The 269,881-nt window shown below is 40.1% G+C and overlaps 2 protein-coding genes and 1 long non-coding RNA gene across 11 annotated transcripts; 1 reads left to right on the forward strand and 2 right to left on the reverse strand.

The window, feature by feature from the left end:
- Positions 1-5,471: 5,471 nt before the first annotated feature.
- On the reverse strand, positions 5,472-166,782 carry GRIN2A (glutamate ionotropic receptor NMDA type subunit 2A). 7 transcript variants are annotated; one of them, XM_064390750.1, is made up of 15 exons: positions 166,004-166,782; positions 165,000-165,225; positions 163,154-163,576; positions 77,147-77,739; positions 67,235-67,349; positions 58,501-58,706; positions 56,730-56,898; positions 56,461-56,614; positions 52,246-52,371; positions 49,540-49,769; positions 43,744-43,904; positions 30,386-30,573; positions 19,299-19,537; positions 16,106-17,706; positions 5,472-12,520 (listed from the first exon to the last, which is right to left on the reverse strand). In XM_064390750.1, the coding sequence occupies exons 3-15, from the start codon at positions 163,556-163,558 to the stop codon at positions 12,505-12,507; spliced, it is 4,203 nt and encodes a 1,400-aa protein (XP_064246820.1). In that variant the 5' UTR covers positions 163,559-163,576; positions 165,000-165,225; positions 166,004-166,782; the 3' UTR covers positions 5,472-12,504. The 7 variants fall into 7 exon arrangements, with proteins under 7 accessions (XP_064246820.1, XP_064246819.1, XP_064246818.1 ...); XM_064390749.1 differs by having other exon boundaries at positions 16,046-17,706; XM_064390748.1 differs by having other exon boundaries at positions 5,472-17,706.
- Positions 166,783-203,487: 36,705 nt separating this feature from the next.
- EMP2 (epithelial membrane protein 2) lies at positions 203,488-225,526 on the reverse strand. 2 transcript variants are annotated; one of them, XM_064390056.1, is made up of 5 exons: positions 225,148-225,526; positions 211,342-211,453; positions 209,230-209,323; positions 207,723-207,869; positions 203,488-207,165 (listed from the first exon to the last, which is right to left on the reverse strand). In XM_064390056.1, the coding sequence occupies exons 2-5, from the start codon at positions 211,417-211,419 to the stop codon at positions 206,981-206,983; spliced, it is 504 nt and encodes a 167-aa protein (XP_064246126.1). In that variant the 5' UTR covers positions 211,420-211,453; positions 225,148-225,526; the 3' UTR covers positions 203,488-206,980. The 2 variants fall into 2 exon arrangements, with proteins under 2 accessions (XP_064246126.1, XP_064246125.1); XM_064390055.1 differs by having other exon boundaries at positions 225,142-225,516.
- A 758-nt stretch (positions 225,527-226,284) lies between these two features.
- Positions 226,285-237,694, forward strand: LOC135281598 (uncharacterized). Of its 2 annotated transcripts, none has more exons than XR_010348194.1 (3): positions 226,285-227,711; positions 228,201-228,294; positions 230,694-237,694. It is a non-coding gene; the product is annotated as an uncharacterized LOC135281598 (long non-coding RNA). The 2 variants fall into 2 exon arrangements; XR_010348193.1 differs by having other exon boundaries at positions 226,285-226,598; positions 227,503-227,711; positions 228,201-237,694.
- Positions 237,695-269,881: the final 32,187 nt, after the last annotated feature.

Raw genomic sequence — 269,881 nt, forward strand, 5'->3', positions numbered from 1 at the left:
ATGTGGTGAGATTATGCCAATAGACTGGGGGTTAGGAGAAAAATTAGTAATTTAGTATTAGTAACTATTTTCTTGCTGCAAAGCCAGTGATAAAGTGCCAAGACTTTAGTACCTGCTCCATATGAGATACTGGCAAGAGACACTAACTCCAGCAAAGGCCTTTCTTACAAACTGAAGAGGCTCACAAGATCCCATGGCATGGTAATGCCAGACCAGCATTAGAAACCACCCTGAGATTCCCAGTCCAGCAATCTGCTGTGATCCCTACCGAGAATGAAGCAGGACTTTCACAGAATCCTATTCCACGCAGGCCCAAGATTTTCCACCTTCCCCAGGACATGGCAATCACACAGCACAGGCTGCCCTCGGTGCTACCAGGGGCTCTTTGGCACACACTGGAAGGGTGTCTCTTGCCTTAATGACCACTGAGTCATCCATTGCCCTAAAAATCAATCATACTATTGCTGCTAGAATCAGCAAATAAGGGTCTGTGACCAGAGCATTGCAGTCATGCTAGGGAGGATTTGAGGGGCTGTTTGTTTAAACCATGCACACTCATGCACAGGTGTGTGCACTCAAACAACAGAAACAACAGCAGCCCTGCCTTGGTAACAGCCCCGTGCCCCCTCTGCTCAAGCCCTGCAGTGCCTGCTGAAGACTAAGAATCCAGAACCAATTTTCCCTGGGCTACACCAGCACAATGAAGCCAGTGGGAACAGTTTGCAATTAGAAGGATGGTAATTGGCTTTGTGCACATCAGCACAGCTGCTCGTGCACGGGCTGCCGAGCCACAGCCACTGCTGGCATGGGCTGAGAGGCTGCAGTTCACTGCAGTTCATTTGTACTTAATTCCTCTTGGGCTGCCTATGTGTAAATAACTACCTCTCAACTTTCCATCTAAAATCACAGGCTTTTGTTGTTCCAGCACTGAGGCTTTACAGTTATAGAAATATAAAATTATTATGGTTGGAAAAATCCTCCAAGATCATTGAGTCCAGCTGTTAAACCAATGTGAAGCTGTAGCCCACAGACAGCAAGAGGGTACAAATATCATGCTGCAGATAACCTCACATCCTACTTTCCCCCCAGCCTCAGGAAGAAGAAAGATTTCCAGAGAAAGACACAGAACCAGCTGGGGAATACACAGATGTGAGCAACGAGCTGGCAGCTCTGGTTCTTATACACTCAAATGTACCCACCCACTGCTCTGAGAAATATGTAAAATACCATGATTAAACAGGGCTATTTTCACCATTGCCTCAAGTTCTCTCTATAAAACTGGTTCTGCTACCTGCATGCAGCTCTCCAAATAAATAAATTTGTGATTTATTTAGATTGCAGTGTGAAAGAATTGAAGACACATGCCATTTTCTCAAGGTATCAATATTTAATAACTTTCTTGATCACCTAAACTGTGGGTTTCTCATCTCTGACTTCAAAGCATTTCATGGTCTAACCCAGTACATCACCTTACATAATCGACCTTTTTTAATGTTAAACATTATTTCAGAAAGTCCTCAGCACACAGGATGCAATTCCACAACATGCAGGCATCCAGGCCACTGACGTAGGTAAATCTGTCCAGCATCCCTTACAACACACAACTCCTACCCTAGCCCTGGTCTGTAAATGTCCTGGCATTTCTTTGCTATTCCAAGCTCAACAAATTTGAAGGATGTCTGAAATGGCCTGTAAGACTCAAATATTTAGGGAAAAATAGTATGTTAGTGTTTAGAAATGTCATAAAAATAAACACATGCAAGAAGAAATAACCTATCCAAAAGTTTTAAGTGCAAAACCAACATGTGAAAAAGAAGGTTATAGATGCCATTATGCTCTGAATACTGAAATCATCTCATTGCAGAGTGTGAGCTGAGAAATAAACAAAATGTTAGTTTTTATAAAGACAGGAATAGAAAAGGACATGGAGATTACAATGCTTGTAACACACAGAAATGTGCTGACCATGCAGGGCTGGCTCAAGGTGCAGCTCACACTTCCACAATCTAACAGGGACAGAAATAAAGAAAACTGCTAGAAGTAGACGGAAGGAAAGGGAAATAAGAAGGAAGGTGATAAGACCACAGCTGTTTAGTTCAGAGAAGCACAAATATAATTAAGGTCACATTGGCTGCTCCCATTTGCTTAGACAATAGTGCATTCATGGAAAAAACAGCAGTGGGTTTAAAGGCGAGGAAAAGAGGACCTGAATATCATTTCAGCATTTCAACTTAAAGTAAAAATCTAAAGGGACTAACAATCTGAGATTTGATGTTTCATTAAAAATAAATTATTTTCTTGGTTGGTTAAGAGCTACTGCTAGAAGTTCTTACTGGCAAGAAGCATTTGCACGATTTTTTTGCAGGATACTTAGAGCTGTCTAGTCCTATTTGAAAGTTTCCCCCATAGCAAAAAACTTCAGCATCATCCCCACCCCTATCTTTTAACATAAGCTATTCACACACATTTACGTACAAAATAAAAAGGGTAACAGGAATTAACATGCTCTGCAGCTTTCCAAGCCCATATTGGGAAACACTCACTGTGGCCAAATCAATGCAACAGCAGTTTTGTTCTTAGAGGAAAATCAGCTATTCTTGTCATCCTCACTCCTACTGCTTTTATCTTCTCCAAGGTATACAAATGGTTCTTCTTTTATAACTGCAGAAAAGGGACTTAAAGGCATTTCAGCTACCTGGAGAATTATGCAATTTGCCACATTTCTCTTGCTGGGAAAGAGGAGGGTAAAATCAGCCTTGTGCTATTGTGATAACACTGAGGAAGCTTTTTCTTAAGTTGGCAAAACTCTTAACTGATAAAATTACACTATCTCAGGAACTGGGAGTAAAACCCAGCCAAGGTCTCTGCTTTCCCTTGAGCACAGAGAAATGCCTGTTATGGTTCCTACTCAATTTGCTTTTCCCCTTGCAGGATGGAAGGAGGCAGCTACTCACATCCAAGCCTCTGAAATGCCAAACAGCTTCAGTCCCCAAAGTAATTAGTGACACTGCACAATTCCATAACGAGAGGGCCTGAGACTTTCAAACCTGGTTAATATTGTATTTTGTGTCTCTGGAGTTCTGTGTTCAGATTTTTTGCTTTTTGTGTCTTTCATAGCTCTTTACAGACAGTGTAAATGTTATGCAGTTTTGGGCTATGAAAGGGTTCAATGATCTCATGAGGTGGGTCACATCTGACTAGCAGGCTGAGGTTTACTCTAAAAACACCATGTGCTTTTGCAGTGCCAGTAGTTTTTCAAGGATTATTGTTATTAAATTACACCTCAGTGTATTAAATCATTACTGCCATAGTTTAGGAACAATCATTGTTTACGTTATAAACACACATTATTTTTAAAAATATTTAAGCATGTTGATTTGAACAGAATGCAGTCAATATCTGCAGTGAGCATCCTGTGTAGGCTAATTAGTGGAAAACAAATAAATAGTCAGTAAATTACACATACACACAACCCCATCCTCCTGCCCACCTGGAAATTTCTTTGGGAACATCTAGAGATAAAACACAGAAATCAGTGCAGGGACCCTTGTTCAGCTGGTGGAACTTCCCTTCTCCAGTGGAAAATGGGACCAGAGTGCTGCACATGGGGAAGTCCCTGCTGAAGTGGGAGAAGCACAGCGTGACAGGGAGCCATAGGATAGATCAATAATGCAATTTGTGGAAACTATGGCTTGATTTTTGTACTACAACAAATCTGCAAGGGGAAGCTGATGCTGTTTGTAAACTGCTGGAAGAAGCAGAGAAACAAGCAGCTAGAACGATCAGTGGGAAAACTCACCACAACAAGGAGGTTGAATTATGTTTCTGTATATAGACATGAGCAGACTTCAGCAGTTGGCCTTATAACAGCTGGTTTTGAGTCCAAATTACAGGGAAAAACTTGTGCTGGTACGGGGTGCATTGCTCAGTTTGCCGGGAATGCTGCTGGCAGTGCCATGCACAATATGTCATACTTAAAAAGCTTCCATTTCTCAGTCACCACTTAAACTTCATTTTTTTTTTAGCAAGCAAAGTCTTAGAAGACTGGTAGTTGCCATAGACACATCAGCAAAGACTCAGAAGAACGATCTGGGGAATGTGACTCTCTTTGAACCAGATCCCAAAGGGAATCAAAGCTGAGGCTGAGCTGACTCAGAGACACACAGAGAGAATCAGCTCTGCTGGCAGGTGGGGCTGGGAGGAGCAGCCCTGATGCCAGCACCAGCCTGGATATAAACACCACTATCACACAAAAACAAAGATTCAAGCTCAGATAGTGATTCAGTAACTGGGGCACATCTCCTGTTGTTTAATGAAATGGAGATGTTTAGATACAAATGGGGCAGGGTCCCTTTGAAAGAATCTTCTAGCAGAAGACCATAAGCCCAGCAGGTTTTTCCTTATTAAGAATCTCATTAAGGACAGAAGTCCAAGTTTACATCTCTCATATTATCTATGCAGTTGTGTTCATCTTGGGAACAAATAGATTGTTCTGTTGTGAGATACCCATGAGCCACCTTTCACCCCCAGCACTATATTTACATTCATTACAAAAGTCCCTTTATCAAAAGGATACTTTGGGGTTTTGTAACTACTTTCCTCCCATTGCCTCAAAGAACATTATTCTAATTGCCAAAGGTTTGTTTCTGCCCATTCTGTGGATTCAAAGATTTTAATTAGCTGATGAGACATTATGGAAAATGGGGTCCTATGGAACCACTTCAGAGCACAGTGTGAACCTCATTTCTTTAGCTCCCATTGCCAGGCAAACAGTCAAACCTTAGAAACAATTTTAAATGCTCCACTAAAACCTCTATTTTGATTTATAATTTGATTAACCAGAACATTAGACAAGTTTGTGGGTACCAAGAGTCATAGCAGATGTGAGACATCCCTGCTGTTTTCTCACCCCCTGCTTTGCTCTCGTCCATCCTCACCTGGCTGAGCTCCACAGCTCCAGCTCTCCTCAGGGGTGCATCATTCCTGGCAGGACACCTCCTCCTCAGGCTGGGTGCTGCCTCCACAAGGGCCCAAAGAGCTCCTGCCTTTCTGGAGCCAAGATCACCTCCTCTTGCAGGCCCACATACATACAGCACCTCTCAGAATTTGGGAGGATGGTGCCCCAGGTGAGGGACTGCCCTTCACTGAGCTCCTCCTGCCCCCTCTGCTGAGGGAGCACCTCTCAAAGCATCGTTCTCACAACAAAGGAATTTTCCATAAGTTAATTGTCTCGATCCTCTTTGTGAATTAAATTAAATTGGGATCACCAAGCACATACTGTCAGCTTTAGCTTCAGGCATCTCCACCTTTAGATAATTTCTAACAGCAAAGGACGTCTCAAAACATGTGGCTGTTAACACCCTTCAAATCACATCAATGGCCAAGGAAAACACAAATGTAAATCTTCATAGGTGATGCTTCATCTTGCCTCCTTTAACAAGGAAGACAGACAAGAAAGATAACATTGTTCCTTTTCATATTAATTGGCAGAAATTATCTTTATTAGAAAAATGAATTTTTCATATATTTACAATTTTTACATCATGTTATACTTGGCACATGTGTTCTTCCAAATAGTTATATACATTTCAGTACACACAGACATTCAAGTCCCCCATTCCCTTAATGTTTTTCTACATATTTAACAAAAAAAAAAAAAGAACACAATACAATTTGTCAGACAACCATAATAATTATATATTTCTCTATCATAAAAAGTTTGAAGCAAACTTTTTTCTTTTTTTCAAAGATATGTTGCAAAATATTTATACAGTATTAGCACTCAGTCATGCACTGGGTTAGAAGATGGTCAGGGTGAAGTGCAGTGAGACAGGATGTGAACACAGGAGAGGGGAGTGTGACTCCCAGCTCCCCCACGCTGCTCTGGGGCAGCTCCAGCCTCCCCCAGATCTCCGAGGAAGGGGCAGAGGCTGCAGGGGGAGCTGGGTGTTCACGTGTCTGCACCACACAGCAGCTGAAACTGTGTGTGTCCAAATTCATTTCACTTTGCTAAACCTAGCTAAAAAAACAGGCAGTAATTGGAATGTCAAAACTAGATTTTAAATCTTCTCCTTTCCCCCAAACACTTTCTTTTGAAGAATCCATTAGACTGTAAATTTTATAATGAAATTCTGGATTCTCTAAAAAAATAATTATTTTATGGTTGCTTCCACTTCACTAATATTCTTTTATTTCTACCCTAACATCCTGATTTGTTCCCCAGGTGTTAAGAGCTCTTCAGATCTCTACTATTCTTTGCCAGTAATTGAAATTTGTGACTTACACTTTGGTTTGAAGTATGACACTTTTGAGAGTGTTACAGTAAATTGTACTAGTAAATAACAGAAGTGACAGGATTTTTAGTTTACTGTGTATGGAATTGAATGGTTCCAAGATTTCTGGTAGAATTTTTTTTTTGGCATGCAAATTTCTCCCACTGCAATGTAGGTTAGTGCTTCTTATAGCTGATACAAACTATTACACCTGCAGTTCTTTTCCCCCATCAAAAAAAGAATATTCTTCCAACTGCACTAGTAACTAATTTTCTTTCTTAAAAAAATCCTAAGTTAATATTGTGAATTCTCTTTTTCTCAGTTGCATTTCATTTTTCATAGTTCAACTGTAAAAAACTTCCAATCAAACTCAAACAATACATTACTTGAAACTGTTAATAAATTATTGTAGAATCTTTGTCACAACTCTGGATTTCTGTCTTGCCCCTCATTCTCCCCAAAAAACTTTATACATATACACATTTATATATAGCATATATATATACACATGTATATGTACAAAAACTGATCAAGACAACACATTAAATTGACATTATTCAAGTAAACAGGCAAAAAATGTTTTTCAAAGTGTAATTTGAGAATTTTAAATATTTCTAGTGGGTGTTGTTTAGCAGCACAGAAATATTAGTGTTTCATTTAAGCCCACAAATATCCTTAAACAGGATGAAAGGAAGCACAAAATGCCCTTAAGGTTTAGTGTGAATTTGAATATGATGAATTAAAATCAACATTATTAACTCACAGGTGAAGTGCTTGTGAGACCCTGACATGTATGGATGCAAATTTTGTATAATATGAAGTAATGGGTTAAGAATCAGGTAGGAGTTTGCCTAACACATTAATGAATTCTGTTTGTGCCTCCTGGTTTTAGCAGGGAAGGCACGAGATCCACTGTGCATGTGGGAGTGAGTGAAGACAGAGAGCAGGCTCTTCTTCATTGGTGCAAAATGGACGTTCTGAAATGAGCAAGACTACTCCCAAATATTATACCTGATATCAAGTATAAAGTGCTAACAGCTCTTACTGGAATTGCACTGCTTTCCTTCCTAGCTGCACATAATTATGTGCACATAATTGCACATGATGCAATTTCCAAACGTTTGCAACATGAGGTTTTAAAACATGGGGATTTTAAAAATCTGAGCACGAACTGCACTCAGGATCTGCCCTCCCATCACTCCCTCAAACACCCCTGTTTAAGTCAAAAGTTGTTTTGTCCACATTTGGAATCCAAACCTAGACAAAGTAATAATAAGCTAAGCAAAAATTTTCTTGAAATTAAGTTCTGCTCCAAAATTCCCCCTGCAGTAGACAAAATCTGACCCTACAGAATTTATTGTTTCTTGGTTAAGGTGGAAAATTGATAATTATACAACTTTGTCTTTCAAAAACAGCTCAATAATTACTTCCAACAAATGATTCCAAGGTATTTTTTTAAGCTTTAGTTAGAGCAGTATAAATTTAGAAAAGAAGCCAAATATCACACTCATTCCTCAGCGGAAATCTCCACATCACCAGTACTAGCAAGCACAAAAGCCTGTGCATGGAGAGAAATGATTGTGCCTTACCCACCACTGCCAAATCCTGCCTGGCATGGAAAACCTGTTTGGAGCCTGCCCAGGCTGCATGGGAGAACACACTGGTGCACACACCAGCTCCTCTTCCCTGGGGATTTTGTTCCAGAGGATCCTTCCTCAGCAGCCTTAAGTAACAGATGACCAGATGTGGATCACATGAGCTGACACAGAGTTTAAGGTCAGTCTGAGTTTAAGGTCAGTCACCAGGCCAATAGAGCTTCTCTGGCCAAGACTTTTCAACCAGCATGAAAAGCCATCCTTCTCCTATGGCTTGGTTATTACAGCAAGCATCATTTCCAGCTCTTTTGGACAGCAACTCGGAAGGTTTCCATGTGTCCTAGCACAGAGCAATCCTGACCCAAACCAGTCCTTCAGCCCCTTCTGTACCTGGTATCAAACACTACAATAAAAGCTGCTAGAGGATTTCTAGATGTGGGAGTTTTGGAAAGGAGAAAACCACTTAAAATAAAGCACTGCTGAAATGTGTCCCACAGCTTTGGGAGATTACTCACTCATGACTGGGTTGGAAGATGTATGCACGCACGCCTGTGTATACTGTATATATATTTAGGTTAACAAGTTTCAACTATTAATAAAAAGCATCTTATGGTATTTGGTAATTAAAATATCAGGCTTGTGTCATTCAAAATAGTGCAACCTACATAGCAATATACAGGAAAATTACACACATTGTTCCTATTACCATTAATATGCTCGTGCACATCAAGATAACAGGATACCCTTTTCCATAGGATTAACCATTTGCATATTTAATTGTATTCTTTGGCCCATTTTCCTGTGAAACCTCATATGAAAACGTAAAGACTTTGGCTTTAAAAGAAAAAGGAAACTCCCGCTTTTTCAGTTACTTTCAGAAACTTAAGTAGAATTCAAATTACTTTAGTTAAAAATTATCATCTCCTCCAGAAACTGCAGACCTCTGCCACAGAACACCCCCCTCCAACTAGTGTGGCTAACTGTGAACCTCCAACTTCTTTTTATTTTCACTTTTGAAGATCATTTACACTTGAATTGTTGCACAGCACATCCTCCAAAAGTGTTCTGGACTCCTCTAATCTTGTCCCAGCTGGGAACAAGGAAAGTCTCCGTCCCCAGGAGCGCAGAAAGGCAGAGCAGCCTCCTCAGAGCCTTCAACTGCATCACTAAGAGTCCAAGTTCAGGGTTTGCAGTGTGAGACAGAAGCCAAAATACATTCCCAAAAAGGTTTTTGCCATTAAATACCATTATTCAACAGGCTCAGGAAAAAAAATTATCAGACAAAAGAATGCTGTAGTAATGAAGTAACACAAATCTCTTCAAAGCGGTTATTCTTGTGTACTGCAATGCACAAAACAAATTTAAAAATGTAATCTCATAATGCATTTGCTGAGAAAAACATATCATTTCTTCTAATAGTACCAGAAGTGCAAAACAAGACATTCTCCATTAAAATTTCATGTCACTGTAAATATTACCATTTTCCCACATTAAAGCTTAGTACCATTTCTGAGAAGTGAGGAAACTTTCATCAATTCCCAAGAGCAAAGTATCATCTCACTTGGAACTTTACAGTGCACTGAATAAGTATCACAATATTTATTGGTATGTATTTTCACAGTTTTCTAACGTGCACAGAAATATAGTTTTTGAAATATATTAGTGAAAACAAATACTAATACAAAAGGGAAAGGACAAAACATCTAGTAGTATAACTGCTTATCACCACTACTTTTTAAGAGTTGGAGAGTCGAACCCATCTCTCTTTTAAATATGTAATACTATATTTAGTGTGGTTATCTATTAATAAAGGTATTGCATGACAATGTTACAGCATGGCTATATTCTCTACTAATTTAGCCTTGTTTCCAATACAGGTAAAGAATTAAGCAAAAGGATTAAAAATTGTCATTTATGCGCAAAACAACAAAAACTTGGTAAATAGTGAGGTAACATTTTCACTTATATTATTTCTGGTTCTTAAATTATAGATATGACAAAATCATCACAAAATCAGCAGTGGATTCTTACAGCTGTTAGAATGGCAGAAATTTTTTTTAAAAAAGAACAGTTTCAACTATGGCAGATACATTCTGCAGTATGGAACAAAAAAGCTGATGATCCCACGAGGAAAACCAAGTGCATTTCACTGCATTGCAGGGTGATGCACACCTGTATTCCTGGCTTCCAAAGCCACAGGACTTTGGAAGAGCACATATTTTTAGAGAGCATACTCTGTACACAGGTTGAGAGAAGCAGGGGGGAAAAAAAGTTAAAGCTTGAGTGAGGGAAATAAATGAAGAGCTTATTTACAGAGAGTGCAGGAACCCTCCCCAGCAGAGCAGGGAGAAGCAGGGCAGGATTGCAGCTCCCCTTGAGAGCACAAGCAGCCACCTCCCCTCTGACAGACACCGCTGTGACACGGGAATGGGGCGAGCATGGGAGCAGCTCCACAAGGACACTCCACAAGGAACTCGACAGGAGCTTCACACCAAGTACACCATGGGCACATCAGACAGACTCTGCATGACCAGAAACATGGAAAAGACAGCACGGTCATGAGGCCACTCCCATTTAACCACAGCTTCACAGGTGACTCCAGCCAGAGCACATCGAGCCTTTCTTCCATCACACCACGTTCCTGTCTGTGCTTACACCCACATCACAAAGAAATACACAGCTGTGATTAAACTGAGCTCCCTCAAATGCTGACATGTTGCCAATACATTTAAATAAGACAGTACAGGTGGGTTTGGGCAGGGAAATGGCTCATATTGTCAGTCACACTTTGGAAGGCCTTTATGTTCTTTCAGAAGTTCCTTCAGTACTGCTAAGTTTGGAAGGCTCAGCTCTCAATAGAAAGGAAGTTTAGATTAACAAAACCAAAAAATCATTGCTGAGAAAATAATTTAAGTCTATCCCTGGAAAACTGTTTTTATGTTGCAAACCAGACTGTCCTACACAGGAAAGGTATCTGCTTTAAAAGCACTTTTGAGCTACGGTAGGACCAGAGCTGGGAAAGTTAGCAAGGGAATGTATGACACTCATCTTGAAAGAAGCACACGATGTGATGATTAACACTTGATACAATCTAGCCAAGCCACAGGATAGTTACTCTTTTATAATAAGTAGGAGAGGATTTTTTCATAAAAGTTCTGTTTTCACTAGTTTTTATATATCAAATATCTCAAATGCAGTGTAAAACAGAAAAAAAAAAAAAAAAAGCACCTCTTGAATTCTTCCTAAATCCAGGCAGATTCTCAGACCCTTAGATTTGTGACACAATTTCTGTTCAATGTTGATAAACCCAGCAAGGGAGGGAACAGTACCAAAATCTTCCCCATCTCTAAAGTGCGTATGCTACACTGCAGAAATATGAAAGTAGCAACTTATTACACAAGGATTAGATTCTGACACTTTTCTCCCCTGCTGAGTTGTCACATGGTACAAAGCAAATGATTACCCCAACTATGCAGGGGGTGTTGCAAACCCCGCAGAAAACCCTATTTGCATGAACCTATAACACCTCCAAGGCTGAACCTGGTGCTCACTGGCAGATTTTTGAGGCTGGGGAGAAAGAGACCATTGCTTCTCTAAGCCCACCTAACTGAGCTATCTGAGTTAGGAGCCTATACTTTCTAAAAAGTCAACAGAGAGAGGTAATATATTCCTGGACACATCCCTCACATCACTGCTCCAGAGCCTTCAGTCCTCTGAACCTCCATCCACAGGGAGCTCACTTTCTCTTGCTTTCTCTCTCTCTCTCTCCCCACTGGTAACAGGAAGAGCTTAGCCTTCCAGCAAAGAAACCCAAAGCTACTCACACAGCTCTAGCCTCTGCTTCCTTTAAAACTGTATAAAAAGATTTGCTTTCATCAGGAAAAAAAACAAAATAACACACCTGATTTCTCTTGTGAGCCTTATTTCACCTCTTAAGTGTTCCTGAAAGACCATAAAGAGACATGTATTTATGAGATGCTGCCAAAACACGGTGAGCTGGCGGTGATTTCATTTCTGTTTGTCCACAGCACACTTTCTCCTAACCAAGCTTCTTAGATAGCAGAGTAATGAGTTCTGAGCAAAAGCTGCAAAAACATTAAATTAAATTTTCCAGAAATGCAAAATCTCTTAATTTTCCTTAATTTTATCTTATATATTAAAATATCTTATTTCCATGCTTTTAAATTAGTGGGTGGCTACACTGTTCTAAGAAACACAAGCAGAACACAAAATCTATTTGAGAGAAAAAAGGAAAATTTACTGTGTTGAAAAGGGAAAGACAAAAACATGAAGAAATTCTACAATATCTTTAAAAGAGGAAAAAAAGCAAGAGGCAGGTATGTCTACATAGCTGTTTTTACCTCCATGTACCTACTGCATTCCTCAGCAATTCAATATCCTGCCTCCACAAAAGGTGTCGTCCAGGAGCAGTGTAACACTACAGGACATGCTACCAAGAATGGCCCATATCATTTACAGCCTGATTCAGTTCCAGCTGGAGTCACAGGAAATCGTGGTGATAGGAATGACCAACAAACTGCTAGAGCTGTAATCAGGAAAATGTAACAAGTCACCAGCACCATCCAGAAAGGTACAGAAAGGATGGCCACTTATGCAGGAAGATTCTTTTCTCCTCTTCAAGTATAGCAGCAGCTAGAGTGAGAGAGAGGGAAATACAGAAAGTCTTGATCTCGGTTTAATTGAAAGTCAGTGCAAATATATCAACAAAGCTCAGGCAAAATTCAGAATTCCACGCGCTCTAGGCTGAGCCTCACAAGCTGTGGCTTGTGGCTCTGTTGAAGATTTTTTTCTTCAACTTCTCAGCTGCTTCTTCTTTACACGAGCACATCTGCAAGCACACCTGCTACTGCCCACAGCCCTGCCTCAGCTCTCCTTCCCCCTTTATTGACTCGGATTTATGCCAAGATCAAAACAACAAAAGCATGCAGACTCTTACTTCCCCTACTTTCAGTATCTGGTGGGGTTTTTTCCCTCTTTAAGGCAGCATCTTATATTTCCATGTGAACAACTGCTGTGCAACATTATCAAGTCTTCCCTCAGTCTCATTATTTTGGTTTAGGGCAGGTGGTTGTATTGCATATTGCAGATAATAATAATAAATCTCTACAGTCACCAGAAATCTGCTCAAATCAGAAAAAGCAAACACTGCAATACATTTTGTTGTAGCTAATTTGCTTGTACATTTCACAGAAAGATAAATCCACCTGGGTTGAGGATGTTTACAACTGAATCTCAAGAGAGAAAATGTAAATGGGAATTTTTCTTTCCCACAGCTTCCCATACAGTACTCATATAAATACTGAATAATGTGTGCCTGGTTAGATAGAGATGATGATACAAAAGACTTGGAGGGATCAACAAATACTTGAGAGCTTAATGATGATGTGAAAGACAAGAGCCACCACCGAGTTTTATGATTTACTGGGTAAAATGCTCAGAAACTTCCATGGCAGGATTTGGCATGACATCAGCAAATATCATATCTGCTGAAACACACAGATAATTCAAAACACTTTGGATTTTAATTAATATACTATGATTTGGACTGGATATTAAAATTTGGCTGAAATATTTTTATTATAGTCATTACAACATTATGCCTTCAGTGCATTTGCCTTCCTGCAGACATAAGAGCAAAGCATACCTGTATCTTTGGGAAAAGGTTTGGGTTCATGACAAGTAGTGTTTGTCCCACTGACATCCTAACCCTGCTTAGCTCACACAACTCTTCCTAAGAAATCACTTTAAGGGCAGGTAAGGAATTTCTGTTTATAAAAACTCCCTCCAGTGAGGAATCAGAAAGCATCCCATGTGAATCAGGGCAAATAATTATGACCAAATGTTGAATAAAGAGTACCCAAAACATATTTTTACCTGAACAGCTTAGAGATACCCATAGATATGCTTTCTGATCATACTTATAACAAAGTATACTGAGATTTTTGGAAGCTGGAAAGAGACTTCGAAGCCCAAATCTTGTTACATTTCATTCCTTAAAAAATATCATCCTTCACCATCATGGTGAAGGTACAAATACATTTGCAAATACCAATAACTCATTCTAGACTTTGATAGCCAAAGTCAGTTTAAATCTGTTTAATTTAAAAAAAAATTGTAAACAAAATTCAAGAAGCTTTATTTTGACTATCCCTACACATCATTTATATTATCTCCCATTTGCAACACTGCTCTGCAGTATGCTGTTCTAAATTAAACACCTTGCATACTGCACCTCTGGCATGCAGATGCTTCAATTACAGCTGACAGGCACGATTCTGCTGAAAAGAGTTTCAGTTTAGAGAAAAGTTAGGATAATATTCACATTTTCCAATTCACAGTGGTAATGGTTTCCCTGCTCACTGTTCTTCAGTGACATGGAGGGAATAACGCTTGAATAATCTAATTTTTCTCTACACAAAAATCCTAAAGCAATTCTCAGAGTAGCAGGAAAATGGGAGAGCACCACCTCTGGAACACTTTCAGTAGTTAAATGTATTAGTAATTATATATACTTCTTTAGTTGAAATTAAATTTGCAGCTGTACACTCTTCTCCTGAAAGGCTTCCTCTCTTCCCTTTCATGCTCCCTTATGGTTAAAATCTAGTGGTTTTTTTTTTTTTTATTCCAGTGAGGGTTTGGAGGGGTGTGTAGCAGACATTTTATTTGTGAAATAATCTGATTGACATCTATAGAATGTAAAGTCATATAACAATGCATCCCTGTTATGTGAAAACCTTTGTGTATCAGTAAGTGATAATAAAGATACTGTTTCTTAGTTATATGTGCATATATTCACTTTATACAACAGACTTGATTGGAGAGGTTAGAAAAATGGTCTGATGTTCAACAAATATGCACAATATTGTGGAAGGAAGAAGTCCTTCCAAAGGTGTTAATCCTTCTCTATGTGTGGAAATAAATGTTACCACGCTCCTCACTGACCACACTGAACTTATGGCTGTCGGTGTTTGATACTGTATTAACAGCTTTAGTACTATTAATATACAATTAATTAGTTGTCATTAATACACTATGAACAAAGAACTACAGTGGGTTGGGATTTGGTTTGGGAAGTGAAAGAATAAAAGAAATACTATACAGCCCTGAGTAATCACCAGTAAGGGGCAAATGCAAACTTACGTACACATTAGGCCTCAAGGTTACTAATAAAGTCCACAGCTCCATAGTAAGTGCCATATAGTGATATCTAAAAATATATACTCTGGATTAGGCAGCTGTGAAATTTCTGAGAAGATTACTGCAAACTTTTCAATGAACTTACTTCGTAATGGTAAGTGCATGTGCAATATAAGAAAAGCATTTGTACATGAACATTAACCAATATCCATGGGGCTTCCTTTTGGTACACAGCAGTTCACATGTTTGGGGTTACTGCCTTCCCATCTACTGTCTGTCAGTCTAGAAGGAACATCCTAATTTTGTGCTAACACACTGTACTTTATTTATTAAGGTCCTGGGGTTTGGGGTGTTTTTAAAATATTATTTGGCTTTGAAAATGATTATGAAGCTAAAATATATTTTTGGAAGTCTTAGCTTTCTGTTCTCTTTTACTTTTGAATCTGTGCAAATGCATCCCTATTTCTTGTTGTCTGTGTCATACTACATGCATACCATATTGCTTATCCAGTACTAGAAAATCATTAAACATTTCTAAGGACAAAAGTACATTGAATGATACTTAGCAACATAAATTAGAATAACCAAAATAGTAAAATAATTAGGTACAAAACAGCATAGTTGCCAACATATATTGGGGCTATTTCAGTACAACTTGCCATTTATATATAAAGCACACATAAATGGCTATTTTTTATCCTTTTTAACAAGACATATTTTAAAAGGATAGATCAGAGCATACCAGTTTACCTATTCATGTACAAAAGTACATTGGGAAAGGGAGAGGTTTACGTATCATTTACCAGAGCAGGATACTGTTAAAGGAAAAATTCTCCCTCTAAGATGGTGGCAACTATTCTTTCCCTATAGATAAAGTGTTCATGGAAAATTTAAACATCTGATTCAATGCTAGGCCTTTTCTTATACACACGTGTATTGCTACAGGAATTTAAAACCCTTGGAGTTGAGTACAAGCTATTCCTATTTGCAACATAAGGCAAAACATGCTCTGAAATGTACATGTCATTATGGATCCGACCATCCCTGGAAGAGTATGATGCTGTAGACTGTATGGATGACCTTAAATAATTATCATTTCTTCCTCTTGTTGGCAATGAGTGTTTATAAAGATCAGCTGGACTTCGCCTAAGAGATAAATGCTGGTCATCACGATAGGAGTGCAGGAAGGGGTTATCATCCGAGTGAACAGCGTACAGGGACTTGCTCCGCTTACTGTCCTCCAGAGCGTGAGTTAAAAGTGAGGCCTTGTTGCTCAACAGTTTGCTTGAGGGAACACTAAACATGCTTGCATATGGACTACTTTGAAGAAATTTCTCTCTTTCTTTCAAGCTTATACTACGAGAAGGTCTTCCAATATCAATTTCCCTGGACTTATCAGCGATATTATCAAAAGAGTGTTGCCTGCTAATCCTCAGTTTATTCTTTTTATGATATTGCAGGGCACTACTTTGTGACCAAGTACGCTCATATATTTCTTCAGGAAGTGATAAGTTCGTTGTATCCTGCAGCATCTGATCTTCCTCAATATCATAGAGGTTCCCCATCCGCAAGCATGCATCGCATTTATAGGGAGATCTGGTCGAGTAGTGCCCCGCGTAGGTGGGCATGTTGGAGAGACAGCTCCTGCAGTGGGTGGAATTCTGCCTGTACCTATCGTTCATGTCACCTAAGGAAGTATTCTTTTCTTTGAGAGTGTAGTGCTTTCCATAAAGTTTATACTGGTCATTATTTGGAAGACTGTCTTCATTATGTGATGGAGTCCTGTTAGCGTGTTCGGCCTTCCTGTAGTTGTCGTTGTGATCTTGGTAAACATCGGGAAGCTCTACAGGTTCTGGAAGGACAATGTTTTCGATGTACTGAGGTGTGTCCAAGCGGAATCCTGGCTCCTTGTCAGCATCAATCGTGTAGATTTTATCCCGTGGAGAGCCCTGTTTGGTTTTCAGATATGTCAGTTCCACATCACTACAGTCTTTTGGGTATTTTGATGCTACTGTCCTTTTTTTAAAATTGTCCTTGGTTTTGTGGTGCTTGTTGTTGTTTTCAGCTTCCATGTGGCAAGTAGCTCTGCTTGATGTCTCTGAGACATCTGAATGGACAATCTCTTCAGGAAGGTATCTTGGGCTTTTCAATGAAAGCTGCCTGTTTTCCTCTGACCCGTTTTCTCTCTGGGAACCTTGGCCCTGACGTACAGAATCTTGGCGTAAAGATTCAACAGATTTCTTCCAAAGCTGCCTGGGTCTGGAGTTCACTTTTGCTTCTGTTGTTACTGCAACCTCTACTGTATTTGGATTGGATTCATTCAGTGTGAGAGGATGCTGCCCTTGGAAAACATAATTGTTCAGATTGTCCTTGTGTCGATTGCCAGGAAGTGTCTGCAGTTCACTTATGTTGTCACCAAAAAAGTTATCCTTTGTCTGAAAGGATCTGTTATCAGAAAATATCAAGTTTCCCTTATCCATGACCATGTCCATAATCAAAGAACCCCTCTGAATAAAATCAGCTGTTCTTTTGGGGGAGTCAATTCTTGAAGGATTGATATTGGTCATGTTTTTCGCTGTTCGCAGCAGTTTTAACATGTTGGTTTGTGAATTGGTCAAAGAAAAGTCAGGAGACTTCTTCTTCTCTTCAATGTGCACTCCATGAATGCAACTGTAAATACCCTGTAATACGAGTAATATAAAACAAATTAAATCACTAGGTATAACTTTTTATGACTTCCATTTTAGTTTTAATTAGCAATAAAGAAAAATTAAACATTTCTTATCTCATTACTGGAAAGATTAAAAGTACATCTCTAACTTTTTATCATTCCCTTGCATTGAAATGGAGGAATATTTTCTGCTGTAACAGTTTGAACTACAAAGGAAATAAACCGCCAGTATTTCACAAACCAGTGGTCCTTCTTGGCCTCCCAAGCTTATTCCAGAATGCAAGCTTAGAAGATACCCCAAAGGGCTCCCTAAGGGTTCACAAAATGAAACTAACCTTCAGTAATAGATACTCTCTTATTTTAAACCAGTGATTAAGTTTCCCCTCCAAACAAGCCTGTAGTGGGACTATTTTATTGGAGATTAAGGTACTCTTCACTTGTACTGAAATAAGAAGGCTTCTAGTCATCATATTTTAGCTTTTCTGATCCCTATCCCAGAACCTTTGAAGAAAACCCAGCTCTTTCTAAAGCTTCATCTGAGTTAATTTTAAGCAAAAGGCTGAAGCCCATTTTCTCACTTCAACCTCTTCGGTCACTCCTGTGAGCCCAATTGACATTTCCAACCCTGCGAACTAGCAATTCCCAGACATTTTTGCTTTGACATAAATACTCCTTTCCCCCTGCATTTCTTAGGAGAATTTAATATGAAAAAGGCCAGAAACATAAAGTTCAAATATGAATGTGGATGTTAAGGTGCATGTGGTTTCTAGACAATCCCCAACAAGATAGTGCAGGCTATTTTTAATGCAGTTCCAAAATGCTCCAATCTACTCAACAGGGTAATTGCAGCACACTTTAGAGCAATTAGCCATTTTAGCATCATTTTCAGTTCTCCTCAGCTATATAAAAAATCCTGAAAAATCAATTACCTAATGAAAGTTATATCTGTTTTAAATATATATAAAGAAAAAACCCAACCACTTTGTCAAAAATAATAGAATAAGCCCACATTTCCTTTTTTTTTTTTTTACAAGAATCAGTTGCTTGCATATGTAAATCCCCTTTGGGTCTGGTAAAGCTATCATTAAATCTTGCCTTAGTGTCTAAGCAGACATAAATGATACCTGTTTGACCTTTTCTCATACAGTTTATTCAAATTTTTTATCAAAAAAAAGCTCACAAAAATATTACACTGCATTTTTATAACTTAAAATTCTCTTGCTTAAGAAATTCACAAAGCCAACAGTTAATGTCTCTTATCAAATTAGTATTTATTTTGTTTGGATTTTTAATGTGTAAATTAATACATTTCCTGCATCTACCATTTCTTCATTAAAATTTCCCCTTACTGTGTTTGTTTTCAGCATTCAGTTACTGATTATCCTGGCATATTATAATTCATACCCTAAAATGTCCAATGGATTAAGACTTCCCAAGGAATGCAAGTACATCCTAACCCATTGACTGTTCCAGAGCACCACACTGCTGCTATGACCTGGAGATCTTAAATGTTCAGGTGGGAATAAAAGGAAGGATAATATTTTAGGGAGGCAGTGTTATTCCTTCTGCTGCCAGAAAGAGAAAAATGAAAGTAGCACTGACCCTGCTGATTGAGAACAGCAATCCCGGCCTATCTGAGCAGACTCCAGTGAAGCAGAATCTGAGTTTCCAGTAAAATAAGTGCTCCCAGACAAAGGTTATTAAGCTGAGTGCCATGGCTGCTGCGAGCATGTAAAACACTCCTGCCATGTTGTCGATGTCCAGCTGGCTGCTCATGACTTCGTTCTTCTCGTTGTGACAAATACCAGTCAGCCACAGGGTTTCTAACTCTTCCATTTCCCCTAGGGAGAGCAAGGAGTCAAACCAGTTAAAATGCAAAAATCACTGCTCACAGAATTCGAAAATCTTCACAAGTTTAAAAATACAGCACCATTTAATGCTTCATTCGTGGAGCACTGCAGGCTTATCTAGCCAGGAGTTGCAAATATAGCAGATTTCAACTCACAGCACCCTAGTTTCAGATGTCCTCAGATTTCATAAATTACGTGGGAAGTTGGATTCTCTAGAAAGCAGGATCTGTGGTTTAGATAGAACTTTCTTCTGCCTGCTATAACTATTAGGACTTGTTATAGAGAGTGGAATGAGTTAGTGAAGAGCTGGGACAGGCTGTAGTTATCAAAGGACGAACTCAACAGAGAAGCATCCTGACACTCAACCAGACCCTTTTATGCCCCCTTCTCTCCCCTCCTATGCACTTGTACCTCCCTGATTCACTCTAGCCCCTCCCTTTGGCCCTTCCCTTTAGCATCACAAGATAAATTTCACAAATTCTTGTGCTTCTTTTAGAATATACCACGAGAGGTTTGTTCTTTCCCCTCTGATCCATTATAACTTTACTTCTTCTTTGCAAGTAAGCCGCAATGTTGTGGCTGAAGATCTCCTGACACATCTGGTCTCTGCATTCATCTCTGGTATCTATTCCCTTGTGCTGCTGACATTCCAGCTTCCTGAGCAGCAACAGAAACACCAACAGCCTCATTGTGTGCCTGAAACTGAGCTTTTCTGGTCTGGCTGTGCCACATCCCTACTGCCGTTAAAACACTTCACTTACTTACAGCTAAGGAAGCAAATCCACTCCCTCCCTCTCTTGGGTACTCTTAACTTTGAATCCATATTTCACTGATGAGATCTGGCCTCGGATGAAGGACACTGTCACCTAGCAGTTCTTGCTACTGTCAGCATGGACAGAGGTGGGCAAGAAACTGCAATTGTTCCTGCCAACATTTTTTTTTTTTTAATTTTGCATGATTGACTAATTTTCAAACATTTAGTGTTGTTCTTAGTGAAACACTGCATGGGCATTCAGACCTTTTTACTCTCTTGGGATATAGTCAGCTGAGTAATTATGTTATAATTTTTAATGTTATAAACTTAATTGTTTATAGAAAAAACAGCAGGCAATGTAGAGGGACAAAAAGGCCACTATTAAAAGGACAGTATTAGCTTTCTTGGTGTGTTTTCCAATTTAAGATATGGCTTCAATATGGGGGAAGAATTCCATGGTACAAATCCCTAATCCTTAGCCAGTGATTAGGGAATACATTTTCAATATTATTATAATTCATACATCACTGGAAAAAAAGAACAGGAAAAAAATGGCTAGAAGCTATATTGACATTTCAGCTACCTTCAAGTTAGACTAGAAGATCAATGACCTGCTGTGAAAAAGCATTTTGCAGGATAGAGAGCCAGGGCACCAGGAAAGCTGCAGCCCACAGATAATTTGGATGTGAGTTCCAATTGGAAATGGAACACAAAACTGTGATGGAGAAATTGCTTCTCAGAGAATGTGAATGAAAACCTGAAGTAGAAAGGACAAGTTCTGATGCACTTTAGCAAAGGCATTTCACAAATTTGTAAGAGGGATTATTCCGTCTCTAGCTAATTCCGAATTTAATTTTGTACTTGAAGCACGAATTGAACCTCTACATCTGCAAAAGGCAATGTGTCTTCTCCCAAATTACAGTGCTCAATCTTCAAAATACCTAAGAGCATCCCAAAGAAGAAAGTCAATCCTAATGAATCTTTAAAAAATCTTCTAATCCAGGACACTGGGACAATAAATTATTAATTGTAACAGTATAGATATTGCACACATAGATAATTGGGGTTCATTATTGCATTTCCATATCTTAGAACATTTGGATTTCTTTTGTTCTGCTAAACCTCAGTGGACTGTTTCCCTCGTCTCTCTTTCAAGTCCTCCCCAAGGTCTATGAATAAAACTCACAGAGGCTATAGAAGAGAAAAGAACTCAAGTCCAAAGAGAGAGCAATATTTCTGGTCTGTGCATTAGCTGAAGCTCTGCCAATCAGATCTCATTACTTCCCACAGGAAAACTCACATCTCCCATGATTGTCAGGCATCAATTTGATTTGACTGCTGTGCCCTTTCACTGTTCATAACAAAATTCACGAAGGAATTTAAACCTCTATTTTATTACTGTTTCCTCTGTGTTCCTTTCCCTTTGGCATGTACATCTAAAGTAACTATTGATAATCCAGCAACCTTTCCAAAAACGTCCCAACAGAAATGAACTAAGCTTGCTTTGAGTCAAGATAAATGACAGTGCCCTGCAAGTAAAGAAGAACAAAGCATCCCAGAGCCTTGCAGATCCTGCTATTGCAATATCCCTTCCATAATATCTGACAATGACAGCAGTCACTGTTAATTAATGCCCAAAAGGAATCCACATTTTTATAGATAGCAAAGCACTGTTAATCATTGGGTTGTCACATCTATGGAATGAGGCTATGTGGGAATGGACATATTAGGCTGATAATTCTGGTCTCTCCATATAAAGCAGTTGCCATTTCCAGTATCTATTTTTATACATGTGCATAAATATTTATATATATTCGTGTGTGTGTGTGTGTATGTGCACACAGAAACACTGACAAAATTGGTAATAATTTAACTGTAATAACACTTCAGCATAGCTGACCCTATAAAACTGGTCAAAATGCCCAGTCTTCTTATTGCCTTTCCTGCCCATTACACTTTAAACCAGATATTCACAGAAACCATAACATTTTTATTACAAAATCCTCAGGCATGAAAAACTTTTTTATCTGTGGTGTCAGTTCATTCCTTATTGAAATCTATCACTTCAAAATTTGGCCTGGAGTTTGAATTCAAAACATTGAACTATGAGGCTAGTTATAATTTGGTTCAGAAAATAAATTAATTTAAAAGAACAAAGTCCATTTGGAGGAATGTCATCTTTCAAATCCTTTTGGATGGTCTGACTTGTGAGCTGAATGTGTAGGGTGATGACACCTATAGCAATATATTACACTTGGCAATTGAAAGGCCAGCAATTTGTGATTACCAGGCACTGGAGAATTCAGTCATCCCTGTGTGTGCATAATACTCATTAGCAATTGGGAGCTCCAATTATTCTATAAAACAGACCTTGGAAATCTAAGTCAGCAACCTCAATATCCATAAATGCCAGGCCTCACTGAACTGAGTGTTAATGGAGTTCAAGCCTGCATCTAATGGGGGGGTCTCAGGTTACTCATAAATATTAATCAGACTCATTTTAAGGGTTTTTGTTTTCACTTCAGGCACTTACTAAAGGAAAGTAATGCCACAATCATTTCCTACCTTCATTCATGTGTGGACTAGATTAACGTGTAAATGAACAGCTGCAGATCTCAGCAGCAAAGTACATCATGACAGCAAAGACCAGAAAATGCAGTGTTGCTGTGTATTTGACAGAAGAAATACAGTGTTTATTTTCTGTTTAACATATTCACAATCTATTCAACCTGAAAAACTCACAAATGACTACATGATTCCTACACTAAGAGATATTTTAAAAATTCTATAGCACTATATAGTAAAAGATGTGCTTCATTTATAATGCAAGAATGAGCACAAGCAAGTGCTTTAAAAATCCATGGTTCAAGCAATGTTGAGTGTCTGCAGTATTCATTCAGAACACACTCCAATAAATTGCAACATTCCAGCTCTCTCACTGGTAATCCAGCACTATTTACAAGGGGTTCGGGTTGCAGTGCAAACTGTGCTCCCATCCCTTTGTCTCCTCCCGGGTTTGTCCTGTGGCTATGGAGCTCTCTGCTGGGGTTGTTTGCACAGAAACGTGCAGTTGGCAATTGGCCTGCATATCCCACAAGGGCCTTCCTCTCTACATAAACTCCTCTGGCCTATTTCACACGTTATCATCCTGGGAAGCACTGATAAACTGTCTACTGTGTCCTCTAAACAATTTTGTCACAATAAAAATTTCATTATCCAGACACAGAAACCATACAGTCTAAAGGGTAGAATTACATGCTTTTCCTCATCAGGGCCCTTAGCAGGCTGTGCTACCTCTGCCTGGTGCCCAGCTGACACACCCACACTGTGCTTTTGCAGCCTGTGTCACTGCGTCTTGAGATGTGCCAGTTCCCTGGGACTCTTTTAGGGGGGTCTCCCCAAGTTCCTTTTGTTTCCGTGGCACACAGGCACCTGGAACCACCTGAGCACTGGAACCCTCAGTGCTGGTACACCTGCACCAAACTGCCAGGCCCTTCAGCAGCTGTATCAGCAACTGCAGCTGCACGGGCAGTCACCCACCCCTGACTCCAAAAAACATTGCTTTGCATCAATGAGAGCTGTCTGGAAAAATTAATTCTCCCGTACATTGTGTTGTGTCACACATGGCAGCCATCCCTGCTCTGTGCAGCCTGCACATCCTGCAGGAGGAAAGGATGCCCTGTCCCAGTGGGGAAAGCAGAGCTGCAGCCCAGCACCCTTGCTGCCTTGCTGGTTAAGCACAGCAGACCTCTGGTGTCAGCACTTCCCTGGGACTTGCATAAGGCAGGGGCCAGGAGCAGGTCGCCGCAGGAGAGCTCGGCGCATGTGTCACAGCAGAAGGTGCCAAAGGAGCTGGCTGCTGGTGACAGTGTCAGGGCTGGGGGCTCTCGTGCAATGCCCTACCCTGAGGTTCAGCCTGAGCAGTCAGCACAGCAAACTGGCATGCACCCAGTAGAGATGATGAACACGAGGGTTAAATATATACACTCACACTGGTCAGATGTAGGGCACCATCTTCAAGGACCCTGGCGGCACTAACAGAATCATCTGCTTATTCAGGCTGAACAAAAGGTAGTTTTCAAATTTAGGGACAGAGTGCTCCATGTTTACTGTGGTAGAACTCCCCCTAAGTGACACAGGAGGAGGATAGCAGCCCACCACTTGGGGACTCTAAAATAAAAGGGTATTTCCCCCTGAATAGCGGGGTCAGCAATCAAATGAGTTGATGTGCATTTGGTTCAATAAGCTCATCAATTCCAATTTGACCCAGTTATATGATCCATGCAGAATGTTTCAGAGAAGAGATTATATAAAAGCACAGCAACTTTTCAAATTCAGCCTGGATCCCCCAAAACAATCTCTCTCAGTCTTATTTTCTGAGTTATTTCCCCCTGTAAAAATAGCAAGAGGAACACAGATGACTGACAGCAATAAACTTACTGTGAGCTAATGACTTCACTCTGCATGTCCCCATTAGTTAAGGATGAATTAACAGAACTGCTAAGCACGACTTTCAATATTACAATCCCTCTAACTCTTGTTCAGCTACACAAACGCCCTCCACTTATACACTCACACTCTTCAGTCACATTTGTTCCACCCACTGCTTAAGGAGGACACTAAATATATAAACAGAAAATCACTGTGATTGTGGGTGTATTCTGCCTGAGCAGCACACACTGAAAATATGTCCTTATAATCACATACGTATTTCCTTCTTGGGCTTTATCAGCCCATGTGAGTCACACTGCTACACTTCCTTATAATCTAGACACTGATTTGGAAGGCTTATGCTAAAATATGAACAAAATAGCAGAGAGCTTTCCCCTTCCAGATGTAAGGGGGCAAATCTCATTTCCACAGTTACCTATTACCCGTAAGGACTGGGAAGCAATTATCCATCCAGGAAAACAATTCTTAGTGTACTAAGATGCCCTAAAAGCACATGAAGATTAACTAGAACTGAAAGTTATTAGAAAGGGATAACAGGCTCTGTGGAAACTCAGACCAGAACCAGTTTTCTTCTTTATTTCTCTGAGTCTCTAGTTGCTTTAAAGTTTTCAGTTTCAAGGGTTAAGGGCTTAATACAGCTGTACCATCTGCCCTCTTCCTGGAGATCTCTTCCCACACTGTCTTTTGAACTGAGCTCTCAATCTGCAGGTAGTGCAATACATTACAAATACCTCAGATAAGTAGATGCATAACCTGGCCAGCTGGCTGGAATTCAACATTCCTCCCCAAAACTGCTCTCTTGGCCCAGCTTTTTCCGTTCCTGGTATCCAACCAGTTCTGCTGCTATCAGTGTTTTATCCCTCTGTTCTGCTGCATCCCTCATAGCTAAAGGCTCCTTGCTGTCTTTCTCTTCATCCCATTCACACTCAGAACCCCTCTCACTATCTTAATTCTGAAGCAGCTTTGTCATTTGTAGTCCAACAATCTCATCTCCTCAAAGAGAGATGGGAGAAAAACTGAAAGAAAGAAAGAGAAGGCTAAATTCTCCTCACTTTCTATGCACCAGTGGTTTTACACCAAATCCCAAAGACTGAGTGCTATGGGTTTCAGAAACAATGCCTCCCAAATAACTTAGTGGGATATTTTTAGAAAAAGTACCACTATTTAAATGGCACGTGCAGCCCAAGGCAGAGGAGTATCAGCAACACCAGGGCCAGCAGACAGCTGCCTACAGTCCCTGCTGTTCCTGGAGGAGCACGGGTGCGTTCCCAAAAGCTGCGTCCGGAGCTGCAGCACGCCGGGCAGTGCCCGAGCCCTGTCCCACTGCTGGCACCTCACCCCCTCTGTGCCCACAGCAGTGACAGCTGCCAGGTACCATGCTGCTGTGGGGACGTCAGCCTGCCCAGCTGCTCCTACAGAGGTTCAGAACAGAAATCAAAGCAGGGATCATGCGTTTCCTCAGCACGCGGCGTTTCTGTTCTGACATTCCTGGGGCCGTGGGTGGAGGATCCAAACAAAATGATGGTGCTGTTTCTTAGCAGCCGTATCATTTTTGTTGCTTCTGAACTCCTGGGTGCCTCTATGTCTCAACAGAAGATTGAGATTCTGTGTCTCAGTAGACATATTTTTACTTCTTTGTTAAAAAACAATGGAAGTTTCATCTTGTGACTGCAGCAAAACAAAAAAAGCAGCACAACTGCCACTGGGCTTTAGAGAATCATCCCAATGATCAACTATCTTAAACAAAGCTGCAGATGTTAATCATCAACTCAAAGCTTTTGCAGATAATGAGATGTGCTGTGCAGATAGCAAGATGAACAAAGCCAGAAATTCACTAGCAATGCACTTCACTCATATCACTTATATGAGAAAAAGCAACTCCTAACTCATTCTGTTAGAAAGATTCGGAGTTCCAAAGCAATTAATCTTGCACTAACAACTAAACAATTCATCTCAACTTTCCACAAGCAGGGCTACATATGTGAACTTGCACAGACCAAGGGATGAAACCTTTTGAGCACAACTATACTTTTGAGACAATTAAGTAGCTATTCTTTAAACTCCTCAGCAAGTCATTCCCATTCTTCTTTCCTCTGTCTCTTCTCCTCCTTGTTAGTGTAACAAATTTGGCATCTTGTAGCCTGCTTTCTTACACTGAGACTTCAGAGCTGCTCTCACAGTATGATTGATAATTGTCGGTGTAATTGGTCCACCCAATAGAACTATCCTCAGGATGGGAACAGTATTCATAGAGAAACATATAGATAAACCACCAGTGAGAGCTTGAAGTTATCCCTAACACGAGCCTGTATTCCTCTATATTTAGTTAACTCTTTTTCCAGTGCCAACAAGATTAAAAAGAGGTTCAAAGTCATTGACTTTAATGCAGAAACAGCATCATGCTTTGAGGAGTATGAAAAGATGCCCCTGCATGAACAAGCAATTAATTCTTCAGTTGGATGTTTTACATCAGCAAGGAAAAGGGAAGAGGTTCCTATCCACTGCACAAAAAATTCATTTCAATGTGTAAGTGAACTGGCTTAGATGGGAAAATGATAGAGAAGCAGCAAGGAAAAAATCAAATGAGAAAAATCACAGGAGAAAGACACGTGCAGAGGAAATTGGAAGCTCTAAAATACATTTCAAAAGGCCATTTCAGTACTGGGTAAATGTAAAAAAAGAAATGAGATCATGGCTTTTTGTATGTGCAATCAGATATACTTTTACACAAATTACTTGGTCTTATCCAAGTATGTAGTATAATCCAAAAAGGTTTTTCCTCTTATTAACATATTATTCATATAAAGAAACTGTGTTTGTTGAACTCATTAGAATGTTTTCTTCTTATAGTTATGGAACTCATTAGGTTTACAATCATTCACTGAAATTATTCCATACCCTGATGAATGCCCTATTACACATACTGAAGAATAATTCAATCCTACTTGGGGCTCTGCTCTTTTACAGGCTTAGTCTTTGAGAATAATATATTCTACAGAAGCAATACATATGAAATAAGATTTCTGCCTTCGTTTGTGTTTGCCTATTTATTTAAACAACCTCATTCAGGCTCCACTGAGGCTTTCCCAGGAGTACTCTCTTAGGATGAAACTTTCCCCCCAACCATACTTGCTTTTAGTCTAGAGAACTTCAAAGAGATTTTTAGTGATACAGCAAAGTGATGTTAGTCTGAACTCTGGGCTCATCCCTTCTAGTTCACCAAAACAGAGTTATGTAAGTTCACAGCTAAAAAGATTATCCATCGAACTACTGAAGTTAGACATGGATTACAAAATCAGGTCGAGCTAGTTCCAGGCAATTACTCTTTACATTTAATTTCTTGGTGTTTAGTTCCAGTTCACCTGCAATGTACTTTGTAACTCAGTAGAAGAAATTTCATTATTAGGGCTTTTTTGTTGGTTTTTTTTTTTTCTTCTTTTTTTCTCCTCCGTTTGGTGGCAAGTCAGTGGTAGTTGGGGTTTGCTTTCCCTGAAAATGGTCATCTATGGCTGTGAGACAAAGTGCGACAAGATAACAAACAGTTCTGGGACTAAAAGATACATACCTACAAGAATTTCTACACATCCTATATGTCCAACTGCTATTCTCTGTACTAGAGCCCACAGCATTTTCTGAAACAAATCCTTCATATGAGAAAAGTAATGTTTTAGCATTCCTGTGTTGTTCAGAGTAACTTCTAATGGTAATGAAAAAATTCCATAAGTGTAGTCACAATCCCCACGGTCTGGGCATTCACCATGTTTGCTTATCTTCTGGGCAAGATGAGCCAGGGTGCAGCCATTTCATAATTGAGGTTTCATTCACCTGGGTATTCCCTTTATCTACTGCTATTCTGGAAGTTTTAATATTGAGTTTTGTGGACAGTTCATTTGTATTATTTTAAGCAACTAAAAATGGGTGAATGATATAAGCATTTGTACGCTATGGAAGTCCACAGATCAAAGTGTAAACACAGGGTAAGACCTTTCACACTTTGCTCCCACCCACTTTGTTTTGCACGTGATATTCAGAGTTAAGGTGAAGCACAAAAATGCAGCACCTTCAGTATTTTGATGAGATTTTTCTTAAATAGCTTCAAGTGCTTTCCCTTCTATTTCATTTATTTTCTTTCTCTGTGATTTAGTTTTTTGTGTTGGATGAGAAGTAACAAAAATGCTGAAGTAGTAAGCATGAAGGAAATGTAAAGTGAAAGGAATAAAAACCCAAGTGTTGCTCTGGCTACATCTAGAGGGGTTAGCCCACACTGAGAAAGACAACTCAGATCCTCCCTCAGGCTACAGAAGATTTTTCTTCTTTAGTATGGGCCAATAATTCAACTTCTCAGATTCAAATTCCTCATTTAAAAATGGCTCCAAATTATAGCACCTAATAATTCTTAACAGTATTACACAAAGAGAAAATAATACTCAAGAATATGTGAATGTTTGAAAGGCAGCCATTGCAGATCATTCCTTCACCCAAGTCAGAGAAGTTTCTTCCACGGCCTCTCTAAACCCAACAGATGGATATGATGGCACTATGACACTATTATTTCCATATATACACCAGACAAAATGCATTAGTCGGGATGATGACACCTCTTCCAGCTCTTTAGTGTTATTATTGGAGTAAAATCCAGGTGCTGGAAGACTTACACACTCATTGTCTGCCTCATGAAAATTAATGTTGTGTGGTTTATGGAACAGGAGGCCACTATGCTAAGTCCTGCTCTCTGCCATTGCTACTACACTGAAATTCACCATTCTTACCCTCAACTGCTTGTTACTGGTGACATTAAACCCATATTTATCTTTTGATAAAATGCTCTCACTGATAGAGAAATGCAAAGTCAACATACATATCCATGTAAAGAAACAAAATAGAGATTATGTAATACACACCACATTCCAATCTGATAGAGGATTTCATCAGTCACACCAGAGAAAATTTTTAATTACTATATTTCTATTTGCTTTCACAGGTGAAACATGAAGCTTTCTACAATCAAAAAGGAGTTCATACCCTCTGTGGAGACTGAGTCATCATTGCTGTTTTCAAATATATCAAAGATGTGCAGCAAGTTTTCTACCGCAGGGCAGAAGTGCCAAGAGGACCTACAGTTCTTCTATTCCATGTTAGAATAAAAAATATTTGTTTGAAGTACTATGAAACGATTTGCCCTAATTCAATTTCATAGGCATTCTTTCACCAGAAGTTTGAATGAAACCATCCTAGATTAGGGATCCCTCACATAGGTTCAGAACTGAGCTAAACACTTTTTAAGAGCAGAACAATCATGCTGAAAGATAACTCATCTACTAAGGAACTGCTCAGAGACAAAAACAAAGGAAATAAATAAATGGATAAATGCTCTCTAATACTTAGGCCAGCTTTACATTGTGATATACATGAAAATACTTCCTGAAAATAGAGGCCAATGCCCTTGGAGGTGAGCTGAGTTAGGTGAGTGGAAGAGAACTCCTGTCTCAGCACCAAGAAATAATTTTACTTTGTTTTACCTTTTTATTTTAAAGACTTCAAGAGAACGGTACTAGCAGGCTCAGAGCTACTAAAACTGAATTAAATGTGCATACACAGAGGAATAAAAGAAAGGAAAAAAGCTTGGTCCCTACCATCTCCCACAAACTGAAGGAGGGCGAGATCAATTTGTCTCTTCCAAGGTGATCCTTTCTGGAGAGCAATCCCATAGCCAGTAGTGGCAAAGATGTACCCACTGCCTATGGTGACAAGTTTGCAGCCTTCATCTCTTCCAGCCTTGTAATTCAGCACTGCTGCATCATAGATGAAAGCATCCAACTTCCTGAAATAAAAGAAAACATTTTACAAACCAAATCATTAGGGACAGCTGTTGTCAGACTTCTTTTGTCCTTGATGTTAGGACCCTGTTGAATATCATATGGATTCTTTGATATCATTAATTACATATCCTGCTCTGCTGTATCTAAAATTAACAAAAGGCATCTATTTTAGTGAGGGGAAAGTAGGACACATAGTTTTGCATTTCTATTTTAAGGGATGCCGTTAAAAAATACCGAGCAGGAGAAACCAATCTACAAAATGTCCTGCCCTGATATCCTTATATCTTTGCTCTTGGTATGGATAATAAATATCTTGAGATTAAAAATGGTCTCCAAAACCAACAGAAATTACAACAGAGAACTTAGAATTGAAACAAAATAGAAAATTAGTATATTTCAAATACTGAAGGAGATTGAAAATGTTCACCAGTTTTACATACACACCCTTGTTTTACTTCTCTTTCTAAAAATAAACAGTGAAGGTGCAGGTTAAGTCCTCGATAAGACAATGTCCTTGGTATGCTCCAGTATGTTGATATACTGGAGCATATCTCATAGAGCTACCTAAATCCCACTGAAATATGATAGGAAATATTTCTTTATGATTCACAGTACCAAACATACTATTTGTGTATCTGGAGCACAGCAGGAAGATAGGAACTTGTGAAAAAGTTTAAGCCTTTTACCCCATCTACCTAAAAATGGAAGAATGGGATAATCCCATTCTCTAAAGAATACAGGGAACAGGAGTAGAAAACAAATCTGGTAAAGAAAGGAAAAGAAGCAATGTCCTCCAGGGATACCTTCTCAGAAACAAGTTACTGTAAAGCAAGTCAGAAGGCAGGTGCATGGATGTTTCACAAATGAAGGCAGTGGAATACACATAAAGAAGAGGAGGCCATTTGGAAGGACAATCACCTGACAGCAGCCAATCCCAGTGAAAGAAAAGGCATTCTTACACTGCTAGAAATCCATATGCAAATTTCAAAAATAAATAGATAAAGCTTCATTTTGCATTACTGCCCTCATCTGCAGCCAAAACCTTTTAAGATGTTTACTACTTGCAGAAGAGCAGCAGCCTACGACAGCAAGAGGAAAAAGCTGTTGGGGCTTCAGCTCCAGCCTCACCTGAGTGACACACAAAAGCAAAGCCACCCCATTCCCAGGAACACACCCTGCCTTCCCAGAGGAATTCAGAGGAGCTGGAAGGACAGGGCTGCACGCTTGGCTTTGCTGGGTGGTGTGGGGACTCTCCCCCTGCCTCCCCCGGGGGCTGTGCAGCCCCAGGCACGGCCAGCTCTGCCTGCTGAGCCTCTGCAGAGGCACAGAGCATCACCTGCAGCACTGCTGGAACGGTCTGATGGGCTGCAGCTGACACAGCTTGGCACAACACTGCCCACCAACAGTTGGGGCCTGTCTCCATGGAAAGGCAGCTATAAAAATAAATGTACTGTGGCACAAACAGGTACAACAGCATCAGCTTCAATTACATTATATCAGGATGCACCAGTTGTGAATTCTGTTGCTATGAAGTTTTGGAGTCACGCTTGCTACTAAGCTTAAATCAGTTTATGTTGATAAAGCTTTCATTTATACCCACAGAATGGAGAAGGACCTAGACATATCACATTCTGACTACTAATAGAAAAAAAACCTCAACAACCTTTCATGCATATCATAATTCAAAGTTTATTCATAAATAATCAATCAACAGAATCCTAACTTTTTCAGAACTCTAAATCAGATTCGAAAAATGTGGCACTGAAGAAACCTGTGTCTATCTCACATTAAACCAAGAGGAACACCAGGAGAGAATTAAGTTGTTGGATTTCGTCTGCTGTCATGAAAAAGGGAAATTCCTGTCACTAATTGCTGTTCTTTATCGCTTTCCTTCAAGGATATTTATCCTAACAGCCACCATTCAAGTCATCTAATTGAAATTTAGTGAAGTGGTTAACTCAGAGTAGAGGTGATTCAAGCAACCATTAAAAAAATAGTTGGCCCACCAGTTCTCTTGCTTTTCCCCTCTTCTCTAAAATTCAGTTGGTGCAACCCTGCACTTAAAAGTCTGATGCTCAAAATCTGGTTTCCCCTTTCCTTTAAATGGATAATTTAATATGCAGAAAATCACTAAACATCTGGTAGGCAATGTCACAAATTCAATCCATAAATAAAACATGGATGGCTACCTGGCACTAGGGGTAATTAAATTGGAAAGAGCCAAGAGGGTGCTGGGCCACTGCCCAAGCCTGCAGCCCTCAACATAAGATCAGTTTTCTAAACGATGGGCTTTGATGCAGCACTTCAGAGACAATCTTTCACTGTATGGAGAGCAACAACAAAAATCTATGTCCTTTGGGTAGGCTCACAGTGGGAAAAAACCTCACAAACCTGCTTGCTGTGCCCTCAGGACGTTGTAGCTTTTCTGATCTACAGCAGACAATTACCAAAATCAATACAGCCCAGCCTCAGTGGCTGACATCTGCAGTTATCTGTGGGGAAGGGAGGAAGGGAGGACTCTTCCCCTTGCAGAGGATGCTCATGGCTCAGGGACTGGGAGGTGTTGCTCTCTCCGTGGGTACAGACACTGCTGCAACCAAACAACTAAAAACACACTCTGGAATTTGTCATCTGTTTATTCTGGGATTTATAGTTTTGCAATGTAAGCACATAAAACACATGCTGTTAAACACAGAGAAAATATAAAGAGTCAGCTATCCTTCTGTCAAAACAGCCTCAGTGAGAAATACAAAGGAAGAGGATCTCTTTGCTAAAGACTCCAGGGCAAAAGCCTTGTGCTGCCTCTGAAATTACACTCTTCACATGCAGTTTGCCTCCTTAGTTACTGAGCACTGCAGTAAAACCTTGGGACAGAAAGACAAAGCACAGCCAGAGTTTCACTCACTCGCTGTGGAAATGCCTCCCCAGTTTCCCAGGAGTCTGGGATCAGTGCAGTGCTCACACATGGAACAGGTTCTGAGGAAGCAAAGGCTTTACTTTTGAGGACTTTTTCTATACTGCTTCTGTAAGGTCACAACAAATCCCATTACACAAATCAATTTAAAAACATGAGGTACTTTCCTGACAGATGCTGAGGGCTGAAGGTTCTGCTGTCAGTCGCTGCCCAATGTCTTAACTGTAAATCAAAAATTGATTGCCCTGAAAAACTCTTGGTGTCCACAAATACAAACTTATATTCACCATATATTTTCTGCATTTCCAGCATAACTCTTATAACCTCTCGAGGCTTAATCATCTCTTCATCGTGTGCTGATTACAGAAGTGCTGTTCCTGCAAAGCTCCAGAACACACTGTACCCCTGCAGCGTGGGCAGGGAGGAACAAGCCCCAAATGAAGCTCTCAGATTTTAGGGCACCCAACTCTTCCATCACTAGGAGGTGAATTTCTGGCATTCCAAATTTTTAAGAACTTTCAGATAGTTATAAACATTTCTCAATTAGTGTTTCCAAAAATGGAGACAGCAAAATCTGGGCAAATCCAAAAATGTGACCCTTTCTGAGCAGTTTGCAAAGCTGGCAGCTAGATCAGCCCTGGAGGAAGACAAGGCAGGGATGTGTGCAGGCCAGAAGGCTGCTGGGAACACAGAGGACTTTCCTTCCTGCCATGTCTGTGTGGGGAAAGCCACAGCTGCTGCTTTGCTGGGCTCTGATGGAACAGCCAGGCTGGGTCACAACGGGGACTGCTGGACACAGGAGCCCTTCCTTGTCCTGTCATTCTCCAGGCAGGACTGGGGAGTCTGGAGCTCCAGCTCTCCCTAGAGAGACTGGCAAGCCCCAGGGTTGATTCTTGTGGCAGCAAAGCTGCAGTGTGCAAGCTGAGCACGCTGCCACTGAGGTTACACAGACCAGGCACCCAGCGAGCTCAGAGCCCCCTGCAAGCCTCAGTCACGTACAAATGAACAACTCATTGTGTGCTCAGTGCAGCCACACCAGGGAGTGAACAGCTCTGTCACGTTGTGGAGGTTTAAATAAACTGGTAAGAAATACTAGAGAGCTGAGAGAGAAATGTCAAAGCTGGAATGACAAAGGTTCCTAACTGCCATGAACTGGTCAGACAGGACAGGCACCTCCACCCAGTGCAGGGGAGGAGGAGCACGGAGCTGTGGCTCATCTCAGCAACAGCCAGGTCTGCAAACTCCCTCACAACTACTGCAATAATCCTGGCTAGCAGGAAAAATAAACAGTTTGGAATATTTATGTAACAGCGACTACAAAGGCAAATGTCCTTCATCGAGCAAGTACCAAGAGGAAAGGCAATGGGGAGAATTTTATCTCACAGCATCAGAGAACATCAGGTGGTATGAAATCATGAATTGGAATAGTTCTACAAAAACCCAAAAGGACATTACTGAATGTAATAATTTGGAGTGGGAAATATGTGAAAAGTAAGTGTGGACAGTCCCATAACAAAACATTTATGATTCATCAAGAAGGATAAAAGTTGAAAACTCAAAATAGCTATTGCAAAAATTCATTCTAAAGCATTGCTGCACACATGCAAAATTGCCTGCGTAGAGAAAATTTAAGTTAGAGAAAAAGGTACAGAAAAGCAATTTCAGGAAAGTTGAAAATGCTTCCATGTAATTTTCCCCATCTTTATTATTGACACAACTTTTCATTAAATCCTATGATGAAAACTGAAAAGGAAGGTGAGGTAAGTGCTCCTTTATTCGTCACTTCTCCCTTACAACAGAAGTATAACACAACTAAAAAATGTTCCCTTGCTTCCTTAACCAACTACATGATCCTTCAATGAATTTGTTCTCTTGATGGAATGATAAGTAAAAATCTAAAAAAACCAATCTCCCCAGTAGTTCTGGAGCCACAATGACACTAGGGAAAAAAAAAAATAAAAAAGTGTCCACTTAAGGCTGGATTAAATTTAAGCATATGTTTTTGGAGATCATCAATAGCAGTGTTGGGAAGGCAGCAAGTACAAACATACTGTAAGATCTGATGGGTTTACATCAAACCTTCATTTCATCCCTTCTTTCTCCACAGAAGAGATAAAAGAAAGTGTGTCAAGAGTGAACAATGAGGGAGAGCATCATCTGTGTCTCTGTGTCCTGGGGATCCAGTGCTGAAAGGTCACTGTGGAATGACACAGCAATCAAAGGGAAAGAATGCTGCTCTGAAGATGAGGCTCCCATGAAAGTCTCTAAAGTGACACTTTGATACTGCTGGAGCAAAAGCAGATATTTAACCTTTCACATGAAGGACTGTTGATTCCTCTGACACAGTTTTGACTAAAATGCATTTCACCTTATCTGATGCACTTCATCACCAGCAGGGACTTTATCTTTCAGTACATATTCAAATGGCTCCTCACAGAACTGAACTTCACACACACTGAGTGGATTTCCTGACATCTTGATATTGCCAATTCATTAGAGGAAAATTGAACAGCCACCCCCTGCAACAACACAGGTCAGCAAAGTATAACCCAGTTAAATGATGAACTCATGAGCACAGAACCAGCTCTCAGCTCTTCTCCCAGCTTAAACTGTCCTCACTTCAATCTTCACACAGGAAACAGACAAAATTTGAAAGAGCAGGTTCTGACAGACATTAACACCACCATGAGATGTTGTGGAGGCTTCACCCCCCTGTCAGGGCAATCCCAGCTGCCAGAAAATCCATGGAGAACCATTGGCTGTGGTTATTTGAATTGCACATTCACCCTCCTCACTCACAGGAGCTCCCATCCACCACCCTCTGCCCAAACACCTTCCCAGTCCCTGCAACATTTCCCTTAGCGACAAAATAATGGAAAATTTAGTGTGCCTTTATGATTAATTTATACAATGGAAGATTGTCCCACTTCACATCTCAGAAGCCAAGCCAAGAAGTTTTTGCAATGCATCAGTTTATCAAAACACAAAACTTGAAGAGCTGAGTGGGGGGAATATATTTTTAGATTAAAGATTTTGTCCCAGTTACAATAGCATAATGAAGGATAAATTCAGCACAGCTCACCAAGTACCTGATCTCAACCCCAAGTGAAATGAAGACTAAAACTCAGAATAGCTTCTGAAAAGAATAGGGGTTAGATGGCACACAGCTACTTCCACCTGTTCATTTTATTTCCAGCCTACTTGTAATATTTAGAGATATTAGATAACAGCATTACCAAAAAAAGTTATAATGCAGACAAAGGAAGTAATCTTAAAAAAAAAAAAAAAACAAACAAAAACCACAATCAAAAAAACCCTCCAGAACACTCAGGTACTAAGTAAAAGATTATTTTTTCCTAGAGGCAAGTTTCTATGCCCCAGGTGAACAGGAGAAACAGGGCTGTTTGTTTCTCTTTCTTAAAAAAAAAGTTGCAAAATAAGTGACCTTCTGGTCTTCTGGCCAGGAAGAAATTACAAGAATAAGAATAACTGCATTTCCTGAAAGAACAAGAAATTATGGGGAAACAGGAATCAGCCATCAGAAAAACTGATGCCAGAAAATCTGCCATGAGTGGAAATGCCATAGGAGTCTTTAAGCCTAAGCTGGCAACTTTCAGTGCTGAACTCTGCTCACTTCAGCAGTGAAATGAAAGCTGTGCTCATTCAGATACACATTTCTTTTGAGATGATAGTTTTCAGAATTGATACTGAAGAGATCCCTCTGAAAAATATTCCTAGATGGAAAAGCAAATTTAGATGTTTTCACATCTCTGCTGCCCTCTGGCACAGATAGCAGTTGCCCAGTTGCAAACCAACTTTGCAATTCTTAGCTCGTGTGGCTACAGCTGGAACATCCATTGGAAATCATTCCCTGCAGAGCACAATGCCAAAATGAACATTAGAGTGAACACTGAAACATATATTAGATTAAACCACCACAGAAAGCATCATAATGTAAATTGAAATTAAGTTACCCCAGCCATCTGATGCCAAATTGAATGAAGTTATTGATTGCAGAAGTTGTCTGAACTTGGTCAGCCAGGACAGAAAATCCTGAATGGACCAAACTGTTTAGCAGAGATGTTTTTTCACAGAAGGTCAGGAAGAAAAGAGTTATTCACATTTTAGCTCCTTCAGACAGTTTTAAGGAAAGTGTATTTGTATTTGTACAATAATTTAGTGCTAACTGTCAAAATTGATAGTGGTAAGTAGACACCCTGGAGCACAGCAAACATCTGCCTGTCCCAGGTAGTTCAGGATCTTTGTTCAGTGCTCTTTGACTTGGATGTTTCCCCTGTGTTGATATGATGAGAGCACTCATACATAGTACTCTCTCTTCATGTATCATAGCAGCTATCCTGGAGGCTTGCAAGCAATAAATTACTATGTCTACAGATATCTTATGCTGCCTTCAGGCCTTTTCCTTTCTCCCTTAAACACTCTTCAGAATTAACCATCCCTGTTAACCCTTAAAAATTTGGTTAAAGATTTTGACATTTCTGTGACTTCTGGTTGTAAGCTGCTATTGTATCCCCATGAGGACAATGAAGAATTTGTGCTTTTACTGAAAAATTAAAATATAACCTTTTTCTTTCAAACAGACAGCTTCTCTCACAGCTTGCCCTCCTCTTTTGAGGTGAAAAGGTAGGAACCACAGAAAGAACAAAAATTAGGAAGTCTTTCCTTCGGTGAAAATTTTGATTATATTTTTTCTGTAAAAATAAACCAGAAATATTGAAATTGGTTTTGCATTGAAGTGGAGAGATATCAGGTGGCTGCCTAAAAGACAGGTTGGATTTGTCTTTAACTTTAGGCACATCACTACTTAATTGGCAGTCCTAATTAGCAGCAGAACCTGCTGGGCACAATCCCAACTGTGCTGCAGCTGATGGAAACAGGGATGTTTGCCTCCTGGTTATGCCTGTGCCACGCTGCAGAGGCTGCCAGCTCAGCCTCTGACCTGCTTGTATTTGTTCAACAAATAACAGAGTGTGTGAGGCTGTGAATTGGATAATTTATAATCACTGTGAGAGCAACAAAAATCCAATTCAGGCCAATAAACTCACAGATGGGGTTAAAAGGCCATTGGGGCCTTCTGGGGTCTTCTCGTGCACTCTCTCTGCTTAGTGCCATAAGATTCTATAAAACATGATAATAACCATGTTCTTTTCACATGGGAGAGTGGGCTTGCAGGGAGGAAATAACTCCTCATGCCATTTGCACTGCTCAGTTCGATGCTTCCAGGTGTTTCTGCTGGCATTACACCTTGTCACTAAAGGATGCTGAGGATAAAACCACCACGTGTCCCTGTCAAAGTGACAGCTCAGGACAGCCTGCAGGCTGAGAGCAGCTCCTCAGGGGCAGCTCATAAATCATGGGGATGTAACCCTTCACATCTGATAACACAGCACAGCTGAGGCCACTGCTGCTGTGGCTGTGGCAGTGCAGACACGCTGCCACCACAGCAGCCTTTCCAAGCAGCTCTGTAATTCCACCAGCATGTCAGAGAGGACGTGGGAATAAGGTGTTCAACTGATGTGTATCAAAACAAGCACTGCTGTCTTTAACAGGAAGGCAGATGAAGTCCCAAGTAAACTTTAGCATCAAATCCCTGAACACACAGTCACAGCTGTGGCTGGCAATAAAAGCTGCGAAGCACTCATGACAGCCAGGGGATCTGCAGCTGCACATGGGGCTGCTTGCCTGGGGAACACCAGGGACTCATTCCTGCAGCTCCCTTGAAAGGAAGTGACGGGCAACAGGCAAGCAAACATTTCCCATTTTATCCCTACAGTAAAAAGAGCCTCTCCCAATTAAATTTTCTCATTTCAGCCATTAGCAGTTAAATCCCAGACTATATGCCACTGTAGATGTGCTGGGGCAAAGGTGAGAACGTGAAATGCATTTCCAGCTTATTGCCATTGCAATTCCTCCTCTTGACAGTTTTACAGCCACAAATAGAAACACTGCGTGCAAACTCAAGAGCTATGAGCTCATACAACCCACACCAGAGAACTGCAACTGGAAGGTTGCTTTGCCTGCAAAAAGATGGAATTCTTTAACTATAATCTCTTCAGGAAAAATATAGCCAGGCCAACAGAAGGAAGCTCACCCAAAGAGCCACTGCAAACATAACACAATAATTAATAACTTCCTATTTGGGAATTTATTGTCTCTTCAAAAAGCACAATCGATAGGACCTGTCTCCCTGGTACAGAGGGGTCTAGAAATGTAAATCAATTAAATGCAGCATGGACAGAACTGCTTGCAATGCATTTTTAAGGCTGTATTTGATCAATAAACATCTCAAGAGCTCATAGGAGCCTCCACGTCTCTGGCAGAGCCAGGCACTCCCACCAAGAGCACATTAGCTAATGCCTTACAGACCCTGCTCTTCTGAGCAATGCTCAGGGCAACAACTGCCATTTCTCTTCTCATTAGGGAACAAAAGGCTACAGAAACCCTGAGCTGCCCCTGCCTAAGGAACAATCCCCAGCTCTGCACGTAGCACAGCACATGTGGACCACCTGATCCCTTAAATGCACGAAATTTTGTGAAAAACACAAGTACATGTTTTGACAAGCTTAGAAGATCGAGGTTGCTTTCAGCAGCGAACTGTGTTGAAGGAGGGACAATATTTTGCCATTTTGAAAATTATTAAGTAGTACTTCAGTAAGAAGATCTTCCTTTTTAACAGGCCTGGTTGCAAACTGACACATTGAATTAATATATTTCTGCTGTTCAAATGGTGCTACAGCAGCTTCCTGAGAAATACAATTGTGAATCTCAGAAATAAGACCCTAATGACAAGAGATGGATATTACTGAGTCTTTACAGAATTTTTTTAAGATCTTTTCAGAAACAAAGGTTGATTTTGTATCAAAGAGGAAAAACCAATAAAGCTGATAACTTTGCCTTCACCCCTGATGGCAACAAGCCTTCATGAATAAGCTGCAGTGAACCCCCATGGGGATTCACCTGAGGGAGCAGGTATAATGTCAATGTCAGACTAACACAAAAATCTCATTGCCACTTTGATTTGCAGCATTTCCCAGGTGATGATCTCAAACATTTTTGATGCTAATTGAACAAGATAGGTCCAAGCCTATTGCCCATGCAATGAAGTTGCTTGTTCTAATTAAAAAAAACAAAGGCAGATGCTTTTCTTGTACATTAATTTCTGAAACAGTACCAGCTTCACCTCTCAAAATGAATCCAGAAAGGGGCTGTGTCTGCTTTCAAGTCTTCCCAGACACAGATGTGAGCACATTCACCTCTGCATGTACAGCAATGCTCCAACACAAGTCTTATCTAACCCTTACACCTGACCAGGAAATAAAGGCAGGAATACCATTTATTTTATACATATTTCTATCCATATTTCTCCCCCCAAGGCTTTTTCTGGCCACATTAGCAAATGGACTGAAGCAGCTGATTTTCCACTTCTTGAAAGAAAGCAAGATTTAAAAAATCCCAAACCAAACAAAAAATCACAGCAGTTTGGTTTTTAATTTGTTTTCAGAAATCTGTGCATCTGAAATTTTACATTTGTCCTCTTCCTGCTTTCTCCTTCTAGTTCAACTCAATAACATTATGTATTAAACACAATGATCTCAAAGATCAAGATATTTCCAATACATCTCAATATGTTAATGCTAATTAAAGTTGATGAAAAGACTTTGTTTGAGACACAGGAAAATCAGACTGAACAGTGACAAGATGCTACTTCATAATTTCATTTTATTTGGATCACAAGGGCCACGTGTATGGCATTATTCAGTCATTAAGCATTGCTTCACTGCTGGTATTTTATTCCATCTTGAAATTAGAATCAAACACTATACAAAAGTAATTAAAAGGGACTAAACTTCATGTCTCCGATTAAGCAAAAGTAGTTTCTAAAGTGAGATTGGAAATACAGGTTATACAAACACTCTTCAGGGATAACAGAGTTCATATTTATTTTAACTCACAGCAGCAATTATCAACCAGATTCTTTGCAAGTGTTTCTCAGTCTATAGACTATGACTACAATTATCAGACAGTTCATTTTCAAAAAGCTGTGCAGAAGCAGCAAGTCTTACCATGGATGAGGGAAGTTGCTTGTTGTATCCCCAAGGATGAGAATGGAAAAAAAAAAAAGATAAAAGTACAGGAATAGTTTTTGAAAGAGATAAAGATGAAAAGAGACAAATTAGCTGTAATAAGGTGAACAGAACACACACATTGAAGAGGAAAATAGAAATTATATATTTGCTTTGAAGCAGAAACAGTTTGAGGAAGAAGAGATGAGTCACCCTCAAAAGAACCATAGAAACATGGACTCCATGGGACCAGATGTACTAAATATCATGGAATCCAGTGAATCAGGGAGGGAAGGAAGTTAAAGATGTCTCAACTAGACTTCATCAAGATGAAAGGGCAAATTTTACATGGAAGAAATAAAGGATTTGGTCAACGAAATCATGAGAGGGAGAGAAAGAATATACAATTCTGTATGCTGAAGAAGAGAAAATTTGGCAGAAAAAATGAAAAATTGTTTTTGAAGAATATGAGTCTGAAAGCAGCTGACATCCTGCTGTTCAATCCTTCTGCGGGTGCCGCCAGACAAAATCCCAAGGAGCACAGCTGGAGGAAGCAGTTACTTGTATTGACCCAGAAGTTTATTTGTACCATCTGCTACTGAAATATCAGTCAAGGGGAGCAAGGCAGACACCTGGGGGTATCCACACAGAGAAATCACTCAGAAGAGAAAAGAAACTCCAACAGGGGAAAAGGAATCTGTCAAAAATGAATAGCTGATGCTGTCAAAAGGAGCAAAGCTCTTGAGAAGGACCATCAGCTGGCCCAGGAGCAGCCAGCCTGAGTTTCAGTGTACATCCTGAACAGCCCTGCAGTCAGGTTGGCCCCCCTGTTTTCACACTGAAGTGTCTGAGGAGTGGCCTGATTTTCAAGCTAACAGCAGTTTTTCAGAGCTTTCAGTAGCACAAATGGTTGGTGAAAAGTACAAGCAGTATACAACCCTTAAATAAACTGTCCATCCAACAGAACAAGTCCTACCAATGGCTGAAATCAGGACATCTGAAGGCTTCAGAAATTCCCAGCAGGAATGGAAGGATCTAGCTGCCTATCTCTAATGCATAATTCAGCTGTCACCCAGCAAAGGGGACTGGCACAGGCTGGGTCAGAGCAGGAGCTGCAGTCTGGAAGCCCCTGGGCAAGGCTGGTCTCACGCAATGTCACACATCTGGCCTGGCATGGGACAAACCAGCCTGGGAAGTGCCAGCTGAGAATGCCTGGAGAAATGAGGGCAGACAGAGCCCAGACAGCAGCAAGGAGACAGAAGAGAAGGAAACAGCTGGAAGGATAACTTTTTGAGGGAGTCTTCATTCTAAGGAAAGATTTCAGGATTTCAAGGTCTTTTGCTTAAGTAATACTTTACACTCCTATACAGGTTTGGCAGAAGGGGAGTAAAAATTAAAAGGATAAGCAGTTCCCCAAAAAGGATCAAAAGAGGGTATTTTAGTATAGGAAGAAACGTTCTGTGTTCACCATAAATAAGGAGAGCTTTTCCTTGAAACAGCCCCTAGAGTACATATACATAAACCCACTAAAGCAACTTCTCACCTCAAAACAAAACCTAAAAAGCCTGAGAAATGATTGCTGTATTATTAACAAATATAATCATGTTGCTATCAAGCCTAAATATTTAGAGCTAGCAGACTCCTGTCACCCAGATGAATAATGATATGAGCAATGAGTCATTCTCAGGCCTTTGGAGGATTAAGAATGGAAATTTGTCTCTTTGTCCAATCAGGCAGGTTGGGTTACTTCAGACAGAAAAGGATGGATGGCCCTCAAGACTAAATCTCAGATCTTAAAAAAGAAGGACAATAATATTTACCAGAATATTTACCAAGATTGTCAGAAGCAGGATTAGGCAGCTCTGCAAAGATAACAAGAGACTGTACTGTCTTCAAATTCAAGAAACATTAATTCTGCCCTTTGAAACTACTTCTCATAAGACATTGAAGCTACCATGTAATTTTAAACAACCATAGAAATCACAGTCAATCATTTTCCTTTTTGATAACTGTACAGTACAGTTGGGAACAAAAAAAAAAAAAGAAAGCACCATGTAGAACACAGCAGCCTGACATCAGTCTCTTCAGTACCACAGAAAGCACAGATCAATAGTCCTCTGCTTCTGAAAAGTTTACTGAAAAGCATTCTTTAAAAACCATGGGAAAAAACTCACCCAGTTTTCAAGCTGACCAAGGCATCTTCGACTCCTTTCTGGTTAAACTTGGTCATGTAGAGGTGCATATCAGGGTAGTTGTTTCGGATATTCCTCTCAGTGCTTCCATTTGGGACCGTTCCAAACCGAAAAGGAGGTGAATAATCATGTGGCCTTTGAAACTAGAGATAAAGGGACAAGCAAAGTGTTTCAGGCATCCAAAATGTGAAGAAGGGCAATTTCAGGTTGAAAAAGACAGAAGTTGTGTAAATTGCCTCAAATTTCTTCTAGGCAAATGCTGTGGGTCAGTTCAGGTCTATTATACCAGAAACTGTATTCACACTAACTGAACATAATCTACATCCAAGGTAAAACCAGCTTCATTTTGGCACTCAAATGTGACTCTCTCCCCTGCTTTGCACTTGGCAGGACAGCAGAAACTGGAGCAGATCCTCATCTGCCAATATCTCCCTAGGAAACCCAAAACCCAACCCAACCCAAACACACTGGCAAACTGCAACCAAAGGAAAAGAGGATTTTGTTGATAGTCATTTCACACTTCCATCTCAGCTGGGACATTGTGATTCCCCATCTTCCTGATGGGAAAAGGATCATCCACAGTACTCAACACGGAGCCCAGTCCTGGAGGGTGCCAGGGATTGCAGGAAGCTGTGCCAGGGAGAGGCAGAGTGAGGGAGTTTCCTTCCACCCATGACTGGAGGGGAATAAAAGCTCTTGCAGCTTCCACTGGGGCTCGGCAACTCACAGGCTGATATGAGAAGGGCTTCTGGAGCTCCCACACCTGGAATCCTAGTCCCTGTTCAACCCTACCATTTACAACTATGAACCATTTGCTTGAGGACATACAGGTTTGTTCCACAATTTTACTCTCTCTATCATTATTGCATCAGCACAGATGAACCAGCCAGGGGGGATCTGCAAAGGAATGGCAATGGCTCAGGGCATATTCAGGTTTCACACTTGGCAATCCTTCAAATAATCTCACATCAATTTTTTACTAACAGATCTGAAAATATTATATGCTCCTTTTCAACATCTTCCGTTAAAACCCAAGTGACAATTTAGGATTAAAACGTCTCTTTAAGAAACAAATGAAAAAGGTCAATCAGATTAGAGGAACTATTGGCTAATGAGGAAATTGAATTGAGCATTGATAAAAGCAGTCACCCATGAATTCCACTCTAAATGCACTCTGTTTTTATTGTTGAAGTTAGAAGAGCAATCTATATATCCTGTGCTGCAAGAGATACCTAATATTTATACAGCTGCTGATTCCTTTGGGGCTCCATATGAAATATTTCTCTTTTTAACATTTGGTCTCAGGGCATCAAGAATTCCCAAGATCCAGTGCCAATTTGCAAAGAGAATACAAATGGGTTTATAAAAAAAATGGGAGTATTTTCAATTCCATCAACCTTGACTGTGAAATTATTGCTGCAACACCATTTTCTCATTACAGAACTACAATTAAATGCTTCATTTTAATTAAGTATATTTTGACAAAGCATAAAGGAATGAACTCTATTTTTCTCTATTTGTTTAGCTAACAGATGTCTTACTTTCCTCATTCTCCCTTTTCAGAGCTTTACTGTTTAAATTATAACTTTGCTACTACTTTTACACATAGTAATTGACCCATGCACCAGAATTACACTGTACACTACTCATGATTCTTAGTCTATATTTGCCGTCTCCCTTTCTGAGTTTATTATGCAGCACTGAAACAAACCCTGCTTTTAAATATATGTCCAGAGATTCTACTGATATAAATGTAGCTTGCTATGAACTTTATTTAAATCTAGAGCTAATGTATCTCTGATGTATTGAGATGGCTTCATGTGTCTCCTAAATTTGCCAGTCAATAGAACTGAAAAAAATAGAATTGCCAATTTCGGGACCTGTAAGACTTGCCGCTCCTTATATTGCTGGGATTTTTTGGAAATTCAGCTGTGGTGAGCATCCTGCAAGCTCAGTTCCCAGTATGGCAGGGGAACTGGGGGGATGGCAGGGAACTGGGGGAACAGGGACATTATGGTGGAGTATTCTGGTGATTTCAAAATGGAGTTTGTTTTTAAATAGTCTCACTTTTCAAGAACATTCATATGAATCTAGGATGTTGGCAGGCATTTCCTCTCATAGGAATAGTTGAAAGAATTAACACATCTGTTCAAATTGAACAATCATGGAAGACAAAAATATTTCTGCAGAAGACAAGGATGAATAAAAAGCCCAAGTTCATTCAAAAGTCACAGAGTTAAAAAGCAGATTAATAGTTCCAAACCCCATCTACAGACTGGAATGTCTTGGCACCAACAAATTTTATCACTCACAAGGAGATTATTTTTGAAACCATCATCTGCTACTACTGCCTGCTCACAGACTACTTATAAAGAAGAAAGAGGTTTAAATCTTTTTACTAACACTGCACTCATATCAGAGATAACTAAAGTTTTCATCAATAATATTAAACTTATATTCTGTGAACTGCCACGTCCCGGAGAAGCACACAGGACTGTCACTGTCTGTGACTGCAGCAAAGATCTATGTGGCAGGCAAGAGACAAGAAAAGAAAAAAAACAATCAAGGCTCTACATGCATTCATTTTCCCTAAAGCCCCATGATGAGAAACAAAATATGTCATATTTGCTAGGAAATCATTTTCTTCCTAGACATTTCATGAAATGCTGATCTTTTAAATCATGGACAGAATTCTTGAACTGAATGCACAAGGCCCTTGTTTGAGTCATAGTGGAGAGATCTCCTGTTACTCTGAAGAGTGACCAATTAATTCATTCCTGTCTCCCCCTGCTCTGCCACCCAACAGAGCTGCAGCACATGGCAACACAACTCCAGTCTTTTGCTTTTTTTTTTTCCTATATGCCTTAATAAAACTGGCAATTTCATTAAGTCAGCAAAGTGATCTTCCAGAAACAATACATATTGACTTAAAGATTTACTTGCTTGCCTGAAAAGGCTGGTGTTGAGAGCAGCTGCTTGTTATTGTTCTGGAGTTTTTTAAGGAACTGTGGGAAACACTGCTAAAATACTAGAAAATAGTAAATAATCTCCTGCTGGGAGCAGGAGTGACAACTCATTTGGAGTGACAGAAGAACACCCATACTTGAACCTTGTCCTTTCCTCTTTTACCAGATGGGAACGTGGCATTCTTGTGATCCTACAGAGATGCAGCCATCAGTCACTCCAAAATGTCCTTATGCTCACCAGGTGCTGCAGTGCGGGGACAGCTGTGCCTGCCCAGCCTCAGGAAGCACAGAAAGGCTTTGATACTGGGCAGTGCTGAGAGGGGCTGGCCTCAGAGGCTCTCCCTCCCTGCCTTTGGCTCCTGCTGCTCTGCTGTCACAGACACAGCTCGACCTGTGCCATCCTAGGGCACGGGAACAGAAAGCCAAGGCTGCACTCTGAGCCTTGCAAAAATAAGGAGCCTGTCAGTGGCGTCATTCAGGTTTCCTGTTAAAGCTGAAGAGAAGCTCCTGGACCATGTGCACATGAGGCAATTCCTAAGTGTGGCGGAACCCCAGCAGAACAGCACTCTGTGAGACAGCTCTGTGCACAGCTACCTGCCCTCCTTCAGCAAATTTTCCTGTTTCATTGCATGAAATAGGCACAAAAGGTCTCAAAAGTACAAAAGCCACGAATTTCAGTCTTTGCTGGATACTTTAGACTCATTTTCTGTACCTTTTAATGAAGACAAAGCTTTTGAACATCTATTACATACACAAGAATGTCAAAATATCATTTTCCTCTCATTTGCTGAATCCTTTGAGTTTATGAACACCCACCCCTCCTCACTCCAGAACATGCTGTGCCATGCACTTCTGGGTGACACTCTGATGGCATGGCATTCACAAATTCATTAGCAACATTCCAAGGGATGAGGAAACTATAAAGAGGTCTTAGAGCATCAAGGAGTAAATAACACATTATCATCACGGCAGCAAATCTGGTGAAGCAGCTGATAGAGTGCAACATACTTCTGAATGGGACAGCACTGAGTGCTGAGGGTCAGGGGGGCTGCTCAGGGACAGAGGGGTTTTCCTGATTTTTCCTGTTTTTTCCATCACACCCCAGTACCTCTGACTGGAAATGCTTTGTTGCACTGGCAGTACAGCATTGACAGAAGAGCCTGACTCTTCAGGTATGGCAGTGGGAAAACTGGGAGAGAAGAACAATAAACTGATTTACCAGCCCAGAAGTGGGGCTTGAGTTTTTTAGTTTTTGTAGAAAAATTTAGTGAACTTTTAGGTATTAATTATTCAAAATTGATTAGACCCACATTTCTGGCCCTTGCCTGTGATTGCTTTGCTTCCTGCAAGGGTCAGAGTTCTGTACTGAACTATATAAGCATGGCAAAGATGGGAGAAAAATAATTTAATATCAATCAGATTACATTTCCCTAAATTATCCCAAATTATTTGGTTTTTTAAAATCCAAGAAACTTCAGGATTGTGGAGGAGGTAAAACCTCTGTATGACAAGAAGAATGTACTGAAATAGTTCATTTGCTCTTCTGGAGTTGTAACTTTTTTAATTTAATCAGAAAAGGCATGGCTTCCCTGACTTAGATCTATGTGCTTCAGGCAAAGTTTGAAGAACCAAAAAATAGAAACAAAGGTGGCAGATCAAATAAATGATCAGCAGACCACACAAGAACAGATGGTATTTTCTGATTCAAGTATTTTTCTATTTTTATTTTGCTTTTTGTGGAAACGAAATCCTACTTAGCAGTCAGAATAGAAAAAAATGACAAAACCAAGGAAGTTTTTAGCCAAAAGCTACAGAACAAGAGCTGACATTTCCAGCCCTGTGGCAAAGAGGCAGCAAGGAGGGGAAGGTGAGGGTCAGTCAGACCTGAGCCCACTGCTGTGCCAGGTGCAAGGCAGAGCCTGCCAAAACCAGGGCCCAGGAAAATGCTCTGCTCTTTCTCACCAACAGCAGAAAGACATTTCTCAAATCTTCTTTTTTTAATCCCCAAGAGAAAATGCCATTTATCTGTCTCTTCTAAGAATATTACCTTAAATTAGAGGGATATTTAACAATCTTCATGCTCTTTCAAAGGTTGTGTGACAACATAATTAAATGAAAACAAAACTATTATCTTTTTTTGTTTCTTTTTATCTTTCCTCTAGCCATGCTTGCTTTGATATACCAGGCAATCAATCAAAGGCTGGTAACAAAAAGAAGTTAAAACAAAGAAAAAACCAGACAAGGCTGAGATGTTGCCTTCTTTTTGGTTTGTTTTTAGTAACAATTTCCTTTATTTTCTGTCCTTTGAGAAAAAAACCCTCTGTGAAGTTGTCCCCTGGGCTATACTGTATTTAAATATTTCTTCTTAATGTCAATATTTAGTTTCATTTTTAAACAACTGGGCACAGACTTACAAAAGCATAGCCTTCAGGTATCTTGTGCATATCCATCACAATAATTTTGCAAATGGACTTTTTTCTATTAATATACTACTAATATCCCACAAAAAATTTCAAGCTTTTTATTTTGGTGAGGCATTTCTTTTAACCAAACACTAACTGATTTTTATCACAAAATAAAGGTAATTTTCAGTTAATGCAGCTACTTTTGAATAGGCATGCAGAGATTTTGAAAACAGACTGATATTTTCATGCTTTGGGTCTTAGGTTTGTTAGTAAAGTTTGCACTTGCACTCAGAAAGAAATCATCCAGTTTTAGTTCATTATCTTGCTCAGAGTTTTTATCACGAAGTACAAATTTGCAGAAGGATTATGGAGAATGCACACTGACATCTTTTGAGCTGAATACCCACCTTTTTATCACTCAGCCCAGTCACTTGGTCAACAAATTCCTCTTGAATCATAAAGGCAGCTAAGTTGGCAGTGTAACTGGCCAGGAAAATGACAGCAAAGAAAGCCCAGACTGACACCATGATCTTACTCGTTGTCCCCTTGGGGTTCTGCACAGGCACAGAGTTGTTGAAGACCAAGCCCCACAGTAACCACACTGCCTTTCCAATGGTGAAGGATGGACCATGGGGATCTGCAATTGCAAAGAGCACTTAGTTCAGCTGCAGTTAAATTAAACCTTGCCAATATAAGATGCAGGGATGACCCTTAGTCCCAGAGACCTGGTTAGAAAATATTTAGGTATATAAATTCACTGTACTGCAAATATACTCACAGGATTTACCATAGGTACCCTCCTTGCAACGATGAGTTCCACATTTTTAAAACAATTCAACATTTTTCTAGGTGGCATATGTTCAAAATTTTTAACATGAGAATGGAAAGCATAGGTTTGGAGGAGAAGCAGGCTGGTATGTCTCCAGCAGGAAGAAATGTGCCACAGTGTTGCCCTGTCAGTTTTCTGTGCAAGCAAACATGTGAAATGGAAAACTGGAGGTTTAAGTCTTAATGATTCAATTCTAGTACTTTTCTTACCCAAATTATTTTTATCATTTCTAGTCATCCAACATTATGCTTTTTGAACATTATGTAAGCATTTTTAAGATCAAAGTGTGTGAATGTGTCACCTACTTTTAAGCACCTTTGTACTCAGAGCATGAATCAGAAAGACAGAACAAAGGAGCTACCTCTGTAGACAGGGAATTTAGAACAAGCCAGGCTCTGCCTGCCACACATGTTCTGTGGCTCCAAATGTGTTGACATTACAGGTAAAATTCTGTCCCAGCTAAGGCATTCTGTAAATTTTGTTATTTCTACATTTGAATTCACCCCAAAGGCCAGCAGAGGAGCAGAAGTGAATTAACAATGTCATTATCCAGTCCAAAGCCCCATTTGTAGAGCCCTGAGGGAAACAAGGGCAGTTATTCTCACCCAGCTCTAGGTAAGCACAATGCAATCACACATTGCTCATCATCCAGACTCCCTGCACCCTCAGTGCAGAGAAACAGGCCTCCCCTGACTGTGACTCATTTGGCCTACTTATAATTATCCTTTTTTCAGTTCAATTGCAATTTAGCCAATAAGCTCTGATACAGAAATCTGATGCAGAAATCTCCTTCCCTGCCCTGTCCCTTTATCCAGGGGATGCACATTACAAATAGAGATTTAGCTATTCATTTAAACTATAATTTATTTTAATAATTATTCAATGATTCTTAAAGTAATAAAACCCTAAGTGGGTATACTCAGTGCATGCTCTCATTTCAGCAGAAATGCTCTCTAGTGCAGTGCAAATATTTCACAATGCAGTCAAGCTCTACATCCTAGATTATGCTCCTATTCTGCAGCAGCATTAGGAAAATAGAGTGCAGTAAAATAAACACAATGGAGCTGACTTTTGGTTTATGCAACTACCTTGTAGACATAGTAAGGACTGAGCTGATACAGGAATAATGTGCATTTTTCTGAGCAACAGTGTTACAAAAATTATATGCCAAGGGAGCAATCTAAAGTTCTGTTTATGCCACTGGAGATTGTATTATCACTGAGATTCATCCTGCAAAAAATGCCTAGGGAAATGAGAGATGATTTATTTTATTTTTTTTTTAAATATTCCAGGTTTAAAATTAATGGCAGCTTGATTAGTGGCAAGCCTTCAGAATTAGGTTGGAATGGTCTAATGCCATAACATGTCTTTGTAGCTATAAGTGCACTAAATAATCAATTCAGGCACAGAATAGAACAGCCAAGCCCCTAGGTGCCCATGTCTATATGCACCTTTGATTTCCCCTCTTTAACACAGTGTTTATTTCAGACATTTACCATCTTATTAAAATGATAACATCATCTGAACATTACAATAATCCACTTTTTCAGGGAACAAGCCAGCCATTGTCTAGAAGAAATCATTTGCTTTTAATAGTGCCCAGAACTGTGTTCAACAAGCCAGAAGATCTCTTGTTACAAAACAAAGCAAGAATGATTTAGAAATTTTAACAAAGGCTGCACTCTCAAATGTCACTTAAGAAATGGGAGGATGAGGACATTATGAGAGATGGAATCCTCACTCTAGAGTCAGAGTGCAGCTTTCACTGAGAAAGAGTTAATACAGAGCTTGTCTGTTTTGAAAATGAAGTTTCTATAACCAAGGGTGCTACACAGAAATAAGAGATGCCCTTCTGCCAAGGGGCCTCATTTCAAGGCTAAGAGCTCTTCTGAATTTTACAGGGACTATACAAAACTATGGACAATGTAACTGCTATTTTTCAAACTGCCCAGCAGACCACAGGATTTTAGCTAACTTCCTCTGAGCTGGTCATGAATTTGTAATAGCCAGGAGTAGAATATATTTCACTGCTGACACTTTACAACTGATACTGTGTACAAACCAAACACTGAATAAAACTCTGATACCACTTACCCTGCTCCCTGTCTTTATTCCATTGAATTGGAATTATAAACATGAGCATGTAAGCCTTCAAGAAATCATACTTTAAATGAAGAACATGAACAGTTTAATAGCTAATTTCATTGTTTTATTCCTATGTTATGTCTATTTGAAAAGATGGAGACCCATGGATGCATGGAGTTGAGTAAAATGCAAATCTTACCTCTCCCTTGTGCTAAGTTCCTGTTGTATCCCACAGGACTAAAGTACTCAAATATAAAGACAGCCATGGCAGACACGATGAGAAGCATCACAAACATCATCACCCAGACAGAAGCACTAAAAGGCTCTGCAGAAAAACAGGAGAAACAGAAACACAGTTCATTAAACCAGTCACAGCACAAGAATTCTAATATCCTCACCAGGCAAGCCCAGCAGCTTCCTCTACATTAGCTTTTAACACCAAAAATGCTAGCAAATAACTAAGCAATATATAATGAACTGCTGTTAGTATACATAGACAAAATCCATAAAGTCAAAAGCTGAAATGTAAGTTGTAATTAAAAACAAAAGGCTGCACACTTTTCTTTGACACTGAGTGGCATATAATTGGTTTGACTCGCTGTTTTCAGTCCACAATCAGGCTGCTGTGTCTATTCATCCTGTGTTATAGAAATTTATCAACAGAATGGTCCAACTTCTATGACTGTTTCTGCAAAGCAAAAGCAATTAAGTGTATGTTTAATACATTTGGTAATTCAGGGAATTCTCTCTCATTTTCTATCCAACAAAGTGTTACAGGAGGAAAGATAAATACTTGCATTCAAACTAAACACTTTTGTTTAAGGATTCTTTTCTCTCTGTGCTTACATTCATCTAACTGCAATGAAGATGATATTTTTATCAATCGCAACCACATCCTTTTGAATGTCTCATTGTCATCTGGGAGCAAATTACTGAAATCAAAAGGGCTTATGGAAAAGTGGATGTCAGTTTGAAAGACAGAAGAACCATGATTAAGTAAAAGAAGTAGGTTGGAGCATAAAACTAAAAGCAGTTTCAAATACCAGACTAAGCACCAACTTTTTGAAAGGACTCAATATCAATATCAAATATCATCTTTCCCAACCACAGATTCTGTCATTTCAGGAGTCCCTGTGGTAGCTGCTTTGGTACAAGGATATCTCTAAGAAAGATCAACATGGCAAATTAATATCTCTTTATCAGGACAACTTATTTGGGTCACTTCACATCATAACTTGTGCAAATAAAGCAAATGTGAACGTGCTCTGAAGTGTGAGAAAACAAATCTTAGTATAATATTTTTAATTAGGACATAATCAAGAAAAAAATTGAAATTACAGAAAAGTAGTGTGTTAAAATGTTTTGCCTGTTTTTGAAAGCCAAAAAAGTTCCTCTCTGGTAGTTTTTTCATTCTTTGAATTTAAGATTAGAATCACTGAAGCTTCTTCCCTCATTGCAGGAAAGGACAATGACTGAGAGCTGAGGTGTTCTAAGCCCAACAGCTCAATCTGAGCCTTGCCCAAATTCAGATGATTCACCCAAAATAGAATGAAATGTAATAATTTGTGCCCAAGCATAGAAAACCCATGAGATCTTTTTGTCTTTGCTATGATTTCTTCAGAAACCTGTGACTTAGACAAGATCAAATCACAAATAGGGCCACTGGTGCTTTTGGATGGTAACTAAGGCAAAGCAGGGGTATTTTAAACCAAACTGTTTTCCTCTTGCAAAGGAGCAGTATTTTTGCAATTAATTATTTTCTTTTTAAGACAGGGTATGAGCTTTGTTCAAGCACTGTTAATTATTTGTTTGGGAGAGAATGGTAAGTTAGGAAAATAACAGAATTTGTATAAGGCAGAGAAATATCTATGTAGATGCAGCCAGGGAAGGGACATTATGTAGCATACAGTCTAAAAAATATTTTCTGAATTCAGTTAGTAACTGGATTAAATTGGAATTCATGTAGAAGTACTATAAAATTTTGACAGCATCCTCACAGAAGAAAGCAAGGCTGATAAAACCCTTATCAAAAGCAACAGTGTAGAAACAGCAATGGTAATTTGTCAAAATCTAAAGAAGGCAAAGGGCAAAACAAGCCAATGTACAAAAGTGAGCTATAAACAAGAGTTTAAGCAGAATTCTCTTTAATAATTTAAGGAGTCTGGTAATGAGGTGGTGAATTAATAGAAGCAATAGGAAAACAAAAAGCTATTTGGGATAGCAAGCAGTAAGATTGAGCAAGTACAAAATCAAGTGAATAACAAAGTCAATCTCCCTGTCATATCAGAGATCCAATTACACATTCAGCACTGTGCTTTGATTCTCAAAGGACAGGAAGGGAACTTCCCTCAGGCGAGCAGCAGGTTTTAAAGGAATTTTCAGTAAAGCTATAATATGGCAGAAAAAAACTAATATATGACTTGTTAGTGTGTATTTCAAATGACTGAAAACAGAGAATATCGAGCAAGGAAAAGATGTCTTTGAGTCCTACCTCCCACCACCAAAACCAATACTTAAGCAACACATTAAATAAAGTGGGGCAGAGATTTTCTATTCTGTCAATGCTCCAGAAAAGAAAACTGACCTCACCTATGAACTCTCCCTCTGAAAAATATAGAAATGGAGATTTAAGGTTTCCCTTTATTTATTTGGTTGATTAAATGAAGTTGAACCAAAACTCCACAGAATTATTTAAAAAGTATTTGTAGATCTAGCATCTATTATCTCTAGTGCAATGTGAAAATGTTTTAACATGGAAAAAAATTTTCATTTGAAGGAGACAATCAGAATCAGAACACAGCAGATAATGAGGACGAGGCTGTCACAGCCCATCAGTTACTCAGATCTATTGGACACAACAACTGACTGGAAAAATCTAGTCACACAAAATCCTGTACTTGTCCACATTCATAGAAATAATTCACAAACCCAGATATTTCAGAAAGTGTAATCAAGTGCTATTCTTTAAAAATAGTACTATATTTGTCTGATTTTTTTTTAAATCTTTCAAAAGTCTTACGTAAGGTGACTCTATTCTCAGACATCCACTTAATTGAACCAAAATCAGCCTGTGAATAAATTCAGTTATCTGCCTGATAGTATTTTGCAAGGCAAAACATTTTACTACTACGCACACCTCATCAAAATACACAGTCAATTCCAGCAAACTGGCAGCTTCATCTATGCCTGAAAAAAACAGAGCACACTTCTGAGAGCACAGACTTGATTTATTGGTGCAGTAAAATCAAATTTCTTCAAAAGTGGAGCTATTTTAGAGAGCTTTATGAGAAGGGGTTCTTTTTTTTTTGTTTCTTTTGAATTATATACACAACCAACTAAACCAATAACATTAAGTGCATTTTAGAAATCTAATAACGCTGTTGCTTGTGAAAAATGCAAAAGCAGCTTCTCTTTTGATGGTGGCTGTAAACAGGTTTTTAAGAGAGAAGTAAAAAATCAACTGCACTTGCACTTTAGAAAACACCCCAATTCTTATTTCCAGTGGTCATTTCAAACATGCTGCAACTGCAATTTAAAAAATGAACTTTACAACTCAATGATTCAAATAAATAAAAAGATACTTTCTTGAGTATTTTCATTACAAGTACAGTTTCTTGCAATTTCACTTAAAGTCTTTCATTCATATCAAATATCAACAAAATCTACTTAGGTATCACCACGTTTGGGAAATTATTTGATTACTCATTGTGTCATATTTACTTACATCATCTGTGTAATATGAGAAATAAGCTCCGTGGTTAAATGATGATTCTTGTGTAAGAAAATCAATTTTTTGCCTGCTTATATCTGATACTACACCACTAATCTATTCTTCAATGTCTGTGAGCAACTTCAGGGGGAGTGAAGAATTTCCACTTAGCAATTTAGGACTGGCATCACTGCTGACCCAATGGACTTGAACATTCTAAACTGTGCCCTAAGATATCTGGAATATACTGATTTTTTTATTTTTCCACATAATGGTTTTAGTGTTACCAAACTGGCTTTAAATTAAAGACAAGGAAGTTGCTCTTCAACTCCACAATGGGTTTTTCAATTATTTTGTGAATATTAAAAAGATATTAAGCAAATTATGATGGTCTAAACAGCATAAATTAGTTTGTAAGGAAACAGGGTTGAGGATGTAATTTTCCTAACTGAAGATTTTAGGGGATTCTTTTTTATACTGAAATCACAGTCTTTGGTTTTCACTTTCAGCATCCAAAACCAACAGCACTGTGTCCATCTGTTAATGATCATATTAATCAGCACATCAACACAGAAAAAACTTCTTAATGTAAAATTCAAAACTCAACAGAGCTGTGCTAATGTACTACATATCTTAACACACCATTAAATCTACCAAACCCTACAGAAATGCCATGAGGTTATCTGGACAGGCTGGAGACCATACCTAGGAAAGCAGATGGTGAAACCGTGCCGTTGCTCCGTGACACCATGACACTGATCCCAGTCTCCACGAACGGCACCGAAAAGTCGACGACCTCCGAGCGCTCCTCGTTGATGGTGAGAGAGCCCACAGCCATCACTGCCCGGTGGTACACCACCTGAGCACAGGGACAACACGCACCAGAGTCAGCACAGAACTCCCCCTTCCTCCAGAAGAGCTCAACCAGACATCACTGAGCTCTTAGGAGCTCTTTTACCTAAAAGAGAACTTACTTCACCAATCATTCCATTCCACACGTTATTGACTTTTTTGCCGTGCTTCCCATTCGTCACCAAGTACAGGTCATATGTGAACTTGACAGTTTTAGACAACTTCTTCAAGATATCGATGCAGAATCCTTTGCAGCACTTCTTTACGTTAGTTCCCTCATTAGTTTTGTTGCTGTCAACAGACAAGACACACATAAATATTCCTGCTGGGAAAAACAGAGGCAGCACAACAGCAAGATACAGCACACTGTGAAACAACATTTTGCCACTCTTGTGAATGACCATGTTTTTCTGAATCAAGGCACAAATAACCCACAGGATGCTTTTATAGCTATATGGTGTTTGCAGCTCTTGCTAATCATGACAGAGTTGCTTGGTGAGACACAGAGACAACATTACCTCACATGACATCCTTCTACTCCAGGATCCAGCCTCACACACTGCACTGCTCCATCAAGACATGCCTGCTCTTACTAATCTCTCTCTTAGGATTAGATTAAACTTTTACTACTTTTACTCTCAAGACATCAGACTACATGTCATTTCGTAATTAAAGAACATGTAAGCTATAAAAAGGCACAGCAGTTCACCGTGCTGGAAATGGATGCATCTTCTCAAAGTGTACCTTCCCCTGCACTAGGAGAAGGTGAACTTTAGGCCATCTTTAAGTGCAAGGATGCAAGTTTTCTCTTCACCTTTTTTTTTCTGAAATGTTCATTTTGGGACTTCTAGAACCTTTTAGTATATGCATCTTCAGAAGGCAAGGCAGTATCTTGCAGCCTTTGGAAAAATTCAAAATTAAAATAAAACTAGTTTAGAACTTAACTAAAAAAATAAATTTCCCTGGACTTCAGGAAGCATGTGCACAACCATGCAGCCTCTGGAAATCTTCAGAAACATGCATCATGTTCCCTCGCACCTGCTCAGTAAAAATCCTGTTATATTCAGTTCATAAATACACGGATCAAAGCATAGCAGGTGAAACACGACTGACAAATGTACAGTGGAAACTCTTCTACTGATTTCTAATGACTGCTCTGAAGTTATGGAGCACTGACAGAAGGGGACTTTTCTCTTGATAGGAAGTCACAGTGGTATTTTATGCTGCAGCAGTTTATTCTATACCAAATTTCAGCATAAACTTACATTTTCATTAAGAGACATTTTCAAATTGTTACAGACTAATGAAAGCAGGCGTATCTCAACATAACTGGAAACAATTCAAAGAGGACTCATTAAAACAGTCCCATTTTGGAGCGCAATCTTTTTCCATGTGACTGAAAAGGGCTGATTCTCATTGACTTTGAATTTACTATGAACTTCCTGTGTTGTTAACAACTCAATGTGACTTATATGTGTATAACCAGAAACTCTCAACTATTTAAAAGGAGGATGTGAAAAGAGCATGTGGGAGAGGGGAGGGGAGGGGAGGGGAGGGGAGGGGAGGGGAAGGGAAGGGAAGGGAAGGGAAGGGAAGGGAAGGGAAGGGAAGGGAAGGGAAGGGAAGGGAAGGGAAGGGAAGGGAAGGGAAGGGAAGGGAAGGGAAGGGAAGGGAAGGGAAGGGAAGGGAAGGGAAGGGAAGGGAAGGGAAGGGAAGGGAAGGGAAGGGAAGGGAAGGGAAGGGAAGGGAAGGGAAGGGAAGGGAAGGGAAGGGAAGGGAAGGGAAGGGAAGGGAAGGGAAGGGAAGGGAAGGGAAGGGACATATTCAGTGAGAAAATAAAGGACTATATTTTGCAGTCAGAAAAAGAAAAGGGAGCGCTGTGTATTTACTCACTTAAGTTTGACAAATTTCCGGCACGGCACAGTGTTTTTCTGGCAGCTTTCCATGAGAGGATCCACATCCTCCACGATGACAAAGGGAGCCTCCTCCAGGGTGACAATGCTCAGGTGGTTGTCGTCGGGGTCGCTGTCGGCGAAGGAGCTGTACCTCGGCCACACCGAGTACTTGAGGCTCAGGGAGTTGTTCTCCCACTTCCCCACCTGAAAGGCCAAGATCCACAGGCTGCTGAGAGCTGCTTGGTGGTGTTGGACAAAGGGGAACCAATATTAAATGGGTGGGACATGGGTACAGGTAATTACATGGCCAGGACAGTTGCTTTGGGGTTTTGTTGTTAAAATTACTTTAAAATTTATTAGTAATTGCATGAAATGAGAAAATGCACAGTGATAAAGACAAATAAGGTAACATTATTTTAATAGGTAACTGTTTTATACAGACTGGATGTCATCTGTTAACATGATCAATCACCTGGTATTACGTGCACTGAAATTTGACATTCAGCATTTCTGTTTGAGCCAGAACAACAACCAGATACTCTATTTGAAACCAGGACCCATTTTAAGTAATAAAGAATTATTTAAAAAAAAATCAACCAAACAAACAAACCCCAAACAAAAACCCTAATGCACACTCACACCTACACATCTGTCTGATAACCAAAATATCACAATGTTATTTCGTTATCTTCCCAAAGAGAAGACTCTTCTGTTCTTACACATTGAAAAGCCAATGTAAAAGCCTTTACCCAGGCTTCCACTGGAGCCAGACCAAACCACATTTTTAATAAGAATTTCCATTAGAAATAAATATTTTCCATTAGAAGTAACTATTTTATCCTGCCAACTGTTGGGTAAGAACTGTTGGTTTAAGAAAGCAAACCCCACTGCACATGAAATTTGCCAGCTTATTTACTATCATAAAATATCCCTTCTAAATTAACCCACATTTCTTTCCATTTCCAGATCACCAGAAGGAATATTTTCAAGTCTAGTGTTTTCCTCCTCAGATTGTTTAACTACTTTCTATCCAGAAATCTAATTACATGTTTTAACTGATGACAGATAATATAAATGAGCTAGCAATCCACATAATTTATAACCTAATGCATTTTAATAATTCTTGAGTTGCTTTAGCTAAACAAATGACAACATAATCATAAGAATGTTCAAATATTTCTTTTGCAAGGAAACTGATGGGAATTAACAGTACAATAAGAGACTCGAGCCCTTAAAAAAATTAAAATTGTTACCTACGTTCTGTCTTCTAAAAACTTGAAAGTTAATCACAAAAATTCCCACAGAACACGATTTATATCCATTCCTATTTCAGGAAACCTATAAGCACATGACCTTTGCAGTTTTATTTCCATCCTGTTTGTAAGTCAAGATGTTTTACTGAACTTTCATGTAGGAGGCAGAAATGTCAAATCTCTACTCACTTGAATTAGGAAATTCAAAATATCTCAAGGGAAGTAGGAATTCTCACTTAAATCAATGGGAATTGTATCTGTGTATATATATTGTGATTACTGATGATTACTGTGTATATATATTTCTAGCACAAAATTTAACCAAAACACAGTGGACAAAGCCTTTAGGCCAAAAGCTAGTTGAGCCCCAGGGGAACAACCTATTTTTTCTGTAAATAAGCCAGTTTAACTGTCGAGGTGTGGTGCACAGTGGCAGCAGGGTGTGCTGGCTTGCGTGAGCTCACACGGTGTCGTCACAGCCCTGAGTACAGCATGGAAGTGGCCATCTGGAACAGGGAGCATTCCAGCCAGCCCAGGACCTCAGACAAACAGCAAATGTGCCAAGGGACATGAGGGATTTCAGAAGTGGAAAATGTGCCCGACTGTCTGCCTGTTCCACGCATCAGGAAGGAAATGTGATGGCATTTGTGTGGTCAGGAGTGCAGCAGATCCCAAACTACTGGGGGCAGGATGCTGGGAGGAGGCAGATCCTGATCCTGAGGCACATCCCTCTGCCAGCCACCCCTGGCATCTGTGTCCCTGCCACAGGGAGCCCCTGGAACCACCCCAGTGAGGTCACCTGGTCCTATCAAGAAGACAATGGTTGCTCTGGTGTTATTAACAGAAGAACGACAAAGTTGATGATATTTGATATCATCCTTTCTGATATTCTTTCTACTTCAATGGGAGCAATGCCATTTTACTGTTCTGAGGTGGTTATAACCAGACACATTTAAATACCTGGATCTGGGAAAATGCTAATTTCTTTTGAGAGATGCAACTATGAAACTGCTGCGTTGAGGTAACAAACACAGTAATATGTATTTGTAAACCAAATCATTTTGGAAAGAAAATTCAAGCTGTGGGTAACACTAAATATGCAGACATGCTCTGTTAACAGAACTGTCAAAAAGTTCATGCATATACATTTACTGTATTATATACATGACACAAAATACCCAGAGACTTATGAAAAATTTCTTTCATTCCCAGTTATATTGATAATAAATATGAGTTTGATCCCAGAGAAATACAGAAGGTGACCTTCACTTGAAAAAAGAAATAGAAACATTTCTGGGACAAATTGTGTTCCAAACCATTGAAACCCTCATTTATAGCCAAAATAATAGAAATTACATTAAAAATACGGTTTTAACAACACATCCAACTGTTGATTCACTATGGTAGGTGCAAAACTCATCTTCAAGTAAAGACATGCAATGGTACATACAACCATTGTATTTCTTTTGAACTTGCACATTCTGTCCTATTTTCTCTGACTTCACACGCAGTCTGGAATATCCCCTTTGGTTTAATCTCTACAGGATGCAGGAGGGGAAGGGGAAAACAGCTGCGAGCATGGAAGAGCTTGTTTGAAGTCAGACTGAGTTAGCAGCCACAGGGTGCTCATCTCATCTCATCCACTGTTGCCTAAAGCTCCCCACATCTGACTCTGGTACATGTGCTTTGACCACCTCATCCAAGCCTCGTTATCTTTGGAAGACTGCAGCCAATGAGAGTGATAATGAAGAATTTGGTGTGATGATGAAGAATTTAGTGTGATGATGAAGAATTTGGTGTGTTTCTGTGTGGCAGCCAAAGGCAGACACAGACCTGCATTGCTGTACCTCAGAGTCCCCCTCCTGCTGCACCCAAAGAAGTCTCTGAACAATGTAAGGATGATTGACACAACCCTGCTCACACACCCTCACAGAGGCCATTGAACCAGGGAAAAAGAACAAGGCCAGATCCTGAGCAGAGCTTGCCTATGTGCCAGTGCTGGCACAGAAAGAGAGTCTGTCACACCAGCATGTCTCACCAAAAACAAACTAATACCTCAGTCCTCACCCTGCTCCCAGCAGATGGGAGCTGTACACTGCACACACCCATCATCCCTTTGTAAGAAAAAATGTTACATGACAACAATGATACTAAATGCACTCCCAGGACTACCCAGCTAAACCTTTCAAAAAATATTTTCAGGGATGCTCCTTTTACATTTAACACACATATATCACAAAACATACTTTTTGAGCTGTCCCAGTTAAGAAAATAGTGCTGAGCAAATACAAAATCTTTCTTTATTGAAAAACTATTTACTACTATTTTTTCATTACACTTTTCCACTTAAGAGGAAGAGCTACCAAGGCAAGCTTCAAATCAATAACTAAAAAGCTAAAATAGACTTTGTCAGGTTAGCAATAACAGCTGCAGAACAAAGCACAAGAGCAAAACCCTTCCTCCAGACACAGCATCTGCTGTACACCACCTGCTGCAAACCTTTGTGTCACTTTTATGTTTCTGAAGGTCCATATTTCACAATGGCACTCTAAATTTAAATTACAAAATATGATGTGAACAGTTCCATGTCTTATTAATAAGAAGTGTTTTAGAGTCCTGAATGGTTTGAAGACATCCATTTAAAGGCTTTGAAGTTTTCAAAATTTGCTGCAAAATCTCATATGGGGAATGCAAATGTCCCGCTCTTCCCTCGTGGCTGCTCCATCAGGAAGGCACCAGTCCTGTGACCAGCAGGGCTCCAAGGAAAACACAGAACCCAGAGAGATTATAAACAAACAAGAAGAGAAAGAAAAGCTACCACGTCCTGCAGCCTCATTTTTCAATACAGAATTATTAATTAGCACTCACCAAATCCTCAGTGGCTGGTACAGTTTTGGTTCTGGGCAATGTCCCAGATAACTCCGTGCAGCACCAGAGTTCAGGCTCGTACCAGAGAAGCCATTTTAAGAGTTGATTATGTCATTAGAAAGGAAGAGAGCTAAACAAATTGACAGCTCATTCTTTCACCTCCCAGTGGAGGAAGATTTTTTGTCACCTCTGCTCTCAGTGAAGACCTTACAGCTCTCCAGAAATGCCCAGGCATACCCTTATCTTCAGAGAGGGAGAGCTGCCCTCAAAGTCTTCCTGTTCTCTAATATATAGGTGTAAAGAACAGGGCAAAGCACACCACCTTTGCTGTCCATGGGAGTTATGATTCCTTTACAGCAGCAAAGAGGTGAGATCCTCCTTGGGAATACATGATTTAAGAAATGCTGCATAACAGTTGGTGCAATTCAAACAATTCAGCAGAGTAAAGGTCAAAGGAAAGGCCTTTAGGCTAGGCAAAAGCTCACTGATACAGAAACAACATGCAATTTTCAGCTGACAGTAAGTGTCAGGATAGGCATATTTACAGGAAGACTAAATACACAAAACAACAAGGATGGAATACAGGGAATGACAACCCAACAGATGTTAAAGAGCACACTGCTGCTTCTGCTCTGGGCAAAAAGAATATATCACATTACAGCACAGAGCTACTGACAAAAGATACCCCAGCAAACAGATTATTAGCTCAGGCAATTTCATCTGTTCTAGTTACCATATCTGCATTTCTCACAAGTGTTAGAGATCATCTATCATGAGACACGAGGATTCCTCAGCTGTTGAGACCCTTGCTCAAATCAATTAAGATTTCAGAAGAAATTACCATGGAGCACCTCACTGATTTTTTTATCCCCACAGTACTCTGACAAAAAGCTCTGTCAGAAATCTGCCTGAGATTGGGCTGGGTTTCTCCTCTCCTGCCCAGTGAAGTCAGCTCCACAGTCAGCTGCAGGAGCTGTCTGTTCTGGGCTACGTGGTGGTGGATGTTGGTAGCCAGATGGAGCTCGCTGTGAAGACCTTGGTTCATTTATTCCAGGCAGGAACCACGCACCCTCTGCCCACTCCTTCCTACTTAGATACAAATGTGTACAACCCCACACAGAGCTTGTAAACCTGGCATATGCTACTTAATCAGAGAAAAATCGAGTTCTGCATTAAATCCTGCATTAGTGGAAAGTTAAAGACGACAGGCTCTGTTTAGAATAAAACTGGATGTAAAGTAACAGTTCTTGCAGTGATGTTTCATTAGCAATCGTGCCATGTAGTACACAAATTCACCCAGGATACAGACCACCATGGTAACTTTATCTGTACCTACCTGGAATGTCAGTAGAAATTGTTTTTACTCTGGAACTCATCTTTACACAGAACACACTCATCTTTAAATACAGTCTTCCCCACCTCACTTAAGATATGTGGTACATGCTGCTAATTAAACTGCCTGCTTTTGCCACTGCTAATCATATTCTAGTATATGATTTTAATATTGGATTGATTTGGTTTATTTCCACATTAAAAACATGCTAAAACAAAAAGAAAAAAGCCAGGCTAGCAGGCTGTGAAGTTGGCAGCTCAGTGAAGTTGATGGGCCAGGTGAGACATGCAGGTTCCACTTTTCTGAGGTAACATGAAGAGGGGAGCTGCAGCTGGGGCTGCTGAACTCAGGGGGTTGTTGAGCACCAGCACAGTGATCCTGCAGTGCTGTGGTGATATTTGGGCAACACTGCTAACTCTAGTAAATTTATCAAGTTTCACTTTAATAAGCACATTAAGCTTGTCTTCTTAAAAATTTCTTGCCTGAGAACAGCATCCCCTTTGCCTGTCAAGATCAGCAGCAAGAATATGAATGTTGATGTGAGAAGTTTGAGAGCTGCTTTAGGATCTGTCAAAATATCTTGCTGGATGCCTGTGGAACATGCCCAAAAAGTGATTTTCAGTCTTCAAACTATTATCGTTCAAACAGCTTTCTTCAGCTTCTGGGATGGGACAAACCCCTCAGTCAATCCCACTTACATGTGAAGTTACCACCTCAAAGTTTCAATACTGAGTAAAGAAAATATAACTTATTTTCTGAGGAGAGAGATAAATGTTCTCCAGCTATGGTTGAACAGCTTCTCTATAACCTCAAGCTTTAAGTAAAGTATATCAATTCTGAAACCAAAGACAAATTGTATTTGTATAAAAGCAGTTTAAAAACAAATAAAATTTGTTTTTAATAATAAATCTTGAATTTTCAGGAGAATGCCAGGTAAAAAATTCTTCACATAAACCACAATTACCCTTTCTACCTAAATAATAAATTACATACTTGCAGTATGTATATTAGTTATATTATGAGAATTTACAGGCTGTTGCATTGTCATTTTTTCACATGAGTAAATTATTTAATTAGATACTAAGACTTGATTTTTCCAAACAGGATTAAGGATATTTAATAAGACTTCAATAAAACCATTCTGTGATACTCCCTGATACACTGTAAGAGAAAGGAGAAGCACATGCCTGTGTGGAAATCAGAGCAGCAAATGTGAAATCTCAGATGGGTAACTTTGACAGTTTTGAAATTGAGCAAAACAGCTCAAGGAGAAAGGAAAAGAGGAAAGAAATTTCCTAAGAGATATGGGGTAAACCTGCAACTTGGAGAGAACATTGAGACAACACTAGAGAGCTTTTCAAATAAACCATGTGGAAGAGAAGGGCTTCTCAATCTCTCAGTCACTGCAGCTGGAGTGCACGGGACACTCTGCTGGGAAGATGTGGGGGTGCCCAGACAGCCCAGAGCTACGTCCAGCATGCCAGGATAACTGATTGTCAGTGTATTTGTCCTCATCCACAGAGGCAGGATCAGCCTGTGGTCAGGAGAATAAGGCTGGTGGTGACAGAGCGTTCTTGGCCACCTTTCACATCTCCCCTCTGACAAAATTCCTAATTAAAGCTGACCCCCCTCCACAGCCCTTGGCAGCAGCAGCCACCAGAGCTGCCCTGCCCTCTCTCCTCGCCTCGCTGGCCACCAGCAGGGCTCCAAAACAAGGTCCCACACCACCACAAACATGCACTTCTGTTTTTCCTCCCAGGAGCCCCTCAACCCTGACAAAGAGCAGGAAGGGATTTACCAGCTGGAAAGCTGTGCAAGGACAAGGCAAGGATCAGCCTGCAGGGAGCCCAGCACTGCTGCCCCACAACCACGGCAGGCACAGCACAACCTGTCCCAAACCTCATCCTCTCACAGGGGACTCACTGGAAGGTTAAAACAGGCTCGAGTTATTAATTTGAAATAATGTTGGTCCATATATCCAGTATTTCTTTGCTGCTGTTAGATTATTTTTCAAAAAAAAAATCAAACCCATCTCTCCTTGTCCTTTGAATGGTCTCTTTAGAAAAGTTTCAAGGTACAAAATGTATGAAATTATTTTAACATAAGCATTGTTGGCTGCCTCTTTGAGCATTTTCTTCCTTTGGCACCTCATGCTAATAATATTCCCCAAGCAGTATAATATTTTTCCAGAACATTATATATGATATGCAGACTGTTGGAGAATTTTAAAATAGGGTAAGAAATTTTCATAACAGTTAGTGAGCAAATGATTCCTCCAAAGATTCAGATTGACACATTTGGAGAGGATTAAATTTATCCAGAGAATTAAATTTGCATCAAATGAACATAAAGAAATACACAGCATAATCTAGGACTACTCTCTGTGTTTCTGCATGACTAGCATATTTATTGAGATGTCCTTCAGTAATTCTGATTTTGTCATTATTATTCATCATCATGTAGAGTCTTGTAGTCTTATAAACTGGAGTTTTAAGTTGATTTAATGGGTTTTTAAAACTGTACCAAAAAGAATTCATAAATTTCAGCAGCAATTTAGATAATGCAGAATCACGTTTCACGAATTTAAAATAAAACTGGTGGATGATTTAGATGTATGTTTTCCTACAGTCTTATATTAAAAACAGTTTCTTAAAACAAGTTTTTAAATATAGGGACACGGCCTGCAAAACTCAGAGCCAAAACAATCACAGGCTGAGACTGGAGTTTAAAAGAAATTATACTTGTGATACACTTTTTCATTTACTACTTGCATATATGATTAACATCAATGCTACAACATTTTTCCTTCTAGTCCATATAGAACTCTATAGGGAGATCACTTGTCTACCTGGACTAGCCAAGATTCTGAATTTTTTAGGCAAACATTGATAGGATTATTCTCCAACAGGAGCTTCACAGTTGTTCTTTTTTTTTTTTAAGTGTGCTTTTACTATAAAATCTGTCAAAAACCCACAAAATCAAGCAAATAAAAGGAATGGAATTGTCAAGATATAAAAATGCCTCCAAATTCAAGTAGCTGAGGACCAAGCTTTTGGACATTTTTCAGTTATCCATTTTACATTACTCAATTTTAAGAACTGGAAACGCAAAGTGCATTTCATAGAAACCTGAACTCCACATGGCTTTTCTTCACTGATCTGCTAAAACTCATCAGATACGCTCAGGATGGTGTAAAGTGGTCTCTTCAGAGAGCTGTGACACAGCTGCTGGAGCAGGAGCCCTGAGATGTGACAGAATCCCCCCGGAGCAGCGCTCACCTTCTCCCACTGCCGCTCGTTGTTCAGCACTATCACCACCAGCCTGGGGTGGGCCTGGTAGCCATCTGCTGTGAAGGACAAATCTCTGCCTTCCCACGTCACATTCATCATGAACCTGGAAGGCAAGGAAGAAAAGTTCATTGAAAAATTAATGGGCTGTCCAGCAGTTAATGAGCAGGCGGTGCAGTCACCAGCAGCACGGATGGGATGAGGGCACCAAGCCCTGCCAGTGCTGGGGGAAGCCTGTGCTTGCAGTGTGGGGACTCGGGGCATTTCAAGGCAGTTCACAGCTCAAAACAAAGCAAAATATTGTTCATGTATGAATTATAATGCAGACATCATTTTAAACAGCTTCCACGTTACATATGATTAATCTCTCCCCATCCTGAATAATCCTTCTGGCACTTTGCACAACCTCACCAGCTTTTCAGGAGCATTTTAAACAAACCCACATCACCTCTGTGGGTAACACTGCACTATTGTGTCACTGAGTAGTACTCAGAGCAAAGTGCATCTGATCTACCTTCCCCTGTTCAGACCTCCAGGAGTCCTGTCAGATCTTCCCAAAACTGTAGCCATGCACAATATTGTTGTGCCATGAGGATAAATTCCACTAATGCCAAAACACACATGAAAGCTAAAAAGGTGTTGGTAAATATTCAGTTCAGTAATTTCAAAAGAAAAAGAATTTATGTTTTTATTATTTTGTATTTACCTTAATTTTCAATGGTTTTAAAAGACATATGAATTAATTTGTATTTTGAATAGGGAAAAAAATAGAAGGACACAAAACAAAATATGAAAGAATGAAAAATTGTAAAATATTGGAAAAAAAATCAAAACTCCACACTGTTAGTGTAAAGCTGACAGGGCTATCCCACAGTAAGAAGTAAAACTTCAATTCAAAATCTCGGGAAGAAAATACATCCCCAGCCCATCTCTGTGGTCTGAAGTTGTTCACACTGAATTGCTCTGAATTCTCATTGTATTTAATTGAAAGAAATTCAGCCCAAGACTGATGCAGGCAGAAGTGCAGATGTCCATCCTATAGAGAGATGTGTTCTGAAGGGCAGAAATTCACTGTTCCTCCTACATTACCTGTAGTGATTTACCAACAAGACACCTACACTGCTTTACATGTTTGTATGGGTTTGGAGGGGATTTTTGGGTTAGTTGGTTGGTTATTATGGCTGGCTTTTTTAGCAGTAATGGCAGCATAATCTCCTGGAGAATGTGACACAGACAAAATTCCTCAGCTCTAGATTCAAAGGAAAAGGCTTTGTATTGACATAGCTGCCTGAAAATCCCAGTAGCAGAAGCACACTAAATAAACATATATAGACCCAGAAGAAATAATGGCATTGTACCATAACACTTAATAAATAAATGTGCAGTACCCTGAACAGCCACATTAACATCATTCAACACCAGTTTGACAGCAATTTGTAAATTCACCCATTGTAATAACTCACATTTTATTACAGGTTTCCAGTATCAAAATTTTCCCCCTGACAGAACTTTGCTGTCCAGTAGAACTAATTTCCTGTACATTCCATTTTTCATCCAACAGTGAAAGACCTTGCTTGGGAACAAAAATCTTATCTGCCACTTTGAGAGGCAGCAAACACCAAACAGGATTTACTCGTGCTCCCATGTAAGGAACCAGCACAACATTCACTGCAACCCAGGGAGTGAAATGCCCGGGAAGGGAGCACAAGGGGAAATCAAGGATGTGCTGTGGAATCAGGCAATACTTGCATTTTCACTTCTGCACCCTGTCCCAGTTCACACCCATGAGGTAACACCTCTCACAATGAAAGCATCACCTGGCAAGGCCAGGCAGGAGCCAGCCCATTCCACTGGAGCTGAAAGCCAAGCAGTGTGTCCCTGCCAAGGGCTGGACCCCAAACACACGCCCTGCACTCCTCAGCTTTTGTGCTCACCTGGGTTTTTAACTGCCAGAAAATGGTGATGGGACTGGAGGTTAAACCCTTCCTCAGCAGGATCACCACCCCCGATTTCAAACACTACCCATCATATTTTGGGATTAATATTCAAATGTCCTAGTCTGGAAGCCAGGCAAGGGCTGTCACAAGATGTAGTGCTGAAGCTCAAGTGTTCCAAAAAAGACTAATATGAACCACAACTCTAAAGTGAAAAATTGAGCTCAGTGTATATTTTAAATCAGGTAAATTTACCAGCCATTAAGTAAAGAAACACATTTTGCAAGGTTTTCGCTTTTTTTTTTCTAATTCCCTAATCTGAAAAGTCTCTTAAAATTGCATTCTCTGATCCTGATACAAAGGTGCGAGTGACGCACTCTGAGCTACCCCAGATTCTCACACTGCAGCAATAAAAAAGAACTTCAAAGAGATTCTTGTTTCCCCAAGCACATTCTTCTGTACAAAATTCATCAGCTGCCGTGTTCTCCAAAAATCAATGCCTACAACCTACACTGGCTTTTGAATTGTCATTTTCCCTCCGCAAAGGACAGAAGTCCTGCTCTGCTTTTACTGGCCACGATCCCAAACTGCTTGTCCTACAAAAAATAACCAAGTGCTTGTCTGCTCCTGGTTAGGAATAATGCTGTGAAGAATTTATATTATATTACTCTTCTAGAGTTTTAAGTTTACCCAAGGTTAATTCTGTGCAAGAGGTCTTTGGCTTCTGAATTGGATAAAATATTTTTCTGAAGTAGCTTTGGAAATGCAAATTCCTGTTCTTAACTAAATGAGGTGTTTAGTTATTTGAACTCCTTACTTTGATGGGGCAATTAGCAACACACCTTGGATTTGTAGTTAATCTGTTTTCACTCCTCATTAAAGCTACAGCCTTTGCAAAGGCACGCTAGCACAAGGCCCTGTGATGGTATTATGACACTGAAGTCTTAATTAACTTTCACAAACTGAAATTTGCAAGATTCCCCAGGTGATACAAAATGGCACCTTTTTTCTGACAGAAGTTAAGCTAGTCTCACATCGAATTCAAAACAGGGTTTTTTATCATTCAAAGAACCTAACCTTAACTATGTATTTAAAAACACTTTTAAACATTTATACAATTCTTTTGCTTGTCACCTTACTCAAAAAACTGAGAATTGTTGGAACACCACAGCAGAACACCTTTGCTGTCGTGTTCACAGCAAGCCTTTGAAGCACCCAGGTTACAAACTTCTCTAAAAGTTTCCAACTTTATTTTTATAAACCTCAGAAAGACCAAGTAGTTCACACAGAACATCAGATTAATGCCAAAACTGAATATTTGTCCCTGTCAAAATTCTAACTTTAGCCAGAAAGCCAGAACATAGTGAAAAAGCTGGGGTTTCTTACCCTGTAACTACAGTATCACAACTTCATCGACTCTAATTCAATTAACAAATGGGTGAAGATTTTGCCAAAGGGGTCACAGCTCAGTTTCCAGAGCACCATTTGCTTGGATACAATATTGCTGACACAGAGGCACCTTTCTGGCCAGACTCCTCACAGGAGACATGGACTTCCTCATCCATGAGTGTTTGTTAAGGATTTCCCATACTGAATGAGAACAGTTGAAATCCTGGAGCAGAATCTTTGAGGTTTTCTACTTCTATGGTAGAAAAAGCAAACATGTTTACAGGCTATGGCATTTCTTTTGAGGTTTACCATATATATACTATATATATGTCTATGGAAGAAACACAAGTGTTTTCCTAACACATCCAAGGATTTGAGAGCAAAACCAAGAAGGCTTCATGGATTCTGTGTTGGGCATTATTTTAATGGAAAGAACCATAACTTTATGTAAATTATTAAGGTCACTTTGTTCCAAACAAAGATCAACCCTAGCCCTGGTTTCAAAAACTTGTCAGGGTGACCTGAGAAAGCCAACAAGGACAGAGTGGAAGCACAGCAGAGCAATCCCATGACACAGAAGCAGGTGTGAGGCCACCTGAGGAGCCTCAGCACCCCCCAGGTGCTCTCTCTGGGATGCCAGGGAGGAGCATCCTCAGCATGGACACTCTCCTGCCCACCCACCTGAGTCCCCTCCAGGACTGCTCAGGCTCAGGAACACAATCAGCTCTGCAGGCTTGTTTATAATTAATGTGAATTTCCCCTGAAATGCAGCTCCCAAACACACCAGCAGCTGGGAAAAATAGAATGGGGAAGGCAGAGGCAATAATGAAAATGTGTCACTTCTAAGCTACCTTCTAAGGAGAGAACTGAGTCCCTAGACCTGTAAAACAAAGCACAGGGCCTGAGAGCTGCAGGGAGCAGAAAGACCAGGGGACTCCTCTCTGCCTTGAGTTCAGAGCTACATTTCCTGCCCTCAGATGAGATAATCACTCTTGATAAACTCCCCAGGTGCCATCATCAGGGACTATCATTTTTTATTTAGTGTCTTCTTCACCGTGGGGCAGAGTTTCAAATCTCTGAGAGCTGCAGGCAATGAAGAGAAGCAGGAGAGGCTTGGGGAAATACATCTTGCATGAGAGAAACTCTCCCTCTTCTCTCTCAAAGAAGGAATTTCCAAACTGAGATTTAAAGCAGATGAAATGCCTCAAAACCAACGTTATCTGGCAATATTTTCTTTTCCTGCAAACCCAACCATTTTAATAACCTAGACAGCCAGCCTATCTGGGCTTGGCATTCACTCAGCCTCATACCTAAAAAAGCAGGAGTGAATCCAAATTTTGTGTTTTCTTCACTATCTTGTTGAGGCTCTGAACTGCTGAACTTCCTTACTGTGATTCAACCATGACATTTGAATGACACTTATCAGTAGAAACCCCCAAGACACATTATTTATCATTAAGAAACAGATTTCCTCTGTAAAATTAAATAAAAAAATGCTTAATGTAGAATATATAAAGTGTGAAGTACATACAGAAATACATCTGCAATAGAACCCCATTAAACAAGGTACTGATGCATTTTTTAAAGTCAATTCTATATCTTATGCTATGTAGGATTTTTTTAATATAAATTCAAATCCTTTAGAGTGATGCAGAGTCACTTGTTCCCCTTTGTGTATCCTCCTCCTCCTCCCCCTCCCAGCACAAGGGTCCCTTGCTTTGGAGCTGTGTCTCCCTAGGCTTGGAGCCAGCAGGATGAGTAAAACTTTGGGAGGGATCTGCTCAGTGACTGTGCAAAAGGAACAGCATGCCAGCTTCTGGGACCTCCTGCCAGCTGCTCCTTAAAGCGTTCACTGGCTCTGGAAAAGTCATCCTGCCCCAGCTGTGCAGACAAAAACAAAACTCTTGGGGAACCCTTCTGAGAGGGAGGCAGAGGGAGGGAGCAAAGTTAAAGGGCCCAGCTGCCTGGGATGTGCCACAGATGAGTGTAAATGAACACCAGGATGTTTAGCAAGTTAATTACTGTTAACATCAACATTTCAAAACCAGCCCTAATTTGATCCCATACTGCTGCACCACCTCAGAAGCATCCCAAACTCTTCCCCATGATATGTGCCTGGCTTCCTGCAAGGGGGATGGTGCCTGCAGCAGCTCCATCTCCAAGAGCATTCACTGACATGTTGATGTTGAGCCCTGCTTTCAGCCCTGAAGGCAGGCTCCACTCCACTGCCAGAGCCATGCTTGTTCTCTTGTTTTAAATTATTTTAATTAGCACAATAACAAGGTAATGCTCTAATCCAGTAACTGTTGGGTACTTTCTGCTTCCTAAGCTGACCAAACCTGGGAGAAAATTCTAATACAGATTTTCAATAGTTTCTTGAATAATTTTGTAATTAAACCAGCACCATGCTGGGGTCTCTGGGCAGTGTTCCCCTACAGAACCCCTCCTTTGTTGCCTGTGAAGTTTAGTTTTACTTTGGACTAATATATAATTAGTTAAATATCTATACACTTTCAATCATCCAGTGAAGAAGACGATACCTATTGTTCCCAAGTCTTCTGAACAAATCCTCTATCAATTGGCTGTTGATCTGTAAGTGGGAAAATATTAAACAGATTTGCTGGATTAGTCATCAAACTATTGTGTCCCTTTAATCCCAGATTTCTCTCAAAGGAGGCAAATTTATCTGTCATGATGGAAGCTGGAATCAAAATATTGAATTTGGTGACTGACTATCAGGAGAAGGGGACAGCAAACCCTCCCCTCTGAAGAGGGTGCTGTGCTGAAGGGTAACAGCAGCACAGCAGCAAGGACAACTGAGCTTTTGTCCCTGGCCCTGTGGACTGCCCATTGCTCCTGCTCCTGGTTCAGTGATGACAAATAAAGGAAATTGTGCCTGGCAAGGGGAGGATACCTTCTGGACCTACACCCTCACTGTTGAAGAATGGCTCTCCAAATCCTGCCTGTAGCTGGGCTGTATTTCAGAACAGACTCTCACCAAATGTCAGCAAACACCTGACTACCTATGGACAGACACATCTTGTTGCTTTTCAGGATAATGGCAACAGCTTCACCAACCTCACCCATCCCTGTAAGGATCAGCGTGGTTGGAAAAGCTGCAGTGAAAGGTCTCTGCCAGGGTCAGCAGTTCCATACACACCACGAGTACTCTGGTACACAAAGCAGCACCATTTCAATGCACAAAGCAGCAGCATTTTCCATGACTGGCAGGGTTATTGTGTTTTGCTGTTTGTTTGCTTCTGTGTTTTCCATTTTTTAGAGGGAACAAGAGTTTGTTCAACTGACTTGGCATTAATGAGGTGCTAATTCTATTTATCCTGCTGTGCCAGTATTTCACACAGTAGTGGTTTTCTGCCTTGGGAGATCTGGGTCTTACACAGATAGAAAAAGATTATCTGAATCAATACAGATACAAATATACATATATATCTGTGGTTTTAATGCATTGAAAATGAGACCTGTATTTTATTATAAATCCTTTATTCATAGGGAAAAACTGGCTTTCCCATGTGTACCAGAAATGAGCATTGATCAGATCATTCCAAAATCTAAAGCAAACCTGATTTTCTTCTGGGTCTAGGAAGCCAATAAAAGCATCTTAGAATTGCAGTGATGGGGGAAAGACAAATTGTGTGCTTCAAAACAAATATATCTTCAAACCAATTTAATACTCAAAGGATTTGAGAAAGAGGGAGGAGGAGCTTTTACTTCACTGCTTTCTTTACACAGAATTTCTTCACAAACAGAGATAAAATTGCAATCTAGATGTGGGAAGTCATACATAAAGCATTATTAACTTCCATTTACAAGCAAATTAGCTATTATAGCATAGCCTCAGAATACTGTCCTGGGTTTAAAGCTGAATTAGACTGTCATTACAATAGATGGAGCCTAAAAATCCTGGGGTTTTTCCCTATTTTGAGCTTTGTTTTGCTCAGGCATCCCCTTACACAGCCTCTTCCCTGACTTCCACCGAGTTCCCTGCTTCTGAGCTTGCAGCAGGGTCCTCTTGTTCAACCCTACTTCTCCAGCACTGATTCCCAGATGGACAGGGAGGCAGAGCACAGCAGATCCCAGGTCTATAAGCTGCTTGCAGTTACTTTAGCCCTTTCCACTGGGAACATGCTCCAAAATCCTTTCTTCAGGCGAGTTTCTTAATACAGCATGTATACATTAATCTTGTAGTTTACAGTATGAAACTGCACTGTCTGGGACCTGAAACTGTGAAGATTCCACCTCACAATAAAACCCTGATTAGGGCATTGATTTTTCATGTAAAGTAGAAAAGTAAATTTAGTGATGAGGATGAGAAAGTCCAATGAATTAATGTAATTCACCTTGGCATGGAGAGACTGGTCAGCTCCCCAAGATTACTTAGTACTGATAAAAGCTTGTATATACTTGCCTTGCTAGCAGATTATATGTGACAGGAATAGTCTTGGGGAGTTATTACATAAGAAGGACTATTTAAAGTTTATTTATTTTAGTATAATTCTGGGATTTCTAAATTAAAAACAGCCTCCTTCTTGTTCTTGTGGTGTTGGAAAAGCTTAAAGAATCTCCAGTGCAGAAAAGGTATTTTTACTTCACAGCTCAGTGTTTCATATCAGGAAGTGACTTTTTTAACCACAGTGCACTACAGCTTCTCCTATTAATAATTCCTGGGTGCATCATGCACTGCATGCTGCAGAATCTCCTGGTGAAGTCTAATCTCACTACCCTAGCACTCACAAACCCTGTTCTTGTACTCATGCAGGTTTAATGAGAAAATAAAGATTATTTAGAGAAATACAGTTTATCCTGAGTACTGAATACTTAATTCAAATCTACATTAGTGTGTTAGCCAAACAATAGGGTAGAAGCCTTTTTCAAAACAGGTTCAAGATTTTGTGCCCTTTCCAAGAGTATTTTAAACCCCAGCACTTGTGACAGAACACAATTTAACTTTCACAGAAACTGGAGTTCAATTATTAATAGTGGACTGCTCCGTTTGTAGGTCAGGTGCTGCAGTTAAGGCACAGTGTGGTTAACAGGATGCTTCCACTGCCCCCTGGCACTGCCAGCACACACATTAACATCCAGCACGGGGGTGCCATGGCTGGGACAGGCCCCCCAGCAGTGCCTCCCCCTGCTCTGCCCTGACACCAGGGACACACCACAGCTCTCCCAGAGCCCTGCTGGGCCACACAGCCCCTCACTGGGGAAAATGGTGCCCCGTTTGTTACTTACAAAGAGATTCAAGAAAGTACTGAAAGTCTGTATTAGAATTTTCTCCCAGGTTTGGTCAGCTTAGGAAGCAGAAAGTATCAAACAGTTACTGGATTAAAGCATTACATTGTTATTTTGGTAATTAAAATAATGAGGAAAAGTAGGAAAAGAATCATGGGGTTTCTACAATGTCTCCAGGGAATTGTAGTTTTAGAGGTAGAGGTTCAAAAATAGGAAAGGAAGCACAAAAAAACCTGCAAGTGTCATACTAAAGGCAAGTTCTCACTAAGGAAACGTTAAAATCCATTTACTCAGTTGCATTTGGCTTTTAATTTTCTGAAGAATGCTGCGTGCAAAGATGCTGTTTTCATGGGAAATAACTGTTCCAGGATATCGTGTGGTAATCAGTTCCTAATCTAAATATGCACATGCATCTCAAGATTAAAACTGTTCCAAAATCTCCTTTTTGAAATCAGCACCAACTTTCCTTCCTCTGCCTGCTTTTTTTGTAGAGAGCACTTCATCTGCACTATTTGGTTAGAACAAAGGTCATAAATACTTCTTAGTAGCTTCCATATTGTCAAGAGCTATTAAAAAATATGCAAGATACCCTACTTCCTCTCACAGACTAGATAAAGAAATATTTTACCATTTTGGATAGACGTAATCTGAAGTATCATGTCTAAAAGGGATAATTAAAAGGAAAATATTAACAACAAAAAATAATTCTGATTTAAACCTGGGCACTTCCCATCTGACAAACTGTTTAGAGAAAACATCTATATCAGCTCAGATTAATGCTGGTTAAGTTTCACAGTTATTCTATTGCAGGTGACAAAAATATACCCTTACAAGTAAAGGGGACAGATTTCAGTTCTTATGTGATAAAAGCTGCCTAACTAATCTAATACTCTACAATTTCCAGGGATAGCACTTTAATGCTGCACATTGCTTGTCTTCTAAAATATTACCAGGTTCCTGCTGATGCAAGTGATACAGGCACAGCCTCCAGAGCATTTTGGCAATTTTACCTCATAGTTAAAGTACACAACAGTCCAATTTTGTTCACTCAGCTTCATACCCTCTAAGACCAATTTCTGTCATCTTCTAACACTAGATCCAGAGCAGTGTTTATTCTCCACAGCACACATCATCTCCAGGAGCACAGCTATCAGTGCAGCAAGTCCTGTTGCACATTCTCCTGGAATATCTGAAAACCTGCTGCTTAAAAAGGCCTCAATTAAGGGATTAGCAAAATACAATATTCTCCTTCAAGAAACATAGAGCAGCAATAAAAGAGAAAAGTGTCAAGGCAGCAGAGGTTAAAATAACCCAAAGCAATCATCCTTACTTGTGCAAGGTTTGAGAGGGCCGGTCGTTTTTCTCCAGCTGTCCATAGCAGCTCGTTCTTGCTTCAGGAATGAAGGAGTACTTTTCCAGCATGGCTGATGCAGCAGTGGCAATGACCCCAAGGCCATCCCGTACCCGAGCTTCTAAACTGTAGTCCCACTCATCATAAGCTGCTGAAATGAGTCCTGAAGGAAACTCCTTGGGAGTGATTTCTGTGTTACCACTGACCAGGCTGGGAACTATCCAAAAGAAATCATAGCCAGTGAGGCCCAGGGACCGAGCCTCATCCAGGATGTAGACAGCTTCATCCTTGGAGCAATACAGCAGGATGACAGATGAATGGATCTTCTTCAGCTGGATTTGGGTTTTGGCATCTCCAAAGGCAGTATCGAGTATGATGACGTTCTGCATGTCCCAGCCCACAAAACTGTTTTCCACAGTGGTCTTAATGACATTGATGAAATCTCGGTATCCAGGGAAAGTGGTGGTCACCAGAGAGAACACGTGCCAGTCATAATCCTGCATGATCTTCAGCATGATAATGGCTTCTTGCTGGATGGAAGCCCCAAACTGGAAGAACGTGGACATGACATCCTAGAACACCAAACACAGCAAAAGATTAGCAACTTGGTACAGCTCCAAAGGGAACAGAATCTCTAATTCTTCTGCTTTCTGTTCTACCAGAGCTGCCAAACTTCCATTGCATTCCAGTAACTTTCTGTGGCTTATCATTTTCAGACCATCAGTAAGCAACACTGATCATAGGTACTTACAGTTAATCAAAATATTTGCCAAAAAGGAACAAACCAGTATTTACACTGGAAATTTCCAAGTGCTGGATCACTTGAAGACAGCAACCCAAATCAGTAGCTACTGAGGAAGCTCCCTGGGGACAGCCACCCACAGTTAAACAACTCTCCAGCAGGAAGTTTTACATTCCTGTAAACACATGAATGCAACCCAACAAACTCACATCAATTTGTAGTTACAACAGAAATAAACTGCAATGCATGCTGTATACATGCTGGAGGAGCTCTGTACTTCCAGACATAATGTCTGAGGGGGACTTCATCTCCAAGCTTCACTAGGCTTGGTGGAAGCTTTCAGACTCTGCAGAAGGAGATTTTCTGTCCCCAGGGACTGAGTTCACTGCTGGGCCTGCTCTGCTCAGAGCACATGGCCCATTGATGCCTGATAGAGAATTAACAGGATGGGACTCCAAGGACAGCCAGCAATCTGTCAGTGTCCTCATTTAAAGGACTTAAATGGGGATAGCTTCAAACAATGGCCTCAGAGCCTGCAATTGCTCTGCAATATTGCCCAACACAGATTTGTTTCTATTTGTCTTATGATTTACAGAATTCGTAACATTTTATACAGCATAAGGGCAGGTGCTGTTTATTTTGACATCATCAGAAATAGGCAGCACAATTCATTTTGTAGGCACTAAATTTCCAAACACTTTCAGTGATGTATTTTTACTAAGTTGCCGTAAGATCTAAATTTATTTGTTTAATTTTACATTCTGCATTTACATACAATAATTAGAGTGCCTAAACTATACATGGGAAGCTGTATAATTCTTTATTTTTATTTTACTTCAGTGTTTATTCTTGACCAGTAGAGGCAACTTATTTGCATCATTTTCAGACACAGAAAGCATGAACTCCTGGTGAAACAAAAGCTTATGATTTAAAAATAAGATATGAATCATTCAAGATTTCTTATGCAGGCTTCTGAAGGAAGACACATACGATGCTTTTAATTTAAAGAGTTTTATGATCATGGTCACAAACTGCTATCCTATTTTACACTTGGAGGGAACAGAAACAGATTAATTGATTTGGGTTTCATGGCAGGGTGGTGTTAAACATACAAATATTAGTGAGAAGGATAGCTGAGCTCTGCAAGCTCTGCAAATCTATTCCAAGAAAACAGTCTGTACTTTTTTAAATAGAAGATGAGGAGTGTTATTACTTTCCAAGTGTTAAGAAGCTGGCACCAGGATTTTATATAGCTTGACAGCAATAAAAGTCTTACAACTTGTGTCAGACCCTGAAGACTGATATTGAAGGTATAAAATACACACTGCTGGTGGTAATGAAATCATCTGCCATGGCTTCTTTGGTACCTCATGACATTCTGAACGCCAGAGACAGATTTAAAATGTTTTGGGTTAATTACAAATGTTATAAAATATGTTTTGGAGAAGAACTGAATAAGGAATATTTGATTGCTGAATTCTTCTAGGAGCTATTTCCTGGTGACCTGGACTAGACATGTGAAACCAGAAAATAAGATTTTCATATGGGGACTCTCACAGCTAAAGGAACCCAGCATACAGAAAAGCTGCTCAGTTAGCATTTAACCATTTAATTACTGATTTACTGCTACAAAGTAAAGTTGATATCTACAGACAGTGCCATGAATCTGACTTTGCTGCAGCTTCTAACTGATCATAAAAAAATATTGCAATTTAAAGCCAAACACTTCAGTTTTCTTCTCCAACTCTTATCTTGGTTTCCATTTATGATTATGCTAAATTAGAGTAAAAAGTAAAACCCCTTATAGTAGAATAATTAGATTACATCCATCATATCCTTTCACTCTTCCCCATTTCTTTATGTGTTTTATAGCAATGGAATAATTCTTTCAAACAATACATACACCTTGGTCCTTTGTGCATCACAAGGAACTTCTCCAAAAAAAATGGACATTTTCAAGTGTGACCTTTCTAACTAGCAAATACAGATTTTTAACCTAGAGCAGTCTTTGGCATCTTCTCTGGCAATTAAGAAGTTTTGAGCACAATGCTCTGTGTCACCATTGCATCAGGCTGACAACAAAAGAGAAGTCATAAAAGTAAATCCTTTCCTTTTGTAAATATTATGTTAGAAAAGCAGTTTATGAAACAAGTTTCAGACATTTTTGTAAAGGTCACACCCATATCACAAAAACCTGTTTCCTGTAATTGTGAATGCAAAGTCTAGTCAAAATCAGGCAACCATGATCAATTTGTGATTAAAATGCTGAAAAAAACTGTAATTATACAGTGAAAAGAAGTTTGGGGTTAGGAAAAATGGAGACACGAACACCACAAGTGAGATGCTCATCTGAAGAAATTCCATGTAACTGCACTGACTTCACTGGATGCTTTTATGGAGCTGAAGACCTGACTGTATTTACAATGCATTTGAAACAGATGGAAGATTACAAGGAAATTGCAGCCTTAGGAACTTCAGCAGATACTTAAATGACTACAAGGAGAATATTCAAGGACATATCCATTAAATGGGGGGGAAGGGTGAAGTTTAGTGAAGAAATAGCAAATAAATAAAACCGTATCAGATTCAATTATTGTATTCTTAAACATCTACAGAGCCTTTCATTTTGGGGGGTTTTAAGCTTCACATTCTTTTCAAAAAGCATTATTATTCCTCTGCTTTATACAGACTTAAATTCCATATGTGTAATAAAATACTAAGTTCCAATTTTCTACATTCAAATGCAAACTAGAGTGATGTTTGTAAAAAACAAAATTATTCTGTTATTTTCATTTAACTGTCATCTTGTCATGTATTGAGACATCCCTCTAAATCATTGCTGAAGTAGGAATACAGATGTAATATCAGAAGTACTTTGAATGCACACTAGAAATATTTTTCTTTCATTCCTCAATGTCTCCAACTATTGAGATTACTGGTGGAGGTTGCAAGGAAGGAATTTATCCAGGGCAAGAAAATGTTTACAGAGGAATTTCTCAGATAAATCTCAAAGCATGACAATCCCAAGATGCTACATTTAGTATGAGCAAAGATTTAGTTGGAAGAAGTATCCTCTTCCAACTTCTTAGCTAAATTTCACTACATCCATGTGAAAAAGAAACAGCAATGAAAAGAGACAGTAAAGAGCAAATGAAAACTTTTTGTTTCTTTCTGTCTTGCACATGAGTGCACAGTTTACAGCAGAACATCTCCCCATATGTTTCACAGCAGAAGGAAGTAATCCTTCAATTTGTATCTTGCTTAATGTTATTTCTGAATTTTGTATGTGACAAGGTTCTGTTGTTGCAGGAGAAGGGCACTTCAACGTTCCCACGCTCGGGCACAAAGCAGCCCAGCGCTCCTGCTGCTGTCATTTACAGATTAATATCTTAGAGTAAGTTGTTTTTAATTAGTGTACCCAGTCTATAAATCTGTCACTGTTGTCAGAATTGCACATTTCACTTCCCTATTCCAGCAAATTACAGGAATATTCCTCTGGAAACCTCATCCTCAGCTATTGTCATGACATCTCAGTTTCCCAGCTCTGGCTTCTCCCCGAGCTCAGCAGGGGCCACTCCCAGCTGCTGGAACAGCTGAGGGAAGCCCTGGTGGTGCTCTGTGCCTGCCAGGGAAAAGGCTGCAGGAGTTGGTCACTTGAGGAAAGAAATATTTGTTATCTAAACTAGTGTAGCTTTTGCTAAATGAAAATTAAACTCTAAACCAGAACAAAACTGGGGTCAACAAATTGAGGACCAAATAATTTTCCACTCTGCAGACATAGCAAGGGACAGTCACTTCACTGGTAAGACAATATTATGACAGGAAGGGAAAAACCAATATCAAAGAGAGTTTAAAAATCAATCCAGAGGATGATTTTATTCAAATAGCAACAAGATTATCATGACAGGACTACAAGTAGGACTTTAACGTTATCTTAATTGCTTCATTCTTACTCTCTTTCACAGAGATCAGCAAAAATACTTTTTCTCTGATTTTGCACCACTGTAAATCAGACATTCCATTTTCAGAAAGATTTACAGCATGTGGTGCCAGGTCTCCACATGCAGTGCAAGCTGTTCCCTGTTTAATGAAATATCGTAGTTATTTTTCATTTTTATAAAGACTGGAAAAAATGAAAGCCGGAGGTTAGTCATGAATTCAACTCAATAATTTAGCATCACATCAAAAATATACTGGATAAAATTATTTGTGCTGATCTCAGGTGTAGGTAAAAACATGCATCTTGCAGGGTGTTAACTTGGTACCATTTGTCTTGGATTACTTGAAGTGGTGCCTTGATTCCCTGGTAAACATGAAGTGAATGGCATTTCTCTGCCATGAATTTCCAGGCCCCAGCCACAGGGTTTTCCTTTGTGGAAGGGCACAGACCCATGCCAAACTTTCAAGTAAATGCAAGCACTGAAGTGGAAGAGCTGAAAGGAAAACCTTTCCTCCAAGACACGCTGCATATTTTTGAATCCTTAAGTTATTAAATTCCGCCTCTATTCATTAAGAGATACAGCAGGCAATTCCCAACACAAACAGCTCACTGAGGTGCCCAGGGAGAAAACTCCTCCATTATCACCATGGGAGCAATTTGAGGGAGGTTGTACAAAAATTTGTACTTCCATACAAAGCATAACAACATGTGAGGGTGGAAGTGATTCACTTATTCTTACAAAAAGCAGAAAATACTTGATTCCCAAGGACCTGTCACCTCTCTGGCTTCACACATGGTGAAACCAGAGCCAGAAGGGTGGAAATGTTCCTACTCTGTAATTTAAGTGGTGCAAATGCACAGCAACTAAAAGTATAAAGGTCAACTAAATGGACAAACCAAAGCCTTATCTTTTATTTTAAAAGTTTGCTCTAGGAGAAGAACACTGAAGTTAGAGGAGGACAGTAGAACACAAGGGAATACAATATGGCTTTCCAATATCTGACATGTCCCCTTTTATTATTTCATGGAATAAATATGAGACACATGATTTTAAAAGGTTAGCACTGGCCTAATCAAGCATGTTCTTTCCCATTTCCAGAGGGAGTCTGCAGAAATCCATTTTGCAAAGACTTCTGTATTTTTAGGTCATGGCTTCATCCTAAGAATTTTGCTAGATAACAGGTTCTGTGGGTTTTTTTTCCTTTTAAATATATCCATTTAATGATACACTACCTATTTGGCTTATCTAGACCTGTTACAAGAGCTGAAGTTAGTCACTTTTTTTTTTTCTTTTTTGGTAACAGAATAGCAAATAAACAAAGAGAAATTAATGACAGCAGGGTTTATAGCGATTATTGCAGAGTCACCTGGGTTTGATCCTTTACATTTTCAAAAAATAGAGTGTCACATCTAATGAAAGTAGCTCAATATGTGATACAGTAAAATAACCTAATTATGGAAGATGACTAGTTTTGCACAGAGCTCATGAGCCATTCCTGGGCTGGAGCTCACTCACCATCTGGGTTTTCGTTCACAGATTGTTCAAACACTGGCAATTGAGGTGGCTCAGTGTGAGCTCCTGATCAACCAGGACAGACAGGTGAAAAATGCTTTCAAAGGCTGAAACGAGCCAACAAGACTGTGACCAGGCAATAAAATCCTGAGAAGATTCACATGAATCAGCAGGGATTTTGGGGTTTGATGCAAAGTTTATTTACAAGATGCCTCCTTTCTAGACAGACTTTCATTTCCACAGTTACAGAAATGCTTTGCCTTACCATGTTTACCATGAATATTTCAATGAGAACGGGCAAAACTGTGGGTCTACAAAATGGCAATACGGCAATATGGACCTGCTTTGCTGCTTTGGGTAAGTGACAGCTATTCTGCAGCTTTTGGGATCAAAAAGAATTCAAACATAAGAAGCAGAGTACTGATTCCTCAAAGAATAAAGGGAGAACAAAAAGTGTTTTTAAAAAAATCAATTTGTTTTGTACATTCAAATATTTCTTGAATATAAATCATTGATTCTTTAACCCATGCTGGATCATGTGGTTCTGTACATCAGTGTAATCAGCATTATCCTAAAATACTTTACCTTTATGGGATTTGTATGCAAGTTTCGTTTCCTGTCAGTATTTCACCCAGAAAATAAATATTGAAAAATGTGTTTGACTGAACATATTGTGGAGCGAAGAGGACAGATTATAGCTGAGTATCATTTCCCTTATGACCCTTGCCATGACTGCAGATAAATGCTTTGCCATTTTTTAAATTTAGATTTTTTTTCATGGTTTTTATAAGCAGTGTCCTTCTGCTTTATTCATATAATTAGTCATCACTAAACTGATGTAAGTAAATAGTTTCTTGAAGAGCCAAAGAAGACCTCATTTTCCATAGGAAAATAACTTTAAATGAGCCATGGAGCACATCTTTCACCTCAAGGAACACCTGAGTTCACATGCAGAGATCTTGAGTCTGTCCTTTCAGTGAAACCTCTTCAAGCAGTTGTCATGAATGATGAATCAGGAAAATTAAGAACTTTCCAAAGACAGGAAAAGCAATTGCTGTGAAGTTACTCCAGTTAATACTGGTGAAAGTAACTGGCTTTCTGCTGTGAGGGAATATTCATCTGCCAACAATTTACATCTGAAACACCAAAACAAAGCTTTGGTGACAGCATTAGGAAAAAAAATGGGGTCCTGCTCCAGCTGTCCCCACGGCAACCTGAGAAAGTTTAGAACACAGTGAGGGTGACTTGTTCTGTACAGGTCACCCACTTGGCTGGGAAAAAGAAAAAATTGAATAACGCAACCCAATCCCAAACCATGATTTTACTGCAAAACTGTCAAAATGCACTTGTTAGAAGGTAGAAAGCCTAGTTGCATTTTTGGAAACAAAAACCATTTTTCAGCCTTACAGAAGGCTATTCACCAGGTATCAGAAACAAAAAGCATTAAGAGAGCATCAGTGAGCTTGTGAATCAGCCCAGTGAAAGGCCAAGACTCAGGAAATCCAGCAGGGATACACAGAGGTATTTTAAGAAAGGAGCAGTCTAGGTAACCTTCCTCTACCAGTACTGGTAGTTCCTTATAACTCACATAATTCATCTCTTGAAATTAAATACCATAAAGATATAGGATGTATGAAGGATACCATCTAAATAAGGAGAACAGATGTCTGAAAATAAAATAAAAATCTTTGTATATAGGCTGTCCATCTCCACTATGTCTCATATTCCACTGGGGCTTTATTTACCAATGTTCTCTTTGTTTCAAATCACTCTGCTTTTTAGTACCAAAACAACATACTGAGCTATGGGGAATACCTCACCTTCCCCCAGTTGCACTCTGTGACTGTGGAGAGTTATCTATCAAATCAATTAGTTCATTCACTTTGAACCACATCTGCTCTCATAAGGCCATCACAGGTGAGCCTCGCTTGATTTATGGGCATTTTGGGGAACTTAAATGGATACAAAAGCAAAGCATTTAGGTTACAGTGAGTTATATTATTTCTTGGGGCAGACAGCTATGTCTAATTATTAATCTTGAAAGCAATCCTGTTGATAATGGCTGTGCTTCCTGAAATAAGCCCATACATGGGGTTTAACCAGTCTCAAAATGAATCCTAGGTAGCCAGGTTTTGGAAGTCAGATGGATCTCTGACACAAAGGAAGATTCTAAAATGTCCAAGCAGCTCCAAAAATAAAGAAATTTAAAAACAGTGCTTTATCTTCCTTCTTAAATAAGAATTGAAGCTTGCCGATTCATATTTTTTAGATTTTCGGTAAATAAAATTTTATTCTAATAGTCAAAACTTACATACTCTACTGCCCAAAGGATAATATCATAAGTTTTTAAAAAGAATAGTGGTCACATTTTGTCTGATTATTACAGCACCAGCCTAATGCATTTTCTTTTCAGGTTCAGCTACCCATATTGACTTTACCCCAGCCATAAGTTTAAACCTGCTCACAAGTTACTGTCAGCCATCCACAGAATTTGCTAGAATCCAATTTACTTGACATCTTCTTGGGTATCTGCTAAATTAAAATATGTAGTGGTAATATTTTAGCTAAGTAAAATTTGATGTGTTTATATTACTATTGCTGTGCAATCAAAAAGTGTAAGTTGTCTGAACAGCTTATGGAAACTTTCAAGAATCAATGCTATGCAATAATTCCTCCCTGGAACAAATTTTCATTCCAGGTACTTAGTATGCAATACCCTAAGCATTTTGCATAATTATATGACTTTAAAATGTCTTTTTCATACATATTGTATACCCCAATCTATAGGAAAAGTTGCTTAGAACAAGTATTTAGGGTGGTTGAGGATAAGTTTAATTCTCTGCTCAAATCTCTTCTCTAGTACAGGTATTTCACAAGAAAATCCTGCAATATCAAACCACTTACAGCTCATACATCAACAAAGTTACAAAAATTTACAGCTTTTGCCATTAGGAGCTTTTAAAATAACACTATCCAATCTTACTAATTCTGTAAACAGAATCAAAACTTCACATACCCACAATAACATTTAAATATACTATGGCCAAGAATTCAGCATTAAATCAAAAATCAGGAGCAATTTATGATTTAATAGCAGCTGAATTAAGCCAAACAGTCTGTTCACTTATAGTATGTATTGCACGTGAGCATAAATGTCATGCACTATATAGAAAGATAAGCATAGTTGAATATAAATAAAAATGCCTTAAGATATCATCTCCTTATCTGAAAACATTTGGCCTCAACTGAATGCTAAAACACTTCTCACTTGTGTTGAGGATGAGAAGCCAGAAAGCCATTAACTAAGTCATTTCCATACATCTCCACTTAGCAAGTAAAAATGAAGGTAACAAACAACCTCCTCCTCCACCCCCTTTCACCAAATGTTGACTATAGAACATTAGGAGAATAAAAGAAATATAAAGCCAATTTAATTTTCTACCATGTGCTTGTAACTGCTTTTCTTTGACAAGCCAGAACTCTTGGACCAGCACCTCTGTGAACCTGCTTCAGCAGCACTGGACCAAAGAGAGAAACCCAACAGCCAGAGACAAGCTGGGAGGGCAAACAGACAGATGGGAAGGGAATTTTTTAAGAGGAAATCTGAGCAGAGTTCGAGGGAGCCATTCCAAGCAGCTTTCCATGGCAACAGAGATTTGTAGGATAAATTTAAGTATCAGAGGAAGATAAGAGATTGAAGACTTGATCTCATCAAGAAGACAGGCATTTTGATTCCCCAGGTAGTCTGGATGCTAAACAAGAAGAGGTGCAAACCTGACTCACCTGCCTTGGGAAAGCAAAGTGACAAAACCCTCGTAACTCACCCAAAGCACATATACTGCTTTTAAATCCTTCTTGGAGGAAGTGTTTGACAATGCTCAGTATGCTTCTCTGCTCTGAGGTACAATCAGCGCATCTGAAAATTGGACTGTACTCAAGGGAAGTTCCATTTATGCTTATCCTTTATAGTCTCCTCTTCAGGCACCATCTTCAGCCTCTGGGCAAAACTGCAGCTGCTCTTGTGTTATGCTAATAGATATTGCAGGCTTTCTCAGAGTGAGGGATCAGCCTATCAATCTAGAAATTAATTTCCTTTTCCACTGTAAATTTAAGAGCAGTGGGTCAGAAGCAAGTTCAGTTTCAAAATTTCTGATATGTGATCTAAATCCCTACTTAGGTATCACCCTGGCTCAAGAGGACAGGGTGACTAACTGCTTATCCTAGAATTAATCCTACTGATAAGAAGGCGGCACAAAATACACCAACAATGAACAGCATTTCACTGGTACTCACTGCAGAGCCTTTGAGCAATCACAAAACAAACCACATTTGTGCTAAAGCAGCTGCAAGGGCTCCAGTGCTCAGAGCTACTGCATCCACACCAGAAGGAACTCAGGAAGGCTGTGGAGTTCAGCTGCAGGCAGATCCAACAGTTTCCCCCATCCCTGTGCAATCCAGATCAGGACAGAAGGATTCACTGCATTCTGTGATGGAGGGTGAGGTAATGTAACAGAAATGTGCAGACAAAAAACTCTAATGCACCTACTTTTCTGACTACCCACACTGTTCCACACATTTGACTTAAACCTACATTCTCTTTTTGGCATTCTGTTTAAGGATGCACCAACTTATTCAGTTGCAAGAATATCACACATCAAGAGATTTCCCAAGCATTATTCCCATAAGCAAATAATACTCCAGGCAGAAAAGCTTTACCAACATATATTCAAATTACTGAGACTTTACATGGGCAGTAAAACCACTTCTGTGAAATAGCTTAGCTTGTTATTTTTCCTTAGTTATGCAGAGGCAAAATATCTTTAAGCATGGCTCTGATTTACAGTTAATATCAGAGGGAAAACATATCAAGAAAGGAAATGTTCAAAATACGATTTATCTCTTTACAAGGCACAGTAATTCTTTCTGGAAATTATTACAGATTTAACAGTCATACCACACACTGTAAATGCTGCAGTGCTACAGCAAACTCAGTGTCTCATTTCCAGCTATAAAAAAAAACATGTTTATACAATGTGAAGAGGTCTGGAGACATCTTCCCGAACCTGCACAATATCTTTGAAAAAAGAAACATCATAATCCTTGTACTGAACACAAATAAGTAACAAAACTTATTATATGCGTTGATGGTTTTAAGCCCAGAAATTTTTATTAGTTGCATTTAACAACACAAAGCATGCAGCATTTTCCTGGATAGGTACAACAACAACAAAAAAAAAAAATTACTTCCATGGATTCTGTGAAAATATGAAATTATACTTTTGAGTTTTTCTAACCTAGGCATGAAACAAAAAATTCCTTATAGCTAATCTTGGTATATGCGACAACAGTTGGATTTTTTCAAGTATCCATTGTGCAATTAAATTGCAAATGCCATCACATCTAAGTTCAACAGAAGTTCAGCATGCTCAAAAGTTTTCAGGGGTGGGTTTGCTTAAGCAGAAAGGAGCATCTGCACAAATGTGAGGGTTCATCCACGCCGATTTTATTTTTGCTACTCTGTGTGTCCTCAAAAAAAATTTCATGCTCAGTTAACTGAAATAGTTTCTCTACAAACGCAAAGTAGGAGTTCTTGATCATTTTTATTAACAGAACAAAGGGATTTAGATGCCAATCCTTTGTGTTCCTTTGAAAAAATCCCTTTTGTGTGGGATGACTAACAAACAAAACACCTGTTCTTACAAGTTGTTAAAAGCTTTCAGTTCCACACATAAAAGATGAGTACTTGTTACATTTCGGGGACCTTATGTAACAAAGCTTGTTAAGGAAGTTGCAGTTCAGATTTCAGTGCAAGGGCACAAGGGAATGTGCTTCCCCTAAAACTCTTCATCTCCATTTGTCTCTGTGTCCCCCATTGCCACACTCCGGAACAGCAAACTTAAGTTTACAAAGTACAAAGACTGCTTTTCCTTTGCAGGTCCTTTAGAAATAACCTATGGAGCCCAAAATCCAGTCAGAAAATTACTGACTTGAAAGCAGCATCCCAGCCATTTCCATCCAATACCTGATCTTCACAGCAGGTGTATTATTTCACTATTATTAAACATGTCATTAAGTAATTTAGGATTGATCTTCACAATGACTTAGTGTGATGGAATACCAGAAAGGAAAAGATAAAAGCTATTATCTGATTCCTTGCAATATATTGCAATAGATATATAGACATATATATATATTTGTATGTATTAATATATATATATATTCCACAAGAACTCCTGAAATACAGGTGAAATGTGGAAGAACAGAGGAAGATGTCAATGCACAGCTCTCACTTGACTCATAATTCTCTGTATATAAGCAACATGATTTCAAGTTTGTCAAATAATACTTCATATGTTCCATTAACAAATACTTCATGTTACATTAACAGATAATTTTTAAAACCCAAATCATTAAGCTGTACTAAATCTCCACCTTTTCTGCAAGGAAGAGAATCTTCTGGAGCAAGCAGGGATTGTTCTGTGTTCAGATACAGCTCATATTAGGGAGAAAAGTGCTGATTCTTCAAACCCCTACTAAATAAGACAGTCTTTCTGCACAGTATGTATTAAAAATTGGGAAAGAAAAGAAAACGGAAATGTACAATCCTTACTAGAGTGCTTGACATTCCACAGAATGTTGAATTGCTCACCCAGGTGAAGCTCTTGAGGAGCTGGACACCTGGATGATCCCATGAGATCTGCCATTCCTCCTGATGGACAGACAGCTGTTCCTGCATGTCCAGAGTCTGTCAGTCCATCAGAAACCCCAGAGAGAGGAGCAGAAACTTGCTCATGTAGAGGAAAGCTCCCTGCTGACCCTGGCTCACCATGGGAGGAAGTTGGGTTGGTAAAGATCAGGTCAGGAGCAGGGTACTCGGGACAAAAGTGTCTCCAAAAACCACACACAGAACAAATGACCATGTTTGTGTTCCCAAACACGTGCTGCAGGGAGTGGGCCAACATCCCACAGCAGGGATCTTCTCTGCTCAGCTTGCCTGGCACTGACTGCAAAATCACTGGCAAGGAATTCAGAATTCCTGAGCCACTCAAAGGATCTTGGAAAACCAGAGTGGAGGAGAGGAGCAAAATTCCACCCACTGGAAAGGGAACAGTTCCCCTGTATAGGCCTGGACAAGAAGGGCAGATCTGGAAAGCACCACAAGACAGCAGGAGTCAGGTGAGCTCTGACCCCCTACCAGGTGTCCCACAAGTCAGAATTTCATCTGGAACACTGCCTCTAAAAGCCATTTCTGGTGACAGCTCAGCTATTTCCAACACCTCTTGTACAAGTTCTGCTGTCCAGAGCTGACACAGAGCCAGAGAAAAACATTCAGCATGTTGGAAATAGATGAACAGTGCAGAACAAATTAACTCCCTCATGGGTATCAGCAAATATTTCCTTTCACTGTTTGTGGACTATTATCAGTAAAAATATGGATAACCACTGGTTCTCAATAAAAGTATTAAACATGAAATTTTTTATCCAATTCTAAATGAAGCACTTTCATTCGAAAACACAAACAAGAAGTCTTGTCATTTGAATTCATGCTCTTTTTCAGAAAATGCAGAAAAGCTCAGAGCAGAAGTAATGCAATGTGACAGGTGACCGGACACAAATCACAAACAGTTAAGGAATGCCATTTACAAAAGCCCATTTCTTCAAGTTAATCACCCTTATTAATAAACAAATACTAAGAATAACATGATTTAAAATAAAATTAGTGAGAGGCAATAAAAGTTTAACTCACTCAATTACAGCAATAATTGTCCATTAGTCTCCATAATGTAGCTTAGCCAGCACTAATGTCTGTCATTTCAGTCATTTCATTGTAAAATGACTGGATCATAAAACGGGATTTTCACAAAAGCTACATTTCAACTGCTCTCAGTTTCCAACATATAACAGGTTTCCTTTGTAATAAGGAGCAAGCCTTGGAGTGAGACAGCATAATGTATATCCTTGTAAATCTTTCCTCCTGGAAGATTTACTTATCCCCAACAATAGATGGAATAGTTTAGCACAAATCATGTCACAATGCCCCACCTCATGAAATGTCAAACACATCCATACAGAAATAGTTTCTAATCTCTTTCGAGTGATAAGTCTGGTCTAAAAGTGGGTTTTTTACTAAAAGAGGTTTTTTCAGTAGCTATGGATGATGATGTGTTGCAATTGATGCCCATAATGCAGGATATAACTTAAAATACAAGATATAACTTGACTTAAATTATCTTATTGCCTCAATTGATAACACAATCTGATTGTGGAATAAAAATTAAAGATGAAAAAACTGTGAATTCCATTAACATCTGATAAAAAATTCAAGCTTGTAAAATAAACTATGTTGTACACATTAAATTTTACACTATATGTGTAGTATTATTTACACCAGAAGACTTTTGCAGTTTCATCCCCCTCCAGAAGATTAAGAAGCACATTTTCCTTGTAATTTTTTGCCCAACCAATCTCATTAAGGAGTTAAATTTATTATTATACAGTCACTCCATAGAAACAAGACATACTAACATGTTCCTGCTTTCTGTGTAAAATCAAACAGCTTGTGGTGATCAGTTACAACATCCCATTTATGTTTTCTATGAAAAATTGTTATTTTCTACAACCTCACCTAAACCCCTGAGAAAGAACAGATTTTATAAACTATTCATGAGCAAAATTCAACACAAAGCACAGAATTAGGTATAAATAAACATAACATAATTAAAGTAATATACAGATGCTTGGGGCTATAGCAGAAATTAGCATATATGGAAAAGTATGGCCTCTCCACAAAGAAGGACTCAAAGTACTACTTGAAAATGAGACTACCAAATCAAACTGAGCACTCAGCTGAGCAATGATATTTGTGCATAGCTTGGTGCCTGTGGAAATTAAATGGATGCATAAGGGATATTCTCATCAACTCATTCGTATCAATTGCAATGCAACAAGGAGAGGAATTTGAGAAGACAATGGTATAAAATATTCTCATTTTTTCAACACACAAGCACAAGAGATGCAAATTGGGCCTGACTGCTAACATCACTATCTGGGAATTTGAGAGAGATTTGCCATCTCTTCAGTTTCTTTCAGAAAATTGCTAAATGCACACAGATACATGATGAAGCCCCTGCCTTCATATGAATGAATATGAGGTAATTTCCCAAAGTATTTAAATATTTCCACATTTTCTTAACACATTACACTCAGACCTCTTCCCACCCTCACCAAGTAGCAGCTTCAACACTTAGGATGAATTCCTGCCCAAATCAGAAAAAAATAATAAGTTCGTTATTTCATCTTTGGTTTTCCTGCCCAGCATAAAGACACAGTTTGAACAGGCAGTCCATGTGATGCTGCTACACTGGAAAACAACACAGCTCTCTGACCATCCCTTGGTACTTCTCACTTGGTTGTGCAGGCCAGCATCAAAAGTACCTTGTTGTTTTGGTTCTTTCTTTTGGTTTTGGCTGTTTTGTTGGGGGTTTTCTTATGTGTCTTTGCAGAAAAATATGAAAACCTGGACGTTTAAAACCAAATACTAATGATGCAACCAATTAATCAGTGCAATCAACAGAACGTGCAGAGTAAAACATCAAGGGAATAAGCCAAGAGAATAACATGTAATTTCCATGGAAACATGATAAAATGCATACAGTTTCCAAACATAAGGTCACAACAGTTCATTATGCGTGACTAGCATGCTTCCCCCTTGCACAACAGCCTGCTCACCAGAGCTCAGTCAGTTTGGTATGGGTATGTGACTCCAACTGACTGCAGTTACAGGATTAAAATAACGACTGCAACTACAAGACCCTCTGGAACAATCTGTTTCTCAATCAAGATCTGCATTCTAGAAGGTCATAAAGCTGCTCAGTGCCCTGCAGATACTCTGTCTTTTCCCAGGTACATCATTATACATCCGTAGCTTCCATCCAACATTTGGAGGCCATGTAATAAAAATCTGGTTTAGAAGAAATTTGTGGGCTCTGCTTGTTACATAATACACCTAGTGCATGTAAAAAATATGAACGATAACATGTATAATTCATCATACTTACATGATCAATGTAAGAATCCCATTGATACCCAAAATACCTAGATGTTTATATACACACAGCAACAACATATTCCTCCTGTTACAGTCCAGACATAGTGATGATTTAAGAGTTTATGAATAATTTGAAGAAACTTTGGAACCACTACAGAAACAAAGACATTTACTACTTTAGTCATTAAAAGATGAAGTATCAGACTTGATTATAACCAAGTTTTATACTGCCAGAACTATTTCAGTAATTTTCCAGAAGGGAGTAAGAACAGTGATTTCTAGTTCATTACAACCAGAAGAACATTGTCTATAATTTACCCATCACCCAAATTAAACACTGGAACAGCGACACTAATCTGGATGAAAGTTTTGAAGACTTGTATTGAAGGTAAGCAAGGATAAAGCATTTTGTTGCTTGTTTTGTTCAGAATCCAGGTCACGTTCTGAGCTCTATGTGTATTCCCTCTCCAACCCGGTTCACAATTCCTCTTCACATCCCAGTTCCCTTTCTGCAGTCCTCCTGCCTTCCAAGTTTCTCTTTGGATTACACCTCAGACTTGCCAAGGCCATTTAAAGTTAATGAAAGTGGACTGGCTGAAATTTTCTTCAGGCTACAATTCTTCCACAGCGCTTTCATGCTTGTCTTTCATGTCAGTAATACTCTGTGTACCCACAGAAATTTAACTCAGCTTTACTACACTTGCACACAGGCAGACTGATGAAATACTACAGAAAGGAGTAGCAAATTTCATAACACATCATACAGATCATGCATACAGAGATTGCAGGGATGTTCTTCCCTTTAGACTTATTACAGAATAATATTTCAAGCAGTTTTTCAGAAGCAAAATCTCAAAACAGCAAAGGCCTGATTCAAAATCTCAATGATCCTACAGCTGGTCAGCATCCATGGCTGTAAAACCAGCACTCATAATGAAAGGAAAGCAAATACCCAACTTACTATCTGTGACAAATTAGAGAAGCTTTTCCCATAACATTTTAACCTAAACAACTTTTTTTTTCTAGATCTACAAAGGATGCCAGTAGAGTCATTAGCATGTTAGGAGTATGTTTCTCCAAAACACACAGGGTTTTTTTCTTATGATCAGTGTACCACATTCATCACCATTAACAGTCTCAGAGGTGTTCAACTATGCAAACCAGGCTCAGGAAAAAAAATTGACAGAAAAACCCAGGTACTGTCTTCAGGAGATGGTGAGGGAGGGGATGGGGACTGCTGGAGTTTAATGACATGATTGTACCTGAACTGGTATATGGTCATAACTTATAAATGTAATCCAACCACATTCTATGGTTTCTTGAATAGAAAATAACATATTATGGTTCATTTATGAAATGAAATTACATATTTCTTCTTTTTTTTCAATTTTTTTATCAACCTTGCAAAGTAATAAACAAAAAGCCAAAACCCACAAAACTTGACACTTTCTCTTCATCTATGCAGATCTGGCATGCCCTCTTTTCCATACATGACAAATCTCAGATTAGAAAATTCTGACATTCTGAATTTATATTTAAAGCCTTGCAGTACCTGTGTGCTTAGCTGTTTGATACCCAGGAATAGAAAACATTCATTTTTTACTGAAAGAAAGCAAGCATCCGTTTCCTTGGAACAAAAAGGGTGCAAACCTCTTTATTTTCACTTTAACAAAGGTGAATCCCTAATTTACAGATCTGTGAAAGACTCCTTTAAAAAAAATTGCTGGCATAATGCTTTCCTGGATGAAGAGCCTTGGTGGTTGGTGGAAGGCATTTTCTTCTGTCATTAAAAGGCTGTGACAGAAATCACTTTTGGGCTTTTTACAAATAATTAAGAGAAAATTAAATTCCTCCTGTTTTAAATGAGTTGTTTTAATTAGAAGTGGAAGAAAGACATAGCTCCCAAGCGACCCACAGTGCATTTCAGACAAACAAAAATGTCATTTTCAGCAAGAAAAGCTGTTTGTGGGTGTTGAACCCCATGTGTGCTGAGCCACACTGATTATTTCTGTAGTGCTCATAGCTAATTTACAGGCTTTCCATAATCATAGCATTACAGTGTTTCAATGATTCCTAAACATAGAGGAGTTTATCCCAACACGTCTGTCTGTAATTATCCTGTTGAAGGAAAGCAAAGCAAACAGAGTAATCACATCTTAGAAAAGTGATTCCTGGGAAATTACCATATAAACCTTTTCTGTCCTCGCTTTGAAATGTTTCCAATTTTTGCTGTTTAACACATTTTTTAAAACCTCTGCTCATCAGAATAGAGTTTAAAGCTATTTGAGTTTTTGGGGGAAGCTCATTGCATAGGAGAAGGTTTAGCTGAGGAGCAGCTCGAATGAGACCCCACACCCCACAATAAATTTTGTGATTGCTTTTGCTTGACCAAGAACTGCCACATGCTGTTATCTGTTCCTTGTAGGTTAAGATAAAATGCCTGACTGGAATTGCTAAATTTTCAGCAAACAGGAAACCTTCATTTTTAGATTAGAAGAGCAGCACTGATTAGATGGCAGTGATTACAGAGTGGCTCAGGCAGAGATGCAGTGCTTGTCACACATCCATGGAGGACTCTCCTCTCAGAATTTATTGTGCCAGCCTGTCTGGATGAGCCCACTCCTGGGTGAGCCAGGCTGTCTAACGGATCAAGGAAAAGACAAAACAGGTTCACAATTAACGCTGAGCAAGTCCTGTATCCCTGAGTACTCCTCATTAAGCAGGTGTTTGAATTCAGAATGCACATGGCCAAGCTGCACGAGGCAGTGCTTCGACTGCAAAGCAGGTTCCAGAGGGAGCACAGAGCACACCAGCACTGCAGCTCCTGCAGAGCCACCCCTTCCTGCTCCTCACCACAGGGCTCTGGGCAGCAGCAGCCTCAACTCCAGTGACAATTCCGACAACTGTACCCCAGCCTTTTATTTAATTCTTCAACAGTATTGCTTATTATTTTTAATTTTAAAATAAGCATGTTGGCAGAGCCAAATCACAGACTGAATAACCTGACTTACAGTTTTACCGGATGTAAATAGGATTTAACGAGGTTGGAGAGGTTTTGACATAGGGAAAAATTGTTCCATAAAACCCTCAGTTTGTCTCTTAGGCTCTCAGGGTACTCAGCCATAGAGTTTTCTAATTGTCCACCAGCAAAAACTGCCTACTCACGGATTCTGTATTTGCATACACTGAATCCTTCCTTGCATACACTGCACTCTTTGTGAAAAATACCTAATGACAGTTGATGTAGTAAGTGTCCTTTTACAGCTTTAGGCCCTTCATTGATAGTCCTAATGAAAAGTGCCTCTGCAAACATTTTTTATGACTGCACTAATTAATTTGGCAAAGTCTGTAAAACAGTCTAAAAATTGATCTCTCTGATTTTCTGAAGACACCTACATACTTATTTATGCTTTTGCAAAATACTACATTAATGCAAACAGTGCAAGAATTAATGTGATATTAGTTTAACCTAGCATTGCTTCAATCAATAAATAAAATTAGAATAATTTACTCTCCCATGACTAAATGCTGAATTTAGCAGTTTTTCCAGATACACAGGCAGATGAGACCAGAGAATTAATTTCATTAAGAGGTCTTTATGCTGTGCTCTTCTAAAACTGAATCTAACCTTTCCCATTGGGGCCACTTGGTTATGATAGCCCTTGAATGAAATTTATCTTTATCACAATACTTTAAATTGCCATCAGCATGAAGCATCACCAGGATCAGCTTCATTTGAATGAGGGCAAAGGAAAGAATTTCTGTGCCACCATTTTCAGCATGGAAAGCTTTCCTCTAAAATAAGATGTTGGCTGTCACTTGGCACAGCAGGGAGACAAAACTGTCAAAGAAACCATCTATCCTTATCTATCTCCTTTGATACTTCTAACTCTTCTAATGCTTAGCATTGCTAAAGGCTTTAAATTATTTCTCCTTCAGGGAAAAAAAAGTCTCTTACAAGAATAAAACATTATTTGGCTTAATTCATTCTACAGGAGAAAAGATCTGAAAACTGAACCATGTTCCCAAGGCCACATGCACTGCAGGACTAAAATGTCCTATGGGCTTAAGGCTCACATTCTTGAAGATATCCAGGTGCATGCAATTCCTTTGGGATCCAGGCATTGGTATATTCCTAACACATCCCATACCTCCAAGCAGGGCTCTGTGTTTAATAGCTGTTGGTATTGCTCTGAGAGGACTATCACAATTATCAAACATCAGCTACATGTGCACTTTCAGCAGAGCCAACAAAAACAGGAGCTGCCAGAGCTCGTGCAGCCTATGGACTGCCCTGCAGCAGCCAGGGAAGCAGGGGTACAAAGGCCACAGATCACAGGAAAATCCCACAGCTGGCTGCTTTTGAGTGGAGACAGTGCTTCTGAAAGTTGCCAAATGACAGCTGCAGAGCCTTGATGTCTTTAGAAACTTCAGAAGTGGGGTGGGTATAAACAAATCCACAATCTGTAGACTGCTTTGGAAATCCCCCCTTATTCTTTACTGTCACCCTCTGCTAAGTGCAGCTTCACAGCCCATGACAACCCCAGGAGTGCCAAGCAAAGCCGCATGTTGTCATTTACCTACTGAACACACACTAGATGCTTGACATTATTAATTATAGGTGTTTTCACACTGCCCCAGAGAGTTTTCACACCAGTTTGAAATATGACAGTCGGCTACAAGTTATGGAAGCACAAGCTGAGAATTACAGAAACCATGAAATGACACAATTAATCAGTATATAGAGAGGGCAAACAACATTGCTGTGTTGTGCAGGTATGACCAAAGAGGGGAACATCCCAGTTCACCATTGCCAACCTGGGTGAAAGGCAGACCAATTGCAGGGAGGGAGGGACATAAATAAGGACAGACCACTGAAATACCAACACCTCCCACATCCACCAAGGAAACTGAAATTATGCTCTTTTGATGTCAAGACTGAATTCATATTAAACCATTCACTATTAAAACAAGCAGGAAAGCATTTCTTGCTCTTAAGGGAACACAGCACAAGAGCCATTCACAGGGAGAAATGGTTCAGCAGAAGGTTGGAATTGAGCCAGATGCAGGGCAGTCTCTTCCCAGCAGTCACAAAGCTCTTACTGAACAAAAGCTGGAGCCATGGCTGTATGGGCCAAATCCCAATCCTTTCCTTGTGCCACAGGGCTGAAGAGTGAGAGAGCAGAAATCCAGCAGTCCATGTATTGGAGCATGGAGTCTCATTGACGCCTTTGATGCAATTGTAATCATTTTAACACTGAAAATGCATCTTTGTCTTTGCAAGAACTACCTTGTGCTAATGTGAATCCTCACAGAAGAACATTTCTAACCAGAAGTCTCCTGGTATGAAAGGCAGGGTTATTTCTGGACACAACTCTCTTCTAAGATTGTAACAAACACTTTAAAGGGCAGAATTCTTGTGTGCAAGCTCCTCCTAAATGAGAATTAGTAGTTGCCAAGCAACTTTCATAAGATTACCATAAAAAGTCTATAGAAAAAATAATCACTAACATATACAAAAAGCACAGGAGTTTGTGGGGGAGTAGAAGACTTAAAAAAAAAAAAAAAGGAAGAGAGAGAAGAGACACCAGAAACATTAAGTTTTCAAACTTACTTTAAGCATTTGCTGTCACTAAATGCAGTTCTATACATGAAACACAGCTCCACATCCATCTTAACATTTGGACATTTTACCAACAAAGAAATCCCATGCTTCTGAACCTTAATAGCAGTTCATGCTTTTGGAAAATAGTTGCTTAGTGTCCTCAGCCACCACTGCCACATATCTGTATCTAAACATGTGCTGAGGTACCTCTCTCACAGTCCATCCCTTTAATCAGTCCTTAACATCTGTATTTTTAGCCTCATCCCTCTTCCCCTGCCCTCTGTGCTGACCAACCCTAGGCAAGTCCTGGAATAAACCTCAAAATTTCAGAAATGGCTAATTCAATAATTACAACTTTTTTGGGGTTTCTACATCCTCCTTGGAGGATGAGAAAATATACATTATAGACTAAATAGCCAGGACCACAAGGCAGACTTTAAATCATAACCTTTCTAGCCAGGCAAAACAATTCCTCTGAAAGCAATTGAACTTGAAGCTTTTATTATCTCATCGCAGTTCCCTGAAGCCTTAAAGAGACAAGAGATACCAAAGAGTGTATCATTCATGTGTCCTGCTTCTTGGATTTTTTGATTCTTTTTGCTGTCCCAAACCAGGGACATAACACACAAAACTAAAGCATTTTCTAACACAGCAACAAAAGGTGTATTTCCTCACCCACACTTGACACCATTAAAACAACATATGGTTGAGGGAAAAAATACTTTGAACCTGCCATTTAAGGGCTCCTGCCCTAAGCAGAGGGTAATAGATGTCTGAACAGCCAGATGCAGGATTGCCCAGCAGGTGCATGGCAGAAATCACCTGAACAAACTTCAGTCACCTCATCTCTGCTTAACTTCTGTTACAGATGAAATGCAAGAGTTTCTGAGGCTATAAGGCTATGTTAATACAGATAATTGCTATTTTCACAAGCAGGCACACCAGGAGGTTAATATCTGATACTTAGAGGAGGACCAAATGTTGAAGCCTCACACTTCCAAGTCCTCGAGGCCAGAGCCTCTCCCAGGCTGCAGCATGGACAACAAGGAGGGGATTCTGCTCCCTCAGCAGAAACCAGAGAACTTAAATCAGCACAGATCAGATACAGTTCCAAATCTACATCCTTTCCCTGGCAAGAACTGAAGAAACCAGGCTGAGTATTCCTAGCTACCTAGGCCTAAAAGGCTGTGCTAGCTGCCAACACTTCTTGAGCTGTTTCTTCATAACTTGCCAGGAAAGAAGGAAACAGTGTGATGCAACTGATTTACTGTCATGCAGAAATGTTTGCTGACTGTACAAGCTATAAAATTCACCTTTATTCATATATATTTCAAGATATTAAATTCAATTTTCTTCATTGAAATAAATTGTGCATAGAGCAATAGACCATCTTGCAGTGGAATAAATACTTGATATCACAAGTTTCACAAAATCAATCTGCTCAATATCTGTCTTTCCAGCAGTTGAATGCTTAGAGCAGAGGTGTTTATCCTGCTCATTATCCTAAACCTTCAGTGAACAATTTAGCCTCAATGTTCTGGTTTATACAAAAAGGAAAAATGTCTCAACACTGAGATCACTGCAGTCAGAGCTATGGATAGACTGCAGGGACTCACACATTTACAGGGAAGTGCAGCATTGGTACCTATCTAGATGGAGAAAACAGAAGAAAACTTGGTAAAACACTAAAGCCATGTAAGGCTGCAAAGCACACAGTCTCCAGAGTCAGCATTGCTTGGAGCAGATGATCAGACACCAGACATCCAGAGGCCATTGGGAAGCCGAGTTCCACTTTGATTGTTCAATCTACATATTCACAGACTATATCCAATGACTAAGGAACCCTTTGTGACTAACAACACTTGGTTAAATTTTAATGCTTATACCCAAATGTCTTGAGCCATCACAGTACTCTGCTTCAAAATATTACAATCCTATTCTGACACCTGCAGCAGTTTTACATTTACATCATTGAAGAAGGTTCAGTTGTGCTGACACAGACGAGTTCAGGGGATGGCACAAAAAAATCAGTTCATGATAAACTTTAAAAATGCATCCCAAGCAGTCATTCTGTTACTTCAGCATTTCTAATTATTTTTACAAAGGGAGCATATATCAACAAGAAGCGGTGCATCATCCATAACTCCTAATCGTTGGACTAGTTTGTCAACTTGGATTTGTGGAAGCCTTTACAGCACATGGGAATTTTAATTAAAATGATAGTTGGGTGCAAGCTCTCTGCAAAAACTTCCAGTCCCTGAGGTGCCACACGAGGCTCCCCAGCTCAGGAGGTTGGTGCTCAGTTCCCAGTGGCACAGCAGTCATCTGCAGTGCCAAGACACAAGGAAGCCCCAAATATGCTAAGTCTCTATAGCCTAAAGCTATCTTTTTTGGCTGAAAAATGCTGGATTTCTTCATGCAGTTTTTTCAGCCATGTGCCTCCACAGCTTCCAAAGCTCTTCACTCTTCCAACCTTGGTCACAATTAGTTTTGAGGCATGCTCTGGAGAATTACTTAAGAAGTCTAACAATCATAATAAAAGTGACTGCCTTCCCCAGGAAAGCAATGAAATGCATAAATGCTTCCTAACCATTGTGTGATATTGAGTCCACAGTACCCTACTTATTAACATATTATATAAATGGCTTAACATCCATCCAAAAATCACTGGAAGGAAAAATACAACTGTACCTGAGACAGGTGTCTTAAGACAAAAAAATGCCAAAAAATGCAAAATGGTTCAAAATACCTGTCTTGGACCTGCAAAGATAATCCTTAACTGTTGCATATGTTGTATCAATATAAAAAAATCATGCTTTTATTAACATACTCATACAGAGAGGCAGAGAAACACAAAATCAAAGTGGTGGAAAATCTAAGACATTTAAGATCCTGTCTGAGAGGATTTTACCCACATGAGCTGTACATGAGTGAACAATGTTTCAGTGACACGTCCTTAAACTCAGCCTCACCCCATCCAGCTCAGAAGATTAAACCACTCAGTCCAGTGAACCTGGGCAGCCAAAAGGGTGGCCAAAGGCTGTTCCTTGGACTGATGTCAACCTGAAATCCTTGCTTGGAAACAGAAGTCTCCAGCTGCTGCTTTTACACTCTTTCCAGTGAGGAGCAGAGCAGTTATGGACACCAGAAACAAGCACTGCCTGGTTAATTTTAACTCTAAGCAGGTGGTTTTGGACTACAGGAGACTGTCTCTGGAAAGGAGCTACAAGTAAGCAAAACTTTAACCATGCTGAGGAGAGTCAGTGGTAGAAAAATAAGTGGTAGGAAAATGGTATTTTTTAAATTAATAAAATGTGGACTGGGTCAAATGCACAGTCAATTTGATTTGTGATGGCATCTATCAACCTACTATGAAAAACTGAACACAGCAACCAAATATCAGCTCCCTCAGGATTGCTGGATCTTACTAGGCATGGTAAAGAGAAATTTTTCATTAGTAATGTAGCATTATTTTTAATTGACCCAAAAAGCCAGCTGTCAAAGTGTTTTCAGTCTGCCAAATGCAGTTTTAGGTGTGTGGGAGGACACCTAAGGACTTTAATATGTTTCTTACAAAGAAAATATTCACACTGGAAAATGAGTGAAAACCTAATCAAATAGATGAGGAATTGAGGGAGTGCCTCCAGCATATTCTGATAAATTAAGAACTGCATTCTTAAGAGTATTATACTATGTCTATGATCAATTCCCATAATAGCTATATATTAAAAAACAAACAAAACAAAACCAATCCAAAAAAAAAAAAGCCTTTGCCATACTCCATACAAAGGGGTTCAAACCACAAACAGTTTATTGGTTCTGTAATATCTTAGCTGCGAAACTTTCATGGATTGGGGAACTAAGGGGAGGATCAAAATCCACCAACACACTCAAAGATCTAAAATTAAACTATTTTATGCACACACAATTTTGGAACTGGCAGTACCCTGTGATATCAGTGGGTTTTGGCATTGCAGTGTTTTATAAGCATTTATTTTTTTGAGTATAACATTTTCCAAGAAATTTTCTCAAAATGATGGGGTGACATTCCTCACTGTTCTCATCCCAAAATCATCTGGACTCCTCTTGTAAAGTGAATGGATTCCTTGACAGCTGTATCCTCATCCAACACTCACCACATCTCCCAGGCATGTGAAGGCAGAGATCTGAAACGCTCTGGAAGGGAAGATCCTGTGCTTTCAGTCTGATCATGAAACAAGTTCACATCCTGCACAGGAAATACCTATATGGGCACATTTCCTCACAGTTGTTGTCTTCTGAAATTCATTCACATTTTGGAAAGAGGCCATATATCATATAGACTTGGCAATCCTGACTGGAAGCCAGATCAGTTCCTTGCTCTGGTTCACGGCAGCGCCGTACAAACGTGCTGGCACAACAGATGGCTGGGGGAAGGTGAGGAAGCAGGCATGCTGCATGTTGTATTGCTATCAAGAACAACTTACCACGAAGCCATAGCCTCTCTATAAAACAACATACAAATAAACCCAAGATGAAGTCATTTGAAAAATTCCCAACAACTTACAGGCAAAAAGAAGCAAAAGTTGTGGATTTTTCCAGCATCAAAACACGTGGCTGACTTAGTCCAGTGCCTCAAAAATATTTACATATAATGGTAAATGGGCTGTTAATCAAATATGGTTTAAATCTGCTTATTACTGATACAGACCACTGACTAGAAGAGAGAAAAGACATTCTGAAGAAGAACAAAGAAACACACCCACTTCCCCAGCCTACCTACAATGATGTGCTAAATGAAAGAAAATATCTACACATCCATCAGCTCAAACAAAAGGTTTAATACAATTTGCTTGTTTTCAACCCAAAATTTAGAGTGTTGTACTTTTTTTTCATTTTTTGAATGTTTAAATGCCCAAAAGCAGACATGAAATGGAGGTGGACCTCTTGGAAGCAAAGTCCACCATGTGATCTCCTTTATCCATAAGAAACTGATGGAAGCCAATATATGCACTGGTCATAAGAAAAACTAAGAAGGAATTTCACTTACATATGTAATTTACATACACTAACAAAATCCTCATGACTAGGGTTCTACCTCCTACATAAACTATTTCACTACTTCAAAATATTCCTGTTTTCATAGGAATATGGCACAGGATTTTTGGACTGTCAGGAAGAATGGCAGGAAGCTTTCACTGCCCCGCTCTGCTTCAGGTGCTAGTTAAATATAATTGGACCTTTGATAGATTCAGACAGTGAAAGCTTTTTTCCAGTTATCAAACTTTATGCTCTTATTTAATTATTCTGCACCCTCAAGCATAAAATGCATTATTTGCATAAAACACAGTTTATTCTCTCTTGATAATTTCCTCCTTGTGTTGACTGACTACAGCTTTGAAAACTTCAGGGTTTAACTTCTTATCTATTTTATGCAAAAATAGATGTAAATAACATGAAGCCACTAAGAGAATAAGCATCTCTTGAAAACCATGTGCATGATTCCTGATGATAGAAGACCTAAAATATGCTGTACCTTCTTAACTGCAATTACTATAGCAGCTGTAAGAGTAAATCAAAATCAGCTACGGTAGCAGGAGGAATAGAGTCCCTTCATGGAAGAACTTATTAAGGAGTGAAAGGATAACACCTTCAGCTACTGCCATTCACAGTTCCCCAAAGAAAAAACGGTACTTTTTCTCCCTAATATTGAAAATAGACCAAACACCCTAATCCTAACGAGTCATTTTGGTGCACAGTTCTTGTACCACGCCTGTAAGCCAAGTTCAGCTAATTATGCATTTAATTGTCTCCAGAAAGATAGGAATTAATTCACAAAAAGAAAAAAAAAAAGCCTTGGCTACATGCTGTAATAAAAGGTATCTGAATGTCTTACTGTAATTAAAAAGTCTTGGAGACACTGAAATGAATCTATTTTGGCAAACCTCCAGTACAACAATCAGACACTGACTTTGAAACTCCTTAATATATAAAGGAAGAATAATGGAACTGAAAAAGAAATTACATCCAAACTCACTCACGCATTAAATGGGAAAAAGCAAAACAACAAACAAAACACAAAAACAAACAAAAAACCCCCATGCCTTTTACCCAACTTGTATACCATTCACAAGTTCTCACAAAAATTCCCCAACGCACTGAAGAGACACATGCTGTGGCTGCAGACAGATGAAAACCAGACAATATTTCCTATGCAAATTATCAGAAGGAGCCTTTTATGTTCCAATCCCATTTCCCTGTCCGTGCCCTCTCAGCCTTGCCTGTCCCCATGAGTGCAGCCATGGAGAGCTGAGCCCTTCCCAGCCTCCCCGAGCCAGGGGCAGACAGGACCCAGCAGCTGCTGCTCTCCAGGCTGCACGGAGGTGTTTGACACTCAGCAGCAGCAAACATGCAGAGCCATGCCTGAGTGAAAAGGGGACATTAAAACACATTCCCTCCTTTGCCACTCAGTATCCTCAGTTAGCAAATACTGCTCACCTCATTTGTATTTGATAGGAATATCTCTGGGCATTCAGTGTCTTTATTTATTGCTTGTCTCTCCATACCAGTAAATGGCAACTTACTTAATACTGAGAACCTGATAAAATCTCTGCAACACCTGTCATGCTGGAGCCTTCCCCAGCTTTGTCTGACAAGGAGAGTCTGATGTGACTTGATATTATACAAATCTCACTTTCTGCTCTGTTACTAAAACCTGCTATGCCAGTTAGAGGACTGCCCAACCAACAAAGACCACTTGACAAGGTGGTTCCCTGAGGAGCCACATTTTCTCACTGTTCTGTGCACCAGGCTGGACAGCTCTTTACAGCAGCCACCACCATCAGACCTGCCATGAGAAGTCAGCATTCCCTGGTGCACAGGCTGCCCCTTTAACAGAGCTCCAAGGCTGAGAGCCTGTCTTCAACACAGCCATGCAGCACATGTAGCTGTTACCAACCACTACATTTCAGAGTAGTGTTCAGTATTTTATCTGAACACGCCCAAATTTTCAAGAATAATGCTCTTTAAACTGCTTTTCTGGCTGCCTGATCCTTTTCTGATGAGGTCTCTACCTGGAAATGCACCAGTTTTCAGTACCACAAACAGCCAGCAGTCAAGGCAACTCCAGGCCAGCAGTACCCAGGCAGGAGCTCAGAGAGAAGTTTTGACTGTGCCCTCATCACCTGGAGTGTTTCATTTTCTCAAAACCAAGGAGACCATCAAACTTTATAAAATTTAGCTCTTACTAAACAAACATCCTATCTGGACATTCTCAGAAGTGAGGGGAACGGGTTCAAATGAACAGGCAATCATTACAGCTGCAATTCAAAAATTTTAATCATCAGCATCAATGATTGTGTAAACTGTACTCTTCAACTGATGAAGAGCTGCTGTAAGATTTTAGAGTGGGTTTTTTTTATTAGTAACATTTCTTTATTGAAAGTAGGAAATGCCAAAATAATTGTTTTATTGTAATCACAGTTTTCAGTCATGAAAAATGTCAGTTCCCATTTTCACCAGGCAATTCTGTGACAGGCCTAAACTAAGGGACATGCCAAGCCAAACAAAAACATCTACTCAGCATAAACAGACCAAATTATTTCATCCGTGCTAACAAACCATTCCTGAGCATTTAATAAAGCTTTTTAAGAAAAAAAGGCACCTTAGGATCAATGCCTTTCATTCAAATTCATGAGCTCTATTAATTTATCAAGTTTATATTTTTATTAGTTCTTGCACAGCTCACTCAAGGGACAGACATTTTAAAGCTAATTAAATAGAAACCACCACACTCACTGTTCTCTGTACTCAGCTGAGGATGCTGCTTCCACCACGTTTAGCTACTGAGGCATTTCCATTAACACATTACCAAACTTTTTCAAATCACATGCAAATATACAAACTGACATGAATTCACAAATCACCTAGGACTTCTTGATTTCATTAATCCATCTATTAAAAATACAATAGTACTGATTTGGCTGATGACCAGAAAGAGCTTTCCAATATTTAAACCACATTTCTTCTGACATGACAGCTTTGTAAAATACATACAAAAGTGTCATTCCAGAGCTGACACATCACACGAGCCTTCTGCTCTATGTGAAAGTCAATCTGAACTTCCAAGCAAAATCCCAGCACCATTTCAGAAGGTTGAGCACACAGCACTGCCAAATAGTTCCCTAGAAAAGATGAATCAAATGGGAAATACTGAAGCTGCCTTGTTAATAGTACCTGCATAAAAGCATAAAAACCACCTCTCGCATACTAAAGATATGGAATAGCTGTTGGACACTACATAAAGAGAACATAAAAATATATCTTTATTAAATTATAAATGAGGATAAGGGAACTTTAGTTTTTAATAGACACAGCTGGAATTCAAGTTTTTCACTGAAGCAATGTATCAACCCAGGTTCAGACAGCAGGTTCACGTGGTATGAGATTATTTTCCTAGCTTCATTTTAGGTGACCACATGTGAATGAGCTGGGGCACTCTGTTTGGAGTGATCTTATGATTTTGTTTAGGCCACACAGTAGCACTTTAAAATTGACAGAACAGCCATAAAGTGTTCTTGTTCAACTACCAAGTTGAACAAGAACACTTGATAGTGTTTGGTAGTTTATTTGCCTTAAAACCCTGCTCCATATAAAGATTTAATATTTAAGCACTTGACATTTCTTCAGTGGGTAACAACATCATCAACTCCAAGATACCCACCATCTCTGTAAGGAGGAATATATGCAAAACACACATAGCAATTAAAGCTGTATTGAACTCACATAGCTGAAAGCACAGGAAATGTGGAATGAAAACATCATTAATTCAGCTGCTTTGCACACAGAGTTCCACATTCATTTTTTTTCTTGATTAAACACATAGGTAAATACATCAGTGTTTTGTGAACAATTTCACTGAGAATTTCCACTTAAATTATAAACAAAGGATTGTTTTGCTATGGATCACAGGGCTTCACAAGCAAAATTCCCAAGGAGGAGAAATCTTACCTCTCTGAAATCAGTCCTCACATAAATACACTAAGACCCTCAAGGCAGTCTCCTACTTCCAAAAATTCACTGGCTCACTCAAAGGAAAGCCACAGTTCCCTTAGCACATATTATAGGTGAGACAAAAGTGCTAAACAGCTTACCAAGCAGCATCAGGCTAATTAACATCATATCAGCTCTAATTGGAAGCGATTCAGCAGTGTCAGCTCTGTAGTAGGAGCCTTTTCAGGACTCACTGATGTGAAAGGAGAATAGTGACACCAAGAAGTGTTTCGTTCTCCTGCCCTGTAGAGCAATTGTTCACTGGAGAGTGGTCTGGGGTCACCAGAAAAGCAATCCAGCCTCTGCACCACCATTTCCTTCCCACTGGTGTGTTCAAACATGTTTTAGCAAACACACCAAACTACACAGGCTGGCTAAATCACCTCTGTGGTGCTGGGAGGGGCCAGAACAAGAACAAGATCAGAACCTCAGCTCCTTCAGTCCTCAGAGGTCCTCTGTTCTTTCCAAGTTACTCCATGCAATCTGCAAGCTAAGACATATATCAACTCAGCTGTCCATTTCCTACCGGGTAATACCCACCAGAAGTTTAACTCTTTTAATAAAGATATAATTAAAACATTTGTCAGGTCATGCAAACCCTGACCTACTTCTTTGGTGAAGTTCTCATTACTCATAGCAGTACAATCTGACAAACTAATTAAAGTGTCTTAGTGTTGAGTGTGGCTATCAAGCATGTAGCCAAAGCAAGAGAAATAAAATGAGACTTTTTAAACCAAATGAACTTCAGCAGCCTCTGTGACAACCCGCAAGGAGCATTACTGCTGTCCAACTAAACAGAAAAACAACTAACAACTAAAAATATTTACCATGATCAATGTATTAAATCACATTAAAGTACTCCTTCCTTATGAGATGTAAATTTTAGAGCATTTGTTCTAAAGGACACATGAAAGACTGAGACCTTCACAGAAACCCATACAAAATCCTTCAATGTACTGTGCTGTGGAATAAGCAGGGCAATGCCTGCCCTCCTAAATAAGCAGTTCAGATGGAAAAGTGCTTATTTCAGGGGTTTTTTTCCCCACAGATAAGTAGTGCTCAGGATATAAAACAGCTTAAACTCAATCCAGCATCTAAACTCAAGTCAGTGACATGTACTTAAAAGTGAAGCTATCTCACATCTCATCTCTGTCATCCCACGAAAGTCATGCCTAATGTGTGACAAAAATTGTTCCAGAAGAGAAGGTTCAGAAGCACTAATGGAAGTCTGAGCTATTTTACAAAAGGATTTCTTGCAAAAAAAAGAGTACAACACTATAAAAATGAGCTCCAATGACACATTTCACATTGAAGTAGAGTCTATTATCAGGATATAACATTTTCATGCATCATTTTGTATTAAGGGAAGCTGTGTCGTCTGAGAAATGGCCGTGTCTAGCTCCTTCTGTCATAAAAATCCTCCTTTGTGCTGTGGCAAAGAGTGGCACAGACAAAAATTTAGCTTCTCTCATACCAATTTCTCTATCAAGTGTAAAAATCTATAATTTTCCAATTTTTTTTCAGATACAGCAAGAAACAGATGGACAAAGCCTTTCTTCTGTCGTGGTGTTCACATCCTAGTCTACCACTGGGGCTTCAGCAGCCCTTCTGTGCCACACTCAGCTAAGGAAAATGTGTCACACTGAGTGACACGCCTTCGAAGAGCCCCAATTTCCTTTCTTCTCCATGTCAAAGGATCTTTAAATATCTACATTCACTGTCTTGTTCCTCATTCGATAGCTATTTTAAACCATATTTCAAGATCAAGTAGTGACTCAAAAGACTGAGTATTGAGCTAAAAATCTAGATCCAAATTCTAATGGTCTGTCACTTAGAGTAATGCCTCCTGGACTTGGTGCCCACTGCAGTTCATTGAGCCACTGGGATGGTAAAATATTTCAACAAGCTTGATGTAAAACGTGGTCAGAGGAGAAAGATTAGAAAGGAAATATGAAAAAAAAGAGATAATAAAAGTCCATCTCACGAGAGACAAACCATGGCAGCCAGGCTGCCCCATGGAACATGGGTGACCCACAGCCTCTGCACCTTCCCTACACCACAGAGCACAAGCATCACCACAGGGAGAAGCTCTTCATTTTTATGCAAAACACTAATCCAGCACTGAGGAAACAATGGCAGAAAGCTGTCAGTGCCTAAAGAAAGTAGTACTAATCATGCTCGCGTAATTTTCTATTTTAGGAAAACCCATGCTAATTGATTAAAGTAATTAGCTGTGCTAATATTAGCAGGTTCTTCTTTTGCCTAAAAATCATGCAAGGTATGTACAAGGAGCAACACTTGCTTTAAGAGCGCCTAAAATCTTACTTAAAATACTTCAGCCACACTATAAAAACTGTCTTAGAAAAAGGCAATCACAAGTTCATTGGACAAAACATAAAACATTTTTGTGGGTGACAATTAAACCAGAACCTTGCACTGGAAAATTCTGAAGATCTCAATGTGCCTCCAAGTGCCTCATCCCTTGGGCTGAGCAGTTCCCACGAGGCGACTCAAGGTGCAAAACAACAGTCCCAGAGGTTCTATTATCTCAGAAGTTTTAGCAAAGAGCCTTGCAGGTCAGACTTCAGGAAAATGCACAAAGTTGGATGAGAAAGCATGGCCTGTGGATGTCTCCTCTGTACCTGGTCAGTACATCAGGATGCAGAGCAAGTGATGCTACTCCATTTTTAGGTTGAAAAATCCAGGTCTCAACTTATGTTCCAAAATTTACTTGAACTAAAATGGAATGTTAAAGGGCAGGAATGTGAATTTCTGCATCAGCATATATGGAATCACCTAAAAGGACCTTTGCTGTCTAAGCCAGGAAAATGAACACCACAGACCAGCAAAAACAGAGCCTATTACAATAAATAAAACATTTCAGACTTTCGCATGTAAAGATTAAAAGTTAACATGACAATAAGGCAACTGAAGTTCATTTATTTTTAGATTGTGCATTTATGTCACTTCAACTGTGCATAAAAAGTTCTTCCCTAATTCATATGGCTTTTTAGTAGTTTGCATAATGCAGAAACTAACAGCAGAAACTAAGCAGAGTCTATAATATGACTTCATTGCAGTTGATAGAAATGGAACAGCAAATGAAGTATCCATCCAATATCTGCTCTGAACTGGAAGATATTATGACTTACCAAATCATGTTAAATCTAATTTGCCAAAAAATAAAAAGTCACTCTAAGTTAAATCTTTCCTCAAAATTACTGTCAGAAAGCCCACGTAGGCATCAAAGCAGCACTAGGATGAACCTTAAATCCTGTTTTATTATTTAGTACAAGTTCATTAACACCTTTTGTAGTAGTGATTTCTACATATCTGAAGAGGCTTTTCATTTTTAATCTGTACATCCCCACTGCTCAGTCCATTCTGTGGTGCTGGGGCACAGCTGCTGCTACCCCATTGATTTTACCTTCATATCATTATTTTGTCTCATTGATTGAAAAGCCATCAAAACAAGTTTGTGCCTAATTGAATCAAATATCTGGGCTGTCCTACTTGTAAATGGAGTTATAAGCAGACTGTTCAGCATGTTGACATCCTAGCAAGCCAAGAACATTTTTACTTCATACTCAGGCACTCACAGGCTCTAAGCATATTCATCAGTGATTAAAGAATTAAAGCTTATATGTCAATAACAATTAATACTTCTCAACTTTCTGACAATCTCTTGACTCTTCTCTCTAGAGTTTCAAAGCAATTTACAGATACACACAAATTAATTCTCAGTACCCTGCAAGGTCAGAAGTATCTTTGTTTTCCAGGAGGTAAAAGCAATGTATTCAGCAAAATGCAGTCATGTTCAAAGTGACCCAAAGTCCAGACTGCAGAACCCAAGAACTGACAGTAATTAACTTCCAGCTACGGTTTAGGATTTGCATACTGTCCACAATGCTGGGTATCAGGACCTACACATCTTATTTCATGCAGCAAAATTCAGAAATGACCAAGGAAAACAATCTAACTAATTACAAATGCCCACACAGCCAAGTGACAATTTTTTAATCATAAAACTCTGAGCACTTTCCAACCTCCAACTCCATTAAGTGTTATTTCATTAGCATTCTCACTCTGGAGCTTCAGAGCAAGCATAACTGCCAATGCACAATAATGAAGATCCTCCCTTGAAAACAGAATTGTGTGACTAGAAGCAGATGTGAAACTGGAAGCTTGAAACTAGAAAAAAATTAGTTTCATCTTTTTATAATTCGTATTTTTTCCAACATAAAGGGTGTAGCTTTTTTGGAGTGATAAACATCCAAAAGAACAGAAGCAGCTGTAGTTTTTCATGACACCCACTGAGTTTAGAAATAATACTAAGAAAACAGTGACTCAAAAACATCAAACCATGGTTCCCTACCCTATGGACAGAAACAGGAGGTACCATGGAGGAATGTAACTGTTTCTTACAAAGGACATGAAAATGGACTGACTTCAGTCTGCAGTGCACTATTCATCCCTGCCTGCGCTAAATGCTGGATGCCCTGCTGACATTACAGCCAAGCTGAGTCCTGAGTATGGATTTGAAGAGAAATTAAAAGGTTAATAATATTTATATAAGGAAGATTTCTCACAGTGTCATGCAACTTACAGTGTCGTGGACCTCTTAAGCAAATATCTATTTAATCAGTTAACATATTTTAAGCTATAAGTTCCTTTAAAACCCGACCTTCCTAATGCCCTTAACAAAATCCTGTGGCTGCTTCCTGAAGGACCAGCACAGAGAGAAACCAAGGTTCAGCGCAGACAAACAAGGAGTGAGAGGAACTAAAATTCCTGCCAGGACCTATATCTTAAAATACATCATTTGAGGCTTCTGAGCTAATATTCTACATAACTAAGTAAGAATTCTCTTTTCCTAGTAAAGCTTATTTGATTCCTAGCAAGAAAAAATATCCTAATCAAGGCAGGAGAACAGCATCTTGAAGGTCCAGGCACTTAGAATGAGTTTCACTGTTGGTTACCAAAAAAAAATAGGATGTGTCCATGCCAGAAGACACCAGGTATAAAGTAACTCAGCAGCACACAGAGCAATAGTGATGCCTGTGTTCATGTAGTATCTGGGCATTTAGGGAATATGGCTTAAATACAAGGAATTTAAGCCACAAAATATTATGCATCTGACCAAATAAGAGAACTGATAACTGATCTAGTTATCACCTGGTTTCAGTCTCACAAATAAAACTTAATGAGCAGAGGTTGGGAAAAAAGTGTGTTCCACTAAAAGGGAAAGTGTAAATTATCAAAAAATATCTATGCACACTCATAGAGCCTGGAACTCAGCCCTAAGCCACTGGACTTTGAAGCAACCTCAATTTATTATGTAAGTAAAATACCAAGAGCTACTTCTATATTTGTGTAGAGCAGCAGAGAACACGCCTGCAGTTACCCACTCCTTGCTCGGCACTGAGCAGAGGGAAGTCAGGCCTGTCAATGCTGCCATCTACAGAGCACTGCTCCGGAGCTGAAGGATTGCACTTTGTCACATAAAGACCTTGAGATTTTCCATAACAAACTGCTTGGAAAACAAACCTTCTCCACCTCAGGTCCTCTTTGCAGCAGTTCCAAACAGAGTTATGTCCATGGGAGGGGGCAGGGGGAATAGCCAGGGGATAACAATGACTTCCAAACAATTTCAGAGACACATCTGCTCACACTGCTGTGGCTAATGTCACCTGCAGTAGTAATGCACCATTCCCTTCAACACTTTACAGGGAATATAAAAATCAAGAAAGAACAGTGAAAGATTTGCACATAAACAGCTGAAATAAAACTAAAAAAGCCTTCAGTATATTCAGAATTATTTTCACCTTTCTTTTGTTTCTCCACAAAAGTAAACAAAGATATTATTAAAACAAATAATTCATTATGATAAGTGCATTCCATCTTAAAATATAACATTTTTTATTTCATCTGCCATGGCAACTGCTTGATATCATAATTATCAACTTTAGAAGGTATAAGGAAATCTCTACATAGAAAAATCTTAGTGAAGAGGATGATAAAAAAATATATAAATGCAAATGAAAGCAGAGAAAGTGATCTCTACAGCAATATTTTGTCTTGCTCTACAATGGAGACAATAACCTTTATAATTTGAAAGCATGTTTTGAATTACGTTTGCTACAAAATCAGGCAACTTCCTTTGATATGGATAAATCTCACTCTTGAAACTACAGTTATGGGGAAAACTTGGCTTTTTCTTGTCTTCAGTCAGCTGAAGTCTACTGTAAACAGCAGGTTTCACAGTGTAAGACCATTTTTCAGCCCCAAATACACTAAATCCCAACCAGTGTGTTCTCTTCTGTAATCACAAAATGCACTCCATTTAGGAAATGAAGTCTTAATTGTTCAAGCATTTCCAGTGCTAAACCCTTAACTAAATACACAGTACCAGGGTAGCTCCACAGCCCCAGAAATGTTGTTTGTTCTGGCACAGAGAGCTGGCCCTGCTCCAACACCTTGCCAGTCTGTTACAGAAATGGTAACTGAATGCAGAAAGGGCTCATTTTCTTCTGTCTGAAATTCCTGATAATGTGTATTTGGCTATTCAAGCTGTGCACATTGCCAGAGCAGGTCGCAAACCAGGAAAGAAAATGAAGCCTCTGCAATACAACAATTTGGAATGCTGCTGGGAGAGCACAGCCACAGGAGCTTGGTGCTGCCTGGGCTCTTTCCACAGCTCCTGCACCCCTAGCAGCACTCCTGGCTCTGTCCTCTCCCCCAAAAGCTACACCAGCCCAGGGGATCTGCCCAAAAAAAGGGCCCTGCCTTTTCTTCCTGCCCCTCCTCACAGAGCTTCCCAGAGCAGCCACTCTGCACTGCCACCACGAGAGACTCTCGTATTCAAGATGTAACATGGTCATCACGGTGCTTGGTCACGGGATCATGCAGGATCTGCCAAAAATTTCATCTGAGTTCTGGGCACCATGCCTACTCCTCACCCCATACTGGATTTTTTAATAGCAGCAAGTTCATATTCCCCTGCTGTCTGGCATCTTAAGCAGACAATGAGCTCTCAGCTAATAGTGAGCATCACGTGCAAACGTACCTCTAGGTTTAACTGCCTACACAGCAATGCCCCTGATCTTCCACATCAATTCCAAGTGGCAAGTCAGCAGGGTGCTGCAGGGAGCACATGGAGCTCAGAAGCTGAAAGAGTTCATGGAAATGTTGGCAGAGCCCCTAGAATGCACAATATAAGTGGAGCCAGCAGGCAGGCAGTGGTTTTACAGGCACACATTTGCCCTCTCTGTGGCCAGCATTTCCAGAAAATGACAGTCAAAGTAGAACCTGACAACAAAAAGAGTGACATTAACAGCCATATAGTTTCAAAGCTCAGTAATTCACAAATTTCAACCGCTGGGAAGCAATATTCCAGTCACTTTTGTACAACAAGGAGACCTTGGCACAGGTCGGGGACCTGAGGTACACTCACACACCAGAATGTAATGCTGCTGTCACACACGCTGAGCCACTTGACATTGATATCTGCCCACTGTTTCTAGCAAAAATAAAACTTACATTGTATATCAGATGACTTTTTGTACCATTTGGCTGCAGCACCACATAGCCAGGCCTGTGTGAAAGGTGCTACTGCAGAGCATGGTGCAGGTAAACAAACACTAACCGAGATGGCACACAGGGCTCTATCTCTGCTTTACCACAACACTGACCAGGTGCTGAACAGATTTCAACAACCGGCCCATCTTTTACAGAAAACTTGAATCAAGAAATACAAGTCCCTTTCAACATCCATTTCTAGCTCACGCCCCTGCATTCCTGCTGTACCATGAGATAGAAGGATGTGAGGGCACAAGCCACAGTGGAGCACAGAAAATGTTCTCCTTTGAGCACGCACCAGGCACCATGTGGGAAACATGTCAGCAAGCTCAAACGAGCAAACACGCATTTGCTTTAATTTTATCTATGAAGTTTTGTACAAATCATAGTTTGGGGAGAAGCTGTTTCTATTCTAGCTTCATATGAATTTCAAATACTTAAGTTTTATTTTTAAGACGACAGTTATCTACGAGCCAAAGATTTAGGCAGCCTATCTTGAGCCTGAAAATACAAAATCTGTTGAAAGCAGAATTGGCTTAGGACAGCTCTGAAATTACCAGCACAGAGAATACACTTTAATTAGAAGGTTTTCACCAGCAAGTTCTTGTAGACAGCAAGTACCTGTCTAAAAAATTATGTAAGAAGAAAAGCTGCCAAAACTTTTCAACTGCCATACTGACATGACATGGATCAGAGGGGCAGATGTTTGTTTGAAAAAGGTATGGCTGCTAATTCTTTAACCAAACATTACACATACAACAGACTTTGCTAGAGGAAATCTCTCAGTAAAAATTGACCCCACCTTTGCTGCTGGCCTTCACTCAACTTTTTCTTGTGCTTTTACTTACTTGCTTCTCTGCACAAGTGTTAAAAATGAGACTGTCTAATGAAAGCCGTTAGGGAGCTATTTTATGTAATCAGCTCAAGGGGAAGCAACATTTCCATTTTCTTACCTTCTCCAACTACAATGGAACTACAAAATGATAGCCCTAACTATACAAACCACTCTAAGAGTGAGCCAGCCATTCTTGTACTCACTGGTTGAATTTTACAGCACAGGATGCCCTTTGGCAGTTCATCCTCAGAGCAAACATGGACTCCTCCACACAAGTACATGTGCAATCTTTCCTAACCTTTAAAAGGCTCAGAGCACAGGAATTTAAATAGTTACCCACAGCATTGCAACACAAAGTGAAATCATTTTGCTCCATCTGTATATCAGTCTATAATTGTGAGGGAAGCTGCAAAAGCAGATCTCTTTGCTGGAACTGTTTGGAGCAAAGCCACCAAACAGTTATGGATATCTATGCCTGACTGAATGCTACTTCTAATCCACTTCCCAGGCATTAGGTGTATTTCCAGTTAATTTTTGGGTGCAGTAGTCAATGCAGGATACAGGAATAGAAGACATTACAAAACACAATTAAAATCATTAAACCTTTCCAAAATCCCAAACCTATATGGAATGTAAATAACATCAAACAGCCCATGACATCTCAAGCAGGTAGGGAAAACCTGCACCTAGTATTTTTTGAAAATAAATTTAAATGCTCACTTTTTCAGGAGACTAAGAATCAGAACCAATTAATGAATGAATTCTCTGACATTGCTGAGCTACCATCTGCCTGCAGAGATAAAGTCTGCACAGAAATGGCGAATGCCCCAGTGCACAATGAGGTGAGCAGCCAGCAGCACGAGGCGCTCCGCTCCCTCGCACACAGGGGTGCCAGGTGCAGAGCAGCCCCTGGAGCTCCCTGGGCAACCTCGAGCCTGTTTCACTGGGAAGCTGGCTACTTACTGCCACTTGAGGCTGACTGCTGCATTCAGTGTGACATCCAGAGTAAAACTCCTGTAATCGCTCAGTCATAGCCAATGGCTGCAGGAGGATGGACTTGCACTGCTGAAGCCTCTCTGGAGATGGATGTGTCTCAGTTCTGCTCCGGACTGTGGGATCACTGCCCACCCCCCTTCAGTGAGGCCAAATCCTTCCCACTCTTTTGCAGCTCCCCCAAAGGTCCCACAACACTGGCACACAAGCAGGGACTCTCTGTAGGATCACTGCCCACACGGAAAACACAGTGAGCAAACAGCCTCTGCATCCCCAGGATCTATCAAACACTTGCCTCACACTGATCCCACCAGCACTCACTGAACCACCACTCCTCCAAGTCACTGTCACAGTCACATTGCCCACTTCCCCAAAGAATATAAAAATACACCTGCTAGAATCCAGCCAAGTTTCAACAAATCATTTTCCTGGTAGATGATATCAATGCCTTCTGTTTAAATAGATGCAGTATAAATAGGCTTCCTAATGAGAAAATAGTTTGAGGGGGTTTGTGTGACACACTAAAAAAAATATTACTTGATCTAGTCTGCAACTCCTTATATGATAGTTAAAATTAATTTCAAGAAATAAAGGAAACATCAAATCAAATCAGACATGTTCTGTTAGAAACTGTTTAATTTTTTTACCTTATACTGTGATCCCTGTAAGGTGTTAAGGGCTTGCAAGCTCAGACTAGTGACCAGTCCTTCCCTGCTTTCATTTGCCAGAGCAATGAAACTCAATAATCTTAATTGTACATACTTTCATCTTTGTGCTATAATAAAAATGCATTTGATTTGAAGCAGAATATATATGCTTTGGCAAGTTCAGCAACAAATCACAGTTTGCTCTAGAGTAATTTTAAAGTATTTTAGCATGAAGCTGCACCTTCGGAAGACTTGGAGACTGTGGACTTTGGGCCATGCCTTGCCTGTGCCTCTCGGGTGCCTTTACTTCCACAAGGTTGCATTTCATTGCATGGTTGACTGAGCAAAGGCTTGTGAAGTTGTCCCTTGGGTGTTCCCTCATCTCCAATCATGCTTGTCTAATAATTTCTTTTTTTTCTGAGATAACCATGTTCTCTATCTTTCTGTCATAAGGAGAAAGAAAAGCCTCCCCTATCAAAAATTAAAAAAAAAAAATCAACAAGGAAAAGAAAACCAAAGAAAAACATTACACAGAACTTTCAAGGTTACTAGAACTGCTATATAATTAATAGCTATGGGTATGCTTCCCAACAATGGCTTACTGAACAAAAAGCCACCTCACTTTACATGTTGACTTTTAAGAAACTTTGAACATTTCACCCTTGTGTGAACTCCTTTAAAATAAAATATTAAATCCCTTTCTTTACATAACGTTTACACACCATACATTTGTGTAGCATATGTAGTTTCTATAATCATTTTTATCTGTGCTGTTGTTTGAACAGATCTTTAATGTGTTTCAGACAATGTGAGAATTAACTACAAACAGGCAGAAAAACAAGCTTTGAAATGAAACTGTCATCTCTTAGTTCAGCAAAAAGAGATAATACCCAGTGGCCTTTCTACAATAGCTTTCCAATGCGGAGAGCAAAGGATATTCTAGAATTTCCCAGACAAACTTGTACACGTGTTATACAGGCTACCCACCAGGACAGGAAATCTAACACATCAAAACATGATTATTTTAGTGTACAGGAAGAAGTAATCTGCACATTTCAGTGGATATACCAAGCATTTCCAGGTGGCCTGGGCAAACATCCCAGAGGCTTCAATTCCAGCAAGGTCTATGTATTAAAAAAACACACTGTGTACAGCAGGCCTAATTGTGGATATTCATTTTGTCCTGCACACACAAATTGATGCATCAATGGCAAGGTTTCTTATCTCTGTCAGGTGACAAAATTGAGCAAAACCTTTGTGTTATCCTTGATCTTAGAGATCTGGAGTCTTAAAACACAGTCAATTATATTTATAATAGCAACAGGATTTTTTTTGAAGTAAGAAAACATACAGTTTTGACTGTTCACTACATTTGCAGCTTATCAAACACAGCATGATTAGTTTTGATCTTCTCGCGGAGATCACACCAGCAAATTTGCATTAAAAAACCCAACAGCATCATTCCACTAGTGGTTTGTCAAATCATTATCCTGAACAGGAAAACCTTGCTGCAGCCCTACATGGAAACCCTCATTTCAGAACAGAAACTCTTTCCAAGAGGACAGCGAGAATAGAAGTGACCAGCTACACAAAGAATTATTTATTGAATTGAATATTTTAGTTTTATTTTGCTACAGATAGATTCTGACCAGACTAGAATTGGCCCTGACGTAAGTCTATTTTTTAAAAAAAACAATTTTTCAATGGCTGATATACACATAACAAAGCCAGAGGACTTGGCAAAGTTGGTGATGACAACAGTAAGAATTAACTCCTATTGTTATTAAGTTCCTTTTTGAAAAACAAAAAATTCCACCTGCCCAGCACAATATAAACAGCTTAACTCCTCATAGTGAAAAGTAAAATAATAATTATGGTGGCTTTGGACCAAGAATCTCTTGATAATTACTTCTATTAGATTCCATGCACACTTTGCACAGCTCTCTGCGCATTTCTCATCTATCTGGATAAAAAAAGTAAACTGCAGCTGCTGAATAGTTTGATCCTACTATTATTTTGGTACAGAGGACCTTAAAACAGACCAAAACAGCCACTGTGAACAGAATTCAAAACGACAGAGACCTGCTGAGGTCACTAAGGTCTGCACTGAAGAAGCATCTGCCCGTGGTCAAGCTGGCTGCTGAAAAGGTTGTGTGCACCCCCTCACAGCTATTGATGGTGACAGCACAGGCACAATTCTCATCCAAGGTCAAGGAACAATCCACAGGCAAACAAAGCTCCACTGACAGCCAGGGTGAGTGGCCATGCCTGGGCAGAGGAGGACAGAGCTCTCAGCAGAGCAGTCAGACATTCCCATGTGGTTCCACAGAACGTGGACAACCAAAAGCTCCCAGGAAAAAGGGTCTGGGGGTGCTGGGGCAGCAGATTCCCCAGGAGGCAGCAGTGTGTCCTGGCAGCCAGGAGGGCAAACCACACCTGGGCTCAAACACAGGAGAGGCAGCTGGGAAAAGGCAATCCTGCTGCTGCCTTCAGCACAGGAGGGGCCTCCCCTGCGGCTCTGGGGGCAGCTACCTCGGAGACCAACATCAAAGCAGAAAGGAAAATGGCTTGGGAAGATGTTGGTCATACCTTGTGTGGCAAGGAAACTGTGTGTGCCTTGTATGTGTGATGTAACCAGTTCAGCAAGACAAGCTTTGCTGCAAAAGCAGATGGAAACTGAGTTATCTGTTTTATAAATGTAAGGAATTTCTTTGTTTTAATGACTTATTTACAACATTTAGATTCTATCTTGTTGTAGTGAGGCTTAGCACAAGAGATAAGGGATGGTTATAAAATATTTTGGCCAGTTATGCATCCAAGTAAGTATTCTCAATTGCCTATGGCTCAGAGATGTAATTAGACAATATATTTCTTCTAAGTCATAAGGCTGTTTAGAGATGTGGTTGAATAAACACATCAAAACACAGAGTTGCTCAGAAGCTGAGCTGCAAGGTCAGGAGAAAACTCTTGAAATATGAGACTTGTTTCTCTTTGGAGAAAAGAGAAACCATGGAGCAAAGGCAAAGAGAAGTAGATTAAGAAAGTTGTTGAATAGGTTCATTTGTCAAAAAAAAAAAAACTGAAAAAGAATGTTTCCAAACTACATTATAAATTCAATCATTAGCATTAATTTATCCCTTACCTGTGAGGTTTCTGTATGCACCATCCTATCCTGGACTTTAGGACAGATAAAGATTCCATGTACATCAAAGCATGCAAAGGATATAAGGAATAAAACAGTACTTATGGATGCACAAGACACTCAGAGGACTGGTAATCCAGCACACAAAAACCCCTCTTAACTAAAATAAAAAAAATAAATAAAAAAAAAACAGGTTCAGGCCTGCACTTCAGAATAGTAGCAAATATGGAGCAAGTGCAGATCTGCAGAAAAGCTTGCTCCACATTCACAGAATCTTAACTTCACTATTCTGCAAACTACAAACTTTGGTTTATTAAATTCCTTGCTTACAATTTTATTTTTTTTCTATAGACAAAGCATAGCAAGCTTTTTCCTACCTGCTAAACAAACTATTTTTTGTTTTTAACCTGGGTAGCTCCTTCTATTTTATGCTTGATAGCCTGTTCTGGGTCTCTAAACTACACAAAGAACCCCCTGCAGGAAAACCACATGCTCACATTCCATACCATATTTCAGGTGGCAAGTGCACTACAGTGACCATCCCTCCCTACCACTGAGGGAGGTGAACTTCTGCACCTTCAGAGACCAGCACATTTCTGTTACAAGCTTGAGTTCAAAAGGTGAGATTTGTAAAAAACACCAAGTGCAGAGGATGGCACACTGCTTGGCAGATCACATTACAGATTGCACTTCTTGACATACTGGTTATATTAAAAGAACTGTGCTGCGCAATGATCATCTTGAGAAAACTTGTAAGCAGAGGTGATATGATAAATTAGATCTGGAGAGAGAAAAACAGTGAGAATCATTAACAATTCCACTTAAACCTCAGAGAGGACTCGTGAAAGAGGTCTGTTGTTTAGGTAGGTAAATATATATTATGGACTGTTTTGTATTCTGTTAAGATGCTCAAGTGCCTCAAGACATTTCTCTTTGCCAGTCACTTCTATTTCAGATCACCAGTCTATAAAAAGAAGGAACCAATACATGCGAGCGTTCATGCCGCAAGAGCTCGCATCTATATAAATATCCTGCTGAGGAAAATTGCCCACTCCCTAGCATCTCCTGCAAAGACACAAGGAAAGCCAAGAGTTTGCAAGAAATCTGCTGCAGTACTAAACTCTGCTTGAAATCTCTTTGAAGTTATATATATATATACAGGCAGGATAAAAATATGGGAAGCAGTCACCAATTCTCCATCCAGTAACCTCTTGCAACACTCCCAAATCTCCGATTTACTCTAGGAGAATGCCATGGAACACCCTCTTTACCAGCCATCCACGGAACTCACAGCTAAGAGATTTGGTCCAAAAGAGTTTAAAGCAATAAAACAGTTAAACCAAGCCACGATGGAGGTGATGTCGAAAATAACACAGGTCTTGAACTGAAGCAATTTATACGGTTGCATTTTTTTGGTGTTCTCAGTTTTCTCCATAGTGCTGGACAGATTTTTCCTGGGGCACAGAATGGTCTTTTCCTCAAAAATGCTAAATCAAGCCAGCTCTCAATAGTGCTGAACTCTGACACAGGCATGTGGACTGTCAGCTAAGCCAACAAGGAAGAAGGAACCCACTGCAGTATGGAATCAGCCTTAAACATAAATTTTGTTTCCCTACAGGATTCAAACCCCAATGGTTTGTGTATTTAACAATTTCAAGTGTTCTGCTTTTGCAGATAAATGAAATTAAATTAAATCTAAAATATATATATTTTAATGAACAAAACCAAGCAAACAAAAAAAAACACACCACAAAAACTAGCCAATAAAAGAAAAGCCAAACAAAAAAAGTTTCTATTTCAAAGCATGAAGTAGACAAGTAACCATATGCCTGGAATGATGCTATCTTCAAAGATATTTTCAGTAACATCTCAAATGCTCTCCAGTGATGTTTATTATCTCCCCCAGTAGTGAAATGGATGAGAACACTGCAAAAAGTTCGCAAGAAAAACTGTAAAAGAAAGGGTTCCATTTTTTCCAGTTCCAAATCCCAAACAACAACATCATTACACATCTTTTGCCAAGCTGATATATTGTTTTATTACACTCAGCAAACCCTATCCTGGTCACATCAAGACATTTCTTAAATGACTTGTCTGTGTAGCTACTGACCTAGGGCATTTTACTCAACTTGCAAGAGGAGGGTGTCTTCTGGAGAATGCTGAAAGACAGAGGGAGCTTTACTAATTGCTATAATTACATGCTCGGGGTAATCTAGTTGAAAATGAGCCGCACAGTGTTTTCATGTGGCTCCAATATTGCTATGTCTCACAGTTCAGGGAGAAGCAGGAAGTCACAAGGAACCTACAAATTAGACAAATTGGATCAAAGCTGAGAAAACCATCTGCAGATTTACCTGTAACAACCTGTTTGCCCAACAGACAGGCAGTGATGAAGCAAACAAGCAAAGCACTGGCATATGCTGCTCAGGAGACAACAGTAAGATAGCACAGTAGAAAGCAAATTTTATTGCTATGTCCTGTTCCCAAGCACCATCAAAATGTTTTCATATTTCATCAGTGAGAGCGTGCAGTGAGTATTAACACAGTGGTAGAGCTCCACAGGTTAGAACTGGGCATGAGGCTTAACCACCCACCTCTACTGCCAGGCAGGAAACAGGTTCAGAATAATGAGATATGTCTGTCCCTACTCTTCAGCCTTAAAATACAGAGATTGCATCACTGAATTGCTGAACCAGGCTTAAGACCTGCAAAACCCTTCTGTCTTAAACATCTCCTTTTTTGTCTGCTAATCAAACGCTAAGCCTTTGATTTGTGATTACTTAGAACTCAAACTGCACTGGGCACTCAAAGGCATAATGGACCAGGGGTGCAAAGAGCAGTGTAACTGAAAAAGAAAAGCAAAACCAGAAAGCAGCCAAAGTCTTCCAAAAAGGCTTGTCTGCTTACAATGGTGGCTGCCTGCTGTCTGAGAGACTTGAAGAGAAAGAAACCTGGTCCTTCCTTCTCACTTCACAGAGGAATGAGCAGACTCTGCTACAAGATCCTGTGACCCCCAGGCCTCTTGAAGCCCCCCAACCTCAGGCCTGTCCAGCACACGAGTCACAAGGCTGCCACATGGCAGAAGCAGAGAGAACCCTTTCACTCTGGTGTTTCATCTCAATCAGAAGTCAAGCGTTGTGCAAATGCCCTTCTACACACAGAGTTTTTGTGTGGATGACCAACACAGCATATAGAGCATAAAGCCCATCACCCAGAGTTTATAAGCAAGGTTACTGTGAGCCACCAAGGTGTCTGAAAAGATGCATTCTGCAGTAGAAAGCACATTCACATCCACCCAGAAAGGACCACTGAAAATATCACATCTCCCATGCCTCTCACCATGGACCACATTTATCTGTTGGGATCCTGCTGCCTGTGTGCTGTAAACAGACCCCAGATCACAACCCATGGATCTTCCAACTGAAATACAACTTGGAATTGATTCCATTCATATTTTATATATCATATTTCATTTGAAGTGTTACTAGATTTCCTTAGAGCTGCAAACATCTTGAACCAGACTCCTCCCTTGACAGGAGACACTGCAGCAACGTCTCTCTGGAAGGGTCAGAGATTTCTCTAAAAGCTGTGCTGTATGAATGTATGATAAATGGATGATTCAACCTCTCACTAGTGAACCTAGAATTCTTCAATCTGTGGCAGGTGTTTTAGGCACTTAGCAGTTGTATTCCTTTGTCATGTAAATTGGAATGGCTTGCCCAGGTACCATGAAGAAGAATAACACTTTTAAAAGTAAGTATCAATGGATACATCTGGAAGAGGAAAATACTTCCCACCAGAATTCTCTCAGATAAGACCAAAGGTCTCAGAGAAAGTTTTGAAAAAGAAAGAAGTTTTCAGAAGAAAACTACAGTAGAAAATCTGCATCTCCTTCAGAATAACTCATACCTTTTTACTTATCTTTAAAGATAAACATAATGATTAACACTGGTGAACATTTAGGTAAAGCTCTGAGATTGCTCCACATGGAAGCAGATTTAGAGGTTAAATGTTTTAATTCCAAGAGATGGCCTAAAGATTCAGCAAAATTGCATTTTCAAGTGCATTGGAAATGGAGCCTCACAGCTGGCTGCACGTGCCCCAGTGCATGTGCTTGTGTGTGGGTGATGGTTGTCCTTTCTGTAACAAAAACAATTACATCTCTATGCTTGGAATTTTCTCCCAGTTCTTGATACAAATATTGACAGATGTTGCTACCTTTGGTGCAGAGAGATTAATCTTCAGCAGATTGCACACTTGTAAGTTAAATGAGAACACTGCAGAATCATGGGAATACCAACACTGGGAAACAGACTTACATAAATTCTCTAAAATGAAGAGCAAACTTTTTGAGTTACTAGAACTGGGAGGGTTTTTGACAGCTGGTTATTGAGTTCCCATGTTGGACAATGTCCTGGAAGACCATCCAGAGATCTGACTTCTGTCAGATGTGGATTTATATCAGCCAATATTTCTGCAGCCTGTGACAAAAGCAAATCCCACACTATACCCAAATGTGCATTCACGTACGTTTTTTTCAGTGTTAGGACAAGCTCTTTACACTAGCCTTAACAAAAATTGAATATTTTTATAATGAGTTTAGTCAGGTGTCTCATTTGCTGGCCTATTTTAAGGACTCTAAGTGAATTTTTTAGAATGGAGATATTTTTTAACCTTTATCTCTGACCAAAGACCTTTTGATGCATTCCCAGTCACAAAAGCTTCAATATAGCTCATGGGCTAGAAGGTGGCCTTGTTCAAGTAAAGGGCTGTTCAGATTTATGCCACTAAAACATTTTCATAGACTTCATCATATTGTTTGGCCAAAAAGACAGAGATAAGCCTACTGAATGGTCAGTGATAAATGTTAAAACATTCCACAGAGAGAACAGATGTGCTTTTTGTTTGCAGTATAGGACTCCAGTGTTCACATTTATTATCATGCCAACAGCTGTGCAATGAAACTCTTATTTTCTCAACATTATGTAAAGATTAAACTCTGGCTTTTGGAAAACTGGACTATTTTAGTAGCTGTTTAACAGTAGACCCAAAGCCAACAGTATCATCCCAAGCATTACCTTTGCACAAATAAGGACTCCTGGCCGTAGATCTGAAAGGCAGGAACAGAACAGCAGAGGCTGGACAACAGCTCCAGGGCAGCCCAGCAGTGAGATTAAAACATAAAACTTGATGCAATTCAATGGGCAACAGGATTGTCATAGTAAGCAAGTGCAAGCCATTTTAAACAGTGGCCCATCAGAAAAGTATCACTGAAAGGATAAAAAAATGAATTATCTGAATATTAATGACAGTCAGAGAAAAATTCTTACTCAAGCAGCTTTCTATTTTTCAACTGGCTATAAAAGAATGTAGCAAAGGTAGGAGAAAGCCATTATCATTTTGTGCCACTTTTATAGACTTGGCACAAATCAAGACAATCTCTGTGAGGCACCACTACAATTTCACCTATAAAACTGTCTGCTATTTCAAAACACTGGTAGAAGTGTCAGACAAAAGAAAGGACACTTAAAGAACAGAAAATCACCTAAATGGCTAAAAAAATTAAATTATGATGACTATATAGAAGAAGCACATTTATACTTCTGTAGATAATAAAAAGGCCAAGGGGGAACTAAAATTTGATTAACTGCTTTTTGTATCTCAGTGTGTTTCATTTACTATACTGCAGAACCAAATGGAGCTTCTCTGAGTGTTTTCAGATCATTATCAAGGCTGCAAAAGACAACCTTCTATCAGAAAAAAACAGTATACTGGTGACTCAGAGAAAAAAATATTTCAAGCAAGATATTCAGTAATGAGAAGACAAAAAGCATTTCTAAACATAAACAGTGAAAAGAAGATAAGGTTAATCTTCCACTATTAATTTCACTGCAATCACATTCAAACTAGCAGCTAATAAAACTTTGCAACACTGAATTAGATTCTAGTAGATTATTGGATTTTCTTTGTGCTTCAGTAATCAAGTACACTAACAAACTGCAGCTGCTGAGTTCCTATTATACTCTGCCCTTGTTTCAAAAAATTTAGAATTCAGCTTGGGGTTGTGATTATTTATACATTTACCTCTTCACACCTTCCAAATTATTAAAATTTTATTTGATATATCCAGAGCCCATGCTTTTTTACACTTTAGGAAATTTCCACATCAGCTTGCACATGAGGAGAGAGGAAAAGGAAGTTCAGAAGCTAAATTGGAGCTTTTTTGTGCCATACTAGAAAGGGGTTTCAAGGTCTTCATGGAGTAAAACAAAGGAAGCAGAGTTTTCTTTACTGTTTCTGTTAACAAATACTCACATATATGCAAACTATATTTACTTGACATATACTGCAGAGCCTACTGGAATAGTGACATAGTGGAATTTGATCATCCAAGCTACTTTTAAAAAGCTGATCATTTGTTGGGGCTTTTTCCCCCCCCCTCAGAGATTATTTCATCTTCATCCAAAACTTTTCCAGTCCTTGTAAGATTATCATTTAAAATATACTTAGATTAAGTTATTGCTAAAATATCAGATTATCAGATAGTCTTGCACATATTTTTCCTGCCTTGTTAATTTCATGTTCTAGAGTCTAAATATTTAAAATATGAACTCTTCTTCTGTGGTACTGCAATTCTGTACTTTTTGGCACAAGACAAGCAAATAAGTCCCAGTTAACATCACTGTACAAATGTCACATCAAACTTTGTCTTGCACTCTGAACTTAAGGGAAGTTTTAGGTTCCCCAAAATTCAAAAGGAGAAAGTGTATTTTAAAAACCTTCAAAATTAAATACATAAATAAGGAAATATCCCCAGGACTCAAAAATCTTGCTCAAAGTCACCTGCAGACAACTGCACTTGCAATCCTGGTTTACATAAAACCATTTTCAAAGAAAACTTCTGTTTTAAAGGCAAAGGGAGAAAAATCTTTTCTCAGGCAAGAGCAGGAAGTGAATACAAATACCTTATTCCAGGCAGTTGCATGATTTTTCTTTTATGCAGATTTGCAGCACTCACCATATTTCAATCCTCATTTTGTTGTGCTCTCATGGAAAGCCCATCAACCTTAAAAATGCTCAGACAAGAAAACCAGCACAACTGTAGCACTTGATCATTCCCATATCATAATCTCCACAACAGCAAAAATGTAAAAATACACTCAGCTCTTACATTAAAATCTAAGGAAGGTGTTGCCATCTGTACCAACTACAAAGACAATGCCAGATAAACACCTCAAGGCAGGCAATGTTTTTTCACCTGAAATGCTGAACATTTTCCCACACCAATTCCGAATTAGCTGCAAGTGGTATGACAGCTTCTTCTGCCTTCCACTTCACTCCTTACTGTCTGTCACTCTTGGCTGTTCCTGAAGGGAGGATGCAGAGAAATGTGGATGGATGGAATGTAGGAGAATAGAGATAGTGATGAAGGTAATCTCACCCTCAGGAGTTACAGCTGCGCTAATTATCAAGAATTAGGAACAGGCCTGCTTTTAATAGGCCACAGCTAGGTCCAGTTAGGATGGGTATTGTAAAGGAGTAGGTTAGCTCATTGAGAAGTTAGATGGAGTTTGTTGGCTGTGCTGTGAAGGAGGAGTCAGTGCTGTGAGGAGCTGCCCATGAGAAATCACCAAGAAGGTATGGAGCTTTTGTAATAAGATGGCAGCAGAGAAGATAGTGCCAGGCTCCTTTCAGTGGTGCCCAGTATCAGCAGAGACGGACACACACTGAAACATGGGAAGCTCCCTCTGCACACCAGGGATCATTTTTTCACTGGAAGAGTGCCCAAGCAGTGGCACAGGTCACCCAGGAGGCTGAGGACTCTCCATCCTCAGGGATGTTCAGGAGCTGTTTGGACACAGCCCTGGGCAGCGTGGTCCAGCTGACCCTGCCTGAGCAGGGGCTTGGGCCAGGTGACCTCTTGAGGTTCCTTCCAACACATTCTGAGATTTTGTTTCACTGATCCAAGAAATTCTCCCAATGCCCATGTGCACGTCCTGGTTAATGGTGCAGCAGTATTGCAATAATGAAACTGCAACTGATGAAAGCCATATTAAGAGACCAGAACGAGGAATCAGACCCCTGTACAGCAGCCTCAGCCCATGGGCACCTTATTGTTAGAGCAGATTGGGCTGAGCTGAACTGCAGGAAACACTGATTTATACAGGGCTGTTAGCCTGTCAATAATAGGGTAAAATACATTTGTTCTGAGATGTATGTGTCAAAGGCTATTTCCTCAAAGTATCTAATGAATAAAAGGGTAGGACAGTGCTGTCATTTCAGCTTGGATCAAAACTCACTTTTTATGTACCTTACAGGATTCTTTAGAAATGTAAGCATCAACAATATTTTGTTATCTAATAAATTAGGCATCTTCATTAATTTAAGGGAACAGTGCAGAAATCTGAAAAGAGACAGTACACTCATAGATAGTATAATCTCTTCCAAAAATATATTTTATGCACTGATGGTCACACTGCTACAATGCATGTACAAACTATGTAAATGACCAAACTATAACCTAAATTTCTTATCTGACATCTAAATCAGATGTAAATTGATCAGAACTATGATATTAATTTTATAAGAGTGACCACAGATTAAATACCACTGCTGAAAAAGTGATTCTGTAAGTAAGCTGCAGCCACAAGAAAAGGCTGATATAATGCACCTGGAGTGCTTCTCATTTACACACCTGAATTATAAGGAAATGTTCTGCATTTCCCCTTGGGGAGGAGGTGAAATATGCTCCACTGAGCTGGAAACTCACTGCTCTTGATTTTTCTGCCTCAGGTTGGCTTAGATATTCCCCCTGTAAATCCGGCAGACTCATAGTGGGAAATTCCAAATATATAATACTCACATTTGTCCATGTCATGTCAAAGTCATGCACGGTTTTATCATGAGTGTATATGTACACACAGAGATTTTTACACACTCACACACTCTCCAGTAACATTTCATTCTGCCTTCTTCACTGTTTCCCTACAAAGAGGCTCAGCAAGGGCCAGGGACTGCAGCATGCCCAGGTTTCAGGAACCACTCCAGAGCCCCAGACACGGAGTTCAGCCTGAGCAGAGGGAGGGGAGCAGCTCCTCACTGCACCTGCCTGCCCCTGCTGAGCCCAGCAGGACCTGTCCTACCACCCCACCCTGCCCCTTCCACCACAGCTGTCCCAGCTGCTTCTCCACCAATGTAACTTTGCCTTCAGCCTTGGAAAGAGACCAGCTTCTCACTTTTTTGTTCTTGCCTCTCTCTCACACTTTGGTAATGCTGATTGAGGTGCAGACGTGCACAGCAGATTTTGCTCAGGCCAAGCACCAAAATAGTCCAGGCCTTGTTCCAGGCTGCACCAAAGTCCTAAAATGGTTTGGCCTTGTTCAGCACTTCATCACTTGGCTTTGACGCATATGCCAGACTTCAAAAAGTCACCACTAGTCAGCATCACATGTCCAGACAAACAGATGTAACCTATATTGTCACCAGGACCGTCTGGAAGAAGGACCAAATGGTGCCAAGCCCTCCTTCTACTACTTCAGGACATCCTTTGACTTGTGAACAAAGCTCATCAAAACAGTGCATAACTTCCCTACACTGGTAAAGCATTTCTCAAGGCAACTGTCACATTCTTAGGACATGATTGTCCTTGTGACTACAGCTTTTATTGCTCCTAGATTGGACTACAGTATTTCTGTACCCAGTAACAAGGAAACTTTGTAACGCTCCAAAGGATAAAACCCAGTGAAGGTTCTGTTATACACAATAACCCCCTGCAGAGAGCACAAGATTTTACAGTACTTTTTAAATTAAAAGTACCTCAGAAGAAAATTCATTAAAAGAGTTATCCTTCTCAGTATCTGTTTTACAGATAGGAAATTCTGGCATAAATTATCACAAATATCTAGGGCCATATACAAATCTAGCATGGTATTGTTACTACTAGGACTAATGCATGTAACCTACTCTTTTTGTGCAGCTGTAAAATATTTTCTCTAAACCCATTGCCTCTTACTCTAATAACAAAATTACTCTTTTATCCACCTACTGAAAAGGAAAACAAAAAAAAGAACATATAAATCTTGCATCTGAAAGCTTAAAAGTTACAGCCTGGCCTTCCCCCATCCAAGGTCCTGCTTTTCTCTTTAAATCACTTTGAATTCTAGACAGTCTGGCTACATTGCCAACATATCCATTCTGCTTTGCATGGCTTGATTGCCAGATTTATTTAAGTCCATATAATTAAGTACAAACCTTTTAGTCTGAAACCTACATGTCGGGAGTGCAGGAGCAAGCATGTCTGAAACTCTTAGAAGTTCACCATTAGTAAAACAAATATATTATTTTAGAACTATAAAACAGTTATACAGAGTAGGCTACATTTAACCTTATGGAGCACAATGGGCCATGAAGTACAAAGCAAAGATCAGTCTTCCATGAAGTTATAAATGAGGCTAAAATGCAGACAGACATACTGACTCCTGGAAGATCCAAATTTAGTCAATTATGAGTCTTGGGTAGACTAGAATAGTAACTCATTTTTCTGCTAGAAGTAGCTAATTACAGATTTAGAACAAAGTTCAGCAAGTTGTGCAATTTCCAAAATACAGACAAATTGAATGACAGGTATCATTTCAATTGTTATACACTTATCAGAGTACCAGGAAGATCATGGAAAGCTGGTGTTGGCACGTGTAGGACTGTTGTAAGTTAATCCTAGGTATACAGTTATTAATAGCATTTTAGCCATCAATGACAGAGTTTGACCAAAAGAGATAATGCTTAAATTAAGGGTTCATTTGGGTTAATCAGTGTTTAATTTGACAGATTTTGTCTGGACCAGAATGTGAACACTAGTTTATCAAACCAGCTGTATAATTTTTTTAATTATTTCTTTCTTCCAACCTTCTAGAAATTTTGGTTTTGTGTTTTTCTTTTTGCATTTCAAGATTTCTCTAGAGAATCTTGCAAAATAAATTATTGTATTAAAAATCCATAAAATTAGTTGCAGCAAGGTGGTGGCTGCTGTCACCACTGTGCTTTTAATGTAATTCATATTTTGCCCCTTTCAGTAGTATTTTTGTGTCAACATTTTAGAACCAAAGAGGTCACCTTGATTCCCTTTTAACAAATTAAAACTGATAAATTCATTTTCAATGGCTTTAAAAATAGTTTGTTGTTTCTCCAATGAACAAGGCAGTCACCTCTCTGTTAAACTGCACAACGTGGGGACTCCCAGCCCTCTGATTTGTCAGGATCTCTCTGCAGAGCCTCTCTGTCCTCAGGGGAATCAATGGCTCTTCCCAATTTAGTACCCTGAGTATCCCATGCAAGTCATGTATGAGGACCTTGAAGAGCACAGGACTGAGGATGGAGCCCTGTGGAACCCCATTAGTGGCAGGTCACCAGCCTGCTGTCACCCCTGTCACTGTAACCCTCTCCCCAGACCATGAGCCAGCTGCTCACCCATCATGGGATGTGTCCAGAAGGATCCTGTGAGAGACAGTATCAGAAGCTTTACCAAAACCCAAAAAGAATACATCAACTGGTTTCCCTTGATCAACGAGATGAGTTACCTTGTTAGAAAAGGAAATGAAATTCGTCAAGCGGGAATTCCCCCTCATGAACCTGCTGTGACAAATGACTGTGCTGTCTTTCAGATGTTTTTCAATAACTCACGGAATGATCATCTCTGTAATTATACCAGGCATCCCAGTGAGATCATCAGGCCTGTAGGCAGGACCATCCCTCTTGCTCTTTTTGAAAATTTGGACATTAGCCAGCTTCTAGTAAACTGGTACCTCTCCAGATTCCTGAGACCTTTCAAAAACCATTGAGGCCTCAGCCAGCTCCTTGAGTACTCTTGGATGAATCCCATCAGATCCCACAGACTTATAGGGATCCAAGTGTTCTTATCAAAACCAAAAGTGAATTAAATGGGGGGCAGAAACAAGTGATAAAATAAGATCTTATTCCATTCTACTCCACTAGAAAACAGCAGATAGAGTTTCACAGAAAACCAAAACAAAGCTTTTGATTTTACCATGAGTATTTTAGGTTTGCTTCCTTCCTCCTCCAACACAAACTGCCCTTAAGCTGAAATCGTGCACAGATTATATTTGTAAATGGACTGTTAGTCATCTACAGAATTCTGTCCAAGGTCACGAGTGGCAGAAGCCTGATAATTCATCCCTAAATGTATGTTTTACAGGTGGTCTTCATTTTAAGCAGTGAGGACATCTGCTTGTACAAAGTGACTCACCCAGCACACTTTTGCAAGCATTTTCTCCCAGACAGCTTTACTGGTTTTATTTGCATTTAACACAATGTTAAGAAACATAAGAATTTTTCTGCATTTGTTGAGCACATTTGAAGGACTATATGTTTCATTAAGATAGCATCCTGAGCCAACACTGACAAACATCACTCAGCTTCCACAGTAATTTCTGAATCACTGGGAAACACACACACTGCAAGTAGCTAAATGCTATACTCTAACAACTACTCGTGTGCAAGACCACAGCTTGGACACTCAGTAAATGTCCTAACAGAAATCTGAGAGAAGCAGCAAGGAAAATAAGTCTTCCAAGCTGTCTTATAATAATGAACCAAAATCATTCCTAGTACCAATGCATTGACTCATGTGAATTGTATATCTAAAGGCAAAAAGGTTTATTTTACTGATATGCCAGAATCAATAGTTAAACTTGTTATTTTAAAATCTCAAAAACTGTTTGCCCTCCAACTGGTAACAGATAGGGATGTTATATCTTCTTTTAACTCAGGTGTCTGCTCTAGATCAGTGCTGTGACAAAACTGGCAATGAACTAACATCACACATTGCAAGAAAAATCCTTCAACATTTACAAAAGAAATTTTAAAATTAAGCAAATTCATTCAGCCTCTTCTAAAGCAATTATGCAACACACTATAAATTTGAACAGTACCATCTGGTAGGAAGATGTACACTGCACATGTATCCATTATTCGCACATTTTCACACTGTACCAAGCCTCTGGGGGAATATATTTTACCATGATATTTGAATTGGAAAAACATCATTTAAGGACTTGAATTTGAAAAGAAATGGTTTGCATTTAAATGCAGTTACAGAATTAAAAGTTTAACTCACAATACAAAGTAGAAATAATATGTATATTATCTAATTAAATGGGTCAGGAAGAAAGATATTGACACCACCATTTTGAACATCTAGTTTAAGTGTTACATTTGCTACACAGACACTGCACCAGGTCTGACTTAGGTTCACTGAATGCCTTCAGCTCTTCAATATCTGTTCAGGGAACATGAATTCTTAATTAAAACACAAGAAAAATAACTAAAGGAACTGTAAATATTAGTTAGACCTTAAATTCATAGTACTGAAGCTTACTTTATTTCAAGATCTCTTTCCTTCACAGTGCAGATATGTGAATTGGCAAGTATGAAGCCAGCCTAAGGGATGAAGACTAGAAGAGATTAGAAGCATGCGTGGCAAGGAAAAGAAAGACTTCCAAGAAGCATGCAAAGATCCTTTCTTCATACAGGGTTTATCAGAAAAATGGCCGGTATTGCCAAGATCAAAACACTGGGGAATTCTGTTTCTTTGGATACAGCCAGGTTCTGGAGAATATCACTGGACAAGTGAGACTTAATGACCACCATGCCCAAATGCATTTGTGCCCAAACACACAGGATCCAGCAAATCTCAGACTGGCTGCAGTATTTACTGAGCTGATTAAGCCATGTTCTATGGCTGCAGTTAAGCATCACTGGTGAGGCTTATAGACAGGAATTAGAACTTTATGTGCACCAGCTGAAGTGATCCAATGCAATAAACTACCTTTAGCAGCAGACCTAAGATAAATCCTTTTCCTTAGATCACTCAAATTATCCCCTCATTCTTTTATTATCATAACTCAGAAATAGAAGTGTATTAATGCTTGACTCATGTCTTATTCGAAAGTAGAGAGCAAAGGGCAGAAACAAACAAAATTTCACTTGAAAAATATAGTTTCTATTTGCAGGAAAGATCTAAACTAATTTCTGACGCAGACTTTCATAAGCTCCTTTGCTATAAAGATGAGTCTTTCTTTGTCAGCAACTCTTTTTCCTCAGTCATTGCACAAGTATAGTACCCCAACACTCTCTTCAAAGGATCATGCTGAAATCTTGCACTGAAAATTCAAACATAAGGAATTGGGTTCAGATGAAAATTACTTGGCTTACTTTCCTGTCTATTTTGACACAGAAGTTGAGAGAAAAAGAAAAGTATTTCAAGGATCTCAATAAAAAATTATATCTGACATATCTAGAGCTATTTCCTATCCAGATAGTTGTCCCCAAAAGAATGGAATTAAAATTAGCTTTAAATGTTTCTTGAGATATTGGACAGGCTTTTCATCCCTGACCATTTTGCCATCATCTAACGTCCAATTAGTACTGCAGAATCCTACAAAGAGTTTAAGGAGCAAATCATCAGAACCACCCTGGGTTCCATACGTGTAGAAGCCTCAAGATTAGCAGTCTTCAGAGCTTTTTTCCTATGTACAATGACAAACTGGACAGGACCAGGTGGCAATTTTGATGGATGTTAAACCAACACTGATATATTTATAAAGTTGCTTGTGTATTTGGTCTACCAGCAACCATTACTTTAATTAAAATTACAATGCATAGCTTGTATTTATGAAAATAGGCCTTGGGCATTCTTGTTGTAGAGTCACAAAATTGAGAAGACTGAGAATGAGTCAGAGAACCTCTACTGACTCTAGCCAATTTCTCTACAGAAGGCTGCTTCACACTTTTTTATAGAGTAAAGAAAGCACTAGGAGAGAGCTCGATCTCATCTGTTCAAGAAAGTGTAAAATACATTCTAGAAGTGTGAGAAGAACCAGTGAGAGAACTGCTGGGGTTTTCTCACTGGATGCCTTTATTTGAATGTCAGCAACTTTAATCTAGATCACTCATTATATAAGAGGACCCCACAAATTCAGTGATATATTGGAAAAAGACCTTTTCAACCTGGTTTGTGTGGGTCCTCTATTAGTTCTTAAAGCTTGCAAAGCCCACTCAGGACTAACTTGTACAAAAACATGAGTATCAATAAATACCCTTTTAAAATATCACTTAAGGTCACAGCTAAGACATGAAATGTTACTTACAATACACATTTTGTTTGTCTAAGCATATTTGGCAGGTAATCTCACAGTACAGTGAGCTTCCTCTATCAGCTCAGGTTTAATTGCTTCCCAGCACACACTCTTTTCCTATTAATGATTTTTGACAAATTCACTGCACATTAACGTTCGTTACTTGCTCTCTCATGCAAAATGGGCCACTATCTCTCAATCCCAGTAAGTTCTCAAAATGAACTAGTTTCTAGCTCAGACAGGTGCAGGTGTGGGCACTGCCACGTTTGGGATGCTGCCAGTACAGTTAGAGGCTCGCCTAGCCCAGCCCCAGTCAGAGCAGTGAGCAAGCAGGGTCTCTTCTTTACTGGGGCACCACTTGAGAAAATACTACCTGCTGTTGTTAAATAACAGAAAAACTGGGGTTTTTATAGACTAGATTGGTTTTGAGCCATGCAAATGGAACAGAAGAGGCTTTGAGGACTGTTACTGCAAAACCCTTCAGTGCTAGGTTTCAATCAGTAAGCTTCCTCTAAGTGTTCCACTGTGCTATTTCTGCAGTCAGACAGCTTTTCCTTTCTCTTGCTGATTCTTCAGCTCAGATGAAATTCCTAGAATTAGACATGCTTTCTCTGTCCTACCAGGATTCAGTTCCTGCTTGATCCTAGACAAGGCTTTCAATTTACCACTCAAGACTTTCTCTCCAGGAAGGCTCCAACTTCCCAGTCAAGAGGACCATACAAAGCAGATTGGCACTGAGAGTGTTCTACAAGTCTACCATTTCTGCCCCCAGCGTGGAGTTGATGACCATTTCTGAAATACAAACAGAATTAGTTCCCAATTCACTTTCCTGCACTCCAGTTGAATATTACAGGCCTCTGGCTATTGGTCAAGTCTCTGATATTTAACACAAGAACACTGTGAGAATCTTTTAAGAAACTGCAGGAAAGCTTTGTGAGAGAAGGCTAACTGAAGGGAGGTGATTTCTCCTGCATGACATTGATACTGGCTTGGAGTCTGTAAAACTTGATCTCATGAGAAATTGCACAGTCAGTCCTTTAAAGCTATGCACCCTCTTCACCTGCAATGTAAATTACACATGAAAAGCATAATTATAATAATGGAATATGTATTTGTGGGGTAGATCATTTAAAAGCTAGAGTCCCAGACAAGGAAGATAAGTTTCCACTACTTCCAAATTTTCAGCAAAAGCAAAAGTTACCAAGATGTTCTTAAAAATACTTTTCTTGATTTAAACTGTAAAATAAAATCTCAACCTAAGTTGATCCTTCTGGTATCATTAATACTAACTCTTGGACAGTCTTCATTTCACCACATTACTGCAGAAGGCAACTCCTGAGATACCTACAGAGCCTATAGATAATTTTTTATGTTCTCTCAACTGCAAAATAAGCTTATTTATACATATAAAAACATGTTCTAAGGTAACAGATGGGTGATTCTGTGAGAAATATGCACATAAATTTTAGGTTTCATGTGAGCTGTAGATGAAAACAAGCATACTGCCTCCAATTGAAATCTCCCAGCTGTATTGATTTTTCAGAATGGAACATGAGTAGAAGTTATTCACAGATGCTCTCCTCCTGCAGCAGCAAGCTGCTCTCCCTCCTCTCATGGGGAAAGGTGCACTGAGGAGAACTACAGATGAGCAGGGGAAAAAAACAACTACTCTAGGCATGAACTGCAGTGGATCTTGCTGAAGAAAAACATTTGCTCAGAAGTCCAGGAATTCTTTTTCTTTAAAAAGCCAAACATTTTTTATCTCTCTTCTCCTTTCTCATCTCATTCCCTTCATCATATATGCACATATAACTCCACTGTGTGGCCTGCCTCAGACACCAGTCCTGTCACAGAGAGCAATGTCTCTACTGGTCTCTACTCCACCCCAAAAAAGTCTCAGTCCCAACCACTGGCAGACATTCCTTCATTTCTTCATTGCCCAGTCTCCCAAAAACTTTGCAATGGGGCTTTCTCCTCCCTCTCCCAGTGCTGGTGTCCAGGGAGTGACTGCAGCTCACACAGAGCATTGCCTGGGCTGGCTTCTACCTCAGCAGAGAGCTGAGGCTGCCCCAGGCAGGCTGTCACACACTCCTAAACAGCTTGCAGAATAAACCCAATCCAAAACCCCCACGGCTCTTTGAGTTGTCTCCCACCTTCACAAAGTAAAATGTCATGGCCCCTGCAAGGTTGCCAGGAAGTTTTTAAGCAGGGATTCTGCAACCAAGCATGTGCAGAATGGATACTGGAGAACCAGGTATGTCCCATGTTGGTAGGATCATGGATAGGAAATCCAGCTTGGATTCATGGTACTTGTGATTTACATTGGCATGGACACATTTGACCTCTTGAGTTTGTTTTTTAATTGTTTGGATCCATGATTTCATCTGGCAAGCATCCCAGTAACAGAGCATTTAGGGATGCTGACTCAGTGAGTTAACCCCTTCTGAACAAAACCCCTGCACTCAGGCATCATTCAGGAGCAATCTGACTGTCAGTGGGATGTCCACACGTAGCCGGCACCCCACAGCAAGCTGTAATATTCTGCAGGAACAGCCTTCATGATCTTAGGACAAAAGAACATTCATCAGCAACAAATTCTGAGCAGAAGCACCTGATACAGTCACGACACGCTGCCAAGGAAGATTTACTTCTTTAGTGAGGCACAAGATTGCAACTGCTGAAATTCTGTCTCCTGGGCACTTGAAGTCTATAGCACCTCCACGAACTCGAAGTTTACTCAACTAGAAAAACTAAAAATAAACCCAAATATAAATGATGTGGCAGACTGACATTCATAGATTCTGAAATCCAATGCACATCAATGCTGACCTACAACAACCAAAGCTGCATTGTCATTTCACAATTCATAGCTTGCCCTATATAAGAGATGCACTTCACTGGTGCTAAATTCTGAAGATAACCAGCAGTCATAATTGTCATCACCATTACAAGTCCTTTTTTTTTCTTATTGCATTCCTTTAAACAGACCAAAATGAAAAACCTTGGCAATTCCTCCCAAGGTTATTCTGCACACTCCCACACAAGAGAATTCCTGGGGGTATGGATCTGATGAAGTAATGAATCACAGAGTTTTAGAAACAACCAGGAGACCTCAAGAGCTGGTATAAACAGATCAACGAGCGTTTCCCTTGCAACTGCACCGTGACAGAGACTGAGCTCCTGCCCCAACACACACCCCAGGGCTGCTACCTTTGGGATTCCAACATAAAAAACTGGTGCTGTGCCCAGTACAGGAGTACAGGTCCCACACCTGGAGGCTTTCATTCTGGTTTTATTTAAGCTTATAGATGAGACCCACATACTGGATCAACTGCACAGAACTAACATCCCATGGCTCTGAAGCATCCTGAGCAGCTATAGCTGTAGTAGGAACAACTTCACAGAGACAGACTGATTCAGATGTTCCTGCTGGAGAATACTTTTGTTTTTCCATGAGACAAGCAGTTCTGACAGTCCCTGAAGTCTGCAGCTGGAAGCCTCACAGAGGCAGCAAATGATGCTGCAGCAGAGAAATGATGGCTACTAAGTCATCATCTTTAGAAGCAGGAGCCACAGGCACAGCACTCCTCTGACACGTTCACACACCAGGAGCAGTCTGCAGAAGAATTAGCTCCAAATTGGGTCCTCAGAGTAACAAATCTGGGGATTCTAATTGTTCACCTTCAGCACAGAAAAGGAGGCAAACATCCCCTTGGAAAGGGAACTCTTTTGTACCATTCATCTCCTTCAAAATATTGAGGCCCAGCCCAAGTCCCAGATCTCAATTTTTGTAAAAGTTTTATGGTTAGCATGACACCTACCAACAGAAATATTTCAAGAAGGTGTAAAATGATATTACATATCTTCCTGAATATTCAGAAGATCAGATAATCAAAATTTCTCATCTCAGAGGGATCATTAGGAAGTGCAGGTCTCACTCTAAATTGTAACTTCCAACCACTATGGATCATTCTAGCAAATACACCCAACTATTATGTTTATCCCACAGCTTAAGTCATCTCCCAAGTGACTACTGGAGCCCTCAGTTTCACTTGTTATCTCTTCAGTGGTATAGTTATGCATGACCATTAGAGCATAAAGGAAACCAAAATTATTAAAAACATCAAATAAATGGGATTTATTCTTACAAAAACAGTTTATATGAGGTAAGGCATTAAGTTTTGACATTAAATGTAAAGCAACATCCATTTTCAAATTTAAAACCCCTCTTTTAAAATAAACCTATAACTGATCCACAATGTTTAGTTATTCTTGATATTCTTCTTCCACATCCTCAATTTCTATTTCCATTTTTTAAGTATAGAGAATGTGCATTAAACATGACAACGGAAAGATGCTTTTAAAATCAACAGTGCCTCGTCTGAACTAAAAGCATCAGTTATTTTTTGCAGAAATCCACTCCCTCCACTTGAAAGCAAGCATTAGCACATCTTGATACACTATCCAATACCTTGAAGGTCTGAAAAGGAACTCACATATTTTATAAAAACCAGCCTTGACTGCACATAGCCTCTTTGCTTTATACCAGCATTTAACCAAATTTGCAAACAGATAACAGTGGAGAAAGCAGGATAGCACACAACACAGCTAGGAAAATTTATAGCGTGGACTACCGGAAAAACTAAAGAAAAACTAAAAATAAAAATTTAAAAAAAAAAAAACTAAAGAAAAACTAAAACTACTTTTACTTAATTCTCAATTCACTTTAAAAATTAAGCCCTACACCTGCCACAGAACAGTCTCACTAAGTCTGGCTAATCTTCAGGGTAACTGCATATGGCAAAAGGAAGATTCATTTACATATCTTAACACACACAAAAAAATAAACAGCCCGGAGAAATTGTGGCATATACCACAGACACATTGTTCCAGAATAGCCTCCTGAAATAAAAAAAAGAAAATTCTAAATTCTTAAGAAGCAGGATTCAGGAAAAGCTACAACCAAAGTTTTACTTTCTGAGGCTTGCGTGCCTTCCCTCTACTCCCGTTATGTAAAACGCTTGAGCACAACGTGCTTAAAGCAATCTCGCCCTGTAATCTCCAGCAGAGAGCTAAAGGATGCAGGAGCTTTTTCACAAAATCTGTCTTCAAGCCATCAGCTAAATATTCCACAATCCACGGGTAACTGCCTGGAATGAAACAGCATGTTCTATTCTGGATTTGGGACCTTGCAGCTTTAACCAGTTATTTACATCGCCATGAAGATCAGCTTGAATTTTGGAGATGTTGCTGCAGGAGATCTCCACCAGCAAGAGCTGTCACTGGAGTCCTGGGAGGAGGGAGCAGGAGGGTAAAATGATGGGTAAAATGGGAGTTAATTGGAGGAGACCCCTTGCCCAAATTACCTCTCCAGGTGCAGCCTTATGGTGTAACTGGGAGGTAGAGCACTACCAGAACCTACAGCAAAACTTAGCACTGGAGTCCAAGATGAAGATGGACTCTAACCATGAGGGAATAAAACTGGAATTTTCCCCACTTTGATGTGCCTTGGCAGAGGAATCCGGTGCAGTACAGAGCCCTGAGGCTCTCCATTTTGCAGGGAAAATGAAAACATTTCTAATGCTGCAACAAGAAATGCAGAAGTATTTTAAGGAAAGTCACTATAACATAAAAAGAAAATAATAATCCACCACTTTCATACCCTGTTCTATACATCTTATCTAAAAAGCCATCTCCTATATACAAAATAAGGACAGACTCTCACATTATGTTTCACAAATTCAATTAGAAATATAATAATCCTCACCTTTTTTTGTTACATATTTTAAATAATTAAGCAAGGAAAGTTCCAGATACCCATCCGCAGTATAAAGCAGCAGCTTGTGCCCTCAAGGCAAGCTCCATGTAGACCAGCCCTGCCTGTGTTCTCTGATAAAATAAGGCAATCACTCTGAAGGAACTGTCACCATTAATGTCACTGTAACGAGTGCTTTTGACATCTCACCAACTTGAATTGCCAGAAATAAAAGTTAGAGAAAGCAAATTTCACTCTGCTTGCAGAAGAACACTTTATTATGAAACCTTTGAAACAAAATTTCCACTGGCCAGGTGCTGTAATGTTCCTGGTCACTTCTTTTCAAGGAAGCATCAAGTACCTGTTTCTGTGTCATTGATTCCATTCCCTACAGTGAGCTGTGGAGGTGCAAGTGACAATTGTCCACTTATACAACGCAAATGAATCATCCTGTCACTGTGCTCCTGTGCAACAGAGCCAAACAGAGTTTCAAATCTCCTTCTAAAACTTATTTTTAATAAATAGTTCAATTCTAGAATTCTTCCCAAAATTTATCCACATCTCATCTGCCTTCCCTAGCCACACACCTTGTTACAAACATCAAACACTGAAATATCTGAAGTTCTGCCTCATCTCACAGACTGTAACACATCTCATTGTCAAGCCCCTTGCCTGTCAGTGTGCAAGCTGTAAATCCAAAAACCTTGGGACAAGCATTACCTGTCACCTGTGCTGGCTGGCTTGGAACTGGCTGTCCAGGAGGTCCCAAGGCTGGGTAGTAAGATTCTCACCCTCTATTTATACTTTGACTGACAGTCATGCCTAGAGGGAATCCTTTCCACTAAGCCTAATTGTTTTACTGAAATGCTGCCAGACACCTCCATCACACCCCTGATGTGCCAGGAGGAATTATAGCTTTTATTTGCACTTTTCTGAAAATAGCTCAGCAGTGCATGCCAAGATGGGGATCCTGACATTATTCACAATTTGGAAGAGGCAAGCTATCAGTTATCTTTAAACAAGGCACTGTTCTGCTTTCTTTTATGAAAGAAATTATTCTATATTCCAAGAGAGGGACAGTTAAATGTAGCTACCACTTCAAAGGCATCCCAGACAAGAACAATCTTTTGTAAAGACCTAAATTTCCTGCCACAAGTACACAAACAGGAATGATATCAGTTGAGATCCCTGTTTAAAAACTTCTTTGGTAAGTAGTTGTTGATTATTCTTTTATGTAGACATTGTCTGTTTTCACCTTTTAGCATGAACCAGAAGAAAATATCCTTAAAATGGGAAGTGCTGCTTAGGTTGCAGTGCATTTGCATATACCATTCAGCTACATTAAATAATGATTTTTATAGCATGAACTATAACAAAGATATTTCTCTTAGCAATTATAACACCATTCATGTGATAACCAGAAAATGCATTTATGCATATAATAAGTGTCAGTGCTTTTGTCCCCTCTATAACAATACCTCACATATCTATTTTTCCCCCATAACCAAATATTTTCCCATAGTCTCATCAATGCTGCCATTTTAACTCTGATGTTATTAATGTTATTTATCATTAATATTTATCATTGTTTAAGGGGAAAAAATAATACATACAATAAAAAAAGGCAACAAGATACATATTTCTGGGCTAAAACCAACTCATTCAATAGCACACTACTTGCAGGACTTTGCACACTGGCACACAGCAAAAATTCTCAGTTGTGTCTTTCTTCTACAGACACACTCTGTTAATATTCCCAGATGGAACACAAATTTTGTTTCCTTGAACAGCATGGCCAGCACACAAACAGCTCTGTTTGCTTTTCAATTTCACAAACATCCAGTGCTGCCTCAGCCAGCTTGAGCTTGTTAAGCCTCCTTCCCAGGCTGTTTGCTTTGTTTCAGATTTCAAAGCACAGTGACTTTTCTTCACACTGGGTTTTGCCCAGTGGTTGTCCTGTGCTCTGCTCACCCTTCTCAAACTAAAGAACAGAACAAGATCCAGTGATGTGAGTGTTGTACACTGGACTGTGAACCAGCATGCAAAATTTTCTGATTGATGTTACTTTGTGTGACACATGATGTTGTAACTTCCCCTAAATAATTTGGTAAATTGGTATTAGGCAAGGAAAATAACCAGAGATCTGGAATGGAATTTATTTCTAGTCTTTCATAGGCCAGTGACACAGAGAGGAATACTTTTACAAATATAAAAGGAATCAATTCTTTAAAAAGAAAAGCATCATTCAAGATTCCAGGTACTTTCTGCTTTACTAAATGGCATGCACACTTACAATTTAACTTGCAGTGGATTAATGCAACATCCAGGGCTCTTTCACAGAGGAGCATGCAAGCATTTCCTAAACAGCTTACACCCTTCTGTGTCACTTCAGTATGCTTCAGCATATACCTCAGCTCAACTAGCTACCCTAGCAAAGTGTATCCCTGCAGAGAAAATACATTTTTAGGTTTCTTGTCAATGCACAAGCATTGTGCATGATGAATTAGGCTAGGGAGAAATAAACACTATCTGGTTTATTGTTTTGCCTTTCCCAGCAATCAAAGGGATATCCTCAATGAAAAGCCAATAAAAGTTAAAGGAGAGTATTTCATTACCCACACATTATTTCATAGGTACTTGTTGCCACACTGATAATTCAGACTTGAAAATCAGGTTACTTGAACAGCCAGTAGATTACAAGTCTACTGGGAATAGTTGGTAACAAAATTAATATTCAACCTATTAGGACATTTGTTCTCATTTGGGATTTCCAACTTATTTACCTGATAGACTTTTTGCAGTGGAAGACAGTTCACAGTTCATAACTTCAAACTTCTTCAAGGCAGCTCCCAAAGAGAATGAGATCAGTGGGATTTTAATCAACATGGCAACATGCCAGAGGAAAATACAGATTTTCATACCTAGTAGGGTAAATAACAGACTATTCACTGGACTGGGAGAAAATGGGAAAAGTTAGTAAGCACCAGAGTGGGAATATGTTGGGTCATTTATTCTTTTCCCCTCATTCTCTAAAAAGACTAAAATCATGTAATTTACAGAAACTATTTTTCTGCCAGCCTGAGTAATGGCATCCTCTGCTCCATTTTGTCATAACCCTTTAGCTAGTCTCTCCTTCCAAATCTGGGTGTCTGCTAATGTCTGCTGTTTCAAGCCTAAAATATTACCAGGATACACAAAAGCTGTGTCTGAGCAGAGAGTACCTGGAATAAGGTAACACTGCAGCACAGTCCAGCCACCCATGTCTGAAATAATGATAAAGCAAAATCTGCTGTAATTCCCAAACCACAGATGAAGTCTGGGAAAGCAGATTGACCATCCTCTGGCCAAAGTCCCAGCCTGAACTTCAGACCTCCTAGTACCTGGAGGAGTGAAGGAACCTGCCCCATATCACCCTTCTCTAGGAGTCACACCTGCAACCTTCCAAATTCCTCCCTGTCACAGAAATGCCTCAATATCATCAGCACCACTTTTTGTATAAATTTATCACTCACAAGCTCATTAATCACTTCTTAAAAAGCAGAAAATAAATACTTCAATAGAAGATGACACCAAAAGAAAGCAACTGACATATCAATTGTTCATATGTGAGCAAGAGCTCTTTACACACATTTATCTGCCTTGTATGGTACTTCAGTCCTTTAAGGACTACAAATTTTCCTGCATATCCATTCAGACAGTTACTGATAAACTTAAAGACTTACATGAGAACAGCCAGCTTTGAAAATCAGGGTCTGATTTTGAGATCATGTTTAACTTGGACTAAAACTACAGCAATTATAAATGCATGGAGGTTTTTTCCAAAAGCACCATTGAAAAGACTGCTCATTTGCTGATTTTCTAGATGTTTCTCAATGTTTTGCTCTCTTTGCAGCATGTTGATCTTCTCTTTGGAAAAAACACGGGGCCAATTCCACAAGTTTTCTGTCCAAAATAGCAGACAAAGCACAGCTGCCATTCCAAGGCATTTCCAATGAAACTGAGGCAGGAGCCAACTCTCACTTTTAAAGCAGAGGCAAGCCAAAGGCAACTCACCTGGCCCTGAGGGCTTCTGTGTGCCAGTCAGACTAGATCAGATGCAGCAAAAGAGCAAAAAAGATGGAAGAGACAACTTAAACTCCAAATACTTTTCCAAAGCTCTCCCAGCAAAGTAGGTCTAGAGCAGAGACAGTGGCAGCACTGGGGAGGGATCAGGGGGATCGAGACAAAACTGACTTGATGAACATGAAGCTGAAAGTAGATGGTAGTCCTCTCAAAATCAAAAATTGAAACCTCAGTCAATAAAAAAACAAGAGGAGAACAAATGCAAACGTGGCTTTGTTGGTGGACATGGAAGAAGCACCAGGAGTTTCAGCAACACAATTTTATTTCATGACTCTGTGCATGGTCTCATCAGTAAACCAGTGAAAACAGAAGCACTGAATGATGCCTTTGCTAACTCAGAGGTTAGGGCATGTTCTTCAAAAAGAAACTGGTGCCTGGCAAGGAACTCACAAGGCTACACTAACTTTTTCCAGCACCTCATACCTCCTTGTTTAATGAGGTAAGTAGAAGGAAACAGATGTATCCCTTGTACATCAGTCCCACTTTAAAAAAAAAGGGGGAAAAAAAAAGCTTCATCCCAAAAACACTCAAAACACTAAAACAAAGTATGCCATTCCAATTTTATTTCTTCTTCTCTCCCAAAAGCACAGCTAGGAAGGCCTTAAACTTTCTGAAGCACTTAAAAAAAAATCTGTATTGGCCTTTTCTTTCTACATGGCAGCATATATTCATTAATAAGCATATTTTAACAAAATAATTGGCCTCTGAAGGTCCCTGAAAATGAAACAGCTGTAAGAGCTAAAGAGATTAGAATTCCAGTGTTGATGAAGTCTGGAAAAAGTGTGAATTGCTTCAGGGAAGAAGCAGGCTTGGTCACTTTGAAACAGAATTTTTATCCAATTTGCTGTTCAACCTTTTTTGGAGGAAAGAATACAAACAGTTCTAAACCTGTGTTGTAGACCATATGTAGGATTCATTAACACATCATTTTAACCTTCCTCTCCAGCCATAGCAAATCATCAGAAAAAATATTTTGCCCACTTCATTAAAGTGTTTTAGGAAGACTATTCTGTTCTTGCAAGAGCATTATTTCAATTCTTTAAACATAGCCACAGAAAATGGCAAGAAAATAATGCAGCATAACTAAGGTTTCACAGTCTTCCTTTCCTAATGTTCTGCTGTATATCATGCCCTGAGAGCTTCACTCAGGTACTGAGAATCCATCCTCCCACAGCTTGAATCTGCAGAAAAGTTATAGATTCTGGAAAGCATTGCTTCTGTAGCCTTTTTTAATAGCTATTCAATAATAAAACCAAATTCTCAGTGATAGTGACACTCATTTCCAATTGCTCAATGAGGCCAGATAAAGTGTGATGTCTCTGAAGAACCCTTCATAGCTGAAGACTCTTCAAGCTCTGTGAACAGACACCTGAAATCATCCTTTCCTCAGGATAGCGGTGAAAAGAAAATATCATTGTACATATAATATAGCAGTTTCTACTCCCTTGACTAGATTACTTACAATGATCACATTATCATCACCTCTTTATACTCACTACATATGTATTAGCCCATGGCTCATTCCCCTGTGTGTCATGGCAATCACTACAAACCCTTTCTCCAGGGCAAAAGCAAAAACAAATAAAACATTTTAGTCCATGAAACAAAGTTTTAAATGAGAGGCAGAATATTCACCAAGATATTTTTCAGTGTCAAAACCAGCTGGTTGGTCCAGAACTGGATTATTTACAGACAGAAATACCACCATGCAATGGCAACAAACATCCAGCACATGCATGAAAAACCTGTAATGTTTGTGTTTCCAGCTGCAACTGCAACCCAGACTGCCCACAAATTTAGGTTCTATAAAGCACTGCACATCATGTCTGACATGCAGACATCATCACTGCCAGCTTAGGCTGAGACTAAACCATGGAACACACTGGGGATCTGTTATGGATACTGCAACCTTCCAACCACGCAGCTCCAGGGCTGGTAACAGGTTTTCCTTTTCCCTAACACACCAAGATGACAAGCAGCAAACAGCATCATTCTTCCAAGTGGAAAGTACATCTTCATCACATCTCTCTTGAGAATTCTGTTGCTGCCTGAGGCACAAAAGAACAAAATACAAAAAGGCAGAAATACCCGAAGAAAAGTCAAGTTCTCCTGCTTCACATAAAAAGGTAAAGATACTTCTAACTTCTGGGGAAATGTTATGTTCTTTTCTAGGAGATGCGGCTTTAAAAATTTTTAGAACATAGTTCACCATATTCCAACAAGAATCCCAAGGCCAGTCTCTCCAAGGCTGATGAGCAGAGTCCTTGGCTGTCTGATAAGGAGTACATCAGGATCCTACTCCTCCCACTTCACCTTACCTAATCTAACATTTATATAAGCCTGACTGGATTTGGAGGCAGTGTCATTATACTGTTGCATAATTTTTTCAGTCTCAAGCTTTCTGTAAATGCAAAGAAGAATGTAGAATTAGAAAGAACATGCTCATCCTTCTTCATTGATCAGTTTCCATCATAACACCAGCCAGCTTCTTGCCATTCCTGAGCTTCTTCATTTTCCATCTAAACACCATTCACCACTTTCAATTTCCCACCTAAGTTTCAGTTGTCTGACTCATTTTATGTTGTTTAATCAGTTGTTCTTCTTCCTACATCCAGCCACCATATCCTCCTCCCACGCTCATTTTTACTGGATTAAACAAAACCAACTCACCTCATCTCCTGGAGGTAAGACTTTCATTCCCTGGCCACTGAAGTAACAAATTTCTAAGCTCATTACAGGATCAGGTTTTTTTAGAAGATGGGAGACTAATTGCAGACAGTATTCCAGAAATTTCTCTATTTCTAATAGCTGCACTGATAGAAATTAGTTAAAGGAACATCCTTCCACCTTCTGGCCCAAAAACTTTTTCTGCGTTCAGCCAGTCACCTGGGTCCTGTTAATACCATTCCTGTTTTACTTAATTATTTTTTCCTAAAATATGTATTTATACAGCAAAAATATGATAAATGTATATATGTTAATACTTCAAACTACAAAATTTATCTAGAATATACTAAACTATAAATTGTGGGGCTGTAAACAGGCAAAGCATGCCTGAGCTGTATTTTTTATCAAAATAGAATGCAATCCAGTGAATTCACCATACTTCTTTTAGCTGTAGTCTTAACCTCAGAAAATTCCCACCCTGGTCAGCAGACATAACTAATCAAAAACCAGACTAAAAAGCCACAGTGAGCAGCACAGATTTTAATCCTATCCACCCAGTCATGGAGAGAACTGCTAAAATCTGGGTTAATCCTTCCAATCCTTAGTCAGAAATGAAAGTATGTGCAATTGAAATAGTATGCCAGAATTAGATTTGCTTGTGCTAAGGATTTGATTAAGCCAAAAATTAAGATCTGAAATAGCTTCAGTTAAAACCAAAGTAGTGCATTTCCACTGACAGATATTATAATCCAAAAGAGTCGTTGTACTGAGACCAAACTCATAACTCTTCTCTCCACAGGAAATTAATTTGGGACAAATCCCAGACACACTGATTTTCAGATAGTTTTGTCAAAAAGAAAGGAAAAAATATGAAAAAAATCAGCTTTTCTCTGAAGTGATGATGACAACCACTGGACTAGAATGTCATGAATAAGGAATGGTCACTAGTGAGGAAGACCACAGAAATAAAGACAATAATTTATATTGACCTTAATATGAAGCAGATTCTCACAAACACTGGCAGTTTTAACTACTTTGTTTGTTACTGCCCTCAAAAACATGACATATACATTAAATATAAAATATGCAACCCATATCTATCTACCTGTATTGGGCAGGGATTGACTTTATTTTCAGAAAACTGAGAGATTACACAAGTCAACATAGGAAATTTTAAAAATTAAGAAGGGAGGCTACCACTCTCCCAGGAACCATTTCACTTGAAGCCTCTTCATCATTTGATTAAAGCCTGCACAAATCTAAAATATTACAAATAGTCTTCATTTGCTGCTGCTGCAAGTCTTCAGCCTTGTCTATAGACAATTTACATCAAGGCTGAATTTTATGGTTGTTTTCTTGTTGGAGTTACATGAGAGATCACTTCAAGACCCAGAACACCAGCAATCCCCCTGAGCCTCCAAATGCCACGTCTGTGCACTTGTGTAACACATCACACTGTGCAGTCACCACGGGAGGCAGAAGCAAAGTGGCAGCAAAACTCTCAGTTACAAATATTTAAGGTCTATAGTAAGAGAATAATAGAGGGAAATATTCAGTTGCATTCTCCATGTCAAGATAGCCAGAGGTTTCAAGCAGTTGCATAAGCATATTTCTGTAATCTTTGTTGCTCCCAAGCTGGAAGCTTTTACTCAGGCAACGCTCTTTGAAGTTACTTTGGGAACTGGCTCTCTGCAGATGGAAAAAACAAATGATTAAACCAGCTCAATAGGGAGCCAAGATTACTGTACATACTTGATTTAAAAAGAAACTAAGGGAAGGAGAATTTTTTTTATACAAACTAGAATGCTTGTTAAGAAGGAAAATATTCCACCATCTGAGCTGAATTAGAAAAGCTACCAGAGTTTTTAACTCGGTGGAATATGCAAATGAAACCTCAAAATGACCCAGTAAGGCAGAAACCTAGCTATCAAAATGAAGTTTAAATAAGTTAGTTAATAATAATCAGGCTTAACTCAAATTAAACCAAGCAGCTTGTCAACAGGGCATTTCACTGGCAACCCAGTGTATCATGAGAGAGAAAACCAGCTCTTAACAAACCAAATCATTCCTTTAGCTAGAGACTGCTCTTCTAAGCAGAAAATGCTTTAAGTCTATTGCATGCTTGGCCTTTCTATCTCATATTACAAAATATTACAAGACTATGTCTGCATCTTTGTGGCTGTAACATAAAGAACATATTAAGCCCTTCATTAGAAAGGGAAAAAACGCTTCATTATCTCTTTACATGGCAGCATTGAAATCTTCAGGAAAAGCAATTAAATAAGCATTAAAGGACTAATTATTTAAAGCATTTGCTTACTTTGCACTTGCTCTTCATCCTTTACTTCCCAATGAAATCGATCACACCAAAGTCAGGATCCCACAGCAGGATTTTTGCTTTCCATGTGGACTTGTATTTCTTTTCCTCATGGCAGTTGGTTCCTCAGCTTTCAGAAATGCCTTTGCTGACCCAGAGAGCTTTCTTCTGCATAACTTATTTAAAACTAAGATTTTGCATGCCTATAACCTACTTTGTACAGTTAAAAAAATGCAGTAGAGTGTTGAAAATGTGCAAGTTCATTCTTATTTTAGCTGAAGTTTTCCACTGCTTTCAGGCAGTGCCCACTGAGGGCCCCACTGCAGATTAACAAATCAATAGGGCCGACACTGGAATAAGGATTGCTGAGGTGGGCTGTTACACTTTATTATTGCCTGAAATCTCTCCCTATTTTAAGATCTCTGCCTCATACTGTAAAAAAAGTTAAATCAAAAACCTGCTTCTCTTAAGCCAGGAGTCATCCCATACCAGGAAGGAGCCAGAAAAAATAACAATTCAAACAAGCACCCTAAAGATTGGTAAGGCTTTCAATAACTAGTAAAGACACACATACTGCAGGTGACAGCTGGGACCACAAACTTCCAACACATTCAGTTAAATTTTTATTCAGAGATCATGTGATGTGTTTTTATGAGAAATTGGGAATCTCATTAAAACATCTGTATATAGTGAGTGTATATAGTGAAAATATCTGAATATAGTGAGAAGATAATGAGCAAGAGTTCAGGATATTATAACATGATTTTTTTATTATTATTTGCACCTGTCCTAAGTCATCTATTTACTGCAATTTTTTTTCACTGATCATTGGAAATATTTCAGCTACTTTTATACTATCAAATAGTGATGGATAGTAAAGAGCAACAGCAGGAAGCCTGAGAAAGGTTAGAAAAGGTGTGACATTATTTTTGCAGTTGTTAAGACTAGTAAAAATGACAGGATATCTGGAAATGGCTATGAAGATAATTTCTGTCTTTATCTAACCCAAAGTGTGGAGGGGATCATGTCATTTGTATTTTCCCCTCCACAAGTGAGCTCACCCCCCAAAGAGCCAAGGCTGTCCTTGCCTGGCTCTTCCCTGAGCTCTGTTCTCTGCAGACACTGCTCATTTTCAGCCTCATGATCCAACCAGATGTTAGACAACATCAGGATTTGTGTCATTCAGGATCCAGAATTTGTTCAGTACATGTAATAACAGTTTAGGTACTAAGTGCCAGTGAACCTGAGCCTCAGAATGGTATTTCTAAAGTAACAACAACACATTCACACAGAGGGCAGACTGCAAAATTAGCAATCACCTGAGACAGTGGGAAAAAATTTGCTTTCATATTTTTTCCAGTCAGTCTGTCCTCCCCAAAAGTATTCTAAAGGCCCTAATGGGAGATGCAAAATTCAGAATTAAATTATAAAAGGGAATTGTGAATATATTTTGAGACTCCAGTTCCTCAAAAATGCAAGGTACTAGGCACTCCCACAAAGCACCTGAACAGAGTCAAATAGATCCATAGAAAAAAGTACTTATATTACAAATCAGAAAATTACTGAACACTCTTTCCATTTTTATAGAAATGAAACTTTCACAGAACAGCATCAGTAGCCAGCCAAGCTCACAGCAAAACAAGGGGAGGATTTTATTTCAGGAAAGCCTGTAACAGACTCCCTGCTTCAGAGGTTATACTAAAGGAAAAAAACAAGAGCAGTAGGGAAATTTTAAATTGCATGAGAATGGATACAAGTAGACACAATACATAATTTCCAGATGGTTAACTCCAGCCCAGAGCCCCCACACTGCAACAGGAAAAGAAAGAACCTCCCTGTACAAGTATGTAAAGTAGACAATGAATGCAGAAGGAATGACTTAGGACTGAAAAGGATTGCCCAAAAACCCAAGGTCAGGAACCCTGAAAAGACAGAGATGGAAACTGTTCAGAATTGTGAGCAATTCTGGTTTTCTCATACTGTTTTTTCACAAAAGATCACTTCCATAAGTAATTTTTATTTCTGTTTTATCACCACCTCGGTTCCCCACCAACACTGTCCTAGCTCACCTGCCTCAGTTTATTCTCCTTTCCTCTATTTCCTGCTTGTAAATAGGAAGATGTTTGGCTTAAATTCATAGTTTTTACTTCGTTCTTGGGACCCCTGAGAATTTTCATTTGCTCCAATTAAGATGATTTTAGCAACTGGCCTCTGTGCTCTGTGTACACTGAGAGTCCCAGTATTCCTAAAATTCAGGGATAAAATTCAGAATTTTAAGCAGAGAGATGTATTCCCTCCTACCCACCTTTGCTTCTGCTAGAAGTAAATTAAGGCAATAAATGAAAAAAAAAAAAAAAAGCCATCCTAAATAGCATGACAGTCAAGTATGAAGTGGAATGGCAAATGGATGGGGTGAAGCTGAAGGCTCCAGCAGAGGAGGGGGTTTGGAAGCAGCTCTTGGGAGAAGGAGGTTGGCAGACAATGGATTGGGTTAAGGAAAATCCAGTCTAAGAGCAAGTGAAGAAAGCAATTATTTCTTTTTACAGCTTCTGTACCAGTTTGCTGTTACAAAGTTATGGGACAGAGCTTAAAGTTTCACATGCTAAGCAGCTGAGCCATGCACATCTTTCTCTGGAACCCAGATTCCACAAAAGGAAACGTCAGCCTTTTTGCAGATAACAGTGGTTAAATGCAGATAAAGGAGAGAGGAGGGGATGGCAAACAGATCAAAACAAAATAAAGGACAGGGTTAGCTTGTTTCCTACAAAAATAATATGACTGCTGAAAATAAACCAGGCCATCCTAGTTGGTACTTGACTAGAATACAGACACATTATTCATAAATCTGGCATTTGTTTTCTTATGATGGATTCACAAGCCTTATCTCATCCCAATTAGGTACTTCATATAGCTCTGATGCCTATATCAACACAATTTACTCAGAACTCCTAATTAGCCTCACACACAAAAAATAACATGCAATTTGTCTGGTAATTATATGTTTCTGTAACTCCTAAAAGCAACTTCTAACTTAGAAGAGATTACCTTAATTCTATTTTCTGTCATACCTAATTGTGTTGCAAATTTTGTCGAGCTGAAAGGTGGCTATAAAATCCCTGCTCTTTCTTCTTTCATAGTAGTTCTACATACACAGTGTGTTTCCACTAGACACAAAATCAATGCAGTGAAAACAAAGCAGTTCTATTGCTAATTTAGTCACGTGGAAAGGCAAACTGCTCAGCACAAACAGGCAAAACTTTCCATCAATAAAGTTACAGAAATCTTGAACCAAAAGTTAGAACACTAAAAACAAACCATCACTGTCAAGACAAGGAAGAAAGGAAAAAAAAAAGAAAAAAAAAAGGAGAAGATAAGCAGCTTTCCACTCAGCAATCCTTTGAATGAAACATGTTTATAGAAATATCTTGCTGCAATGTGCACAAAAGGCAGGTTATAAATAGCCACAAACACTGAGCAGAGGCCATGGAGCAAGACCAGCAGTGGTGCTCTCAGTCATGCTGCAGCAAGGAACTTGTGACAAGGAAATGGTTCAGCCCATCTTCATTAAAAGCCTAAAAGGAAATTACTTTCCCAAATCTATGATGGAGACAGGAAGCCCAAAATACTGACTGAGGAGTCGTGGTAATGAAGCACCTCTCCAAGAAAGCTTACTCAAAACCAAAATCAAGGGATGCACAAAGTTGAGAGATATATGGTCTTGATCTGAAAAAAAAATCTCCTTTATCCAAGATACCCTAAAATGGCTGGATGTGATCCTACTGGGAATCCCACTACCATTAGCCAATGCAGCACACCAAAGCACCACCACCTGCAGGCTCCATCTCAAGGAGTAGGTAAATCATTGAAAAATATTAAAAGCATGAAGATTACCACCTGTTTTTCTCTCACCCTTCCTTCACCTTCAGCAAGGGAATCTAGGAGAAAGCAGGGAGAAGAGCCTGCATGTACACCAAAAACACAGGCCTGGATTTCTCAGGTCTGATCACACCCAAATATGAAACAAAATATGTCCAAAAAGATGTCTTTCTTTCAAAAGAAATGGAGATTGATTTGGAGCTGTATGCAGAATATTACAATGTTTTACTCAAATCTCATCCAGAACCCTTTAATGTGTTTCACAGTGTGTTACAGCCAGAAGGAAGTGTAGCTCTGTTTTGAATGTGTCCAAAACATGTAAATATGCTAAGCAAGACTGACCAATGTACAAGCAAAGGGAGTTACTGCCACGCTCTAGAAGTTAATGGCCAGTCTGACCTCAGATATGTTGCTGGATCTCCTAAATTTAGTTCAGTCTCTGTAGCTGTCGAAGAGAACAGAAAAGAAATGGATTATACAAGCCATCTACATATGTACATTCATGAATTATTTCTTTAATCCACAAGTGAAGCTGAAAGAATCAGTATGCAAATAAAATCTTAGTCACAAATTTGGACTAGACATGGTTCCTCTTTCAAGAGGTTTAAATCATTCACAAAGGTTGATCAGGGAACCCCATTTACCCCTCAGCCCAGAAGCCCAGAAAGGACAAACCTTTCTCCAGAGGAATTTTGCTCTTCCCCAAATAAGAGACAACTCGTACACCTGGAACCTCCTCCTCCCTTCAAATACTGAGGATTTTTGATCACTTAAGCTTCATGTATGTGGAAAAAACTGCTGTAGGGAAAGGAGATAATGTTAACTGCTATTAAACTTACAGCAGCTGGGCACCAACCCCATCACCAACTTGGAATATCACATTTACATATCAGCAAAACTCATTTTCCTGCTGGTTGTTCAGTTCTTATACCACAGTTTTGCAACTTCAATTTCTTTCCAAGACATTCCCCCTTCTAACTAAGCACTCTTATTTCCAGTTCTGGTTTCACAGAGCTGTGAGTTTCACCTTTTCTCTGACCCAGACTATCAAGTCTCAGGACAGAGGAAGATACATCCTGCATTTCCCAAAGGGCACAAAATGTTTTCCTTGAAAGAGTGGGGAGACAGAGCATAATCCTGAGCAGCACTGTTCCTGCAGGGCCATGAGAGCCTGGCTGGGTGTCCCCCTGGAGAAGCCAGAGGGGTCTGGGCTGAGACACTGAACACGCTGCAGAACTGCAGCTCTGCACTCAGGGCATTGAACCACGTGCAGTTTTACAAACTCTGCCTCCAGCTCAGGCACCTCAATTGCAAGCACGGGGGTTTTCTCCTAAGGACATTAAGTCTAAATCTAATATAAATAGCCAATGATGCTGCTGCAGCTTTATGTATTTATTCCAGTGAAGTACAGAAGAAAATATCTCAAGGATTTAAACAAACAATATGGTGACAGATGGTGTGGAGACAATCCAGGCTGGGCTCTCTCAGTAAAATCCACACAACTTCATAGCTCTGGGGAAGAGTAGAGGCAAAGGAGGAAGGAGGAGGGAAGAGGGGAAGGGAAAGAGTACACACAAACCAAATGACCAGAGATTTGTAAAAATTAAACGCTACTGTCTGCAAATTCTTTCTGTGCATCTATACAAAGCCCTTTGTACCATCACCATGTAGGCAGATCTATCCCAGCGTCTTCCAAGCAAAATAAAAAAAAATTATAGAGAAATTCTTCAAATTAAATTGTTAGTTCAAATAAGTGACAAAACACACTAATGAACTGTCTATTCAAGTAATCTAATCATCCTCAAAAATAATTAATAGATGAAACACCAAAAAATGTGTTTGACATTATATCAAAGCCCTTCTGTTCTGTACACTGCACAATTTTAGACTTTCAGGTATATTCTCTGGATAATTTTAATTGCTAGAATCTTGCTATGTATTTTGTAATGGCCTATAATTATTTTATAGCTTAAAAGGAATAATTTTTAATTTTTTATTTGAGAATATTCTTGGGAAAAAAATTCCAAAGATGCCACCGGGAGTTTCTGCAAGGTGAAAATCATGCTGAAGGTCTTGTGTCCTACTTTCACAGCCCAGGAGTCTGCTGTGTTGTAATTACCCACAGGCAGGCAATAGTTTGGAGAGATTGCATGGGTGATCTACAACAGGGACTTGGTAGCAGTTTTAAGATGTTGCTGCTCAAAACAAAGACACTTAAAGATTTCTATTTTCAAGGTAAAACTGTGAGAACAGTCTGAAGAGAAAGAAAACAGTACCTCTGAGATGAAAATATATAGCTTACTGCAAAGGACTAAAGTGAAGCCAAACACTCCTCTCCTCAATGAGTGGTGTGTGGAAACAACCCTGCACCCTCAGCTCAGCTGCAGCTATAAATTTGAGCAAACTAAAATATCAGGAATTTACCCACACCTAAACTGCCTTCCTCCTACTCTGGAAAATTAAACTAAATATCCCTCCCTTGAGCTCCATGAGAGTCTACTCTTGCAGTATTCCAGAAATTCGTCCATGTTTTCCTTCACTGAATTAAGAGGGATAAACTTATATGGACAAGAGAATGAGGAATAATACAATCACTTCTAAGAAAATATATTGCTAGGAAAACCCTTTAGAAAAAGGAGTGGGAGAAAGTGGGAGAGCAAGAAAGCAAAGCTCACATCATTAATATAATGCTCCTCTGAGTTCCAAGACCCAGATGACAGCAGCAAACACTCCCAGCCATGCCAGCACAGGAACAGCAATGTCTAAACCAGCAGGCTGTATCCCAACCACCTCACCCTGGCACAGCACTGCCTCCTGAGGAGGAAAAACACAGGATATTATATGCACTCACTTCATTCTCCTCAGCAGGGCAAATCTCAGGCACGTTTTTGAACATTTAGCACCACTGATTACAGAATGTGTGTGTAAAAGGTACCACCACAGATTACATTCTAGGTCTAAAATCTTGTGGATGTGCAAGACTTTCTTAAAAGTACATATGGCTTTATGGATAAGTAAACACAGATTTGCAAGGAGGTCAGTGCTACATTTCTACTACAGCTCAAAATAAAAATTAGAATACCTGAAGGTTATTCTTCCCATAGGAACCTTCATACAGCTAGAAAGGAAGAAAATCAAATTCAATTGCTTCTTAAGATGAGTCAGAAGCTGGAAATATTGTGTGCAACAGACTATGTAGTAGTGCAAGCTACTATGTCTAGACCTGAAACAGCAGTTATATGAATACTGCTATTTTTGCACTAAAGTATTTATTAACCTGTTGTTTAATCTTCCAAACAGTAACAAAACCAACGTGAGTATCATGCTCAGACATATAGTGCCATACACATCAGCCATCAGTAAGGGGGGGGGAATGAAAAGTTGCTATTATAGCAAATGTTAAATTTACAGTTTTCTACAATGAAATACAGAACTGCTTTTACAAGCCAACTAAACAGGCTGGACAGAAATCTACATATGCATAGGGCAGACATATGAATTAATGAGCACATTCCATGTAGTATGACCTCCAGAAAAGATTCTAAAATAAAAAAACAATTCAACACCCCCCTGCCACCCATCAAACAATGCTGAAAGCATTAGGAGTTGAAGCACACTTGCACATAGTACAAAAGTTAGATGTGGCGTTTGAACCTTTTTGATCCTTTAGAGAATCCCTGCACCATGGAGACATTGGGCAAAGAAGCTGGAGGATGTGTGGAGGAACTTTAACATCTAAGTCACATACAGATAAGGGAGCATGAATGCTCCTGAACCAGGAGTCTGGGTGGGCTCTGATCACAGCTGCTTAGAGCTCTGGTTTGCAAAGTGCAGCACAGTTTTTGCCTCTCAAACAAGCTAAAACAAGCAATTCCAGCTATACCTATAGAGAGCTAAAAATGACAAGTAATGCAAACATCTGCAACTATTTCACTAAAGTACCTAAAAAATCACCACCAAAAGAATGAAAGATTTCAAAGCAGAGCTTCCCTCAGTGCCTATGAGCAATTAGATGCCCTATTGCTGAAGTGTCCCGGCAGTGCCAGGGCACGGGCCATGGGCTGGGCTGGGCTGAGCCAGCAGTGCTCCCTCTCGGCCGCGCACCGAGCCGGGCTGCGCCAGCGGCAGCTGCTCCGGGCAGGGACCGCTCCCCTCGCAGCACCCACCAGGCCCCATCTGCAGTCCCTGTCCTATTTGGGGTCTCCCCATACAACACAGCAATGCATGCAAGGAAGTCCAAAGGACTGCAAGTGTAAGGGCTGAAGGAACCTTTTCCCCAGGAAAGCGACAGGTAAGGAGCGCTGCAATTGCAGCCTCCAACGGCACTGAGACAGAGTTGGATTCACAGCAAAAGAACAAAAGCCTGGGGTATCAAGGGAAACTCTAATGAGATAAAAGGAAAATATTTGCATGGTGAGAGAGGTTAATTACTGAAACAGATTGCCCAGAGAGGCTGTGGTATCTAGTTCAGGGAGATATTCAAGACTTGACTGGATGATCTGATTTTGATATTAGCTCATCAGGAGCAAGCGCTGGGTTAGACAACCTCCAGCAGCCCTGTCTGACCTCCAGGGCTCTCATAGAATCATTGTGCAATAATATCTAGCACTTAGCTTTTGGAAAAGCAGTTAGTTATTTTGCATATCATTTCCAGATCTGTTTCAAGAAGAGTCACTTTGTGATAGCCCTTCTGGAAAATTACCCTCACCCTTAGCACTTCTTGACTATGTTGTAACTGTGAGTGCTTCCACAACAATAAAATGCCTCAAATTATGTCTTTCAGAAAGACTTGTAGAAAGATTTAGGTTTGCAATAGGCAAAAGCAGTATGGTTCAAAGACACTAAATATTTCTGGATGTATTTACAATACGTAGGGATAATTTTCCCACATGTGAAGAACTAAGTCTTTTAGCATTGACACAGAACTAACCATGATGTTCTGTTTTTTTTAAAAAAAGTACCACAAATAGTACCATTATAATCATAGCATGTGGTGAAACAAAGGTAACTATGTTTGAAACCAAATGCTCAAGTCAGAAAACAGTTCCTAAGCAATGTTTGTGTTGAGATGTCTCAAATGTCAAGAGATACAAGATGAATAAACAGCCAGCCTGTTTTCAGCATCCTCCAAGGGCTGCTGATGCACAGGAGGCTGGCACAGATGCCCCAGACAATTCTCATCCTGTTTCAGCAGACTATCCCACATCTGAATATGTTTGAAGTGCGTGGCAGAACTGGGGACCAAAGCCAAGGAGCAATTCATTGTCAGGAGAGCTTCTGCCAAGAGCAGGTGATAAAATCAGCTGGAGCAGAGCACGTGGCACTGCCCAAAGGGTATCTCTGCAGCACAGTCAGGATCAGGTAAGTGCCATAAACCCCCAGGGGTCCCATTGGTTTGTTGGTAGTGTATGGACAGCTGATGTCAGGTGAAAATAGATCAGCAAGGTTCAGAAAACATTCCGGTTTGGTTGGCTTCACATGCCTATTTTCCATGTCTGAATCATGCAAAATCTCTCCTCAGATGGTGCAGGCAAACTCTGAGCAAACCAAAGATTAGCTGGGCTGGCAAAGGAGGCAGTCTAGACAACACACCACTCACCCCAGATGTTCAGACAGGGACACAGTGCTTCAAAAGCTGTATGTCCTGCATTAATCACTGCAAACTCCAAATGTGGCCATACCTCATTCTTAGAAATATAAAATAACTCTTTTTTTTTACATCTGGGTCCTCAGTCAAGATTCACATTGACATAATATTTATTAGCCATAGAGAATTTGGTAGCTTATCCCCTCTGAGTCATTCTGTGAAGTCCTCAGCACTATAAGCATTATAAATGAGCTCCCATTCCCTCAGTTGAGTTGAGTGCAGCATCACATAACCACCTGGCACAGCACTTATACAATAAGGACATAAATGGCTTTATTAGAATGCCAGAGCACAACATCCACAAGCAGGAGTGGGACCAGGCACCTTCTCCATAGCCAGGCATCTCAATGCATGAGACAAAGCAGGAGACTTAAAATAATCTTCACAAGTCAGCCAACACCTATGTGTGCCAGCTAAAATCCTGACAGTGACTTGAAAGATTTCATGTTTCCAATCCTTCTCCCTCAGATTTCATCTCCCCGCCTTTATGACAGCACTGTGAATTTCAACTTCATCTCCATGGAATTCATTCCTAAATGAATGGTTAATTGAGTGACACCTGCAAGTCTCATTACTGAGATGTTCCAAACCCCACTGCAAGACACTGCACATTGCAAAGGTCAGGCTGAAAATTAAGGCAATATTAGTTACATGAACAAACAGTTCCTTCAGCCAATTCAAGCTACTGAAGGCTGCTCTGTTAGATTGTTTTAACACACAAAAGACAATTTTGATTTCCCAAATGGAAATTATAGAAGCTAAATTTCAGCAGGAAAGTTTGCTAATAAAACTTTGATAACTGCTAAAAGAAAAGACAGTGATACAATAATGATAATATTAGCATACAGTGAAAACAGTAGTAATTTACTGAGACAAAAAATAAAATAGACTGTTTCATTTTCTAGAGGCTCTTACATAAAAGTAAAAATAGATCTGTATCAGTAACATCCAGCATCTGCTACCAAGAGTGAAGATGATTCTGTAAGAATTTCTTCCAGTGTTTCATCACTTAGCCCTGGCTCAGATCAAGTGTTCTTACACTGGCAGACACAGTTAAGTGAAATATGTATCAAATAGAAGCATTAAATACATATAAACCCAGCTTTAAAAGACAAGTAAATCTGCACTGTAATTTAAAAGCACATGAAATAACTGCCTCTGTAGTTTGGTCACTGCAATTGCATTTAAGATAGCAGCATTGACTGTAATGATCTTTCTGTATCAATCAAGATATCAATGTCATCTCTGCTATAATTCGGTATTTATTGTCCTCCCCTTGTATGACAAGTTCTAAAGGAAGATTTTTCAAAATACCAAGAGAAACAGACCTCCTATCCCGGTGGGGAAAAAGTCTATTCCAGAGGTAAAAAGTTTCCAAAGTTCAAAGCTGATTCCTCAATCATAATTAACCCTGCTTCTTTCTCCCACTTACTTCACAAAATAATATATCTGGACCACTTCCTTTTCAGATGAATTCAGGGAGCCCTTTACTATTCAAAAGTCACTCATAAGAAAAAACAATAATAAATGAATAAGGAACCCTAAAGTACAGAAATAGCAGGAAATAATTTACAATTCACATTAAAGATCCTCAAGTGCTGGCAAACCAGTGACTCCCACTCCTGCACTCTCTGAGCTCTCCTCTCTCACACCTCAGAGGGAGCTCCTGTGACTTGCAGGCGAGGCAGAGTCCCCAGCAGAGCTGAGCCCTGCACTAAGTGCCTGTCTCACAACAGATTACATAAAAATATGTTTCCCAACAAGACCATTTATCATTATCTCCAGATTTCAGACATTACTGGATTTTCACGAACTACAGTAGCAAAGTAGAACTATCCAGTTAGCAAAAATCTCATTCAATAAATTCTTGGAATGCAATGGTTCAAGTGTGTATGACTACTTAATTCAGACACTGTAGTGGATCACTAGAGTCTGCATTATTATTGTCCTATTATTACTGTTGCACCCAGATACATTCAGGTCTTGCTATTTCTCATAAGCACCACACAACATCTGCTTATATTTTTACATCTTACCCTCAAAATCATTTTATGAACCTACTATTAGAGGCTGTTTTTACATGTATGGATCATATTAGCTATTAAAGTTTTTTAACTGACCATCATTCCATGTACTGGAGAGTAATATCTCATTAGGGCTGCTTTTATAGTGTTAGAAAGTTGAGTTTCAGGCACGAATCCCAGACTATTTCTGAATATTTCATGAGCCATCAACAAAGACACCATCATGCATACTTTTTTCTTTAAGTACAGAGACAATTAAGAGCATCTTTTTCCACTGCATGTAGAAATTATTCATGATAGAGACCAATACAATGAAGTACATCAGAACAGCAAGATCTCTTAATAAATTTGCCTACCTTATCTGCCATTATCATGGAGGCCCCGCCATGAATTCCAAGAATTGGAATAGAAGTCTGAGATGAAATAAAATCCAAAATCTGAGCTACTGCCTCCTGATCTGTGTCATCTCCAAAAACCACTCCATGGATCTTGGTGCCTGACATCAAGTCACAAACATGTGTTATGATGCTCTTAGGATCAGTCTGGTTCACAAGAAGAGTCACTACATTGATATCAACAGTCAGGTCTGCTGACATTTCCCTGGTCCAGAGAGCTCTGATATCTCTCTCTGTTATGTATTTGGTCCTTCCCAGAATCACTGCAATGTTCAGGATGGGATAATTTTTCTCTGCTCCACGAACAAGATCCAAAGGTGCCAGAAGAGCTTGGAGTACCAGGAGAGCACAGCCAATTTTCCTCATCTTTGCCAGCTTTATCCCCTGTAAAAGCGATCACAATGTATAAGAAGAACATAGAGAAAAATATATATACTGCATATCTTCAAAGAAGGTTTTAAACAGAAAGCTTCTGGGCATAATGCAAACTTTAGCAGCTTTTTATAATGCATCCTTCAACTTAGTTCCAAGTCAAGCCTCTTATATCTTATCAAAAACTCAGCTTGATGACAGTATTACATCTGGCCTTCCATGAGCAAGGCAAAAACTGCAGCAGAAGTTCAGAGAAAAGACCCATTAACATTCTTCCTGGATAGCCAACAAAATTAAAATGACTGATATCATTTAAAAAAAGACATTATCATCCTTCTCTTTAACCTTGCAGTGCTAAAATAGGTAAAAGAAATCTTTTTCCATCCTGAATATTTTCCTTCATCCTGGACATCTATTTAAACTTTAGTCACGGTCTATCAGAGAGAGGTATTTTAGCCCCAAATGAGAGAAGTGAGTCAGAGGTCTGCTGGAAAGCCCAGTCCACACACTCCATAAATCTCACAGCATCCCAAACCCATGCTGGTTTATTCCTGAAGATCCCTCCTAGGCAGCCGCTGCTTAAGGAATCCTACAGCATTTCTGGAACAGATTCAAAATATTCTATCTTAATTCTTTCTGTCCTCTCAAGCAGCATTCAGAACTTGAGCATCCCAGAACTGCTGATCTCGGACACAAAGTTGTCCCTAGTGTTGAAGGGGAGGGTGCTCCATAAATGAGCATCGCTGCATTGGTTACCTCATGTCTTCACTGAATCTCTGTAGGGGGCTGAATACAGACGGAGTAGGAGGGGGAGAGAGATGAGCACAGAAGGGATCTGAACTATCTGAAGGAGGGAGAAGGAGAGCAGGTCTGACTCTGCAAGATCTCCCCGTGTTTCTGTGCCCCGGGGGATTTCCACCCCCATAACTGGCTCTCTGCTAGCTGCAAGAAGGGAGTCCCTGTGCCACATAAAGCCAAGCTTGTTGCAGAGCGTCACGCAGAACACACAAGCGGGGCTGGCCAATCACGGCGGCATTTTTCAGATCTCCCCTCTCATCCTGCCATCCCTATCTCCATCCTCAGTCACTGCCGCTGAAACACACAGCCAGACACGGCCTTGCAGCAGCATCACCCCCTCCCTTCGGGGCGCACACGGAGACGAGCGCTCGACAGAGCGCTGAACTGCACATCAGTGCCGCCTGCTCCACTGCGGGCCGGCCGAGCGCCGCCACACCAGCGCGGTGCAACAGCACAACCGAACTGCCCCGGCTTCCCCCCGAGCCCGAGGAAGGCTCAGGACCCCCGAGCCCCCCTCTCCGATCCCCCCTCTCCGATCCCCCCTCTCCGATCCCCCCTCTCCGAGCCCGCTCCGCGCCCGGAGCGCGCGGCGGCCGCGGCGCGAGGGCGCCCCCGTGCGGGCGCGGGCCGCACGTACCCAGCGCCTCAGGAGACGGAGCGGCGGCGGCTGCCGGAGGTGCCGGTGCTGCTGTCGGTGTCGCTGCAGGACATGTCGCGACCGCGGGCATGTCGCGCCCCTCGCTGCCCGGGCTCAGGGGTGGGCTCCGCGCCGCTGGCCGCACGCGTGATCCCCGCCGCAGCCTGCGAGAGACATCGCATCCCGGGAGGGCAGCTACGTGGACAGGGAGACAGGCAAGGGGGGGCTGGACACGGGGGGGACGGGACGGGACAGCGGGGGGACGAGAGGAGACGGGAGAAGCCGTTAGTCAGATTGCAGATTTGACAGGGAAAAAAAATATACTTCGATCGCATGTGGTGTGTGAACGGAAATAAAGTGACTGCACTCAAAAGTTCCCCCCCTTCACTTAGATTTCAGCTCTTTCTAAAAGCAGCTCCCTGAGCCCTCAGCCGTCCGGGATACGTCCCTCATCTTATCCAGGTCAGGAAAATCCTGAGCTCCCAACTGCCCTTTTGCTTCCAAGTGAGATGGACGGGTTTGAGCGCTAAGGGAAGAGACATCCAACCTGGCAAGCGCAGCTAGAAGAAACTAATTAATATGAGCAAGGGCAGGAGTTTTCTTGGCAGGTTCAAAACAAGCATAACCTGGAGCACAGCTAAAGCGGTGTGGGATAAAGCTCTTTTCGCTCCTGAAACAGAACAGCTTCATTCCCAATTTACCATAAACAAACCCAGTGAGACCCTATAGCAGAGCCCGCCACGGAAAGCTCGATTGCTCTGGCTTTTTTTCATTCACAATTCCCAGTAAATATGCATGAACGCAGTTCTTCAAGCAACCCCAGCTCTATGTAGGACGCTGGCGCGCCAGGCAAAGCAGAGCAGCCGGCATCCCCTGACCGGCCCTCGGTGCCGGCGGAACACGGAGCGCGGCCCCGGCCGGCGGAACCGGCACCGGCACCGCCGGAGCCCCGCGCGGCGCCCGGGGCTGGGCGCGATCCGCGCTCCCCACCAGGCGATACTTACTGCATTCTCCCTCCACATAGTTCCAGTTTAAAGATCCTCAAAGTCATTTCAGTAGATTCCTTTGCAAACAACGAAGTGGAAAATAGGTCCCTTAACGCCTGGATTTCATCCTGCAACTTGTTCCCACCGCAGTAAATAGCAGCCCGGCAGCTCTTTATCGCTTGAAATCCCGCATGATCAAGTTTTAGCAGAGCCATTGCAACTGAGATTCGCTCTTTACTTTTGGCAGGAGGCATTTAAGCGTCTTCATCTTTTTTTTTTAATTTTTCCCTTTATTTTATTTTTTCTCTCTTCCCTTTTTTTTTAAATTGCGATATTGCCGCAGCAGCTCCCCAGGACGGCGGGCACGGAGCCCCCGCGCTGCTCTCGGCTCCTTGGCAGCGGCGGGGACTGGCGGCTCGGGCTCCGGGAGGTGCGGCGGGCTCCACCCGGGGCCGCCTGCGCGGCGCTGCGGGCTGAGCCCGGCCCGCTCCGCTCCGCCGCCCCCGGCACCGCCGCCCTTGCAGGGGCGCAGCTCGCGGCCGCCCTGTCACAGCCGGAGCAGCCGCGGATACTTTGAAGGCTTCTCCCCCACCGCACCCCCCCGCCCCGCTCTGCTTGCACAAGCAGCAGCGAGTGAGTCAGACGCAGGCAATCGGGGGAGGGGGTGTCAGATCTGGGGGAACGGCGAGAACACCGCGTTTGGGGCACAGGAGCGGCAAACTCCAGAGCTCTCCCCGCAGTAACATCCCCGGCGAAAGGTTGGTAGCCCGGGAAACCCCAGTGTTCTCCTTTCCCTTGATGGAGGGGCTGTCAAGCAGAAATCCCTGCCGTGGGGCTCAGGGGAATGAATGTGGAGCAGCAGCTTACACACTAAAAGCAGCCCTAAAAGCTCCAGACAGCAGCCAAATATCACAAAAAAGCTCTGTAGAAGTTGGCTCCATCTGCGCATCCCTGCTGCTCCATCCTCCTTTCGACATCCCCCATTTCAAAGTCTGTTTTCCCATCTCCCATTCCCCTCTCACAGCCCCGGTGCCAGACCCACCTGGCCTTAGAGCAATTCTTGCCCCCCTGCCCACACCACAGCCCACCTAAACCTCCCTCCACCACACACTGCTGTGCCTTCTCCCTCACTCCACTCTCTCCTGCTTTTTCCTTTCCACCATCCTGCTCCAGCTGCCACAACTTATTTGGTTTAGCACAAACGAATGTGCCAGCTAAGTACCACAGAGGGATGGCCTCATCCCTGCTCCATCCTTTACAGCCATGTTCGTTCCCACACTGAATGCTTCAGAGTAAGGCAAAGTCACATGTTTTGACAGACGCCCCTCCTATGCCAGAGGAAACTTTTGGGTTCAAATAGGATAATGCCAAATGTTCACCCTCTGAAGTTTGCTTTTCACTACATTAAGACACAGGACACCAAGAATCTCTCCCAAAGACATTTAGCAACACATCAGCTTTACTACTCTTGACAGTTTCGTCATTGAATTCCCTGATAGGTCTATGCCTGGGTTTTTTCCTCCTTTGAAAGATCTCACCTCCTAACTTATTTAGGGATTACTTCCTCAGACATTACATTAGTCTTTCTAAGCAAAGCAATTAAGCAGCTTCAACTGCCTTTTTTTTTTTTAATGTTTGATGTTTTAATGCATCTCTGCATTTCACCCTGGATGAACATTTTCCCCCTGTAAATATTATAGCAATATTTGTCACGGTTACTGGAGATGAGGTTGTAGCTCCATCCTTGTGTGAGGGTTATTTCAGTGTTATCATTCAGGAGATTTACTGGAACAGCAGCAAAAACAGATTCAAAATCCTCAAATATAAGTGAAATTCACAATGGTGAAAAACTGCAGCTCTAACATTAGCCTATGTTTAAAATATAAAAGGGCTCATGGTGGTTTTGGGAAATACTTAGTATAAAATATATTTAGTGTGCAATACACTGAGCCTAATGGTGTGAAAGACCAATACAAGAAATACCATATTTTCTAACTTCAGAGCTATACCATTTTCATTAATCTAAACTTAGAAATAGTTTAGTGTTATTTCCAAATATTTTTCCTCAATTACTCTCATAAAATTTTGTGAAATATCACTATAAAAACAGTCCAAATTTACCAATTAGAATAGAACATATTAAAAGTTTGTGCAAACACAGTGGGATTAATTTTGGCAATACATACGCAGTCTTCCCAAAAACTTCACCAAATTCAAGCAGATTACTGCCTACAGAATTGAGTAAATGCTGCAATTTTAAGACTGCTGCTTTAATAGATATTCACACTCCATCTCTAGGTATGTTTGCAGTTTTAAATTAAAGAGCTGCAAACAGGATAAGTCGTCAATTTCACTCAGCAGAAACAAGAAAACAAAACCTGCATTTAAGTGTGGAAGGGAACACTTACTTCAAAAGCACTGAAACAAACACTAACACCCCTGCACGTGGGGCATTGAGCATCTTCATGGACAACACTTATTCTGGGAGGCAGGTGGATTCACCCCTAAATTATTGCTTTTTCCACATGGGCAGCTCTGCACTTTTCTAAAAGCAGCTACAACACAAGTTCAAGAAGTTTGGAATCATGCATTCTGAGGATATTTCCCACCTGAAGTTTCCCAACCAGGCCTGCCTCCTACATAAATGCATACTTAAAGGTCAGGAACTTTCTTCATACTCTATTCCCCTTAAAATAACATCAAATTACAAAAAGGTTTCCTCTTTCTGAACATGACCTGTTGCAGAGAGCAGTTGCCAACAGAAACAAGCAGCAAAATTACCAGGTACAAGCAATGATTCCAGGCAGGGTCTGATGGGCTGGCACCAGGCAGATTTCTGTCCCTGTCACTGACTCCTCAGTGAGTGACACTAACTTGCTCTCTCTTTGCTTTACTCTACCAGCTGAAAGATGCTCAACCTCAGAATGTTAGACAGCTAAATTAAACCTCCAGATTGCAGAAAACAACTCTAATTTTCCTCTTGCTTTTAGGAAGTGCAGTTAAGTAAGCTAAGTATAATCATGTTCTTTAAAAAAACAGAACTCTTCTCATAAAAGTACATCACAATTAGTTTAAAAAAATACTATATTAGAGCTCCTATTATTGCCCCTCTACTATTAATAGAGGTAGTCTTTTTTGTAATCTTCTTTGCAAGAGTTTAAGACAATTTGAGAGATCTCAAACAAATGGCAGATTTCCTCAATCATCCTTTCTACATGAAGACTCCATTGTAACAACTTCCTAAATTTAATGAAACAAAATGGTAATGAGGTTTTACAAGCTAGGTTAAGGGAGAGAAGCTCACTTGGAATTCTTTCCAAACTTAAAAACGTTTTAATTCCAGCAGTAAGCTAATTTTACATTTAGTTACTATTGGCGTAACTACTAACAATTTATTAATATGTTTTTTATCTTTCACAAATAGCTGAATTTCACCTACCCTGACAAATGTGTCCAACAGGTGTTCAAATGTCACATTGATGATGTGATGTTCAAAAGTCACATTGATGCAAAGTCATTTTTCAGTTCCACACAGGATCAGCTCTGAAATGGAACCACTCGACTCAACAAAAATTTAACACAGAGCAAACAAGGATACAGTAACATAAATTTACTCTTGAGAGGCTGCAAAGTTATTTACATGCTAAATGAAATCAAAGTAAAAATGGGAAAGAACTCAATTGTTTTCAAACTTGCTAAAACATTTTGTCACAGATGGCCCTCTTATTGAAAACTGGCATAGCTCCTCATTTGGCAGTGCTCTTTCTTGCACAATTTACCAAGTCATGCATGAAATGATGGCCTTGAGCTACTCTCAGTTGTGCAAAGGACATGAGCTAGCTGCTGTGGAAAAAAAGAGGAGGCTACATCACTGAGTGGAGCTTGAGGCTGTTGCAGCACTTCAGCTTCTCTGGAAACAACCCCAGCAAGGAGGGTACCCCAGGGACTGCTCAGCCAGAACTGGTCCTCTCCACCTCACCTCTGCCTATCAGAGCTATTCAGGAATCACCAGGATTGTGTCTCTGCCTCTTTTGTAATCAATTTCCCATAGCAAATTTATCTTCAGATGTATTTCCAAACTCTTCTATGCAGCTCCCAAGAGGAATTCTTTTATATTCAAATCTGACTTGACGGGTCAAAATAGAATTTCATAATGAACTCTGTGTTTTTAATTAAGGCAGGTCTATTAACAAAGATCTGTGTCACAGCAATGCAGTCCTGTGCAGACCGTGTCAGCACCAATCCCATCACACACTGAACTGCACAAGGCCTGGGTTTCAGGGAACTCAATCAGCTAAATACTAGTTTAAGACTGCTTCTCTTCTTCCCAAGCTGTACTCCCCCATCAGAAATTGGGGAATACTAGTGTATTTTCTAATAAAATCTTCCTGGAACACCCAAGGAAACACCTGACCACTGCATGGCCAGAACAGCTTATTCATCAGTTTACTGCCTACAGCAGTAAAGGAACAGTCAAAAATTTTCACTATTTCTTTAGGGCCAAAATATGATTTCCTAACCCTCACTGAATTTAGCAACTAAAGTGGAAAGCCTTTAAAAAACAGAATTTTTTTAAATACCATTTGAAACCTCCTCTTCAGTCACCCTAAGGCATACAAATTTGCCTGAGGTGTCTATTGTGGACAGCCTGATGAGCCTTCCAGACAAGCTGTTACTACCTTGTGTTAGTCCACCTAATGGATGCTCAGATTTTGGAAGTGTATCAGGACAGCAGCAGTTTTGCTCTTGCCCACATTTGAGATGGTCTTCCTTTATCTACCTTTATCAAGATTTTAGATATCTAAAAAGGCCCCTGTGTATATAGCTGATGTATATTTTCAGATTTTTACCAAAAATTGGTTGAAGTTAGAGATTACTATAATTTTGATCTTTTGATGAAACAATCCTCAAGTGGAAGGTATTCAAGGGGCTGGACAGACTTGTTCAGTTTGAAAATAATAATTAGAAAAATACCCTATGAATCTTTAAGACAGGCAAGCTACTTGTCTTTACCAATATTAGTACTACTTGTAAAACAAACTTTCATGGAATATTATGTTATTTTATATAAAATTTGTTTAAACATAAGAAATTACTACTTATGACTGATAAGAGCCAGCAGTGACCCCTCACACATTGTTCATTGGCAGAACTTGTTTGCTAAAAGAAAGTTGTACTGAGTGGGAAGCACCAAGATGCCTACACTGCATCTGCTTCTCAGTGCTTCACTAAGCAAATTCTTAGGGAGTTGAGACTTTTCTAAATCTAGAAAATCAAATTTAGTAAAGGTCAGTGGAAGCTTCTTATCAGCGCAAAGTTACCTCAGCTCTAGCTGGAAGATATTTTTAAGATGAGTAGTATTTTGCTCCCTGCATCCAACCCATCTCTCGATTGTAGGCACTGGCTCTATTAAAACTAGGTGCTAAAGGCTTATGAGACATCTGAGCCAGTAGGAATAGATCCAAGATAGAAAAATCCCCCTTGAACTTAAATTACAGTTCCACATGATGAGTCAGAGCCTTCTGTCACCTATTTCTGCCACACAGGCTACATGGCTTTTGTTCATGTACAGGAATGCTATTGAGCCACTTGAGTATGAGCTTTCTTTAAAGTGCAATTATCATGGTGATTCTAGATCCTGCATTTTATCTGCTCTTGCTCCAAAGGAATCCCATTTTTAGCTTTCTGTAGAAAGAATGCCTCTTGCTTTTCCCTGCCCAAGAAGAATTCCAGGGTGCAGTGATAATAATCACAACTGTGATTACTAGCAGATTTAATTAGTTTCATTTGACTATATTTTCAAACTGACTTAATCTCGCTGGTGGAAACAATGAGCAATACAAAGGGGCTTTTTAAATAAAATAACATATTAAAACACATTTGTCTCCTACCTAAAATGCAGGCTCAGCCTACTCAGGTGACCACATTTCTAGGAACTGATATCCAAATCAATTACTATAGCTCTGAAATGTCTCCCAAGAAAAACAAATGCTGTTTCACCTACCTCTAAACTCTTGTCTGACAGCTCTGAAACCTAAAAGAACTGGCTTCTGCTTCTTAGGGGAGGAAGGTCAAATTGGATGGAAGAAGGAAGGATTCAATGATTTTTTTCAGGTTGCTAGAAACACAGGAATGCTCTCTTGTCTACTTGCAAGGTTACCTATGGAATTAATCCTTAGGAAGAGACAAGCCTTTTGTTTGCAGTGGTTTCTTTATGGTCAAAAGATAGAGGTTTAAAGAGATCTTTTCCCAAAAAAGTTACTGTCAAGAATCCTGTTTTCCCTTCTCTCCTGTCCTAATGGGACAAAAGAAAATAATTCCTGCATGAATTCTGTGGAGATCAAGTCTGGGAAGGTCCTGGTTCTCCGGGTGACACAGAATATATTCAAAGTTGCTTTGAGAAAGAATTCAGAGTTCAGAGGCTGAGATTAAGTGGCTCCTACAGGTGGGAGCCTCAGTGACACCCGGGAGAAGGATGCTGACTGCAGACTTGGCTTGCAGTGTTGCTGCTCTCTGATCTTTCCAAGCTGGGTCAACATTCAAGACAGTTCCACTCACATTCAGTGACATAAGTAACTTGCACTAAGATTTGTGTTGTTTTGGTATTTGAATATAAATGCCTAAAAGCATTTTAAATTTTTATGCACGTAAGTGCATCCTCTCTGATGAGCTTTATAATAACCATTAAGAAACATAAAAAGTAAAAAAAAAAGTTATTTTTTTCAAATAACAAGCCTTCTATGAGTTACTGGAATGATTTCGTAAATGTGACTTCATTAGAGCTTAATGGATAGAACTTAAATGGATACAAATTAAACTTATGCTTACATTAATGACATTCTTTGCATTGAGATCTACAATGTACTTTTTTAAATACCATCTGCTAAACAAGATCTGAAATATCAATCCAAGTATTAAACTTTTGAAACTTATGAGATAGTCAAGTATATGCTCAAGTATATATTTTGAATTATAAATATCCTGTTTTGTTTTACCTGACCATATACATGCACTACAAACATTCAGCACACCCAAACACATGCAGGATTGGGGTTTTTAAAGCAACAATTTTATATATATATATATATATATATATATATATATATGAATGATCTAGAAAAATATAAACATCTGAAGTTATTTCACCAACTTATTGAAAAAAAAATCAGTCCCAGAGCCACCTTCTGGAATTAATATAATTGCTTAATTTTTATAAGCCAATTAACTGTAATCTCACTCGGCAGACGGCGGTATGCTATCTACCCTCACACAACTATTTCTGTTCCCACCAGTTCTTTCTATCATACAGGCTCCAAAATAACTGTGATATATGTAGGAACAAGAATATTGCTCCAGTTTAAAGCCTGCCAGATCTTATCTTTCATCTGCAAAGATCAGACAGATTTCTTGCTTTCTTGATTTTAGCCAGAAAGCTAAATGATGGAAGATAACCAAAAAGATAAGATTTTCTTTTTAGACTGCCTTGCTGAGTGGGGAACAGTGCCCTCTTCCAAGGTACACAACACTGGACAAGGGTTCAGGAGCTACTCCATCTGTGTTTATGTTGTATTGCCTTCACCTTTACACACTCTCCTATCAAAATCCAAAAAATGTTAGTATTTGCATGACAAACAGCATTTTCTTATGCAGTATCCCATGGAGCAGATACTGAATACTATCTCTACATTCTTTGAAAAATTTCAAAACACACCGAGTTTATATTCACCCCTAGTGTTAATTAACCACTTAACCTCAGTGATGTCACTGTTGTCCTGGCTCACAGATTTGTTTCATAGTTCCAAGTTTTTCTTGATGAAAGTCTGAAAACTTGAAACATCATATTTTTTACTAACTGACTTTTCATCTCTGCTGGTTATCAACATTCATCCTTGAACACGGGTGAAAGAGCTCTTCATCCCAAACACTTCAAGGTTCAAAAACAAAATGAAAAATAGACTCTGTGTTTACTGTTTGCAGAATTTTCAACTTTCTTTCTTACCCCAGTTGAACAAAATGTTTTTTAATAACAGTAATTCCTAGACTGGTTGTTTACTCCAGGAGTAAGTCATAAGGTTGAAAAGGGTGAATTTTTTTTCTCAATAGTCCCATTTTTGGGGATTGGATAGGGACATCTTAATGCTCTGAACTAGGATTTGCCTCAGTTTTCAGACAGAAGGCATGGAGTGGGGTTTAAGCAGGTCATTTTGGCCCTTTATTATTTTGAAAACATCTTCCTACAATTTACAGGGGTTCTGTTGGTGCATTACCTTCTGCAAACCTTTATCATCTCCACCAGCCATCAGCATGCAGAGCTGCAAAACATTTACAGATGTTCATCTTAACTCATCTAGAACACGTTTACTTACTCCAGTTCCATACCCTGATAAACACTATGGTATTTGAAAAAGGCAAAATTCCCTGATGCTGACAATCCTTTGCTGTTTAGCACAGCCAGTTCTTACTGATTTAGAGCCATTAAAACATCACCATCATCACTTACAGAGGCAATTCCAACTTCAGTATTACTGAAGAGACTACAGGAGGATAGAGAGACCCCCAAGAGAAATGCCCTCCAAGAATCTTAGTGGGGCATATTCTGAAGAAAGAAAAAGAACACCCAGCTATCATCTGAATGACAAAGACATCTATTCCTTAAGAGACCGCCTAAATTATGTATATACAAAATTCTAATATCTCAAAATCTATCTTGTCATGCACACAGCATAATGTATATACCCAAAACATACCCCATCACATCAGGCAAGATTATTGGGTAACTGATAAGTTTTCTTTTGGTAATTTTTCTTTTATCCAACCAACCAGACTAGGTCCAGGAAGCTTTGATAGTTTCAACACATGTTAAGCCTCCATATTTCTCTTAGAAGCTTTGAGATAATCTGTGTCTTACCTCGATCTATATGTTTTGTCTCTAAATTGTTAACTCACTGCAGTGGAGCATTGGCAGGTCCAATGTCTTCACCAGCACAACAGCAGTTTAGTCAACAAGTGTATTTTACTCCCTGAAGGTCAATTAACTGCTGAGTTAAACCTCATATCAAGATGATCAATTAAGGCACTTAGACTGCTGAGAGGAAAGCATAGGCAGGAATAAAGCTCAATTTTTAGGGATAAGTGAATAGTATTTTCTCAAATTGTTTTCCAAATGAGTTAATTTTATAAATGTGAGGAATAAACACACACAAGATCTGACAATATTATAAACATTATAGTATGAAGCACTCAATTTCTAAAAGACTAAAAAGGTAATAAATTTCTTCTTTAAAAGACAAATGATTAATCCTCTGTAAACTCAGAAATATTTTACTGATAAAGCACACCAAGGAGTTTACTGCAGAAAGGAATTGTTTCCCTTTTATTTCTTATACTGAATTTACTTTTTTGTGTATTCCTGCAGAAGAGGGCATGGGTCATTACAATCTGATTTGCCATTTAAAATAAGGTCTGATTTGACAGGTGTTCGTTTAGACCAAGATGCAGACTCAACCTACAAAGCCTTGTCTCAAACCATGCCCTGAAGCAGCTAAATACACACACTGCCAAGTGTCACACACAGACACATTCCAGTGACTCCCAACACACCCTGCAGAAGGACGTGCACACTGAAGGACTGTACATCCATCGCCTCTGGAGCACGTGATTGTTAATCTAACCATATGAAGTCATGGCTATTCTTAGCATCGAGTACGTCACTGTATAAAATGCTCCTCTTGAAGTGTCATATGCTCAGGATAATTTACTTCATTCACAAGAGCTTCTGAATAGTTAAAGCTCTGGCTAAATCCCAAAATTCCTCTATGACTACTCTTATCAAGCTGAACAGCATCCCAGTGTTCGACCTCCCTCTGAGAAAAGGAAAGAGAACAGCAGGATATAATCTACTCCCTAAAATGGATGGAAAGATGGTCTAAAAGTCAAAGGATGTCAAAACTACTCATGGGGACAAAAAGCAGCTCCATACATTGTCTTGCATGGCAATTACCAAAAAAATGCAGCATGTCACCCAAGAACAGCAGTCTTGCATAAGCACAGAGCAAGTGCACGCTGCACCTTGTTCTATAGGAAAGGTAAAGTTAGAACTCCAGTTATTTCAGCAGTTACCATGCTTTCAACTGCAGCACAGGGATGACTAAGCTCATTAAAATTGTCTTCCGTACAGGTTGCTTATAGATTCATTGGAACTAATTCTACACAGTGAGAATTCCTCCATTGCTATGTGGTGTAAATGGCATTCTTCGAGTCTCTTACACTTCTGTAGGCAGCAGTGAAATGATTCACTGAGACCTTAAATTGCCCTCAAATCAAGCACTTAACATTGTCTCAGGCTAAGTTTAAAATCCAGGCCTGCAACTGTACTGCAGTTCCTCAGTTGGATCTAGGACACTCATCTATAATGTTTCCTAGTTTGACACTTCATTTAAATCCTGTTGCATGAGCTAAGGAAAAATCTCTGTGGTTCTGTCCAACTGTCAAAAAAGGAAGTTCAGAATGACACCAAACGTATGATTGAGACATATTTGTCCTCAGAGCAAAATTCTAGCCACTATATAGAAAATTTCCTCCCAGCTGTACTATCCTTTCAAGATAATCAGTTGGATAGAACAACAAGGAAAACAGATTATTCTAGTCAACTGCATTATTTTGAAAAATAAAGTCTATCCTACATGAAATGATCCAAAGCTACATTAAGCATAAGCAAGTTATTTTAGTTTGATTCTGCATGGAAACTACATTCAAAACTGGCTTGAAGATTTCCAGTGTACAGCTATATTTATATTGTTTACACAAAAACTATTTGAGAAGCTATCCACATAATGTCCACATAAAATTACTTTGTCAAGGTATGATCTGTAACTACTCTTGAGTCATTAGCATGCAGCCTTGATTACTTAGTAGACATCTAACCACAGGAAAGGAAAATAAATCACATTACCTCGTGCTGATTTAAAAATTGTTACTGGTGTAATGTGATGTAAACTGACAATGCATTGCAGTTCCAGCACTGCATTGCATCAGAGGTGAAACAAGCAGGCAAAGAAACAGAGCTAAGAATAGCACATTTAACCCTTCAGACACAGCCACAACAAGCAGCAAACAGAAATTAGGCAGAGCATAGCTACCACTGAAGAAATCCCCTGGTTTAGGTCTTTACCAGACCAATCTGCTGGGGCATGGGAACATCTATAGAACATAACAGGCATGCAGTCACAGCATGTGTGCACATGAACTGCCTCCAAGTACTCTGAAGTGCACACACAAGCAAAACAAACAACACATGATGCTTCCCTCCTCCCCTCACCCTGGTAAAACAGTACACCTCAAACCCTTTCTGGATAGAGACCAACATTTCAGTTCACTTCTTGGAGTTTTGAAGCATTTTGCTTTGTCGAATTGGGATTGCTTTATTTCTCCTGATGCTTTTCAAATCAGTTTGTGAAGGATGTGGGCACAATCTCTGACCCTTGTCATCTACTTAAGAGCATTCCAAGTTTGTAAATAGAGCTGTATCTTCTTTGTCTTTAAAAGTTTACAATTACATCACTGTCATAGCCTGCCTGCAAATTTCTGGAGGGAAATAAAAACAAGAGACAGCAAACAAATACCTTGGGAGTATCCCTCCTCTCCACACAGAGCTTGAATAAGATTGTTCAGGTTTTGGCGGCCATTCCCAAAGCCATACCTGAGTTTGCATTTTCATTCTCCTATATAAGTTTTAAATTCATGTGATTTTTCCTGTATGAGATTTTGAAGAAAGCCTTGAAAAAGAACCTGAGGTATAGCCAGATAAGCTGAGTCTCACTGAAACACGAGCTTCAGCTATTCCACTTTTTTTTAATTGTTACTGCTATCACTTGTGATGAACCAACTGTTTGTATGACAAAACAAACAGAAGAGTCTTTTTATCAACCACTTTTATCCCACTGCCTCAGTACTGAGACTATGGATTAACTTCAGTGGGTTTGAATTTGCACCTCAGTTCTGAAAATTGCCATCACTTTTAATAGGTGAATAGGCACGAAGTGGGAGGGAAAGATGGTGCAGGACATGCCCAGAACCTAACCTGTAACTCCTAACTCTTCCACATCACTTCCTTCTCTTCCAGCAGATGAGCATTTCTGTATGTGCAATCAGTGTGAACCACATTTACCCTGCCTTTAAAAAAAACATTTAAAATTTATGGCTCAGAGAAGCCAAGTGATCTCTGTGCAAAAGTCAGGACAAAAGAAAAAATATTAATGCGTGGAATGGTCTCTAACTAGAGAGATGTTGCCCACTTGTTGTATTTCAGCATCTCACAATCTCTTAACACAGTTATCCACAAAACTCTTGTGATGGAGAAAAGCAGCAAATGTTTTTCCATCAGCTTTCTTGGTGATGAGTCAGTCTCCTTTTTCCTCAGCTTCTTTATCCTTACATAATATTACATAATAATATAGAAGTGTTCTATTTCCCATCAAGGAATATCTTGCATGTTTTTAAACACATTAAAGGAGATTTATTTTGAAGCTTTGAATTGTTTGTAGCTTCCTCCAAAAGAAGCATTGCAAATATTGCTGTGTAAATGAAGGATATTTTCAGTTCAGTGGTTAGTGCAAGATAGGAAAACAATTTTGTACACTTTAAATCAAAACTTGACTTTGAAAGAAATACTGGGATATTAGCCTTTAAATGGCTATCTAAGCAAGATAACATTGTCTCAAAAACAACAGGTCAAAATTATTTATGTCACAACTGGACAACTTAAATAGGATTAAATACCAATATAATACCTTTGGCTGACCCAAATCTGTATCCTCTGAATAAATAAGTGGCCAGGAAGAAAAAGTATGTCCTAGTTCTACTCATAAGTAGAACACGTTGAAAACTTTTTTCTTTATGTACCCCTTTTACTGTCCTGAATTCTCCAGAAAAGTGCTGATCCTGTAGGATCCCAGCACCTCCAGAGAAGGCTCCTCTGCCTTCCTCATTAAGTATTTTGAGGAGATCAGAGAAAGGATTAATCATTTTAGCCACTGGAAGTACACCATAGCACTTATCCTACAAGCCTTTCCACCTGGGAGGGCAGTCTCTATGCACTGACTATTAAATATTTTTCTCCATCAAGACAGTGTTGGGAATGCTAACCACTACCTCTGATATCAGAGAGTATGAATAAACAAAATTGCACTTAAAAATGTAATAATTGTATAAGGAACTTAGTTAAAATCAGAAAAATATTCCCCAATAATTCCAGTTTGAGTTAATAGGAGAGATCCTACATCCCAGGGAGAGAAGGCATAATTTGTACAGAATTTCAATAGACAATGAGCTCCATGGTAAAACCTCAGAGCAACAGGAGCAATGTAAACATAACAAGTTCAAATTTTGAAGCAAGTAAGCAAAGGGAAAAGAAATTCAACATTTTATTTTAATCAGCATATATATGCTTTTAAGAGACCTAACAATGTCAGCAACTCCAAGCTGCAATAACCTCATCATTTCAGAAGGGGCACAAGATCAGTTTATTTATAAGATTACCGTGGACACTTACAACACATATGAATGTTTTTGATTGTTGTGATGCACAATCACAAGAAATTCTTCTACCAGTGAGCAGATTTTAATTTCATGTAGTGACACTGTAATAGACCAATGTACACTGAAGGAGGTCAGACAGTTTCTCTTTACCATGTTTGATTCTGCTCTTTGAAAGCTGTGACAGTATTTCTAGATGTCACCATCCTGCACAAACTGAAAGTGCAAGACTGAGCCATAAGGAACTACCAGTGCTTAAAGCTGCTTGAGAAGGTCTGTACAGCTTCATTTGGTAAAGAACAGTAATTTGTTCTCAACTCATTTTGTTTGTAATGGATTTTTCCCCCCTCTCCATACTTGAAAAGCTGCATTTAGGGCTTTTTGTTTGTTTGTTTTGCCCTAGTTTCATTATTATTTCATTATTTCATTTGAATCAGCTTTTGACCTAGATCCTAAAAAGTGGATATTTCTAAACAAGCATTCAGAGCTCACATATTCTCAGTGAGAGCCACAATTCTGGGACACAAGCTCAGATTAATGCAGAGAGGGGAGAAAAGTATTGGGAAGTAAGTAATGACATTTCTTCAAGCTAATCTGAAACCTAAAGGGACAATGAGCAAACAAAAACCACTAGACTTGTAATGAAAAAACAGGCAAAAATCAGTAAATCAGCTATACTAAATAGCTACAATCCAGAATGCTGCATTCAGGGCCAGAAGAAATCTCTTTGCTCAGCAGGAATGAGAAAAGGTCTACAGCAAGAGCCTCCTGTTTAAAAAACCTAAACCACATATGACTAATTTTCAGAACTAAAAGGATAGCAGAAGGTCACTTATCTAATGGTTTGTTCAGAAGCACAAATTTCATCACAAATTCCTTCAGCTAAAAAAAGTCAGTTTCCACACAATCAGTCCCAAAACCCAGCAGATAAAACAGATGGGTCACTGGCCATTCACAGCCCATTTCCATGCTATGCATTCTTGTGCTCTATAAATAACTGAGTAGGGACACCTGCTGCCTGGCAATGCACTAGAAGTGCCTCTGTTCTTTCCTACTTTCAGCATGTTCATTATGGATAAAGGATAAAAAGGGATAAACACAATTAAACAATAAAACTTCTTCCTTTCCAAGGCAACACATATTCTGCCACTCCAGTCTCAATGCAAACTTGTGCAACCCATTCACTTGGCTGAAAACTGTTCATCTCCCAAATTTAACATACTCTGAGGGAATTCATACTGGGGGGATGGGATTAATTTATTTTCATTTTATTTCTCCTTCTGGCAGTTGCACTGAAATCACTACTAAATTGCTACTTATCCTTCAAGTATGCATATTCATTCTACTAAATGTTACTTGCTTTGTTGTATAAAAATTTAAGTCAGAAAATGTCATTCTGTAAAAAAAAATAAAAATGGAGAGTGACTCTGGCCAATGAAGTCATTCTTTCTGAAAAACCCATAGGAGCCACTGTTTAGGGTAAAAAGATAATTGCTGGTGGACCTGCCAAAGGCAACTGTGGCCTTCTGTTGTGGACATGAACAAGCTGGTAAGGCAACCTGCTTTCCCAGGATTTCATTGTTTATTCTGTTCCAAACAGCTCACCCATGTCTGTGACATTTGTGAGCAATAAGGATGAGAGCACATGAAATCACTGAGCACAGGCAATTGGAGGAGAGGAAGAGATTTCTGCCACTGAGCACTGCCCAATGAAGTGTCTCAGCTGGGCATGTCCCACAGCTGCATTGCTCAAAAGCCAAGAGTGGATATTCTTCCACAATACAGACAAACAGCACTACCTGCCAAAAGACACTTCTATCTTCTTTATTTCTTTTATTCCAACCACTCATACCTTTTTTCAGATCTGGATGAAATAACTCCTCCCTCTCAAGATTTACAGCCTCAAAACCCATCCATCCTTCTCCAAGCATCTTACCTCCCACACAAATATAATTTTTTGCTTTGTTTACTTTACATGGTTTTCTTTCAAACTCCCTAACATGTTTTCATTATGAGCTAATCAACTTCATTTTCCTTTTGGTTTATTTTCTTCTCCCAGGCTCTGTCACTCTCTAACTCCCCTTCTCAATTGATAACAGAAAGAACATACCAGAAATTTCTCAAAAGGCTGCTCTTCTGGCAAATAAATATTTCCATAGGGAATATCAGCTCTAATTAAAAAAATTAAAACCAAATATAATCCACATTTCCAAATTCCCAGTCAGAAACATTAAATGGCCCAAAAAAGAAAACACTTTACTGACCTAAAATACAAAACCTCTGTCTCAAAACCTCAATTTACACAGTGCTGCAGAGCCTGGCTCCCAGTTTCAGAGCTCTGGAAGAAAATGGTTTATCTTCATGCAGAACATGAAAAAAATATCAAAGTGTGGAACCAAATTACGCAAAATGAGAAGGCTTCCTGTCTTGCTATAGCAGTGACTAACAGTTAACTACAATTTGAAAAGAGAAGAATAAAGGAGGACCTAAGAATAATTAAAAAGGAGGACCTAGGAATAATCAAAATCCACATTCTTCACAGCCCATACAGGCAGGAAGAATTTAGTCTTCACTAATGACTCATGCAAGTCTCCCTATAATCCCACTCTTGCCTTCTTCTCCAACATCCTATGTACTTCATCTATTTGTTACATGCATTTTATGAATTTTCTTCAGTAGAAACTTCTTTTCTAGCATGTATTTATAAAGTTACTATACAAATAAATATGAATACATCAAACAAACTGCAGATGACTATTTCCATATTTGCTTCCCATTCTGCATCAGAAGTTGCCCTCAGACCAATCTGCCACACACAACCAAAGTAATTTATCATCATTTGGGCTGTCAGCCCGATTCCATGCAAAATTAAGTGACAATGCAACTAAACCCTTTAAGACTGAGTTTAAAATCAGCCAGCATACATTTATTCACACCACCAAGAGTGACATTAGACCAACTCAGAGTCACAGACTAATGCCCTTCAACCTGCAAGGAATTCTGGCCAAGATCAATAATAATACCCTTTATTATAAAATATGAGCTTGATTTTTCTGCTTAATTGTTTGAGCAAAGAGTAAGTATTTCCCCTTCAACAGTTATTTATGAAATTTAAAAAGTTACTGTTCTATTACAAAAAAAAAAAAATCTGGCATCTCCACATTGACAAATAATTATTGAAAACTGATAATTTAAATGCTCAGATTTACACAACTGCAGAGCATCAATGTCACAGTTAGCAGTCAGTTCAGGTAACTGTGATTGCTTTACACATTCTTGATCCAGTTCTGATTCAGCAGCACTAGAAAACATCTATTTACCACTAAAGCAGTTGGGAGACAGGTATAATGAACCATTCTAATTAACACTTATTCATCACAACAACATAGATAAAGCATTTTCAAAGGTTTATTTTCCAGCTCTGAATGAGTTCTTTTTAATGATTTATTTAGCTTTTCTAAATTGATTTAAAAGATTTCCCAACCTACATTTAATAGCCTGTCCTTATGGTCCCAGCTGAAATGATGTTTTAGAATAGAAGATGGGTGGTGCCCTTCAGTGAATGGTGGTGCTGAGCATTGCCCAGGTGCATGATTCACAGCACAGAGCTTTTGCAGCTGGATTTGCATTTCTTCTGTGCCATGCTGGGAACACACACAGTAAACTGCCACTGACTAATGGGCAGTTTCTCTATTTTATTCGCTGGACAAGTAATAAAGCAAAAGGGAATTAATTTGTATTGCTTAAGGATTTTACTCCCTAGCTGACTTCTCTCACGTAGATGCACTTACCTGTCTGAAGAGGTACCAATAAAGCAGAGTCTCTGGAGAAGGTTCATGAATATTACAGGTTCCACAGTCAAGTTCTGCAGTAACTGATAAAGCAAGAGACACCTGAGCACAAATCTTCACTTCATACCCATCCAGACCAAAAAATACTAGGAAGACCACTTAGTAGTGTTTCTATTTCTGCTATGTACAATCTGAGGCAGTATTCAAATCGGAATTTCAAATCAGAGCTTCTTCTCAAATTCAATCTAGATTTCACCTAAATAACTACTGAAATGTGACACCTTGAGCTTCCTATACACCCTTTCTAGGAAACAACTTGTATTTTCTCCAGACAAGATCTTATGTGTTTTTCAGGCCATACCTTACTTGGACCATTATAAGATTTGCGATTTTTTTGTTTTGGGGGTTTTTTTTTTGGCCCAGGGTGGGGGTTGGGTGTTGCTTGGGTTTGGAATTTTGATATTCATCTATTTCAGTAAAGGGAGTGGCGAAGATTTTCCACTGCTGCTTATTCAAGAATTAACAAAGCTTGGACTCACATCAGTTAAGAACATTGATATTCAAGAGACCCTGATTATAAACTCATTTAGGCCCTCACATTTGAAGCCTATCTAAATTTAGTAACTTGTTTCTCTGTACTGTATATTACTTTATTCCACAAGCTTCATTCTGTTGCTAGCTGCAGCTTAGCTATTTTTCACATTTAGGTATATAATTATAAAGTGACCTTCTTCCAAATGTTGTTCTAAGACCTTTAAGAAGCATGTCAGAAACTACTGTCTCATCTAAAGCATTTGAGCCTTGCATGAGACATAAAAGCAATAAATGTTCATATTTTAGAGTAAATCAGATGCTTTATATTGCTATGAAAAGGCACATAATATCAGATACATTAAAATGAACATTTAATTAATTGTCCTTTCTTTGTCTTTAGTAAAGGGTCAAAATCAACATCCTTCACAAACCTCTTCCTCCTTCTCTTGTCCCTGTGCCCACATACCCACAGTTCCAAGGAACTCTAGAGCCTTGTGCAAGTATCATGAAAGTAGCCCTGCTGCCTGTGGAAACAGGTACACCTGTACACACATATATTTTGGAGATTTGATTTCCTCTTCTTGGATAAAGTAATTTTTTTTGACACTTGATGGTTTTTTAAAAAAATAGGAAAAGGCACTAAAAACCCCCAAATATTCTAGTGAACTTCCAACAACTGATACTACATAGTGTAGCAAGAGTTAGGAAGCTTCAGTGACAACACATGCTCCATCAGCTTCAGGAATCTGGTGTTCCGAACTTTCAATAAAAACATTACCAGTTGTGCAACAGTAAAGCCTCAATGCTTATTTAATCTCAACAGAATTTCTGTCACAATGGTTAACTCCACAATCACTGTCAATAAATTCACTTCTTCATAGAAAAATCAAAACTCAGGCCAAGAATTGAGCAGTAGGAAAAAAATGGCCAAAACCAGAACCCTCAATGTTTTGAGTAATTTCCAAGCATAAAAAAAACCACTGTAAATTAATGTCTGAATGCTTTGAACTCCTCTGCTCAGAAAGAAAATGGACGGCAGAAAATTGATAAATCAAAGCATGCCCACTGCTCCCATGATCTGAAGTACATTATCACAACGAAACCCACCTGACATACCTTCAAATAATCCAAGCAGCCAGATTTTCCTTCTAGAACTATGGACACATTAACTTGCTATTCCTGAAACCTGGCAATCCTTTTTACACCACAGAACTCCTGTGTAGTCTCCCATCAGTCACCTCATCCTTAGCTTCAATCTTTGGGCAGCAAGTTCATCTGTAAACTAAGTGCTTTATTTTAATTCTGAGGCATTCAGATGAGTCAGGGAGGTTGGCAGGCAGTCAGTTTTTCACTGACCTGTAAGCACAACAGGAATTTTAATACCCACTTCACTCATTTAGCTGACCCAATCCTCAACAGCATACTTACTAATTACAGTTTTAAATCCTGTAAAGGAGTTTATCCTTTATTATAATAGCCTATTACAAACACAGAGCTGTAGTGTTAAACATTTTTGGAAAACTGCCTCAGTACCAGTTTTTCAGACAGTATCTGCAGTCCTTCCATAAACATTAAAGCATTATTCTCTTCTCACAGCACATTAAGGAAGGATATAATTAACTTTGTATCAAAAGCATTGCCAAGGTCTTCAAGAGTAGTTAGCATTTTTTAATGAGATATGAAAAATAAAATATTCAGGATTTTTCCTGAAAATGAGATCCCTTCTTTTGCACCTTTAAACAAGCTCTCAAGAAACGAAAACACAGAAGAATCTCAACTGTATTTGAAAAAGCTCCTAGCATGTCCAGATTAAATTAAGAGAGAGAACAGAACAGAAATGTCAAGAAAACAAAAAGCATAAATAAGAAGATGCAAAAACTATTTATGGACTGTCTCTTCTCTGCAGAACTTAAGGGAAAAGGTACTTGTACTGTCTTCTGTATCTCACACTACAGAATGTACTGGCACACTCCATGTTGAGTTTCAGGGGCTTGTGTTTGATCTTCAGGTTTTGGGGTTGGGCTGAGAGTGGCGGGGGAGTCCATTATTGAGATATAGAGGAAAACTGAAATCAGCCTCCCTTTAAATTGTGGTGTTTCCCCCCAGAGCAGCCAGCCAGCAAACTGGAGCTGTGAGGGTGAAGCCACAGCCCCCACTGCCATGGGAGCAGCTCTGTGCCAGGCCAGAAGCTGAGCTGAGCTCAAAACAATATCCAGCAAGATTCTGTTGGCCTGCAGCAAAACCAGCATTATATTGCCATTGCCAGTCAGAAATCACAGGCTTTTTATGAACCCATCCTTTCAAACCTCAGGAGAGGCCTGGACTGGTCTTGGTCTGTCTGGAGATCAAACAGGAGGTGCTATTGCTGGTTTTAGTTACATTTAGCTTTGTGCAATAGGTCTAAGACCTATTGTTACAGTAACTGCAAGATATTCCTCTGATTAATGTAGCGTAGTACCAGTTTATTCTAGAAAAAACTATTTACAACATTAGAATGACAATGTTGTGTAGAGTAGCTCAGGCACAACATGACAAAGGGCTTGAAAGCACAAACACAGGAAATTAAAAGAGATCTCAACTACATTCAGATAATGAACAGTTGATTACTGGTCCTTAAACACATGCAAGTTTCAGAGCTGGGTAAAACCAGATATGACAAAAAACTGAAGAATAAGCACCCAATATACATCGTATGCAGTACTTATTATTTTTGGGAAATTCAGCTGTAATGTGGAATTCCAGACACAAAGAAGGAGTAAGGGGTAAGCATGCACTAAAAGCAGGATTAGCCCCAGGAGGGTTCTATAAGAATTAAAACCAGCATCATCAGTATCAGTTTCCTTCTTGTGAAATGTTGCCAGGCTGTCACTTCCCTCCCATTCTTTCTTGAGGAAAGCTTCACCTGCTGACCTTAGGACACAGAAGGGTGGCAAATGGATGAATAAAACAGCAGGGGGAAAGGAGGTAGATACAAAGGTGCATGGAATGATAACTTTAACTGTATCATGACTGAGACCTTTTCTACAACACTACTCTCTCTGAAATACTTAGTCCTAGGCTAATAATAACTCTTTGATTAGACTATCAAGACTTTAATTAGGCTAACAAACTCCTGGCTTTGCCTTTGCATGTGAAGTGTTTCTTCAGGCCACAAGCTGCACAAGATGCAGTGCAGGAATTCATGCAGCCAGAGGGAGAGTGCACCAGAAGGAATGGTTTCAAAAGGGGAACTCCTGAGTGCCAGCTTCTATTTCAAAGCCTCTTTATAAATTTCTAGTTAAACAATCAAATAAAATACATCATTTCATAAGAAGTTGCATCACTGATAATAAATGTTTTAATTTCAAGGTTTTTCTGCATATGAATGAGGTATCTAAAAGTAGTTAAAATCACATATAAAAGGGTTGTATTTTTATTACTCAAGAACAAGAACGCAAACTGCTTATTAGCACCAAAATTAAACTGACTTAACATTTATCTCTAAATGAAAATCTGATAGCAGCTGTGCAGTAAAGACACTTATGAATAAACTGAAGTTGATTTGCTTCCCTAGTCATGTACAGTACCCATTTTGGAGATACACTTAAGTATCTCTTGATTTTCTTATCCTGCTAAAATGTTCTCAGAAAACCAGCGATTTGCTGATCTTTGAAAAGTGGGAGTTACTAGAAACACCTTGAAAACAATGTTGAAACAATGCATGGCGTTTTGCAGAAACACCTGGCAACATTGTTCTGTCTTTACATAAGCTTTCCTACTGTTCTGGAGAGAATAGTGATTAGCATACATATGAGTATGGGCTGACATCAGCAGTTATGCTATCAAGTACAAAAATGAAATACAAGCATGATAAGCAACGTTTTTATATTTGCTTTAGAGCAAATATCAGTAACAAACACTACCTGATTATTCAAAATAATATTCAGGTTAGTGAATTTTGGGGGCTTTTTTGCAGAGTAGTAGAGCCAATGGGCGTCTGTTTTCACAGCCACATCCATTTTCTCTGCAAGGAAGTTTTGTTCTAGCAGCTCAGTTTCTGTTTATCCAGTAGCTCATCCCTTCAGGTCAAATAGCACTGCACAATGAAAGTAGCTTCAAAATGATTGCCAGAGGTCAAGATACTTTAAGATGTGCAAAGAGTATGGGCAACAGGACAGTACAATACACACAGAGCAGTGCTTTCATTAGCATACACAGGCACTGCATGGTTTTTCCATGTAGATTTCAATAATGAGACCGTAAACAAAAGTTAAGTAGTCCTATGTAAGGAGACCAACGTGGGAAAGGCAATAGGTTTGGAATTTTTAGAATAGTAATACTGAATACTGTAGTTGCTGATCTATGCCTTTTCACGTGCCTGCACATCCGTGGCAGGCTTGTTTTGTGCTCCCTCAGAACATTGCCCATCCAGAGCAGGACCCAGTTACCTACAGAACTCTGGTCTGCCAGTCCAGACCACAGATCTAGCACCCACTTACAAGCATAAACTTGTAAAGTTTCATTGAATTTCAGGAGACACTGGGGTGTCTACAGTGAAAATCTTACAGTTCAGGACTCCTGATCAGAGGCAATGGAGATCTTTTAGCTTAACTGTTCTCTGAATAAGATGCAAGTGTTCTGCAATTCAGCTGTCAGTGAAGGAAGCAGTGCTCTGTCCTCTTCCCCCACAGATATTAAACACAAATTTAGGACAGGCTGAAGTATTTTGACAGAAGTTCAATGCCAATCTCAGATTTTGTGTATTACACAAGGATTTGTAAATTCTTGCTCAAGATAATTGCATCATTTATGTAAAGAACTAGATTACTCTGTGCTATATCTTATATTCATGGAGTAGAAGGTTGTGAAAAATCCATACAAATGGAATTTTTTTAACCCTTTTTATTTCAACTGTTGGTATAAGTGAGGTCTACCTGACTAGTACAGCCAAAATTGTCTTCACTATCTGCAAATATACATCATCTAATAAACTACATAAGATGAAGTATGAAAGAATCAAACATCATTAGAATTTGCAGTTAACAAAGTAACTGCTAAGCTTCATTTGAACATCTGGAAACTGCTGCACATTCTCCAAAAGTTACAGCCATTAAGTAGGAGAGGCAAACTGTATTTTTAGTAACACGACAATTCATGTGCAATTCTTTTCTGCAACCAAAGCTCTGGAAACAAGAAAAAGGGAAAGCTATAAAAGAAAACAGTTAATAGGGGAGAAAAAAAGACCAGGAAGTACACTACTGAAGAAATAATAAGCATAGGGAAGTACAGGAAAAAAATATAGCTGCTAAAATGTGGTTGAAAAAAAATTGTCAGGGACATTGAGCAGCTATAATAATGGCATACTTCATCCTTTGGGATCTACAAAAAATGTCAAAATTTCATTTTTCCCTTGTTCTATGGAATCACAGTAAAACAACGACATGATTAAACAAGGCAAGGAAAGAACACTGAAAATATCACTGAGGTATCTGTTTCACTATCATATACTTTCAATAATTCATGGACAAGTTAATTTAAGTATTTTAGAGATTTTATAATCAGCCAACTATTCACTAGCAAGTCACTACACCCCTGCAGTCACATCTGAAATAGCTTTAATTTACCAGCAGATAAGTAATGAACTAACAGTTTAAGTCACTGTATCAATGTTATGACATTTCAGTAAAATTGGGATCTGGTTTTTAGTCTTTTCTATGATGCATCTCACGGGGAGACACATGGTAATTGTACTCAGTGTAGTTATGTGTCCATTGCAACTGACCAAAAGACCCAGTTTTGACAACATTTTCAACCTTTCACTCCACGTAGATCTTCTTTAGGGTTTGTTTATTCTATAGTGGCTGCTGGCAACAAAATCCTGTACATTAGTTAGGCTTCAGGGTTTTTGTTTGGATGCCTTTTTAAAGATTTACCAAACCAGCACAAGACTGAATCCTCTATCATGTTAGTTAAATTTCTGACATTCTCTATCAGAGATCTGAAGTTCTATTTAACTCCTCAAACCACCCTCCCATGTCTCACAAGGAGATGAGTAAAGCATCTAGTTTCATGAGTAAGCACATAGCTAAAGCCAAGAAATTTAAGTAATTGCTCATCTCTGCAGTGTGTTGATAACATAACTGAAGCATGCACTGCACCTCTGCAAATGGAGGCTGGGCAGGATCAGCTGCCAAGGTCAGGCTACAGATAAAGCCACCATTACCAAAAGCCATAATTACTGAGCTGGAAAGCAAAATTTAGAAGTGAAATTCTGAAGTAATGGTACTTTCAATGTCAGAAGTAGTAGAATTTAGCCAATACCTACATATAAACCAAATAGTTCAAAGCATATATTAGCTGCTGTATTTGCAATCCCAGTCCCTGCCTTAGTCTCCCAAACAGGGGAGCAGAGCCTGCACTCCCAGCAAAATCCTGTCTCTGCTACTGCCTTAGCATTTATCTTCACCTTAATGCAGAGTAGTTAACAGGACAGTATGATGGATTATTTGGACAGAAGCAGCTGAGCAGATAAACCTGTTCTGGAGAATGGAAACTTATTTTGCATTGTCTAATTTGAAGCAATAGGAAAGGCATTGAACATGTTCTCATCAACTGAAACAACATTCTATTAGGCATTTAGGTGAAAGCACATAGGCATGCTTCCTTTAGAAACTGAATCTAGTGTAAATGCAGGGAAGAAAGCTGGATGCCAGCTTTTCTAATAAAATAAACAGGATACGAATATAATAAGTTTTGCACAGTAATGTTATTTAAAAAAGCAAAAGCCTTCCTTGCTGAAAAGTCATATACTACTAATAGAATAGAGAAGTGAATCATTGGCAAGAAAAGTTCTGTATAACTGCTCTTGAACGAATTACATCAGATCTAAAGTCATTCCAAAGTAGTGGAACTCAAGCTTATAGCGTTAATAATGTTAATAATTTCTGTTACACATTTTCAGCTGAAATGTCTAAGGATATTAAAAATACAGATTTAGTCATCAGGTAAGCTGTGAAAAAGTTCAGCACTTGCAAAGTCTGATCCAGGACTAAGGGCCACAGGACCATTACTGCCTGCTGCTTTCCAAACATCTGCTATTGGATTCATCCAGCCTTTACAGCAACATACCCAGTCACACATATTGGCCTTAAAAACTGTCAATTTCAGCACAGCTGTAGACCTAGAAGGGGTGATTATTTTAAGCAAATGCCAGTATTCAAGAAAATCCTAGGTACTTACATTATTTTCATTCTCATTTTACTATGGAATTATTGGAAAGACAAAAAGCCTTCAAAACAGCTCACTTCTAGAAATTGACAGATTTGCCTCTGCCAACTTAATTTGAAAATAAATACTTTGAAAGAATAAATAAAGGAGAAGTTGGTGATTTTCCCTGAACCTATCCCATGCAGTCACCAAAGCAATTGCCCAGGGGCTGGTGGCTCCCCACAGGCCAGGGAGCAATGGCACAGCAGGGCAGGGCTCTCACCAGCCAGGGCAGGCTCAGCCTGGAGCCCGGACCATCAGCAGATCCAGCATGGAAACGGGTCCGAGGTCAAAGCAAGAAATTGCTCTGCATGTGAGGGTCAGCGCCAGGACATCAGCCCAGGGCTCAGGGCCCTGCTCTGCGGCAGCCACAGCAGGCCGGGCACAGGCCGGGCACTGACAGGGCACAGGCCGGGCACTGACAGGGCACAGACCGGGCACGGACAGGGCACAGGCTGGGCACAGACAGGGCACAGAGAGGGCACAGACAGGGCACAGGCCGGGCACTGACAGGGCACAGACAGGGCACAGACAGGGCACAGGCTGGGCACAGGCTGGGCACAGGCTGGGCACAGACAGGGCACAGACAGGGCACGGACAGGGCACAGACAGGGCACAGACAGGGCACAGGCCGGGCACGGACAGGGCACAGACAGGGCACAGGCCGGGCACTGACAGGGCACTGACAGGGCACAGACAGGGCACGGACAGGGCACAGACAGGGCACAGACAGGGCACAGACAGGGCACTGACAGGGCACAGACAGGGCACAGACAGGGCACAGGCCGGGCACAGGCCGGGCACTGACAGGGCACAGACAGGGCACAGACAGGGCACAGACAGGGCACTGACAGGGCACAGACAGGGCACAGACAGGGCACAGGCCGGGCACAGACAGGGCACAGACAGGGCACAGACAGGGCACAGGCCGGGCATGGACAGGGCACAGACAGGGCACAGGCCAGGCACAGAGAGGGCACAGACAGGGCACAGGCCAGGCACAGAGAGGGCACAGGCCGGGCACTGACAGGGCACATACAGGGCACAGGCCGGGCACAGACAGGGCACAGACAGGGCACTGACAGGGCACAGGCCGGGCACAGCCCGGGCACTGACAGGGCACAGGCCGGGCACTGACAGGGCACAGACAGGGCACAGACAGGACACAGACAGGGCACAGACAGGACACAGACAGGGCACAGGCTGGGCACAGGCCGGGCACAGACAGTGCACAGGCTGGGCACAGGCCGGGCACAGACAGGGCACAGGCTGGGCACAGGCAGGAGCTCTCCCACCAGCCTAAGAAGGACACGGGCTGAACTCTGAGTTTAAAACAGAGCCTGGGCCCGTGGTCAGCAGCCAAGGCCTCAGCAGAAGCTGCTCAGGGCCATCAGGGCTTCAGAGCATTGACAGCAACAGCCAAAGCAGCAATGCTAGAACCTGCATCTTCCTCTTTCCTGGTTTCCTTATTTCTCTTTAAAGAGTGCCTGCTTTCTAAAATAAGGCAAAGACAAGAATCTCATTTTGCCTTTGATATAGCAGCTATGGCATATTCTGGTGTGTCAGCTTGTTCTGACTCATCTCCATTTAAGTTTGTCCTGGATACTGTTTGCTTGCTCCACTTTGCACTGTATTTGCCTAGAATTTACTCTCTCTTCATCTATCAAAATCTATTAACCTTTCCTGGTCTTCCAATTTCCCCTCCACATATCTTTGCCCACTGCTGTTGTTGCCTACAGCTACTCTCAATCACTTTCTGCCCTAAATGTTTCCTGCCATGATCTATCTTTCTTTCCTTGCCCCAGCCTCTCATATATGCTAAATTGCAATATGAACTTTTCAATACAGAGATGAAATACACTTTGGGTTTGCCTCTTAAAAATAGCCTTCTTCAGGGGCACTTTTAATAATACCCCAGGAGCAACCTGCTGATTCTTAGTTCTGAATACCAATTCAGATGCTAAATGATGCAGTAGGTGGATTTTTTCCCCAGTATTTAAAATAACCAATTGTTAACACAAGTTAGTTTCTTCCCACTTCCAAGTCTGAGATACATTATTGTATATTTCAAGAAATTAAAGACGTCGCTAAATAATAATGAAGAGAATTCACATTTCACTTTCTCTTAAACTTACTGTTCAAATGGTTTTGAAAGTCCCAATGTTATCTCAGCATTCAAGAGACGTACTTGGTGACTATCTTATCTAATAGCATGGGTTTGAATGGGCTGAAATGATACCTTGAGGCAGACTCCAGAGTTTTGCTGTGGACAGCAAGTGTTTTTCTGAGAATGGGAATCTTCTTTTCAAACATGAACAGTCACAGGAAGTAGCCTTTGTATCTCTTCTGAATGAACAAATTTAAATCACTAAATGCAGAAAGCATTCACATTAAAACAAATTTTAAATTGCAGTGGTAATCTATCTAAGGAAATTGAAAAGGTTTTTCTCCCTGAGCTGTTCTACAGCTCAGAAATTAGAACTGAAGACCTCTATTTCCATTGTGCTTCCATCTTTCTTTTGAAAATGTAAGTGAAAGAGCATAGAGTGCAACCTAATAGCCACAGCATACAGTGGTCTCAACTCAAAACAACAGCTTGAAAATGAAGATAAAGACACTTATGATCCCACCCACATATCCATTTTCTGGACTGTTCCACAGTATTTCCCAATAAAGCTTTTTATGAGACACCACATGTAAGTTGCCCTATTTATCCCCCTGTCCACAGCATCAGTGTCTGCCTTGGTGACCACTGGGAGCCCCTGAGCCCCTCTGAGGAAGAGCTCAGAGCCTTTGCACAGAGCCTTTGACTCCTGCAGCCAGGGCAGCACAGTCTCTGGTAGGAGGGTTCTCTCTGTGTGAACAGGCCAACCATGCAAATCTGATTCAAGGACATCTTTCTAATGGAAATTGCCTGGTATTTTTCTAGCAGATCAAAGTTTTTTGATGTAGGTGTTAGTGGGAGATGAGAAATTTCATCAAACAGTCATGGTACTTTCTCAGTCTTTAAAAAGAGGCGTAAGTCCTTCTATCAGCATTTTGATTACCAGTTTATAGAAAACCATACTACTTTTTACTTTAATACATCTCAACTTTTAAAGGCTTTTTTTTGAAGCACATTTAAATTACTTGTACTGTTTAGTATCCTTAGAAGGGAATAGGAAATATCTATAAATCAAAAAGCAATCAAAAAACAATTAAAATAATTGTTCCATTGTACAAAAAATATGCAAATCAGCATAAGACCTGGAGGTCATGCTCATAACAACTTCCCTGCTTTCCCACAGCTAAAAATCACGTCACTCCTGCAACAGTACAACAGTATCTTTATTAACATTTACCTGAAGTCATGTCACACGTGCACAGAGTGATTCCAATTTGCTAACAGAGCCTACACAAGGTAAGATGGACTGGCATCTCCACATCCCACAGCTTCTGCAATGAATGTCTAGTCAAGAGGAAACAATGCAGGATCTAAGCTATGAACAACAGAACACCTTGAACACAACAAACACAATTACAGTGTTAAGCTTGTTTCAACATACATGATGCAGTGCCAAGTTATCCATTCTAGAACCACATGTTGCCTTTCCTCCATCATGCAAGGCTCAGCCTTGAGATGCCAGAAATTCATTACCTATCGAATCACACAACTTCAAAGTAAATAAGTCAAACAGGGAAGAGCAGGGAGCTAAATCACATTTCTCCTTCAAAGGCAACAATGACTTTTCTGGAACACCAAGCAGACCCATCTAATAATGCTGTGTGACACTACTGCCTTGAGATTTGCTTTCACAGTAACTCATGGATTTTGCTCATGTTTCTTAAAAGATCTTCTCACTTTCATGACAAATGTCACTGATCTGACCAGCCATAGTCAAGCCCAGGCACATTTTTAAGTGCAGTCTACAACTAGTTTACTCTCAGTAAGAGCTACAATCCTGTTAACACCTTTTCTTCTCTGGTTTTATGCTGCCTCTGGAGTTAGTCTGAATGTATGGTAAATCCTGCTAACACAGAGCCAGACACTTAGCATCTTAAGGGGGTTTTCTGCCTTGTTAGCAAATTCATCAGCACAACACACCATCCAACTGACTTCAGAAGTGATGACAAAATCAGGAAGAGAATATAACCAAGTTCTTATCTAGCTGGGAGGCAGGGGAAGAGAATTACCAATCCTTCCTTCCTTCCTTCCTTCCTTCCTTCCTTCCTTCCTTCCTTCCTTCCTTCCTTCCTTCCTTCCTTCCTTCCTTCCTTCCTTCCTTCCTTCCTTCCTTCCTTCCTTCCTTCCTTCCTTCCTTCCTTCCTTCCTTCCTTCCTTCCTTCCTTCCTTCCTTCCTTCCTTCCTTCCTTCCTTCCTTCCTTCCTTCCTTCCTTCCTTCCTTCCTTCCTTCCTTCCTTCCTTCCTTCCTTCCTTCCTTCCTCCCTCCCTCCCTCCCTCCCTCCCTTCCTGCCTTCCTGCCTTCCTGCCTTCCTGCCTTCCCAGAAGCAGCAAGCTATTAGACCAGCTTAGCCATTCCCAAAACAACCATGATAATGTGTGTCAGCACTACCACAACCTAAATCATCAGCCTGTCCATCACACGTGTGCTGGCCCTACACCGACCCAGGAAAACTGCCTTGGAGAAAGCAAAAAGCACAGTGCACACCCTGTTAGTCAGCTCCCTGGGTGAGCTCTCTGTGGATTATGTGAGTGCCCTGGAAAGAGACCATGAGTCTGTGTCACATGGAGGGAAGGGAAAAGGTGGAGCCACAAGTGTTGACTTGAGTTAGTTTAAGCTGTTGTGTAACAGCACGTAAAACTACTTATTTAGCAGCTTAAAGTGATTCGAAAGGAAAGACGTGAATGAAAGGTATTTTGTCAGGCTGGATACAAGCACAAAAATTGCACAGAAAATTTCAATACAAAGGTAGGCTGCCCTCAGGCTTGATGTTTAATGTTACCTAACCTAAGGTATTAAGGACAAGACACAGTGTGCTTTCTATATGAGACAAAAACCTTTCAGTTCAGGCCTTGATTTCAAAAAAAAGTGTGGTTTTTGCTGCTGTTTTCCCAGCCAGAAGCCCCAAGTTTTAAACGGCTGGCAGATATTTTTGCCAAAGGAAGCAAGTTAATGACTGAAATATTAGATGATTCAGAGGAAACAGGTACAACAATAAATCAAATATGTGAAAGCATGAGAAAATGATGAGAGGGTCAGATGTTCTTCAGCCTTAAGCACTTCTAACAGTGTTAGGCTTCCCAAAGGAAGGAAGCCATAAAAACCTAAAACAGAGGCCACAAGACTCAAATTCTCATTTGCACTGATCATGTAAGCAAAAACAACTCAAAGACAACAACTCAAGGACTTGCCTTTGCCCAGCCTGCCAGCATCCTCATGATGTTTAAGCAAGACACTGTGCCAGTGTCATGTCATTAATAAAGCTGCCACATCCTGTTGTCATCCCCCCTGCATAGACTACTGACCCTCCAACTGAAGATGGCCAAAAGAAACCCCAGATGTCATAATTTAGAAGACTTTTACTCATTATACTCTAAAGTGTATGGCAAAGGTATAGCTATTTTGAAATCTATGCACATGAGTAACATGTCTTCATCACTTACTGGTCCTTGCAAAATAAAGGCAAACATACTCTCATCTGCTTTGACCACCACACTAACAGATGTTGAAGGAAGACAAAACAAAGGAGCAAAACATATGGAAAAGCTTGGAAGCTGGTCCCTGGAAAATGACAGATCTGTGGAGACAAGTTTACCTTGGAGCATGCCAGCATCCACTGCTGGTGTAACAACAGCTCTCAGGGCTTCTGTTTGGGAAGATGTATGAAAAGGAATTTAAATGTGCTGACAAAGATGAAGAAAATAACTTTTGGTATTACAACCTATGAGCACTCAGAACATAAAGAGTAAAAATTATACAGAGAGAATATAACTTACTTTTTTTAAGCTGACATAGTAGCACCAAGAGGCACTTGTAGCATTTTTCATTAGTATTCTCAGCACTCATGCAGTTCATTACTGCAGTCCAGGGAAGGTCAACAAAAACACAATGAACTCTCAGTGATTTTCATCCTGAGATCCCAAGTCTGTAATCCAGACAGTGCTGACTTTAAGGCACAGTAAATTCTGGCTACACAATTACAAAAGTCCACCTTCCATAATATTTTTACTCCAAGCATTAAAGCCAAACACAGACTTTTATTTGTAGGTCAGAGAAGGGTTTTTTTACATCTCTCACAAGCTCAAGAGAATTAATGTATGTGTCCAGTACACTGTAATGCAGGTACCCAGTAAAATGCCTTTTTTCAGGAAAATGTGGCAAATTAATCTGATTGCAGACATCACAATGTTACTGACTGTACAAGAAAATTCTGTCCTTTAGGGATGACATCAATTTTCAATGCTCTATCCTATATGCATTTAAGTGTAAACTAGAATGGATAGCTACCATTTGCATTAAATATTTGCTGAGCTTGTTTCCAACAAAGAGTTGAGCTGTAACTTTCTCAAATCTGGGAGTCCCTGTGTGAAGGAAATGTGTGGATTTTTTCCTGGTGAAGGTAAAGGCAATTGTCAAATACTGTACTTACTCAATGAACTGTTTTTTTTGGTTTTTTTTTTAACAGCAGTGGGATCCAAGAGTCACTTTGCATTTAAATTTACAGTTTCAATTTAGTGGGATAACTTCTGATGTTTATTTGCTTAGGTCTGACTGCTGTCTGCAGCTAGCATGAGGAAAAAGAAGCATATTAATACAGCGGTTACAGACTACATCCAAATTTGTAAATGATAACTGATACTTCTGGAAGTGTATTTCATGTAAGAAGTCCATATTTTAACAGGATAATGGTACATTTAATATTCAAGACAGAAAGGATAACAAATATCAAGTCATTAATTTGACTTTATTATTAATTTGGCATTATCACTCATTTAATGTGCTAAAGCAGATAATATGCACTACAGAAAATCCAAAGAACACGCTGGAGAGCTCCACAAACGATTTATATTCATTTCTAAATTATTCTTGAAAATAACTGGTGAAGTTCCAGATTATGTCCAGAAGCAAAGCAAAAGGAAGCTTAGTGTTGTGTCTTTATGAAAGACTATAAAAGGGACTGTCCAGGAAATCCTAAGTCATTTGGCCTCAAAGTGCTGTTCAAGCAAGCAAATTATGGAAGGTCAATAATCAATAAGCACAGAAATAAAACGATTAAGCAAAATTGTTCTACTGAACACCATTTCAAGGAAGGTTACTTAACATGACCACCAACTTTGTGATGATGTATACTTTCCAAAGTTTTGAAACAAAATCCACACCCTGCAAATTTATGTCGGCCATTCAATTATTGATTATTAAAAATAATTATTTTCACTTTTAATCTGGCTACTCAATATAATTTTATTTAGTTTTACATTAGATCTCTTTGTGCTACTCCAGACTCATCATACAAATTCAAACAAAAAAGTTAAGAGTAGGTAGATAACAGCTAAATGATTTATCAATGCTCTGCCACCACCTCTCAATTTATTTCCATTTTATTTCTCACCTCTCAGCTTATTTTATAACACTTAGTGCCTGTTAAAAACCAACAGAACTAATTCTAACTAAGGCACTTGAGAGGCAAAAGCCTCATGTGAAGATCTGGACTGCACTACTGTGCAATTCAAGTTCTAGTCTTCTACTTCATCTTTAAAATTTATTTTCTTCCTCCATTTTCCTTGATTCAAAAGGTGAGAAGGAAGAAAAATATCAAATCACGTTCTCATCAAAACTTATACTACACTGAACAGGACTTTTGTAGCTTGTGCAATTTGTCACAGTTAAGGAGAACAGCTGCATACTTTCTTTTTACTGATATTTCAAATGTCTCCTGATTTAAAGCAAGACCATATTGTCAAATAAATCTTCATATATCATCTTATATGTGCCAGCTCTTTATGTGGAAAGTATATTTTTACATTTGGGGTGGATTCAAAATTTATTAGTCATATTTAAGCATGACAGCTAAAAACAGAGGAGCATATCATACTCTCTCAGAAAGATGTGGAGTTGAAGGGAAGAAAGGTTCTCAGATTTTCTGCATAAAAGGCTTTTATTTTCCCCTGGTTTTTTATTGCCTTTAGCTTAGGGAAACAAGTTTTTTTCTAGATCTTTAAAATATTTTAGATTGCTTTGTGGGGGTTTTAATATCTTTTGGACAATTACAAGCTTTAGCCCAATGAACCTGCTAGTTCACTCATGACTATTAGGAATCATTTTTGCTGTAAATAGTTTCAAAACCAGTGTTTCCTATATGAAAGAACAAATGCATTTTATTTACATTCCTTTTGAGCTGTTTCTCAGTAAAACAAGAGATGACTCCTTTCACACCCCGCTTCCAGCTTTTGAAGAAAAATCTTGTATCCAGACCATGCAGCAATTGCACCACCTGATGGACCTACCCATGGAATCCCAATTATCCTGCAGATTTTTCACAACAGCAGGTCAGAACTTCGCTCCAATTATCAGCCTGATGAACCACGCTTCAGCAAATTTTTGAGTTAAACTCAGCTTGAGAACAGAAGTGCATGTACAGAACAGCATGGAGTAGATGCTGATTACATTCTTGATGACCTGCTTGTCATTACAGTTGTCAATTGTTTGACACAAAGGTGAAGCCCAGCACACACAATCTCCCACATTTTTATATGGATTTGGAAAATGTTCAGAACTGTCTGTGACTACTGTTGGGAAATTAATTCTCTTTGTTTTGGGATCTTTTTTCAGCATAGGGGAACTACAGTGACATTTAGGAAATGCATTCAATTTTATTTAAAATGTTCTTTCCAGCAAGTTTAAGTGCTAAGATTTGATCTTGTTATTGTTTCTATTTTTCTCCATGGATCAGGGCAGACCATTATAAATCTGTCTATTCTGGACTGAACAGCTGATGTTGGGGTCTCTGAGGATCATTCTAGCTTCATAAAAATTACTTTAAACCCCAACTTCAGACCTTGGTTTAAAATGGGGTCAGAGCTGAAATTTTCACTACAAAATTGGTAAAAACTTAGGGATTTGGTCCTTTAAGAAGGGTAGCACTGACTCACTCATTAATTGGTAGCCTACATCTACATTTTTAGCTATGCTTGCTTTTGCTTCCTCTTTCACATTGTGACTTTCTGAACTGACTGGAAACTGACAATCATCTGCTTCCTGACTAATGCAAATTCAGAACTCTCTGGCACTTTTTTAAACTGCAATCATTAAAACTCTTGGTTAGACAGGTCATATTAAAAAAAAAAAAAAAAAAAAAAAAAAAGATTCCCGGTGTTTTAAAAAAACTCTCTAAAAAAGAGCAAACAAAAAATGTTTGGCTAATGAGACTCAAAAACTCAAAAGCCAATCTATAGCAGGAAAGGAGGCAAGACAAAGTGGATGAGTGGCAAAGAAATTCCTCTAATAAAATGTTGAATAGGATTCATAGTTTAATGAGACATTCTAAGCCTGTTAAATGTCACTTCTTGCCCAGAAGATGGAGCATTATGCTAAAATATGATGAACCAAAAATCATAAGTGACCTTCCCAAAGTACAACATTATCCCAACAGACTTTGGCAGCTTCTGCTGAAGTGAATACAGCCGGTGGGACAAACACACCACCTCAGTGCTCTGGGAGAAAAGAAGAGAGCCTGGAGGTGCTCAGTCTGCTCAGTCCACTGGCACACCCCTTCCTTCCAGCCAATTTCTGCCACTGGGGAGCGGGCAGAGTGCTGGACCAAAATTCCTTCTTTTCTGGCTCTTCTACAGCTGGCCCAGCAAATGCTGCCCAGATACCGGGATCTGATCACTCTAGCAGGGAATGAAGCACCTCCAGTGAGAACCCAAGGCACTCCTGTCACCTCTCCAGAGCTCCTGGGGACACATTCAGAGCACAATGGTTTCAGCAGGCATCAAAGTTCATTTGCAGCAGAGCTTCTGGTTTCCTCTCCTTTGAAAGGTATCTAATATATATATGCAATCAGTGCTTTAAGAACTGACCCTACATGAACAAAATTGAAATAATCAGGGCATTCCCTGAAAAACTGCACTACTACTCTGAACTCAAGCGCTAAGGGAGACAGAAGCAAAGTCTGACCTCAGGTCAGGGCACTGAGACACAAGTGCTGGTACCTCCCTCCAGAGGACAGGGACGAGCAAAAGACCACACAAAGATGAGAAGTCAACCCAACTTCTACTGATACATGCTTATAAAATCTGTTTGTTTTTTTAAAACATTCTTCAAAACACCCATTTAAATAATATTGCTTAATGGCCACTGAGGAAAAGTACACGCAATTTTACACTGTAAATAGAATTGCACCTTCCACAGTTAAAGCTGAGCCACTTTTTAAACTGTGCACACTGCAGGATGTTCAGGAGAGGATGGAAAGTTCAGCTTTTTTAAGAGTTTGCCAAGGGAAAGGAACAGTGACAAGCTGGGCTTTGCCGAAGGCTCCTCTTTGGCCACCAGGAGGCTCCATTGGAACGGGATTGGGACAGTAAAACATTTTTCTACAGAAGCAAGTGAGGAAGGCCAGGAGACACCACGGTCAGAAATAAACACATAGAAACCCCGAGCCCCAAAACCTTTTCCAGCCATCTTTTATCATCTTTATCCTCTACTTTGTCTTATTCTTCCTTTTCCTCCCTCCCCCTCCAAATCTGTCAGGCCTAAAAATGTGTAAAAACATTATTTGACAAAAGGATTTAAACTTTTACCCCAAGAGCTATTAGGGTTTTAATTTCCAAAGCATATTTCAGTCTTCAATACTGATAAATTAAACCTAAGATTTTTGTGCTAAAAAGAAAACAAAAATGTCTAAAGTAATATTTTAAAAACCTCTCAAAATGGCATATTTTTTACTTCTTGCTGATAATATACTAAGAAAATTGAGTCAGTGAATCAGTGCACACATTATATTCCTACCCCTTCCTTTATAACAACATTTGCCTGCTTGATTTAAATGAAGTTTTTTGAACTTTAGCATTTATGGCAGCAGCACAAGCTTTGTTAGAAAGTTTCACTTTTGCAGGTTTTTGAAGAGAAATGGAACAAAAGCTTTCTTCTTAAGCAACAGCAGTAAAACACACCAAGCCTGCACCATATGATGTAGTTTGGGTATCACTGGCATTGTTTCATACTTGCTGACATTTATTACAGCAGTTTAATTTCCATTAAGGCACCTGCAGTTTTACTCATCTGTGCAATGTAAACCTGTCTTAAAACTGAGTAACTAAGTTCATGCACAGCTTTTGGACATTTTGGCTAATTTTTTATGGAAGGATTAAAAAGAACACTTAGAAATTCAGTTAGTGCAGTAGTGATCCAAGATAAATGAATACCCTCTGAATGCAATGGGAATTTCCTCAGCCCTCCTTTTGATGGCACAGGTGATGCTAAGTTCCTACTGCCAGTGTGTCAGGAGGGTTTTTTACCTTGGGCAAACCCAACCCTTTGGACAGAAACCAAAGGTGAACAAGATGCTGAATATGAATTCATGAATATCAGGCAGTCTGGGCCAGCGCTCTTAGTCTGGAAACTGTACAGACAGCAGCAATTCAGCTGACAGATTTAAATGAAGATTTCTAGGTTTAAATGAAGTTATGACTATAAAGTAGTGTGAGTAGTTTATTTTTGTTGGTGTACTACCAACTGGTTTTGTCCCAGTGCCTAGACTGTCAGGCAATAGCCAGTGTGCCTCCAGGTATCCACATCTTGCCAAGGTATCCACATCTTTGTGCTGTGCTTCCTGAAGGGTTCAAAGACCCTTCTCAGAATCTCAAAACTAAAAGAGGCTCATGACAAAATCCAAGGGTCATGGACTCTTACAGAAACTGATCCAAATGTTCTTCCCTATGCAGTTATCACCTGCGTCTGTTCCATTAAACTTTTGTAGTAATTCTGCTTCAGTCTGGAAGAAAACAGGCAAATAAAGGCTTTGCCACTTCCAGTGCCTCGCTGTTTATCACAGGTTATCATCTCCAAAACAGTTACTTTGTCGATCTTTACTTTGTCAATGGGAAGATCCATTTGGATGTTTTAGACCATTTGGTGATAATGCAATCTATAACTGCTTAAAAAACCCTTTAGGACACTCAGAGTACCTTACCAAGTGTCTGCTACTGCTGGTAAGTACCAGACACTTGCAGTGAGTTTCATGTCAAAGCATTATTAACAGACAGTATTAACTTCATGTTTCTTACTGTTACAATCTGTCATGTTACTCCATTAATTCTGTAAGCTTGATTCTACAGCCTTGAAAACAGAAGTCTTCTTTTTAAAACTATTTTAAAACTCTACTTCCGCATTTCATTTTCTTTCATCTTATTACTTCAGAGGGGATTATTGCACATATAAAAGAAATGGAAATAAAAAATAAAATTTTCAATGTCATTATTTTATTTAAATTTTAGGATTCTTAGCTGTCTTTAGTGTTTGGAAAGGTAGTGGCTCATTTTATTCCTGTCTTTAGAAATTACAGGAAGAATTCTTTTCTTTGGTCTGTTTAGCTAAATGGCACAAACTTCCATCATGCTGAAGATAAGAACAGAACAAGTCAAGCAGTCCCTCCATTATTTGAACACATTAAGAACCACGTAAAATTAATTGTTGATGTAGCTGGGGTAAAAAACTAGTTAATGACTAAGCAGCACAGATTCTATCACCTACAATACTTTTCAAAGATACAGTATAGCAAAGTAATGCCCATCTCTTGTTCTGAACAGAATACATAAGTAAGAACAAACATTTTAAAAAACAAATTATCTTGACATAAATATTATAAATTGTTTTTTCAAGATTGTTTCCTGTGCTGCAGATGTTTACTTGCTGGGTGAAAAGCATAAAGGTAGTTTCATGGCTGATAGTGAATATTTTAATAATTGGAACTTTTTCCTTTTATTCATTATGATTACAAAGGAGAAGTTTCATGGGGTCTTTGGAAATTATTTATGTGAAGTTGGGGGAGTGTTTTGAATGGATCTGTACAAACCCAAGTGTGCTGTGTGATTTGCACAATCAAAGCTTGGACCGGAGCAGATACAGAAGTCACTGGCTTGTTTCTCACATTATTTGCACATACACTGAACCTCATCTTAAAATATATGACTGTTTCTGCAAATTATGGAAAATTAAAAAAAAACCCTTATAGGTAATAACTCCTCAGAGCATCAGTGGACCTTGCATTACTCAAGATGTTCTCTTGACACCATACACTTAAAAGTTCAACACACTCATTTTTTTCTCTGCTTACCCTTTCAACAAAGGACAAAATAATCAGCTTCTGGTTCTACTACAGGCAGGAAGAATTTAATTTTACCTGTTCACACAAAAACTCAACTATTGCTCATCCAACATCATGTAAATATATCCCAAGCTTAAACACAAGGTCAGACTGCTAATGTATTGAGTTTGCTAATACAGTACAAGAATTTGTTTTAACTTTATTTTCATGTACATTTTCAGAATATATAGAGTATAGAAAATGGTATATTTTAAAGGCATATAAGGTAGAAAAAAAACCCTAAAATATGTTTGTCCTGCTCCAACTCTAGTTTAGACTGATTTGTTCACTTGTGCAGAACATTCCCATCTCTTCTGTGTGGCATCATGCACATGCTGGTGCTTGGACACAAGTGGAGGTGCTGTGCATCAGAGTATTTGTTATGTGTGTGCTTTTCACTTTATTAAAGGGAAAGAGCTTTTACTGTGGAATTAAACTGTGTTCATATATATATCTACATCTTTATTTTAAATATTTGCTCTACAAAATCATTATCAAGGCAAGAAACGGAAGCATCTCTGCAAGTCAGTGGCACAAAAGCTTAACTTAGAATTCCTCATGACTGTCGTCTAGATATTAGAGCTTTAATCCATATTTGCTTAAAAATTTCCCTTATTGTTTCATGTTTTAGTAAATGTAGCAAAATGCCTAGCTAACAGTCTATCTACTTTCATCCTTAAACCTGCATCTATTTATTTAAGACAAAATCTGCTTGTTAGCAAAAACTCAGGTTTTGAACCTGAAATGCATTCAGCAAATTATAGAAACACTTTTTTAAAAAGTAGGGTAATAATTCTTGAAATTCAGAGCACTCCCACTAAAAGGAAAAAAAACTGACAAAATACTAGCATGATGCTAGACTGGGGAGAATCCGTTTTCTTCAAACTGATGTGGGTTTTTAACTATTATTATTACTTTTACTGTGATGTCCTGCTTGCTCATCCTAATTTTTTAACAGTCTTATTGGGATTTCTTTGCTCCCAAAAGATAAGCAGCACATGCCAAAGCATTACAGGATGTTGAAGAAATGAAGACGGAACTACATGATCTGTCACTCATGCTGGAGACAGTTCCTAAAAAGCTATGCACCTGGACTTTTACTTTCTGATAAATCAAGGATAAATCTGAAGAATTCAGATAAAATTTCATTATCTGATGTCTAATGTAGTAATTATTAACTTCATTAGAGCTACACTTCCTTATGATACTGAACTTGCTCTTCTTTGTGTAATACCGCATTCAAAACCTATTTACTTTTTTACTGCCTCTGTATTGGGCCAGCTGTAGTGAATATGAAGTAAACAAATAAACTGTTAGAGCTTTTCAAAAGTCAAATCTGTACTTAAGCATCAAAGTTGTGACTAATCAGAACAGGCCACTTCATTCATTCTCCACACTGATCTCCAAAATCACCATCAGCCAAATCCAGTATTACACTGTTGAGCAGTTAAGCCTGGTATTAGAGAAAAGATTTAGCTCCCAAAATTACTGAAAAATAAAAACCACCAAGTAATTTTATCTTGAAACCTATCCTGGAATTCATAAGTATAGCAATTGCACTCTGATTGGTTTAGTAGCAGTGTTTAGTTCCAGTAAAATCCACAAAGGAATTTAAAATGAATTTTTTAAAGGCCAATTTCCTAATGGGCAGACTCAGGGAATGCTTTTGTGCAGGACACATTAACCATGAAATCACTACATAATAAAAGCCCAGTGTAATAAACAATTTGAGTTAGGCTGTAAAAACCTAAATTTGGCATTGCTTGATCACTAGTCTGCTTAGAAATCTGCAGATGTAGGTCCAGTACTGCTTTTCTGTTTCCCTCTTCTCCCTCCCAGGAAGGCTGCCCAAGGCTAAGCTGAAGGGATGCAGGACTGGGCTGGGGAGCTCCTCACTGCCCCAGCTGTGCTGGGCCCAGGCTCAGCAGGGAATTGGCTGATAAGTGCTCCCACCAAAGGCTCTGTGTGCTTAAATCAAATGTGAAACACAATCAAGAGAAACATTTGCTGGAGTACAAAAAGGGCTTGTTTACTTTTGTAAAGCAAGTGGTTTTAATAAAAACTTGATGACACTTACTGCACATTATAAAGAGCAGAACACTGGTCCTGTGCCAGGGCAGACGCTCTGAGTGCAGCTTTGGGCTTCAGAATTGTTCACTTTTTCATTGTCTTCTGGGCCTCGTTTTTTTACACACCCTTCTATTGAACATATTTCAAAGGGATATCTGGTCCAGGAATACAGTTAGTATATTGCTTACAAATTAATTTGTATGGGCTTCTTTTGTAATCTACTAGAGGCCAGGAACAAACTGTTAATGTCTAATAAAGGAAAACCATTTATGATGATGAAATATGCAAAAGAAACAACTTGGCTTTGTCTTGCTCTGACCCCTGACCTGGAGGTGCCAGACATTTCATTTCACCTGCCTTTTTTTTTTTTTTTTTAAATTCTGTTTCATATCAAGAACACAGTACATTTTTAGAGAAACAATACCTTTACTACAAAACCATGTAAATGATTATATACAAAATGGTTACTGGAATTTGGTTTTGTACTGCAGTGACAGAAATAACTAGGTGCTGACATTTATTTACGCTTCCTTAATACTAAGTACATCACTCCACTGATCAGGGTAAAGGCAAAGGCAATCCAAGCTAAGACAAAGGAATAGCCATATTGGCCTTTGGAAACTTCCATTACATATCCACGGCTCTGGTGCAGTTCTTCATGCCTGTCTGTGTAAATGGAAGCTGCAATCATAACACACAGACCTGCAGGAGGAAGAAAATAATAAAGGTCAGCATCTTAAAACATTATCAGTACACACATCTATTCACTGTCTCTTCTGTCAGCTGCTTCCACCAGTGTCCTTTCTTTGCAGAGGCTCATTTTCCATCCTCAAACTAAACTGGAAGCATTTCAAGACATATTTCCAGTTTATTTGGCAGGCTTTAAATTGGAAGTGCTGTTGTGTATCTATGTCATTTGCAGTGAACAGAAAACTATTCTGAACATCTGGGTAATTTTTAAGACTGACAAAAAAGAGAAGTGAGTGCTTGCCTGTAACAATTAGAAAGTTATTTAGTATGTTCAAGAAGTTCAGCATCTCAAATTCTTTCCCTTCAAAGTTTAAATTACTTTATCCTGAGCAGTGATGACATCCATGTTTTAACTGTCTATACATCACAGAATGGTGCAGTTCCCTATTCAAACAATTATGAAGGATAAGCTATAGCCTCAAGAGCACTACAGAGTTCATGCAGCTTTTCCTGCTTTCCTACTTTCACAAAAATATCATTAAAGTCAAAAGGATTGAAAAATCACTCACATGACAGGAGCTGGATAACAGAGGTTAACACAAATCTTTCTCCTTGCTTTAGACGGAAGAGTTGAAGAATGAAAACCAGAAATGCCACACAGCAGAAAATCGTAGAAAGGATCATGGTGGCCTGAACAGCCTGAATTGATTGATACTCTGCAAAATAAAGCAGCCTTGATTAAAAATCATTTCTCTCTTTGCCTTCTCCTGCAAGGCGTAAAGGGGCAGAGCCATGTTCCTTAAGCAGGAGTTCAGCAGATGCAGCAAAGCAGTTGTGTGTTGTGCTGTGTGTGTGTGTGCATTGCAGAGGCTGATTCTCCTCTGCTTCCATGGTATTGATACAGCCAGTGGCTTAAAGACCTCTAAAAGCTTCTCATCAAACCGAGTGAAAACACTGAAGAGACTTCTTCTGCCACACCCCACCCTCTGCTGCCATCAATGTCCTTGAAGCACAGTGAGACTGCCAGCTGTCCCAAACAGCTTCCAAATGCAGACCCCAGCCTCCCACCAGAGCTGGAGACAGCTCTGTTGAGGAAGGTGTAACCAGACATGATGTCCACCCTTGGCACTAGAGATTCCTCTCATTCAGGTTTCTCATCCTGTCCATTACTTCCCTGTAAGTGGGAGCTAAAGCAACCAAGACCTTTCTAACCACGTGCAGCTGCTCTGTGTAAATCTGCAGCTTCTGTAGCCAGGCTGGGCCACAGGGCTGAGCTCCCATGGCCCCTCTCCTCCAGCACAGCCACGCTGCAGGCAGGAGCTCTGGGAGCAGCAGACACACCTCAGCCACCCCTCACCTCGCCAGGGTGGGCACCTGACTGCAGTGGACACACAGTAATACAGAGAACAAATGCAAACCCTTAAATCCAGGTTAGCTGAAATACCCTGTGTGGAGTGCATCAGCTCACTGCCCATTACAGGCTCTAAACCAACCTGATGCTAGGGAAACAAAATTACTTCATGGGTACATGGTTCTTCAAATTATTTACCTTTTGAATGTACACACAGACTGAAAGTCGAGAAATAAACAGAATATTTGAGAATACTTTCAATTTTTGTAAAGCAGGATATTACGCTAGGCTGTCTATTAAGACTTCCTTGTGAAAGCTCCAGCTCGTGTTTTCTTCCACTTTTCCCCCCATTCTTGTACACAGTCAGTATTTTTAGGTTCTTCTCTGCAAGTTAAATTCTGAGGCAAATTCTATCACTTCAGATGACTTCATTGTTTTTATCTAATATTTTAAGAACTTGTTAGCAGTCATTGTTGGTAGTTTGTGTTTACTCTCTTGCACTGTCTCCTAAGTGCACATGACAGAGCTTTCTGCTTTCCTCTCACAGAAACTGTTATAACAGTTGCCTTTCCAAAATGAAAAACCAGTATTAAAGTTTTTAGAAGACCTGCCTAGTTAGGACATGCAGTTTTTTCAAGAACTATAAAACTACCCCTGTAAATCTCATAGCAATTTCACCAGATCTGCTGAAGGAACAACAGACACAGGCATGGAGAGACACTCACCATTGAACTCATCAGTGATAGCCATACAGGTGCTCCTATTTGTGGTACACACTCTCCAGACATCTGCAGAAAAGTTATCTCCCACCCACCAGGCCTGCAAAATAAAAGTAAATGGCTCTTACAGGGAGAAAAAACAAACAAAACTCCTTCATTGTCCAAGTGTCTACTGATTAGATACCTCAACTGTAACAGTTTTCTGTTTATTTTTGATACTTAACCACTCAAATGAAACGTGAGATGTCATGGCATTTCAGAATAAAGGGTATATAATTATCCACACATCATTCTCATTTTAGACCTCTGTGAAGTAGGTAAGGGCATCTTAAACATCCCAAAGCACAAGGGATTTCCACTGTTTGGGCAGAAATTTTGTATAGTCAGTGATTACTCACTCCTTGAGACACCTAGACAAGATGTGCTTTGTTCACCCAGACCCTGTTTAGGATGCACACCTCTCTGAAGGCACAGCATTTGCTAATTTGCAGGAAATAGCATCACCTGTGAAACAGAAGGCATTTATAGATGTTCTGGCTCCTGCCACTGAAGTGATTCATCTCCATGCCATGCAGCTGTGCTGAGGTACACTATGCATCTGTCTGGTAATGGCTGACAAATTAAGATCCTCCTGTGGTATTTCTATTTTCAGGTTTTAACATTCAAGGCAAAATGGTACTGCAGCATGTGAGCAGATTTTTACAGTAGCTGGAAAATGACAAGCACTCCACAAGTGGCATTTCCTCAGGAAACCCATTCCCATTCCAATAGCTACCCAGGCCTTTGTTTTGACTAGAGCTGCACAAAATACGACTTTTAAATACGATTCCTGGTAGGATCTGCTGCTTAAATAGACATTCCAAAAACCTCAGAGCTTACTGTGCAGCTTTGTAAACAATACTGCAGTTAAAATTATAATATATTATGATAGTAGGTATATGGATAAACAGAACACTGTTTTAAGAAAAATAATTACTTTCTCAGAATGTCATTCATTTGTATTTTACAGTCCAAGTTCAATGTGTTATTTATCAGCTCTGAGCTCTATATAATATAGATACATAATATAAAATCTAATAGAAGATGGTTGTATGGTTTAAGTTTTTAAATGTTCAAAGGTAGCTAATGACACAAAGCAGAGTTCATAGGCTTTTATTTCTGCAGTAAATTGGGTTGTATGTAGCAGATTTGAAATAAGATTAGATTGCTTTGCCCACTGTCTTTGCTTTCTAAATATTAAAAGGAGCAGGGTAAGACAACCTGCTCCAGTGCTTGAATAATGACCTACTTCCATGGAACAATCAACCAGCTGACTAAAATGTAACACCTGAGTTTGTACACTTCTGCAATAAACAGTTGTAGGTAACACATAATTTCACTTGCAGCATGGTCTTCACTAAACAGTACTTTCAGCAGCAGAGTTTTTAATATCAAAACCTGTACATACATCAGACCTCATAGACAGATTCCAGTACACAGACTTCTGATCAGGATAGTGGGCTGTTTTGGAAAATGGAGAACTTCATTAAAAGCTAGATATAAATATTGGAGGGTAAATTCTTTTTGATCACAAAAATAAAACGGAAATTTGAAAACAATGCAACAGAAAATATTCTAAAGCTTTGTGCTGAAGCTACCTCAACTTAATGGACAGAGATACATTCATGGTATTTCTCATTATTTAACTGGGCATCTTGGACAAACACTTGTGAGGCAGAGCACACTTTGACTGAAATTATCCCCACACATTAATCACCAGCTGTTTGACTTCATGTTTGACACAAAAGGACAGTGGATTTTCTCCTCCTCCCTGCTTCATGTCCAACTCAATCAAATCCCAGGGCTCCACCCTGTAAATATCCTCCCTGGCCAAGTCTCTCCCAGGGGAGGGGATCTGCTGCCTTGAGGTGACAACATGATGCCATGGACAGCCTTATCCAGCAGCAACATGCATATCCAAGGCATTTCTGTTACAGAAAGGTCTTAGGACACCAGTGTGCCTAACAAACTGAGGTTCTCTCAGTAAACAAGTTGAAGACTAGAGAAGAAAATCTCAGTTTTCATGAAGCAAAGAAATCCCAGTGTGTTTGAGAGACAAGGAGAAGAAAGGACACTTACATTGTCGATAGTTGAGATGAACAGCAGTGCTGCTGAGGTTATGTGAAACACGATAATGAAGGCCAGGAGAATCAGCATCTTTGCTCTGGGGAGGCTTTAGGCTGAGATAAATCTGTTGAACATAAGAAAGTATACGAACAATCTTTAAGAGCTGTCAGTGGAGCAACCTGCAGCTCTGGTGCTGTTAGAGACCGTAACATCAGATGCAGCTGGAGTCCACAGCACATCTTCTATCTCTGCAGATACTTAACTGGCATCACGGATGTTAAAGTGAATCACAACTTGAAATGAAGCCAAAAGCTGCATTTTGCAACCTTCCAGCATGATGGCTGCAGTGAATAAACACAGAAAGACGTTTCATTCTGTGTGCAAGGATGGAAAACTCCTTCACATCAGCTTTTAGAGAAGTGCATTTCAAATTACAGCCTCATGTGCAGTGATGATAGTATTTCCACTGACTGCAGTGACTCCAACCATCCTTCTAAAGAAGGAAGAACCAGATTTCAAAAGGATGCTTGTAGAACAAAATGAAGTGCATCAAGAACTACCTCCTAGATTTAGTAACACCTGTGTTGTACCTTAGGCCTCACGCCCTTTGTTCATAGAGTTGTAAGTTTTATCCATTGAATAATGACTAAGGACTACCATTCTCTTCAATGTGTTGCTCCCACTGGTAGGGCTGAATAAACCCATTAATTACATAATAATCCGGTTAGCTATTTTATGTTCAGTCACTTACTACTCTGTAGGCTACCTATTACCTTCATACCTTATTTAACCCACCTATTACAATGTCACATCTCACATGAAAAAAAAATATGTTCTTATATACAAGAGAATCAGAACCCGTATTTAACTGGAATCCCCAGGAAATCTGTGGGCACATAACAAATAGGTTAGGGAAAACTACTGCTACTAATACACAGAAAAATGTAATTGCTTGACATATCTATTTCTCCTTGGCCAGAAATTCTTGCCAATTAATATATGCTGTAAGGAATCTGCAGCCTTGCAGATCTTTGCAGTTAAGGTGCACCACTCTGTACATCATCTGCATGTTGTCACTCATCAGTACATTAATGCATATTTCTCCCTTTCCTTGCTTTGGACACATTCTATGATGTCAAATGATGCCACTCACATACACAGTAAATATCCAGAAGAAAGGGCAGTTATGAATTTTAATACTTCCATTATTTTTTTTCATGTCTAATCCCTCTCTCCTACTGCCATTTACTGGAATTATGAACCACATGAATAATTTCACCAAAGAAAAGGACTACTCTGACAGCATTTTTAAAGCAGCTCCACTGGCACTCGCATCAGGGCAAATAATAACTACTCCGCAAAACTTTAACAAAAAGATAACTGACAGCATAATAACTGAGTGAATAGAGACCACGAGTTCCAGAATAATCCTCTCCATCTCCACTGCAGTACAGAATTGTAACAAGCTCAAAGGCAAATAGCATTGAAGTGCTTTTTTGAAAAATAAGGGGACAGCCTTGTATCCATATCTAATGAATGGGAAAGCCAAGTCAAACCCTAAAATAGGAAAATCAGCTACTCTAGTGTGTATTCTCTGTTAAACTCTGCCTTCCCAGCCACAAGGAAGAACAGAAAGTGGGAATTGCCTCCAATGAGGTGATCTACTGTATGACTCAAGGTCCTTTGAATCCAGTTCCACTTCTAAAAATGTCATTCATGGTTCCCTATCAAGCCTTGCTTGAATGAAAGGAAGAAGAAAGGAAAATAAGATATTTTGTGGGTTTGTATAATACCACATCAAAATATTTTCATTGTGATATATACCAGTCTTTGCACAGCACCCTCTTGTCTTGTGGCTGTTTTTTTTCTGAGGTTCATTTCTTGCACAGATGGTATCTAAGCATTCAATAATGCAACAATCATCTCCCATATAAGGAGAGAGAACCACATTGTACTCGGTATTATTTTAAGAATAACAATACATCTTCATCTTATTACATGAAGCAACATAAAGTAAGAGAAACCAAAAAACGTAACCCAATTAAAACCAATCTTGCAAAAGCAAGACTTGCCAGCACAGAAGAGCCCACTTTAATCAAGTGAATGGTTTTGTTTTACTGTTTTCAGCCATAAAGAGAAGTGTTTCAGACAGGACAGATAAACAGGTATGGCTGATGAGAAGAAGATATTTTTTGTTTTACCCAAATAAAGCCAAGATTAATTGAAAGAGATTTTTGTTTCATCTAAAAAAAAAAAAAAAAAAAAAAAAAAAAAAAAAAAAAAAAAGAAGACAGTAAGAAAGGTCTGATGGGTCTGATGTTTCTTTATGAAGACCCTTCATAACAACCATCACCATCTTCAGATTCCCCCTCCTGCCTTGCTGGCAGCTGCTCCCTGCACAAGCTGCTACAACTTCTGTGCACACAGTGCTAAACAATGGCACATGGAGACAGGAATTAAATACACTGGGGGAAAAGAAGGAGACAGACCATTTCCAAGTAATTAATACCAGGAAAAGACAAGAACTGGTTATCCAATCTGTCATGCCTGAGCAGGATCCCAGAAGTGCACAGACCTCAATCACTCCTACAAACTTTCCCTTCCCATGGAGACGCAGGAGTTTCTGTGGTTCACCCCAGCTTGCACAAGGAATAATGAAGGGAGTAGGGTTTTCCAGAGAAACTCTCTGTGATTTGTGGGCAGGAAGCAAAGAGCAGCTCCCCTCTTCCAAGATGCAGCCAGCAACACTGCAGATGGTACTACAGAATCTGCATCCCTCTCTAGGCAGAAATTCTGGATTTCATCTACCAGAAGGAACTGCTAGTCCTCCTCCACTCCACACACTGCTGGAATTCAAAACCTTACAGTGCAGACTCAAGATTCTTCCACATTCCTTCCCCAGCCTCTGAGGACAGCTTGCCTGGGAACCTCTCCTAGCAGCTCCTTTCCTCTCCTGCGAGCAAGGGAAGGACACGGTTACAGAGCACTGTTTGCATTAACGCTCAGAATTCTTATTTTACTGATGTATTACTAACCAAACACTTTGGTATCATCCTATTCTGCACACTAGCTGTACTCTTTTTCTTATTTACCACGAACTGCTTCCTGGGCAGAGTGATTTTTCACCTTCTCTCATCTGCAGTTGAAACATACCATGCTCTCAGGCCAGGGTGTTCATGAATTTAAAGTACACTGCCTTTAGGCATGGATGAAGGCTGGGATGATGCAACAGATACTGTCCATCATTCCCCAAAGTGGCTTGAATTCTTTTAGTAGTTTTTACACACACACAAATATATGAGAAAAGCTTTTTGGACACACTACACTTACAATGATGGAGCCACCCTTCTCAGAAGTACACGATGAAAAGACTACAGGCAACAGTTACAAGTTTCAACAAGGAATATTCCAATTGTGAAAAAAGTATTAATTATATTCAATGAGCATGATTAAGTACTGGAACAGGGCCCATGAGGCTGTGGGATCTCCATTCTTGGACATCTTCCTGACTTGACTGAAGCAAGGCCCAGAATGTCCTGATCTAACCCCCTGCTTGGAGCCAGAGTTTGCACTGGAGACCTCCAGAGGCTCCTTCCAGCCCAGCTCTCCTGTCAATCTGTAGCTATTTCAGGAACCTCCCTGTACTAATCTCCAGCAAAGCTCTGACAAAAAAGAACATAATATTTGACTTAGCTCATCACATGTGCCATTAAAAACAGATTTGGGGGTTCCAGTAAGGATGACATTGGATGTCCACATGAATTCCTTCAAGTGCAAGCCTCAGCATTTAATACCACTTCATAAGGTCTGGTGTAAGGCAGATGTGGACAGATACTGCTGAGCTACAAGTGCAGACTGCCACTGGATCTAGAAAGAGTAAGTTACAGGAATCCCACTGAACACATCCAGATTTGCTGTGGTAATAAGTTTCCCACAAATGCTGTTAAGTCACAGAATACTTACACAAAACACAATAAAACAGAAGGCCAGTTAGAACAACAATGCTTTTTTTTTCCAATTAGTGCAGAAGTAATGCTCCAGTGCTACTCCATTTTACATGGGGAGGATAAATGCAGCAGTCACACTTCTCTTGAATCTCTTCAGTAATGCAGACTTTTGGAAGCAGTAGCTTGCACTTGCCATGGCAGAGAGCCTGATGAGCTTTAGAAGAAGTGGCTAAGAAGGGCCTCTGCTGTAATCTCTTGGACATGCAGAGACAAGTATGTTTATACAGGATAAGACACTCCAACCATCACAGAATTGCACAGTAAAGTAAGGTATCTAGGCCAGATTTCCAACATTTCTGAACTGTAGTGTTTCAAAACTGGATTGTCTCCCTATGTCATATCACTCACAAAAACACATCCCCTGCAGAAAAGTCTCAGTTTATCTCCAGGATAAAGTTTATCTTTAATGTCCATCAGCATAAAGAAACATGACTATTTAAGTTTTTTCTGCTGTTTAGTACAGCAAGCAAGCAAAAATGAAACTAGTCTTTGACAGCTCTTAGCAGAAGTTTTATCATTACTTTCCAACCCAGATGTCATCTCCACAACAAATGCTTTGCTTTCCTCCCATGCAGTTCACCTCTGCTGCCAGGCTGTTTCTCATGTTTGTGCATACTCAATTTTTGCAACCAGCAATACTTAGTGCAGTGTGTTTATCCTGGGCTCATTTGCATTGGAAAGGCTGAAGCTCACCCCCCCCAACACTGGCTGCTGCCCTCACTCCCTAAAATCAAGTCTGGGGTTTTTATCATCTTCATCTGAGCCCATGTCTGAGAAATCTTCCACACAGACAGTCCTGGTTCATACCCTTAGAAGCACGATGAAATCTCTGCAGAATAGCTCCTGCTCTGCACAGACCGAGGCTGGGGGTGAGCAGACTCTCAACACCCACATTTTGTGTGCTGAAAAGACACACCCAAAACAAGGGGCAGAGATCCTGCTAAACAAGTTACCATACCTGCAGCTCTCTGCTCTGAGATGTTTCATTGCAACAAGAACAGCAGGTCTTTGGGCCATCAATAAGCATTCAGTTCAGCTGAACTTTCTTGAGGTCACTGGTGTAAAACTGAATCAAAGCAAACCTTGATTATCAATTCTTCTCCCCCTCAGTGCTATAATTAAGTCTGAAAATGTGAATTTAGATGAAAAATATCTGTGTACTTGTAGCATGAGAAATCTGTCATCTTGTGATGCATCATAAGTTGTTTGCATTTACATGTTTTGCTCAGAGTTCTTGTGCCACATCTCATGGTGTCTCATGACAGAGAACTCAGAAGCTGGCTCACATTTTGCCTGTACCATTGTCTCTAAACTTGCACAAAATTTCCCTGGTTTGTGAAGAACAGACTGATACTGTTAATTTTCTTCTTTTTTTTTTCTTTTATCAAGTATGAAGTGTTCTGTTTTTCTTGTATGATTCTCAGAACTGGAACCAAAAGTGAAGTTCAGACAGCAGACTTTCTCCCAAGCCAGCAAGAGCTTTGAGGATTTCAACAATCCTCTAATGCCTAAATATCAAACAACATAAAGGACGAGAAAATCAGGAAATGTAATACCAAGAGAATAATTACACCAGTTGAAACAACTTACTCCAGTTTCTTTATTTCTTCTGTCTGAGTTAATTTAACTGTTGGGAACACCAACTCTCTTCAAGTGCACATTCAAATTGTGACCTGTTTTCATGCTCAGGTGTTACTCAGCTAACAGTCAATACAGAAATTGAATGTCCTCCTTCAACCAGTCTCTGCAGCCAGCATGGAGACCTCCAAGAAGTGCTGGATGGCTCTGACTACACCTCTACAATACTGAATGGGGACCCAGGAGGGAAATGCAAAGTACAAAGCACATGGGCTCCCATCCAGTTTCTTCCTGGTGCAAAGCTAAGCATGAAGAACAACGTGTGCTCTGCATGAAATAACATTTCAAGTCCCTGCTTAATGCTGGCTTTGGAATCAAGAGGGCTACGTGTCCTGTGAGCCCCTAGATGGCACAGAGACCATCAGCTCTTTTTGTTTGCTTAACTGAGAACACACTCAAGCCACAGCTCTTTGTGCTACCTATTTTACGTGGAAGGAAGAGAGCTTTTCACTTACACTTCCACCTGCTTTTCTAAGTCCTTCCTCACAAAGCAAGGAAATCAGAAGGAAATGAATCAAAGTTCCCTGCACCCAACCACTGTACAAAGGCAAAAAAAAAAAATCAATACAGCAAAAAATTAATCCATGTTCTTTCCTAGAGCTCCATTTGAATGACAACATGTACGGCTTTTTTAACACAAAGGCAGAAAATGAAGTAGTATCATCCTATCAGATCTAGATTTATTGGTGCCTTTGCAGCAGGCTGTGTTAAGACCCAGCAACCTCCAGCACAATTACAGCAGTCAGCTTGTTGTGTTTTGATAGTGAAATACAGGGGCTTGGAGAGAAACTCACAAGACACAGTATGACCTTGTTTTTTTCCATTTTCTTTCAGAAAATCGTGCCTTGCAACCAAAGCCCTGAGGTCTGCTCTTTGTGTGCATCACAACTAATACAAATGTACACTTATAGCTTAATAAAACCTTTTGTTTTCATGGTGTTTGGATGTCTGTCCATCCTGCTGGCACTGGTGGGACTGCCAGAGCCAAAGCAGACTTAGAGTGAAGAATCTTGTGCGCCTGACCTCCCTATCACCTGTGTGTGCTCAAGCACTCTTTCAGCTCTTTCTCAATCAACTTCATAAACACTAAATCTGGTCTCCTCTTCAGAAAGCCCACCAGTTACCAAAAGTGAAAGAGACTGTGATTACAGGTGGGTCTGGCAGATCATCTCCAGACTTCCTCCCTTCTCACCCTGTCCTCCTCATTAGATCTATGCTACCAAGCCAGAACTCCAAAGTCTAGGAAATTCTAACCCTGCTGTTCCATGCATTTCCAAACAAAACCAAGAAGCCAATTGCAGCAAAAATTCAAAATGCTAGCTTTGAGTATGGAGACCAAAAGAAGCAGATGTTTCTAATTTCTTAGGAATGCTTTTAATAAAATTTTGACCTAGGGATGCCAGCATTGCTGCCACTTCTGTAACTCTGTCAGTCATTTATTTGCAAACAAGTTTGGACTGGGTTTAGACTTGCCCTACCACTCCTTTCACTATGGCCCTGCTGTGTGCACTGCAGAGGAAAGTCACTCTGCCATGAAGCCTTTGTGGGCAGACTCAGCAGAAGAAAACCAGCAGGACCTATGGGAACACAGGGACACAATGTCCTGTTGTGGGGTGGGGAAGTGTCACTTACCAGGAAAATGAGCCTTGTGACTCATTTTCAGCTTACCTGAAAATCCTAAAAAATAGCCCGAAGCTTAAAAACTTCAAGATAGATGTATTCAAATACTCCAGCAAAATGTGGAAGAGACATTACTAGCCACTATATGCTGAGAAGACAATTTAGCAGGTACAGAAGTCAGCTGCCTACACAGACAGACGTATTTGAATACAAGTCTTTAAGACTTCATCTTCTCAAAACTGCTTTTTAGAGGGTTTTGTGCAGTCAGCAGAAAGAGAATGTTTTTCCACCTCCAGCAGCACAAATCACACCATCCTCAAAAGTAAATCTTCTACACATTCTTCTGTTTCCTGAAAGCACTTTTTGTTGTTAACTGTACTTTTATACTAGACAATAATAGTCTCGTATTTAAGATGTTCTATATCTGTATCTAATCCCCACATTTCCCACAGTGGTGTAAGGTAGGCTGACATATTACTAAATAACACCTAAAAGGGTTGCAATTAATCTCTGATTCCCATCATAGTCATCCACTCTTCCACCTTCAGTTTATGCTGAGCATGGTATGCCTTTGGCAAATGTTAACAAAACAGTCTTTAATCAAAGACACCCCGTGGTTCAAGGGATTTCTCAAAGGGCACATATTGTTTGAGAAAACCCAACAGTAATTTGAAAGGAGTAACTGCTTGTGTATTGCAGTTTCTGGTTTCTTACAAAACATAAAAGTATTCTGTCAGCTTTCACAAAGGCATGTGCAAAACATGTTATAAAATGTTTGTAACTTAAGTATGTATGGGTAGAGCTTAACTGTATTCTTAGAAAATTAAAGAAAGCACGCATCATTTCAAGTGTTCAATGCATGCTCTCTGCTCAGCTAGTTTGCTTGTTGTGCACTAGATACCACTTCAATGTAAACAAAGCTGTGGTGTACATTAAAACCTTCTTAACAATCAAGCTGGTCTAAAAGTACTTAAAGCTTGTTTTTTCCTAAGCTTAACAAGTCAAGAACCTCTCATTTTCACTTGCTCATTTCAAAGATCAAGACAGAACGAGGATATACTTGCTTGCAGGTAAAGGCAAACACATGGAAGGAAAAAGAACTGTTTAACTTAGAGATGAAAATATATGGCTATAAATCAGGCGTGAGCACATTTAGGATGTAAATTACAGCTCTTAGAGCTGTCATATTCTGGAACAGCCTTCCAACCACCACAGCATAGGTAAAAGAGAGCTCCACAAAAGGATTTCCGTGACGCAGGGACTGTGCTAGCGGGGCGACAGACCCACTGTCCTGAGGGGACCCTGCAGCTCTGCTCTCCTGTGAAGCCTCTCAGCAACTTCACTGAGCTCTCTGTGCATTTCACAACAGGCTTTCTGCATGACACCCGTGCCCTTGGCACGCAGCTGAACCCCCTGCCAGGCTGCAAGGGCTGCTGGCAGTGCTGGCAGCAGGGCAGGCTGTTGGGCAGTGCAGTGACACCGTGCTGACCACGGCACAGCCAGCTTGAGGGACCTTCTGTTTCTCGGGTGTGCAGCAAAGCTTCCAAGAGTGAGCACGGCCTGTGCCCCTTGTCTGAGGGTGACCTAAGGGCCACCACTGCCTGGCAGCCCCCCAGGGCAGGGGTCAGCAAGCACAGAGTCCTTTGCAGCCTGCTGGCACAGCCCTGCCTGTGGCTCGGAGCAGCAGCAGCTCCATGGAGCTGGGACAATGGCACGGGGCTGTTCCAGTAAGCTATTGGAACCCTCCTGGGAACCTGCTCCTGAAACAAACAGCTGAACTGAGGTGTGGCCTGGCCTCACCCCTGCTCAGTCACTGTGTGGACACATTTCAGTGTTTAGGGTGTCTCTGTTCAATACCTTGGCAGGGCAGGGAGTGACAGACCAAGTAAAATACCAGACCTTTGCATCAGGTTGACAGATAAAATGTGTCCTCAGTCAATGAAAAGGGTAAAAAAAAAAAAAAGCACACCTGCAGCATTGACTACAGATTAACAGTTCTGAGCGAACCTCAGACCCTGGGCTCTACTGACTACAGACTGCTGCTTATCCAGAGATTATTCCAGATACAACAGAACAGCTCGAATGATTTATGATGTTCCACCTAATTAACCAACAAACAAAGGCAGAAAAGGTCTGTCTTTCCAGATTCAAAGCAATGCATTTAATTCTGTAGAAATAAAAGCTGATATTGTTTTAACTTTGGCAGATGCTCTGTGGAAATTGCTAGCAATTAAATGTGTTGCATTCACTGTTGTAAAATTTTCAAACTGCTTGTTTTGATTTGGCTTTGACTTGCTCTCTGTTGAGAAATTTTGGTTTTAGTTATTTCAGAGTTTACACATCATCTATCAAGAGTGTGAAAACACATTTCTATTGGTGGTACAACAGTTGGTTATAAAACAAAAAGCTTAAAATCTCCACAACTACTACTTTGTTTGACAGCAACACTGTAGCACAGGATTACACTGAATACTCTGCCTACCTCCAGAATGCAATTTTTACACCATAATTTGTAATCAGTGCAATTAAAGTTGCCATGTGGACTCTACAAACCCAAGTAGAAGGATTTCTATGCCTTGTTTGAGCACACTCAGTGCACAGCTCCTCTACACTGGCTGCTCTGTGGGAACAGCCCAGTCCCCTCAGCCCCGGGTCACTCTGCCCTACCCTGCAGCCGCACCTTGGCCAGGCTGGACAGTGCCTGGGCCACTGCACAGCACAGTGCCAGGTAAGGCACACCAAGCACCCTGACAGACGGGCAGGCTCAGCCAGAGCCCTTCAGCTGTACACAGACTGTTCTGCAGGCTCCGCACTTGGGTTTGTTTCTGCTTTTGAACTAAAGAGCGGGTTTGTTCTTCAGTGGGCTGAGCAGTGCCAGCCCTGGAGAACAGGTGAGTGTGCAGAGCCCACCTGGCAGCACAGGCACCTCAGCAGAGACATCCACAGCCTTTGGAAGGTCTCCTTCTGTCTGGAAAAAGGCCAGAATTTTGTTCTATTTCAGGATACTAAACACCTGCATCAGACAGCTGCGGGAGTGTTCCTACTGCCCACCTCGGCTGTTTGTGGCCCATGCAATTCCAAACATAGCACGGTGTTTAACAATCAGTGAAGCAAACCATAAATATATATCCTATAGCCATCTCTAAGGGGTATTTGACTCAGTCCACTTTCTGCCCCACCTACAGACTCCTGTGAAGATCTCTACACAGCCAGAGGGTTGTATTTTAAGGTCACACCCAAATTATGAGGCTTCACCTGGCATGCACATACCGTCATTAAACCTGCCCATGAAACTTCACCGGCAAAATAAAAAGGTGTAATTACATTTTCCCCATTCAGTGGAGAAATAATAATTCCTTTGATGGATGAATTCAGACCATCAGGCTTTCTCTTGAGTCTCACCCAGCAAGATGTATTTTCTAATAATTATGATGCTTATCTTCCTAATGAAGTCATAAGCATCACCTGACATTTTGATATATATTTTATGAAATTATCTACTCTCTAAAAAAGTAAAGTTTTTAACAAAAAAACAGCAAAAACTGAAACTCCACTGCAAAGATCATGGTTTGCTTTGAGCATCCAAAAAACAAGCAAACCCTAACAAACACTGAAGAGCTCCATGAATGGAATTCCTGAGTGCTGTGCTGATGTTCCCCCTGCATTCCCTCTGAGACCAATGTGATTTCAATAAAAGCTGTGCATTCCTTTCTACTTTCAAATTTGGCTGTGCTGAAGTATCGCATGGATTTTACATACAGTGTTTGTTTCACTTCAGAGTAAATCTCTTTCTTATTAGTTCCTGTATAACACAGTACCTCATTCTGCTGGGTCTTCTTCCAACAGGAACATGGAGGAGGATCTGGAAAGTACATCTGCCAGCTAGCAGTATAAAAGACCTTGTCCCCAGAGACCTACTTATCTCTTTAATTAAATACATTCTTGTCCTGATTTATGTGGGGATGTCATGACTTACATGATGTTCAAGACGCAAATCGAATGTGAAGTGCCAGTGGAAAATCAAAATATATTCAAGTGAAAAGGGAAGAGTCTCCTTGTGCTGCCACTGATCTCATTTTTAAATGACAGGGAAACAGCATTATGAAAGGAGACAGCCTACACCTAATATACTTAGCAAAAGTAGAAGAAGGTCTTGCTTCTCTAAATACCCATATGGGACTCATCAGTACAACATTCTTCTAATCACTGAAGGAATGTCAAACCTGAGATGGGAAACAACCTTGAGACAAACAAGACAGCAAAATAAAAGCCATAATAATAGAAGTAAAAGAAAGACATGAGGCAGGAGATGCTAATAAATGAAGAGGGGTCAAGTGCATCAACTGAAAGTGGGTGTAAGATAGAGATGTTCATTTCTTCTAAACAATATTGGCCAGCAACAATAACTCCAGCATCTATGAACTGAGACAGGATCTTTGTCTACAATAATAATGTTGCAGCAGCCTTCAGTCTTGACCTGCTCAGTCTGTTGAACAACTTCCTTTATTAACAAGGTTTTAAATCTGTGTAACCAAATAAAACTGTTTTCCTCACTGGCAAATCCACAGCATAATCAACACTGTTTGTATGTTTACGATAGAAGTCTTTCCAGACCACAAACACAGAATACAACACCAGTAGTGTCTTGTCTACTGATTGGATGTTGTTTTTATTTGAAATTACATTAACACACCATTTTTCTTCCCAAATGAGCATACTAACAAGAAGCTGATCACCATGAAGAGTCTTCATGGTACTGCTGTATTTCAGCTCCAGTTAATGTTGATAGCTATTGGCAGAGCAATTCCTGGATTCCTGGCTGGGCAGACAGCTACCTGGTAACATCCCTGTCAGCTGGCGTGATACAATCTGTACACATCTTTATTCAGCATGGAGGATGAATCTTCCCTCAGGTATCCCAACAGTCTATTTCCTAACTCAACTCTGCAAGTTCACAGAGGTTCAGAGAACAGCAAGAGTTCCTTCTTTCAATGTCTTTGAAGCAAAGGTGAAGTCCTTAAATCTTAGGCTGAATGAAGTCATATCAGCTTCTGGTGGCCAAGTTTACCACATGCCTTTGTTTCCACTCCTACTTTGATTTCACCAGCTGTGGCAAGTACCTGTACTCCAGCTGCATTCCTTAGGATGGCATTTGTCACACACTCTGTTACAAAAATGTTGCTGGACTCTGCAGCAAACTGCATTTCCCATTTCTCCCCCCAGTGAAACTCACGCCCAATAGTCCCCCACCATTTGTGTGGATTCCTGCCTGCCCACACCTGCAGCCACCTGGCACCTCAGTCCCAGCAGCCCAGCCTCACAGCTCTTTCCTGAACTACCTGGACAGCAAAGCCTTCAACGTCCGAGAGGAGGTCTGGATGAAGGAGTCACTATAAACTATTTTTATTTGATAGAAAAAACATCTGCTCAGGCAGGCAAGAAGGCTTATTTTATATAGCTAACACACCAGCACTGTATATACAGAGTCTGCAAGTAAATGAAGAGAAAGAGCTACATTTTGTTTTTCTGATGATGAGCCAACCATAGCTGTTTACTTCCAAAGTTCCTAAAGAAAATGCCAAAAAATTCTGTGTGGATTTCACAGCTATTTAGTCGGTTTCTTCACAGCCCTGTATCAAGTCAGAGGTTACTACTAAAATGCTCTACAGCAATAATTACTGATCATTTACATACTATTCCCAACTGCTGTGAGGAGGAAAAAAAAGACCTTCCTGTACTATGTGAACAAAGTATTCCCATCAATAAATTAAAAGAGAGGCAGAACTTCAGGTTTCTTGATGGCAGCACGCTGTAGGTAAAAACAAGTCGTGGATAAGCCTGCTAAGGAACAGATAGCAGTGTACTGTTCTTCACAGAAATGTCCAAACAAGGAGCTGACCTCTCAAATTCAATACTCAATATTGCAAACAACCCACGACACCGAGAGCTGCCTGTCCAGCATGTGGCACACAACATCCCCGATGTAAGTGCGGCATTACCTTATAGATAAAAACCACCCGGGAGTGAAACTGCAGTTTGACTCAAGCAGAAAAACTAATGCTGGCCAAAACTTCATAAACCGAAATCTGCACTGAATTACATCTAAGTGTATTTTCTTTCCACTGTCGGGGGGAGAGCTGCCAAGAGCTGCTACAACGTTACTGCAACACACGCGAACTCCGCTGAGAGTTCATTACAGAAAAGAACAGAAAGAAACTATCCCGTGAAGAACGCGAACTTTCTGCGGGCTTGGCCCGGCCCGGCCTCACTGGCGAGGCGCCCCTCGGCTCGGCCCGCCCCGTCCCGCTCCCGGGGCGAAGGAGCGGGGCCGGGGCTCCACGGGACCGGCACCGCTCTCTCCGGCCGGCCCAGCGACGGCGCAGCACCGCAGCCACCCAAACGAAATGTGCTTCGTAGTAAACAAACGCGTGCTTTTAGTTTTTCCCCGTTTCTGACGGGTTTCTCCTCCCCTGGCCGCCGAAGCTGCCCGCGCCCCCCGCCGCCGCCCCGCTCCCCCCGCGCCCCCCGCCCGGCCGAGGCTACTCACGGGCGCGGGCCGGCGGGCAGCTCTCCGGGGCTGCGACCGTCTGGCGGCGGCGGCGGTGCCTCCGCCCGCCCTCCTGCGGGAATGATGTCAGCGGCGGCTGGGTGTGGAACCAGAAGGGCTTTCAAAAGTGCCCCCCGGCCGCTGGCGGCGGGAGAGGGGTGTGAGCGTGTGTGTGTCTGCGAGAGTGTGCGGGCGCGGAGGGAGGGACGGATGGACGGACGGGGCGCGCACAGGAGAAACTTTCCCCGCCCGTTCCCACTCGGCGGCGGGCGGGCATCCAGGCGCGCCGCCGCCCGGCCCTCCCCGGGGGCGCTCGGCCCGCCGTCCCCCGCGGCCGGGGCCGGTCCCCGCAGCGCTGCCCCGCCGGCCCTCGGACAGGGCGGGCGCACGGGATGCCAGCGGCCGGGCGCTCGGACCGCTCCCCGGGCGGCCCCCAGCCTCCGTCAAGGCTGAGCCTCCCGGAGGAGTGACGGCTCCGCTCCGAGTGCGGGAGGCGGCGGGACCCGTCCCTCAGAGCCGCGCACAGCGAGGGGCGGCGGTGCCACCCATCACCGCGGGCACGGACGGGCGGCTGCTACCCGCTGGTAGCTGGGCTTTTCCCGGGAGGGACAGGGCGGAGCCCTCTCAGGGGAGCCATAGCGGGGAAAGCAGCCGCGATTCCCAAAGCGGCCGGGGCCAGCTGCGGCGGGGAGCCCGTCCCGGGAGGAGGCCGGGCGGGCGCCATTTCCCGCCGGCCGCGCTCGAGCCGCTCCCGCCCCTCAGCGCCGGGCCCAGGGCGGGCCGAGCCCCTGCCCCCGGCGGACGGGCCGGGCCGGGCCGAGCGGGGCCGGCCGCCGACAGCGCCGCTGAGGGACGAGCCTGAGGCCGCCCCGGGCGGCAGCGAGTGCCATGTTAGGGCAGAGCTGCCCTGGCCGGGAGCCCGGCGTGCCAGGCTCGGCGCGCTGCTGCCTGGGCTTGTTCGTCACGGAGCAAAACGTGTGTGTGGAGAGCTGAGGAAAGCTGCGCTCATAAAGCCGTCCCCGGGCAGCGCAGGTGAGAGCGGGGTCACTGCCCGCGCCTCACGCCCGCCGCGCTCCCGGAGGGCTCGCCAGCCGCCATCGCCTGTCACCGGCCGTGCCCGTTCCCAGCCTGGCCCTCACACAGCCTTCCTCAGCGGGGCGATGCTAGTCACCGTCACTCGAGCAGGCTGAAGACCGCAATTCGGCTTTTTGGCTGCCTTGCAGGTTTTGGTGTTGCTACAGTCTCTTTGCTTAGATGGCTGAAAGGTCTCACCTGCCCTTACCACAGTGTGGGGTTGGCGAGGAAATCTGGCCGTTCCCGTGTGATTACCATGCTGTCTGCTTTACATTGTTTTCTTTTGTGTCTTGCCCTCTGTTACAGTTCTGCACAAGTTGCTGTCAACATTTGTTTTGGATGTTACCTAAAAATCCAGCAGAATGACTCTTTCGGTTCAGACTGTACGTGCAAGTTTACAAGCAGTGTTTCCCAATCCCAGAGATTACCTGTTCTGTTAGAGCTGTAATGAATTCCAGCAATACTATCCCTATTCCTAGAGTCTTTACACAAATAGCAACTATTATGCTGATCAAAAACACTGTGTTGGTCAGTATTCAAAAATTAGCATGGCCCTACTTCATTGTGCCTTCATTTTTTCTGAAGTGCAGCATTGGTGCCCTTGTACGGCTGTTAGGAATCTCACATCTTGTTAAAAAGCAGAGTTGTAGGAATACTGTGAAAGAGTTGCTTTGTCTATCTAAGCACCACCAGCACTACCAAACACTGCAAGCAATTCAGCTAGGGTAGATGGCATTTGGTGACGTTCTAATCTCTTATAGTGTCTTTTGCACTCTGATATTAGCTTCAGCTCTGTTGTAACTGCCAAACACATCTCGTGTTCACAATCACTTCAGGATCATACACAAGAACATCCAGTGCCATAAACAATCCCCAGTGTTCACTACAATTTATGCTTCTCTATGCTCATGTAGTCCAAGTTTCTGGATAGAAGAGACTGGCACTTAAAGTAGTGGCTGCTGCTTCGTTTGTACAACACCTAGTTTCTGGTAATTGCCTTGAGGTTAGACTGGAATGGGAATTCCAGTGTGTCTCAGGGGAGATGTTCATAGCTGTGGGGCTGAAGGAGCAAAAATGAGACGCTTACATGTATCAAGTGGAGGAGACAAGCCTGCTTGTCAATTCCCGGGGATTTCAGCAAAGTGGCACCTCACACTGAGCCAGCCACCGTAAGCATGACAGCCTGACTGATCTGCTTTGAGTGATTTTTTTTTTTCACTAATGCAGTGCTAAGTATCTGAAAGAGGTGTTGACCTTTTTCCTGCCTTTCCCTTCCCTAATTTGCAGGAGAGAAGGAAAATGTGTTATATCCAAGTACCCCCTTCTACTTTGCTAAGTCGAGAGTGAAGCTGTTTGAAAGCAAAGTCACTGACAACAGAATTCCTGGCATGGAAACACAAGACAAGCCACGCCATTCCATGCCAGTTCTTCCTGCTTGTCTTGCCACGTCCTAGACAGTATCTTTGAAAGTAGCCAGAATTCATAAATGAACAGAGGTATATCTCCCACTTCCCACTACCTGTGTATTTGAGATAAGCCCTTTTTTTTCCCAGTAGTTAGAATTCCCTTTTACACATGAGGAGCTTTCAGAGCAAAGTCTGAAAGTGCAGGCTGAGTAGCCATCATGACCAGGAGAGGCTGTATAATGGAACTTCAGGCTCAGATATTGATCTTACTGGCATAGTGTGCAGTGGATGGTGAGAGTTCCATGTGAAACCTGATTTACAGACGATTTGCAGATATGTAAATGGAGCAGCAGTAGAAGTGTTGATCTCATTAATTTGTAATATAACAAGTGGAATAATAAGTTGGGGTTTTTTTACTCACGGTGATTATATAGCTGCAGTTTATGCTTTATCATGTGTCTGTCAAGATGATGAGCAAGTTCAGTATTTTTGTAGCTAGCAGGGATCAGGGCATGCTCTGTGCAATAAGAGGCTGTGAGTAAAACCAGGCTAACAAGATCTTTGGATTTATCTGAACAGGAATACAAGTGAACCTGGAAGAAAAGAATCTCATGATTGCCACTGATCACAAGGAAGAGAAGACTTCAAACTGAGGGAGCTGCTGATCAGTAGGGTAATTGTGTAATTACTTGTCCAACTGTTAAATGGCTTCTGATGAAAATATCTCTGCCTAGACAGGCTGTAATCTGACTTCTCCCAGAACAGAAATACTATCCCAAAACTCCTAACAAGAGGCATATAAGGCACCATACTCTATAGGCATCCTTGTAACACCAATCCATTAATTTGTTGTAATGAAAACCAATGTGCTAATGAAAGACTCCTAGCACAGCAGCAAAACTGGCACTGCATTTTTTTTTCAAGAATCTGTGCAAGAATCCTCCATATTATTGATTCAGATTATACAACACTACTAGACCCTTTCTTTGCTTACTTTTCAAAAAAGAAGTTACATTTACTGCCATGCCAACATAAGTAATACTGATGAGCTGGTGCTGATTGGGAAGTGGTTTCATCAATGAAAATGAGTTCAAATGTAGGCTTGTATGGCAGTGCTGCTATGTCTATAATTGAATAAATAGTAAGTGTGCTGTAGGACAATTTTACCATTGGATAGTAAATGGTAAAGAGAAAACAATGGGAAAGAAAAGAGTGTTATGGACTTTTCCTGTTTCATGGCTCTTTTAAAGTCCATCCAAAGGAGCTGCTGTGCCACAAATTCATTAGTCCCCTAAAACCACTGAGCCATAAAAAAGTTCTCACACCTTTGTCCCACTTTTCCTTTCCCTCTGCAGGGATCAGAGGGTTCTTTGCTTTCATCCCCAAGAGCCCTGGTATGCTTGTAGAAAGAGTCTCAGACCTGTACAAACCTTAGTGTGTCCTTGGTAAAGAACCTGACTCACATACCCCTTCCCACTCCAGCCTTGGGAATGTTTCCTCCTCCCCCTCAAAGAAACATTGGGAGGTTAAGCAAGAGCAGCAGCTTCCCAACAATTCTTAACTCCTTGAGAGCTGAAGTCCTTGTTCAGGCTTGCTGAGTCTAGAACGAGGAGCTTGGAAGGAGTTCTGACAAACTTACGAAATCCTGACGAATCAGAAGACATTTCCTTTTCCTCCTTCCCTGCTTCCATCAGTTATTGTTCTTCACTGCCTCTTGCACAAGCCCAAAAATATCCTGAAAATTAATGTCTTTTGTTGGCTGCAGTTAGACTGTGCCGAAACAAGACTTAACAGCACAGATTTTCAGGGAGCTAGTTCCATGGTTTATGCAGCAAATAAATATAGGAGATATTAATTAAAATGTTTGTTTACCAAGTTGATCTGCAGGATATGCAAATCTGAGGAGATGACATTCCATAAAAAGAAAGAGCATACCCTTCCTTTCTTCCCCACTGTTGGGTGTTCTCCTGGAAAATGCTGGGTTTTTGTATTAATGTTATGGTTACTTTAAGAAAATAAATAAAAAATTCTGGCAATAAGTAGCCAAGGCAAACTGTAGTGCTGCCTCTGGATCAAACAAAGTTGTTTGCCAGTGCAGTGATCGTTTTATGAGAACTTCCTAAAACCAGTCCCTCAGAAAGTGGTTATGGATGAAAGTAGCAAAAGCATTAAGTCCAGAGACCTTTAAATCAGAGGGTATTTTGATGCTATTGGCTACTGGATCATGTCTCTTTGGCCCATTTGCAGAGTTTTTCTATTTAGTAAAAACTTGGCCAGACAATGGTAAATTAAAAATTAGATTTGTAACTGGATCTGGCTATTAAAATGCTTTAACATTAGGATTTAACAATCGTAGCTTTGTTTGGAAAAGAAAAAGAATTAAATTGGCAAGGACTAAAGGCAAGCTACAACAACAAAAAAAAAATTGCAGAGCCTCTGAAGTACAGTGCAGTATGTCAAGGGCTTAATACATTACAAATAAACGTGTGTGTGGCTTACCATCCTGCCAAAAGAATTGCAATAGCAACCCAACCCTCCAAACAGAGCTTTACAAATCAAATACCATAGAAAAGAACTTATAACCCATCACTCTACTAGAGGCAGAAATTCAAGAGGCTGAATTGTATTATTACAGGGGCATAATAAGGCCTTGGCCACAGAAAATTTGCTGTTGTTTGAAGTCTGCAGGAGGATGCAGTTGGAGTGGCAGGACTAGGATTTCATTTGTACAAACAAAATCCAAAAGAAGGTCGAAGTACCCTACAAGAAGACACTATTTTGAAAAGCAGACACTTGAACTGCTTAGAGGAAGAATGTATTTTGTCACTTTGGCTATTGACCTTGTAATCCAAAAAAAGCACAAATTTTTAAAACATTTTAAATCATTTAGAATTAATTAGAAAATATGGTGTTTGCTTCTCCAAGAGAACTACTCACTCAATACACTCCAAACATCACATATTTAGAATGCAAGGAGTTAATAGAGTTTCATCTGATCTGTAAAGTAAAATAAGCTACTTAGGATTTTTATTTCTTACGAGAGGCCAAACAAGAAGACTTACTCATTTGCAGCCAAAGCTGAGTGACAAGCAGCTCCACCAGTGAGGACACTCTGTTTCTGTATGGATCTGTTCTGCAGAGCACACAGGTAAATAAACAGGGACTCTGAGCCATCAGTGGGATGGTTCTGCTCCCTCCCCATGGAGCAAACCACAGCATTCCAGCAGAACTCTCACTCAAATAGCAAGCCTGACATGCAGATGCACTTCTCTCCATATAAATTTGTCCACATGTACATTGTACACTATCAAATATGTACACATAGAAATTCAAATCCAGGAATTGGATAATCTAGAAGAATTTTTGGGTTAGCATATCTTCTGAGGACTGGACCACACTGCAAAGATTCTAATTCTGTATCTATGTCATTTGGGAATCCATCTTTCTTTATTATTGTGATGGAAATCCATCTTTCTTTATTATTATGATGGAAATCCGTCTTTATTATTATGATGTCTCCATGCATATGTTAGCTCCTTCTAAGTGTCTATTAGAAAAACATAATATTGCTACTCCTACTGAATTCTTATGTAATTTTAAGTATTTTAATGGCCACTTAACTGAATCCCACAGCAAGCAGTACAGAAAAGGGAGAAAACAGACTTGCTGAAGTCAGTGGAATATGCATTTAACTCTACATGAGAACATTGGGGTGCTGTATGAGACGTGGACATGGCAATGAACCAGATTCTGCCTGCAGATATGCATTCTTTAATCTCATTTATTTAAGTGGATTTTGCCACAGGCAAAACTTGGACCTGTGTACTCTGAAACTAGAAATAGTTTTCATAGTGATTGAAAGTATTAACACAAAATGTGCACAGCATGAGCCCTATCATTATTAAGAGCTAAGCTTTTAGTGCAATAAAGTTTTAATAAAAAATATAAATTTGAAGTAATAATGATTCTTACAAATTTTGCATTTTAAATCCTGGTAAGTAAACAGTGCATAAGGGTATCAGGAAACAGCAGTGTGTTGTAATTCTTGCAACATTATTATGAGTCTCAGGCATTTACTGTTTTCTCAAAGGCAGTCATAGAAATATGTGAAAGCCTTTTACCCTTATATTAAAAAAAGAAGAAGAAAATGTATTTGTCATCTAAATGAAGCTCAAAATTAATTTTTTGACACCTATAATTTTTTAATTTTATCATAATATATGTTGCAGCCTGACACAATATTTTTGAATGTAGGCACTTGCCAATACTAAAATGTTATCATAAGGGCCTTCATAAGAAAAGAGTTAATTTCACAAAGCAGCTGAATGTGTATTATAATAGCTGGGATTTGTACATGTATTCTGGTTTGGGGACTTGGGGAAAGAAGCAAAGACTAGAGCATCACAGCAGACTGTAAAGATCTGCTTGATACAAAGGGAGTGAATGAGAGATATGGATCAGGTTGAGCAAAGCACTGTTAGTGACTGGGAGATCTGAGGCTCAGGAGAGGAGTGGAGTCACTTCCATCTGAACCAGCCTTGAGGGGCTGGCTGTGTGCAGCCCTCCTCCCTTTTCCCTCTGGCCCAATTCCTGCTTCCACAGGAAGGAAACACACACAGGTCAGTCAAAAGGAAATCTGAGTGTGCTCCTCCAGCCTGGCCAGTTGTTCAGAATTGACATCTGCTCTTCCTTATAGAAATGGGTTATCTGGGCAGTTAACAGTGTCACTGGGAATGATCTCCACCATGTTAGGATTTAGATCAAAGAGCAGGATTTTGTTAAAGGAAGGAGCAGCATTCTCAATTTTAAGTAAAAATTATTAAAGTTGTATATTTTTACTTTTAATTTATAAGAAAGTATCATTAGGATGCTCAGGAAATGAGATGGGATCTGTCCAAATAAATTTTAGAGAACTGAAGGTGCATCAAGTACTTTCCTGCAAAAGCTGAGGAGAGCAATAATCTCAACAGTTTCTTCATTCTTCAGACTGTAGGTTATAAAAAAGTTAAATTATCATATTATCAATATCTATGGCATAATCTGCTGCTGATGGAAGTTGAATTCTCCTCTGAGAGCAAGTGTTTTTCTGGGAAAATTATCCTGCAAACAGGACAAATCAGGTCGTTCCTCACTTCCACAACCTTGTAGGACTGCTGCAGTTTCACTGCAGAGCTGCTCTGCAGGAGGTGGTGGAAGGTAAAGGTCTTGTCCTTAGCAGCTTTTTATGTATGTGGAGGTTATTGTAGTTACCAGATCAAACAGCTAAAGGCTGTTGTGAAAATACAGACCTGACAACACTTTGTAGGTGCAAATGGTTGTGGGTTTGGTGGGATTTAGCAACATGCTTCATCAGCACTGAATTGCTTGAGTTCAAAAGCTGTACAGGACTTCTGAATTGTTCCTGAAAGAATATGTGAGGTCTGTTGGGATGAGTCATTTATCCAGTGTGTGTTCTCATCTGAGCTTCCCCATTAGTCTTATCCATTGATGTTTTTTATTTTGAGTTTCTTCATTCAGGTTGGGATGGTGTTGTCCTGGGCAGCTTGTTACCACATCATAAGGAAGCATTGCCTTGACTCTTCAGTTTGTGGGTTTAGGTATATTTTTGTGTTTTAGCAAGCTCTGTGTGTTTGAACACACTATGAATGGAGTGGAGACTGGATTTTTATGTGTCAGTTCCTCGCAGTGGAACTGCTCAGTGTCTAAAGCTGCAGTACCTGTTCTGCCTGAGAGGCTACTGTCACAGTGGGGCACCTCCAGTCATCATCCCAAAGGAGATTGTTTCCTCTCCCTTTTCACCCACATGTCCTGTTTTCTTAACTACAAGACCAGCCACCATTCAAGCTCTGTTATTGGGGGTTAGGAGGAAGCTGATGCTGCCCATTCAATTCAAAGAAGCTGTGCTGTTTTGGCTTTTTTTAAAATTACTGATTTAGAATCAAATTCTGCCATCACTATGAATAGTTTGACAACCTGGTACTGTAGCTTTCCATTTAAGCCCCAAAAGGGTACATACATGCAAGTTCATAGAGTAGCTTTAAGTTTTTCCTTCTCTCTTAGAAGATAGGCCATTTCCCTTACATGAGAAAAGCAGATTTTTTTTCTAATCAGGCATTACAAAGACAGTACCAAACTTCAAAAAGATATGGAGTATTTGAGAACTTTGAGCCTTTTTTGTTGCTGAATTCTTCTGAATGAACCATAGCAAGCTGTTTATTCTCCTTTCATTGAAAGCCTATTCCATAGGCTCTGAAATTACAGTTGAAAAAATATTTTATATCTTTTCCCATGTTCCTTTATTATGCACAAGCTTACTGCCACCATAGGGTAATTTACTGATAAATTTGAGCACTTACTACCCCAATTTATCAATGCCTTCCCAAAACAACATGTCACAATCCTCATTTCATTTCAAGAGTATATATTCATTTCCGCTGGTGTTAAAGCTGGAGTGTCTGTCCAGCTCCCCTTCCTCTCAGGGTTGCAGGTGTTGGTTGCTGACTGATTCTCCCAGTAACAGGTGAGGAGCAAAGTGAGCCAGAGCTGCTGAGGCAGCTCAGATGAACATCCTGGCACTGGCTCTGGGGATGCCCAAACATCTCCCTGCCTTGCTGCCTCGACCAGGTGCTGAGTTGGTCCTCACAGCAGGATAAACAAGGAGTGAAAAGGAACTGCAGCCCTGGAACAGGAGACAGTGAGGCCATTGAAGGTACACAACACTACTCATTTTCTCCAGTGAGACTGTACTCTGAGCAAGGAGCTTCTGCTTATTAGGACAACCATCAGCATTTTAAAAATCAGCCTCATCTTTGGAGTTAGTCAAACTTAGTGTGTGCTTCAGGTACAGACTTAAGCCAAACATGCACAGCAAGGACTCCTATCTCTTTTTTGCAAACCACAATGTCCTGTAGAGTGTCAGTTTAATGTCTTCAGCCCAAAACATGCTGCTTGTGTGCTAACAAAGTGCACTTGCAAATCGTTGCTAACACCTGAGAAATAAAAATTACTTCAGTTCCCCCACTGTTAAAAGTACAACACTTAAAGTAAGAAAAAAACCCACCAAATAAAACCAAACAAACAAACAAAACAAAAATTTTAACACTTTTTTTACCCATAAGTAAGAGTCCAGTTTTGAGTGAGGGTGTGGTGAAGTTCTGAACCCATATTCATGTGCATGTTGAATGCCATAAACTGCTCATTGCATTCTGTGCAGGATGATTCACTTTTTCCAACTACTTCAGTGTTGCACATATGGAATCTGTTGTATATTGTCAGCCAGTGCTGCACTATGCCTCATCCCCTTGTGTATGTAAACCATTCTGAGTAGTTCAGCCATTCCTGTAATATCCTTATTTCTGCAGTGTTCTACTCAGGAGAGAGAAGGCAAGGCTTTTTGATATTTTATTTTGCAATCTAAGTATGGGATCTAGTAATATATTAAAGTTTATCATAACAGCTACTCCAAGAACACAGGACTTTATCTGATGCTATGTTAACTTGGACAGTTTGACTTCAAAGCACTTAGCTTGTGATCCTAAAATTGTTCCCTTTAGAGAGTGTGTGTTCTGCTTTGGGTTTTCTTAGCTATAATAAAATCATCTCTGAGCTTTTTAATCCCCTGCAAGTTTTGAGTGTCACATTTGTAGAAGATAAAAGCATCTTCCTGTGGCATAAGGTCTTCTCATCTGCCTTAACCTTTCAGTGTTTGGCAAATGGGATGAAAGCTTTTATTTGCATCCAAACAAAAGTTTAAAGCAGTCAACTGTCAATAAAGCTGCTGGCAGCTGTTCCAAAATCTTTGGGACAGTTTATAGATAGCCAAGGCTGATTGGCACTGCTGCTGAATTCCTGAGGAGGGTGGAATTGCAACCAGATCCAGTGGGTGGGTTGTGAGGAACAAGGGGGCCACGTGGATGTGCATGTTCTCCTTTCTTCTGACATCTAACCCAGGACTACAGCAAGCTCTTGTTTTTTATTCAAACCTTTGGATGTTGCAGTTTTTAGTCTTTTTAAAGTTCTTTTTTTTGGTCTATACTGGAAGCAAAAGCAGCATCACCTCTCAGATTAAGCCTGGTTTTCAAAGTCTGTGTGAATAGCTTTTGCAGCCTCCTTCCTTTGGTTATGTTTGTGACAGGCAAAGCACTCCCAACTTATTGTAGCTGAGTCCAAACAGGGATTCATAAATATATGCCATAAATTAAGGCATAGCATAATGAAACAACTCTTAAAATGTTGAATCACTTGTGCTGAAAACATTGAAGACCAGGGCTGGAGAGCCATTCCCTCACTCTCCTCCCTCACATGACCTAAAACCAGCCTGACAGGTGAGAAACAGGCTTTCTGGTGTGGTTTTTTTGCCTGCTTTGATAGTGCCTGCAGCCCTGCCAGGTGCAGGGTGTGGCTGCATGGGAGCTGAACTGCCTTGTGCTGAGTTGTTTATCTTTGCTGGGAAACCTGCCCCTACCAACCTGTGGTAGGGAACGTCGAGCTTAGACATTGTGCTCAAAGAAGACCACCTGTGGTGAAAGGAGTCGCATCTGCTGCAGTGGAGGTGTATCAGTTAATACAGTATAATTAAACCCATAATGAAAAAATAAGGATCTATCCCTTTGGAATATACCTTTTGGTTTGTTCTCTCCTAATGGCTAAGTGTAAATATTATGGGCTCCAGTAGCATCTGAGTGAATAATGCTCTCCACCCTTCCAAAAGCAGAATTGTTACTTTGTGAACTTTCTATACTTCCTACTGTTTTTTGCATTTTTAGAATAAGTAGTGATGTTGGGTTTGGAGGGTTTTTGTGTATATCTAAAAAATACCACAGCCTTGACTAACTAAGACTAACCTTGAAGGCCACATTTGCCAGGCCCATGACCAGCAGTACATCCAACTGAAAAACAATTCCACTGTATTAAAGTCTGTACTAAAGTACTGCAGGACCTTTACTGTTAAACGGGATATTTACATGTCAGTAGATATTGGGATGCAAAATTTTTATTTCATAAACAAATTAAGTTTTAATATAAACAGACTTCCAGGTTTTGTTGTGTTAATGGGCTTGAGGACATTGATACCAGCCCTGAGGAAGAAGACGTGGGGGTGTTGGTGGAAGAGGAGCTCAACCTGACCCAGCAATGTGATCACAGCCCAGAAAGCCAAATGTGTCTGGGCTGCAGCAGAAGGGGACTGTGCCCTGTGCTCCACTCTGCTGAGGCCCCACCTGCAGAGCTGCCTCCAGCCCTGGGCCCCAACACAAGAAGGATGTGGAGCTGTGGAAGCAATTCCAGAGGAGGCCATGAAGATGCTCAGAGGGCTGGAGCACCTCTGCTCTGGAGACAGGCTGGGAGACTGCGGGTGTTCAGTCTGAAGTAGAGAAGGTTCTGAGGAGACCTTAGACCTCTTCCAGTGCCTAAAGGGCCTCCAAGAGGCTGGAGAGGGACTTTTGGTGAGGGTGATAGGGAAGGATAACCTGATAGGAAAACAGGTAACAGCTTTAAAGAGGGAAGTGTTGGATTTAAATATAAGGAAGAAATTCTTCCCTGTGAAGGTGGTGAGGCACTGACTGGCACAGGTTGCCCAGAGAAGTTGTGGCTGTCCCATCCCTAGAATTGTGCTTGGAGAAGCCTGGCCTAATGAAAGGTGTTGTGACTATATGATCTTTAAGGTGTCTCCCAACCCAAACCATTCTATGACAGGAGATTCTTTTTTGTGTGTGTGTGTTCTCTGCCTTATTTGTGTCCCATCTCCCCCTCAGTTTCTTATTTCATCTCTCATGGAAAGTTAGGAATACATTAGAATAAAAGTTTTCATTTCAGAAAAGAGAAAGAAAAGCATTCTCATTTTTCTTTTCAGAAACATGGGGAAAGCAGCCTTATAAGTTCATTCCCAGACATATAAAACACTCTTATAAATGACTTTATATAGTGTGAGGAACTGCAGGAGCCTGTTTCTTTTGAAATCTTGCAGAATGCAGTATTGCCTTTCAGATCTTGATCTTGCAGTGGAATACTAATGTGAACACTTCTGGAGAATTTTCATAATGGCTTTACCTAAAATGACTGCTTTACATAGAATACATAAGGGAAAATACTGACTTGTCAAAATTCAAATAATTTTGTGGGAACAAATAATTTTCTTGAGGTTTTTGACAGGGAAGCAGCTTCTCAGTTGAATGAGAAGCCCACTGCATATACCCCTGTCCACTGGATTTGGCTGCCTTTAAGTCTCTGCTTGCAGTTCTCCTGGCAGCCTTGATAACTAATGTGTGTCAGATTTTTATTCTCACCTACTGAGGTTGTTTCATTTCTTATCTGTGCTAAAAATGCTTCAGGACAGAACTGAGACTGTTTGTAGTCTGCTTAAGCAACTCCACTGGTTCAGACTCCTGCCCTGCTGTTCCCAGCACATGCCAGGTACCTGCCCTGGGAAGTGTTTGCCAATCACCTGGGAGCTGGATAGAGACAGGCTGGGGATCAGGCTCCTGTTCTGAATGATCCACCCCATTCCCACTGCATCCTTCCTCTGAGCAGCCTGGCTCTGAGGGTGTTTTTCCTCCAGGCTGGATCAGCATATACATGTTTTGTTTTCTTTCCTGTCCTCCATTAAAAAAAAAAAAAGAAAAAAGAAAAAAGAAGAAGCTTAGTGGCACCTGTTTCATCTGCATGGAGAGCAGGGCACTCAGCTCATGTGGTGTGAGACCGTTGTCCTCTCTGCAAGGAGCACGCTACCCTGCCCCTCCAGTCTTAAGCAGTTTAGTACCATGCTGTAGCAGGATGCTTTAGGATGCTGTCAGTTTAGTTCTGTCCTTTTGGATTCCATCCCAGCATCAGAGGCTTGAATATTCAAACTTCATACAATGCTAGTTTTCAAGTTCACAAAGGTAGTAGCTGATATTGTTTTAATTGAAGTCAGAGGGTTCAATAATTTGGGACTGCCTGATACTTTCTGGCCTTTCAAGAAAGATTCAATCTCTTGGAACCATTTGCTTTGCTGTCAGGAGGACCTTGCCAGCAAGCTGGTTTATACATTTCAACATTTCCATTTTGCAGTTTTTCCAGAAGATGCTGATTTTTTTCCCTTTTCTTAGATAAATAGAAGTCAGACACTTGAAATGAAACCAACGCAAAAGAATTTTAGAAGCTGACTGGAGTAAGAATGTTTGCTTTCAGTTTGTTGCTTCCTGTTCTGATCATGAAATTTGATTAAAACTTGGTTTAAAGATAACAGCAACCCCACGAATCAATATATGGTGTAGTAATATCTGCTAACACTTCTTTTGAAGAAGGGATGATTATGAACTGTGTCTTTTAGGGTTTTTTAGTACAGAGGAGACATTTCACTTGCCAAGATCAGTTCTTGTTCTACTTTTTCTCTTTTCCTGTTTTGGATCAAGCAAAGAATGATGTAGTTCTCACTAAACCATGTAGTTCTCACTAAAATTCATAGGCTAAGAGTTTGTTTTTTTCTGGGAAAAAGAGGGCATTAGTCTAAAAGAAAAAAATTATTCTGCTGTACTGAGTCTGATTATACTGAAAAAATAGCTTTAAGTAAAAAAGCCTATTTTATTATTATTTGAAATTTAAAACTCCATTGATTTGTTTAGTAAGATTGCCCTATTGCACAACTTTGTAATCAGAGAAGCCTTGTGAGGAGACTTGAAAGAAATGCTAGTATTTGTCACAGAAGAGTAAGAATTATACAAAATGGTTGGTTTGGGTTGTGTTTTCTTCCCCCTGTAAGTCATAAGAATCTTTCTTATAGGATCTTTTTTTGAAAAAATGCATTTATGTTTTGTGATGCTCAGCAAGACAGGAATATAACCCCCTAAAGGCATGTAAATAGGATTAAACCAACATTTACTATTCTCTAGGTGTATGAGTCAATAGGGATCAATAATTCTTCTGTCTTAGTACTTTCTTTGACAGTAGATTTTGAAATTCTGAAACTTAGAATGAAAGATGGGTTTGGCCATAGCAGATTCTGCTTTCAGAAACTTTGTATTTCTGCAGGGTATGTTCATACTTCTGTCTAAAATTCAGTTGGCCTTGCTTGCTTTGGGAAAAATCCTCACAGCTCTGCCCATGTCTAATCACTGATGAGGAGAAGTTCAGTTCACAGTCTTGAATTGTTGCATTTTAATGCCTACTGGCTGCAAATCAAACGTTTGCAGTGATAACCACCAACAACTCTTTATCAAGCTTTGTGCAGGTAGTGAAACACTGCTTTGTTGTTGTTGTTGCTTGGTTGGGGGTTTTTAAGTGGAAGAGAACAGGACTGGGCTCCTGTTTGTGTTGCAAAGGCAAAGTGTGGCTTTGATTGTGTGTGACTCTTGAAGGACTGGCTTGGACAGCAGGTGTGGAATTCCTGCAGGCAGGAACAGCATTAGCATTAAGACTCCTACTGGTTGGTTTCTAGATAATAATTACATAGTGAAAGTTGTCTGTGATTGCAGGAGAACAAAGAATGCTTCCTTGCTCTTTGCCAAAGCTCCCCTAAAACACCTCCCTCAAACTTAATGTAGATATTTGTTAAAAAATTTGAACCCACAGCGAAGAAACTTAAGCGGTGTGTAGCAGTGCCACCTAGTGTAGACTGTTACTCCTTGGTTTTCCACAATTTTACTGCTCTTGTACCTTGGGTCTGTAATGGTTCAAGAAAATAAACATGACCTCTGCATTGTAGAAAGGGTTTTAAAGGTGATTCTCTTGAAATCTGGGCTAGAAATCTGCTCACATAAAACAGCTCTCACCCAATGGCTCTTTCATTCCTCTGCTGAGTTAATGACAAAGCAGTTTGAAGTTATTCATGCATTACGAGTAATTTTGTTTATATAATGTTTAGCTGTTAAAATGAGATGGGCAGGTAGGAAGGAGCAGCAGCTGGATACTACTCTTGCTTAGGAAATATCAGCTTGACATTGTAGATTTTCATTGAGGATCAATAATACTGTAAAATTATTCATGGAATAAAGTAGCACTTATGGCAAAAACTGGTAGAATATGTCTGTCAATCTACATGCTGGGAAGTGAAGGAGAAGAAATGAGGTTTAGATTACAGATTCAAGCAGTAAATTGTTTATCCTGTGTGCGAATTCTGGAAAGAAATGGACTTAAACTTGCTATGGCAAATTGTTGTCATTTATAACTCTCAGCCTAATGGCTATTCATGCTGTTGAGTTTTGAATCCTAACTGGCAAAGAATATTCCTCACAAGTCTGAGCCTTTGTTATGACAAATAAACAAAGCCATGGAATGGATTTTTATTTTCACTATATTCTCTCTAAAGATAGACTAATGAAATCTAAAGACATTTTTCTAGATTTTCATCAGGCTTAGGAAAACAGACATTTAGTTCTGTGCACCTCTAACCTAGAGGAAGTTCATCACTGCAGCTGGAGCTGCTGGGAATTGCATGTTTTTTCTAGATTCCCAAAGGAAACACTGTCAGCCAAAGTTGGAAATGGCAGGAGGACAGAAAGCAAAAGGCACAAAAAGGCTGGATTTGTACTGACATGGTATTTATTCTGCTCTGCCTTCCAAATCAGCTGCTGAAGCTCTTTTCCAGTTAAGAATTGTTTATCTAGTGCTGTCTAGTTTAATACACAGAGACACTTCTGAGGCCACCCAGGGAATGTGAAAAGCCCTGCCCTGAGTTCAGGTGTGCATGTGCCCCCTTTGATTACTGATTCCAGGCATGGGAAGGGGAGAAGACCATCAGGATCCTTGAAGGAATGATTTATATGAAACTGAGAGGATAATTTATAGTGTATTGATACTCAGTGTCTGGTGATGTTGTGCTGTAACAACAGCACACCACTCAAAGATCTCTTCAGATAATGCTGCCTTGGAGTCCTTTCTTTGAGGGGAAAATGAGATTGTGTCTACTCCAGTGCCAAGGTCTGATATCACTGACACAGGGCATGGTGAAAATTAAGTGAGCAATTATAACCAACACTGTCTTATACATGGGTATATCTCATGTTTCTCGAGGAAATCAGACCAAGACCTGAAAATTTGGGCACCCACTGGAATGTTTTTTATTCCTAGTGGTTATGAGCAAATCTGTTCACAGTACTTCTCTACTCACAAGGGATTTCTATTATTTTTGTTAGTTGGACCAAAATGCTGTAGAAACAAAGCTCCAAATTATATCAAGAACATTCTGTCTCCAGAACTTTGAGCTGCATAACTCTCAAAGGGAATTAATGTTTTGGCTGTTATCAGTGAAGGGCATGGACAGTGTTTCTGACTGAGATGAGCTTGGTATTTCACTCACATCATTGTAAGAGGTTTATATTATTAGGTGTAATTCAGTCTCTTACTGTACAACTTTGGAAGCCCTGGAGTGGAAGGGCATTCAGGTAGCTCTGAGTTTATGGTAGCCTAGGTTATTTTTTAAAGTACATAACGTATATTAAGGCATCCATGGTCCTGTAGCTGGTAATTCTGAGCAAATGTTGTCAATAGTAGGAATATTACAGAGTGCTTCCTGGCACTGATCAACAACCAATGGCTTTGAAAACCAAGACTGTTGAGTGATAACTGAAGCATTTTGGAAGAAGCAGCACCTTTGCTGCTAATAATTGTGAGTTATTTTACCCTGATTTTACTTACTGATCTAGTGGAGAGTCATGGCTTGCACAGAAAAGCAGGTGATCTGATCTAGTTCCTCCCATTCATCTCTGTGTGATCTTGGTTTCTGTCACCAAGTGGTAGAGGAACATTTTAGGGGACTCCTTGTGAAAATGTTAGCATTGCATCACAGGCACCTTTTCTGTTTTTCTCCATTGGGTTACGCAATAAAAGGTTTTGAAAGTGCAGCAGAGGTGGAGATATTAATGGCAATGTCTTCCCAACTCTGTATTAGCCAACCTGGTTTATTTTGGTGCTGCAGTCTGCATTAGGTCCTTCTGCAGACCCCTCCAGGGCAGTCTTCTGCCACAGTCAGCAAAGCCAGCGAGCTTGGGAAGGGGATTGCTTGGAACCCCACCTCAGAGCTTTGCTTTGATTCTCAACCACATCAAATGGCAAGCGTACTCACACGGCTGGTTTAGATCCAGGGCAGATCTGTGGATGCCACACTGACAAACACAATCAGAGCTATGTGTTTTGGCCCAGGGAGAATCAAAACAAAACTAAACTGCAAGGGCGAGTTAGGCAGCCTTCCAAGGGAGTCCAGGATAATGACTGGTGTGTCCTGTATCTCCCTGGCCTTGCATCACCAGAGCAGAACATACAAACTACTCTGAGGTGGCGTTGTGCTGAGGGCTGCAGCAAGGATTTCACCTGGTGGGATATAACTACCATGTTTGTTTTATTATTTTGCAATATTAAAAAGCCTTCATGGGAACCTAGCAGGAACCTTATGATTTGAAAAGTTACCATGTTGTCAGGCATACTTGAAAGCTGGAAAAGAGGTTTCTCTTTTTCTTCCTTGAAGATGAAATATCTCTGTCCATTTAATGGTGTGTCAGGCTTTGTGGCCTTTTCCCACAAAGATAAACTGTTTTAAGTGAAAGCAGAATCCTGATGTAATCTTAGTAGCTGTTGCAGGGCTTGACTATTTTTAAGGATTTTGAAGGGAAAGTTCAGATAATGTGTAGACGTGAAGGTAGTAGAGCTAAATTGGAGTGGAGCTGAATCTTTGAGACAGTAACAGACATTAAACAGGAACCTGTGAGGAGCTGGAACTTTGCCACAAGTAGTTTGAGCAGCAGTGTCTGAAAAGAGAGACCATCCTTCCCAAGGAAGGGAACAGTTTAATTCTGACTGCAAATGAAGTAAAGCTGCAGGAAAATTAATTCCCTGTGTCTGTTAAAAACTGTACTTGAATATTTGACAAGCAGATCAGAATTTGATTTGTCATTTGTAAGAAACTTCCCCTCATGGTCCTCTGAAAACCAGCACTTAGCAGAGCTGTTAATGCTCAAAAATCGAAGTCAATGGCCCTATGAGGCTACACTCATGTATTGATTTTATAATTTTATGAACTTACAGCTGTGCATTAATGTTATATATGTTTCCCTTTCCCAAAAGCATATAAATCACTCTGTTCTGGTCTTATCTGAACCAGTTTTTTGCATTTTGAAAATCTCATTCATAAACACAGATTTGCCAATTAAGGAATTCAAAGTTTTGACAGACTTCTCTTTGTTCCAGTTCAAATATTAAGGGAAGCAGTGAGAAAGCCAGTAGATCACACTGAGCAGGAAAGCAACTGCAATGTGTAGTCTCAGATTAATGCCCTGCTTAAAATCCTTGTGGTTTCCTGTATGAAACTGGGAAGGGGGATTTTCTGGAAGAAAATTGCTTGCTATTTAAAAATTCATTCTGTAAACAGCAGTTTTCTTTGTCTGAAAGCTTTGCTGCACTTTGATGATGATAGAGGAGGTCATTGTTGTTCAGTCCCTACCGTATCTTATTCTGTTGTATAAAAAACCAAAGCTTCTCCAGTTGTTAATAAATTAGTATAGACTTAGGGTTTCATATCATAAGGTTGGAAAATGTTTTAAGCTGAAAACCAGATTTTTGCTCTCCCACTTGTGAACAGCAGAAATACATTTGAAAAACTAGACTAACATGTGCAACAAATGACAAATCTTCCTTGCCCATCACAGCAGAATTGAGCATAAACAAAAGGAGGCAGTGCCACTACCTAGAATGCACCTCTTTCCTCTGACCACATTTGGTTTTTTCCCTCTAGCTGATGCTTTGATAAACATGGTTATAATAAGACCTCACGCTGACTTCAGAGGGAGCTGCCACAATCCACGTCCTTGGCTGATCTCCTGTTGCCCCAGCTGGGCTGGGGCCTGAAAAATTTGACAGTTTAATTTTTTCAAGTGAGCCCAGCTATGGCATTGATGTTAGAACTTAACTTTATTAGCTTTGTGTGTTGGCTCAAGCATCAGTATTGCCTCAACATCAACATAAAAGAGCAGAATAAGGTGCAGTGGGTAATTCCTACCTCTGAGCTGGCATTACTAGCTTTCTATGATATCACAGTCGTCTTTACACTGCCTAACTTGGGCACAGCTGTGCTTTGATTTTTTTTTAAATATATTTTCCTTATGGCATTACCATATCCTTAGTCACAGCATCTTAATTTGAAGTACTGCTATGCATTCCAGGATGGAATTTTAACATTTAGATTTTTTAGCTAAACTTAACATCCCTAGAGGCCTTAGAGCTTAGAGTTTGAAGGCTTTTTTTTTTTCTTGGTAGTTAAAGAATTGCAATGCCAGTCAAGCAATATTTTCCCAGGCTGTCTGCTGCTGATGCAAAGTGGAATACTCAGTTTGTTGATAGCATAGGGTAATGCCCTACTCAAGGAATTGCCCAATTCAATGGCAGAAACTGAGGAGCACCTTGATTGTTAGTCAGCTATGTTATGGAAACTATTTCAAATCTTGGCTGCTACTCCAAGGAACTACTTAATAAAAATAAGTCTGAATCAAACAACAACACCCCCGTCAAACCCCCACCACTCCCACCCAGAGAAACCCAGTGGTGATACTGAGAGTGTGGGCAGGGTGAATGTATTTTGACTGCTCTGTCCTGAATGGCTCACAGAACTGCACTTCCACTTCTTTTTAGTTAGACAAGCACAGTTGTGTTTATTATTCTGAGTGTAGAAGTCAACACACTTCAGATTTCTGGAAAACATTCAAGGATTCGTATTCCGTGCAAAAGGGTTTCAAACAGAATGTGCTGCTTGTTAAAAACAGCCTGTCCCAGTTCCCTCTGCAGCCAGCACTCCAGAGCAGAGGAAGCCAAGCCAGTATTGCTGAGAGGGAAAGAAAGAGGGGGAGAAATCTAAATAACAGAAAAGCATCTGCATGATTGTCACATGATACCACTGAGAAACATCTGTGAATAAAGCACAGTTCAACAGAAAGTCTTAATGATTAGAAATCAATCCCTCTGTGAAGGAGGTTATTTTCCAGTGTGTCAGGCAATGATACGCAGAATCCAGGCACTGAATAGTCCAGTGGTGTGGGCTAACTCCCACTGTTTATTCTGATATTTTAGCCATAAGTGCAGCCTTCTGTCAGTTGAAGTTTTTCTGAAAAAGTGCAACTTTGTCCAAACAATCATGAGTAAAAGGAGAAAAATGGCAAATAATGGGAGAAGTCACATAATTACATCATCCCACACAAGAATTTAATCTGTTTTACATGCCTTGACAGTGTATTTGTGCTGCTAGAGGTGGGTAAATGTAGCTGAATCTTATGAGACCTTCCATGGCTGGTGGGAAGCTGTGGCAGTTCTCCTCAGGTTTTAACCCAGTTGCTTTCTTTTCTCCTCTTACAGATAGAGAGTATTTCTGTGGGAAGTTAATTTTAATTTTGATAACTTTCTGCCACAGTGCCAGTGAGTCATGGAATCAATGTCATTAGCATTTACAGGAAACATGAGTAAGGGATAGAAGTACACTCAAGCATTGAAGTCAGTGATTTTCATATCTTTTGGGGGTTTATCTTGCATTGTTAAAAACACTGGCAAGATGTGTTGGGTGGGAGAGTTCCCTTTATAGCATGTCAGAAATCATACAACAGGTGCCTAAGTTTGCAAAAGCAAGCAAGCCTGTGTAGAAATGTGTGTTATAAATGAGATTTCCTTGAATCACAAATAAGACATGTATGCTTGTTAACAATGAAAATTAATAAAGTAAAGGTGACTAATCCAGCAGCATGCTTTCCCGAGGTACTGAATGCTCTCATTTGCCTTTTTGAATGTCTCATGGAGAGCAGCAGGAAAATATTCTGAATGTTAGGTAAACACAGAACGGACTGGAGCAGAAAAGTAACTTAAGGGGTTTTCAATTCTTTTACCTTGCAATACATCTGAACAATGTGCCTAGGTAAGTTTGGGAATTTTCACAATTCCTCTGTTCTGAATTTTTAGTTAGTAAAGTTCCTATAAGACAAGTTTCTTCAAGCTCTGCAGTTGAAAATGTAAGTAGCTCTTGCTTTTAAAAACACATGTGAGATACTGTGATAAAATCTGTCTGTGTTCATGCGTACTTAAGGAAATAATAGCAAAGTAACTGAGGATTTGAACTTGGATTCCTGTTTCTGTTTATTGTTGTAAGCTGACCAGCCAGTGAATAGTTTTTAAGTTCATTATGCTGATGTATGGGATGTGTTGAGAAACTCTTGATGTTGTGCTTCAAATCAGGGCCTGAGTAATTCTAAAATTTCATCATCATTTTTCAAGAGGGGATCAGTGCCAAAGAGTTATACAAAAATTATTGGTAGGCTGTTGTAGAACCTGAATGCATTCAGGTTCCAGCAGCACTGCCAGTGCTGGATCTCAATCCACATTTCTGTTTTATGGCAATGCTGTAAGCTGGGCTGGTTATTCAGAGTGCTCAGACTGGACCAGTTAAATCATTAACAGATTTCAGTAAGTTAACATGAGACCAATGATCAATGTTCAGTATGGTCCAAGAAATGGAGGGGAAAAAAAGATAAATTAGCAGTAACTAATCTCCATTGCAGAGCAGCCTTAAAAATCAAACTAGAATTTGGCTAAGGGGACTGTTTTTTTATTGTTGTTTGGCTGTTTGTTGGATTTTGGTGGTTTTTTGGGGGGCTGGTTTCATGCAAACATGGAAACACAGGCAGGTATTCCCACTACAGAAGTTTCAGACAAGTCTTTCCTGCTTTCCAACCTGGTGAAAGAAGTTTGTCTTTTTAGCATAATCTCTGTTTGGACAGCCCTCACTTTCCTGCACGAGCAGAAATATGGAAGCTTATAATACTCCTCATGGGAAATGTTTCCAGAAATGCCAAGTAGCTACCAAAACATTTAAATTTTTTATCTGACTTATACAGGAAATTTAAATATAAATAATATATTCGTCAGTAGAAAGAGGCTGTGATGGAACTAAATGTAGTTTAAAATAAATGCAGTTGCTCCCAAAAATTACCCAGCTATTGTATTGTCTGTGCAAATGCACAGTTCAGGTCCTGTGACAGCATCTTAGAATATATTACTTCTGTTCCACCCACCATTCTTTCTTTTCCTACAAAAAAAAAAGGTTTCTAAATTTCCCAAACCGCTTCCATATGTTATTTTTACTTTTAAACACTCAAATTAAAAATTTGGGTTTAACACAACACTTAAATCTAGGAGCTAAGAAGGAATGGGTGGGTCTGCTTTCATCAATGTAGTAAATTACTTTTTCACTTCTGTATTTCTTTACTTATCTTGCAAATTTTATCATTCAAGTAGAATTGTATTATTTGATTAGTGAAATCAAGTCAACATATTTAATATACAGTAACTTCTTCCATGTGAGATGTGGTTTAATGAACTACTTGGTGGTGATTCATTTCTCTGCCATATCCCTTTGCCACCGACTCTGTTGCTGTTGTTGAGCAAGAAAAAGAAGGCAGCAGTGGTTTGGATAGCAAAGCCTTCAGGGAATAACGAGTGGAGGATGTGCAAGGCTATCCAAGTAGGAACAGAGAGTGGAGGCCAGAGAAAAAGCTCCAAAAGCAACTGAACTTGTAATTGAGAACATAATAAACCCTTAAATAAATCACTGTGGGCTTGGTACTTAAATGGGACTCTGAACTGTAATTTTAAAAAATATACTGCTTTAGACATAGATGTAGCAATCTTTGTGACTGCATTGACAAAATAACTGAGACATTCATAAGCTGCATGTTGTAAAGGAAAAGTCAACCAGTTGCCAATGAAAATAAATTGCAGTACGGTGAGATAAAACCCCTGAAGTCAGCACTCCCTCTCATAAGGATTAATTAATTGCCATCAAAAACATGAGAGAACAATGTGCCTGGGCTCACTTAGGTCTTCAGGGCATGTGGGAGGATTAGTGGCATACATTAAGTGTAATCATTTTCATTGAGCAAGCAAGAATGTTCTTTTCCTTATCAGAACAGTGATCCACCCTTTCTTTACACACTCTCCCCCCATGGACTCTTCAGCTGTTTCTTCCATCAGTAGTCCTGTTCCACCTCCACTGAGGAAATGATGAGTCTTGCTGCTGTCTGTCTCCTGGCATGGAGCTGGAGCAGACAATTCTCATATTACAGCTGGTAGCTAAACTGCTTCTCAAATATAACTAAAATCCACCCACTGGTGTGCATCCAATGCATTTGGACTATTCAAGGTGGAAACTGCTATATATCCACAAGAATCTGGTTAGATTTTTAGGGTTTTTTAATGGTTGTAAGATCAGTAGATCAAATCATTAATTAGTCTTTCTGTATCTTGACAAGTCCATTCAGTATAAAACTGCTGTATTGAACTTGTTCATGCAGATACTTAGATAAGAAAATAAAAAAGATATATACTTTAAAACTTCAGATTTATGTTCTCCTTCATTAATAAACTAATAAATAGCTTTAGATTTACTCTTCTGCCAAGTGATATGACTCATACCAAAGATTTATGGTTTTTCTGCCCGCTACATCTGTATGGATATAAAAACAAGTTTTTATCATCAAATGGAAGCACTATGAAAACTTAGGTAAAGTTTTTCTTCCATGAACCCGTGGTTCCAAGGACCACTTGGATTCTGGTTAGTATTCTCCATGTTGGCTCTCCTTGAATACAAATCCATCCCAGGCCAAAGGCCTGCCTGATAATCTGCCACAGGGTGGGTCTGAGTGCCTCAGTGCTCAAAGCTCCAGTGGTGGCTGCATTCTGCTGGAACTGGGGAAGGGCCAGCCATGGTGGGAGCGCTAACACGAGGAGGGAAGTGACTTTTCCAGGTACAGACTTAACCTGTGAATAAGGAAAAAGCAACTGTTTCTGTAGCTTTCAATGACAAATCACAATTTATTTCTATCACTTTCAAATAGAAGATTTATTGTGCTAATTTTCAAAAGCAGATGCCAATTTAAAAAAGCAGACCTATCTCCATATTCTAATAAAAGTTGATAGTGCTACATTAGGTGACTGGAATATGCTGTATTAACTTCCATTCATTTAATATAAGATGGACCTTGAAGAATAGAATAGAATAGAATAGAATAATACACTTCAATACTATTTCGTGTTAGCAGGGAATGATAAATATTATGGCTGTGTATTGTTGAATTCTAAAAGGCTTTACTTCCTTTTTTAATTTTAATTTGTTCATGTTGTTCTGGACTTAGCTACTGTTATCTTTGTTCAGTAAAACAGTCCCTTATTATGAAAACATTAGTAATGGCTTTTAGATGAATGAGGGGAAAAAACAGATGTACAAAATATTATCAAAGAGCTGTAAATATTTCATGAAAGGAAGACAAGGTTCAAGTGGAGTAGTTAATGAACTAAGCCACAATAACATTAAAAATACACTGAATGCTCCAGTGTGACAGCACCCAAAACATTCAGCTTGTGGCAGTGCCAGTAGTGGATGTAGAACTGCAAAGTGGGAGTGAAACCAATGGCATGAGACACTTGGCAGCAGGGAGCTTTGACTTGCTCGATGGGTGGACTTTTTGATCAGGAGAAAAATAAAATCTTTCACTGAATGAAGCATGCTCATATTTTTGGGATTAGAGGTATGGATGGAAGGTACTTCTGGCCCAAGCTCTGATGTGAAGTAGGACTCTTGCTGTCGTTAGATCAGATCAGCCACAGCAGAGGGCCGAAAATTCCAAAGATGGAGATGTTTCTCCTTTCCCTCCAGAGGAGAAGAGATGGCCCTGCTGGAGCAGGGGGTTTGGAGCAGATAAACCAGATCTCCCTGCCAGCCTCAGCCATTCTGTGTTAGGGGAAACTGGGACACACCTTTGAAGGCTCCTTCCCTTAAATGTTAGGAGGGAACACAAATTGACATCAAGTATATAATCTGTGTGATTAACGTTGTATGGTGACCCTCTGAAGATAAAATTCCATATTAAAGTGTGTTCAGTTTAAAGAGCAGATATAGAAATGTGACTTCAAGTGCTGTATGAGCCTGGAAGAATATTATCCCTCTTGAAGATTGCTTAAGCTAAAAGAATGTTCAAAAACACTCTGTACAGTCAGAAGATCACCCAGGCAGAGAAAATGTTAATGTCATTCAAGATGAGACCAAGAATGAGGGGAGGAAGTGGATGTTGTATGAAGTGAAGAGAGTGGTATCTTCAGCTCTGAACCGCCTCAGCCACCTCAAATTTAAGTTCCTGTTTTCACCATAATGGCAAGTTATTTCTAAAAGTCAAAATTTGTAATGTAGTTGTACCAATTCCCATCTTCTCCATATCTCCTCCAGGGACATTACTCAGAGAAGTCTTGAGACAGCTGGGAGAATTGAACTGTTTCAAATATGTTCTGTGTCTTACTTGTTGTTTTGGTTTTGATAACTTTTAATTTCCTACTTTGTAATCAAGAATGTAACCCTCTGCCTTGCTAGACTAAGCTCAATTGCCTTTTTGGATTTGTCTAGCATTAATGATAGCCTCATGCAATAGTGCCAAGTATAAAGCATCTTGTCTTTTTCCCAAAATAGCTCTATTTTTTATCATGTAGTGGAGAATTTGAAATCCAGAAAATGTTCAGGAAGGTAATTCAGGGTGACTTTCCCACCAAGCTGCAGAGGTTGATTTGGCATCTAATAAAACCCAGGTTTGAATCTGAGGGAGAAATACCAACCAGTAATCATTCTCTGATAAGGACAGGCAGAATACAATTCCTCTGACTGCCACTTCATGGATCTTACACAACCCAATTTATCCCACACTGTAAACTCCAGGCAAAGATGTGCTGAAGGGGAGTGGTTGTTTCTATTTCTTGTTTCTAAAGACTTTCCAATACCTTTTCCTGATCTTTTACAACAATGCAGATAGGTGAATTTCACACATTTAAGACTAGATTAAGCAGAATACTCAGATAAAGCCTTGTTGGGAGGTCTAGAGGAGCAAGAGGTACTGAATGATGCTATCACAGAGTGAAACAGCCCAGGAAATAATCCTGCTCTTCCATCAGAACTGGATGTGTGTGAACAAGAGTTTGTACCCTGTATGATGTTCTTCCATGTAACATCTGCAAGGAATACCTCGAGGCAAGATTAAACAGGAACAGTCTGGAGAGTGACAGAGAGGATGGTTAAAGAAAGTTGTTTTCATCTCCCTTCCTCTCCTTCCCCCTTATTAAGTATTTTGCTTACCCTTTAATTTCAAGCCATGTTTCAGTGGACAGAACCTTGTGGGAAACAAGCAAACATGCTTAGGCTTTGCCTGCAGTTGTGCACTCAGTGGTGCTTATCAGATCAGTCTAGGCACCCAGGGGTTTTATCACTCATTAGAATGATTGCATATGTCCAAAAATAATCATAGGCATTGAGCAGGAATGCAAATTTCTGCTGTGGATGGGAGCTGAGGGAGGGATACTGTGGAGGGAACCAGCTAGATAAGACTGCATGGAGTTTTAAAGAATAGAGGAAACACATAAGGGTCTGAGATGTGTTTAGATGCAATGAATCTTAATTTTTCTTTTTCTGGAACCTAACCCTTCTATAACAGAGGACTGAGTAAAATGCATCAACATATACAGCAGTCTGTTCCTGGCTTTCTGGATAAGACTGTCCATTGTTACTTTCTGTTGTTCCTTTAACCTGATATTAAAGGTGACAAATTTCTTGGTATCAAAGAAAAGCCCATGGGCTACAGATTGAAATCCTGAAAGACAACCTGTCAAAAATGTTATGTGAAAAAAAACAGTAGGTTTTTTTTCTGTGTTGCACTTCTGTGGGGATATTTACAATTGGAAAAGAACCCATACTTGTGGTATCCTGCAGTATTGCTCAATATATTGTAATATTGTTCACTGTAACATCTTATGTGCATTAGTGCTGTTAATGCAAATTAAAGTTCCTGCTCTTTCCTTTTAAGAAGGAATTTAACCCATTGGATTGGAGAACCCCTGGATCAGGTCAGCCTTGCAGCTACAGGTAACAGTGCAGGTGTAGTTAGGTCAGGGGGTATTAAGGAGTTAACAATAGAGGCCCCTGGGCTGCAAAACTGCTTTTCAAAACCATAAAACAAAGCCTATATCAATAAAGAAAATGGCAAAACTACAGACAGCACAAGAGGATGACGTTTCCCACAAGTTCTTGGACCATTGCAATAATTGTGAAATTTGCTAAATAAAAATTTGGAATCGTCCCAATTTCCTGTGCTAGAAAAGACATCTGTATGTCTGTCTCAAATCTCGTCCTTAGCTTCCAGATTTATAACTACAGAGCAACTTCAGTATTTTTTTGTAACTTCTGTGGCTTTTCTTTTAATTATTGCACAGGTAATTTCTTGACTTGCAAGTGACCTGCTGTATGTCAGGGGTCTGTATATATTTTGACTGCTTTTTCTCTTTTCAGCTGAGGAGAAAGAATTAAATCCATAATATTTCTCTCACAGCACCTCAGTTTGTGTCCTGCAAACTGCAAGTATTTCCTGCCAAGTCATGCAACTATAACATCATGGCCATCAGTAACAATACTTCTGTTGTTTGAAGCATGAGGTTTTCAGACTGTTAGGAATGATGGTGGTGCTGCTTCTTTTAGTTATTTAACTTTTTCCAAAGTCAAGAAAAAATTGATATCTAGAATATACCCAAAAGGCAGCTGAAATGTGATCTTAGTCTCTGGTTTGAATATTGTCTTAGTCTGTGATTCTCCTTTGAGTTTACAAAGACAGTAGTACCGCTCTGGGAAGAAAAAGAAATGTATTTTAAATTTGCTCTTCACTGGATCACTGAATGATGTGTGTGTGTCGTTTCACAGGGTTTTTTTCCTCAAGTACTGCATTTGTGATTTGTTAAGTGCTTTTGTTTTGGGTGGGTAGAGCCTCTTTACCATCAGAAAGATACAGGAGATGGTGGGCAGCTGGAGTCAGGCCCTGCTTCTCTGGGTGCCTCTTTAGATGTCTTTGGAGGTCCTGGCTCAGTGTTTATGTATTTGCTCTTTTCCATTAAAACCAGTTGTCCCTGCACTTTCTCTACCAAATCCTGCTGTACAGGGAGCAGCAGTCCGTAATTTAATGGGCCCAGAGGGAGAAGTTAAGATTGTAGAAGCATTAGGTTATAGGATATGTCAATCTAAGAATTAGGCCAGTCATCACAGCCTGTCAGTACAGACTGCCCAAGGGGTTTCATTTGATTGTCTAATGTGTGTATGCATAATTGTACCACTGACAGTGCTAATTTTGATGTAAGGTTCTTCCAGTGGAAAAATAAAAGATCTAAGAGGTTGTTTTGCTTGACAGACTATGGTTAAGTGATTGCTATTAGGATTTGCATAGGAATACATAGGTAATATGCCAATGGAGGTTACTGTGCCTGAAACCATCCAGTGGTGTGTACTGACTCACTGTCTCACCATGCTGTAAGCAAGTGTGCAAGAATTGTAAGGATATGCCACATTTCTCACCTCATTATTGCATATCTAGCAAGGCTCAGCTTGTAAGCAGTTTTATCAAAGGGAATATAGGTAGGAGTAAGTTTCCACTTAACAGGTAGACAGGAAGGAGAAAACCCTTGCTTAAGAAAGGATAACCAGGTACGTTGAGATCTGTGAGGATCACATCTAGAAGACACAAGTAGACCCTAAATAATACAAGGAGTTGGATTCATGGTGTGGTTTGTGTGTAAAAATCAGATTTTAGACCCTATCTATAGCGATGCTTTGAAAAACTGGACTGATGTGGGAGCAGCCTCCTGTTCCCAGGGCTGTGGGCAGGGCTGCAGGAGGCACAGGGCTGTGGGCAGGCACAGGGGAGGCACAGGGCTGGCACAGGGGAGGCACAGGGCTGCAGGACAGGGCTGGCACAGGGTTGTGGGCACGCACAGGGCAGGGCAGCCCAGGCCTGGGGAGGTGTGGAACAGTGCCAGGTTGTCACTGCTGCTCACTCAGCCCTGAGTCACAGCTGGGCACTGACCTCAGGCTGGCCAGGCTGCCAGCTCTGCCTGGGTCTGAGGGCAGCCCCAAACAGAGAATCACTTTAAGAGTACTTATTTTGTTTTCTTTTCCTCTTTGTAAGCTTTTAATGCCCTGTGTATTTCCTTTTTATTTTCAGTTCTAGTTTCGTTGGTGTAAGTAAAATAGTTGTCCTTTCTGCTTTTCTTATCATGAGTTAAGCATCATATTAAACTAGATATTAATTTAACAGAATTAATATCTATAATTAATTTAAGATGATACCTGGGTAACATTTAACAGAAGAGCTCTCAGAATCATAGAATCATACAATCATCAAGGTTGGAAGAGACCTTTTCTTTCAGAAATGAGTAAAACTTCAGGAGGGTTTGGGTTTTTTAGGTGTAGAACAAGATCCTAGTCCTGGAAAGAAGGTGTGAAATATATAACATTTTGGTTAACTAATCTTAGTGAGTCCTTCCTAAAAATAACCAGTTGTAATACTGGACAAAAAGGTAATGGTGTAATAGTCATCAGCTTGAGTCTAACCTCAAGATGCTGTCTAAGAATTATGAGGTACTCTTCTTGTAACCTTTGCCATTAATACTTTCAGCTTTGTGGATTAATATCAACAGAGCCCAATCAGGCTTAGGACCTACAAAAACATTCCAAAATAAATTGAATTTAGTGTGAACCAGGGAGGGGAAGCCCAGGCTTCAGCTCTGTATGAAATGCTGGCTGCATTAACGGCCACAAGGTGTAAGGCTCCATGAGCTCTACTAGAACTGCACAAGTAGTAATCAGTTAAATGTGGAATGGGTGGTTTGGCTTGTATTTTGTCAGAGGAATGCAAACTTACCAAGAACAATAAAAGGTGTTAAATAGCAAAATCTAGGTTTAATTTTTACTTTTGCTGAAAAGCTTTAGCAGAAGACTGGAAAGGTTTTGTCTCAAAAGGCAAAATTGATCCAGTCTCTGGACTAATAGTACTAGAGCTTGCTTGTTGTTTTCTGAACTAACCACGTGAAATACCATTTGTTCAGAAGATTCTCATACACTTTATAGATGAACCTTGGCCAGTGATTCTTTTGAACAGTATATTTTGAATGATAATTATAGCATAGAGTCAGTTCATCTTTTCTTTGGCTTAAAATTCTGGAAGAGTGCTATAGAAATCCATTGGGATAATATGGTTTTACTGGTGTATATGTACTGGGCTGACTTCTGTCCCCCTAGTCTTACACATAATTAAGTGGCAGAAATAATAAAACCTTTGAAATACACTTTATACAATATTCCATGAGAGAAGAGGGATGGTATTGTAATTTTTAAAAGGCCGATAAGCCTAATAAGAATAAGTGAAGATTGACAGGCATGATATTGCATTCTATTTTAGCTCAGTCTAAGTCCTATAAATCCTGTTTTTCTTCTACTGAAAAAGATTTTTTTTTTTTTAATGTCTGGCAGTTGTCTGTTTCCTTAGCCAACAGGTGACAAACAGCTCTTGGAATTTCTCTGTGCAATGTTAGCAATCTTTCTGTCACTAAAGTTTTTGTCCAGTTTACTTAACCTGAAAAAAGGCCCAAATCCCACCATGCAAAAGTAAGCTGGTAGCAATGCTGCTTTCCATTTGAAGCTAAACTCTAATCAGAGTAGAGTGCAAAGATGGGGACATAAAATCGGGAGTAGAAGGAAATCAAAGTGAAAGAACATAGCACCCAACCGCGGTTGTTGGAGAGGCAGTGAGAGACTTCTGCTGTGTGAGAGTAGCTCAGAAATTCAGAAGCAGCAGCCTGGCATTCCAGTGGTAACTCAGTCTCACCTGATTGCCATCGCTAGGAGAGATGAGCAGTCAGTCATTGAGGAAAACTGATTTCTATTTGTAATTGCTTTTGTTTATAACTGATGGGAGCTGTTAACATCTGTATCCTCAGGCTCTGAGAGTCCATTAGAGAGCTGGGAGGAATGGCTAAAATGGAATTGCAGCTGGGAGGAGCATGTGGCAAGACAGTGAGGATTGCCAGGCATCCTGTAATGTCATCAGCACGGCAGCCTCCACTGATCTGCACTGCATTCCAAAATAGAGCCCTCAAATCAAACTTTAGCCCTCGTTATAGATCAGAAATAAAAATGTGGACAAATCACCCCAGACTTTCCGTGGCTCACAGTGTTTCAAGGGCTGCTTTGTTTTCCCCAGCAGTGTGACCTTCCAGTGAGAACGCTGCTTGCTGCACAGCTGAGCCACCCAGGTTTCCAAGACGTGAGGACACAGCATGACAGCCTGTGAAATCCAGTTTGATAGTGCTAAAAACATGAAACTACCTGCAAAAAAGCCCCCTAATGCCTTCTCCCCATCTCTTCTTAGTTCTGGATTGCAAGACAGCCAAGTAAGCATTCCCAAGAGCTCTGCTCAGTCTGAGTCATTTGGAAATCTGTTTTAACTTCTTTAGCAGATTTAAAATAATGTTTGAGATTATGCATCTGCCAAAGAATATAGTGTAATGGTTCATATAATGCATTTTATTAAGAAAGGTTGATTTTTTTTTTTTTTATCTTGCATGTATGTGTTTGAGGAAGAAGTGAGAAAGCAATCCTGTGGTCACTTTGGAGGAAATGGCATTGGAGCCCTTGTATTTTTCATTGCAGGAAGCTGCAGGAAGCCAAATACTAAAAAGACTAAAAATAGAAAATTGATGTTTTGATATATACACCATAGTAATTAGCCAGTTTATACTGGTTTAGTTTACGTTTTCATTCTGAGGGGAATTTGATTCCTGAGGATACCTGTAAGCACAGAAGGGAATTAGGTCCTTGGAAGTTTGCTGAATGCTCAAGTTCTGATAAACAGCCAGCTTCCAACTTTGTAATGGTCAGCTATTTGAAAATTAATCTTTTCCTAGCAAAGGACTGTCCTAAATGTTTCCCACTTAAACTGTTATATAAATATTTGCATTTCTTCAATGATGCATGTTCAAATTTGCATGCTGCTGGTTTGATTACTTGGTGCAATCATAGCATTTACATAAATATGCATGAAAGGCACCATCATTTCCTTCCCTGTATCTCACATGCTTTAGATTTGTGTACCAGGGGAGAGAAGTACACTGCAATTCTGCTTCAGGAAGGTATGTTGCCTGTCCTGGCATCACTTACAGTACGGAGGCAGGATTTATATGCTGCCCTTCATCTTTGTTTATTTGGACAACTCATCATTAACGTGGCTGGCCCTCTCTCCTGGAGGTTTTACTAACCTGGGGTTCATGCAGCCTTACCAGAGAAGGTTTTTTTCTTTTAATGTGTGTGTATTGTGTGCTGTACTCTCATTTTTTCAAAATGGCAATAGTACAAAGAGGATGTGCAATTAGTTCAGAATGTGTATGCTCTCCACTTTCCTTTTAAGTCTGTGAGGACAGATAAAAGACTTTTCTAAACTATCATTGTATTTGTTTGCCAGATGCTCTCCAGATGAGTACAGTGAGGGTGGAGAAAGCAGGACTTTTGGCTCAACATGATTCCTTTGGTTCCTTTCATATTTCTTTCAAAACAAGCTTTTGTTTGTTTTTTAAGAAGCAGGAAAAAAAATCTTGGCAAGTACAAGGCATTCTAGAGGGAAGATTAGTTTGTGTAGTATTGTATCGAAAATTTGGGCATCTTTAGTTCTAGAGAGATGGAGGAAATTGTCCAAGGCTTTTTCAGACTCTCTGAAGGATTTTATTTTTTTCAATACATGGGTTATAGCTTTGCTAATGTTGCAGAATGTTCTCTATGTGAGAAATCTGAAAATAACAGAATTGCCATTTTTATTACTTGTATCACTTTTTTCTCCTGTCCCCAGCATGTAAGAGGGCACTTGTTCAGAGCATTCTGGGAAGCAAAAATGGAAACAAGCTACTACTTTGTTTTCTCTTTGCACCCTGACATTTCTAAACAAGAAAAGAATGCAGAACACTTGTAGAAAAGATTACTTTCTTATAATTTTACAAGAAATAACAAATAGAAGTGTGATGATTTTGATTTGGTAATGATGAGAAATATGAGAAACATGAGAAATATGCAGAGCAATTAGAAATGCCAAGAGAGTCAGGCATTTTAAGCCTCCCTACCTGGTATAAATGCCAGACTGTGCTTGTGCTTCTTTCTGGAGGAAGAATTGTCACATTTTCTGTGTATGACAAACTACTTCAGCATTTGGACTGCTGATAACTATAGCACATAAATCACAAAGACTGAAGGCTCCAGTGGGAAAAGGAACAATTAAAGAAGCAATCGGCTAATCATCACTGTCATTAGTGAAAGTGGAGGGCAATTAAACAAACCAGCCAAGCAAAAGCCCACCTCAATCCTGTACAGGCTTGTTCACAGGTTTGGTGCTGAAAGCCTTTAACAATACTAGGACAGGAGTTTCCATCACAAAAACGTGTCCCCATCATGGAACTTCAGCCTGCTGAACCCAGAATGAATATTCAGCAGCCAGGAAGAGAGGCTTCAATAATCTTGTGTGTGAGTAAGCCTCAGTGTCATCTCCTTCTGCCCACAAGGGAAGGATACATGTTCCTTTTTAAAATTACTACTTTGTATGATTTTCCCAGTATATTATCCAGATGTTCAGCTTCAGCCTTGGAAGTGCTTTAAATTCAGACAGACTGAACACAGAGGTTTGGTACACCCTGATTGCTTTGCTGTGAACAAGTCTGCAAAACCAAATCAAATGTTTGTTCCCCCCTCAATATCTTTTTCATAAATCTTTCCAAAGGACAGAGTAGTTCTTATGTAGTGGCCTGGGGAGAACTGTAAAGCACCTCAAGACAAAGAATCATGGGCTAAGGCCATGGTCTGCTGTTTGCTGTACAGAAGCAGTCAAGTGAGGTGTCAGGGTGGGCATCATAAAGCACATATGGGTTTGCAGTGAGCATCTTAGCATATCTCTATAGCACAGAATGAACTGCAGGTCTGGAATATTTCACTGTCAGTGCCTAAGACTGAAAAATCAGTATATTTATGCTGTAACTAATGCTGTTCACGGTCATTCTTTCACTTCATTACTAAGACAAGTTGAAAAGCAAAGGTCACAGTTTGCTTCAGCTGCCATGCTGAGTTCATCAGGCAGGAAGGAAACTCCTTCTGCAAGAAAGTATTTGGATGGTAACTATTGCATGACAAGGTTGGAACAGATGACCCTTGAGGTTCCCTTCCAACCTGGTGTTGTATGATTCTCTGCTTCTCTCTTGTATATGATAAAATGATGCTGATTCCTGTATCTCCTCTGAGCATCTTTCTCTGTCCCTGCATTGACACTGTGCTTCTTGGGACAATCTTGTGCAGCTTGTCCCAAATTACTCTTCCCACTTGGTAAGAATCTGTTTCTTTCCCACCACTTGTCCTTCAAAGGTAGCAGTGCACCCATTTCCTTCTCTCCTAAACATCTTCTCAGCACTTCCTGTGCTCTGGCTGGCAGTCAGTGCCAGCCTTGGCAGGTCCCTGTGCCAGGGTACAGCAAGGTCAATGCATGGCTGTGAGTCAGTGATGGAGAAAAGGTGTTTTCATTGGGAGGTGAAACCATTTGATCCATGGCTCCAAACATATTATCCCACTGTTAAATGAGTGGGTCTCAGAAGTCTGCCTTAGCATAAAGGGAGTTTACAGGAAGATGCTGTGGAAAGCTGTGGGTGGACAGTTCAGAGTTTGAGTCCACTTTAATGTCAGTAAGAAAACTGCAGCTGCTGAAACTATGGGAGGCAGATACAAAGGCAGACTTGGCCCTCTCTCAGGCTACTCCAGGCTCTATGCTGCTTAATGAAAAACTTCCAGGTTCTCACCTTCTAAATCAAAGAATCTGTCCCAGAAAAAAAAGCAAAGCTGTAAAGATAATGTGCAGAGCAGTTTAAGGAAAGTTCCAGCATGTACTGGGGTGGGTGCTGGTGCTGTGGGGAAGAGGATAAAGGAGGGCAAGTTTCCTCTAAAGCCCTGTATATTGCACAGCTCAGAAAAACAAGTCACATCTCATCAGTTGCTCTCCCTTCACTGCACCTTGAATGTTCCCCAGTGAGAGTCCTGCCTCTGCTTTGCTCAAGAAATCAAACATCCTTGACAGCAGGCTCGGTGCCTCGTGCCAGAGGACTCTGCATGGCTGCCTCAGCTCTAAATACAGTGAGGGCCTTAAGTAGGCAAATCTGGCTGCATAAACTCTCCTGTAAATGTTGTCATACTGAGAATAGTTCTTCTGCTGCTCTTGAAATATGGAAGATAAATGAACATTACCATGCTGGAGCTATCTACAACTAATAAATCGCAGTGCCTAAATGTTTATGTATGGAACTTGTGCTCACCAATGTACAGCTCTGATTTATCTGTCCCTGGGGAGAACTAGGTAGCAGCTCTTTTCTTTAAGTGCTTCCAGTTGGGGTACAAAAAAATGTATCATTTAGGGCTGTCTGCTTAGCAAGACTGTCAACTTTCCTGTACAAAATGCAGATGAGGAAAAAACTAATGTTTTCCCACCCATCTCTGGATGACCTGTTTAGCAGCAAAGCTTTGTACCTCACTTGCAGGTTAACAAACAAGCCAAACCCACTCAGCAGTCTCCTCCGACACAACTTCTCTGCTAGGCCATGTTATTACCAAGTTTTTCTTTTGTGTGCCTTTAGTAAAGTGCCATTGTTTGCTTATGCACTTCTTGTCTGTGCAGTGTTCAGAACACAGGAAACCTCAGCTATGCCAAAAATCTTTAATGAAGTATTCAGAGAACATTTTTAAAAGGCATTCCCCTGTGTAGCTGTAAAACTGTAGTCTCTCTGCTCAGACTAACAGCCATGAGGACAAATATATATACTGATCATTTCATTAGGCAAATCAATTCATTTGTGCTCAGTCCAAGGCACAAAACTAATTCTGCAGTAATTACTTGTACAGGTGAACTCTTCCCTTTTTTTCCAATAGACTCAAGGAATAAGCTCAGCTTTAAGGATCTGGGAGAGGTAATTTGGTAATTTTGGTACAGGGCATCCATTAGTAGTTAGTAAAAAAACTCCCTTGTTTTAAATGTTGGGTTTTGTGCCATTGAATTTCTGTAGCATCCCTGAGCCCATGTAGCTTGGGGTGACACCTTCTAGTTACAAATTTCAGATGGAAAGGCAAACTTGGGACTTCTCTCTTCATCGAGTAGGTCTGTGCAAGCCTCGAGAGGCTGTGCTGTGCAGACATTGTGACACTGGCACGGGACAGCTTTGTCCCCAGGTCTGTGTGGCATGTCTTTTCCTACCTGAAACAGAGGCGTGGGGCTGCCCTTTCCTCTGTGTCTGGGATGTCGGGAGGGAGGGGCCTGGCGAGGGCTGTGCTCAGCTCGAATGAGAAAGGTGAAGCGGGGACACAGAGGAAGGAGGAACTGCGGCATGGGAAGCGCTCCCCAGGACAGGGCCAGGCCAGGGTGCAGGAGAGTGGCACGGAGCAGAGCTTGCCACAGGCGTGTTAGAACAAGCAATTGCCATTTCAACAGCCAGGTCAGCAACTGGTGGAGGTAATGCAGCAAGCACAGCAACATGGAGCTCGGCTCCGGCTGTAAAACGTGTACAAAGTCCTTGGCTAACACTAAAGCAGCTCAGTCCAGGGGCTGCAGTCGCAGCAGCATCTGCAGTGCCGGCGGGCTGAGAGCAGCACATCCTTCCTCGGGACAGCATGTCTGGATCCCTGCGCCTCTGCAGAGCACGCAAACCAGCACAGTGGATGCAAATCGTCCTCCGGAGCCCGTTTTCATGTTTACCTTGCTTTCCTGCACGGCGTGTTTGCAAATACTTGCGAGTTAAACACGGCTAGGACTGCGTAGGAACACGAGGGGATCACGTACACAGCCTGGCAGCGTGTCAGGTCCGGCAGAGGCAGCGCTGAGACTGTGAGAGGTGGAGCTGTCTGAGATAGCTGCGAGTACAAGTTTCACAGACTCCTCTCAGAACATTGCCTGCAGGGCACAGATGTGATAGGAGGGGGTGAATACACTCCTGTCTTTGTTGCGTGTTTGTTTTTGAAGCTGAGCTTTTAAAACATTGTCACTCTTCCTCCTACGGTTCTTTGACTAGACCACAGAACAGCAGTGCCTGGGTGTTGAGCCTGAGCCTTGCCACATCAGCTGCCTGTTCAATCCTCCTTTCCTTCTTGCCTGCTAAAGCAAGGGACCAAGGCAGGATGCCCAGGCCACGCGGAGCCGTGTGCAGGGATGCTCTCCTGGCCATCAGTGAGGTCCTGCTGTCGGTGTGTGCTGCTCAGGGCCCCCAGCAGCGCTGCAGCTCCCTGCTCCTGCCATCCCAGCTCCTCTGCTTGTGGAATCTGTGATGGCCTTTAGTCCCTGCAGAGTAGGGACCCACTGGCACTCATGGTCCCACCACCTTCCTCAGCGTGCTTTGCCTGTGGCCCTCTGTGGAGATTATTTTCACCATCTTTTGTTAGTGTAAAGCCTGGTTTTCTCAAGCTGCGTTCTCTTATGAATATTTGTTTCACAACTTTAAGAAATTTCTCACAAGAAGACAGCCTCTGAATTGTTTATTTAGGCATGTTTCCCTTCAATCTTTTCCACTTTAAAAAATCTGTTTGATACCAGAGGATTTGGTGATAGTCCTACAGTAGAAAATGCCTTTAAAAAAATAAAAGCACCACACAATAAGTGATGGGAAGTCTCTCTTGAACACCATAGGTCTGCCTTATATTAAATACATCACATCACCACGAGTATTTTGTGTAAGTTTGAATTTCTCTGCATGGGCAGCCAATGATGGATTTCCTTGGTGTTTATAAATACTGAGAGAAAATCCAAACAAAGGTTCAGATCACTGTGTCATCTCCTTTACTTATTTGTCCAATATGGCTACAGAAATGTTATCTGTGTCTTTAAAAATAAAAACTCCTAAGAGATCAAAGGATATCATAGGAAGACTGGATAAACATTTATGGATTCCAGCTGAAAAAAAACTAGAGCTATAAAGTCTGAATACTTAGGAGGGTCTTTCCTTCATCAAATAATACTTGGACCAGTCTGACCTGTATCTTATTCTCCTGACTACGTTTTAATAGAAGGTTTGGTTTACAGCATGGTTTTCAGCAGCCCTGAGGCCAGGGAACAGATCTGAACTGGTAGTGCCAGCAGTTATTTTATGACTTGGGCAGGCATGTTCTTACATGATGTGGGATCATTGCACAGTGATACTGAAATTTCTCCCATTCTTTAACACTTCAAAGCAAATTGCATTGGAAAAAAAGATTTTCTGTTTTATACCCTCTATAAATTCAAATTCTTTATTGCACAGTTATTTGTTATTGGTTATTTAGTTTTCATTGCTGGAATTGGTTGTGCCTTTAGTTTAATTTTTAATTTAGTTTAGTTTCATCCCTTCCTTTGAAAAAGAAGCCTGTGATCCACTTAGGATGGGTCTCCTTCTTAAAAGAATTTGGGGCTGCAGAACTAAGCTGAAAATGTCATAGTACTTTATAAACTACTACTTTGGTGCCAGAATCCAGGTTCAGAGTCATCTGATTTGCTTGTCTTTGTCACTGGTGCATCTGTCTTTATGTGTTGCAATTCACCTGAGCCTCCTCTGCAGAATGGGTTGCCTACACACTTTCCCTTGCAATGATGAACAAAAATGTGCCAAAACCCTTGTGTGCAGCGACAAGCAGTTACCAGAGCTGCTCGAGGTTAAAAACTCAACCATCAGACACACACACAGGTCTCCTACTCAAGGGTACAGGGATTTGAAATCTCATCTCTGCTGAGCATAGTTTGGATGCACTTTGCCATTGTTTCCAAGAGCTGCTAGGAGTTCTGTTGTATCAGAAAATGCATGATCATGAATTTAAAGCTTTAAATTCATGCCTGTGATGCCGTGGGTGAGAGGGAAAACCCAGAAAGTCCTTCTTGGTCAGTGGCTGTGTTTTATTAACATCCTACCCCTGGGCTCGCCCTGTCTGCACTCATTAACTGCTCCAGGGGCTCACTGATACTTATTAAGAGGGAGAGTATCATTAGACCATGTTCTAATTAATAATAGTGACATTGTTTCCATGTAGAGTGTAGATCTCATCGGGCTTTTTCTGTGTTTCTGCTGCACAAAAATAAGCTTTTGCTCATAGCCTGAGACAAAGATAGTGTCATGGATTGGGGATGTGTAAGAGTTCAGATTATATCTAGATTCAAATTCAAATTTAAAAAGCTCAGGCACATGTGTTTGAAAAGGTTGGACTCAATATGGTATCACAAATGGGTCTTCTGAGAGATTATTATTTTTCCAAGTAGCTAACACTTAGGTTTATATACTAAGGAACGAGCAACATGTTCTGGTTAAAAGCTTCCAAACTGACACGTGGGAGGAGGAAGGTCTTTGAAAAGCCCTGTCATACCAGCACCCTCACACATATTGATTGGCTGGGCACAAGACCTGTACAAATTCTGCTGCTTTGCTGTTATTTTACATTTTTAATGTAAAGAAAGTGCTGCTAGCAGAGTTGGGTAAAATAAACTGCCTTCACTTCAATCAGTAATGTTGTTGCACCCAACTGCTCTTATCATTAGTGAAGATACTGAGAGCCATTGTTTTCTTACTCTATTTGGAATTTGAGTCCATAAACTTTTATGAGCTATAGTTTAGATAATGTTAGGAAATGGCTTGTCTGGAACTAAAATTATCTCATTGTGTCAAACAGGCAGGGACAGGTTTTGGTCTTTTCTACATTACTTTCTTTGCTATGAAACAGATCTTATCTTTCAAGAATTATGGAATTGCACATTAAATTTCTGGGTTTATACATGGAAATGCAGTAGATCTGGCTTCTTGATGTCTGTGGCTCCACATGAGTACAATAATTAATGATCTAGTTCACAAGGAGAGATATCTATGGAAAAAAAGTTATGTTCTCTTGGGGGGTTTTATAAGAGATCCTCAGGTTTATCTGCATGAGTGTGTTTATGATTGTTAGAAATGTGTTTCCTCTGATGTATTCCCATCACAGCTGGGATTAACTGCATTCTGAAGGCTGAGTGTAAATTTGTTTACTCAGTAAATCAGTGGCAGAACAAGATTTTTCTGCATTATCCATCTATCTTGGCTTCAAAGGAGCAAATAGTGAATTATTTGTAGTCTTTTGGGATTTATATAGCTTTACAGCCAAAGTCCATGAAAGTCTCCTCCTTTTTGATAGCCTAAAGAAAACCATTTACTTTTTAAAAGCAGTTGTTTGCTATCAACAAACTGAAAAATGCTGCATGTGTGGATGTGACTTTAAAAAGGTAAGAGCACTTTTTCCACTGAAGGTTTGTTATCACTAGAATAATGCACTTCATATCTTCCGCTCAGTCATATTTAGGGAAGAAGATGATTTTTGTAGAGTGGTTTGTTTGCAGTGCTCCATGAAGATTTGTTCTTGCTGCTGGTAGGTGAATCTCAGGGAATTCCTGTACTCCAAGTGATGCTCTCCAAGAACAGCACAAGCTGTTGTGGCTCCCTGGGTTTAGGCAGCCACTCTGAGTAGGAATTCACACCATGAGCAAACACTTCAGTGTTGTTTGCACTGACAATGTACCAAGTGAGGTCTCCACCCAAAAGCAGAGTCAAGATCTTGGAGAGAACATTGCTGAACAAAGGCACAATCAGGAAGGAGCTGGAATTTGTAATGTTCAGAATTATTGTTCAGCCCTATGATCTCCATCCCAAAGTCCCCAGATTTTCAAATTCAGGCTGGCTTTTCATTTATGTTGATTGTTTTCAGACAAAGATTTTTTTTCCTTCTTTTTTCTTCTGTTAAGAATGGAAGAAAAAAAAAGAAAAAAAAAAGTGAGGTCCCTTAGAAGTGCCTCCCTTCTGCTATATATTTCTTAATTGAGTTCTTGGCATAAGGAAGGGAGAAAATATGTCTAGCTATTAGAGTAGCTGTGTGAACTGGGAAAGCCTCCAACTTCCAGAAATATATTTAAAGGCTTCAAGAAGATCCAAATTTCCAAATAATTTTTAACTCCTTTGCTTGGTCAGCTGTCAGTATTTGATAAATAGGGTGGGACTATTGTCAATATTTAACAGCTCAACACAAATATTATTCTTCATACATTGTAAAAATAGTATATGAAATGCAAATAAAGTACTTTATTCCATAGTTTGGTAGTAATAGAAGCAAGTGATAAAATCTCCCTTGCCTCCATACAAAGGCATAGAGAGGGAGAAAAATGTTACCAGTGGAAACAATCTTCCCTGCTGGGAAACAAAGCAGTGAGATTCCTCACTCCTCCCTAAAGTCACGTCCCCAGGGGGGTTCTGTGATAGAAGTTTGCTGTGAAGTGTTTCTGAGCAAGAAACAGCAAAGGTAGGGCTGGTGATTCAAACCAGAGCACCGTGCAGTCTGCAGGAGCAGAGCTCCTCCTGTATCCAGCAGCACACCAGGACCCTTTGAACTGCTCTGCAGTCAAATACTGCAATACAAAACTCAGTTACTTCTGGAACTTTCCCTACATTCAGAAAACTTCATCCCAGAAAGGCACCACTTAGCATTGCTGGATGGAGCAGACTGCCCTCTCCATAGCCATGCAACCTGGCTGTGGCATCATCCTGGGGAAAATCAAAATGCAGCGTGGTCTGTGAGAGATGTAATGAGTACCAGAAGGAAGCCTGGATGTCACTTTCCAATTTTGTGTTCCAAAATGGTTTCCTCTTATTTAAAATCTTTAGAAACATTGTTGCTGTGTGAATGGTTTGACCCAATAGCCAGGAGAAACTGCTTTTTTAGCTGTAGGGAGAATCTGCGTGTCAGCCACGCTGTGACAAGCTGGGCTGGCCACAGGGACATGTCACACTGTGCACCCCAGCTGCCCCTGCTAGGGCACTTGTGGTGGTAGCCTGATTAAGCCACCACCCACACAAAACAAAGGATAAGGAACAGAGCCAGTTTGTTCAGGATACTTTCAAATCTATCATTGTTTTGGATCTGGCTTCTGTCCAGTGCAAAATGCACTTTGTTTGTTCCTACAGCTGCCATGTGGAGTGGACCCTGAGGTAGTAGGAAACTACTCAATGACTAGAATGTAGTGTGCCACTTATTCTTTAAATGAGTGAGTAAATCCAGGAAGAAATACAAATAATAGTAAAACTTTATTATTCGATTTTGTCCAAACCAGCCAGGATGCTTTACCAACTAGCTCTTCCTCTAATCCTTTACTATGATTACTGCACTGTTAATATGTTTCAGCTGCCATCCAGAAAAGTCACATCTCAAAGCCCATTCAATCCTTCTCCTGTCCCACCCACAAGGTAAAACTCCATGGAAAACCAGAAAGCTGAGCAGTCTTGACTGACTGACTGAAGGACAATTTCAGGGCATCTGCTTCTGTATTTTGTCATGGTCTTATTATCTTTAAATAATTCTACTAATTCTTTTTTAATTTGTAGCATCTACAGCTGAGAATGTAAGGTTATTTAAAGGAAAAAAGCTTGATGTTAATTTTCATTAGTTTATGGGACTTCACTATGTGAGAAAACAGAATAATTAATTATCTCCATCAGTAAATATTTGCAAGCTTTGCAATTTTATAGCATGCACTGAGGTATCAAAGTTACTCTTAAGTGTAGCTGGTGAGCCATAGGGTGCTGGGGAGGACTTGGCACACATTGACAGTTCTTGAAGAGGGAATTTGCCTTCCCAGGAACCATCTTCCAGCATTGATTTGGGGAGGATCAGCAGCTGCAGACTATCAGAGCTTCTTGCAAACATCTCTTTAAAGACTCTGTGATGTTAATTATCGTGTCAACTTCAGTGGCTTGAGAAAAGGGGACAGGTTACTCACATAACTTCAGCAGCCCCTCACCACATTTTTGTTTTTAAAGCAAACAGGTCACACTTTCAGGCGGGGTTTGTACAGCTGCTTGGACTGCGTCAGTATGAAACCTCTGCCAGACTTTCAGAGCACCTGTGACAAGTGAGGATTTCTCCCTTGTGCTGGCTCCAAGAGTGGATTAAGCCATTCTGCTCTGACAGATCTCCTTGCTGCCTTCACTGGCAGCCTCACTTGTGCAGCCTCTGTAGGAGCTTCATGGCTGGTTGGAGCTTGGGGTTGCAGCCCAGGGGACCTTGGGCTGCAAAGGCACCGATCTGTCACAGGCACTCACGGGGGCCCCATGGTGACATCCCAGGAGTCCCCAGGCTGCCACAGAGCCGGGATGTCCCAGACACTCACAGGGGTTCCTGTCATGGGCAGAGTGGGAGCTTCAGGCAAAAGCTTTATTTCTTTATTTGAGAAACTCCTGTTGAGTCATGAGATAGAGAAATGGCACCCAACTGCCACCGTGGATCCTCAAACCCCTGCAGGACCCCTAGACTTCTAAAATTCCTTCTGAGAAAGGAGACTGGGAGCAGCTGGATCCAATCCTGGCCCCAGACTTCGCCAAAGGTGTAAAAGATTGGACAGGTGAAATTGAACCATAACAAAATTTGTCCCACAGGATTAATGGTGGCATACCAGATATATTTATATAAATACAGAATGTAGAATACATTTGGTATGGATGGTACCAGCATGATAGCCTGAACCTGTGGGGCAGGATGTGCTGAAGAGTCCAGATCTGGCACAGAAACACGGCAACCACAATCACTTGTCAGAACCCCTGGATATGGAGCTCTGAAATCAAGAGCAGATCTTGGCCACAGCGCTTGCAGCAGTTTGTCAGGGGAGATGTGGCAAATCCTCTTGCAGTCACTGAGCTGGTAAACTCTTCATACTGACAGAACTGTGCTTCTGTTCATTTCTCCGTGCACTGTGGACTGTAAGAAAGATTGATTTTTTCCAGAAACCACTTTTAACTGATTCTGGGACAGTCACAGTTGTTTACCTACAGAAAAACTAGACTTTATTAATTTGTTTTCTGTCTAATCCCTTCAACTATAAAGCTGGCAGCACACACAGGGAACAAGTGCCAACATCAGCACTTCCTTTTAAATAAACAGCAACTCAGATAGCATTTACGTGTTACAAAGAAGTAGTTCATATGATATTTTCTTTCTCTATTGCAGCCGAGCTATAAGGCTGACTTCTTCTTCCTTTAAACCATGAGAGAAATAAATTATTCAAAAGAAAAAAATCCCTAGAAAGTGAAGTAGCAAATGGTTTTATTTTCTCAGAATTTTATCTCTAAGAAAATACATTTTAAGCTGTGAGCTCAACCAAAAATTTTCATAGGATAAAAGTGTCCAAATTTCAAATACTCTGTCAGGATTACAATTTCTAATTGGAGATCTGATGAGCATAGCATTCAAGGATTTGGATCAGCAAAAGCATCCAACAGAACCTGGTCTGGATTAGGGAGCTATAGTACAGTAAAATTCATATGAATTTCAGGAAGGACAGGATATGCTAATTATCTGTCAATATAACTACTTCTAGTAAACA

Source organism: Passer domesticus, chromosome 15 (genome assembly GCF_036417665.1).
Source record: "Passer domesticus isolate bPasDom1 chromosome 15, bPasDom1.hap1, whole genome shotgun sequence".
Classification (NCBI taxonomy): Eukaryota; Metazoa; Chordata; class Aves; order Passeriformes; family Passeridae; genus Passer; species Passer domesticus.

Excerpts from the sequence above, each read along its gene's own strand:
- GRIN2A (XM_064390748.1), bottom strand. The coding sequence starts at position 163,558 with ATGAGGAAAATTGGCTGTGCTCTCCTGGTACTCCAAGCTCTTCTGGCA. Across the intron at positions 58,707-67,234 it reads ACGAGCGGCAGTGGGAGAAG|GTGGGGAAGTGGGAGAACAA; the intron begins GTGAGCGCTGCT and ends TTGGCCTTTCAG. Across the intron at positions 56,615-56,729 it reads GGAATGGAATGATTGGTGAA|GTGGTGTACCACCGGGCAGT; the intron begins GTAAGTTCTCTT and ends CCCTGTGCTCAG.
- EMP2 (XM_064390056.1), bottom strand. The coding sequence starts at position 211,419 with ATGCTGATTCTCCTGGCCTTCATTATCGTGTTTCACATAACCTCAGCA. Across the intron at positions 207,870-209,229 it reads TATCACTGATGAGTTCAATG|AGTATCAATCAATTCAGGCT; the intron begins GTGAGTGTCTCT and ends TTTATTTTGCAG. Across the intron at positions 207,166-207,722 it reads TGTTATCCAGCTCCTGTCAT|GTCTGTGTGTTATGATTGCA; the intron begins GTGAGTGATTTT and ends TTCCTCCTGCAG.